A 288,358-nucleotide genomic window follows, 5' to 3' on the forward strand; every position below is an offset into this window, starting at 1 on the left:
TTAGAATTTGAGGAAGGAGACCATGTTTTCCTTAAGGTTACTCCGACCACGGGAGTAGGTAGGGCGATTAAAGCAAAGAAGTTGAATCCTCGATACATTGGTCCATTTCAAATCCTAGAGAGGATTGGACCGGTGGCGTATCGGATGGCTCTACCACCTAATCTTTCGAACCTGCACGACGTGTTTCACGTGTCGCAGCTTCGGAAGTACACTCCTGATGCTAGCCATGTGTTAGAACCTAAGTCGGTTCAGTTAAGGGAAGATTTGACGCTTCCAGTGGCTCCAGTCAGAATTGATGATACTAGTATCAAACGGTTGCGTGGAAAAGAGGTATCTTTAGTGAAAGTGGCTTGGAGTCGAGGCGGTGTTGAGGAACACACTTGGGAACTTGAGTCGGAGATGCGAACGGATTATCCGCATTTATTCTCAGGTAATTGCATTTGAATTTTGTGGGCAAAATTCCCAATTAGGTGGGTAGAATGTAAGACCCGGTTAATTAACGGCTAATTAACCCATAAATGAGAATTTTTTTTAGAAAGCCAAAAATGTTATTTTTATGGCTAAATGTGATAGAGAAGATTGAGACGAGAATTTTGGTACCAATTTTATAGAATTCGGACCAAGATTGGACCGAACGGGCCAAACCGGGCCAACCGGACCCAAAGTGGGCCCTTGGCCCAATATAACTAAACCAAAACCCTAGTTTTCAGCACTCTCTCTCCTCACAACACTCAAAAACACGCTGAAAAGTAGAGGGATGGGGGAAGAACACTCTCTCAACCTTCTATCTCTCACTTGATCTTCAAACCACCATAACTTTTGATCTAGAGCTCCGATTGCCGCTCTGTTTGCGGCCACGCGTTCACCGCGGAGAGCTCTACAAAACCCATACAATTAATCTTGAGGTAAGCCACAAGTTTCTGTTCGAAATTCCAGCCCTTATTTTCGAGTTTCATGGGTGAAATGTTGAGATTTTGGGTTCTTTGATGTTATAGGACCCAACTCTCTTGAAGGAGAAGGTTAATCTTGTCTCCTTGGACCTTGGGTGTGGTAAGACTCTCAACCCTAGTGTAATTTGTGATTTTATGATGCTTGGGTTTTGAGATGTTGTGTATGGGTATGATAGTTGTGGCTTAGGTTGTGTATGTGTGGATATTGGAGCTTAATTGGTGACTTTGAAAAGCTTGGAAAGGGTTTGGTGGTGAAAAATCTGTTCTTGGAGGTGTTGAGGCCTTGAGAGCTTGTGGATAAGTGGTTTGGAAGTGCTCCGGTTGAGCTTGGGAAATCGGCTAAGGTATGGTTTCGGTTTCCCGTATCTAATATGTAATGTGGTAGGAAATACTTAGGCTAGAGGCCCTAAGATAGGCATTGAATGGTTGATGTTGTTAAATGATTGAGATATGATGTGGTCATATATGTGATGATGAGTATTGATGCCTTAATGGTATGGTGTATGAGAAGTATGCATGTTGTGATATATGCTTGATGATTGGTTATGGTTGAATTGTGGGTTGAACCATGTTGATGGTGAATATGATATTGATTATGTATAATGATGGTTGATTGGAATTGGTGTTGTTGAAAATTGGCATGAGGAATAGTATATGATATGTCAATATGTTTGAGTTTGAGCCACTTGGGTGAAGTGGGCTAAAATGATGAGATAGTGATTTTGTATATTGTGGTAATGTGTCAATGTGTGAGTTGAGGAGGCTTGATGTTGAATTTGATACATTTTGATTGATTTCAAAGAAAAGGGATGAAATTGGCATGTTTTGATTGACTTTGAAAGGAGTTGAAAATGGTTTGTTTTGAAAACGGCATATTGTGGTTTTGTATGAAAATATGGTTTTTGGGCATACTTTTATGGGACATAACTTGGACTACGGATCTCTGTTTTGTACCAAATCTGTTTAGAAATGAAATTGGATCCGGGATGTCCATGCCGTTCGAAGAACGGGTGAAAAACGATTTAAAATGAGGAAGTTATGTCCGTTGGAAGATTGGGGTAAAAATCTGTGAATTCTGCAGCTTTTAACTTAGAAAATTTTTAGCAGAATAACCCCTTGCGCGTGGGCGCACCTGGCGCGTACGCGCCGATCTTCCGGAAAGCGCCATCCACGCGTGCGCGTGATGTGCGCGGGCGCGCCGATTGTGCTGCACCCAATGCCCAGCCATTTTCCAGAGAGTTATGCCAGAATTGTGCCAGTGTTGTGCCTGGGGCACGAGAACACTCGCGCGTACGCGTGGTTGACGCGTGCGCGTCGATTGGCAAATTTGTAATCCACGCGTTAGCGTGCATGACGCTTGCGCGTCGATGAGTTTTTGAGGCCATCCACGCGTGCGCGTGGAGTGCGCGTACGCGTGGCCCTGTTTTCATCCCAAAGTTGATTTTTGAGTTTTAAAAGCCAAATCTCATACTTCTAAGCCTCCGATCTCACCATTTATGTCTTAAATCATTATGACATGCCTAGCTATTAGAAAGGAGCTAGTGAATGAGGTAACTTGCGAGTGAAGCAAGGGAAAAATGAATGATCAATGAGGATCAAGATGATTATGTGAGATGCGGAGGATGGTGGTGGAAGTGCTTGTTATGCCATGGGCCGAAAGGCTGTAATTGTTAATGAATTGGCTGGTTATGGATTTAACCGTGAGCCGGAATAGCTGTGTATGCTATGAATATTGGCTGGTTCTGGATTGAACCGTGAGCTGGAATGGCTGATATGGATGTTGATCCATGGATGAGAATTCATGCATGTTGATGCTGAATTATTGATAATTGTGAATTGCACTTCCACTATCAGAGATACGAGTTTCCCTGGGTAGTAGCAGTGGCTAGCCACCACGTGCTCCAGGTTGAGACTTGATACTCTGGTGACCCTATGTCGTAAGTGTGGCCGGGCACTGTGAAAGACCCGGATGAGCTCGCCCCCGAAATATTCACCAGTGAGGGTGATGGATATGGATCATGTTTATGATCAAGTTTATAACGAGTATAACTCGAGTTGGGGATGCGCGACAGAGGGACAGTCCAATGGTTAGCGACCAGGACTTGTCGGGTTGGCTCTATAACCGACAGGATGATATCATCGGCCACTAGGGACAGGCATTCATCATATGCATACTATGTGAATTGTTTGAGATTGCCTATTTGACTGCATATTACTTGCTAATTGTCTAAATGTCTTAACTGCTCCTATTTGTATATTCTTTGTCTGATATAACTGTGTCTGCTACATTATACTTCTACTGGTGGTTGGGAGGTGAGAAGGAATTGGAAAGGGAAGTATTAGTTAGACTGAAGAATCTTTAGTCAGATGCCCTTATATGGTTTAGCTTGTTTATAAGCTTGATATTATCTGGAGGAAGTTCTAGGATTGCCTTTGGCTTTCCTCTATTATTAGGTATTATATATGTGGAAGCTGTTACCATGCTGGGGACCTCTGGTTCTCACCCATGCGGATTTTGTGGTTTTCAGATGCAGGACGTGAGGTTTCCCGCTGAGGCATGCTGGAGACTTCTAGATTTGCGAAGATCCTTTGTTCTCGGGACTATGTTTTGGTTTATATGTTTTGCTTAGATACTTTTATCTCCATTAAATAATACAAACTGTGATGACTCCTCTTATGGGAGATTTTGGAGAATAGGTTTTATGTATTTGTGTCCCTTTGGGTTTCCTTTGGGGTTTTCCTTATTTTATCATATGTATATATTGCTATGCTCGGACCGGTTATCTTCGCATCCGGATCTTGAGTCTTGATATTCCTGTTTTGACACTCCTTTGTATATATATAATCTCGCGTTGGTTATCCTTGTTCGTTACGTTATCGAACGGAGTGTTGCGCTTTCGAGTTGCGATTTTTGTTTACCCCTTTTTCTACAAAGGCTCCTAGTTATAATCAATCATTCATACTACTATACGTACTAAATTTTTATTTTAGAGGTCGTAATACCTTGCCATCTCTGAATTATGACTTAAGCATAAGGCTCTGCATGGTAGGGTGTTACAGATTAAGTGAACAAGCCATTTTAGATCAAATGTGTAATATGACTATGGCTGCAACTGCCTATAAGATGAGAAAAGCCTCTGATAAAGAAGCAGCGATTATGATAACCCAAGGATTTATAGGACAATTAAAAGGTTGGTGGGATAATTTTCTCAGCATCCAAGAAAAAGAATTAATTATTAATAGTATTAAACAAGAAGATCAGTCATCAGACGCTACATCCACATTAATATATACTATTATTAAAAATTTTGTAGGAGATCCCAGTATTTTTAAAGATAGGATACATACTCAATTAATGAATTTAAGATGTCCAACCATGTCTGATTATAGATGGTATAAAGATGTTTTTATGTCAAAAGTTATGATAAGAGATGATGCACATGCGCCTTTCTGGAAAGAAAGATTCGTAGCAGCCTTACCAAAATTATTCTCTGAAAAAGTATTACAAAAACTACAAACACAGTTTGGGACCCAGATTCCCTATAATTCATTAACTTTTGGACAATTGCATAATATAATAGTACAAACAGGTATAGAAGTATGCACAGATACCAAGATACAACAGAAAATAAAACAAGAAAGTATCACGGGTAAAAGAGAGCTTGGCACTTTTTGTTATCAATATGGAATAACTCCTGAAAAAGCACCTAGTGGACAGCATAAAGTTAAAAAGAGAAAATTTTATAAAAAACCTAAATATAATATAGACAAACCCTTTTATTATGAACAGAAACATCATAAAAAATTCCATAAAACCCCTAAAGGAAAACTTAAATTTTCTAATAAGAAAAAACCAATAACATGCTGGAAATGTAAAAAACAAGGACATTATGCTAATAAGTGTACGACAGAACAAAAAATAAACAAAATAGAAAATAAAGAAATTAAGCATGCTTTGACAGCTATACTAATTAATTCAGAGTCAGAAGAAGAATCAAGTTTGAGGGTTCTTCTGAAACTGAAGACTATTTTATACAACAATTAGACTTTATGTCAGAAGAAGAGAGCTCAGGAGGAAATAGCGGAAAGGAGGAACAGGATAATAATAATTGTTTAGGAATAGGATTATGTAATTGTAGAAACTGTGAAAAAACTGTAAATGTTTTAACTAAAGAACAAACCTCTACACTAGTCAAAATAATTGACAAGTTAGAAGATACACCATTAAGGGATGAGTTTATAAGACAATTAGCTGAATTAGTTAAAAAAGAAGAAGAAAGTAAGCAAGAAATAAGACCAATAGAAATAAAAGAAATTTATAATCGTTTTAAAAACCCACAAGAAGAAGTTTCCCTTAATTCTCTCAAAGAAGAGATAAAAAAGTTAAAGAGAGAAGTTTCAGAATTAAAACAACAAAATATTAATATGGACTACAGATTACTAAAAATAGAAGGAGAAAACATAATAAAAATCCAAGAACAATCTTTGCAAAATAATGAAGGGACTAGTAATAACAATTCCCGAGAATTATATTAACCTAGGTACAGAAAATTATATAAATATTTTAACATTATTAGTAAGTCAAAAATGGTTCACTACGATAACTTTGATAGTAGGAGAAGAAAAATTTGATTTAATAGCTATGGTAGATTCGGGAGCAGATGTTAATTGTATACAAGAAGGATTAATACCCACAAAATATTATGAGAAAACTACAGAAAGAGTCTTAATGGCAGAAAATGACAAAATGACTATAGACTATAAGTTATCTAAAGCAAAAATTTGTAAAAATAGGGTATGCTTTGCCACTACATTCTTTTTAGCAAGGAATATATCTCATCAAGTTATATTAGGAAATCCTTTTACTTTATTATTATATCCCTTTAATGTCGACATCGACGGAATAACTTGTACAAGAATCCCTAATCATCCTGTCCATTTTGAATTTCTCACAAGACCAAAGCAGCATGAACTCAATATGTTACAACACCTATCTACACATGTTAATGTAATGGAAACAGAAGTAAAACAAATTAATTGTTTGAGCCTAGAGAAAATTTTACAACAATTACTGCGTCAAGTTAATATTATAGAAAGAAAAACAAGACAAATTAACTACTTAAACCAAGAAGTTACACATAAAAAAATAGAAGAACAATTACAAACTCCAGAAATACAAGATAAAATAAAAGCAATTGAAGAAAAAATTAAAAAAGAATTATGTAGTTTAAACCCCACAGCTTTTCAGCATAGAAAATTACATGAAATATCTTTACCATATGAAGATGGGTTTAATGAAAAAGATATACCAACAAAGGCAAAACCGATACATATGAACAAAGAGTATTTAGAATATTGTAAAAAAGAAATACAAGAATATCTAGATAAAGGACTAATAAGGCCTTCAAAATCACCCTGGAGCTGTACAGATTTCTATGTAATGAAAGCATCTGAAATAGAAAGAGGTGCTCCAAGATTAGTTATCAATTATAAACCTCTAAACAAGGTATTAAAATGGATTAGATATCCTTTACCAAATAAAAGTGATTTAATTAAAAGATTAAATAAAGCAAATATCTTTTCAAAATTTGATTTAAAATCAGGATATTATCAAATTGCAGTAAAAGAGGAAGATAGATATAAAACAGCTTTTATAGTACCCTTTGGACATTACGAATGGAATGTTATGCCCCAAGGATTAAAAAATGCCCCAAGCGAATTCCAAGAAATAATGAATAATATATTTTATCCGCATATAGAATTTACTATAGTATATCTTGATGACGTATTAGTATACTCAAAAGGAATAAAGCAACATATATATCATTTAGAAAAATTCATGAATATTATAAAAGAACAAGGATTAGTTTTATCAGAAAAGAAAATGAAAATTTTTACAACTAAAGTAAGGTTCTTAGGATATGAAATTTATCAAGGAACCATAGTACCTATTAAAAGAGCCATTGAATTTGCAGATAAATTTCCAAATGAAATAACTGACAAAAAACAACTACAAAGATTTTTGGGATGTTTAAATTATGTAGCAGAATTCTTACCTGGAATAAGAGTTACATGCGAACCTCTTTATAAGAGACTAAGAAAAAATCCACCTCCATGGACAAAAGAAATGACTTTTATAATAATAAAAATAAAAAATGCAGTAAAAGAAATACCTTGCATAAGTATACTAGACCCATCGGCTAAATTAATTGTAGAAACAGACGCATCAGAATTAGGATATGGAGGAATTCTTAAACAAATACCTCCTAATAGCTCAAAAGAACAAATAGTAAAATATCATTCAGGAATTTGGAACCAAGCCCAAAAGAACTACCCCACAGTTAAAAAAGAAATACTTGCCATAGTATTATGTGTTTCAAAATTTCAAGAAGATTTATTTAATAAAACCTTCTTAATAAGAACTGATTGTAAAGCAGCCCCAAATGTTTTAGAAAATGATGTAAAAAATTTGGTTTCAAAACAAATATTTGCAAGATGGCAAGCTATTTTATCATGTTTCGATTTTACTATTGAACATATAAAAGGAGAACTAAATTCACTCCCTGACTTTCTTACTAGAGAATTTTTGCAGGGAAAGAATGGAGCAATAACCAGCCTCCAGTGAAGATTATGGCCAACCTTTTGACCAAGTAAAAGAAACAAAATTACCTATTATCCTTGTACCAGCAAAACCATTATCATTAAGACCTATGACAATGTCACAGGTTGTAAAAGCATCATCATCATCATCATTACCTTCTAAGAGCCCTTCAATTACTACTAATAATAAATTCACATTATTACAACCATCAGATCTCTACAACACTCAACCTTTGAAAGAACAGTTTCCTTATTATGAAAAGCCTAATCCTATTAAAATATTAACCATTGAAAAAGAGTGGTTCAAAAAAGACAGAAAAACCCTATACAAAACCATTTTCCCAAACACTTTCTATTACATTCCTATTAACCCACAAAAAACCCAAAAATTCTATGAATTCATATTAGTAGACACTGGATCTATTGAATTAACGCATTATAGAGACTCCAATACTAAACAACCTATTTATTCAAAAATAAAAATCATGAAAATATTATCTCTACAAGAATGGGAATTACCCCCATATCAGGCTAAAAACTTCTCTTTAAAGTTTGAACCTCAAAGCTATACCTATTATGATTACCAAGAAGCATGGAACCATATTTTATTCCTATCACCAAGTCCCCATTCTTGGTTCATATGGTTCAGGAAGGGGATATCATTACAATTTCCCCAATGGTTCCAGAATTTCGGACCAATAGAAGCCTTCTTCCCGAAAGAAGCCAGCATGGTGTATGAATACTTCAAAAGCAAGTCATCATTTCTACAAGAGTACAAATTCATTTCATTTATAGCAGCTATGGGAATAAGCTGGATTATGACTTGGGAATATGATTCAGCAGCGTATGAGGAATGTGCAAGCATACAATATTTAGTAAGAATATTAAAAATTAAGTGGTGGAACAAATATGATATAAATCTGCTAAGTAAAAGAGCTATTGATCAATGGTTAACAACATCACAAAAGCGTCCGGCATTAACAGCCTCAAGCACCAACAATGAACAAATAGCATATAAAAAAGAGACCCAATTCTTAGCACAGAAGCGATAAATTATGGCAGCACTAGCTGCAGCAACTTCAGAAGAAGATATTCAAAACTCTTTACAAGCAATACAGACCGTGCCTCTTGGAGAAGATGAAGAGGTCCAGTCCAGTCCAGCTCATTATTATCAAGACTCACAAGACCCATTTGAGATGTAACAAAGTACTGTATATGTAATCAATGTAAAAGCCCAATCATGAAAAAAAAAGGTAAAAAGTAAAAAGTAAAAAGTAAATGTCGGCAAACAGTAAAAGCAAACAGTGAATGTCGGCAAACAGTAAAAGCAAACAGTAAATGTCGGCAAACAGTAAAAGCAAATAGTACTGTCGGCAAATAGCACCCAAATAGTCACCATTTTGGGTCTATAAATACCAAAGCCCTCACTCATTCAAGGGCATCAAAAACTTGAAAGTTCAAGAAATCTCTCTACTCTTATATCTTCTTACTTTATAAATTCTCCAAGTATTTGTAATCATCTTCAAGAAGTGTATCAAGTTTGCAAGCAATAAAAGTACAAGTTCATCTCTGTAAGCTTACTATCTTTCTTTTCTTTATTTTCTTAGTTATTGTTCTTATAATATGAAAGAATTTCTTAAAAGGCTTAAATCTTTAACATTAGTTAGAAGAAATATGAAAACAAGAGTAATGGCAATAGATAGAAAAATAAGAGAACTAATAACTGAATCTTCGGAATTAAAAGTAGAAATAAAAAAGATGGACAAGAAAATAATCAGAACCAAAAGGCTTCTACAACAAATTAAAATCAAAAAATCAGTAAAAACCGCTAGACAAACTATTAAGAATAAATGCATTCATTATGCTAGAAGGATGCATTACTTACATGTACAAAGCATGAGACAACTTTTAGAAATAGAATCAAGAATACATGTATATAACGTTCAAAGAATAGATGGCAATCCCCAACCTACAGTACCCGTACAAGAAACAAATCAACCGCCACTTGTAAAGGTTGGACTTGTAAAGGTTGATTTGTTTCTTGTACGGGTACTGTAGGTTGGGGATTGCCATCTATTCTTTGAACGTTATATACATGTATTCTTGATTCTATTTCTAAAAGTTGTCTCATGCTTTGTACATGTAAGTAATGCATCCTTCTAACATAATGAATGCGTTTATTCTTAATAGTTTGTCTAGCGGTTTTTACTGATTTTTTGATTTTAATTTGTTGTAGAAGCCTTTTGGTTCTGATTATTTTCTTGTCCATCTTTTTTATTTCTACTTTTAATTCCGAAGATTCAGTTATTAGTTCTCTTATTTTTCTATCTATTGCCATTACTCTTGTTTTCATATTTCTTCTAACTAATGTTAAAGATTTAAGCCTTTTAAGAAATTCTTTCATATTATAAGAACAATAACTAAGAAAATAAAGAAAAGAAAGATAGTAAGCTTACAGAGATGAACTTGTACTTTTATTGCTTGCAAACTTGATACACTTCTTGAAGATGATTACAAATACTTGGAGAATTTATAAAGTAAGAAGATATAAGAGTAGAGAGATTTCTTGAACTTTCAAGTTTTTGATGATCTTGGATGAGTGAGGCCTTTGGTATTTATAGACCCCAAATGATGACTATTTGAGTACTGTTTGCCGACAGTACTGTTTGCTTTTACTGTTTGCCGACATTCACTGTTTGCTTTTACTGTTTGCCGACATTCACTGTTTGCTTTTACTTTTTACTTTTTTATACTTTTTACTTTTTACTTCTTTTTTTTTATTACTGAGATCATTTTTCTTTATGATTGGGCTTTTACATTTATTGCATATACAATACTTTTTACATCTCAAATGGGTCTTGAGAGTCTTGATAATAATGAGCTGGGTTGGATTGCACCTCTTCGTCTTCTCCAAGAGGTACTGTTTGTATTGCTTGCAGAGAGCTCTGGATATCTTCTTCTGAGGTTGCTGCTGCTAGTGCTGCCATAATTTGTCGCTTCTGTGCTAAGAATTGGGTCTCTTTTTTATATGCTATTTGTTCATTGTTGGTGCTTGAGGCTGTTAATGCCGGACGCTTTTGTGATGTTGTTAACCATTGATCAATAGCTCTTTTACTTAGTAGATTTATATCATATTTGTTCCACCACTTAATTTTTATTATTCTTACTAAATATTGTATGCTTGCACATTCCTCATATGCTGCTGAATCATATTCCCAAGTCATAATCCAGCTTATTCCCATAGCTGCTATAAATGAAATGAATTTGTACTCTTGTAGAAATGATGACTTGCTTTTGAAGTATTCATACGCCATGCTGGCTTCTTTCGGGAAGAAGGCTTCTATTGGTCCGAAATTCTGGAACCATGATTGGAACCATTTGGGAAATTGTAATGATATCCCCTTCCTGAACCATATGAACCAAGAATGGGGACTTGGTGATAGGAATAAAATATGGTTCCATGCTTCTTGGTAATCATAATAGGTATAGCTTTGAGGTTCAAACTTTAAAGAGAAGTTTTTAGCTTGATATGAGGGTAATTCCCATTCTTGTAGAGATAATATTTTCATGATTTTTATTTTTGAATAAATAGGTTGTTTGGTATTGGAGTCTCTATAATGTGTTAATTCAATAGATCCAGTGTCTACTAATATGAATTCATAGAATTTTTAGGTTTTTTGTGGGTTAATAGGAATGTAATGGAAAGTGTTTGGGAAAATGGTTTTGTATAGGATTTTTCTGTCTTTTTTGAACCACTCTTTTTCAATGGTTAATATTTTAATAGGATTAGGCTTTTCATAATAAGGAAACTGTTCTTTCAAAGGTTGAGTGTTGTAGAGATCTGATGGTTGTAATAATGTGACTTTATTATTAGTAGTAATTGAAGGGCTCTTAGAAGGTAATGATGATGATGATGATGCTTTTACAACCTGTGACATTGTCATAGGTCTTAATGATAATGGTTTTGCTGGTACAGGGATAATAGGTAATTTTGTTTCTTTTACTTGGTCAAAAGGTTGACCATAATCTTCACTGGAGGCTGGTTTTTGCTCCATTCTTTCCCTGCAAAAATTCTCTAGTAAGAAAGTCAGGGAGTGAATTTAGTTCTCCTTTTATATGTTCAATAGTAAAATCAAAACAAGATAAAATAGCTTGCCATCTTGCAAATATTTGTTTTGAAACCAAATTTTTTACATCATTTTCTAAAACATTTGGGGCTGCTTTACAATCAGTTCTTATTAAGAAGGTTTTATTAAATAAATCTTCTTGAAATTTTGAAACACATAATACTATGGCAAGTATTTCTTTTTTAACTGTGGGGTAGTTCTTTTGGGCTTGGTTCCAAATTCCTGAATGATATTTTACTATTTGTTCTTTTGAGCTATTAGGAGGTATTTGTTTAAGAATTTCTCCATATCCTAATTCTGATGCGTCTGTTTCTACAATTAATTTAGCCGATGGGTCTAGTATACTTATGCAAGGTATTTCTTTTACTGCATTTTTTATTTTTATTATTATAAAAGTCATTTCTTTTGTCCATGGAGGTGGATTTTTTCTTAGTCTCTTATAAAGAGGTTCGCATGTAACTCTTATTCCAGGTAAGAATTCTGCTACATAATTTAAACATCCCAAAAATCTTTGTAGTTGTTTTTTGTCAGTTATTTCATTTGGAAATTTATCTGCAAATTCAATGGCTCTTTTAATAGGTACTATGGTTCCTTGATAAATTTCATATCCTAAGAACCTTACTTTAGTTGTAAAAATTTTCATTTTCTTTTCTGATAAAACTAATCCTTGTTCTTTTATAATATTCATGAATTTTTCTAAATGATATATATGTTGCTTTATTCCTTTTGAGTATACTAATACGTCATCAAGATATACTATAGTAAATTCTATATGCGGATAAAATATATTATTCATTATTTCTTGGAATTCGCTTGGGGCATTTTTTAATCCTTGGGGCATAACATTCCATTCGTAATGTCCAAAGGGTACTATAAAAGCTGTTTTATATCTATCTTCCTCTTTTACTGCAATTTGATAATATCCTGATTTTAAATCAAATTTTAAAAAGATATTTGTTTTATTTAATATTTTAATTAAATCACTTTTATTTGGTAAAGGATATCTAATCCATTTTAATACCTTGTTTAGAGGTTTATAATTGATAACTAATCTTGGAGCACCTCTTTCTATTTCAGATGCTTTCATTACATAGAAACCTGTACAGCTCCAGGGTGATTTTGAAGGCCTTATTAGTCCTTTATCTAGATATTCTTGTATTTCTTTTTTACAATATTCTAAATACTCTTTGTTCATATGTATCGGTTTTGCCTTTGTTGGTATATCTTTTTCATTAAACCCATCTTCATATGGTAAAGATATTTCATGTAATTTTCTATGCTGAAAAGCTGTGGGGTTTAGACTACATAATTCTTTTTTAATTTTTTCTTCAATTGCTTTTATTTTATCTTGTATTTCTGGAGTTTGTAATTGTTCTTCTATTCTTTTATGTGTAACTTCTTGGTTTAAGTAGTTAATTTGTCTTGTTTTTCCTTCTATAATATTAACTTGACGCGGTAATTGTTGTAAAATTTTCTCTAGGCTCAAACAATTAATTTGTTTTACTTCTATTTCCATTACATTAACATGTGTAGATAGGTGTTGTAACATATTGAGTTCATGCTGCTTTGGTCTTGTGAGAAATTCAAAATGGACAGGATGATTAGGGATTCTTGTACAAGTTATTCCGTCGATGTCGACATTAAAGGGATATATAATAAAGTAAAAGGATTTCCTAATATAACTTGATGAGATATATTCCTTGCTAAAAAGAATGTAGTGGCAAAGCATACCCTATTTTTACAAATTTTTGCTTTAGATAACTTATAGTCTATAGTCATTTTGTCATTTTCTGCCATTAAGACTCTTTTTGTAGTTTTCTCATAATATTTTGTGGGTATTAATCCTTCTTGTATACAATTAACATCTGCTCCTGAATCTACCATAGCTATTAAATCAAATTTTTCTTCTCCTACTATCAAAGTTATCGTAGTGAACCATTTTTGACTTACTAATAATGTTAAAATATTTATATAATTTTCTGTACCTAGGTTAATATAATTCTCGAGAATTGTTATATTACTAGTCCCTTCATTATTTTGCAAAGATTGTTCTTGGATTTTTATTATGTTTTCTCCTTCTATTTTTAGTAATCTGTAGTCCATATTAATATTTTGTTGTTTTAATTCTGAAACTTCTCTCTTTAACTTTTTTATCTCTTCTTTGAGAGAATTAAGGAAAACTTCTTCTTGTGGGTTTTTAAAACGATTATAAATTTCTTTTATTTCTATTGGTCTTATTTCTTGCTTACTTTCTTCTTCTTTTTTAACTAATTCAGCTAATTGTCTTATAAACTCATCCCTTAATGGTGTATCTTCTAACTTGTCAATTATTTTGACTAGTGTAGAGGTTTGTTCTTTAGTTAAAACATTTACAGTTTTTTCACAGTTTCTACAATTACATAATCCTATTCCTAAACAATTATTATTATCCTGTTCCTCCTTTCCGCTATTTCCTCCTGAGCTCTCTTCTTCTAACATAAAGTCTAATTGTTGTATAAAATAGTCTTCAGTTTCAGAAGAACCCTCATAACTTGATTCTTCTTCTGACTCTGAATTAATTAGTATAGCTGTCAAAGCATGCTTAATTTCTTTATTTTCTATTTTGTTTATTTTTTGTTCTGTCGTACACTTATTAGCATAATGTCCTTGTTTTTTACATTTCCAGCATGTTACTGGTTTTTTCTTATTAGAAAATTTAGGTTTTCCTTTAGGGGTTTTATGGAATTTTTTATGATATTTCTGTTCATAATAAAAGGGTTTGTCTATATTATATTTAGGTTTTTTATAAAATTTTCTCTTTTTAACTTTATGCTGTCCACTAGGTGCTTTTTCAGGAGTTATTCCATATTGATAACAAAAAGTGCCAAGCTCTCTTTTACCCGTGATACTTTCTTGTTTTATTTTCTGTTGTATCTTGGTATCTGTGCATACTTCTATACCTGTTTGTACTATTATATTATGCAATTGTCCAAAAGTTAATGAATTATAGGGAATCTGGGTCCCAAACTGTGTTTGTAGTTTTTGTAATACTTTTTCAGAGAATAATTTTGGTAAGGCTGCTACGAATCTTTCTTTCCAGAAAGGCGCATGTGCATCATCTCTTATCATAACTTTTGACATAAAACATCTTTATACCATCTATAATCAGACATGGTTGGACATCTTAAATTCATTAATTGAGTATGTATCCTATCTTTAAAAATACTGGGATCTCCTACAAAATTTTTAATAATAGTATATATTAATGTGGATGTAGCGTCTGATGACTGATCTTCTTGTTTAATACTATTAATAATTAATTCTTTTTCTTGGATGCTGAGAAAATTATCCCACCAACCTTTTAATTGTCCTGTAAATCCTTGGGTTATCATAATCGCTGCTTCTTTATCAGAGGCTTTTCTCATCTTATAGGCAGTTGCAGCCATAGTCATATTACACATTTGATCTAAAATGGCTTGTTCACTTAATCCATCTATATTCCATTCTACTAAGTCTGATCCTGAAAAACTATTTTGTACTAATTGTGTTCGTTCTTCTAGACCTACATCTACTGGTGATGGTCTAGGATAATAATTTCTGGTTTTAGGATAATCTCTTTTATAGGATATTTTATTTAGTTCTAATTCTTCTTCCTTTTGTAATGTATTAATTGTCAATTTTCCTAGACTAATACTTCTGAGTTTTTCTTTTAGTTCTTCAACTTCTGTTTCTACTTTGGATTTTAAGCTAATATTATCTAAACTTTGTAATTTATATATAGGTTTTTCTATGGGTTTTTCCACCTTAAGGACTTTTTCCATATTTTCCATTCTTCCTAATTGATTTTTCATTATATCTAACATGGTATTAGTAAAGTTTAATTGTTGATGTAATTTCTTAATATCTCTTTTTTCTATATTTCCATCTGCATTGCTATCTTTATAGGGTGTTGCTTCAACTTCTAGGTCTTTTCCAATTGGTATTTTAATAGTTTCTTTAGGAGGGTATTCAGATTCTATTACTGATCCTGAGCTTGTTTTCCAAACAACAGTTGGTTTTGTTAAAGGACATAATTTCTTATCGGGTTTGGAGTAATAATTAACGTACCAGTCAAAGAAGTATAAACTAATTCTATTTTCTTTCATAAAATCATAAAATAGTTCTCTTAGTCTAATGACTTCATTTTCTGAATGGTTGGTAAAATACCAATCTCTTAGTGGTTTATTATAATCAGCATTAAAATCTTGTCTTATCCACTCTTTATCAATCTCAAATGGTTCTTTCTTTATAATTACTGATAAAACTTGTGATTCTCTTGGATCAAATTCTGACGGTGATTTATATACAGCAGTGGCTATGTGGCCTTCTGTTGTCAATTCCTACAATATCATCGATATTTCCTATTGATGAATTATCTATAGAATTTCTATGGCTAATAGTTTCAACATTATCAGGAATTCTTAATGATTGGGATCTATTCATCCTGATTCTAATATCAGGTCCTTCTCTTATTATTTCTCTTATCCTAGTATTTTGTATTTGTGGTTCTTCAATATCATCAGGTATTATCCATTCTTCAGGCATTCTACTTTTTAATTCTTCATGTCTTAATCTTCTAGGTGTTTGTATATTAGATCTTTTTAGATTTGCATGCATGATTATTGTTTCTTCTTTTGAGGATTGTCTTAATGCTTTAAAGTCATAATTAACCTTGGTAATTTTATAATATATTCTATAGATTATTTCGAATGGATCATATTTCTCAATTATAATTGTCTCATCAGATCTTACTTGTAATTTTAACGCTTGCCATGTGTATTCATTTTTTAAATTCATAGCATAATTTGGATAACAATTAAAGAAAACTGGTCCATCATGACAGTTACTTTCTAATATTCCTATTAATGAGTCACTAAAATTTTGGAATCTGGTATCTCTTAAAGTTAATAATATAGGCAGATTAATTGCTATTCTAAAATTAGGTTTTACTGCTACTTGTATTAATCCTATATGGATGAAGTTATATCCTTTACTACTATGTTCTTTCAATTTATCCTCTTCTAAGATGGTAATAATTTTATTATTACTTGTTCCTGGTTTACAATATTCTAACATATGAATTTCATAATTTCTTCCTTCCCAGAAGTTTCTCTTTTTATATACTTTATCTTTATCTATTATAGGTATATTCGTATTATGAAAACTTTCTTCTAACTTAGCTATTTCTAATTCATTTTTAGTTTCAGAGGTGGAAGCTTCATCATTATCTGTTTTTATCACTAAAGAATTATTTTTTCCTAGATTTAGACTACTCATCGTTCTCAATAAACTAGCCATTTTATGGTTAGAACTTTGTGAGCTACGGGACCACCCTCGTTAACCAACGGATTTACTGCCTTTCTAGGACTTACAACCGGGACTACAATCTGGGCTGACCAACGTATTAACAGTTCTCACTGCTACTTCCAAAGTTGTAACTATAAAATTTTTTGGTTTATCAAGAAGACTTGTAACAAAAATCCAGTTAAAAATAATTTCTTTATAAATGTTATCAGATACCTTCCACTTGGGCAGGCTCTGATACCACTTGTAAAGGTTGGACTTGTAATATAACAATTCCCGAGAATTATATTAACCTAGGTACAGAAAATTATATAAATATTTTAACATTATTAGTAAGTCAAAAATGTATATACATGTATACATGTATATACATGTATTCTTGATTGCCATCTATTCTTTGAACGTTATATACATGTATTCTTGATTCTATTTCTAAAAGTTGTCTCATGCTTTGTACATGTAAGTAATGCATCCTTCTAACATAATGAATGCGTTTATTCTTAATAGTTTGTCTAGCGGTTTTTACGGATTTTTTTATTTTAATTTGTTGTAGAAGCCTTTTAGTTCTGATTATTTTCTTGTCCATCTTTTTTATTTCTACTTTTAATTTCGAAGATTCAGTTATTAGTTCTCTTATTTTTCTATCTATTGCCATTACTCTTGTTTTCATATTTCTTCTAACTAATGTTAAAGATTTAAGCCTTTTAAGAAATTATTTCATATTATAAGAACAATAACTAAGAAAATAAAGAAAAGAAAGATAGTAAGCTTACAGAGATGAACTTGTACTTTTATTGCTTGCAAACTTGATACACTTCTTGAAGATGATTACAAATACTTGGAGAATTTATAAAGTATAAGAGTAGAGAGATTTCTTGAACTTTCAAGTTTTTGATGCCCTTGAATGAGTGAGGGCTTTGGTATTTATAGACCCAAAATGGTGACTATTTGGGTACTATTTTCTGACAGTACTATTTACTTTTACTGTTTGCCGACATTTACTGTTTGCTTTTACTGTTTGCCGACATTCACTGTTTGCTTTTACTGTTTTCCGACATTTACTTTTTACTTTTTTTTTTCATGATTGGGCTTTTACATTGATTACATATACAGTACTTTGTTACATCTCAAATGGGTCTTGTGAGTCTTGATAATAATGAGCTGGACTGGACTGGACCTCTTCATCTTCTCCAAGAGGCACGGTCTGTATTGCTTGTAAAGAGTTTTGAATATCTTCTTCTGAAGTTGCTGCAGCTAATGCTGCCATAATTTGTCGCTTCTGTGCTAAGAATTGGGTCTCTTTTTTATATGCTATTTGTTCATTGTTGGTGCTTGAGGCTGTTAATGCCGGACGCTTTTGTGATGTTGTTAACCATTGATCAATAGCTCTTTTACTTAGCAGATTTATATCATATTTGTTCCACCACTTAATTTTTATTATTCTTACTAAATATTGTATGCTTGCACATTCCTCATACGCTGCTGAATCATATTCCCAAGTCATAATCCAGCTTATTCCCATAGCTGCTATAAATGAAATGAATTTGTACTCTTGTAGAAATGATGACTTGCTTTTGAAGTATTCATACGCCATGCTGGCTTCTTTCGGGAAGAAGGCTTTTATTGGTCCGAAATTCTGGAACCATGATTGGAACCATTGGGGAAATTGTAATGATATCCCCTTCCTGAACCATATGAACCAAGAATGGGGACTTGGTGATAGGAATAAAATATGGTTCCATGCTTCTTGGTAATCATAATAGGTATAGCTTTGAGGTTCAAACTTTAAAGAGAAGTTTTTAGCCTGATATGGGGGTAATTCCCATTCTTGTAGAGATAATATTTTCATGATTTTTATTTTTGAATAAATAGGTTGTTTGGTATTGGATTTTTGTTACAAGTCTTCTTGATAAACCAAAAAATTTTATAGTTACAACTTTGGAAGTAGCAGTGAGAACTGTTAATACGTTGGTCAGCCCAGATTGTAGTCCCGGTTGTAAGTCCTAGAAAGGCAGTGAATCCGTTGGTTAACGAGGGTGGTCCCGTAGCTCACAAAGTTCTAACCATAAAATGGCTAGTTTATTGAGAACGATGAGTAGTCTAAATCTAGGGAAAAATAATTCTTTAGTGATAAAAACAGATAATGATGAAGCTTCCACCTCTGGAACTAAAAATGAATTAGAAATAGCTAAGTTAGAAGAAAGTTTTCATAATTGGAATATACCTATAATAGATAAAGATAAAGTATATAAAAAGAGAAACTTCTGGGAAGGAAGAAATTATGAAATTCATATGTTAGAATATTGTAAACCAGGAACAAGTAATAATAAAATTATTACCATCTTAGAAGAGGATAAATTGAAAGAACATAGTAGTAAAGGATATAACTTCATCCATATAGGATTAATGCAAGTAGCAGTAAAACCTAATTTTAGAATATGAATTAATCTGCCTATATTATTAACTTTAAGAGATACCAGATTCCAAAATTTTAGTGACTCATTAATAGGAATATTAGAAAGTAACTGTCATGATGGACCAGTTTTCTTTAATTGTTATCCAAATTATGCTATGAATTTAAAAAATGAATACACATGGCAAGCGTTAAAATTACAAGTAAGATCTGATGAGACAATTATAAATGAGAAATATGATCCATTCGAAATAATCTATAGAATATATTATAAAATTACTAAGGTTAATTATGACTTTAAAGCATTAAGACAATCCTCAAAAGAAGAAACAATAATCATGCATGCAAATCTAAAAAGATCTAATATACAAACACCCAGAAGATTAAGACATGAAGAATTAAAAAGTAGAATGCCTGAAGAATGGATAATACCTGATGGTATTGAAGAACCACAAACACAAAATACTAGGATAAGAGAAATAATAAGAGAAGGACCTGATATTAGAATCAGGATGAATAGATCCCAATCATTAAGAATTCCTGATAATGTTGAAACTATTAGCCATAGAAATTCTATAGATAATTCATCAATAGGAATATCGATGATATTGTAGGAATTGACAACAGAAGGCCACATATAGCCACTGCTGTATATAAATCACCGTCAGAATTTGATCCAAGAGAATCACAAGTTTTATCAGTAATTATAAAGAAGAACCATTTGAGATTGATAAAGTGGATAAGACAAGATTTTAATGCTGATTATAATAAACCCTAAGAGATTGGTATTTTACCAACCATTCAGAAAATGAAGTCATTAGACTAAGAGAACTATTTTATGATTTTATGAAAGAAAATAGAATTAGTTTATACTTCTTTGACTGGTACGTTAATTATTACTCCAAACCCGATAAGAAATTATGTCCTTTAACAAAACCAACTGTTGTTTGGAAAACAAGCTCAGGATCAGTAATAGAATCTGAATACCCTCCTAAAGAAACTATTAAAATACCAATTGGAAAAGACCTAGAAGTTGAAGCAACACCCTATAAAGATAGCAATGCAGATGGAAATATAGAAAAAAGAGATATTAAGAAATTACATCAACAATTAAACTTTACTAATACCATGTTAGATATATGAAAAATCAATTAGGAAGAATGAAAAATATGGAAAAAGTCCTTAAGGTGGAAAAACCCATAGAAAAACCTATATATAATTACAAAGTTTAGATAATATTAGCTTAAATCCAAAGTAGAACAGAAGTTGAAGAACTAAAAGAAAAACTCAGAAGTATTAGTCTAGGAAATTGACAATTAATACATTACAAAAGGAAGAAGAATTAGAACTAAATAAAATATCCTATAAAAGAGATTATCCTAAAACCAGAAATTATTATCCTAGACCATCACCAGTAGATGTAGGTCTAGAAGAACGAACACAATTAGTACAAAATAGTTTTTCAGGATCAGACTTAGTAGAATGGAATATAGATGGATTAAGTGAACAAGCCATTTTAGATCAAATGTGTAATATGACTATGGCTGCAACTGCCTATAAGATGAGAAAAGCCTCTGATAAAGAAGCAGCGATTATGATAACCCAAGGATTTACAGGACAATTAAAAGGTTGGTGGGATAATTTTCTCAGCATCCAAGAAAAAGAATTAATTATTAATAGTATTAAACAAGAAGATCAGTCATCAGACGCTACATCCACATTAATATATACTATTATTAAAAATTTTGTAGGAGATCCCAGTATTTTTAAAGATAGGATACATACTCAATTAATGAATTTAAGATGTCCAACCATGTCTGATTATAGATGGTATAAAAATGTTTTTATGTCAAAAGTTATGATAAGAGATGATGCACATGCGCCTTTCTGGAAAGAAAGATTCGTAGCAGCCTTACCAAAATTATTCTCTGAAAAAGTATTACAAAAACTACAAACACAGTTTGGGACCCAGATTCCCTATAATTCATTAACTTTTGGACAATTGCATAATATAATAGTACAAACAGGTATAGAAGTATGCACAGATACCAAGATACAACAGAAAATAAAACAAAAAAGTATCACGGGTAAAAGAGAGCTTGGCACTTTTTGTTATCAATATGGAATAACTCCTGAAAAAGCACCTAGTGGACAGCATAAAGTTAAAAAGAGAAAATTTTATAAAAAACCTAAATATAATATAGACAAACCCTTTTATTATGAACAGAAATATCATAAAAAATTTCATAAAACCCCTAAAGGAAAACCTAAATTTTCTAATAAGAAAAAATCAGTAACATGCTGGAAATGTAAAAAACAAGGACATTATGCTAATAAGTGTACGACAGAACAAAAAATAAACAAAATAGAAAATAAAGAAATTAAGCATGCTTTGACAGCTATACTAATTAATTCAGAGTCAGAAGAAGAATCAAGTTATGAGGGTTCTTCTGAAACTGAAAACTATTTTATACAACAATTAGACTTTATGTCAGAAGAAGAGAGCTCAGGAGGAAATAGCAGAAAGGAGGAACAGGATAATAATAATTGTTTAGGAATAGGATTATGTAATTGTAGAAACTGTGAAAAAACTGTAAATGTTTTAACTAAAGAACAAACCTCTACACTAGTCAAAATAATTGACAAGTTAGAAGATACACCATTAAGGGATGAGTTTATAAGACAATTAGCTGAATTAGTTAAAAAAGAAGAAGAAAGTAAGCAAGAAATAAGACCAATAGAAATAAAAGAAATTTATAATCGTTTTAAAAACCCACAAGAAGAAGTTTCCTTTAATTCTCTCAAAGAAGAGATAAAAAAGTTAAAGAGAGAAGTTTTAGAATTAAAACAACAAAATATTAATATGGACTACAGATTACTAAAAATAGAAGGAGAAAACATAATAAAAATCCAAGAACAATCTTTGCAAAATAATGAAGGGACTAGTAATATAACAATTCCCGAGAATTATATTAACCTAGGTACAGAAAATTATATAAATATTTTAACATTATTAGTAAGTCAAAAATGGTTCACTACGATAACTTTGATAGTAGGAGAAGAAAAATTTGATTTAATAGCTATGGTAGATTCAGGAGCAGATGTTAATTGTATACAAGAAGGATTAATACCCACAAAATATTATGAGAAAACTACAAAAAGAGTCTTAATGGCAGAAAATGACAAAATGACTATAGACTATAAGTTATCTAAAGCAAAAATTTTTAAAAATAGGGTATGCTTTGCCACTATATTCTTTTTAGCAAGGAATATATCTCATCAAGTTATATTAGGAAATCCTTTTACTTTATTATTATATCCCTTTAATGTCGACATCGACGGAATAACTTGTACAAGAATCCCTAATCATCCTGTCCATTTTGAATTTCTCACAAGACCAAAGCAGCATGAACTCAATATGTTACAACACCTATCTACACATGTTAATGTAATGGAAATAGAAGTAAAACAAATTAATTGTTTGAGCCTAGAGAAAATTTTACAACAATTACCGCGTCAAGTTAATATTATAGAAAGAAAAACAAGACAAATTAACTACTTAAACCAAGAAGTTACACATAAAAAAATAGAAGAACAATTACAAACTCCAGAAATACAAGATAAAATAAAAGCAATTGAAGAAAAAATTAAAAAAGAATTATGTAGTCTAAACCCCACAGCTTTTCAGCATAGAAAATTACATGAAATATCTTTACCATATGAAGATGGGTTTAATGAAAAAGATATACCAACAAAGGCAAAACCGATACATATGAACAAAGAGTATTTAGAATATTGTAAAAAAGAAATACAAGAATATCTAGATAAATGACTAATAAGGCCTTCAAAATCACCCTGGAGCTATTGATCAATGGTTAACAACATCACAAAAGCGTCCGGCATTAACAGCCTCAAGCACTAACAATGAACAAATAGCATATAAAAAAGAGACCCAATTTTTAGCACAGAAGCGACAAATTATGGCAGCACTAGCTGCAGCAACTTCAGAAGAAGATATTCAAAACTCTTTACAAGCAATACAGACCGTGCCTCTTGGAGAAGATGAAGAGGTCCAGTCCAGTCCAGCTCATTATTATCAAGACTCACAAGACCCATTTGAGATGTAACAAAGTACTGTATATGTAATCAATGTAAAAGCCCAATCATGAAAAAAAAGAAGTAAAAAGTAAAAAGTAAAAAGTAAATGTCGGCAAACAGTAACAGCAAACAGTGAATGTCGGCAAACAGTAAAAGCAAACAGTAAATGTCGGCAAACAGTAAAAGCAAATAGTACTGTCGGCAAATAGTACCCAAATAGTCACCATTTTGGGTCTATAAATACCAAAGCCCTCACTCATTCAAGGGCATCAAAAACTTGAAAGTTCAAGAAATCTCTCTACTCTTATATCTTCTTACTTTATAAATTCTCCAAGTATTTGTAATCATCTTCAAGAAGTGTATCAAGTTTGCAAGCAATAAAAGTACAAGTTCATCTCTGTAAGCTTACTATCTTTCTTTTCTTTATTTTCTTAGTTATTGTTCTTATAATATGAAAGAATTTCTTAAAAGGCTTAAATCTTTAACATTAGTTAGAAGAAATATGAAAACAAGAGTAATGGCAATAGATAGAAAAATAAGAGAACTAATAACTGAATCTTCGGAATTAAAAGTAGAAATAAAAAAGATGGACAAGAAAATAATCAGAACCAAAAGGCTTCTACAACAAATTAAAATCAAAAAATCAGTAAAAACCGCTAGACAAACTATTAAGAATAAACGCATTCATTATGTTAGAAGGATGCATTACTTACATGTACAAAGCATGAGACAACTTTTAGAAATAGAATCAAGAATACATGTATATAACGTTCAAAGAATAGATGGCAATCCCCAACCTACAGTACCCGTACAAGAAACAAATCAACCTTTACAAGTCCAACCTTTACAAGTGGTAGACGCTGAGAGATGATTCTCTCAAGGAATTCATCCAAAACACAATCCTTGTCTCACTTCATTCGTGAATTTCAAGTTGGTATTAGAGCGGGTTCCGACTCGGCTCTGGTTTCTATTTGTTTTTCTTCTTTTTCGGCTGCAATCTCTCAGCCGTGTTCCCTTTTCCCACCAGCTGACACTATCAGCTGTGTCTCTTTGTTAGAAACCGTTTTTTGGGCCAAAACTTTGTCAAACATTAGACCCACTCTAAAGCAACCCTAGAATCAGAACCGGAAAGCCAAATTCGGCCTGTCCCCAAAATTTCACCGCCGTCAACCGCCGCACGTGCCGACACGCGCCGCCCCTTTTCCTGCGCGTGGTCCTCACGCGCCTCCGCTCCAGACGCGCGTGAACGTCACACTCCACTGCCCAGGCTTTTTTTTCCGACCCTCGTTTCCCTTCTGCAGGTGTTTTTCGGCCGTTTCTGAGTGTCTGCCATCATGTCTTCTGAGGTAACCCCTGACACCAACTCCAATGGTGGCAAACCGGCTGTTCTAACATCTGTTGTTTCTGGAACCGCTACAATGACCTCTGAAAAATTGATGGGTGCCAAAAATTACCTTTCTTGGGCTGATTCTGTGGAACTTTGGTTCATGGGACAAGACTATGAAGACCACCTTACTAAATCTGTTGATGATGTTCGCGCCGCTGACAAAATCACTTGGAAGAAGATTGATGCCCAGCTATGTAACCTTATGTGGCAGACCATTGATCCACCAAAGCTGACTATGTTTCGAGCTTACAAAACTTGTAAAAAGGTGTGGGACCGTGCTAAAACTTTATACACTAATGACATTGCAAGACTTTACCATGTTGCTAAGAAGCTGTGTAGTTTACAGCTTCAAGAAACTGATATGGAATCTTATGTTGGGGCTGTGGAAGTTGTCAAGGAAGAGTTTTCGACTCTCCTTCCCTATGTGTCTAATGCTAATGACCATCATGCTCAACAGGGAAAGCTATTTTTGGTACTTACATTACTTGGGTTGCTAGCTGAACTTGAATCTCTTCGGCAACAAATATTGGGCACCTCACCCGTTCCTTCCCTTGAGGACGTATTTGCACGACTTTTGCAATCCGGTCCCTCTCTTGAGACCCATACTTTCAACCAAACTGCATTGACATCCCAATCTTCTTCTCAAGTGTCCTTTCAAGTGCCCACTCGCGGCGACCGTAGGGGCGTGGTAATCGTACTCGCCTTAGTTGTACCTATTGCCATAGGATTGGTCATACTCAGGATAAATGTTATGCTCTCCATGGTCATCCTACCAAGGTAGCTAATGTTGTCCAAACTAATGAGCCATCTGACGTTCACTCCGCCGCACAACCACAAGGGACATTTGTCTCTGGCAATGATTATGATGAGTTTCTCAAGTACCAAGCTTCAAAGCAGGCATCTACTCCCGTTGCTTCGGTGGCCCACTCTGGTAATTCTGTTGCTTGTATCTCTCATTCCTCTTCTCTTGGACCATGGGTCCTTGACTCAGGTGCTTCTGATCACATCTCTGGTACTTCTTCTGTCCTCTCTAAACTTGAACACCTTGCATTTCTTCCTTCTATCACTTTGGCTGATGGTTCTAAAATTTGTGCTAAGGTAATAGGCAAACTACTCCTCTTCCTACATTACCTTTGAAACATGTTCTTTACATGCCCAATTGTCCTTTCAATTTGATTTCTATTAGCCAACTTACTCGTTCTTTTAATTGTTCTGTTACCTTTTTTGCTGACTCCGTCATTGTGCAGGATCGAGGGACAGGACAGACGATTGGTACAGGATGTGAGTCTCAAGGACTGTATCGGCTTGCCTTACCCACTACTACTGTGTCTTCTGCTGCTGCTGTTGAGTCTCCGAACGTGGTCCATTGTCGCCTGGGACATCCCAGCCTCTCAAAGTTACAAGCTATGGTCCCGAGTTTATCTCGTCTTACTACCTTAGAGTGTCAATCTTGTCATTTAGGTAAACATGTTCGTAGTTATTTTTCAAGTCGTGTCAATACACGAGCTACGTCTCCCTTTTTTGTTATTCATTCTGATATATGGGGACCTAGTCGTGTTACTTCTCATTCTAGTTTTCGTTATTTTGTTATCTTTATTGATGACTTTTCTCGTTGCACTTGGTTATATTTAATGAAGGACAGATTTGAATTATTTGCACATTTCAAGTCTTTCTGTTCTGAAATTCAAAACCAATTCAAAACTTCAATTAAAATTTTACGAAGTGATAATGCTTGTGAGTATTTTTCAGCACCCTTTTCGTCTTACTTGTCCTCTCAAGGCATTCTACATCAGTCGTCTTGTCCCCATACCCCTCAACAGAATGGTGTGGCTGAGCGTAAACATCGTCACTTGATTGAAACTGCTCGCACTCTTCTTCTCCATACTCATGTTCCCCTTAAGTTTTGGGGTGAGGCTGTTCTGATTGCATGTTATTTAATTAATCGTATGCCTTCTTCTGTTTTGAAAAATCAAGTTCCTCATTCCATTTTATTTCCTCATGAGCACATTTTTTCTCTTCCACTACGAGTCTTTGGTTGTACTTATTTCATCCATGATCTTACCCCAGGCAAAGACAAGTTAACTGCTCGCTCTATCAAATGTGTTTTCTTAGGGTACACTCGATTTCAAAAGGGTTATCGTTGTTATTCTCCAGCTCTTAATCGTTTCTTCGTGTCTGCCGATGTCACTTTTCTTGAGAATACCCTTTTTTTCTCTGCACCCGACATCACTTCACCTTCCATTACGTAGGTGCTTCATGTTCCTTACTTAGATGGGCCTCCTATTCCCACAAAACCTCTCCAGGTTTATCATCGCCGCCCACGACCTGCAGTCCAAGATAACTCATCTCCTGAACCCGTGGTCGAACCGTCCTTGGATCCTTCTTCGGGAGTTAGCAGTAGTCCTCCTATTGCTCTCAAACAAGGTACTCGTTCCACCCGTAATCCTAATCCTATTTATAATTTTCTTAGTTACCATCGTTTATCATCTTTGCACTATGCTTTTACCTCCTCTTTGTCTTCTATTTCTATACCCAAAACAACAATAGAAGCTCTTTCACATCCAAGGTGGCGCCAGGCTATGATCGAGGAGATGTTTGCCTTACATTCTACTGGTACTTGAGATCTTGTTCCATTGCCACCGGACAAATCTACTGTGGGTTGTCGTTGGATCTATACTATTAAGGTCGGCTCAGACGGAACCATTGATCGATTAAAAGCCCGCCTTGTGGCTAAGGGCTACACTTAAATCTTTGGTTTGGACTATGGTGATACCTTCTCTCCTGTTGCGAAGATGGCCTCTGTTCGTCTTTTTCTTTCTATGGCTGCCATTCGCCATTGGCTACTTCATCAACTTGATATTAAAAATGCTTTCTTACATGGTGATCTTGAGGAGGAAGTATACATGGAGCAACCTCCCGGGTTTGTTGCTCAGGGGGAGTCTTCCGGCTTAGTATGTCATTTACCCCGATCTTTATATAGCTTGAAACAATTCCCTCGAGCTTGGTTTAGTCGCTTTAGTGCTGTTCTTTCTAAATTTGGCATGATTCAGAGTGAAGCAGATCATTCAGTTTTCTCCTGTCATTCTTCCTCCACGACCTCCATATATCTGGTTGTTTATGTGGATAATATTGTCATTACTGGAGATGATCATGAGGGAATCATTCAGTTAAAATAACACTTGTTTGATCACTTTCAGACTAAGGATATGAAAAAGTTAAAATATTTTTTAGGAATTGAAGTGGCATAATCTAATGCTGGGATCTGTATCTCACAGTGAAAATATGCTCTGGATATTCTTGAAGAAACTGGAATGTTAGATTCTAGACCTGTAGATACACCAATGGATCCCAACACAAAACTTAGTCCAGATCAAGGAGAACCTCTTGCAGATCCTGGTAGATATCGCAGATTAATTGGCCAATTGAATTATTTGACAGTCACTCGGCTAGATATTTCATTTGCCACAAGTATCCTAAGTCAGTTTCTTGACTCCCCATGCGATAGTCATTGGGACGCAGCTATTAGAGTCCTTAGATATATCAAAGGTGCTCTAGGAAAAGGTTTGTTGTATGAAGATAAAGGACATAACCAGATTGTTGGGTATACTGATGCAGATTGGGCAAGATCTCCATCTGATAGACGTTCTACATCTGGTTATTGTGTTTTTATTGGTGGAAACTTGATATCTTGGAAGAGTAAGAAGCAAAATGTTGTAGCAAGATCTACTGCGGAAGCTGAATATAGAGCTATGGCACTTGCCACATGTGAACTTATATGGTTGAAGCAATTAGTTAAGGAACTTAAGTTTTGGGAGCCGAGTAAGATGGAACTGGTGTGCGATAATCAAGCTGCCTTACATATTGCTTCCAACCCTGTGTTTCATGAACGGACCAAGCACATAGAGATTGATTGCCATTTCATAAGGGAGAAGTTGCAAAGTGGGGAAATAGTAACAGCCTTTGTCAACTCCAACGGTCAACTTGCAGATATTTTCACCAAAGCTCTCCGGGGTCCTCGGATACAATACATATGTAACAAGCTTGGTGCATATGATTTATATGATCCAGCTTGAGGGAGAGTGTTGAATATCAAATTAGAGATATAGGCTGTATATAAGTTATTTTGAGAGATATAGGCTTTATATAAGTTATTCTGTTTTAATATAGTTTCTATTTTTAGATATCTGATTCTGTTGTATCTCCTAGTATTAAAGGATTTGATTTCTGTACCTATATATATATATATATTGACGCTGAGAGATGATTCTCTTAAGGAATTCATCCAAAACACAATTCTTGTCTCACTTCATTCGTGTATTTCAAGTGTAACAAAAAAACTTATGTAAAACATTAGATTTGACACAATATTCTTTATGTATTTTTTTATTATTATTGTTTTAAATACATCAAATATGTTTTAAAGTTTAAATATTTTTTAATCCAAGTTTTGTAGGAAGGATCACCAAAAGTAGTTATTGATTATTATCACTAAGTCTAAAAAGATTATGATACTACCAAAAAGATACATGTAATTGAAGGAAGTCAATTAAAAATCTAATGAACAAAGATTGCATGGAAATCTAAAGCAAGAGAGTTGTCGTATATGATAACACATGATATGAATACAACCTTCAATTTGTAACACTATCAAATATTCTTGAACACAACTTATTCAACACTTGCTAGATGCCTAATAGAACACATCTTTAAGGACTCCACCAAAACATTTATAGAGGCAATCCTCAATAAAATAAAACCATTTTCTCCTCCAATAAGGATTGATCCAAAGAATTGCAATGAACACCAAGACTACCATCACATAGGATGCTGCAAAAGTCCAACAAAATGAAGTGAAATCAATGACAGAATTGTCCTCTCCATTATTGAAGGTAGCAAGTGCTGGTAATGGTGCCATTGTAGTGCCTCTATTACTGATACTCCAAGAGAGATATGGATTTCCTATGTAGCTGCTCTCACCAAAAGTTGCAAATTGTCCTTCATCAGGTGCTATGCCAGAAAAATTGTTGTAAGACACATTGAAAACAGCCAGAGAGTTCAAGCCTTGCAGTTGAAGAGGGATTTGTCCACTCAATCTATTAAAAGATAAGTCCAAGCTTTCAATCATCTTTAACTTTTGGAAGCTATCTGGAATTGACCCAACTAAATGGTTGTGTGATAAGTTAAGGGCATGAAGTGCAACCAAATCTCCTATGGTTTGTGAAATCTTTCCCTCTAACTGATTACAAGACAAATCCAAACCTGACATATTATTGAGAATATTGCCTTTGTATGATAGACTTGAACCTTTTGTAGTAATTCTCATTTCTTCTGGGGCAAAATAAGAGGCAACTTTGTCATGCATTTCAACATCGAAGTTATGGTACTGAAAGTTGATGTAGAACAGTTGACTGTATATAAATCCAAAGTAAGAAGATCTGAAGTAGTTTGCTAAAAAATCATAATAATTCCCTTGGTTACCAAAGGAGATATTGTTGAAGCATGTGGGTATAGTCCCAGAGAAGTTATTGCGAGAAAGATCCAAGAAATTGAGTTGTTTTAACTCACAAATCTGCTTGGGAAGTTGACCTTGCAATCTATTCCCAGCCAATGAAAGGTACTTCAAATTTGTGAGCCCATTGACACTATTGGGAACACTTCCTGAAATGTTGTTGTCTCCCAAATCAAGAGAATATAATTCAGAGTTGTTTAGTATTGATTCGGGAATGGTACCGGCAAGACTATTGTTCCTTAAGTGAATGAACTTCAACCATGATGATGAGTTGCCCAAACAAGAAGGCAATGAACCAGAAAATCTGTTATGAGATAGGCTTACAAATGTGATTAATTCAAGTTCACATAATTCTCTTGGAATCGCACCTTCAAAGTTATTCCCTGACACACTCAAGAATACAAGATTCAAATTTCCAATCACCCAACCTGGAAGCTCACCTGATAAATCATTGTTAGAGAGATCAAGCAGACCCAAATGCTGCATATTCCGGAGTCCGTCTTGTAGTTTTCCATGGAAGTTGTTATTGTCCAGCATCAGCACACTTAAGAATGTCATGCTCAAAGGTGCAGCAAGTATTTGACCTTGGAACTTGTTATGTGATAAGCTCAAAATTTGCAATGAGATGCATCCCTTAAACATTTCATTTGGTAACTCCCCAGATAAATTATTGTATGCCAAATCCAGAGTTCTCAAGGTTGACATCTCTCCAACTGAAGCCGGAATATCGCCGTCGAGGACATTAAAAGAAGCATTAAGATATTCAAGGTATGGAAAAGAGAATCCCAAGGATGTTGGTAGTTTACCTTGGATCATATTGTTCGATACATCCAATGTGTAGAGATGAATATTCATTTTTTGATCTTCAAAATAACCATTGAACAAGTTATTGTTGAGGAGTAAAGCTTCCAACTTTGGATTGTTCATCAATAACCAATTGGGAAACCTACCAAGAAGATTATTGTTTGATAGATCAATGAATATCAAGCTACTTTGGTTAGAAAGGAAGGTAGGAATTGCTCCTGTGGCAGAGTTCAGTTGACAACTGGACATGTCTAGATACTGCAATTGAAATGATGGAATCCATGGAGGATTCTCAGTTTCCACTTGAAAATTCTTGTTCTGCTGTCTTCCAAGTCTTAATACTTTGAGCTCTGAATAATTAGCCACTGTGCTTAATGGGAATGTTCCCTCAAAATTGTTGTCTGCCAGGGATAGGTACTCAAGAGGTGCATTATTTTGAGCAAGAAAGGATAGTGATATGTTTCCACTTAAAAAATTCCTCGAGAGATCAAGAGCTCTAAGTGATGTCAAGTTTTTTAGGCAGGAGAATGAAGAGAGAGATCCAGTAAGATGATTATCACTCACATCTAGCTCTTGAAGATTCTTCATTTTGCATAAACCTAGAGCCAACCAAGTAAAGTTAACACAATCACTAATTAATCCAGCAAGAAAAATAATGATGAAAATGTGTGTTCACCTTGGATTGGTATTGTGGTTCCGGAAACAGACCTTAGGATAAGTACTTCCAAGTTGGGTAAGTCAGCAAAAACTTCACAGAAAAAGGTGAGACACTTAGAAATGGATCTATCAATTTAACAGCTTTGCTTAATGTTAGAAACAAGAGACTAAAGTAGAGAAAGGATTTGTGTATCATCGAGTGTATTCAATTTTTGTCCGAATGATACAGTATAGAAGAGTATTTATAGGTGCTAAGAGAATCGTAATAATAAAGACGTAATATTTTATAAATATTCAGATATACTAAATAATTCTAATGAATGCTAATTGATGCTAATATATTCGGACACTTAACATCTCCAAATTAATAGTATAAGCTTTATAATATGCTAGCACTTACCTTCATCATCTTGTTCTCCAAACAAGATCCCAGTCTCATGCAGGATGAGAGACCTAAGATTTGGTAGGTGCGACAAAAATTTAAATGTTGTGTTGGCATTTACAATATGAGTACCACTTAAATCAAGGGTTTCTAACATTAACCTCGACAAAGTCTTGGAATACTCTGAAATTTGTAGACTCAATAGTCAATACATATATATATATAAAATAATAAATTTATTAATGAAATCAATAGCTATATTCAGTGAAACATCTGATTTCATGACACAAGTGGAGTCACGTACCTAGAGTTGTCGAGGAGCTTGATGTGATTGTAAGTGAAGTTTCACTCAAATCCAGTGTTTCCAGATTTTGTAAAACTGACAACTCTGTACGGAAAGAATAAAGTAGTTTTATATGTACATTAAATTACGTCACATTAACAAAAATAATTATTAATAATATAAACAGTTATCCAAAAAATAGATATAATTACAGTGTCAGTGATCAAAATTAAACTCATAATAATAATGCCACGTTTTAATTTTATTATGGAGAAAGTAATGATATAGGACAACAACATAGAGAAGTAGCGTGTTTTACAGGATGTGGTGTTAGGGAGCTACAAATCGGATGGTATGAGTGCTCCCAAAAAAATCGGACGGTCCGATTTTCGTTTTATTAAAAAAAAATTGTACAACACGGATGGTCCGATTTGTTTCTTCCAAAATTCAAAATTTTTTCATATTTTTTTTCCAAAACAACTCGCATGATCCATTTTGTTAAAGCACAAGTTAAAAAAGGCTGCCCACATCTTGGTCTAGCACCACTGTACCCCCATAACACAGCACATCACATGCATGCCTCCAATAACCAAAAAAATGAGCCTAATAATGCATGTATACGTATATATATGTATGCATATGTATAAAATACCATGAATAGCTAGGGGTCCAAGTGTGCCCGTGCTGTATTCACTAAGAAGCAGGTTCTTGAGGAATTTGAGGGGACTCAAGCTTCTGAATATGCTAGTAACGTTTATCGTTAAGTAATTCTGACTCAGATCTAATGTTTCTAATTTCTTCAATTCTGACATCCTCTTGAAATCTTCGACAACAATATATTATTGAAATGAATTAGTAATCAAAATAATTATGCTCGATTTTTACTAAACAGTAAAGCATGCAAGCACATACCGTCAATTTCTGAGGGGCTTTGAAGTCGATTACTGCTTAAATCCAAATGCTCCAAGTTTCGTAAAGCTAACAACTCTGATATACAAATATTATTTCTTAACTATTCATTTTTTTCAATTGCCAATAACTATAGGTTTTTATTTGTTAGATAAATGTTGAGCCACATAAATTAATAGAGGGATCTCCCATAAAGACGCGTAAAACGTTTTTTGTTAAAGATGTTTACGTGTTATATTATTAGTGGACGTATTAATAAATTAATTATTTTTTAATTTTTTAACAAATTAGAATAAGACTAATTTTTTTTTATAACAATAATAATAAATCTAAATTTTTTGTTAAGGATTTAATTATATTTTTATAATTTTTAGGAATTTAATTGTACTTAAAACAAAAAGTCAGGAATATATTTGTTTTTTTATCAAAAAATTTAAAGATATTCGATTTAAATTGTGTAATTTGATTAAATCAAATTGTGTCTAATAATTATAATGCAGGTAATTTAATTTATTATTGTTGCTATAATAAATTAATTTTATTCTAATTTATTAAAAAATAAATTATTAATTAATTTAATAAATACTTCCAATACTAATATAACACATGTAAACGTCTTTAATAAAGATATTTTTTATATCTTTATTAAAATAGGCTCTAAATTAATAATAAGCTTATATCATTATTAGCTATAATAATATAATTACTAGGAAGCATTTCAAATGTTATAGCATTTTAGGTGATTCAATAGTTTTATAATAGAAAGTTGTGGACAGTTTGTTTTTATATGAAATGAATAGTTGAAATTATTAAATAATTTATTATATTTATTATTTAATTATTTTTAATTAAATTGTTAATCTAAGTATTTTTAAATATATATTAATTTTATATAAAATTAATTATATATAAATTTTTATTTAATTTTAATCATTAATAACAATCATAAATTTATATATTATTAGAATGGCCACTAAAATTACTAAAAAGATATAATTCAAATAACAAAAGCGCGCTGAGTACCTCGAACTGGAAAGGGTCCATCTAAGAAGTTATTACGAAGCAGCAAAGTCTTCAAAGAAGTGAAAGAAGTCAACGTATCTATGACACTGATGTTAAAGGAACAGTAACTAAGATCTATTGCTTCTAACGTCTTCAACGTTGACATGCCTCCGTGATCTTATCAAAACAGAAAAACAAAAATCATATTTGCGAAATTAACAAACGTAACGGAGAGATAGACGTTAGCGAAGTTGATTATTATCTAATTACCTTGAGTGAAAATGGAGTTATTGAAACAGTTAAAGGAGAAATCAATGGCGGTTAAGTTCTTGAAGGGTACGAAGAAGGAAAAATCCAGCGTCAAGAAGTTGAGGCACTGGTGGTTGTACGGATCAAAGTCATCCGGGTGAGGATAAACCCCGTTCAAGAACTGAAGGGAGAGATGGGTCACGTGACCGGAATCAGGATCGCACGTGACACGCTCCCACCCACAGCAATCACTGTTTGAGTCGTTGATCCATGAAGACAGAGAAGCCGGACTCTTCAGAAAAGCCTTGTATTTTAACAGTGCTTCTCTCTCTACTTCCAAACATGCTTTAGCTTTGCTTCCATGGCCTATAATTACTATTATTGTTGCTGCATACAACACCACCACCCTTGAGTTCAACATAGTATCAAATTTGTTGCAAGATTTTTAGATATGATACATAGTTTTTCCATTAATTAGCAACTATATCTTTGGAGTAGTCAAAGTCATGCTTGCTTGCAGCAATTCATGAGAAATTCTTACTTAATAGTTAATAATACACCATGAAATAAACTATTTATTTCGGTCATATATATATAATAAGAAAAGTATGAGAAGCCAATGAGATATTTATACAATATGTACAATGGAGGTTTATAGAGTATTAGATATATAATTATTAGTGTTATATTTTTCCATTAGCTGAAACTTTTGAGATGAGTGGTATTATGATATGGTATTAAAGCACTAAATCCGAAAGGTCAAGAGTTCGATCCTTGGTGAATCTGTATCCGATTATTTTTATACTTAATTTCTTAATCTCGTCGACATAAACGCGCCAATAATTTAGGATAGCGCCTTTGTTTGTTGATTGCCTCATTACAACCGCCAACAATTTATAATAAAAGAGTTGTTGAATGTGAATGACTGAATGCTTCATGATTAGTATGAAGAGGGACCCACGCGGTTATATACTTATATATATATACACCTAAGAGAAATGATAAATAAATAATTAAATATAGTTGCTCACTGAACTCCAATGCTAGTGTTTTTTTGGGCTACTTTAATGAAGATTTAATAATTGTCATCACATGAAGATATATTATTTTGATTATTGGATGATAAATTGTAGAGTTTAATTTTATTTGAAGTAAAAATATTATTTTTATTTAAAATATTACAAAATAAATAAATTATACTTTTTAAATAAGAATCATCATGAGAAGATGTTTTTGGCATCTTTATGAGAGTAGTTGTTTTTTTTTGTTTCTTTGACCTGAACTCTAATGCTAGTTGAACTGTTTTCGTCTAATTTGTAGAATCTAAAGCCCAAATTTAAAGAACCAAAAATGGGTGAAATCCGACAACATTAAAGTGCCATAACCAGTTAAAATACCAATTAGTACGAATAATTCTTCTTCATAATATGATAGATTATTGAAAACTCATGAAAAAGTTAGATAAATTATACAACATATGCAATTAATAATAAAGTAATGTTTTCAAATCAGGTTTGTTATTAATTTACGTTTTGACATTATGGCAGCATTAATGAGCATTTTTGGCTAACTGGCTGCTTGAGTTCCTCATAATATGCTAGTTGCAAGTTGGATTCATTTGTTGTCACAACTTTATTCTCTGATAGTTTACCAAGTTCATTGAGTCTTTGAGCTTTGAACTTGTCAAAAGCATTGCTATGAGTGTGATTGTGGGTTATCATTTTCCAATCTATGCCATCATCAAACTTGAACGAGGTAAAGGCCTAATTGCAGTTTGGCTATAAACCTTAGAAGACCAGAACATAACAAATTCAAGTAAAAAATCAATCATAAAAGACAGCTTTGATTTCTCAGCAAAATTAAGCAAATATCTTTATTTGCAACTTATTGATTCTCTCTATTACACAATTGAGCATCACATAACTTGTTTGATGCCAACATCAATAACAAAAGGAAAACATTGAAACTCTCAGCTTGTTGAGAGCAGCATACATACATCTTTAAAAGCTTCTCAGACTATTAGCATTTTGCTTCCTCTGAGTTTGGCTGCGGCTATACAAAGAAGACACAAAGTATTTACCATTGAAGGAACGTGACCTCTTCATTGAACTAGGAACAACACTATGCAGATACCTTATCCTGAAAGAAGAGCTTCTCCCTCTCCCTCCTCCTCTCCCTTTTGAACTACTTGCCCCATTCTCATTCTCATTTCCATTAACATTAACATTAACCCTCTTTGAACCAATTCGTTCACCCTCAGTCTCATCCCCAAGAACTCTATTCGAATCGGAATCCGAATCCGCAGATAGAACAAATGCAGATGCAGCAAGAGCAATATCTGCAACAGAAGAAGAATCCAGAGAAACAGATCTCCTTGGCCTAATCATGCTTAGTACTCTTTCACCTCCCAATTGGCCTTGTTCTTCTCCTTCTTCATCCTCTTCCCTGTTCCTCAATTCAAAGCCAATATTTTGAGTATTTTCCATTCCTCTAAGGCTTCTTCCATTGTTAATATTTTCCACAGATCTCATCTCCAAGGAACCTGAACCTGAATCTGAACTTGAACTTGAACTTGAAGTTGAATCAAGAACATTAAGATTATGATTATGATGCTGCATAGATGGAACCCTAAGAGTGTTGCTGGAAACAATTGGAGCTCTACACATAGGACAATTGGTGTGTGACCTAAGCCATGTATCAATACAAGGCAAATGAAAAGCGTGGTTACACTTTGGCAATAATCTAACACTCTCATCTTCTTGAAACTCGCTCAAACAAACAGAGCACTCTGTTCCTTCAATCAAACCCTCACCTCTCTTATACCTACAAACAGCGATTGCGTTGATGATCGATTCTTGAAGACCGGGTGTACGGATGTACCAGATCGGGTGGTCCACCACAGGACCGTGCTCCTCATCAACGAAGAAATCATCACGCGTATTATCCTGTGTTCGAAGACTCAACGGTGGCGATAAGGATCTTCTCCTCCTTCTGAAGATCCTCGCGAAGATTGCACAGCAAATAACAACGAAGAAAGCAGCTCCGATAACGGAGAGAGCAAGGACCAAGTAGGGCGAGAGCGCGTGGCTTTTTCCATGATCTGATGTATCGTCTAAGGGGAGAGGAGGAATCGGTGGCGGTGGTTGGGAATAATAGTAGTATTGGGGGTTGGTGATGCAGAGTTTGAGGCATTCCTCACAGTTTGAAGAACAATTCTTCTCCACTTTGCAGATGGACTCGCAGATTTCTGGCATGAGTTTTCTGCGATGGTGAAACACCATTTCTGAGAGAAATTGTGGTTAGTTAGGGTTTTAGGGTGCGAAAGAAAGAAGAGAGAGGAAGAAAAAGAAGAAATATGAACATCAGCATTCAAAGAGAGAACAGAGAAGGTGGTGGTGGATGGTGAAGTTTGGTCTCCTAGTTTGACTTTCTAACTTTACACACACACAAACACTTACTTACTTCATAATTTATATGTAATCACCCCTATCCACATGGATTATAATAAATTACAGATTTGTTTTACTTCTATATCTACGGAATTTATTGCATATCAGATTTCATTTATTTTAGTTTTATTTTATGTGGGAGTAAGTTACTATTTCGAGAAAATATTATATACAAATTTGTTAACATCTTCATCAATTCATTCGTTTCTACGTGAGACTACTTTTGTCGTTATAACACCATTTTGGATCTTTTATTTTGGATCTTTATTTATTTATTTATGATGGAAACCGAAAAGTTGAGTTGATAATTGAAAGTCATTAGATAATTTAATTAATTTAATTAAATTTTTATTTAACGATTTTTAATTATTAATTTTACGTAAATTTGATTATATTTAATTTTTTATTTTTATTTTTTTTTTTCGTGTGTAGTTCTTTAACTTCTTTTCCATTTTGGGGGAAGGGGTCGGTTCGTCGGTGGGCTTGGACCCGATACTTAATCCGATAAGAGCGCAATTTGCTGCGACCACAAAATTAAGGTGAAAATGTTCACTAAAATTAATACGAAAATTATATGGCTAGCATAATTTATATATTGTATTTCCTAGCAAAATTTGTATAGGCTATATAGTACTCCTATTGATATTGACATCGTCAAATAATATAACTTTAGTAGTTGTCATTAACAAATTAATTCACCTAACATTGCATAGTGGCTTACATGGGCCACCATATTAACTATTAAGCTTCAGAAATTTGTTAGCAATCAAGGACGGTAGAGAGATATTTTATTTTAGTCGTCCCTTTTCCCTTTTTTTCTATTTTCAAACGAAAGAGCAGGTAATAACTTATGAGTAATGTTCCGGGGCTTATCTAGAACCGGACGGTGGTTGGACTTGTTTGAGGCTCAAGCGCTGGAGGAGTGTGGTCTTCGATTTGGTTTACGTTTGGGAGCCGCCTCCGAGTTGTGTGTTCCAAGAGATGGGGGGTGGTACCTGCAAAGACACTCTGATGCCTAAGTCAGCATGGGGTTAAGCAGGTTTAGAATGTATTGGAACTTAGAGATACTTGAGGGGTGTCAGTGTATTTATAGTGGTGAACCAATAACCACCGTTGGAGTAGTGCCATATTTTTAGGGTGTTAACCGTCCCATTATCTTAGGGAGGTTAAGATATGGCTCGTGGAAGTGGTTAGAGAGATTCTAGGGGCAGTTACTCATTTGAATGAGTGTTTATCCGCCAGCTATCTCTTGAGCCCGACTTCTTTGGAAAGAAGTCTATGTTGAGTCCGACCTCTTTTGAAGAGGTCGGTGAATAACGAAGGCCAATATTTGGATTGTGCCTTTTGGTGTATTTGGACCTGGGCCATACCGTTAGGTCAGGGTAGGAACAGTGCCCCTACTCGAGTCCAATCTCTTTTGCTTATGAGTTGGATTCGAGTATTGAACTTGGTCTGTAGCTGACGTGATTTTAAATTTCTTAACCGCCAAGTCTAATCAAATGTCGCGTCTGTTGGGGTTTTCGCATTTATACGTGGGAGCAGTTACATTGGTAACAGCGCGTTTCTTTAATGATCGCGTCAATTTACCCTTATGCCCCTGGCGTGCTATAAATACTTTTCCCTCTTTAAACGACTTGTTTTTGGCCAAGTCTTTTTTCTAAGACTGATTGGTACAACTCGTTCTTTCTGAGTTATTTAAGGCTTGTAGGCTTTGTATGATTGGTTTTAGCACATCGTGCTTAACCAGAAAACATTTCTTATCCTAATTTTGTACAACTCGTTCAGTTCGAGTTGTTTTGAGGATGCATGACTTGTTTTAATACAAATCGCCTTTCTGAAACTTATTCTGATTTCTTACGACTTGTTTTGATACAAATCGTTTATTTCAAAACTCGTAATTATTTTTTAGTATAACCTCATCTAGCTCGTTCGATGCGAGTAGTTTTAAGGTCTTACGATTTGTTTCATTTCAAATCGTTTAATTAAAACGTGGCTATTTCTTGATCTAATTTCATACAACTCATTTAAATTCGAGCTGTTTTTTAAGACTTCACAACTTGTTTCAAGTACAAATTGTTTATTTTGAGTCCTTTTAAACTATCAGATCATCTTTATAACCATCAGACTTCGTTGCTTTATCCATTATGCCCCTGCTCGAGGTCGAGTTTTATGAAGTCGGACTCGAGCAATCAAGCAGAAAGGATTTTCGAATGAAGCCCTTTTTTTTGTTGAACTCATTCATTCTGAGTTTTCTAGATGACTTGTTTTTTATACAAGTCACTTTTTTGAAGCACAACTCGTTATATATCAAGTTGTTTTGCGCAATTTATTTTGATACAAATTACTTAGATCATATGGTTATTTTTTACTCGATTTTGTTCAACTCATGGGCTTGAGTTGTTTTAAATCATCAAGCCGTATTATAACCATTGGACACCAATTTATATCTCGTCGCTTTATCCGAGCGACCATTGAAAAGGCCAGCTCGTGATTTTTGCGCTTTGTCGAGCATAAATTGGCGCCTTAGGTGAAGGGATTATATGCTTATTCCCTCCCCTTTCTAGTTTTTACAAGGTTGTCGTCCTTATGTATGATACAACTTGTTTTATCCAAGTTATTTTGGAGGATAGTTTTTACGTTTCGATTTTGTTCAAAAACGTTTACAATCCTTCCTTTTTAACTCGTTTCTATACGAGTCGTTTGGTTGAAGTGATTCATTTTGATACAAATCACTTTTAAAGCTTTGCTTTTAGATAGACACGACTTGTGCTTAACACAATTTCGTTGAAAATATGGTTGACTGGCATAACTCGTTTAATCCAAGTTATCCTTATGTTGTTGTGAATGCTAGAACGAGTTTTCTTGGAACAACTTGTTTTTGTGAAAGTGTTCCATTTTATACTACTAGGTCGTTTATTTTTAGAACTTGTAGAGATGAGATTGTGGGCTTGAGATTTTGTACGATCCATTTGTTATCCGTGTGGATCGAGTTGTTAGATCGTATTTATGCCTCAAGGGGCATATTAAGTTACTTTTGCGACTTGTTCTAAACACAACTTTTTCAACCCGTTTGGCCCGAGCTGTTTCGAGGTGTTTTCTTTCCAATTCGCATATGTAACTTCTTTCCACCAATTGGTTCCTCGTCGCTTCATCCAGGCGATTTCTATATGATCGGCCCGTGATTTTCACGGTTTATCGAGTTTCAATTGGTGTGTGTTAATTGTAGAAAATCATTTTTTATAAGGAATTGTTTTATCTCCTTATGTTGGAGGTGTGTTGCGACCTGGGTAGTTTTTCACCCTCGAAGTTAGACACTTTGTAGTAGCCCTTTTTTAAGATTTCAGTAATCTTAGAAAAAACCTTTTTTATCTTTGTTTTGAAAAACCTTTTTCTTGGCTGACTGTCCCTTTCTTTAAGTTAAGTTTTCCTTAACAACTCGGGACAGCCTTTTGCCTTAGTGCTTTCAATAGGTTTCCTGATCTCTTTTTGGTATTCCTTATACTCAATTTTTGATTTATTGAGCTCTTATGATTTAGGTTATTTTTGCGATGCGTTTCCTTTTTTCTCGGTTTTCCCGACTTGTACGTCAGATAATTTCCGAGTTTATTACGATCGACTTTTATAACCTCTTTACACCGACTTGTACCTCGTCGTTTTATCCTGACGACCATCTAGGTCGGTTCATGGGATTTTCACGCTTTGTCGAGCTTAAGTCGGCGCGTTTCGTAGAAAGAAAGAAAAACGAGAAGGAATTTATAAGAGATAAAAGATCTTTATTTATTTGCGAAGGTACTTTCACTGCTACTAAGGGTTTTTCACTATCTATGATCCCTTAGTCTCTACTATGATGCCTCGTTAAAAATCCTTCTTCAGAAAAAATCCTTTAATTTTTGGGAAAAAATCATGAAGTTGGAAAAAGAGTATATCATGCAGTAGAGTTCGCTTTTAGCTATAGTACCTTTTCATGTTACAAGCATGCCACGACCTTGGTAGCTCGGTGCTGTTTAAGTCGGTTACCTTGTAATAACCTTTTCCTAAGATCTCAGTAATCTTGTAGGGTCCTATCCTTTTTGTTGTCAACTTTCATTCGCCTGAACTCAGTAGCCTGATATTTTTTCTTATCAAGATGAGGTCTTTTGCGGCGAATCTCGTAGCCATCCTTTGTCTCAAGAGCTCTTTCCTTATCTGAGTTTGCTCTCAGGTTTCTGGAAGGGGGTCACGTTCTTCTTTCGTGCTCTAGCATCATTGTAGAATGTTGTCTTTAGTTTTTAATAATTTTGGACTTAGCTTTCACGATAAGCCAGTGCCCCTACTCGAGGTCGAGCTTCATAAAGTCGGACTCGAGTATTCAGTCATGCCATTCTTGAATCTTACTATTTGTTGCTATGTGACTTTTACAAGTTATTTTAGACTCTCTTTTTGGGAGGTCGGATAACTTGTTTTATACTTGTTGTGTCAACTTAGTAAGGTTGGATACTTATCTCTTGGCTTGAGGAGGCATTCTTATAAATCGCCATCCTTTCTCAATTTGTTTTAAACAAATTGTTGTGACGTCGGGTTTACATCCTCTTCGTGTTGATGTTTGATTATGATCACGTTGTCCTTAAGTTATTTGTGCAATTCGTTTTAGGCTTTGCCCCTTGCCAGTTTGATTTAGTACAAGTGGCTTAATGAGGTCGGACCACGATTTGCATTTATAACTTCTTACGCCACTTTGGATCTCATCATTTCAAGTCAGAAAAAGTGTGCATTAAGGAGTAAGGTGCACTTTCTAGCTGTAGTATCCCTTTTGTTGTAAACATGGCACAATCTAGGTAAATTGTTTTCGAATAAGTTGAGTATGTTGTAGTAGTTCTTTTTCAAGTCTTAAGTGACTTTGTTAGATCTTTTCATTTTGGTGTTGGCTTTTCTTCGTCCGCTTTTTGTCCGATGTCATTTTGGATCAAGACGAGGTTGTCAGTTGAGAAATTTCTTCGTATGACCTTCTCATGGCCATTTATGCTTGGGATCTGGTTCTCGAAGTTGTACCTCAAGAAAGAAGTCGGACTTTTCTTTGTAAGCTCTTAAAGGAAGTCGGATTTTTATTTGTAGACTTGAATCCTCAGAGGAGGTCAAATTATCTTCATAAGCTTGGATCTTTAGAAGAGGTCAGATTTTTCTTTCTAAACTTGGAAAGAGGTCGGACTTTCTTTCTAAGCTTGGAGGTTTTCGACCTCATTGTAGACTCTGATCTTTAAAATAAGTCGGAATCTCTTTCTGATATTCTTCGAGGTTTTTGACCTCATTGTAGAGTTGATCGTGAAAGAGGTCGAATTTTTTACAGACTCCAAAACGAGGTCGGATTTTTTCTTTGTCGGATCTAAAGAGGTCGGATTCTTCTGAGCAATGAGGTTTTAGACCTCATTGTAGAGTCTAACCTTTAAAAGAGGTCGGACTTTCTTCATGGGATCTAAAAGAGGTCGGATTTTCTTTGTGAGCTCCCAGCTCATCCGACCTTGTTGTAAAGTCTAACCTTTAAAAGAGGTCGGACTTTTCTTGAGCTCTCTCTCTAAAAGAGGTCGGATTTTCTTTGGTGAGCTCCCAACTCATCCGACCTTATTGTAAAGTCTGACCTTTAAAAGAGGTCGGACTTTTATTCGTGAGCTCTCTAAAAGAGGTCGGATTTTCTTTGGTGAGCTCCCAACTCATCCGACCTTATTGTAAAGTCTGACCTTTAAAAGAGGTCGGACTTTTATTCGTGAGCTCTCTAAAAGAGGTCGAATTTTCTTTGGTGAGCTCCCAACTCATCCGACCTTATTGTAAAGTCTGACCTTTAAAAGAGGTCGGACTTTTATTCGTGAGCTCTCTAAAAGAGGTCGGATTTTCTTTGTGAGCTCCCGGCTCATCCGACCTTTGAAGAAAAGTCTGACCATCATTCCCTCCAATGAAGACTGGGCCTTTGTCGCCCCGACTTTCTTTTTCTTTAGATCGGATTCCAGTTTTCTTCCTGGAAGACATCCATCTTTATTGGTGTGCAAACAACATCAAATTCTACCACAGGAATATTTCTTTCCATATTCATTGGCAGTGATGTAATTTGTGAGCAACCAACGAAAGATGTACCATGAGAATTCTTTGTGTTATTCACTGTTGTAATTGACAGGTGAATCTACTGAAGAAAAAACTGGATTCATCACTCCGTTGTCGGATTGGGTTGCGTTCAAATTGGCTGATGCTGTGTATTTGGAACATGCAACTGTTCCATTTCATGAGTGGGTATCATGGATTTTTCCGAGATTGTAAGTTGGCACAGATGTCATTGTCCATCCTATTTCACGAAGAGGTTGGGATTAGTCACGTTCCCTTTTCCTCTTTTTTTTTTTTTTACGTAACTTCTTTTGCCAATTGAATTTTCTGAATTGAAATTTCTTTTATTCAATTGGCTTCCGAGTTCGTCTTTTTTTTTTTACGTAACTTCTTTTGCCAATTGAATTTTCTGAATTGAAAATTCTTTTATTCAATTGGCTTTCGAGTTCGTCTTTTTTTTTTACGTAACTTCTTTTGCCAATTGAATTTTCTGAATTGAAAATTCTTTTATTCAATTGGCTTTCGAGTTCATCTTGGTTTGCTTTCTACAATGGCCTTGGAACGGTGCTTTCTTCTCCTTTAATCCAATTTAACTGTAGAAGTAGAATCATCATCCCTATTTGATATCCTCTGCCCATTGGGAGAAGTTTTTATGGGATTTCTGGTATCCATAGAAACTGTATTCCAGCTTCTTTTTAACATGCTTGCATCTTATTCATGTCGAGTGGTTGTCTGGCTATGTTATTGATCATCTGCCATTATCAAGAGTTGAGCTCCAGGTCCCCGGCAATGGCGCCAATGTTCCGGGGCTTACCTAGAACCGGACGGTGGTTGGACTTGTTTGAGGCCCAAGCGCTGGAGGAGTGTGGTCTCCGACTTGGTTTATGTCTGGGAGCCGCTTCCGAGTTGTGTGTTCCAAGAGATGGGGGGTGGTACCTGCAAAGACACTCCAATGCCTAAGTCAGCATGGGGTTAAGCAGGTTTAGAATGTATTGGAACTTAGAGATACTTGAGGGGTGTCAGTGTATTTATAGTGGTGAACCAATAACCACCGTTGGAGTAGTGCCATATTTTTAGGGTGTTAACCGTCCCATTATCTTAGGGAGGTTAAGATATGGCTCGTGGAAGTGGTTAGAGAGATTCTAGGAGCAGTTACTCATTTGAATGAGTGTTTATCCGCCAGCTATCTCTTGAGCCCGACTTCTTTGGAAAGAAGTCTGTGTTGAGTCTGACCTCTTTTGAAGAGGTCGGTGAATAACGAAGGCTAATCTTTAAATTGGGCTTTTTAGTGTATTTGGACCTGGGTCATACCGTTAGGTCAGGATAGGAACAAGTAATATTATTTATCTAAATTTTTTTTATAAATTAAATTCAATCAAATTAAATAATAAAATTTAAAATAGTATTAATTATAATTAATTTTGGTTATATTACACCAATTTAATTAAATTTAATTAATAAAAATATTTAAATGTGTAATATTATTCATAACTTATTAATTTGAAATGCAAACCCAATTACAAGTATGTCAAAAAAGTGAAAAACACGAGCGTTGAATGAAACCAATAATATTTACTAAGAAAAGGGTTATTGGATTTCTTTCTTTTCGGTCAACAGTATTACTAGATTTGATGAAACATGAAAGAACCAGCCATATTGCTCATGATCTATGGAATCCTATGTCCTATCTTTAGCATCCAAAAAAGAATAAAAATTTATTTTATAATTCCGTTGCCGGGAATCGAACCCGGGTCTCCTGGGTGAAAGCCAGATATCCTAACCGCTGGACGACAACGGATGTTGATATATAGTTTTGCAAACTATTTTTATATAAAAATAATTACTAAAGTTCATACATGCATCCTCTAACAACCTTTTAATATAAATCAACTTGCGAATTATGTTAACCAAAATAAATCTGTAACAAACAACAAGATCAAGATCAGAAGCTTTTTTTTCTCTGGGGAATAAAAGAAAATGATGAGATTTGCCTTCAAAGGTTGAAGCCTATTATTAGAAGTGAATTCATCAAATACTTAACGTGCGGTTCCCTTCTGTCTTTGGGACAAACCTTTGCTTGGAGTTACCAACAACTTCCATGGCATGCAACATTTTGACATAGTGCCTGATTTCATTACTTTTGTTTTGTTTACCTTAAACTATAATTTAGAAAGCAACTTTTAAAATGGTCAATCAATTCATTTGTCTACCTCAGATAAAATCTGTTCTATATCTCCATAAACATCTATAGAGTCATGCCTACCTCAAATACTCAGAAGTGTTCTTGATGTAAAAAGTTATATACAATCACAAAATACTACGGATGATAGCAAGTTGCTCTATTTCAATGCGACAATAAGGATCAAGTTAAGAGTAGCGAAACGAAAGAGAGGCTGGCGATGAACTATGAGAATGAGAAGTACGAACTCGAGGAAGAGAGAGCGGCCCGTTACAATTATATTTTCCGCCTAATAGTGAAATTAATTTCTAAAAAATAAGCTATTTTTTAATTTGATTCCGAATAATTTTTTCAATTAAATTGGTTTTTTAAAGTTCAAGAATTAATTATATCTATCATTTAGTTATTTTACACACAATTTTTGTCAATGGTTAATAATATAATATGTTAACTAATAGCATACCTAATATATAACATATTTAATTGGACGTTGACTAAATGTGTTTACAAAAATTTATTAATTTAGTTACTAAGCATATTGGGAATAAATTTTTGTAATTGGAGAAAATGACTAAATTAATAAATTTTCATAAATGTATTTAGTCAACGTTCAATTAGACATATAAGATATTATATATGTTGTTAATTAACAATTACAATATCAATCTTTGAAAAAAATTGTTAATTGAGTGATTGTAGGATAAATATGATTAATTCGTAATATTTGAAAGACTAATTTGATTAAAAAAATCTTTTAAGTTTTAACAATGAATTTATAGAATGTCTTATTTTTAAGGACTAATTTAACTATTAACTCTTATATTTTCTCTATTATGTTTTTGACACTTTGTTAGAGTGAACTACCAATCCGACCCGGTATATTTTTCAGAATGACAACGTGACCTCTTAAAAAAAGATCCACTTGGGTCCCTATTCTTTATTTTGTGACACAACGCGGTCTATGTTACTATTTTTCCATCAACTTTAAACGGAAAATGCTGATGTGTCAAGTTTAAGAAATGGATAGAAACCTAATTGTCTCTAAATTTAAATTGGTTAGAAATTTATTTATCTTTATTTTTAAAAAAATATTTTTTAAATTATATTTTTATTCAGTATATTAATATTCTTTTTTAATAAATTATTGAATATATGCTATAATAAATACAAACTAATTAATAAATTATTCAAATTTAAAAATATCATTTATTATGAAACTAAATAAATAATTATTAAATATAATTTTTAAATATATAAATAATAAACATTAAAATATGGTTAATACATTAATAATAATTCTATGATATACTATTAGTATTATAATCTAGATGATTTTCACAATAAATTAGAAACTAATAAACACATTATTTGATATATAATAAAAAAAATTGAGTAATAACAATTTTAATATTTTATCTCTCTAAACTAAATTAATAATTCTATTTGATATTTTTGTACTAAAATATACTATAAATGAGCTACTAATACTAAATGAAATAAAAATATTATATATATATATATTATGGAGACCATTTATAAACTCAACAAACTTAAAGTATCAATAATATTAATAATACATATTGTCATAAAGCTACATATCGATGGAGATTTATTAATATAAGAATAATGTGGATTGATTAAAATTTTACGTATATTAAAATTTAATTAAATTTACATATATTTTACTCCAAATCAAGTATTATGATCTAGCTAGATAGTTTTCACAAATATATAATCAATATTAAAATAATTATTTTTATCTATATATTATTACGTAATTAAATGTATGTGTATACTGTACATCAAAACTAAATTCAATAATAAAACTCTGAAATATTTAAAATTATCACAAAAATATGATGTGTATCTACTATCTACAATTAATATTTTTCATTTCTTTTTTCTACAGAAGTAGATTATATAAATTTAAATTCAAATAAAATACAGAAGACTTAATAATTAGTATGTAGACTAGACACCAATAAAGAAGATGTAGACTCAATAACTACTATTTATATAACGATATGTTATGTTTTCTAAAATAAGACAATTATTTAAAAAATGGCTATAATATTTTTAATATATATATTAACCAACAAATTAAAAGTATTCTATACACACTAAAAATCAATCGTTAAATAAATTATTATATATTTATATATAAATATATATTATTTAACTTAATTTTTAGGTGAGTTATATGGTACTTTTTACTATGGTGTTTAAATTGTCTAATTTTTTTTAAAAATAAAAAATAAAATATTTAAAACAAAAAATAAAATATTTAAAATTTATTAAATATTATCTATTTACCTATTTTTAGTAAGTTAGACACAATATCAAAAGTATCATAGTATTTACCTAATTTTTAATACACTAATAAATTATAATTTAAATAGTATAATTTTTCCATACTCACTGCAAATTTAATTCACCGCAAATTTAATTCTCTGTCTTTGACGGAAAAAAAATAACTTAATTTTTAATACATATATTTTATTCTATCATTATTCTCGTCATTCTCATCGCTTTCGTTTCAACATCATGACTGTCTTTTTTCATTTTACTTCTTTAAGTTTCAGTAATATTGACTACTACTTCTGGACTATTTTCAATTTCATAGATATATACTTGGCATTTATTACGATTAGGGATTTAGCAAATGGCAAACAGAGAGAATCCACTACTTATTACCAATTAGCAATTCACTATACATATATATATATATGCTGCAAAATAACACGGCGGAGCGAAAGCTTATTGCACAGTACAACATACTAAAAGAAAAAACCCTAAATAATATACCGACAAACACAAAAAATCAATAAATAGTAAAATAATTTTTTATTATTATTATGAATATAAAATTATCGATATGTATCGTCAGGTGTAGAGAGCGAGCCACTATAATCCAAATGGCGGCGACACTTTACATAATCAATACGGCAGCGACGAGAACAACGGCCAGAGATCCTGCGGCGGAGAAACCAATTGGCGCGGCGCCACTACCGGACGGTCCAGGAGCAGGAGCGTGAGCTGGCGGCGAAGAGGTTGATGAGGGAGATGCTGCATGCGACGACGGAGTGGGAGCTTTACTAGTGTTCGGAGACGCCGCATGAGATACTGAAACGGTGGCTGAGAGCACGCACATTACAACCATTATCGTGATTAGGGTTCCAGAGCGAGCCATGTTCATAGAGAGAGTGTGTTTTTTCTGAACTGCGCAGCAACAGAAGAATATTTCTGAGTGCGGAAAGATAGAGGCTTAGTATTTATAGTAAAGGAGAGGAATTAGGGCCGCTCGATGGTGATCCCATGGTAGAGATTTTCTTATTATTTTGATGATAAGATTATTATAATAAGGTAAAAACTCACTTCCAGAGGTTGAAGTTGTTAATTAAAATTGGTTATATGACTTCACATGTTTAATTAAATTATTATTTAATAATTTTAATTAATAATTTTATATTAAAATAAATATATATGGATTTTTTATTTTATTATAATATATTGATTAATATTTAAAAAATAATTAAAGATGTTCATAAATCATATTAAATTAGATATGACTAAAATTTTTATATACTTCATATTAAACTCTTTAGATCGAAGATGATCAAATATTCATAATTTTTATATTTGAATTCGATATATTTGATTTGCATACTTGGAACGAATTGAAAATTGAATATATTCGTAAAATATAAAATATAAATATATTAAAAAAATGTTTATAAAAAAATAATAATTTTTTTTCATTTTATAATTTGTTCACTTTTTAAAAATGATTTATTTTTAAAATATTATTAAATCAATTTTTTATAAATAATAAAATTAAATAATATAAAATATATGAATAATAATTATTAATTAAAACAAAATGTAAGTATACCATATAAATTATTTATCTATTAATTTATTCATTATATGGATCGGATTTATATATATATATATATATATATATATATATATATATATATATATATATATATATATATATATGTGATATCCCTAATTCAATTATATTGGAGTGTGAATCCAATCTTATTTGATCTGATTATTTTATAGATCAGATCATATATATAAATTATAAATTGGATGTGAATAAATACGATAAATTTATAGATATGATATCCATGGATACTTTTAAAAATGATAATTAACATATATAATAAATTGGTATTTAGTGTTTGAGGGTTTTGATAATAACCGTTGATCGTAACGAATAACGATCTTCTCTAGTCTTGGTGTTGATTGGGACCACAATTCTTTAAGGTTGTTTGGAATTTAAAGAATTAAAATTTATTGAAAAATAATATTTTTTATTTTAAAATATATAAAAATAAATCATTTTAATTTTTATATTTTTATCATTTATAAATTAAAAAATTAAAAAATATATTTTTCAAATTAATTATCACAACATTATAACTTAATATCTAAAATATAAAAGATATTCTTATTTATAAGTGAGTGAAGAGAATTTTACTTACTTATTTAAAAATTATTGTTAATAAAAAGATTGAATTCAATTCCACAAACATATTAAAATCATTCTAAATTATAAAATTAAATTTTAAATAAAAATAAATTATTTTCTCAAATAGATTAGAATTCTTTATTCTTATTAAAAAACTTTCCAAAAATTACTCTTGTTTCTATGTTTTAGTAGGTCGAAAATTACCATTATTGTTATTGATTAGCTTTTAACACGTTAATCAGTGGTACACAACTACACATACTTATGGGTAGCTTCAATTGGTCAAGTTTCTCTTTTGCACCGTTGGTATTTTATAGCAAGCAGTGGGGATTCTCGGTAACTCAACATTGGATTGGAATGTGTGGATTCAGCAAGGAGTTATTGTTGTCACTAATTCTTTTATCTAGGGTCAATATGTAATTATGTATTTTCTCCGGAGTATTATTTATTCGTTTAGCACCTTATTTGTTTTAGTATTGTTTGTCTTCATATATTTTAATGGCACATTATTGTTCTTAGACTTACCCTTTTTTCCAATATATGTAGTTTTGAATTACCCTTAATTATTATTGAATTTCCTAACCATTATAGTATAATTGAGTTCCATTTTCGTGAACTGTTCACTTCCACCGATTGCTACTTAGAACTTACTCAACTTAGTATCATTCTTTGTAGAATCCAACCAAGTTTTGAAAATTTTGTCGTTGATGACTCCGTCCGTAATCAGAGGGGAGTTGCTTTTAAGGGTGGGACTGTAATACTAATTATTACTAGCTGCACTTTAAAGTTTGTGTCCCTCCTTAATAAACGCTTAGTTAACTTTGGGAAGCTTGACCCATTTAATTTTTGTGAAGCAATCAGAAGTTTACAGCACACGCCCCCATTGTTTGTTTAATTGTTAGGTTGGAATATTTGACCGTGAAATGATGATAGGTAAGGTGTTTGTTTTGTGCCACAGGCAGAGATTGCTTCTTGGCCTTTTCTTTACCCCACTCCTCACTTCTCACTCAAAACTTTAGACATGTGACCCTAGACCACACCACACGTCAAATAATGCACAAATTATTGTCCTATATGCAATGAATATGAAAGTAAAATCCAAATTCACACAAGGACAGAAATCTTTAATGAACATGTTTAATATCTCTAATCTCTAATATTTGTTAAAGAATTTTTATGCCAAAGCATATAATTTGAATCCTTTTCATTTGAATCTGTCCACCTTCGAATTCAAATTTCCAAGTACTTCACATTTTTCATTACACGTTAAATTGGATTTCAGTACAACTGAAAATTACTCCATGTTTATATAAAATTTACTTCCTGTAGACTAAAATTTACACTCCCTTGAAAATTACTCCATGTTTATATAAAATTTACACTCTGCATTTTCCTGTAGACTAAAATTTACACTCCCTTGAATCCAGTCTTCATAACTCGAAAAAGCAAGGTTAATTAATTGGATTTAGCTGAACAATGTTAACTGATAAAGTTTATATTAGTAAAAAATATTTTTATTTCGATAGATACATTATCAAATCTAGTTTAGTAGTTTAACTTACTACTTGCAAATCTTACATTGTTAAATTAAAATCATCTGCAACGAAGAATAATTGAATCAACCTATACCGAAATAAAATCAGGTATCATTCATAGCAAAATATATAATATATAATATATTAATTAATAGAATACACAAAATAATCAAATAAATGGTGAATACTCAGTAACACAAGCTATAACACACCAAAAAGAAAAAAAGAAACGACAGTACACGAATCAAAAAGGCAAGATCCATGAAACTAGATCTACAATAGTAGAGCAGCAGAGAAGACAACAACGGCAGCAGAAGAAACGACGGTGAATCTGTTCAAAACGGCAGCGCTTTGAGCCGGTCCTGGTGCTCCGGAAGGTGAAGTAGAAATGGAGGAGGGAGATACGGCACCCTGGGAAGAGAGTGGAGAACCTCCGGCGGAGGGTGAAACGGCGGGAGAGGGAGAAAGAGCGTGAGATGAGTGATGCTTAGCTTTCTTGTGAGGAGTAGCCACCGGCGAGGTAGCCGGAGTTTGAGCCATTGTGGTGCTCAACAACAACGCAGCCACCACCATGAAAACAAAGAGAGAGCGAAGAGCCATTGTAGAGAGAGAGAGAGTGAGTGCGCTGCGAGTTGGTTTTGTTAAGAGGGAGAGAGAAGAAAAGGCCGTGTGTTGCAGGTTGTGTGCAAAAGAAGAAAGGAGTGGGGATGGTATTTATAGAAGGTTGGGGTGTGGTGAGCGCGTGGAGAAGTGGCGCGTGGGAGAAGTGCTGAATAGAGAAAAGTGAGAAGAGATGGTGAGAGGTGAGACTAAGCTGGAACAGCTGTATCAGAAGAAGCTGTACCGTTGGATGCCTAGGGTTAAACTGCCAACGGTCGGAAGCTGAATTAAAATTATGCTTAATCTTCACTTAAAATTGATTTATGCTTCTTCTTTTTTTAAATAATAAATTTAAGAAAATGAATGACAGCTATGAGTTTTAAAATTATTCCGTGTCTAAAAGGAGGTTGGAACTTTTCTAACTTTAACTACACTTTTTAGTTGATTAGAATAATAGAATAATAGAATGTGAATTAGTATCATGTTCTATATTCTATTTCATTTCACTTTTTTTAAACATAAATATTATCGGTACATAAAAACATTAATATGATTGTTAATAATTAGTTATGTATTTAAAATATTTTATAAATATAAGTAAAATATTGGGTTAGTTGCGGCGGATTGAGCTGGTGCCAACACAAAAGAGGCGCATGTAACGGAGAAGGGGACACTGAGGTGGAGAGAGCATCAGAGCACGTGGTTGGTGCCAGATAAAGAGTCTCTCTCTCTTCTCTCTCTTGTCTTGTAGTGCATACAATTATGCCTACTAGAACCCTCTAGTTTCTTCTTTATACAAATGTACACTCCCATACACTTGTAGTTAACCTGGAACTAGCCGTTGAATGCAGTCATAAATGAATCAAGACTTGTTTATTTTGTAGTCAGAAATTAATTCAGGGTTCTTAGACATACACATGATTATGATTGAGTCAACTCAGATTCAATTGCACTCAGACTCCATCCCATTTTCTATCCATCTTCTCTTGTCTTTCTGAATTCAGCCCACACACAACACAATGATTTGTTTTATACTTTTAGTTTCAATATCATTTTTTTTTATACAAACGGGGCTATAAAGCCCAAAGGATTAGTTTTTTTTTTTCATTTGTCGAACTAAAAAATACCGTGGAAAAAAAAAAAACAAGTAAACACTCTTTTTGGTGAGGAAAGATTAATCTCCAATCTCTCTAAACACTAATCTCCAATCTCTCTAACATGAGTAAGATTTTTCTAACTAACTGGTTGGGAAGCTGTTTATTCTTCTCAGGGTCAGCTAGTAGAGAGAAAAGACAAATTTGGAATCCATCTCTACCACCATCTTCCTTAGTAAGAGTTTCAATATCATTTATTAGAGATTTGATCAAGATTCTAGAATTCAAATATCAGCTTGGTTTTTGGTATAGTTATGTTTGGATGTGATTACATTTGGATCCAAAAACAAAGAGGCTAAACATGTTTGTTACCTTCATTCCTAATTTTTATATTGAAATGAAGAAAAAGGAATATTACTTAAAATTGTTCTCAAAACCAATAATAGCAGATGCATCATACATTTTCCTTGATTTCATATCAGATCATATCATAGAGTTCCTATTGTACAGATTATTTTACATAACCACCACTCTAGCATGAGATCAAATCAAAAGTGAAAAGATGTAATATGAATGAATAGCTTCCCTTGAATTTATATATAAATTAGCAATAAATGTCAATGTGGTTACTCATTTGTGAGCAGAGTGTAGAAATATAAATTCCTTCAGACACAAAGGCAATACAATATTTTAATGTATAATGAAGCTCTCCATAAAAGGCATAGGCAATGCTCCCTAATATTATACACAGCACCAAGTTTCAGAGAAGGATCTTTTCTAAGGCCTATATAATTCTTTTTGACCTTGCCCTGAGGAAAATTGGGCAAATGAATTTGAAATCAATCAATCACCACCAGAACCTGTGTTATTTCTCACTTTTGGGATCCATTTACAGCATGCAGATTATTTTCCCCAAAACAAAGAATCCAGGTTTATAAGCTAGTAACAGCATTGGAATCATCTACACTGTTGGCTTCACCATTGACACTGCCATTACTGTTCAATTGGCTCTTAAACTCCAAGCCATACATGTGTCCCATTTTCACGCGCTTGGTCTCTAAATACCTCTTATTCTCTGGTGTGATGAGAGTTACCAGTGGGATTCTCCCTGTAACTGTCAAACCATATCCTTTGAGCCCAACATACTTTGCTGGATTGTTTGTCATCAACTTCATAGAATGAACACCCAAGTCTCTCAATATCTGCAGGTAGTTTAAAATTCAAACTCATTTCAGTGAAACTTTCAATGATCATGAATATTCTAGCCAGAGTATTACATATATATTACCTGCGCACCAATACCGTACTCCCTAGAGTCAACGGGCAATCCCAACTCCTCGTTGGCTTCTACAGTATCACGTCCATCGTCCTGTAGGTTGTAAGCACGAAGCTTATGTCCCAACCCGATACCCCTCCCTTCGTGTCCACGGAGGTATATCAGTACACCCCTGCCTGCAGCCTCGATCTGTTGCATTGCCAGTGCAAGTTGATTCCCACAATCGCATCTGGCAGACCCGAATATGTCTCCTGTCAGGCACTCCGAGTGTACCCTGACAAGAACATCTTGTCCATCACCAATGTCACCCTGTTAAAATAAGCAGCATTAAGAACCACATTGCTTAAAGTAGATAATGGGTAAGAAGTATAAACATCTCATTGTTCTGAAATTTTAAGCCTTCAAATCTCAAATTAATGTATACAACTATTAGAACTGTACTCTTGAAGGGGGGATTTTATGATATTTAAACTGCTACTTGTAGCCAATAATTTTCTAATTGCATTTGGAGAAATCACATTTAACCTAAACCACATGTAAATAAGCTGTGCTATCTCTAGGGTCTAGATGCTATATGTTATTATACATATCCAGAATGTTCATAAGCAATGCAATGTATATGTAGTGCAGTATAAAACACAAACACAAGCACTCCTCACCTTAACCATTGCAATATGCTCAATCCCATCTAGGAGTGATCTATAACAGTAAGCTGTGAACGGTCCCCACATTGTAGGTATCCGGGCAGCAGCAGCATGAACAACGAGTTTATCTCTCTTTCTTCTATATCTGCCACAACAAGCAGCATAATTCTTAGTCTTATAATATAGGCAAAAGATGTATGGAAGGCAAGGCAGCAGAAACCATGACAAAGGAAGTTAATTGAGGAACATGTTTTGCCAGTTTTAGTTTCTAAAAATATTTAAACCACAATCTTTATAATTGACCCATGGTATCCTCAATGACAAAAGTATGTACCATCCAAGTTATTTAAGAAAGCACAAGGGATTAAACTTATGATATCCACTATCTGCAATTGAAAGCAAAATCAACATAATATGAATAAACTTGTTTAAATATTCCATGAAATGTAGCCACAAACCTTATCAAGTCAGCAATAGACACGATTTTCAAATTTTCACGCTCTGCAAACTCACGAAGCTTTGGCAACCGAGCCATCGAACCGTCATCATCAACAACCTCACATAGAACTGCCACTGGATCCAAACCAGCAAGTACAGCAAGATCCACTGAAGCTTCTGTGTGTCCGGCTCTCTTCAAAACACCACCTTCCCTGTACTTTAGTGGGAAAATATGGCCTGGGCGGTTGAAGTCACCAGGTGTAGAATCCTTTGATGCAAGGGCCAATACGGTCGTTGCTCTATCTTGAGCTGATACTCCTGTGGAGGTACCATGTTTGGCATCCTACAAGTGGATAATGTTGAAATGTATTGAATTTCATGAATAAATGCTTAAACTAAACAGAAAAGTGAACTCCTGAATGCTATACTAATACAACAGAAGATAAATTTTCAATAATCTTTTAGTTGAAATCATTTTTAACTGTTAGTCAATGTCCTGTAGAATACTAGGCAGGCCTAAAAGCTATGCAGAATGCAAATAAAATGGAACTATTTATGTTTAGTTTCTAGTTGATGAAAACAAAGGAAAACCCAATGTGAAGATGCTTGCAAGAGTAGTCCATACCACCGTCACAGTGAATGCTGTTCGTAGTTTCTCATCGTTGTCTTTGCTGTTTACCATCAAAGGAAGTTCCAATCTTTCGAGATCTTCCTCCTTCATGCTCACACATACTATACCAGTTCCATGCTTCACAATAAAAGCCATGGCCTCTGGTGTTGCCAACTGCGCTGCCATTATCAAGTCCCCTTCATTTTCACGATCTTCGTCATCTACAACAACTACCATCTGCATCATAATCATCAATTCATTACAGTCACCTCCAATGTTCATATACCAAAAAGAATTGAATTGTTTTTCCTATAGAGAAAGAGTGTACCTTTCCCTGGCGAATATCTTCAATGGCCTCAGGGATGGAAGCAAAACCTTTGGTGGGTGCATCCAAATCAAATTCATCATTCTCAATGCTAAAACCAATGCTTGATAGCGTGGTATCCGTGGGCAGGGATCCAAATGCTATTGCATCAGGTTGAACCTCAATTCCAACAGAATTATCTTTGTCTAAATTCTCAACAGCACTGCCATTTGGATAAGAAAGTAGGTCACCTCCTCCAGAGATCAATGTAGCTTTGATCTTGGTTACAGCATTTTCGGTTGACGAAAATTTAGAGCTCAGCCGGACAAAGGGAAAATCAGATCCCTGTCCATTCACAATTGCTGAATTCAGTCCATTGAACAATTTGAACTGTTTGATTGCCCTATAATCAATAGAAGGTCAAATTAATAATTATAACATCTAAACAGAACACCAAATGAGAAAAAACCAAAGTTAGAATCCAAAATTCATGTGGCACAATGAGCAGATAGCTATTCAGCTGAGACATCCAAGTACATATTAACTTTTGCAGACAAGTTTTGGTGAGATATAGAGCCCAAAAGATTTTATTTTTTTCGAACAGCTTGGTTTTTGTAAAGTGAAAACCCCACCACACGTTCTATGAAAGAGGGGGGAAAACAGTCAACAGAAAAAGATGATCTTGAGGATAAGAAAATACTGGGCGGCCAAAATGGTTTGGTGATAACTGATCCCAAGAAATGAAAAAAAAAATAGAAATTAAAATATAAATCTAATTAAGATATAGAATGATAAATTCATTAGAGATGTGGTTGTTTGAGAGGGGGAACTTACCGTGTGTGTGAGAGTGCTGGTGAAGAAGAAGAATAGGAGAGATTCAAAGAAGCCATTGACGATTGAGAATGGCGAAGATGGAAGGTTTGGTTTGAGCAAATAAAAGAATTGAAAATAAAAATAAAAAAAACCGGTGGGGTTGTTAATTGTTGTCTCGGTTGTTGTTAAATATATATATAATAGAGAGAGTCAGAAGAGAGTTGTCAACTTGGAGATGAAGGACGCAACAACACTTCTTAAACGAACCAACCTGGAAAACCTGAAGTATATAATAAGGTGAAAATTCGTGAATTTGATTGCACCTAAGTTTTTATCATATAATAAAAAATTTAATTTTGATGTATGAAAAATGTTTTATACAGTCAATTTTATAAATTATCATTCAGACGATAAATAAATATAAAAAATAATTATTTTTAATATTTTATAGTTATATAATTGGATGTAAGTATAAAATTATTTTATTTTGATATTATATTAAAATTAAATTTTATAATAAATGGGTAAACTATGATTTTAGTTTAAATTTTTGGACTAAATTTTAATTTAATTTTTAATGTAATTTTTTATTTGTGTTAATAAATTTAATATTATTATACCGTTAAATTTGACAAAAATAATTAACAGAGCGAATGAATTGAAAAAATATGACCTTTAAATTTTTTAACAGTATTTCTTTTTTAATCTATTTTTTAATGTAAAATTTCAAGTTCTAGCAATTAATTATCAACCTTTTAAAATCATAAGAAAAATGTTTACATTATGATCATTTGTGAATACTATTGAGTCTATTTTAAAATTTTTTAGAATTAAAATAAAATATTTAAAATATTTTAAAATTAAAATAGAACATTTAAAAAATTAATAACTAAATTAAAATTTAATTCAAATATTAAAAATTAAAATAATATTTTATTCTATAATATTATCATCTTATTAAAAATTAAAATAATTTTTCTATTTTTGATTAAAAAAATATTACATATTTAAATAAATTTAAAATATCTAATTATAACATTTTCAAAATGGTGACATTTTGATTCTATACTATAAGATGCAAAAGTTTTAAGACAATCTAAATGGATATCCCGCATTAACTCTTTTCCTTTCTTTTGATTTCTCTCTCTACTTTTATTACTGATTTTCATTTCCTCCCGCATAACTCTCTCCACCAACTTTCTCTCTCTCAAATTTAATTAAGGTTTAAAAATATAATAACTCTTAAAAAATTTGATTTTGATGTATTTATTCATATAAAAATTTTCATACAATATTTTAATTATAATCATTCATTTAGATAATATTTTAAGTAGTGATTTTAAAATTTATTAATTATTTTTAAAATTATATGATTTGATAATTTTATATTTAAAAAATAAAAATAATTAAAAAATTTTCCTATGTCCCATGATGCTAAAGGTGTGTTGATGAATGGATTTATTTATTTTTTTAATTGTTTGGTAAAGTGTACTTTTTTATTTTATATTTTTTAAATGAGACAAAAAAATATGTAAAAGAAAATATTAAATGATGAAATATCATACTTTATCAAATAATTGAGAAAAAAATTAAGAGATCCATTGTGGATAGAATTTTTTGTGTTTTTTAAAATATCTTTTAGTCGATCAGATAATGAACTAATTTATCATAAATTTAAATTTTATTTAAGAGTTTGTGGCTTGTTATATTGGCCAATAAATTATTACATATATCAATAATGCTATACAACAAAATCTTTTTATAAATAAAATTTAATCAAATTAAATAATAAGACTTGAAATAATACTAATTATAACTCATTTTTTATTATGTTAAACTAATTTGATTAATAAAAAAACTTAAATATATAGTATTGTTCTACATATATAAGATGAGACTTATTAAATGGATTAGTAAACTATTTATTAAACTAATCTAAATTGATTAGACAGAGAGTTAATGAAGGATGAAATAAAATTCAACCATAAAAAAGAGAGAGAAATCAAAAGGAAAAAAAAAAGAAATATTGTACATAAATAGTGGGGTTGTCAATTTTTATTTATTTATTTATGTGTAAATTGCTACATTTTTTAGTAATTTATATTGTCTTCTTTTTGTTTGCAAATCGTGCTTAGATTTACGGTTTATGAGTGTAGTCAATTTTTATCTCATGTAGCAATTTATACGAAATAAATATAGAATCAAAATATAATAATTTTTAAAATATTGTAATTGAATAATTTTGCTTTCTAATTTTAGTTAAATGTATAATTTGTCTTAAATCTAACATATGGATTTTATTAAAGAAAAAAAATACGATTGCCCTAAATCTAACATATGGATTTAATTAAGGAAACAAAATATAATAATTAAAGTATTTGGAATTTATGTTAAAGATTAGAAAAAATATATTAAATTATTTAGTAATTTATTTACCTTCCTCTTAACCACCATGTCTCTTTTATGAATTATTATAAAAATATTAAATAATAAAGTTAAAATAAATAATGTTCATAATATAATTTATAATAAATGAATATTCTCATGATGTTATTTTACAAAAAAAATGACATTATAAATTGTTAAATGATTTAATATATTTAATTAAATATGTTTAATTATCTAACAATTTACAATGTCATCTTCACATAAAAATATTTTAGGAGAGTATTTTTTTATAATAATAGAAATTCATTGTTGTGTTTGATTGAAAAATTGTTAGGAAATGAGTTAAGATATTATTACTTTTTTAAATAATTAAGAAGGTGAATATTGGAGAATATTTCTTGGTGGCAAATTTCTTCTGGTATGGGGCGAATTGAGGTGGTGCATGGTGGGGTGAGCAATTACGTTTAGGCAACGAAAACGCCAAGAATGTTCGTGGATGGAGAAATAAAGTGCACTTTGACTATGAATATGAATATTAAATATTAAAATAAAATAATATAGTGGCCGGTATTGATTAAGGGTTACATCCAATGAATGAGGATGGCGGCTAAATATTTCTTTTTTAATAGTTTTATTGTTGTCTACAAAATTGTGGTTTTATTTTGACCATCACTTATTTGACTGTTATCCTCTCAGACCTCTCTAGTATTCATATTCATCAAATCATTATCATCATAAACTCATTTTTCTTTTGCCTTGACTGCTCAAAGTCATAAGGACGATGGGAAGCTTAGACATAAGCTGTCATGCTTGGAAAAGTTGTTTAAAAAAATGACTTGCAAAAGTTAATTATTTTAGAATTATATGATTTTGCCAAATTGATAAAAAATATAAAATATTATACAATATAAATTTTGTTGTGATAAAAATGAGTATATAGATGTTATTTATTATAGACGATTTATGTTCTCAAGGATAAATGTATTAAAAAAATTTAAAAATGTAAATTTTGTTGTAAAGATATATAAAATAAAGATGTATAAATAGAAGACTCTAACATTAAAATAATTAGCCCAATAATGATCTATATATATATATATATATATAATAATATTATATGTTGTAATGTGTATATATATATACAAAGATAGAAAATAGTATAAAAAGTAAAGAGAGAGAGAATTGCATAAATATATATATAAAGATAGAAAGAAATATTAAAAGTAAAAAAAAAAAGATAAAATTGCATGTGTTTATAGTAAGAGAAATAGAGAGAATATTTTGTTTTTTATTATTGTGTGTCTCGTACGTAAGGCTATGAAGCCTTATTTATAGTGGTACAAGATTAACTTTTTCAAGCTTTGGAAAGGTTGGCACCGTTTACATTAAAGGTTTGTATTATCCAAGCACCTTTTAATTGGATAAAAGGGTTGGTGGTCATCCATACTATAACACTCCCCCTTGGATGACCATTCAGGATTATACCTCGTTAAAACCTTACTAAAGAAAAACCCAATGGGAAAAAACTTTAGTGAAGGAAAAAGAGTACAAAATCCTTTGTGATGGGGACTGCCTCATTAAAAACCTTGTCAAGAAAAACTCAATGGGAAAAAACCTGACCAAGGAAAAAAGAGTACAGCCTCCCCCTCTTGTCGACATCATTTAATATCTCGAAATCGGCGCATCCCAATTTCATGTACCAATCTTTCAAAGGAGGATTTTGGGAGTGACTTTGTGAATAAATCTGCCAGATTGTCACTTGAACGGATCTGTTGGACATCAATTGTCCCTTGATTTTGAAGGTCATGAGTGAAGAAGAATTTGGGAGAAATATGCTTTGTTCTATCACCTTTGATATATCCACCCTTAAGTTGAGCAATGCATGCTGTATTATCTTCAAACAGGACAGTTGGAGCTATCTTATGATCAATCAGTCCACATGATGACAGAATATATTGAATCAGACTCCTCAGCCAAAAACACTCGCGACTAGCTTCATGAATCGCAATATTTCAGCATGATTAGAAGATGTTGCTGCTATCGTCTGTTTCGTGGACCTCCATGATATAGCTGTACCACCATATGTGAATAGGTATCCTGTTTGAGATCTCCCTTTATGTGGATCAGACAGGTATCCGGCATCTGCATAGCCAACTAGTAGTGACTTGGATCCATAGGGATAAAACAATCCCATATCAACCGTTCCATGAAGATATCGAAAAATTTGTTTGATTCCACTCCAATGTCTTCTCGTTGGAGAGGAACTATACCTTGCTAGTAAATTCACCTTGAATAATATGTCAGGTCGCGTATTATTAGCAAGATACATTAGTGCTCCAATGACACTAAGATATGGTACTTCAGGACCAAGAATATCTTCATTTTCTTCTTTAGGACGGAATTGATCCTTTTCCACATCCAAAGATCTTACGATCATTGGGGTACTTAATAGATGTGACTTATCCATATAAAATCTCTTCAAAATCTTTTCTGTGTATGTTGTTTGATGAATAAAGATCCCGTCTTTTATATGCTCGATCTGCAGGCCGAGACAAAATTTAGTTTTTCCAAGATCTTTCATCTCAAACTCTTCTTTTAGAGTTTTTATAATTGTTGGAATCTCTTCAGGAGTCCCAATGATATTTAAATCATCAACGTACACAGCAATTATAATGAACCCAGATGTAGTTTTCTTTATGAAAACACATGGGCAGATATCATCATTCTTGAATCCGTTTTTGGCCAGATACTCAGTAAGACGATTATACCACATTCGTCCATATTGCTTTAGACCGTATAAAGATCTTTGCAATTTGATTGAGTATAACCCTTGCGAATATTCCTTGGATGGTTTAGATATCTTTAGTCCTTCAGGGACTTTCATATAGATATCCCGATCTAATGAGCCGTATAAATAGGCTGTTACCACATCCATTAAATGCATATGCAGTTTATGATATGCAGATAAACTGACCAAATAACGCAATGTTATCGCATCCACTACAGGGGAATACGTTTCTTCATAATCTATACCGGGCCTTTGTGAAAAACCTTGTGCCACAAGTCGGGTTTTATAGCGCACAACTTCATTTTTCTCATTTCGTTTTCTCACAAATACCCATTTGTATCCAACAGGTTTTACATCTGCAGGTGTACGGACTACAGGTCCAAAGACTTCACGTTTTGCAAGTGAGTCTAATTCAGCCTTCATGGCTGCTTCCCATTTTGGCCAATCATTCCTTTGTCGACATTCTTCAACTGATCTTGGCTCAAGATCCTTACTTTCATGCATGATATTTAATGCCACATTATATGCAAATATTTCATTGACAATTGTCTTATTTCGGTCCTATTTTTCTCCTGTAAAGACATAATTTATCGAGATCTCGTCATTTTCACAATTTTCAGGTACCTGAACGTCTTCTGGCGTTATATCAGAATTTTGGACAACTGCTGGTGTCTTTACTATGTCTTTTTCAACAGGAATCGTATTTACCTCTTTTCTCTTTCGAGGATTTTTATCTTTGGAACCGACAGGCCTGCCACGCTTCTGGCGTGTATTTGCTTCCGTGGCTATTTGTCCTACTGGGACATCAATTCGAATTGGGGCATTTTCCACCCTGCCACGCTTCTGGCGTGAATTTGCTTCAGTGGCTACTTGTCCTACTGGGACATCAATTCGAATTAAGATATTTTCCACTGGTATATAAGATTTGGTTATCCTCTTTGTATCGGAAAATGCATCAAGCAATTCATTTGCTATTCTTTGCAAATGTATAATCTTTTGAACTTCTAGTTCACATTGCCCTGATCGAGGATCTAAATGCATCAACGATGATGCATTCCAATTAAGTTCCTTTTCAGGAAGCTTATTCTCTCCCCCTAATGTTGGAAAATTTGATTCATCAAAATGACAATTCGCAAACCGGGCTTTAAATACTTCTCCTGTTTGTATCTCAAGATACCTTACTATAGAGGGAGAATCATATCCAACATATATCCCCAATTTTCTTTGGGGTCCCATTTTGGTGTGATTAGGTGGTGCAATGGGAACATATATCGCACACCCAAATATTCTTAAATGGGAGCCATTTGGCTGCTGGCCAAAAGCTAATTGCATAGGAGAGAATCGATGGTAACTCGTTGGCCTCAAACGAATAAGTGCTGCGGCATGTAAAATAGCATGCCCCCAAACCGAGGTTGGGAGATTTGTTCTCATAAGCAAAGGTTTAGCAATCAATTGGAGGCGTTTAATAAGTGATTCTGCTAACCCATTTTGTGTGTGAACATAAGCCACTGGATGTTCAACACTTATTCCATTAGCCATACAATAAGCATCAAAAGCTTGGGAAGTAAATTCACCAGCATTATCAAGACGAATTGCTTTGATTGGATTTTCTGGAAATTGTACTTTTAATTGAATAATTTGAGCTAGTAATCTCGCAAACGCTAGGTTGCGAGAAGATAATAAGCACACATGTGACCATCTCGAAGATGCGTCTATCAGGACCATAAAATATCTAAAAGATCCACATGGTGGATGAATAGGTCCACATATATCACCTTGAATCCTTTCTAGGAATTCAAGGGACTCAAATCCAATCTTTACTGGTGATTGCCTTAAAATTAACTTCCCTTAAGAACATGCAGCACAACAAAATTCACTAGTTTTAAGAATCTTCTGGTCCTTTAGTGAATGTCCATGAGAGTTTTCAATAATTCTTCTCATCATGGTTGTTCCCGGATGACCCAAACGGTCGTGCCAAGTTATGAATTTATTTGGGCTAGTAAACTTCTGGTTTACAGTGGCATGTGATTCAATTGCACTAATCTTAGTATAATACAATCCAGATAAAAGTGAGGGTAATTTTTCTAATATAACTTTCTTATTTGAATCATGAGTTGTGATACATAAATACTCATGATTTTCCTCATTCATAGTCTCAATATGATATCCATTTCGGCGAATATCCTTAAAGCTCAACAAGTTTCTTCGAGATTTGGTAGACAACAGTGCATTATTTATTATAAATTTTGTTCCTCCAGGAAACAAAATTATAGCTCTTCCGGAGTCTTCTATCACATTGCCTGAGCCAATAATAGTATTAACATATTCCTCTTTTGGCACAAGATGGGTAAAATATACATCACTTTTGAGAATAGTGTGTGAACTTGCACTATCCGCAAGGCATACATCTTCATTACATATCCTTGCCATTCTCTTAAAAAACAAATAATAATAAAATGAGTAGTATGCACAGTTAAATTGAATACTTGATCAGAATTATTTTTCTAAGAAACACTGTACATAAAATAATGTCATATACTGAAATTTTATTTTAAAATTTGACACATTTAATAATTTCAAAATTCATAAACACTAATATTTTATTATTTATGTACATCACATTTGAAACTCAAATACATAGAAAATAAAACTTAACAATAAGTTCTTTACATTATTTATTTACATATATACTTCACAATCCCACATATTAAACTATTCCATCATTAATCAAATGACCAATATTTCCTTCAGGATCCTCAAAGAAATCAGATACACCATAATGAGTGGTGGAGTTCTCAGCATCATTTGAAACAAAATTTGTTTCCTTTCCTTTGTCGTTCTTTTTCAAAGATGCCTGGTAAAGATCGACTAGGTGCCTTGGGGTACGACAGGTACGAGACCAATGGCCCTTTCCACCACAGTGGAAACACTTCTCCTCGGTTGATTTATTCTTCCCGATATTTCTTTCTTTATCCCACTTCTGGTGAGATCCTCTCTTTTGAACATAATTCTTTTTCCTTCCATAATTTTTCTTATTATTAAAACCTTGCCATTTACCTCTTCTGGGATAATTTGCCACATTTACTTCAGAAAATGGGGCAGCGCCAGCTGGGCGCGCTTCATGATTTTTCAATAACAACTCATTGTTGCGTTCAGCAACAAGAAGGCAAGAAATTAACTCAGAATATTTTTTAAACCCTTTCTCTCGATACTGCTGCTGCAAGAGCACATTCGAGGCATGGAAGGTTGAGAAAGTTTTCTCCAATATATCATGATCAGTTATTTTTTCCCCACACAATTTCATTCGTGAGGTGATTCGAAACATTGCAGAATTATATTCATTTATAGATTTAAAATCTTGTAAACGCAAATGCGTCCATTCATATCGGGCTTGAGGAAGTATCACCGTTTTCTGATGATTATACCTTTCTTCAAGATCTTTCCAAAGATCTGCAAGATCTTTTAATGTAAGATATTCATTTTTCAATCCTTCGTCAAGATGACGACGAAGAAAAATCATGGCTTTGGTTTTATCCTTCTGGGATGCATTATTTTCAGCCTTAATAGTATCTCCAAGATCCATTGAATCAAGATGGATCTCAGCATCTAATATCCATGATAAATAATTGTTTCCAGATATATCAAGAGCATTGAATTCAAGATGAGAGAGTTTCGACATAATGAAAAATTTGTTACCTGAGTCTTCCTAAAAATTTGATCAGAATCTCGTGCTGATAACGTGTTGTAAAGATATATAAAATAAAGATGTATAAATAGAAGACTCTAGCATTAAAATAATTAGCCCAATAATGATCTATATATATAATAATATTATATGTTGTAATGTGTATATATATACAAAGATAGAAAATAGTATAAAAAGTAAAGAGAGAGAGAATTGCATAAATATATATATAAAGATAGAAAAAATATTAAAAGTAAAAAAAAGGATAAAATTGCATGTGTTTATAGTAAGAGAAATAGAGAGAATATTTTATTTTTTATTATTGTGTGTCTCGTACGTAAGGCTATAAAGCCTTATTTATAGTGATACAAGATTAACTTTTTCAAGCTTTGGAAAGGTTGGCACCGTTTACATTAAAGGTTTGTATTATCCAAGCACCTTTTAATTGGATAAAAGGTTGGTGGTCATCCATACTATAACAAATTTTACTTTGCCTATAAATAGAGAAACAAACTTAGGAACAATTTTACACATCAATATAACATTTTTTCTCTCTCTAGGTACAATATAAAACTTTTTTTTTCTCTTTCTCTCTTCATATACTACAAATACAATATTAATATATAAATTATGGTTATTATGGTAGAATATTAATATTAGTGAATATTAATATTAAAATTTTTTATTTACACTTCTTTATTTTATCTTCCTTATTTATTTATTTCACAACAAATTTTTATTTCATAACTTTTTAATAATTTTATCACACAAAAGGAAGCATTTTCATAAAATACAAACACAACAAATTATTTCATAACTGCTTCTTAATAAAATTGTTCAAACAGATTATTTCAGATTTTATTTTTCATTTGGTATTATTTTTGGTTGTATTCTTGATTTTTTTTATCTCCTATGTTTTCGGTCCAAGATAGTCATGCTTTGAGATGAGGCCCAAGAGGAAAGTATTATAAATAGATATGGACATATGGCTAACAAAAAAACTGATAGCCCATGATAGCCCATACAGTGGTTAACCCACATGATAAAAAAAGGAAAAATAATAGACAAGTATAACTTTGTTCTTGTTGTTCGTTTGGGCTTCGGCCCAGACATGACAAAAGATGAACCTTTTTCTGGAAATTGGAATATAGATATATTCTGTGGTGCCTGACCAAAAATATATTGGACTCTAATACCACTTGTTGGAAAGTGGTATTACCGTAAAAGAAAATCAAACGCGAATACATAAAATAAAAATGACATTACATCCAACTCAAAATGTTAAGATAACAAATTAATAGATCTCTCGTCTTATAAACTCCCGACTCTTCCTTACTTTTTTAAATGTGAGACTAATTTCATACACTCTTCACACTTGCAACATTAACATAATCAACTACTAGAGTTCTAGTAGGTAAGATGTGATTTAAGCAAGATGCAATATATCCATATTCAAGAATTTTATACATATGGTTCAGCATAAATCAGAGGTACTCCTCAACTTAATCAGTCTCAAGTGACCAAAAGCATGACCAACTTCTGTATATTGTTAAGAATTTTGCTCATAGTTAGAACGACCCTCACAAATTGCAAACACTAATCTACTAAGAATTAATCTGATTGATGCTAGAGCATCATCATTAGCTGGAATCGAAATGTCTGCAAGATCTGGATCACAATTTGTATCGACTAAACAGATGGTTGGAATTCCCAAAGTGATGCATTCTCTAAGTGCAGTATACTCCTTTTCCTGATCAACGATTATCACGATATCAGGTAACCTTGTCATGTATTTAATGCCACCCAGATATGTTTCCAAGTGATTGAGTTTTCTCTTGAAATTGGCAATATCCTTTTTCGGAAGACTCTTGATTCTGCCTGTCTTCTGTGTTATCCTCAAGTCCCTGAACTCCCGAAGCCTTGTTTCTGTGGTATACCAATTGGTTAACATGCCGCCGAGCCATTTCTTATTAACATAATGACACCGAGCTCCTGTTGCTGCTTGTGCTATTAAATCAGCTATTGTCTTCCTAGTGCCAACAATTAGGAATTGTTTCCCCTTGCTTGCTGCATCGAAAACTAAATCACAAGCTTCTGATAAAAAGCGAGCTGTTTTGGTAAGATTTATGATGTTGATACCCTTGCGTTTTGTGGATATGTAAGGTGCCATTTTCGGATTCCATTTTCTAGTACCATGGCCAAAATGAACTCCTGCTTTCATCATCTCTTCCAAAGTTATGTTCCAATATCTTTTTGCCTGCTTTGTAGGAACTGAGGCCGAGGCGGCTACGGCAGCATGAACTACTAAGTTATCTCTCTTTCTTCTATATCTGCCACCACAGTATGTGAAAGAACCAAAAAAGAAACAAGATTTGAACAGAAGATACTCCACAATCAATCATCACAAGGTAAGTACAACAAATATCAGGTGTATAAATTTTGATATAAGGCTCTTTTCAAATATTTAAGACAGCATAAGTGATTTAAGTTATGGTATTTGCATTTTTAAGTAAAATCTAGACAGAGGACATGAATGCATATGCATAAATGAAACTTCAATGGCCACAGACCTTAGCAAGTCAGCAATGGATGCAACTTTATCACTTTCATGCGCTACAAACTGACGAATATTTGGCAATCGAGCCATCAAACCGTCATCAACAATCATCAAACCAGCAGGTGCAGCATGATCCACAGTCGTTGCTGTATCGTCGACCGATACCACTGTGGTGGTACCAAGTTTAGCATCCTGCAAATGCATAGTGTTGACATGTATCAAATTCAATCAATAAATGCTTAAACTAAATTTAAATTAAAAGAGAGGAATCTTGAATACTATAATAAACATTAGATGGCAGATTTTCAGTGTCTTTCTCAAGTTGAAGACAGTTTGTTAAAGATTATCAATGTTATGTAAATTACTTAGGCACAAAAGCTACCATATCCAACAAACTAAATGAATCATACATGTAAAAATTAGATAAAAGATTTTCTGTTAATCTTCTCCATCAAAGGAAGTTCCATTTCTTTTAGATCTTCCTCTTTCATGCTCACACAGATTATCTCAGTTCTATGCATAACAAACACCAACCAATAACAGTGACCTCCACTGTGCTAACAAGAAAAAGTTATAGGAAAAAGAAAAAGACTTTTTTACCCTCAGAGAGTGTACCTTTCCCTGGAGAATATCTTCTGTGGCCTCAGGAATGAAAACAAAACCCTTGGTGGGTTCGGCCAAATCAAATTCATTGTTGTCAACAGAAGAATCAGTTCTTGTTAGCACAATTTCTGGTGACACTGATCCAAATGGTACTGCATCATCAGGCTGTAACTCAATTCCAACAGATTCATAATTTTCATTTATATCAAATCCTCCTCCTCCTCCTACTCCAGATATCAGTGTAGCTTTGATTCTTTGTCTACAAACAGCAATGTCACTTGGAAAAAATTTGGAACTGAGATGGATAAATGGTAAATCATATCCATTTATCATGCAAGTATTTATGGTGGTTAGTGTTAGTCCATTCTGCAATTTGTAGTGTCTGCATGCCCTATACTCAGCACAAGATAATCATGAAATTATAATCATTATAACATGCAAATATCAAATAAAAGGAAATCATAAAAAATAACAAAGATAAGAAATTTATTGATACAGAGACTTCATGAGCTGATATATATTACACTCCCCCCCAAAAAAAGAGATTTTTGTGGCCGTTTCTGTGTGTGTGTGTGTGTGTGTGTGTGAGAGAGAGAGAGAGAGAGAGAGAGAGAGAGAGACCTTGAGTGGGAGAGAAACGACAAAGAAGAATAATAGGAGAGATTGGAAGAAGCCATTGGGTGCATAGTGAAAAACGCAGACTTTGAATGAAGAAGGTAGGAACTAAGCAGGGTTTTGTTTGAACAAAACAGGTTTTGGGCTTATAATCATCATTATCAATATATAATATGCTTTTTTGCAGTAATATATACCCCTTCTTTCCTTTTGTTTCAGTTTTCACCATCATCATCATCATCATATTTATTACTTTTGGAAGGTTATCAGGTGTACCGGGAACACCGGTATTCTAGCTATTTTAACCGTTGATCTGAATTAAAAAAAAATATATAATATATATTAATTAAAATCAACGGTTAAAATAATTGGAACACCGATGTTTCCGAGTACACCTGATAACTAATGAAAGCAATATTATGACTACTAGTTACATACATTTACTCAATAAACTAGTTATTATATATTTCTATATTTACATATATTTTATAGGAAAGCTTTCACATATACCACACCACTTTAGTGGAAATATGCTATTTCATGTACGGTTCGTTTTCAAGTTAATCATTTGTTTTTTACTGTACATGGAAATTACCAAAGAATCCCTAAAATGATAAAAAAAAAAAGGCTAATCTAATAAGCAGCTTTCATGCCACGTTGAATTGAAACTGCAGCCAATTGAGCCAAATTATTATTCTAATGGCTTGAAGTTATTGGATAGCATTTCGAACTTGTAGAGCTGGACAAATCCTGAAAAAATTATTGTAAATGATTTGGCCATAATTTCACCTTTTTTTCTCATTTGTGTCCAATCATAATTTTTTTACAATACAATTATCCTTCAAATAAAATTTAAAAGAAATACTAAAAAATATTAAAATTTATTATTTTTTATTATTAATTAATAAAACAAAATATGCCGTTAAATTATTAAACTAAAATAATTGGATCAATAGTCAAAATAACGATAAAAAAATAATAAATTTTAATTAGGAGTGTTAGGGAGTCAATAGATTTTGTGATCTATAGTCATTAATTAATTATTATTAATATTTTTAATGATGTGAATTTACATCTAATAGTATGGAATTACTTATTTTTCTTTTGTTAGTTAAATACTAACCAAATTTTAATAAAAGTACCAGCCTCCTAAACTTTTTCAATTATCCTCTAACACTCTAACAATTTTCAAAATTCAATACACATTTATTAATACAGTACTTTTTACCATCCGGAATAATTAAAATAAGGATTTAATTAACTTATGTTATAAAAATAAGGACACATTTTAAAAAAATAACAATAGATTTTTTTAATACTTTTAATGTATTTAATGCATTGAAAATATAAAAATAAATCATTTTTGTAATAATTTTTATAAAATATATATTTTTTAATTTTTATAGTATGCTTAATTTATGTTCTTAAGACACAAATTAGCAAAATTTTTAAAATAATACTACACAAATAAAATAATAAAATTTATATATTTAGGATAATTCACATAAACAATTCAAATGCACTTTAATATTACACTAATGTCTTAAAATAAAAAAAAGGTAATTCTTTATATCTGATTTACTTGTAAGTTTTACTAGGCATGCTTTATATATTACTTTTGGGCAATCCTCTCAACAACTAAGAGATCCATTCGAAAAATAAAGAGACTAGCTAGTTGAAGTAATGAGCTCCTAATATACCAATATTGGGGCTCATTACTTCAATCGAAATAATAAAAAATTATTTGGTCTTTTTAGTTAGAGCAATTACTTAGAAATACATTTTTGAAATATCTCTTCCTATCTGATAAAAAAGGATCCCATGATCTTGAACTGATCTTACCTGGGATTGCAAATTTTAGTTGTCTATGAAGAACAGATCTAATTATATTAGTGTCTATAATGGATTACTTTGTATAATACTAATCGAGGGTCTCATTGGTAATTGCTACAAGATCTCTACATTAGAATCCATAATTATGGTTATATATCCGAGTCCATTAATATGGAACATTCTCCTTTTCAAGTGAAATCTCCTAGTATATGAAAGAGTGAAAAAGTGCTTTCGTTGTTGTAGAATAAGAAGTCTTCGTATCTTAATGCATGTATTTAATTTATTTGGAGCTATTAGAGAGGGATCCACTTTTTGGGGAATATGAGTTAAAACAATAACAAGAATATTTTTAGTGGAACATCTTTCATAATTGCTGGAGAGATAGTTCACTAATAGACCGAGAGATAAGTAATTCGACTCATTTACATCCATTGGATAATGGAGATGGAATAGCCGTTGGTTGGTTAGGACATCCTAGCTTTAGAGAAAAAGAGGAGCGTAAACTTTTTGTAAGATGTATGCTTACTTTAATTTTTTAATTTTTTTGGGACATTTTCAGTTGTTTTGATCATGGTTCTGAAAATCAAACCGGACCGGTTGGTTCAACCGAAATAACCAGGAACCGGTCACCTAACCGGTCTGGGTAAGGTCAGAAACTGTCTGGCAAAAAACCAATAAAAAAATCGGTCGAATCGAAAGTTAACTGGTGAACCGGAAGAACCGTCCCGTTTTTTAGCGGTTTTTGGTTTGAAAGTAAAAGTGCTAAACGGCGTCGTTTTGTCTCTTGAGAAAAAAAAAAAGAAAAGGCTAAACGCGGCGTAATAATACGGGCAGTACAGAAGGCTCCCTCTCCCTTCACTTTCACAATTCACACAACCTAAACCTTATCAGAGAACTCAGACAAGAGCAACCCCCACCAACAACTGCTTCTCACCCTCTTCTCCTCATCGTGGAACATCGCCATCGCTCGCGCCGCTCACTTTACCGTCGCACGTCGCTCATCTTGTGGAGGCGAGGAAGAAAGAGGAGGAAGGAAGCTGATGATGGTTATGGTGTGTTTGCCGGCGGCAGTGGAGGTGGTCGCGGCGGCGTTCGGGTCAGAGGCTAGGAGAAGAAACAGTGAGAGAGGGAGAGGAAGAGAAGGAAGAAAGGGGAAGAAAAGAGGAAGAAACAGTGGAGGCGGTCGGCGGCGTTCGAGTGTCGCTGCATGCTTCTTCAATGTCGTCGGTGGTAAAATCTTCGACTCTAACCTGGTCGTTCTTCCCTGATTTAAGTTTCTAATTACTAGCAGTAGCCAGCAAGTTTGCAGCTCCCCCGATCTGAGATCCAGCGGTATCACGGCGGCCAGATTTGAGATCTACCTCTCCTTCTCGTTCACCCACTACTCTATCAATCTGAGATCTGTTTATTTTTTCTTAATGCAGAGTTCAATTTTTGAATTCCTGCTGTTGTCAGTATGATAAATCTTTTCTTTCTTGCTGTTGTGGAAATTAGAATCCCTAGGATTTGGAGTTGAGTTAGCATGAGTTTTTGTGGAATCTTGATCTGAAAGAAGCGTTAGAAGCATGCGTTTTTTGTAATTTCAAAGCAATTCAAATTGTATATGAGTGTTTGTGGTGGTTCTTGAAGTCTGCAGTGTTGAATCTTGGATTTGGTTGCTTTTGGAGGAAATGTTAGAGGTCAAGGGCATCCCTAGGTAAGTTTGGAAAGAAGAAGAACATTTTTTTTTTTTGCATTTTGTGTCTTAAGACTTGTTCTTGTTCTGATGATGTTCTGTATCAATATTTGAGAGACAACTAGTATGCGCTGAACTCTCTATTGCTAAGATCAGTCTTCTGAAACCAAATTTCAGGCCTTTTAATTAAACCGGTTCAACTACGGTTCGATCCGATTAACTATTGAACCGTTGAACCAGTTACTTGACTGGTTCAATGACCGGTCTGGTTTTCGTAACCTTGGTTTTGATAGACGGAGACAGAATTATTAGAGCCGATATTCCTTTTCGAAGTATAGTATTAAACAGGTAAATGTAAATTACTTCTGCAGAATAAATGTAAAAACTAAAAAAGATAATTAATTCAATAAAATGTAAATTATAATGTCATAACCATTTCTTTATCCACACCCACAAATTTATTTAATTTCTATTCATATTTTGTGTTGTGAACAAACATTTTTATTAATACGACGATAATAGAAAAAAAATTAATGCATTATAAAAATATCGACGACTAAGCTGTCGATTTTAATATTTTATTTTTAATTTTTTTTAGCACTATCGACAGCAAGCCGTCGAAAATTATCGACGGCAGAAATAGCCGTCGATTTTTTACGTCGAAAAAAACGCTTTTTCTTATAGTGATTTATATAATTTTTATTTTTTATATTTTTAATATATAAATATTATAATTGGATGATTTTATATTCTACTTTAAAAATTTTTTATGATGTTAAAATTATTATTTATTAGATATTAAATAAGTTCATTAAACAAGTATATTTTACATATTTATCCAATACTTAATAAAATAAATTAATTAACAAAAAATAAAAATTAGATTTTTTATATCTTATAAGATAAAGATAACTTCTTTATTTGACAAGAATTATTAATATTTTTTAATTAAAAAAACTAATCATGATTATATGTATTATTAAATATATAATATTTATTTGATTGTAAAAAATTTTAATTTTTATTCTTTTTTCTATTAAAATTTAGAATCATCCTATTCAAAACTTTTTTATAGATAAATTGTGATAAGAAACTGGGTACTAAATTTATCATAAAGATCCATAACAGTACTAAAATTTAATAACACAAATACACTAAACAATCACCAAGATTTAGTAAGGAGTGACATAGCTACTAAACCATAGTATGCAGTAGATTCATTATTTAGTATATTTATGTAGAAAATAAGTATATACAATTATTTTTACCGAATCAACCACTTACAATCATTTATACAATCTTTACATATATCATTTGAGGTTAGAGATGAGAATAAGTTAAGGCAAACTGATCCCAAAATTCAAGTTCAGGTCATTAACACAATCTGAACTTAACTCGCGAATTGATTTAAATAATAATATAAATATAATCAATAATTTTATATATATAAATTATAACTTATATATATTATTTATCTATCAATTATAGTTTATTTTTATATTAAATTTACATAAAAAGATGACTATAAAATTTTAGCAAAACATTAATTAAATTTATTACGTTTTACTTAGTTCATCTTTATTCAACTTCTAATAAAATAAAAAAATATTCAATTTAGAATGACAAAAATAAAAAGCGATGCACACTCGTTTTAATAGACTTCAGTACTAAAAAACTCGGGAATTGGGGACCTAAGGTGGGAAATGAACTCCCAAAAGTTTTAAAAAGTTTTTAGTAGTTAGTAATATTAGTTTAATTATATGTTAATATGTAAGTGTGTGTTAGTATGTAGTGTCTACTTATGAAATATTTTGTTAATGTACTATAACGATGGATTAGTATAATAATTTTTATCAATTTATGAGTAGTGTATAATTAAAAATAATATAAATTAACTAAAAAATTTAAATAATAAAAATATTAGTCCAATATTTTAGTTGAGACTCAAGATTATTTTTTGTGTGTTTATATTTATTATTCTTGTACAAATGCTTTGATATCTTAAATGTTTATAATTTTTTTTAGACTCAAGATTATTTTTTGTGTGTTTATATTTATTATTTCTTGTACAAATGCTTTGATATCTTAAATGTTTATATAATTATTTTTTTATAAATTTATGGTCTAATATACTTTTTGAATTGGATTTGAGTCATGCTTAGTGTAGATTTAACTTGGTATGAAGACATAATTTATAAATAAAATATTCATTTTAAAGTGAAACTAATAAAAAAATATTATAATTTTATATTATAACTGATATTTTTATAATATATATATTTTATTTTAAAATAATTTTATATAATATTATATAATTATTAAATATAATCTTTAAAAGTAAAATTTTAAAAATTTATTATATAAAATTTACAAAATTATATATATTGAATTGACCTAATATAAATTGTTGTTTTTATATTAAGTTAGACTAAATTTGAATATTTAAAATAAATCTAACAAAATATTAATATTTTATTGTAATACATTCATCACTGTTGCAAATTACAATAATTTACAGAGTATTTTTTTTTTATATCTAAGGTCCATGAAACCATTAAAAAAAAAAATCTTTAACCCAAGATTTTCCAATCGGCTCCCCAGGCAATTAGGCAACCGACTTCCCACTATCGACAATGGTTTGATGCGTTTAGGAAAACACAAGGGTAATTCCGTAATTGACAACATGGTGTTTTTGGATAAGGGTATCACAGGTTGAAGGTTTTTCTTGCACTCCCTTTTTATAGAGTATATTGCAGCTTTCTAACAATCAATCATGTCCATTACAATATTTTAATATAGATCTGAACGCCCACAAATAATGAAATAGCAGATTTTCAATAAAGTGATATGGTACATCTGAAAACTTTCCTATTTTATATAGTTTTAATATATATTTATATTTTATATAAATAATTAATTTTTTTATTTACACATGGCATCATAGAAATTGAGGTTGTTGTAATTAGAATTTTTCGCTTATTATTGTAAGTTTATAACTGGCATGATATATTTCATTTAATTTTATTAAATATATTCTATCCGTATTATATTTATTGGATCGGATTAGATATTGACCGCATAATTTAAAAAAATTGTTTAAAATCCTTTTTTTGTTAGAAAATATATTTTTTTATTTGTTTAAGCTTATTTACTTTTAAAATATTAACAATAAAAATTCTTTTAAATAACAAAAGAAAAATAATAACTCAAGATTTAAGTTTAATTATTCTAAGTTAAAATACAGCATAAAAAATTAAAAATAAGATATTATAAAATTCATATCACATTAGGGTTTACTTTCTTAAACTATGCTATTTATATTAGACGTGCAGATATGCGGATCTGCAGATCAGATCTGCGAATATCACTGCCAAATTCGTAATCCGATCCTACCGGATAGGATCCGATCTGATTACTATACAGATCGAATAATATCTATAAAATTCGGATCGAATGCAGATAATTACCGCAAATATGTTATAACAGGTACAATTGGTATATTGTACCAGCATACTATTGGTCAAGGTACTTATTGAAGAAATACATCAATTAAAAAAATAAAATAAATAAAAGTACCCTTTCTTTTCGTTGAAAAGATGTAATAATAATATGTTGAGGTAATTGACTCAGGTTAGGCTGTAATTTTTATTCAAAAAAAAAAAAAGTTGAGTTTCATATGTTATTTATCATGCAATTCACATATTCATTACTTTTGTACATTAACAATTTAAGTTAATGTATCTTAAACTAATTTATGTTAAAATATATTAAAATTATTAAGATGGAAAGTTTTTTGTTAGAAGAACTATTAAACTCATAATTTAGTGATTAAATATCCTATATTTCATTTAAACTCAAAATTGGGTATTGTCATCCCCTTCTCCTGTTGCCCTTAAATAAAGGCAAAATATATTTTTTCATTAAAATTTGTAATTTTTGTTTATAAAATATAAATTTTTACATAGATCGATATTGTAATTTCTTCTTTTTCACATCACTTTCTCATTCTTTCTTCAAATACATGGTAACCAAAAAGAACAACATAAGAAAATTAAAGTCACATATGTCAAGAAATTTTTTAGTTTGGAATTTTTAATATTTATAACATGAGGATAATAGAGGAAAAATGAAAGTCTTTTCATCCTGTTGTCTCAAATAGCAGAAAATGACATCTAACAAATGGAACATGAGTCACAAAATTTGGGCATGAGAAAAATTTCAACTAAAGCAAGCAAAATCCCAAACCATGAGAAAAATGGAGCCTGCGTACGTGCCCAAAAAAATGTTACTATATGATATGTAATGTAACTTTGTAAATGCATCATGCAAGCCACCAATAATAGTTAGGGAATCTACATCATAGTTTTCTTTTTCTCTATTTATAAGAGAACCTCCTATTATCTTTCTATAAAAATTCAGATATAGATAATTTTTAGTAAAGGTAATAATTAAGAGTTATTAGATAATAATTTAGTCAAATTTATTAAATTATGTAATAACTTTAACTATTAATTTCGTATAAAATTAATTGAGTTTTTACCTTCTCTCTCATTTTATGAGATCCAAAATGATATTTTTTTTTTGAGAAATGTTAGAAAAATAACTACTTTCGTAATTTGTAGTAAAAGTGTCAAAAAATTTTAGACGGGACCGCCTCGAATGAGGCTCCAACGGTGAGAAAGTTTTTTCGTTGGGATGAGGATGGAGAGCGAAATTCTCCCAAGACAGGCGCGGGGACTCGAGCGGGGATCCCTGCCCCATCCCCGATAATTTTTTGGATTGTTGAACTTATTTAATAACTCTTACTTTATTTTTAATATAGAAGTTTTTTAGTAATTTCACTCATTAAAAAATCTTAACTCTATTGTTTAATATTTTATTTTATAGACTATGATTTGTTATATTATATTTCTGGACTTATAATCTTGGATAAGATATGTTTGTGTGTTTGTAATAATATTTTGTAGTTTATTTTTTTATTTTTATATTTTTTATTATAATTTTTATATGAATGTTAAACATAGAAAGATGGAAAATGGGGTCCCGTGAGAAATGCGAGACACACAGAAAATGAGGATGGAAACAATTGTTCTTCCATAGCGGGAAACAAGGCGGAAATGGGGATTAATTTCACCCTATTAACATTTCTAATTTGTAGCCATCAATAATAATTTTAATGATGTGAGATTGGTATGAGATTTGATTCGATGACTCATTTTTTTTTTTTTTTGCGGGTTCTTTTCCATTTCTTTTAGCTCTTAGATTTTAACATAATCCTCGTCATGAGGGTACCTAAATGTTGATATAAGAGTATTGCATATTTTGTGTAAGAGACCCAACAAACAGAAGATGTTAAGAAACTTCCTATGATTTCCCTCCTCACATCAAAAGATTAAAAGATCCCATTCCTCTGCTACAACAATGGCCACACCCCACTTTGGAATTACCGAATTAAATCACACACCAGATCTTTAATTTTTTATTTTTCAAAAAAAAAAACTTTATTATATAAGTCATAAAACTTCAAAAAACAAAAGGCTCTCTCCAATTACCCAATCTTATTCCTATTCTCTGCTGCTGCTTTTTTTTCGCCTTCTTGTTTGCTGGTTCTTACTCTCTCCTTCTGAGAATCACTCATTTCCATTGTTGCTGTTAGCAATGGAGAGCTTTGCGCTGCACTCGCTCTCCACCTCAACCTCTTTCTCTCTCTCATCTTCACGCTTCTCCCTTCACCACCGTTCTCGACCCATCATGACAAACAGATCCCAACTCTCACTTCCACTGAATCCACAATCACGTTCAAACCCATCTCCCAAATCACCCCTCATTTCTCAAGTTTTCTCCTTTCCCTCCAAAGCTTCAAAATTTAACACTTCCTCAAGATCCCATTACAGCCCACTTCATGCTTCTTCATCTTCCTCAAATTCTCCGTCACCACCGCCACTGCAGGGTGCAAAGCCCATTCCTTTCGTAATCTCCGTATGCATAGGCCTCATTGTTCGTTTCTTAGTTCCCAAGCCAGTGGAAGTTACTCCAGAAGCATGGCAATTGCTCTCAATTTTCCTCTCAACCATCGCGGGCCTTGTCCTGAGCCCGTTGCCCGTTGGAGCCTGGGCTTTTCTGGGCCTTACAACTGCTGTGGTAACCAAAACTTTAACCTTTGGTGCAGCCTTCAGTGCCTTCACCAACGAAGTGATTTGGTTGATTGTGATTTCATTCTTCTTTGCCCGTGGATTTGTGAAAACTGGTTTGGGAGATAGAATTGCAACTTACTTTGTGAAGTGGATGGGGAAGAGCACTTTGGGTTTGTCTTATGGTTTGACATTCAGTGAAGTGCTTATTGCTCCGGCAATGCCGAGCACCACCGCAAGAGCTGGTGGTGTGTTCTTGCCGATCATCAAGTCACTGTCACTCTCCGCTGGCAGTGAACCTGGCAATCCTACTGCTAAGAGGCTTGGTGCTTATCTCGTTCAGAACCAGTTTCAGGTTGGTTTGGTGTTAATAGTATTCACAGATTTGTAATCATGGCTAGAATAATTGATGGATTTTGGTTAACGGAATGTCTGGACAGTATTATATGAGAATTATCACTATAAAACTTCTAACCATTTCAGGCAGAGATTTCATAAGGTTTTTAGCTATGATGCACAAATGCTACATGTTCACTAGCATATGAGCATCTGCATCTGCATCAAATACTGCTATCCTAAAATTCTTAAATTTGTGACAAAGTTTTCATAAAATGTCTTATATTTAGTATCACGCTGTACTGTGATACTTGCATTTGTATTTGTATTTGTGCAACATAGAATTTAGGTTCTTTTTCAGCTTGGCTTTTGTGAAAGAACTGAAAATCTATCTTAAATATTGCTTAGTTGCTGTATGTTTCAATCATTTGTATCAATTCCTATTTTCTTTTAATTTTATTGGCTATGTTTTGGTTTTAGTATAAGTATTGTTTTATGAAAGCTGTTGCAACTATATCTGGGTATTACAAATGTGTCATAGTAATGATCATAATCTATTTTGATGTAGCTGAATTCTACTCTTCTGTATTTTGTTTCTTATTTGCAAATTGCTATCATGAGATAATGAAGTGACTTGTGCATTGCCTTTGTGACCTGTGACAGTCTGCTGGTAACTCTAGTGCTCTTTTCCTAACTGCTGCAGCTCAAAATCTGCTGTGTATCAAATTAGCAGAGGAGCTTGGGGTCATTGTTTCTAGCCCTTGGGTTACTTGGTTCAAGGCAGCTAGCTTACCTGCACTTGTTTGTCTTCTTGTTACACCGTTGGTTTTATACAAGCTCTATCCCCCTGAAATTAAAGACACACCGGAAGCACCTGCCCTGGCTGCAAAGAAACTCGAAACTATGGGCCCTGTCACAAAAAATGAATGGATTATGGTTTCTACGATGCTTCTTGCCGTCTCTTTATGGATCTTTGGGTATGCTTGATATACTCATACTATAAATATACATGAATTTTTTCTTGAATGATTTATTGGTTTGTTGACATTTTGGATCGTATAAACTGTCCCACTGTCATATAAACTATCATTGAATTGAATTCAGAATCATCAATATTTTTTGGGTTCTTGCAGAGATAGTCTCGGCATAGCAAGTGCTGTAGCTGCGATGATTGGGTTATCAATACTACTTGTATTAGGAGTTCTTGACTGGAATGACTGCTTGAATGAGAAATCGGCTTGGGATACCTTGGCTTGGTTTGCCATTCTTGTGGGCATGGCAGGCCAGTTGACAAACCTTGGTATCGTAACCTGGATGTCTGATTGTGTAGCCAACTCGCTTCGGTCATTCTCTTTGAGCTGGCCAGCTTCACTAGCTGTTCTTCAGGCAGCTTATTTCTTAATCCACTACCTTTTCGCAAGTCAGACAGGACACGTGGGGGCTTTATACTCTGCATTTCTTGCTATGCATAGGGCAGCTGGTGTTCCTGGTGTTCTGGCTGCACTCGCTTTAGGTTACAACACAAATCTTTTTGGTGCAATAACACACTATAGTAGCGGTCAGGCTGCTGTATACTTTGGAGGTTAGTCCCTGTCTTTTTCTTTTCTCTTTTGTTCTTTCCGGCTATTCAATTATTTAGCTTGTGTTTGTTTAGCAACTTTGTTCTATCCCCTTTCTTCATACTGTGCATAATATTTCTAATCTGTAATTTCTTGGCTGAAATTGTTGTGATTTTCCTTCTTTGGCAGCTGGTTATATCGACCTTCCTGATATATTCAAAATGGGGTTCGTTATGTTTGTTATCAATGCTATCATCTGGGGAGGTGTTGGCGCTTTCTGGTGGAAATTTTTGGGACTCTATTGATTCCCATTTCAGTGTAAGTAAATAGCAGTTTTTCCCAGTTTCAATAGGCCTCTCTTCTTCCCGGCCAAAAGAAAACGAAAGAAAAGGTCCTTCATGTAAAGGACAATTGAGCTCAACACAATTTTTCAATTTTCTGCCTTCAGCTTTATTTGTCTTCTTAGTTTTAGCAGTGTCACATTTAGTTTACAAACAATAAATGATATTCTGATAAAGGGTTTTATGGAAACCTACATTCAAGATTTGAAATCGATATGATCTTCATTGATGGAGGTTTAGCCTGGTTTGAAGGTGTTCCTATTTGTGATTTATTCTTTCTTTGTCAGTGTTGTTATCTATAATATGGTGCTATTTTCAAGCTTACTTTATTCATGGCATTTTAATAAACATTAAGACTATATTATTTCTTCCCACTTAGGATACTGTGAATTGACAGAATATAATTGCATTGAACAAGTCATGTCGTACATTCAAGAATGTACCATGATGGAGTACACTAATATCATTTTTAAGTTGATTACTAGTGTTAATTATGAATTAGTGGCCCTGTGATAAGTGAAGCTCTGGTTTCGGTGCAGCATCATTCTTATCCTGTACTGTAGTGTGACAGATTGAATTATTATACAATACTTTCAAATAATGTTATCCAATAATTACTCATCAATAAATGAGGTTATGATGAGCTTTGAAATGTGTAATCTGCTGCTGCTGTTGTATGAGTATCTGAGACATTGCAGAAGATTCAGATACTCAATTGTGATGCTCTTGAGGAATGTGAAAGGAAGAACTAGGAGGTATTAACTCTCGATAACAATACTCAATCTTATATTTATTACTATACTTTATCCAGTCGAATAGAAATGAGTACTACTATGTAAATAAATAAATAAACGTGTTTGAGAGAGCTGCAAGAGATACCTCATTAGTCATTATGCATTTCCACATCAGAATTAGAATTCAGAAGATGAGACTAGTAAGTGAAGCTTGAAATCTTGATATTCTGCGAGATTCATGTATTGTCTGCAAAGATGGATATGAATGTAAGGTCACAAGGTTGAGTTGAATGTTAACCGTTATTCGTCAAGCCATTTTGAAGCAAAATGACTCAACAGTGGCATCTGACTGTTAGCTGTCCTACCTACCTAACTTACATGTCAAATTTTAGTTATGGTTTGGAAATTTTAGTTATGGTTTGGAAGTGTGTTAGTTCAATGAATATATATTAAATGAAATTAAGCTGAGTCAATTTAGTTTCATTAAGCAAAGTACGCGTAGGGCTTCTGAGATTTATTAAATGAAAGTAAAAATTTGAAAAGAAATTCACCTTAACACTCGCTTTAATTGCCAAATAAGAGTTGCAAACCTACAAACATTTATATTCAGGCTAATACAACAAAATCATCATTCAAATTGAGTGCCCCTCTCAACAGACCGAAAGTACATAATAAATAAAGACTAGAGAAAAGGCGAAGATAGGAAAGGCATCTATCTAATTGTCTAGTAAGAGAACTAAAATGTTTTGCCCCCTTCCTTAAATGCCAACTAAATAACATAGCTAACTAAAAGTAATCACTTTCGTGATTAATCTACAAGACTTCAATTTTGTTATCCTGTGCCAACTAATAGCAGATCTAACTAAAAATAATCACTTTAATGATTCAATATACAGGACTTCAATTTTGTTATCCTCCCTTGTCCTTCAGTCTCCCATTCTGTTCATATCAGAGAAGTCATCTATTGATCCCAACTTTTCCAGGATCAGTCTTTCTTGCTTAGCATCTGTTTTGCACGTAGTTAAGAAGTTCTTGTTGAAAGCAAATCAAAATGCCGTCGAGAAAAATGTCTAGATAAAGAATATACCATGCTACCAATGGATTTTCTGGAAAAAAAAAATGGTTTTTCTAATGGAGCATAGGTTCATGATAAAGACAAGTTTGATTGTACAATTTATATACAGCTACATAATGCAAGGAGAGATACCTAGCAAGGATACATTCCTGATCAGGGTTTTCAGTAAAATTGGAGTGCAGGGCATTCCCAATGCAATCCACTATAGCTGAGGTAGTCATTGAGGACTCTACGCATAAAATTGCTGTGATGGCATCTAATCGGGTCACTCATTTCTGAACATCAGCCTTGCATGAGCTGTCATTAAAGATCAAAAGCAAATAAGAGGATAAGGAAGTTAAATGGGTAATTTCACCATAGTTCCAGTTACATACCTTGAGCTAGGCGTATTAAACTTTCCAGCATCCGGACGGTGGTCCTGGCTACATTGCAAATTTGGAACTTAATTTAACGACATAAATTGATGAGCATTAAACTTGATTTAGAAAGGGACATATTTATCTGAAACCTGCATTATGAGTTGCAGACTTCCTTTGAAGTTGATAATAGCTAGATATGACTCTTTCGGCTTCTCTTGTAAGGACTGGCTTGAAAGTTTCTTTCACATAGTGTAAGTACCTGCAAGATTAGAAATAACCAAGAGTCTCTTACCGAGCCAACTACATAAAAAATTAAGAAATTCAGAAACTTAAAAGCTCTATCTAATTTGAAAACCTTCTATGAGACAGAGAATTCAATGGAGACTGATTTGGTATACAACTAACTTCACTATTTTAAATGAGAAAGAAATGTTTTATCGTATTTTTAATTAGGATAGCAAGAGGAAAGAAAACGAAGCAAGAAATTAAGTTGGGATGTAGAAAAACCAATGCAAGATAGGATTCAAACTTCTTTTTCCTTTTTATGCATGTTATCCATGGTCGTCAGCTGCATATTTCACCTCTTGAGTGTAGAAAGAGGCCATACTTTTGCTAGATCTTCATCGTTGTTGGCTCTATCAGGTTCTGCCTGAATATTAGTTTTCATAAAAGTGTTATATCTGTACCCACAGGAAGCTTTTTAATGCAGATGGTCATAGATTACCTCAGAAAGAATATGGGATGAAACTACTGCATCCCATTCAGGATTCTTTGTATCCAAGAGCACAAGGACAATATCAAACCTGCTAAGTAAAGGACCAGAGAGTGTTGTATTGACAGACAGAGCTACCTTGTGTTAAGTTGGACAAGTAATAAACTGAAGCAACTGTGAATTTAGCGGCAAACGAGGTTGCTATAATTACTACATTGATAGTTCAGAAATTTCTAAGCTAGCAGCTAGAGAAAAAAATTTCGTGGACTAGAAATTGTACATCAGTAATACCGAACAATTTTTAAACGTCAATTTAGAATAGTATTAGACAAATATATATTGACTGAAGTGATACGTTGATCGGGGTCATATTGCCCTTTAGGATTTGTGGCACCAAATACCGTTGTTCTAGTGCTGAGTGTTGTTACAAGACCAGCCTGGACAAAGCATGAGAGTATGTAAGCAGCAGCGATTCTTTTCACCACAAGATACATGTCTGTATTGAGAAAAGCAGAAGTTCATTCAGGTTTTGCGTAATATTCAAATATTTCACCCTACCTTAGCTACACTTATTGTTTGCTGCTCCATGGCTTCATGTATTGTTGCCCTGTCATGTTCCCTCATGCTGGGAAAAAGGAAGTTTATATAAACAATGCTAAGTATCATAAACAACTCCGCTGGAATTTCCATAAATCTAAACTTCTCATAAATGCATCCACTGAAAACTACCCTGACCAACTTGAAGTGACAAATTTGGTATGATGATGAAGAGTAGAACAAATGTGATGTAAATCTTGTTAACCCTCTTACTGTGACTATATACATTCTTGTGTCCTTCATAAAGTGCTTACCTATCGAATTCATCTATGCAGCACAATCCTCCATCTGCTAAAACAAGGGCTCCAGCTTCCAACATCCACTCACCTAAAAATTCCATAAATTGGCCATGCACTTAGCAAAACCAATTACAAGATACACAGATTCATGCATGTCTACATTTAGACGAGTTAATAATGTGGGCTATTTATCAGTAAAAATTGATGTATGGAAATTTGCCTCCATCCTTCACTGCAGTAACCGTCAATCCAGCACTTGTGCTTCCCAGCCCAGTGGTAATAACAGATCTATTGCTCAATTTCGCTGCAAATTTCAGAAACTGAGACTTTCCAGTGCCTATATCAAACATAAAAAGGCAAGTTATAGAAAACGAGGACCAACTTTATTTTGTCATTTCTTTTATTCCTTAAGTCGATGATAAGAATTCACAAAACAGTTAACAAACAGTTCAGATATATAATTAAGAAAACTGCACTAAAGCTAACAGCATATAGAAATTTCTCGTATAAGTCCGACTATTATGTGGTCACTTTTCAAATTTCCTTTTCTTGGTTGAACATCATTGAACAAGTAGTGGCATAACTGAAGCACAACAAAGAACTTAATTGGTAGAACTCGCCTTTTTTTGTCTAATCGAAGTCACTTTCACGGGTGTGTTGTAGTATTCATGAAGCAATAAAAAAAATCATCTATGCTACAAACTTGAAACAAGTAATAACAATAGTAGCATTGCTCATATAAATCACATTAGCAATAGATTGCATACCAGGATCACCAACCAAGAGTAAGTGAGATTCCCCTCTTACCCTTGTTCCAGAAGCATCGACATGTTGAACACCTCCTATAAGTGTTAATGCAACTGATTGAAAGACAACAGACATGAAATGAGAAAGAAGATCATAACTGATATCTTGATAGTAGTATTTTAGTTTGCTGACATGAATATAGAAACAAAATGAATGAGAGCCTCCATATCACACTTTTGCTGCCCATCTAACTCCAGTCCAGGACTAATTTCTTTATATAAAATCTTTGCAAATTCAAGTATTTCCATCTATGATCTTTATGAGGTTCCTCTCCTGAATGAAACCAAATGGGACCTATAGAGATCATGTTATCATCTATAAGATCCTCATTTCCACATGCCTAGATCAAGCGAGTCTTATTGCATCTAATCTAAGTACTCATTTATGGTTTGCAAAAAATTGTTTTGATTTAAAATTTTTCATAAATTTAACCCCTTCTACCTTGTCTTTCTCTGTATCATATTTAAGTCTGTTGCATAAACTTTCTCTCCAACATGCACAAAAGAATTTGGGATCTTGGAATTTAAAAGTCAAAATCCATCATAGATAGACGTCATTTGTTTATCAAAATGGAAAATATAAAATATGTCAAAGCAACAACAAATCCTTGAGAAAAATAGCAATATGTAAATAGCCATCACCATAAATATATGTGTTTACCGGCCAGCTTGACAGTAAACAGGCCAAATACTTGTGGGCAAATTCCTCGAAGAATAGCATTCCTCCCTGGATCATTTTGAAACATCCAAGAAGTTAAGAAAATATGAAATTAAATGATACAAAGGATAACCAAGATACGTGTTCTTGGATACCACCTTTTAAGGGTGCATCTTTGAAATGGTCCCAGAACTGCTTGAATTTTGTAACTAAGTCATCAGAAATGTCCATTTCTGACTTCAGTTGATTGGTCCTCCTGAAACAAGGAGAATGCTCTGCTTCCATTAAACTGAGAGTAACTGACTTCAATTTATAGTATAACTTAATTCAATGAAATCATTCAATGTGTGCTCCACTTAGGATATTATTCATATAATATGTGAATTATACTATCTGACTGACAACCTATTATGTGGTTTGCAATAGGACAGAAAAGGGAAGCAGACAAGCAGTGGCAAATCAGTTCCTAGGAGTAATTAAATCATTAAGGAACATTCATGATAGACCAAATGTTGCAAATGAAGACACGGCCAAAGGAAAGAAAGCATTTTGAAGGTGGAAGATGGTGAAGCCAGAAAAATCTACAATTCAGTCCTGAAGAATATGGGTGGCATGGATCTATCCTCAGACCAGCTACCAAAGGGGCGCTGACACAGAAACTACTGTGCCAAAACACAATCAACCAAAATGATTACTCTATTATATGAACTGTAGTTAGCATTAATTATGATCATTCAACGGCAGGTTGAGAAAAAACTCATCTTCTTGAGGAGGAATTTCATAAGAAAACAGTACCAGTTAAAAAGAACATGAGAAATGAATGATAAGCCAAGTTAGGAGATAAGGTTTGCATCACAACCACAAGTATCACCAGACTGCCCATAAATTATGAGTAAGGGAGAGAGTTTAGGAGATGCATAAATAAATATTTATACAATTTACCATGAAAAGAAACAAGAAGAATGACAAATGCTAGTAAGTTCTTTTTGCTTAACAAGGTTTTAAAGGCAAAGAAAGAGAACTTCTTCACCTTACATTGTTGGCTATTAATACAGGATCAAGGTCACAGCGCACATCTTTCAACTCTGGAGACCATTTTGCAGTCAAGAGACCAGTGACAATCACATCATCTGCAAGTAAAAGAGAATTGAAGTCCTCAACCAGCCCAAAAAAAAAAAAAAAAAGAAAAATTTGCATTTATGTTCCAGCACTCTAGCTTTAGCTTGTGAGAGATCATCAATTGTTAAGGGGAAAAAAAGGTTACCTTTTATTTTAACTAAAAATAGAAGAATGTATGTCCAGAATATTCAATTTAGGTAGAGACATAATACATTAACTTATTTTAACCAGCTTTCCTACATACTTCTTAGTCTAGGAAGAAAACAGTTGTTAAAATACCATGTGCATGTCATGCAATCATATTGAAGAGAAAAAGAATCAAAGCTGATGTAAATACCTCCAGCTTTAACAACATCAACCAGATCATCATGCAAGATGACAAGAATTGAACGAGGAATGGCCCCAACACCTAACACCTGTGTACTTTCTTGGATTTTTATCTCCTGATAATCATGGCATACTATAGTATTTTCTACATACTGGAAGTTTGTGCCTCCACAGGGCTTCAATTTCTGCCATTAGGAACAATTAAAACAACCAAATGAAAGATATGCTATCATCGGATCTACAGAAGAACAAAGACATAGTACTGCAGGATGGAGTTTCCAAAATCAATTTTTAAGCTTCCTGGGAAAATTTGCAGGTTTAATATGCTGCACTCCCCAACTTAGAGAAAGAAACTTAACACAGCAGTGCAAGCGAACACATTTCTAATGTTACATTTTAATACATGGCATCTGGGGTGAAATGAAATATTTAATCTCAGATGTAGAAGATACCTGCATGGGGCAAATTGAAGGTAATGATATGGAGTTTCGAGCTTCAACCTCAGGATAAACTGTGAAGCTGTATGCATGCTTTGTTAATCCAATTAACATATTGCTTAATGTGATGAACAAAATGCAGCAAAGCTAACCATCATTTACTAAACTTCATCTTACCATCTACCATCACACGTGATAATCCTGAGCTAATCCTAATCTTATCCTTAGGACATATAATTTAACGAAAAACATGGATTGAAAAAAGAAAAAAAGTGCTGACCTCTTCTTGCATTTGTTGCACATATACTTCCTCTCTCCTTCATGCATCTTGATTGCTCCAGACCTGATTACAGTCCCTTTCACAGTGAGAAGAATTCCGCGATGCTGCACTCGAACACGGCCTATGGTCGGAAACGTCTCTAATTCCATCATCCAAAAAATGTCAAAATATAAAGTGTCCTTATTCCTTAAGTAAGGGGAATTACAACAAATAGGTTTAATGGTAACAAACCAGAGCATTCAAGGGGAGAACCACTGATGTTGATTCGAACATGAATGAAATTCTTCTCAACAACATTCTTCTCTTGCTCTAAATCTCTCACCACGATTCTCTGCACGACTCGCAACACAAATCGAAGTGAATTGCAGCTTTCTCTTCCAAATGAATAAAAATATGAAAAGATAAAAAAGAAAGAAAACGAACGTGAGACAAGAGAGCAGCATTGTCAAAGGCTTGCAAGTAAGGGGTGGGTTGGGAGAATATGAGACGCGCAAGGTGAGGATGTTCCTCCATCAACTCTGCGAAGCTAAAGAAAGAGAAAAGAGGTTTGTTTCAGTTTTAAATATGCGTTGTAGAAAGTAAAAAGTGAAATTGATGCAACAGAAGAGTTACTCAATGAAGAGAGGATAGTGAAGATTGGGATCGGGAGAGGAAGCGATGGATCGGAGCTGGTCGGAGTGGTAGCGGAGCAGATAAGTGGCCATTGGCTTCTCCCATTCCCATGGATCGCTCTGCAACTGCACCTCCATCACTCTCACACTGCTGCAATCGTCGCGGGTTTTGGCGCCAAATCAAGGAAGATCACAGAACTTTTTTTGTTTTTCATTTGCACTTGTTGGCAAATGTCAATGGGCCTATTTTTTTCAAACGCAAACAATTAGCCTGAAATCTTTAGTTGCTCGTGGTATTTTCTAAAGCGTTGCGTGGAGAGATAGATATGGAAAGATTAAGACCGAGAGAAAAATTAAGATACAGAAATTAAAATAAATTTTAGAATTTTGTTTGGTATAAAATAGGAGATAAAAATTAAAATAATAATAAAATTTTAATTTAATTTGCATAAAAGATAAAATTAAAATTAATTAATTAAAATGAGAATATTTTATGTATAAAATATTATTAAAATTTTAGTCTTTATATCTAAAAATTTTAGTCTTTTGTATTCTTATTTTTTGGAAGTACAAAAATACTGAAATTTTAAAAATAAAAATAAAAAATTTAATATTAGTCTCTGAATTAACAAATATAATACTGATTTAGTCACACAAAAAAAAATATGATACTGATTTCTCAGTTTCCAATTTCTATTTCAATATCTCAAAACAAAAACTATTAAGATCCAACCTAAAAGATCAACAACTAATCTCATCTGTTGTGAATCCAGAATTTATTTAAAGGTTAACAAACTCAAACTGGTTACAATTAGCCTAATCTAAAATAGCAAAAAAACAATTAGGACTTAGGTCCCAAATTTTTACCAAAAAAAAAGAGCAAAAAAACAATTAATTTATTAAGACTAATTTCTTAAATATAACTTTTTATAGCAATTATGTTTGATAAATTAAAATAAACATGATTTTTAATAAACACAAATTACAAAAAAATTGTTGTTTGATAAAATTATTTTCAATATTAAAATAGTTTTAATAAACATAAAAATATAAACATCTTACTTTAAAAAATTAATTTATTTATATTTATTATATTTAAGTATCTCTGTTGAAAAAACTTTACCCAACTAGAACTTAAGCAATTTTAATACTGTTTTACACCAACAAAAACTGAAATATATATATATATTGTTAGAACCTATAAACGCTTTTTTCCCGAAATGAAGCCAAACACACCTTAGCAGAAGCAGCGAACATCGGCTTTAATGGCGGATGCAGCAGAGTCCCATGGCGGCGGAAACGAACCCCAGCGAGTGCTGGAGTTCTACAGTGGAATCGGCGGCATGGTAACTAACGCTCCCTTCCCCCCTCCTCCCATAAAAACCTATAATCCTCTTTTCATTGAATTCAAATGCTTTGTTTCTGTTAGAGGTACTCTCTGATGCGAGCAGGGGTGAAAGCTCAAGTGGTTGAAGCATTTGAAATCAACTAATTTCGGTCATCGTCCTTTTCAGGTTTTTTGCTTTTTGTGCTTCTGCGTAGTTCTAGTTAATGAATTCTTTCAGTTAATGAATTCTGGTACAGTAATTAAAGTTTCGTGCTTGTGCATAGTTCTAGTTAGTTCAGTGTCTCCAGGTTATTCACACTTAGTAATAGTTAGGTTTTAGTATAGTATGCTATGTTATGTAATCGCTTTAAGTTCAAAATTAATGGGATTTATTTGTAGATTATGAGGTTTTAGTGTTATTCTTCATTTAGATGAAATGGCTTGTCTTCTCGTCATTCAATGTTCGGATTTTGACTTTTGCTATTGTTTTCGATACTACATGAATTTGGATACTTAGCTACAGAGACATATAGCCGAGATAAAAATATTGTGCTGCTGATCTTGGTTTTGTTTATGTTTCTTTGCTTAGGGAAGTATTCAATGCTTGACTGCGGCTGATCTCGACGGCTATGGCGCAGATGCATGGCTTCTTTCTCCTCCCTGCCAACCTTACACGCGGCAAGGTGAACCTTTTTTTTGTTCCTTCTCTTCTTCCTATTTTGTGGGTTACTTTATCCTATTTTAGCCAAACTTGCTCAATGATCTTGTGTTAGGTCTCCAGAAGGACACTGGTGATGCTCGGGCATTTTCTTTTCTTCAGATTCTTGAGCTTATGCCATTCTTATTGAAGCCTCCAAGCATGTTATTCGTAGAAAATGTTGTTGGCTTCGAGGTTTGTCAACTTGGATTAACTCATAAGTACAAGTCTTGTTTCATTAATGCTTTTCTCTATTCACTTCCTTTTTCTTTGTATTCGTGTTGCATACAGACATCTGACACACATGCAAAACTGATTGAAATATTGGACAGAACAAATTTTGTTACACAGGAGTTCATTTTGAGCCCACTACAGTTTGGAATCCCATATTCTAGGCCTCGATATTTTTGTCTGGTAGGGTATTGTGGTCCTTGGTGTATGCTTTCTTTATCTTAAATGAGAATTTTAAAAGATTTTGGTTGTATTCTTATGTCATCACGGAAACAGCTGGAACTATCCTATATGCTTTGGGATACGATCATCTGATTGTTATCTAATTGTTTCAGGCTAAGAGAAAGCCCTACTCTTTTGTTAATGAAATTTGGAACAGACAACTGATTCAATCTCCAAGACCATTATATGAGCATTTTGATACAGCGTTTATTGAAGATGATTTATTACAAGAGGACAGGAATAAGTTGTTGCAGTCATGTCAGCCTATTGAAAGTTTTCTTGAGTTAAAGAATCCTAGCAATAATATTGAGGCTGAATCTGCAACTTTGGGCAAAGGTGACGATAATGTCTGTGACTCTTTACAGCAGTATTATGTTCCCCTGAGTTTGGTTGAGCGGTGGGGAAGTGCTATGGGTATCCACCCTTACATTAATTATTGCAGTATATTCAAATCAGCGTATTATAATATTTTTTTTGTTTGGGGGGGGGGGGGGGGGGGGTGGGTGCGCTTAGTATTAACAGTATTATTTTCTGAACTCTTGTTTCCTTAAAAGAGCCTAGATGTTGTCTATCCTGATTCAAAGCACTGCTGCTGTTTTACAAAAAGTTATTACAGATATGTGAAGGGAACTGGATCCCTTTTGGCGACTGTTCAGGTAGGATTTCTAGTCGGTAGAAATCTTGTTTGATGTGTTGTTTAATGTATTCTCATAACAATGTAATTCATGTTATTGCTTTTCAAGCACTATAATGCTGTTTGTGCTTTACAATCATCATTATATCTAACATTTTTGGTAGCTATTCATAGTTGATGGACTAAATTGTTGATACAATCTTTGGGATTACTAGCAGTCTACCACATTGGGTACCTATGAAACTGTTCTCACTCTTTGATGTCCTCCATTTTGTACATTTAGCCAAAGAAGAGGGACAAAGCATCATTGAAGGAGCAGTGCCTTAGATATTTTACCCCTAGAGAGGTGGGTGATTTCTTTATATCCCATTATTCTATAGCTTCTATTTTGGTACTTAGCATTATTATATAGAATGCCATGCATTCGTAAAATTGTATTGTATTCATTTCAGTGCATATAACTAATCTACAAGGTACTTCTTGTCGTCCCATGACTAGGTTGCAAACATTCATTCGTTTCCTGAAGATTTCAAGTTTCCAGATCACATTAGTCTCAAACAACGGTATGCCATTTACTATTTCATACCTTAGCGTCAATTCCATGTAGAAACATCCATTGAATGTAGTTATTGCTGTCTAGAATTTGAGTTCAATATTACCTGCTTTTCATGACCCAAGGTCAGATAAGTGTCCATATTGGCATGCTTAATTCTATTGATTTTGTTTATCTTATCAATCTTACTTTCTTTTGCAGGTATGCTTTGCTAGGAAACAGTTTAAGCATAGCAGTTGTTGCTCCCTTACTTCAGTATCTTTTCGCCAATCCGTAGTGATTTTCGGTCACATTCATATGATTCATTCACTAGTAGCTGATATTTTCGAATCATGCCATTGCCTCCTACAATTTTTTGCAATGACAATCGGAGATCCTGCAACTGGTTCATTTCCCCGAAAACCACATTCAATCATGTGATCGTAGTTATCAATACTGACCCTAGGTGGTTGTGAAATGTAATCGGAATTTGAAAGGGATTAGAAATGTTATATTCAAGCATGTTGTGAAGAAGAAAGGATAGGATATTGTGAACTGCTTGCTTACGTGGCAAACTTATTCCTTTATTTGCATTATTGATTAGAATTGATAGCAAATGATCACAAACCACAAGAAATTACTCGCGTTAATTGCAGGGTCATGATCAGTTTTCGTCATGCTTCCAGTTCTTTACATGATTGAATTTAATTATAACAGTAGTATTCTTTTGGTATAACAGCCTCAGAAAGCTAGCTATCTAAGGCTTTCATTGGAATCTTTGGTCCTATTATAGCAAGCAATTATGAGTAATCCTAAGGCAATTTTCATTCTCAAAAACAATCTTTTCTAGTTTCGCTGATCAAACAATGAAAATAAGTAAATAACTTCTTAACAACCTTGAAAAGCACACTTCAAACCCCATTAACCAGCTTCCAAAAATTTAACCTTGCCAAGAGATGAAGCCAACTCAGTACGCTAATGAATAATATGACTATGCTTCTGATCAAATTCTCAACAAATCAGTCCAACGGGTTCATATATTTGTTTAGACTTAGAAGTGTATAAATAATATACACGAAAAATCGCTAATAACATCAATCCAAAACAGAACTCACAAGGGTATAACTTGATCATTACAGTAGTTAGTCATATGCTGGAACACAGGAAATTCACGCATATACCATTGTACTCGACCCCTAAATGCTATTCATGTATCAAAATCATCAAGCGACTTATTGAACTCTTGAAGCCACCGCATATTAACAAGACACCGCTGATAGAAGAATTCCTCATTCATTCATGCATAATAATAGTACGACGTAGAAGGATATAAATTTAGCATTCAAAAGTAGGCATCACTAGGTAAGTCCAGATATGATAAAACATTATTGTTAATATGGACATAATAAAAATACTGACAAGTGCTTAAACACAACAGATATCAATTAGTGACTAAACTATGATCTACACGAACATCATCAACTCTGGTCTGCTGTACACATTGTTCTGCTCATCCTCCAAGATGGGGTATGCAGCTACAAGAGCATCCTGAGCTCCGATGTACAGTGAATTATAGATCTTCCAATACACTTCCCTAACCTTTCTTGCTGGGTGGAACAGCCCTTGGAGGCAGTAGTTGAGAATAACGGCAGCACCCAAGGCTACCCTCATCCCTTCGATGGCTTCCATCACAGCGTTGATCACGTGTGGAGAGGTTTCGAAAATGTTTGGCCAGACATAGTTCAGCAAATGGACTAGAGCATCCTCACAACCCAATCCAGCTACTCCCAGCGCCATGTGCTTCACAGCAGAAGCCGCCGTCTGCCTATGAACCAAATCTCTGTCCATGAGAGCATCCTCAAGCAATGGAGTCACAGCATAGATGTAGTCCTTTCCCATTTCACCAATGTATTCAAAGAGGAAAGAGAGTGACTTGAGAACACCATTTTGCACATTGAGCTCTGGCACACGGTACTCATTCATCAAAGCAGGTAACACAGTGAAAGGCGAGCACGTCTCTGCAACTATTGCAATTGCTACAGTAGTGCAGACACGGTTCTGCCTCTCCTGCACCTTGAGGTTATTCAGAAGAGTTGCCAAGACATCCTGTGGACCAATGGCTTTTGCAATATAACCAAAAGTGTTCACAGTCGCCCTTCGAATTCCCTTCTTGTGTGCCTTCAGCATCTCAAGAAGCTCAAAACAGATCCTCATCCATTCTCTAGCTGGCACAAACTCTGCACCACGGTCAGCAATTCTCCCCACAAGATCAATACAATTTTCCTGCACTTTCTCATGCCTATTCTTCAAAATTGGTGTCAACCTGGGAAGCAAATCTTTGATAGGTGGAGTCATCTTCGTCATACCAATAACATTGACAATTGACTTGAGAGCTCCCAAAATTGACCCAAGAACTTCGGGATATTCCTCTCCCAAATATTCATACAACACAACACCAAGATGGCCCATCAGTTGTTCCTCATGGCACTGCTTCATAACAACAGCAATCCTTGAAATAAGGTCTGCTGCTTGCTGTCTCACCTTTGCACTCTTGTTGTTTAAACGCCATTTGATGGTACCACAAATCTGAGGAAGATAAGGTTTCACTCTCTGCCCAAGGGAGTTCACAACAGCACCAAACCCATTAAGCATCACATTAGCATCATCACTGGTCTGCTCTTGGAATGCATATAGAATACCATCAATGAGAAGCTCTTCTAACCTTGCATCTATATCAGATGATCCCAAGTTCGTGACCACCTTCTCAATAGTCTCCATAACCATTCGCCTGTAAGGTTCACTCTCATCTTAAGATCCTCAACTATCCTTCCAACAATATCAGCAACACCAACTTTATAGCAATCTCTACAGTAGTCTCGACAAGTTGCTTATAATTTCTTCTATCCAGAGCCATCCTCCTAACCCAGAAATTCCTGAAAAACTCAGGGAGGATATCATTTCTAATATAATCCGCCTCCACACCCTCGGTGCTCACACATTGCTTCACCACTTTCAGAACAATTTTCTTCATTTCCTCATCAGGTGACTGGAATTCACGAATCAGAATAAGCATCACTTCCTTAGTATAGTAACTGGCATATAGAGCTTCCATCAATGGAATGATAAAACCAATGGCCTTCAAAAATGCAGCCAACACCTTACCACGGTGTTGCCTGATACCCTTCCATAGTGGCTTCAACACAGAGTCAAAACTTTCAATACCATAAGGAGCTGCAGCCTCTGCAAGAGCAGCAAGAGACAAAGCAGTGATGGTTCTCACTTTCTGATTCTCATCATTCAGACCATGCTCAATAATTTCCACAAGGGATCTCAAATGTGGCAAAACTGCACAACCAATTAAAATAGCAATCTGTTGAACAATCTTAATCCCCGTGTGCCGAGCCTGCCATGATTTCTTACTTTGACAGACAGCCTTCAAAAAGGGCAAGAGCGCAGGAATACCAAGAGCTGAAGCAACAACACTAAAAGCCCTAGCAGTAGTGTTCCTAACATATTCATCGATGTTATCAATATCAGGTCGCATGGCTGCAATCATAGTGGCCAAACCAGCAGCCTTACTAAGGTTAGAGATGATTTCTCTCCCCTCCACACGGGCATAGTAGTCTTCATCAATCAACAAAGGTTCAATCACAACAAGAATCTTATGCACATAAGGGCGAACCAATTCATCCAATTTATACAAAACCCTATCAATTACCTTAACCAACAAGTGCCTCTCTTGGTCCTCCAGTGTAGGTTGCATGAGCAGGGGCAAAATCCTGTTAAACAACGGCCCAGCACCAAACTCACGAGCCTTATCAGTGAGCTGTCTTAGAGCTGTTTTCCTTTGAGGGGGCGTTCCATTCTTCACCTTGAGCAGAAGTTTCATGATCTTCCTCTCTTTCTGCTCATCAGGTGACAACTCCTCTTCATTTTCTTCATTCAACAAAGCACCAAAATACTGGTAATCCTCGGGTTTCATGAATGGCAACCCACCAGGTGCTTCCTTAGGAACATCAAACTGCTGACCACGGTTCTCCTCAGGGATCTGATAAAGAGGAGTCCCCATCGGAGTAGGCGTCGCAAGAAGCTTCCTCGCAGGGGTCCTAATAGGCACATATGAAGCAGGTGGCTCCAAAATCTTATATCCTTCTTGAGGAAACATGGCATCAAGCTCCTCATCAGTCAAAGGCCTATTCCTCTCCTCAATATCCCTCTCCCACCTCAACAAATTATACTGCTCCGGGGTCACAGAGCCACGCAATTGCCCGGGGGTTGGAGTGGCCAGTCCAAACCCACCAGCAGGGGTCACACCAGGGGTATAAGCAGCCGCAGGAGTAGCACCGGGCAAAGGGGTTGCGCTGCCCATAGTAGCAGGAGTTTCATCCCACCTAGAACCCTGCCTCTTCGGGGTTGGGGTAGCCATGCCAGAGAGCTTAGGGGTAGCATCCCAAGTCATCCCAGCAGGCGTAGCACCAGGGGTAACACCACCAGCAGGTGTTGCATCTGAGTCCACCAACCTCCCAGGCGTAGGAGTCTCATCCCATCTGTTCCTCCTTCCTGGAGTCGCGTCAGTCACCCTCCCCGGGGTAGGGGTGGCATCCCACCTCCCCGGAGTTGTGTCCGGCATATCCCAATCCGAGGTTTTCGACTTCTTTGCAGCACCACCCTCATCTTGTGACTGGTCCCACCTGTTTCTCCGCTTCTGCTGTTGCTGTTGCTGCTGCTGCTGCTGCGCCGGTGCAGCCTGTGGTGGCGCTGCCTTAGCAGCCTCCTCCTCTTCCTTCTTCTTCTTAGCAATGGCCTTCAAGGTCTCCTCCTTCTCCCTCTTCAGCGCCTGCTCCCTCATGACATCAGCGTAGGTCCTGACGGAGGGGTCCGGTGTCTTCTCGCCAGCAGAGAAGGGATCGTGGCGCTCCGGCGAGATGACCTGCTTGAGCCTCCTTTGGTGGTACTCACCCTCCCTGTCGATAATCTTCTGCGGCTTCCTGAACCCCAATCCGGCGTCGCTGTCATCACCACCGGGCATCTCCTTGAGCAGAGATTTGGGGGCAGTATAGGAGGCAACCTTGCGGGCAACCTCGTTATCCATGGCATCGACATTCTCTTCATCTTCGTTGGCAGGGATTGAGGTGAGGTAGGAGCCCTTGTCGGAACCGCCATAGAGGTCAGTGTCGAAGGTGAGAGAAGTGAGGGATGCGAGTTGCTGCTCCGTCTTCTTGCGCTCTTCCTGCGTCTTTGCAATCTCCTGATCCAAAGACGCCATTTTCGTTGCGTTTCTGATGCTTCTTAATTGATATTAGCGTAAACCCTAGGGAGACTGAAGATTAGGGTTTGAAAGTGTGAGAGAGTGACGAAGAAAGCGAAAACGAAGTTCTGAGAAGCGAGAAGAAATGAAAGAGAATCAAAGATGAAATTTCTACAAAAATAAAAATTCTTTGCGAAATAACCGACTCTCAATGTCGGTTTTTGGATGTCATTTATGGGCCTGAACCATGACTTTTCAGGCCCAAAACAACAGTTTGGTTCTAAGTCTGAATTATACCTAATGACCCAAAGAGAAAGTTTGATACCTGGAGGGAAATTAATGGGCGCAAGCTGGGAAAAGGTGGCGGCGATGGGAGGCTCCTCCCTCAATTCTTGACGGCGATCTTCTTCAGGACTGCTCCGGACTCTGGTGAAGGGTTTGCTGATGTCTTGTGGTTTTTTTTTTTGGTATTTTGTTACTACTTACTAGATCGAGCAGAGGGCCCTCATAGCTTTGGGCTTAAATTTTCTGTCCAAAAAAAAATAGATATTACTGGATATTTTGGAGCATATTTAACATGGTGTTTGTTATTGTGCCTAAAATATATTACTTAATTGCAAAAATAGGTTAAATAATCAATTTTAAAGTTAAAAATATAAAAGTTAAAAAATTTTAAATATTTTAAAATTACTATAAAAAATAATTTAGATAAAAATTAAGTACCATAGAATTGGCCATTTAACATTTGCACCAAAGATTATAGCAATTGTTTTTAATTTGTATTTAAATTACAACTAACTAAATATGATAAATAACTATGTGCAATTGAAAAAATTTGTAGACTAGTGAAAAACACCTATTAATCCACCTTTTTATGTATTTATGTTATAATTTAAAAAATAATTAATGTTGTAGTTTTATTAACAATTATTGAATTAGTTAAAGATGATCAAATATGCATTGAATTCAGCAAGGATGTTTGTTTTCTAAACTAGCACGACGTCAGTAGGAACGATGGAAAATATTGTATACAATGTTGTCATTTTACGAAAATGTCGTTAAGGCAAAAAATTAATCAATCAAATAAACGTCTTTTTTTTTAATAATAGGTTATATTTTATTAATTAATAAAAAATAAAATATAAGACTATCCAAAACAAGATAGCATAACGAAAAGTGAGAATCTTTTAAAAAATACATTGATGGTATACATCAAACGGTATATAAACATACTAAGAATAAGTTAAAAGAAAAAAAAATAATAGGATAAATTGATGAAACAAAGAATTGTCTTCAGGAAGATGGTGAGCTAAGAGGGATTTTTTTTTTTTGAATTTTACGAAACAACTTGACTGAGTTTGCAAAAGTGGTAGATGACATCGAACTGCAGTCTTTAAAAATTAATTGGTTGTGAACTTTTTAACAGTGTCAACAAATAATGGCAAACAATTGAGAGTTTCAGTCAGCATTCTTCAACGAGTTAATCATTTTCGTTGCTGCAATCTACCATATTCAAAAATCATCAAAATTTTACGAGAAAAAATAGTCTCTAAAAGAACTTTAAGATACACTTCTTTACTTATAGAACAGCAGAACAAACAATAAATAATCGTTTCTGTTGCTTCGTAACGACAACAGAAACATATTACCATATTGGCAACGGAAAAGCTCTGCATACAAGCCATTAGGGCTTGTATGCTTTACAAGTTTATTAAACAATAAATTTAAAATACGCGCTCCTCCTGGTACGTTGATTACACGCGCTATATAATATGCCGCGTATATATAACTTCCAAATTTAAAATATTTGTTTCCTTCTTCGTTTTCGTTATTTTGAGATTTCGTTGTGCTTCTTCTTGCGCGTTTTCCTCATTCTTCTCCATCGATCTTTTCCTCTTCTTTTCTCACTGGTATGTTCTTCGTTTACGTTCTCTTTTTCTGTTTCTGCATCTCGAGCTTCGTTTTTCTCTCTTGATTTGTTGTTTTCTGAAATCAAAGTTCGAGCTCGTTTTGAAGATAATGGATCCTTCAAGCTCAGATTCTGCGTTGAATCCAGGCGATGTGGATTATGAATTTGAATCTAACGAAGTTCCTGAGGTTTGATTTACAGTAATTTGTATAGCATTGTGTAGTTTAAAAATTGCTGAACATTGTTTAATTACCTGGAATTTATAGCAGATGAATTTGAATCTAACGAAGTTCCTGAGGTTTGATTTACAGTAATTTGTATAGCATTGTGTAGTTTAAAAAATTGTTGAACATTGTTTAATTACCTGGAATTTATAGCAGACGCTCGGGTGTAGATCAATTTCTTCTTTGGGTGTATTTTAGCTATAAGTGTGGGTGTATGTACACTTTACTGGTTTTTTGTTATTTTTAATTGAGTTGTTGTTGTTCAGGTGTATTATATCAGACATGATTGTGTGTGTTTTTAGTTTTTGACATGGTGTATTCTGCAGTCTGTGTATTGAGAGTTTATGGCTTTAAAGGTCATTCTGTAGTTGAGTTGTTTCGGTTCGGGTGTATCATATTAGCCATGATTGGGTGTATTTTGTATCATACTTATGGGTGTATTCACAGTTCTGACACGGTTTATTGTGCAGCCTCTCTCTGTTGTTGATGACGAGCTTGTTCCGAAGGTCGGAATGACCTTTACGACCCTTGAAGATGCCGGAAAATTTTACAGGAACTACGCCAAGGCTGCAGGTTTCTCTACAAGAGTTCGGTGCACAAATAGGAAGGGAACGAGATTAAGAATCAACTGATTACATGTAGCAGAGAGGGAAAATGGAAATCTAAAATATCTCCAACCGAGAAGACCAATCCGACAGCCGGTCTAAACTGTCCTGCAAGAATTTATATACACACATTGAAGGATGTCGGTGCTTGGATCATTTCAAAGGTTGTGCTGGATCATTCACACCCCTGCTGTCCAAGCAAAGCAGAGATGCTCAAACAGCACAGGGAACTAAGCATGTCCATTCGTCGTACGATAGAGAATAACGACGAGGCCGGTATCAGACCAAGCAAAACCTACCAATCATTTGTTGCGGCTGCCGGGGGTCACCGCGAGTTAAATTTCATCGAAAAGGACGTGAGGAATTACATTACCAGGGAAGTGCGGAATGTTTCCGAACAAGAAGATGCAAAAGAATTCGGGAAATATTTGTTAAGGATGAAAGAGAAGAATCCGAATTTCTTTTTCGAGCTCAAACTCGAGGAGGATCAATCGATTAAGCTGGCCTTTTGGGCCGACGCAAGAAGCAGAGCCGCCTGTGAGTATTTCGGAGACGTCATTTCATTCGACACCACCTACAATACAAACAGGTAACAAACTGTCCCTTTTTATGATGCTAAATTAATTTATTTTTACTAATCCGCAGCAGAGGTGTATATTGGCCGTGTCATTGGGTGTATTATAAGCATTTGTTGGGGTGTACCTAATGATTTTGCATTCTGGACCATGGCACTTCGTTTCAGGTATAATTTGGTCTGTGGTTCTTTTGTCGGGGTGAATCACCACGGCCAGTCAACACTTCTCGGATGCTCTTTGATGAAGAACGAAGAAATTGAATCATTCAAATGGTTATTTCAATGCTGGCTTCGTTGCATGGGAGGAAACGCTCCGAAAGGGTTTCTCACCGATCAGTGCGCATCAATGAAAAGGGCTCTAGAGGCCTGTATGCCAACAACAGTTCACCGCTGGTGTATTTGGCACATCATGAAGAAGATTCCAAGCAAATTAAACGGGTACAAGGCACACGCCGATGTCGAACAACAAATGAGCCATGTTGTTTGGAACTCTCACAGCAAAGACTCATTCGATAGGAATTGGAACGATTTTCTGGTGAATTTTGGTCTTGCGGACAACAAGTGGCTCTCAGGTAATGTGTTTTTAAATTCTGCAGCAGAGGTGTAAATTGTACTGTCTCTCGGGTGTATTTTACAGTGTGTGTTTGGGTGTATTATGCAGATCTGTACGAAGACCGTCACATATGGGTTCCTATCTATCTGGACCACCACTTCTGGGCAGGGATGAGAAGCACACAAAGGAGCGAGAGCATGCATTCATTTTTAACAAGTACATCACCCGTAACAGCTCGCTCATTCAGTTCGTCAAACAGTACGATAATTGCCTCGGAAGCAGGGAGCAAGCAGAGAGAGAATCAGATGCTGCAGATTTTCATACGGTCATACCATGTGCAACCAAATCCCCCATCGAAACTCAGTTTCAAGATGCGTACACCCAAGCAAAGTTTAGGGAAGTCCAAGCCCAATTCAGAGGAAAGGCGAATTGCATCACCAGATTAAAGAATTCTGCTCTAGGCTATTCAGTATACGAAGTTGGAGAACAAGTTTCCAGCTCAATATTGGACAAGTTCGCGGTTACCTACGACTCAGTTGCAGCCGAGGTAAAATGCCAATGTTTATTATTCGAGTCGAGAGGGATACTGTGCCGTCACGCACTAAGCGTGTTAAGCTTCGAACAAGTAAGCCAAGTGTCCCCTAGGTACATACTGGAACGATGGAGCAAGAAGGTAAAGAGGCAACACACACACATCAAGAGCAGCCACGACGAGCCACTAATTGAGCCAAGAAGCAAGAGGTTCGACCAACTTGTTTTCCGTTCGCAAAATATTTGCGAATTTGCCTCCGAATCAGAGGAGCTGACTGCAATTCTGCACCGTGCGTACGACAACGTCATGGCCGAGATGGAAGCAGTAAAAGCCAAAAGGAAGGGGACATCTTCTTTATCCCACGAAGACGCCAACTTGGAATCCGTTAACGAGCTTCAAAGCCCGCCAAGGATTCGAACAAGAGGACGTCCAAAAAACAGGCTAGGTTCAAAGCTGGAGAAACAGATTGCAAATGCCACAAAGAAGAAGAAGACAAAAGTTTTAAGCGAGGTAAATGTGATGTTCTTTAAATCTGTGGCGATTGAGTTTATTTTTCTAGTTAATTGTTTAGCTAATGCGTGAGTGTTATATTCAGATAAACCTGTTTGATGCTGCATCAGCGGCGCATTCAAGTAGCAGCCAATACCAGGGACAAGTTATAAATTATCAGTTCAGGGTACCAGCAGCAGGGGATAACTCTTTGGGTGTATAGTTATAGGGAGTATGGGTGTAAAATCCCTGTTACCTTTGGGTGTATTTTTGTTAATAGACAATTTACATATAGACACATATATAGATACATATAGAACAAAAGCTGTAAAATTTCACAGGTTATGGGCGTATTTTTCAGTTGGTTTTTTTTTTCATATTTTAGTAGTTGTAATTCATTCATTTTGAATACTGCACAGACAATTGGGTGTATATTATTACTCAACCTCGGGTGTATTATTAGACTAGCGTTGGGTGTAACAATTTATAATATGCGTATGCCTTGATTTTTGCTTTATGTTTTACCACCTGTAATACAGTTTTTAAATACATCACAGACAGTTTAGCAGCACAGATAGTTTAACTATGGGAAAAAATATACATTGAATAAATTGAATGGCAAACATTTACATCATTTGTTCAATTTACAAACTACCCAGTTTCTATATCCTCAGAATTAATCTGACAGAACGGACTCAATAATACAGAGGATGGCTTCGACAGCCTTATAGCACTACTCTCTCTAATTACCTGATCTCTCTGTCTATTCAACTCACTAAATAGTATCCGGGAAGCATATTCCACTCTGTAGTGGTCCACCTCCTCCTACAATTAAAAAGTATGTTATGTTTAAACAGAAATATTAATTCAGTAAAGTAATACAGAGTTATATACTTCTAAAGACAGTTACCTGTGTCCAGTTATCCCATTCATACTTCCCCTTTTTAATGTTTTCCGGCTCTATTAACTCAAGCCACTTCATTACGTAAATAGCGCAGTCATAGCTGAAAACGAAGAAAATAAATTACAAATCTCATTTAGGAAAGTTTAAGGTTCAGAGTCACAAATCTATACCTTGTTTTTTGGCCTGAAATTTTAACATATGGGGCTTTAATTTCCTTCTCCTTTTCGCCTTTCTCGAGAGGTTTCCCGCCGGCATATGCTATCAATCTCGAAAATACATATCCCTTAAATACCAAAACAAGTCAGTAATACACCCGAGTCAATTGACAAGACACACCCAACTTAATATGGAATATACACCCAATTGAATATGGAATATACACCCAATTGAATATAGAATATACACCCAACTCAACTTTCAAAACAGACGTATCTATTAAAGTAAAGAAGACAGAGGGAACTTACAGTGAATTTATTAATGTCCTTTCTCTCATGGCTTGGAGCTTTTTTGTGCAGCGGGTCAAGTATTTGACATTTCCGCGTTCTTGTATTTATCAGCCATAACCACCAATGTCCCGAGTGGCAAACAGGAGCAAAAATCTGAAAGATTGCCACATTTCAACAGTCTGTTATTTTACTTGGCATATAAGTAAATAAGCGTACTAACAAATTTACGAAACAAAAACTTACATATGGATGCGAACTTAATTTTTTCCTATCTATGAAGGGAATGAAATTGGGGTAGGCTTCCACCCTGAATTCTCTGTTCGTTTTCGGAGATATGAATTCCCCCTTTGGGTGATCAGAAAGTGCCATGCTCTGCAAGAATTGCAATACAAGAAATGAAAACATGAACATAAACAACTTACACCCAATCTAAGCTAAAAAAATACACCCAAACCAATGCATAAAATACACCCAAAGTTCGTAGAAGTAACACTTACCACAATATCTGGGGGGAGACAGTATATTTGTGCATGAAACCTCTTTTCCTTTTTCTGGTTTAGGATGAGGCAGATGGCAGATACAACCTAGAAATCAATTTTAAATTAATAACCATTGCAGTTGACTTTGGTGTAAAAACATTAATGTTAGTCTAAAATTACCTGACATTCTATATCACTGCTTGCCTGGAGGGATGCAAGGTGCGTTCTCATCAAAATGTACTCTCCTTGGCCAGTCACAGTGCATATCTCCTCAAACTCGTTAGTATCACCCTTTGCATCCTCCTTCAGTCTCGTCCCCCAGATGTAGCTTTTCTTTCATATCATCCGGAATTTGATTTGTTCCCCCCGGTGTTTCAAACTTAGCAGAACTTTCTCCCCCAGTCTCCCTCCGAATTTGCGGACTTTCGTCTTTTCCCTTTGCTAACTTTTGGACCAAACTGTCCAATTGTTCCAGTATAGTTGCAGTTTCTGGAGATTTTTCCCTTTCTGTCTCCTGCGTCGACGCCCCCTCCTGGCTTGAATCTGTCAATCCGAGGCTGAATGATGGCATCGGCAGATCTGTTTTAGGAACATAGCTTGCTGTCCGTGCCATCATCAACAGGGCAGCAGCGTCCTCGGCGTCTGGATGACTGCATCAGTATGTATAAGAATGAGAGTAAGAATAAGAATATACGGATGACAAGCAAGGATTGATTCTAGTCTAATTAACTTACATTTTTGTTGGAGCTGGGGGAAGCTTGGGTGTTGTTTCTTGATGTTGTTTGGGGGTTTCAGGAGTGCTGCACAGTTGCACAAAATCGATCAGGAAGAGTATACACCCAAACTCTTAGCAAATATACACCCAAACATTAAGCAAATATACACCCAATACTATTTTCTTACGTTTCTCTAGCCCCTTCAATCTGTAGCATAGGGGTTGGTTCGGAATCTGCGTCAGTGGTTGTTTGCTGGGATGGCGGCACAAAAAATTGGATCGGGACTCTAAATAAGAATAAAAATGAAAGGTTAACAACATATTTGAAAATATTAAGGTTATAAGGTTGAAATATTCTTGCATATCTCACATTGCAAGCGCTTCCGACTGCGTTTGTTCCCTAACAACCATCATATTCGAATTGTCCGGAGTCAACCTAAAATACATGCAAAGAAGGTCAACAAATACACCCGAACAATTCAAAAAGAAGACGGGCTTTGTTTTTTGAGAACTTACATAGTTGCAGTTTTTGCTTTTTTTTTGCTGCCTTTTTTTTCTTGAATAAAATAATAAAGGGCTTTTTTTTCTAAAAAAAATATATACAGAATTAGAAGTAGAAGTTATTAGAAGAAGAAAAGTAACGGTTATTTGAAAGAGAAATTACATGCTCTGAGACGGCAGGGTTACACTACTCTGTTCTGTGCGTCTTTGAGAGGAAGTATCATCACTTCCCAAGTTGACAGCCGGTAGTCTAAACAGATTTCATGTTATTCAAAACAAATATACATCCAACTTAGTGAACAAGATACACCCAACTTGATGCACAGAATACACCCATATTGTTTCACAGAATACATAACAAGATTTTATTAAATAATAAAGCTTCTTACGTTTCAGAGGACACATAGCGATCTTCTGTCGATCCCAGGTCAGGCTGGTTGTCCCTGCGAAACAAGATACAATTATTAGCAAACAAAAGACACCAAAATCTCAAATACACAGCACAGCAAGACATACCCCTCTGCAGCAGATTTACGAACGTTTTCCCCTAGCCATTCATCGAGTTCGTCACTCGATATTTCATATGTCTCACTACATTCATAAAATAAGACGTTAACAAAAATAATTACGATGATAGACCATAGTATAGCTTATGAGGTACTGTACCCGTCAAAGTATTGATCTTTTTCAGGAGGTGAATCCTCCACAACTACTTTTTTCTTTTTTTGTGGTGTTCTGGGTGGAAAAAAAAAACAGTACCAATCAGAAATAAAAAATTAATTTTATCACAGAATTTTATCCAAAGAAGTGCTTACTCTTTTGGAGTTGTTTTTGTTTCTTTCTTTTTCTTCTCCTTCTCCGCAGGCAATGATTCTTCGATCCTATAAGTCAATAACAGACGCTTCAGTTAATACACGAAATCTTTATAACGAAGCCAAAAGAAAGGAGTAATAATTTCAGGACATTACTCGTCACTTGGTTCAGATTCAGATTCTGAATCAGAATCCGACTCCTCTTCCCTCTGCTTTCTTTTTCTTGAGTCCATTCTGCAGGCAAACAATCATCATTTAGAACATACTAAAAATACACCCAATTGAATTCATGAGACACACCCAACTGAGTATACAATATACACCCAACGCAGCAAAAGAAACACACCCTGCTTAATAAGCTACATACACCCAACGTGGACAAGCAAAATACACCCAAACCCTATAAAGAAATTACACCCAAGTATGGTACTTACTTTTTCCCCTTTTTGCCAGGGTGTTTAATTCCCGAATCCTCCGAGTCTTCTTGAGCCTCAGACTCAGAGGTAGAAGTATCACTCTCGGTAGTTTCTGTCTCCGAAGACGATGTTGAGCTCGCCTTCCTTTTTTTGTTTTTTTTATTTCTTGTTCTTTTTGTTTTTTTTTCTTTTTTTCTCATTTTTTCTTTTGTCTCTGCCAAATTCAGAATCCCCTGAAACATGAGATATTTTAGTTAGCACCATTAGGGTAAATAAAGTACACTAACTTATTATGATTACTCACCAAAGTTTCCTCTCTCTCTTCATTCATTCTTTTCACCAATTGCTCCTTAGTCCAGTTGGCAATCCATGGCTTTGGTGGTCTTTCACCCCTGTTGTTGCGTTTGTTTTTTGAAAGGTGAAAGTAGATTATCATCAGGGCGAAGAGGCAGCCATTGATTGCCTTCTTCTTCTTCTCCTGGTAGTCTGTTATGCCCCTGATCATGAAGGTCAAGACATGCCCCCCCCAGTTTCTCTCCTCTATGCCCTCCATCTCAAAAATCGGGACCAGGTGCACCGGCGATATTTTGTTTATCGTCGTTGGCAAAAGGAACGCCATCTGTATGTAGAGGATGAATATCCTCTTGAACATCAGGCGTTCCTCTTCGTTGCCAACGCCGATTTCCATCATTTCATCGGTAAGACTTTTGAGGGTCTTACCCTGGAATCTTTTAAAATTATTTTGTCAGATTCAGAAAGTTTCTTGTAGTCAACTTTCTCAGGAAATAGATCTCCTACAAAAAGGAAAACAACAAAGCAACCAAGTCAGTTCAGATACACCCAAGCATCAGGTTAATATACACCCAAGCAACAACTTAATATACATCTATAATTTTGAGCTAATTACCTGTTGCATTGATGCCAAGCGCATCACCTATTTTTTTCGGGGTTATATGGAAAGAACCATATCCTGTCCTCAGTTTGTTCTCCCCAAGTTTGAAGTTTTTTGCCAACTCTCTCAAGAGTTGGTGATCCACCCTCAGTGGTGGGATGTGCATCAACCCACCGAATCCAAGATCCCTGACAATGGCCTTCTTCTCCTCAGTCATGTTTCTGAACTTATCATTCAGGAGATGTGTGGCACATTTGAGGTCTTTGGTTTGGTTTCTTGCTGCCATTTTTTCTGAAACTAAAAATACACCCAAAGACATCAGTAATATACACCCATATATATATGACTCAGATACACCCATTGATAACAACTAAGATACACCCATTGATAACAGTAAGATACACCCATATATATGAGTCAAGACAGCCAGATATTCGCAAGATACACCCATTCATAACAGTGAGATACACCCATTCATAACAGTGAGATACACCCAAGATCTCAAACAAGATACACCCATTGATTACAGTGACATACACCCATAGATATTATTCAGATACATCCATATAGATATCAGAGAGATATCACTCAGCCATGCTTCAATATAAAGCCACATTACAAGGTTAAGCAGTTTACACCCCCGAATATACGGAATAAACCCCCAAAAATCAACAAAATAGCAGGAGAACTTAGAACGACGTAGAACTAAGAAGAACGACGTAGAACTCAGAAGAACGACGTATAACAAAGAAGCAACAGTAACAGTAAACCCTATCAGAACGACGTAGAAGAAAAGTAAAATATACAGTATTTTAATGCATTTACGTTGAGTATTCTTGGTTTGTTTTTTCTTCAGATTCTTCTTCACAGAGAGGTTGATGGTGTTTTGATGCAGTTTTCGAACTACGATTTCTATATTTTGAAAGTTGATCTTCGCTCGAAAATGAGAGGGTTTCGTTGATTTGAAAGTGCCTTGAGAAATGGAAGAAGTGGAAGAAGTGGAAGAGTCTCCCATACGTAACCGTTCGAATGCTGAGCGCGTGATTTGGACGCGGCATCTTATCTCTCTTTCGTGCGCGTGTTTCGTGTTTGGGCTGGGCCAACTTGGTTGCTTGTATGCTTGTATGTGTAGCAGGCCCGTATTGGCAATATAGATAGATAATAGTAGTGAATCTGAATAAGAACCGAAAGACGATCATACAAAGATTTTCAAATAAAAATCTTAATTTTGTGGGACAAGTTCAGCTTTCCTAGTCCTTGAACCTTGGTGATTATTGTACGGTGCTACTAGTGTAAAATCCGCGCTTTGCGCGGACCAAATGTTAATCCAATGTCAAAATTAGTTAGTAGATATTGATTTAAAAACTTATTATATACGATAATATAATACATATTAATTGATACTAATAATTATTATTTTTACTTTAAAAAAATTTTTATACATAAAAACTCACCGTAGAAGATAAAATACTATTTCATCTTCTACTTTCTATAGTGTAGATAATTTTTTTAAGTCCACTACTATTTCATATTAGTGAATTTCACTTATATGCAAATAACTATGTATGTGTATTTAAATAAAATTTATAACACTATTACTCTTATGCGCCAAAAAAATATAAAATAATAATTTTTATTTTAATCACATAAGAATGCTTAATAACCAATTCGCACATAAGTTTTCACCACGACCGTTTCATCATACAATAATTGGTTTGGGACTTGCATTCTTTTAACTCTTTTTCTATTTGTCCTCGAGTTTTTCCAAGCTATACTTAGAACTCATTTACTTAATTCAGCCGTTTAGAGAGAATTCAAGTATACACAATTGAGGGATGAGATTTATTTAAGATCTTATTTTTTTCAAATATTTTACAAACGAAATGAAATGGTCAAAGCTGCTAATTGCATTCTTTTTTTATGGGATTCCCATCTTTTTAAACTCTTTATTTCCAAACAAAATATTTAATTGAAAGAGAGATCAGTCATCAATGCAAAACAATCCTATTTCAGCATTTTGCACCACTTTCTTCCCCTTTATATGTGATGGTGCTGCAATAGATGCCCTCTTATATACTTCATGTCATGCATAGTTCCCATTTCTTGCTATTGTTCAATTTCTTCCATGTATTGTCCTTTAACAACATTAATGTATTGATATAGGACATTCAATAGGTAAGACATTTTCGAATAATGTTTCTGAACAGAATTACCTGAAATCTATCAAATTCAAATAAAGTAAAAGAACTTTTCCAAATAATAAGCACTGAATGCATAGCCTTTTAAACAATTCACGAAGATGAAAAAAATATTAGAAAAAAGGAATGAACCAATTGAGACTAACACAAAGCATATATATATATATATATGAAAAGAGAGAAAGAGGAATATTAGCTAATAAATTATCACTTTTTAATATAGGTTTAGATGATGTACTTAACTGACATAAAAAGGTGAGAGCAAAAATAAAACACATAAATTTGTAGCAGTGAAACTTTTCAATTGCAGAAACTTACACAAAATAGTTTGCCTTTTTATCTGGGACTCCTTTGAGAGTGAAAATAAAACAAATAAAAAAAAAGAGAGCACAATATAAAAACAAATCTAAATCAAGCATTGGCCAAAGATCAATAATAGAGAAGGAACACAGTATCATACTTGCACATGATCTCAACACAAAACTCACAAAAATCCATTCACATCAAGATGTAGCAGTTTGCAACAAAGATAAAGACAGAAATATTTTAATTTTATGGTAAAAAATGTTAGGGAAAAAAAAAAGAAAAAGCAATAAGAAACCGGTCTTACAAACAACTATAGATTAGATATTTGTTCATGATAAAAAATGACAGACTGAAATATTTTAATTTTAAACTTTGATATATCTTTAAATCCAAGTACATCCTTAACCCTTGATTCAAGGATCATTAATTGAACATGAAATCCATGTCTCAATGTCTGATCCATTTTTATTTCCTTTTTCCAATTCCATCACCATTTGTTCCAATCTCATATCTTTTCAAACAACAAATACAACTAATGTTAAAAAGACATACACAAATGTTTATTTAATGCCACATAAGTGTTCCAAATTGAATTTGAGCACTCATGCTCTGAATATAACTATCTCAACACATACTTTAAACATTCATAACAGTTAAAAAGACAACTATCAAAAATTAATGAAACCTTCTAAGTCCTTGACCCTTGCTGCGGCCGCAGTCAATCTGGCATGAATCTGCTACCGCAGCCCATTCCTCCTGTCAACTTTCCAAATCATCACCTACAATAAACAAAGGAATATACTTCTCTGTCTTTGGAAAGTATTGCAGTTTCAAAGAAAACCATAATTCATTAATTACTCAAAATTCATTGCAAAACAAACAACACAATGCAACAACATCTTCATCCACCTAGGAATGAAAACCAATACCAGTTTCAGCAAAAATCAAACTTACAAAAGCCAGTGTGATAAACCAAAGAAAAAACAATAGTGGAAGAAAAAGAAATAATTAACATTATTATTCCTCAGTTACTCTTCATTGATATAGACAAACAACGTAATGCAACAACAAAATCCAGATACTTATGAAAGCTAACAGCATACTAATAAATAAGGGTGTTAAGAGCAACATAAAAGATACTGCTTCATTGTTTTGTAAATTCTCAAGCAAAAAAGTAATGCTTATATTAATCTTTTTGGAGAGAAGTTAGAAAAGACAAAACAAAAACAAAAAACTTAATAAATAAATAAATAAAAAGAATAATGTAAGAATATCAAAGGTTAAAAAGTATTGGAGATAAAAATAATAAAAAAAAAACACCTTTTGCTTCCCATGAGTTGGCACTTTATAGCAAAGTGGAATCAACTCAGGATATCTGTAAGAATTGCACCCACCATTTCCATAAGCCATCCAGTATCTTCCCCATGCTTCCCACGTCCAAAGCCAATGATTCATTCCCATCCGGTGCATTGGAATAAACCTGAAGTGTTTATTTATCATTGTATTGGTAAGCTTATATATAGCTGTTAAAATTCAAATTCCTAATCCACATTAAAAGAAACTATTGTTACCTTGTACCATTTCAATTAGCTAGAGAATATAAGTGTTTTTATGAAATCAAGTTCTAGTGGGTTCAGTTTGAAAAATTTATACACCCTATATAAACAACTATCCCTAGATATATATACTATGTAAAACAGCTCTTGCTATGGCAACCTCTAGTATGCACCACTATTACATCATCTATTTCTAGTATCTATAAAGAAACTGTCAGAATATAAAGCAATTTACTATTGATCACTATCTCTATATATTTTCTTTGAATTTAAGAAATTATGTAGGAAAAATTATGGCTACAATCATGTAAGAAATTATCACTTTAGTAACAAATATATTATAGAACAAAAATGTTAAAATGATGATGCAAAAATTTTTACTCCTCTTTAGATGTTCTGCCCACCAAAAGTGTTAGATATTTTTCAGTCTTGTAAGATCTCCAATAGATATAGCAAATTATGCAATTATAAAACTTTTTTCACATCAATCATAAGTGTCATAGTTCATTAAGGAGAAATCAAGGGCTTTCCGATTTGATTAAGTAATGACATCAAAAGTGATTAAAAGCATGAAATGGCTAAGACTAACAAATGCTATACCACAAAGCAAAAATCAATATTAGAAGTGGAACAACTGCACACGTGACTTGATTCTTGAATCGGAGAAAGTTCCATTTGCAATATCAAAAGTGTACCAATAACCAAGAGATCAATTTGATTCACAATAAATCATTTAAATATTGTTCCTAATGCTAGTAATATGTGTTCTGTAGTTTCTTTTACTCCTTTTTAGTTATTCCGCCCATAAACCATCCAAAAATTACCAAAAATATACCAATAAGACGTAAGATATGATAACTCACAATGCTAAACTTCTATAGACCAAAGCTACAGATGAAACGATAAGGGACACTGAACACACCACTTAGTTTATTATAAGCTAAATACATATAAAATTTAAAGTTTACCAAATTCAGAGAAGTAGGTGAATAGGAATGGATGAACTTTGTTCTTGGGACCTTTGAATTCCATCACACTTTATCCTTTTAGTGTTGGATCTAATTTGTCAAAATGAAATGGATATAACATACAAAGGTTTATTCTTTCTTCTCTATATGTCATAGAATTTAAAATTATATCATATCAAAACGCAAATCTATTTCTTTATTATTTTCTAGAGCAATTAATAAATAAAACATGTAACTTCTCAATTGAAAATCATGAATTTAGCACTCAAAACCCCAGTAAAGTGCACTGGAAATAACAGATCGGGAAAGATAATCCTACCGATATATTTGTTCTCCATACCCCAACCAAATTTTGGTAGTATGAGCACCACAAAAGTTTCCCATCATTAATACCAAACCTTGTGCAACAAAAATTCAATGCGCACATGTAAATGGATGCAATGTCAAATGCAGATCAGGAAAATGTCAAGCCAACCAATATGGCATGACATAATGAGTTTGAATCATTTCTAAATAAATATGAGCAAAAATCTAGCAACACGTCATGCTTTCATTTTTACTAATAATTAACAAACCTGTACGCCATAACGGGTGTGGCTAAATCAATACGCTTTACAGCATCATCAAAATGTTCATCAGCATGTTCATATTATTTGTATAACGATATGTATGCATAAGCTATGACCATGGTAAAATTAAGCATACCAAAGCTAGTTCTTCAATGATTATAGAGCTGTTTCCGTCCTTTTCAAAATGTTCATAGGCACACTGTGCATGTTGCTCCCATTGGTCAAGTGCTTCAAGTTGATGAACACTGAGTGTGGCTGCACAAACTCATCAAAATCCATCCTTATATATTGCAATGCATTAAGCTACAACCCAAATTCATTTTAATCGCGAGCACTATTGATGCAAATGCTATTTATATAATTTATGGAAGCAGTGATACAGTTAAATCAGAGAACTTACTAATCCAACGCAGTCAGGAATGTGTGACTCCTTCATAGCATCTATTCATAGTATTGAATACTCCTCTGCTGATGACCTCTTTATAATATTACAAATGCAAAAAGGATGATTAGCTTGGTGCACCAATGATATGCTGCCTTATTTGTCTTCAAAAAAGCAAAAGTAAGAATACAAAGAATAAAAACACCAAATCAAATAATGCATGACCTCATCTTTTGAGCATGTGAATTGTTAACAAAACCTGTCATAATACAAAAAATAAAGAGAATAATCTAAGTTCCAACATCATTTATGAAATGAAACTGTTTCAATTTACCTGGGTTTACAAATAATTTAAGCAAAAGTTTCATCCCTAAAATACTGCTGCTCCAGTATTACAGTGCAAGATTGAGGAGAAGAAAATATTGGGAAAAACTGATAACAACGAAATAATTTTAAGCTATAAGTAAATACTTGGATTCAAAAGCAAAACAGACAGGTGATATCTTAATCAATGGACGCAAACAAGCACTTGCTAATGAGTAGCACTCTCTCACTTAGCAGCCTCTTCCTCTTCCTTCTTCTTCTTAGCAATGGCCTTCAAGGTCTCCTCCTTCTCCCTCTTCAGAGAAGGGATCGTGGCGCTCCGATGAGCTGCTTGAGCCTCCTTTGGCGGTACTCACCCTCCCTGTCGGTAATCTTCTGCAGCTTCCCGAACCCCAATCCGGCGTCGCTGTCATCACCACCGGGCATCTCCTTGAGCAGAGATTTGGGGACAGTATAGGAGGCAACCTTGCGAGCAACCTCGTTATCCATGGCATCGATATTCTCTTCATCTTCGTTGGCAGGGATTGAGGTGAGGTAGGAGCCCTTGTCGGAACCGCCATAGAGGTCAGTGTCGAAGGTGAGAGAAATGAGGGATGCGAGTTGCTGCTCCTTCTTCTTGCGCTCTTCCTGCGTCTTTGCAATCTCTGGATCCAAAGACGCCATTTTCGTTGCGTTTCTCATGCTTCTTAATTGATATTAGCGTAATCCCTAGGGAGAAAACGGAGTTCTGAGAAGTGAGAAGAAATGAAACAGAATCAAAGATGAAATTCTAGAAAAATAAAAATCCTTTGCGAAATAATCGACTCTCAATGTCGGTTTTTGGATGTCATTTATGGGCCTGAACCATGCCCTTCCAGGCCCAAAAAAATTGTGTTTGGTTCTAAGTTTGAATGATACCTAATGACCCAGAGAGAAAGTTTGAATGATACCTGGAAGGAAGTTAATGGGCACAAGCTGGAAAAAGGTGGCGGCGATGGGAGGCTCCTCCCTCAATGCTTGACGGCGATCTTCTTCAGGACTGCTCCCGTGAAGGGTTTGCTGATGTCTTGTGTTACTACTTATTAGATCCAGCAGCTGACCCTCTGTTTTTTTTTTTTTTTTTGGTATAAAGCTGACCCTCTGTTTGTGCCTTTTTAATATTACTTTGGGCCTAAGGCCCTCCTAGATTTGGGCTTAAATTTTCTATCCAAATAAATAGATGTTACTGGATATTTTGGAGCATATTAATTTAACATTTGCTCCAAAGATTATAACAATTGTTTTTAATTTGTATTTAAATTATAACTAATTAAATATGATAAATAACTATGTGCAATTGAAAAAATTTGTAGACTAGTGAAAAATACCCATTAATCCACCATTTTATTTATTTATGTTATAATTTGAGAAATAACTAATGTTGTATGATTATTAACAATTATTGAATTAGTTAAAGATGATCAAAATATTTGATTTTATAATCAATAATCAATCATTATAATTATGATTCAAGTCTTATAAATAAAAAGATCAATTCTGAACAGTTGAATAGTAAATTTTCCATGAAAAACTATGAGAACTAGTGCCATGCATTGAATTCAGCAAGGATGTTTGTTTTCTAAACTAGCACGACGTCAGTAGGAACCATGGAAAATATTGTACACAATATTGCCATTTTACGAAAAAACCGTTAAGGCAAAAAATTAATCAATCAAATAAACGCCTTTTGTTTTGTTTTGTTTTTTTTTTTTTTTTTCCTCAAAGTAGAAGGTTATATTTCATTGATTAGTGAAAAATAAATTATAAAAATGTCTAAAACAGGATAACATAGTTAGGGGTGATAATGGGTGGATTTTTGCTCTATCCAATTCTGCTATGTTTTATAATAATTTATATAGAACTCATTCTATTCTTATTTGTGGGTAATAAAAAATTAAGAGAAAGTATTGGAAATTAATATTAATTGTGTATAATGTGTACAATGAATTAAAAAAATAAAATTAAAATTAAAAATTAGATCATTAATTAATTATTTAATTTTAAATTTTAAAATTAAGATTAGTATTTAAATCCATTCACACTATGTACGGTTATTTTTAATTTTATTGTCAATACACGTCTAAAACCAAGGTTCTAAAAATCGAGCCGGTCGTCAAACCGCTCTAGCTACTAGTTCACTGGTTCATTAGTTCAACCAGTTTGACCGTAATTCAAGTGAAAAAATCGTTTTATAATAAAATAATAAATAAAATACAAATAAACACACTAAAACATAATTATAGTCTAATATAAACTTTAAAATATCATCCAAATTAAAAATACTACATAAACTACAATGTTATGATCTCATTCAAATACAAACTCAAAAGTCAAATAACAAAAATAACCAACCAAACATAAAATGCCAACATCCAAAGTTCAGAGCAAAATTACCAACAATCTTGAGAGAAACCAATAATAACAACAACATTCAACCCACAGCAAAGTTCACAAATTAACTAAAAATATATAATACCTTTTTGCTCGCTAACTGGATATTTAATATTGTAGATTTAGTAACAAGAATGGTCTAAAGCCATAATAAAATCTATACCATTAGAATATCCTGATATATAATCCAATTAATTGAATTAACAATGCAAGATCTTGCTCATAATAATCTGCATTTTAAAAGGAAAACTCCTTTTCCTGCTTAGAGTTGACCCTTCTTACACCACATTTTTTTTTCTTCCCATATTAACGATTATTTCTATTTCTAACATATGAATCTGTTGTAATATAACATACATTCAAAATATGGAAACATGTTTTCTGATGGAACCAAAAGGAAAGAGAAAAAAAAAATATTGAAGACATATCAAACAGCTTAGAAGTCATGGCAAAAACAAGAAAATATGCAGTTACAGCTAAAGTTGAGAGGCTAAACTCAACTGTCCATTGATGTGAATGCTACATTTCAAGATTAAGCCACATTTTCTTGAATAAAACCTTCTCTAATTTAATTAATAACCCATAGTAAGGTTCACAGCAACCCACAGCAAAATTCAACTCATAGCAATAACTATAATCCAATCTAATTACAATATCATAGCAACCCAAGACAAAGTTCCCAGATTAATTAACAACTATACAACCAATAATAACTGAAGGTTGTGGTAGGCTTAGAGAAGGGAGGTTAAATCTATGCATTCCTTTTAAGTTGTTGTTATGACATTTTTAAACAAAATTACAATTCTAATTCTGTTTGAACTCAGCAGCAGAAATTTATGAAAAAATTTATTTTTGTCTCATGAATATCAGAAAACAGAACTCAGCTGAGAAGAGAAAAGCGTACATCAGCATGTATCCTGGTTCGGTTGTCTTGTGCTATGCAACCTATATCCAGTCTCCTCCACAATTATGGAAGAATTTCACTATAGTTAACATAATTACATACACAAATTTCACACTCAAGTTCTATCCTAACTTGACATTGGCTATGCTAACTCCTAACTATTCACTCTTAGTGCTAACCCAACTAAGAAAGGGATACCAAACAGGTACAAGATACAAGATACTTAGCTAACCTAAAGAAATCAGAAAAATAACTCTAGACTTTTCTCTCAAGTGTATCACTCAGCCTTTTTCCACTCATGGCTTTTACTTGAGCTTTCTCACAATGCCTTTTCTCACAAGAAATTACAGAAAGATAAACTTAGAAAAGTACATTACAATCAGTAAAACATGAAGGAGATTGACTTCATCAGCAGCCTCTTTGCTATGTGCAAAACCAGATTCGCAAACCTCAGATGCAGTTCTTCAGTATTGGCTGAATGCTTCTTTGAAAGAAAGCATTATCCAAGTAGAGGAACTTCTTAACAGAACATTGTTCTCACTCTCTGGTTTTCTCTTCTTGGTTTCTAAATGAACAGCAAACCTCTTTTATCTCCTTGCATGTTGCTGGGTTCTTCTTCCAAGGTCAATACCTTGAGCCTTGAGCTTCACCAACCCACAGCTTCACTTTTTCACCTTAATCCCCAGAGTAGAAACTTTCCCTCTGACTTCCTCATCTTGACCGAAAGCCACAAAACAGTAACCATAGACATCTTCTCATGGTCAACTTGATCTTATCCATTGAGAAACTACTTGGTCCCCAAGTATCACTTGTGACCGTAGATGTGAAGCAGAATAGGGCAGAGAACAACTTTTCCTTGAATGCCATTTTCGGATAGAGCAGAGAGTTGGGAAGAAGAGATGAGACCGAGTTGCATGTGTGAGGAAAAGATTTACCTATAACCTAAGCTTGATTTGGTTTGGATTTGTTGAGATGACTTCTGCCTTTCAAGCTTAGTTTCTCTTTCTTGCTTCTTTGGTGATTTGCTTGGTGAATAAGCTCTTTCACTCTCGTTCTCTTTCTTACTTTTCTGAAGCTGATTTGACTTGGTCAAAGAGAAGAGATATGTTGCACATTTTGGAGGAGTGAAGAATTCAATCTTGCAAGAGAAGCTTTGTGGGATGGATACGGGCTTGGATCGGTTTGGTTCATGCAACCTGTTTGGCCCAGTTGATTTCTTTGGCTTCTATCTTTTGCTTTTTCTTGGGCTTCTGATTTTTTGCTTTCAGCCCAATCATCCTTGCTAATTACTTTTTATTCCAATTGGGCTATTGAAATTTTGGCCTGCAACAATAAACAATTAGTAAAAAATAAATACAATTAATCAACACTAGTTATTTATTTTGTCCAAAAATAATGTTTGTCATCACTAATTAATTTAGTTAATTTCTTAACTCAACAATAACAGCAAAATTCACAGATTAATTAACAATTATTTAACCCATAACAAGTTCATAGATTATTCAACAATTATTATTAACCAATTATTGTTTTAAAAAATAAAACCTAGAAACTAGAAGCACAAAACAGAGGGGGAACTGGACCTGTGGAACCGAGCTGACACTGGCGATGGTGGAATAGAGGTGCGCGACGGAGGGAGGAACCGCTATGGTGGAACATATGGTGCTTCCAGAGCTGAAACGACAACAATGGTGGAGAGCTGCAACAACCGCAACTGTAATCTTCAAAGCTCCAACTTGCGACGGAGACGGGAGTGGTTCAGCGGCTGGATGGAAGTGACGGAGACAGCTTGCCGGCGTTAACAGGAAGGATGAGCACGAGGGTGAAGGGAGGGCGATAGTCGCGCCTTTGTGTGGGTTGCTAGGGTTCCTGGGTTGGGAGGGCAGGGTAATCGCGTAATGCACAATGGGGAATGGGGGGTTTAGTGCATCCAAACGGCTTTGTTTTGTTTCACGATTCGGTTCGACTGACGGCGGCTTTCTAATCTTGCGGTTTTGGCATTGATCCAAACCGGCATTTCCATCGGTTTTCGGTTCGACCGGTTCAAACCGATTTTCAGAATCTTGTCCAAAACTCAGCGTTATCTTCTCCGGTTCTCACCTGGCGTCACTGAATTTCTCGTCGGCCATACTGAGGCCGCCGCATCCTTTCACTGACATCGTCCTCACCTCCGCCGGTCAGTTCGATGCGCCTCGCCCTCTGACACTCAGCCTAACGTTGCTGCCGCTGTTTTTGTGCCTCTCTTCCGAACCGGCTTCGCTTTCTCCCATTCTTTCAAGTCTCTTCTCAATGATGATACCACCATGCTCTTCTTATTCGGATCCAGACATGGTTAGCTTCTTTCATGATTTGAGCCCTATGTTTCACAACAGTGCCGCTTTTGTCATGACTAATCCATCAAAATTATGTTTCACCACGATAATAGTTCTGTTCATTCATCTTTTTCTTCTATTTTAATGGTCAATTTAGGATGGTATTTTTAGTAGGTATGCAGATGATTATTTTATTTTTATGTAGATGATTATTTTGATTGGATTGAGTTTAGTTATATATAATTAAAATATGTTAGATGTTCAATTCATTAGATATGCGGATTATTATTTTTATCCTTAAGTGGATGATTATTTTTATTAAGGGTGAGTGGCGTGTGGCAAGCCAAATTGCTACGGTGAAATGGGATGATTATTAATGAATGTGAGGTGGCCACTGGTTGAAAAAGAATAGAGTATTGGAGGATTTTCGATGGTTATTTTTTTGAAATAACTAACTGAATTTTTTAAAAATTTAAAATTTAAAATTTAATGTGAAATAATTGAATAAAATTTTTTAAATTTATTATTTCGTGGATAATTTTCATTTTTAACTCATATTAGACCAAATAAGCAGTCCATTGTACACATTGTATAAATACTTCATTGGCTCTCTCGGGACTCAAAAATTAAATCCTAATCCATTCCTACGGGTACCTGTCCTGCTCTTACCCGTTTTTATAATTATTAAATCTCAATAAATAAAATTAAATTTCAAAATTTATATAACTATCATTACATACATAACATAAATTAAAGTAAAATTTTGAATATGGTACAATATTATTAATTATTTTACTAATTATTTTATATATATTATACATATTATATATTAAAAATATATATATTATATATATACCGGGGGTATTATCTAAACCTAGCCCCGCCCCGCTCAAGAACCTGTCTTAGTGTGGGATGGGTAATTACTCGTTCCGAGTGGATAAGGGAGGGGTGGGTACCCGCGGTTCGAGTGGTATTGTCATCTCTAACCATAACGAAAAGTGAGAATATTTTAAAAAGTGCACTGATGGTATATGATATATTAAGAATAAGTTAAAAAAAAGAAAATAATAAGGTGAATTGAGTGAAATTAAGAATTGTCTTTAGGATGATGGCGACTTTTGAAAGAGTTTTTTTTTTTTTTTATTTAAAGAAGCAACTTGACGGAATTTGCGAGAATGACAGATGACATTAAAATGCATCCTTTAAAAACTAAATGCATCCTTTAAAAACTAATTGGTTGCGAATAATTGAGAATTTCAGTAAGCATTTTTCAACGAATGAATTATTTTTGTTGCTGTAATTTATCATGTCCAAAAATCATCAAAATTATACGTGAAAAAACAGTCTCTAAAAAGACTGAAATTATACTTCTTTACTTGTAGAAAAATAAAACAAACAGTGATTAATCATTTCTATTGCTTTCTGACAGCAAAAACTTGTTGGCAATGTAGATAGACAACAGCAATAAAATCTGAGCAAGGACCGAGAAACAGTTATGTAGAATTTTCCTTGAACCTTGGCGATTATTGTAGAGTGCTATATTCTATTCCTATCCTAATAAAAAAGAGAACAAGAGATCAGTTAGCTTGTTGCATTGGGTACGTAGCTTCATAATTGGGTGGGGGCGGCTACTACTTAAAAGACAATTACTCATACCAAATACCATGTATGTATATGTGTATCTGGATATATATGCGCATATGGCGCTGTAATTTGCGCAGTCTCTTGTTCTTTTCTGATTAATTTCCTTTCATATATACTGTTACATAGTACATACATAGCTTACTTAACTTCCCCAACTTTTCTTCAGTGGAAAAAGATAATGCACCTTTTTTAAGTTTTTTGTCTCCCCATGAAGCACACAACATGACTGTCACGTGTGATCGCACCTATCTTGTATTTTTGTATCTTTCTGTTAGAAAATATATAAAATATGTCAATTTAGTGTCTCATTATACAATATTTTTGTCTATATCTCACCTGTTAAATACGATTTTGTGTTTTTGTGTCTATATCTCAATGTCCTATCTTTATATACAAACACAGCTTTAAATAACATCATAGCAGACTTAAAATGCAAGGTCATTTTCTATACACTTGGATCATTATATTAGTAACTAACTACTAAGCTTGCGTCTCAAACTACTAGCTACGCAACTCACAAAGGCAAGTTACACACAAAATAATTAATCAATTATAGCATGAGTTCCTTTCTTTGTGCACCTCTTGGAACAAGAAGAGGAAGAGGTGGTTATGTTGAAGATGGGTCATCAAGACAAGATGTTCCAATTGTGGTGAGAGAGGGTGTTTATTTGACATGGGAGGAGTTGTGGGTGACAATGTCAAAACCAAGTGGAAAGGATGGGAAGAAGGCAATAATCCTTGAAAGCCAAACAGGGTATGCCAAGCCAGGACAGCTTCTTGCTGTTATGGGTCCTTCTGGTTGTGGCAAGACCACACTTCTCGATGCCTTAGCAGGTACCTATCCGAGGAGTGTTAGGGGTCAGCAGATTTTGTGATTTGTAGCCATTAATTAGTCATCATTAGTATTTTTAATAGTATGTGATTTCTTTTGCTAGTTAAGTACTGATCAAATTTTAATAAAAGTACTGGTCCTCTATATTTTCTCAAATAGTAATAAATAGAACAGAGGCAAATATAAGTTTCGTTAGTTTCTAAACCAACACAAAATGTGCTGCAACAAAGAGAGATTATAATTATATCAACAAAACAAACCTTTTCAAAAGCTGAAGAACTTCCAAGTTAAGGCCTTAATTGCCATGTTCAAATTATATTGCAGGTAGGTTGAATTCAAAAGCAAAACAGACAGGTGATATCTTAATCAATGGACGCAAACAAGCACTTGCTTATGGAACATCAGTAATAAGAGACTAATACAATTATTTTCTACAATACTATTTTTCTTGTTTCACTCTAACCATTTCCACACTCAACTGAAGCCTTTTTTAACATGTTAATATATACAGGCATATCTAACACAAGATGATGCTATGTTGACCACACTAACAGTTGAAGAAGCAGTGTACTACTCAGCTCAACTCCAATTACCTGATTCAATGTCCAAGTTTGAAAAGAAAGAAAGAGCTGAATTCACAATCAAGGAAATGGGTTTGCAAGATGCCATTCACACAAGGATTGGAGGGTGTGGTTCCAAAGGCATTAGTGGTGGCCAGAAAAGGAGAGTTAGCATTTGCATCGAGATTATTACACGTCCTAACCTTCTATTCCTTGATGAACCAACTAGTGGACTTGATAGTGCAGCTTCTTTTTATGTTATGAACAGAATAGCAAGATTGAATAAAACTGATGGCATTCAAAGGACTATTATTGCTTCTATTCATCAACCTAACACTCAAGTTTTCCAACTCTTTCACAACCTTTGTCTTCTTTCAAATGGTAAATTAGTCTACTTTGGCCCTGCTTCTGCTGCGAATAAGGTTTGAATTTGGAGAAGCCTAGTATGTATGTCAGTACAATTATTATCATCTGTAGTATGAAGCTAACTTGTTCCTAGTTGCATGCAGTTTTTTGCATTGAATGGTTTTCCCTGCCCAACTCTCCAGAATCCTTCTGATCATTTTGTGAAAACCATTAATAAGGATTTTGAGCTGGTTAGTGCAATTTTTTGGTACCTCCTGTGAACTAATTTGTTTCTTTTGCTGATGTACTTTTATATTCCTAGGAGAACCCTGAGCAAGGATTAACTGATGAACTTACCACAGAAGAAGCTATTTATATGCTTGTAAAATCATACCAATCATCTGAAACTTGTCAACAAATTCAAACAGAAATAGTTGCCATAAGAACTGGTGTAAGTGCATTTACTTACATTCTTATTGATTGGTATAAATATGATACCTAGTGATAAACAAACTTAATGGGAGCAGGATTCTAGTGCAATGGAGAAGAAAAACAATGCTGCATTCTTTACTCAATGCATTGTTCTTACAAGAAGATCATACTTGAATATGTATCGCGATTTAGGCTACTACTGGCTACGCCTATTTATCTATGGCGCATTGGCTATATGCCTTGGTACAATTTTCTACAACATTGGTTCAAGCAAAGAATCAGCTCAGGTAACACAAATCTTAATGTATATCTAGATACAAAAAATATACCAAAGAATAACCAACTCATCAATCTTGTTAATGGTTTTAGGCTAGAGGCTCATTGCTCATGTTTGTGGCAACATTCCTCACTTTCATAACCATTGGTGGCTTTCCTTCCTTTGTAGAGGAAATGAAGGTAAGCTAATCCTTTTATGTTCATGTCATTTGCAAATGCAAATTTTTGGCACCAAATATAGTTAACTAATGGGGTATTTGACAATTTTCTCTTGCTTTTTTTCATTCAGGTATTTGAAAAAGAGAGACTTAATGGGCATTATGGTGTCACTGCATACATTATTGGACAAACATGATCATCCATTCCATACATATTATTGATATCACTGATACCAGGAGCACTTGTTTATTACCTAACTAATCTTCACCATAGTTGTCAACACTTTGTGTACTTCACTTGTGTCCTTTTTGTTTCTGTGATGTTAGTTGAGAGCCTTATGATGATTGTTGCCAGCATGGTTCCAAATTTCTTGACTGGAATAATCACTGGCTGTGGGATTCTGGGAGTAATGATGTTAAATGGTGGATTCTATAAGTTGCCAAGTGATCTTCCGAAACCAATTTGGAAATACCCTTTATACTACATTTCAATTCACAAGTATGCATACCAAGGATTGTTCAAGAATGAGTTTGAAGGTCTAACATTTACCAACAAAAATAATAATGATCAAGTTGGGGAGCATATGAAGAACATTAGTGGTGAAGAAATGCTAAGAGACTTATGGGAAGTGGAAATGTGTCACTCAAAGTGGGTTGATCTTTTCATATTGTTGGGGATGTTGGTTTTGTATAGAGTTTTGTTCTTGGTGATCATCAAGGCCATGGAAAAAGTGAAGCCTATTGTTGCAGCCTTCAAGTGGAAATAGCATAAGATTGCTGCAAAATTTCTGCATTATTGATGCATGACAACTAAGCTGATCTTGCATGATTGTTTAGGAAACACTATTTTTGTTTCTGCTATAGATACTCCTAGACTAAAATACCATTATAAAAATTGATCACTTCAAAAACTCTATCTAGCTTTGTTATACTAAGATTTCAAATTTTGATTTTGTGCAAAGAATTTTATATAGTTACTCATCATTATGATCAAAACCATAATTATGGTCAATTAAAAAATGTGACTTACAAATGCAAATGGTTAGACAACTAAAGTTTTAATAAGATAGTAATCATTGTTTTTTGTTATAATGACTTACAATAAAAGTAACTTTTGAAATGCTAAAGTTTTTTATGGAGAATAAAAATAAATTGAAAATTTTTATAAACATAAACATTATTTGTAAAAAAATTATATACAAATATGTCAATATTATTATCCAATCAAACATATGCTATGACAACTTCAATGATATATTTTCTTTAAGTCCCAATTTTAATGGGTGGGAAAGCCATATTTTCTTGTTGGATTGGGATCAATATTTTTGTTAGCTAATTATGTAATATAACTTTATAATTTTATTAATTTTTTATTAATTTTTTTAAGGTGAAAATTTAGGTATAATTCACTTTCATATGAAGTTGATAGTTAAGAGTTGTTAGATAATAATTTAATCAAATTAATTAAATTATTTAATAATTCTTAAGTATCAATTTTACATTAAGATAACTGTATTTGAATTTTTATTTTTTTTATTATTTTTTTTATGGTAGCGAATCCGAGTTCTATTCAAATAAATATTGAAAAATTGAAACTTGAATTATTACGAAAAAAATATCTTGGTAGGGGCCCAAGTTATTATACGAACCCTGATTCGCAAATTGAAAGAGAAGGCGAAGGGAAAGGAGGGTGCGCTTCTGCCGGCGTTTCTCTTTGACGGAGAAATGGAAAACGACGACGTCGACATGAACGCCGAAGATAACAACGAACCTGTATTATCTCTTTCTTCTTTTGTTGCTATTCTCTGTTTCTTTGAGTTCACGTGATTTCATTGAATCGCGCTTTCCTCTTCTATGCTGCTCATGTTCGAATCCGAAACCCTAATTTTGATGATACGCCACTGCTATTGTGAGTGCAGGATTTTGATGACATGGATAAGCGCTTGAAGGATATAGAAGATGAAACTGCTGCTCTTAAAGAGATGCAAGCCAAGGTCGAGAAGGAGATGGGATCTGTTCAGGGTAGCTATTTTAATTTTTATTTTGTAAATGATTTCTCGTTCTGCATTGATCATAGAACGTGTCCTAACTCCTTTGCCTACAAGATGTTTTGTTTCTGGTTGGATGATTACGATTTGACTTGTTTTGTTACTGGCTAATGAGTAGCACTCTCTCACTTGGCTGTGAAGAGAAGCTATATTCTTGTATAGAACAAATTCAGGCTGAATTTTGTTGACCTCTGTTTTAGAGTTCACAGGGCTTCATGACTTCATGCTTAATATTGTTGCATTATACTTTTAGACCATTTTTTATTGGTTTGTTATGTTTATCTATCTCTTTTTCATTCCCTTCTCATTCTTATCTATGTTAATGTGTAAACAATGTTATTCCAGTGTATTGTTAGACTCCATTGTCTGTTATTGATTATAATCTCCCAATAGATCTCGGAACTGCATCTGCTAGTCAGGTCAACAGAGAGGAGATAGATTCTCGTTCGGTCTTTGTAGGCAATGTGAGCTCTCTCATTCCCTCATTACTTGAGAATTTTTTATGTTGTTTGGCTGTCTTTTCCTCACCACTCATGATATGGACTGAATATATTAATGTCTTAACTTCTTTCGAAGATATCAACGTCATAACTTTTGTCTAATTCATTTGGTTATGAGCCAATGTGTATTGGAGGATAAATACATTGGACTTTGCATATTTTATCCTGGGAAGTTCAAAGCTTTTGTTGCTGTTGAATATGCTTGTTCTGTTTTGCATTTGAATTGTGTTTCCATTTGGTGGCATCCTGCTTTGACGTGATGTTTTGACTACAATCGCAGGTTATGCTTCCATCTACGAGTTTTCTGCTATTGTAATGCTGCCGTTGAAAGTATAGGATAACATATGGCTGGAGGAGGAAAAAATTTTCATTAAGAACTTGAAATTAACTGAGAGTGAAAAAATAAATATAAAATGCCAAAAAAAAAAACCTTTGAGGGATAGAAGCGAGGGTAACATTAGTTAAGGGAAGTGATCTTTGAGGTTTTGTGAATTTTCATATTTTGAGAGAATGAGGGAAAAGAAATAATGAACCAAGAAAAAAAGAAAAGGAAAAAAAAATCAATTTGTTATATTTAAAGATAAAAATGATAAGCCTTTAGCTAGAAGTTTGAATTAGCATACTGCCAACTTTTTGCATTGGGATTGACTGAGGAATTGTTAGATTGGAGATTATGAGCCAAGACTCCTACTGGTGAGAAGAGGACATGCTCTCTAGGTCAAGTACTATATGACTTTATATCATTTTGGTTGCAAGTTCAAAGGATGCTTTTAGTGGTGCCTAGTGCTCGAGAAATATGTAGACCTCCTTTTTCCATGGTGAGAGATCCTCGACATTCTTATTTTATCCTTTTGTAGGATCAAAAGGGATTTCTTTTAACTTGGGTCTTTTTAATTGTCTCCCCTGTTTTAACACTGCTTTTACCTCAAAAACTAAAGAAAAAAGGAAGAAAAAGAATTGAGGTGCACTATAGAGAGTAACTTGCACAATGGATAGCTGTGATGAAAAAAAAGAAAAGTTTATATTTTTATAAATTACCAAGAATCTGAATACTAATTGATGGATTTTGAAATTTAGCTTCCCAGATCTTTTCATTTGTAGTTGTCTAATGGCAATATGGTACTCTATTCTTTAAAGCGTACCTTGCATTTTGGAGGATGCATCTTGATACTTGCAGTCATATAGGCCAGGACAAAGTATTTTGTCTGGGAAGGTTTCCTGCATGTTAGCATGCCTGCTGTTGCCCATTGGTTGAAGACATATCAAGCCTTTTGCGTTTTTAGTTGCGGTAAAATCAGTACTAACATAATTATTTGCAACTTGCAAGGAGGGGTGTTCCTGCAAAATAAGGCTGATTATCTTTTTGGCATGGTTACCAAAGCTATCACTAAAATTACTATAAAATATGCTTATTATATATATACTTAAGATGCTTTTGTTAATAAAGCTTGTTGTATTTTCAGATATATTTATTTTTTCCATTGAATGTTGCATGGATAATTAGGCAAATGATAATAAGTTAGCTGGTTGTACTAGTAAATAGGACACTGATGACTCATCTTTTATCCTGAAAAGCTGGTGTTTAAGTGTTGACAATTATTTAAAATCATTTCCATGTAATCATTTTGGTTTTGCTTGTTTCTTAGCTGTGATGCCATCATGTAATCTCTTGGATTTGACACACTCCACAGGTGGACTATTCATGCACTCCTGAAGAAGTGCAGCAGCATTTTCAATCATGTGGAACAGTAAACAGAGTCACCATTCGGACTGATAAGTTTGGCCAACCCAAGGGTTATGCGTATGTAGAGTTTATTGAAACAGAGGCTGTTCAAGAGGCCCTTTTGCTGAATGAATCTGAATTGCATGGGCGTCAATTAAAGGTTACAGCTAGAGGCTCTCGCCGTTCACTTCAATTTTTTTTACCATATAAGCTTATTTGAACATTTTTCAGGTAACAGCTAAGAGGACAAACATACCCGGAATGAAGCAGTTCCGTGGCCGTCGACCTAATCCACACATGGGATTTAGAGGCAGACCGCCATATGCACCTCCTTTCGCCTATGCTCCTTATGGATATGGGTATATGCACTTAGTTCTTGGCTTCTTGCCCTCTCCAATGTGTTCTGTTTTTATGCTGCGATAGTAAACTTAACCAGATTTGTGTGTTAATTACAGAAAGGTTCCAAGGTTCAGAATGCCAATGCGCTATAGCCCCTACTATTGATTGTCCAATTCTGGTTGGATGAACAGAAATGCCCCACTTCTCCATCATCTAGTACCAACTACCATAGGGTTTTAGGCATGCTATGTGGGAGTTTTCCAACCATATATTCATCTGATTGAGTTCTGTCGTTCTGTGAGGATTAAGCTTTGACTTAAACAGCAAACTTTGTAAAATTGTGGTGCTTGGGCCTGCTTTTACTTTGCATTGCTTTAGTATAGAATATTAAAATGAAGTTATTGTAAAATTATCCTTGGTAAATGTGGTAAATTCGTGGGTTTTGTTTTGAGTTGCCTATTCATCTGTATTGCATTATTGTTGCCGATATTTTTCTTTATGAAAATGGGGCCATGCATAGACTGTGACCATTCGCGATTTTATACGTCACATACTCTTTTGTACCCTATTGTTTGCGTGTTGTTTAATTAGTCCAATGAACCCACTAAACCAAGTAAGTGAAAAGAAAACGTAAATCAGATGGCTTTAGTGTTGATTGTTAAAAATTATAGTTTTTTAAGCTGTCACGGTCATTTTTACGATTGAATTAGTGAAAATAAAATCGTTAAAATTTAAATTCATAACATTTGAGCACCTATTTCTGGGTGCGTAGTTGAGTTATTTGTCCGAGTTTATTCATAATAGAAAGCTAATGATTGAATTAATAATAGTATCCAATAAAACGCTTAAATTAATATTGCCGAAAATGATCAGTTACTTAAACCAACCTTTTCTTTCCCCCAGAAATTTCCATTCTACCCTCAAAAGGACAAAACAAAGATCTAAGCACACTATTGAAGAGTATTATTGATGATTATAATATTTAGCATGTCAACTTGGAAACTTTTTAGGATAAGGCTTGAATTATTCAACTCACAAAAAGGACATTTATCATTATTTTACTCCCTAGAATAGTAGAATTAGAATATACCTACTTTTGTATTCTCTATTCTGTTTCTGTTTACCCTTCAAAGTATCAAGTTGCCAAGATCACAGCCGACTCACTCAGACACCGTTAATGTCTGCGCAGATCCTCATCCCTCCCTGTCAGATTCCCTTTCGGACACTCTCACATGGGAAAAAACCAAATAAGACAAAACAAAACTTAGTTGAAAAATAATATATATAAATTAAAGATTTAATTTTGATATACTAATATAAATAATTTTAGATATCATTTATATTAAATAGTTTTTTGTGTAAATTTAAGTTAAAATTATAATAGTATAAATTTAGGGTAATATTAAACTAGTACTCCATAAAGTTGTTTATCGCTGAATCAGATATCGGAGAGTCTCTGCAAATAGCAATGGCTCTGGCATCATCATCCCTTATCAGCTTCAAACCTTGTCTCTCCGCACCTTTCCAGAAACCACGCAGATCCATTGTCGTTGCAAACTCCGCAGAGCCCTCATCAAAATCAGCGTCACAATCAACCGCTTCTGCTTCTGCTTCAGCTCCAGCATCCACGAAATGGAGCCTCAACAGCTGGAGAACGAAGAAGGCGCTTCAGCTTCCGGAGTATCCAGATCAGAGCTCTGTCGATCAGGTTCTTCACACTCTGGAGACCTTCCCTCCGATCGTGTTCGCCGGAGAGGCCAGGAGCCTCGAGGAGAAGCTCGCTCAGGCCGCCATGGGCAACGCCTTCCTCCTTCAGGGTGGTGACTGCGCTGAGAGCTTCAAGGAATTCAATGCTAACAATATCCGTGACACCTTCCGTGTCATTCTTCAGATGGGCGTTGTTCTTATGTTCGGTGGTCAAATGCCTGTTATCAAGGTTTTGTTTCTATTTTTTAGTCATCCCTAATTTACTCAATTCTCTCAACAATTCATTCAAATTGTAATTAAATCTGAAATTTGGAGCCATTTTGATGAAGAATCAGGAGAGTGTTGTATTGTGGTTGATCTAATTTACCGTGGTAGAAAAAGGTTGGGTGCCTTTCTTGGGTTGGAGGTTATCCAATCCCTCAATTAATGATTTGATCTAATTAGCAATGATTACTTGCACACAACTACTGTCATGAATCATGTTTTACATTTATAAATGATTTGATGGAAAGTTGGAGACAATTTTTTAATTTCCATTTAGGCATTCAGTGTTAGCTTGTTTTATGTGTATGCTTTAGCATTATATTATGAATCAATCAGAATGTATGATATTCTTAAAACTGTTGGATATGGTGGTTTAGGTGGGGAGAATGGCGGGCCAGTTTGCGAAGCCAAGGTCAGACCCTTTTGAGGAGAAGAACGGAGTGAAGCTGCCTAGTTACAGGGGTGATAATGTGAATGGGGATGCATTTGATGCCGCATCGAGAATTCCGGATCCGCAGAGGATGATAAGAGCCTACACCCAATCTGTGGCTACTCTGAACCTGTTGCGTGCATTTGCCACCGGAGGTTATGCTGCCATGCAAAGGGTCAACCAATGGAATCTGGATTTCATGGAGCGTAGTGAGCAGGGAGACAGGCATCTTTTCTATCCTCTAAAATCTCGAATCAGGCCATATTTAAAAATCTTATTCTTACATGGTTAAACTTTAATGTGATTTGCGCTTGGGATGGATGTATTTGAAAATGCACTTTTTTCCCATCTTGCTTAAAAGATCATGGAAACAAAAGGGTTAGAATAAGTGGGAACGAAATTGGAAGTAGTCTGAGATTACTTGCACTTAATTTTAATTCGGAATTTGAATGGCATCTCGGGCACAAACATATGGAAACAAAAATCAGAATAAAAGAGTAGAAACAATAAAACATGGGATGCTGTTCATTATGTTGTTCCAATATCTTCAATTTTCTTGTAGTGGTCCTCTACTACTTAACATCTCTGATCTAAAGTGGTAGTTCATGCACTTTTCTTTTTCGTGCTTTCTGCAAATGATATACAGAAGTACAGATCATTTTAAATTGAAAAAGAGACTTTTTTATTCTTGATATTGTTCTCTCAGAAAGTTTTCAACATCCTGTTACATTAGTTCTTGTTTGGTGGTGTGGGGTTACAGGTATCGTGAATTGGCTCATCGAGTCGATGAGGCTCTTGGCTTCATGATTGCTGCCGGGCTAACATCAGAGCATCCAATCATGACTACGACAGAGTTTTGGACTTCCCATGAGTGTTTGCTTCTTCCTTATGAACAAGCACTTACCAGGGAGGACTCTACTACTGGGCTTCATTATGATTGCTCAGCTCACATGCTCTGGGTTGGGGAACGCACCCGCCAACTGGATGGTGCTCATGTTGAATTCCTGAGAGGAGTTGCAAATCCACTTGGAATTAAGGTATACTGTCCCTTTTAAGGTTATAGGGCTATATTGCTTGATCAAATTACTTTTGCGCTTTTTTCTATTTAGTTTGATTACGTTGTATTAAACCAACTTTGTTTTGATTATCAAAATTACTTTTGCATTTGATAGACTTTGTTAATAGTTCTGAGCATCTTTAATGTGCTATGCATGCATTTGCTCTCACTGAAAAGGCCATGTGGTTTTCAGGTGAGTGATAAGATGGATCCAAATGAACTTGTTAAGCTGATAGATATTCTGAACCCCAAAAACAAGCCTGGAAGAATTACTGTAATTGTTAGGATGGGAGCAGAGAATATGCGAGTGAAGCTTCCACATCTAATCAGAGCAGTGCGTGGAGCAGGTCAAATTGTCACTTGGGTTAGTGATCCCATGCATGGCAACACCATCAAAGCTCCATCTGGACTTAAAACCCGTTCTTTTGATGCAATCAGGGTAATTTTCATATATACTTTATTCCATCTAAATATATGTACTTGTTTTATATCAATTTTCACACAATGCAGAACTTTTCACTGAAAAGACTATGTCTATAATACATATTGTTTTTGATCCTATGGAAGTGTTGGGGAAAAAAAGTCTGCTTCTGGATCATCATGTTAGAGACTTTCGTGTTGTCTCACATAACACTCTGCAGAACTATCATTGGAATATTTCTTTTGTTTGGCGGTTGGCAACAGCTTTCAAATAAGAATTTCCAATAAGATTTTTCCAACCCTCATGATCCATCAAAATTTCCATGAAGTGTTTTACCAATATGGAAAATAGCAGATGCTGTAATCCTTGTTAGGTTAATGATGAACAAAGCGAGTATACGGATCTGACACATAATTAGTTAAATGATTATTTGGCCCTTCATTTACTTTCGTAGGCCAGAATTGCATGCTAGAAAATTACAGCAGTACATTCAAAATGCAGATGAACTGAACATAGTAGAATCAAATTGATTTTTTATTTATCTGTTATGTTTGTGCTTTCTTAATGGCATTCATGATCTGGCTCTATCATAGTCTCAAGGTTGAATGCTATTGCATATTACCATAACTTCTATTGCAACTGACTACAAATTCATGTTCCTGTATGTTGTTATTTGCAATAGGCTGAGCTGAGGGCATTCTTTGATGTCCATGACCAAGAAGGAAGCTACCCTGGAGGGGTTCATTTGGAAATGACTGGCCAGAACGTGACAGAGTGTGTTGGAGGTTCGAGGACCATCACTTATGACGACTTGAGCTCGCGCTACCATACGCATTGTGATCCAAGGCTTAACGCCTCTCAATCTCTAGAGCTTGCATTCAACATTGCTGAGAGGTTGCGCAAGAAAAGAATGCAGTCTCTAACCTCACTTTAAATATTGGAGTAAGAAGGTGTCTTCCTTTGTTCTTGGATCACAGCATGGTGTTGTACGAACATAAATTAAAATCTCCAATATAGAGTGGCCAAATTCTGTGAGCAATCCCACCATGGCCATAAGAACATAAATTATTAAATTATATACTGTGCAAGTGTTATAAGACAGTTAAGTCAAAGTATGGAGAAGGGGGTGCATCAGGGTATAGTAGCAAGTTTTGTTCTAGTGTTGTTGGGGACATTATGTGCGTATTTATTTTAGATTAAGTAATGAGTGATGAATGAAAATTTAATGTTTTTAAGTATATCTTCATGGGCACACAATTACCAAAAGAGAAAAAAACCTGCGCATTTTTATAGTGTTCTAATCAATAATTTTTTGTCCCAATTTTTTGAAGGGTTTAATTTTCCCTAATAGTAATCTTAATATAAAAAACTACAAAATTTTTATAAAGGGTTTCTAAGTTCACTCTAGATTTGAGAGTAACAGGATCTTGTTTTGTTCTTGGATTCATGATGGATGAAAGAAGTTTGGGAATAACAAATCTTAATGCATAGCTCCACCGATAGTGCCATATAAGATAGGGAAGTATTTAAGTATATCCATCCACTGATATTTCAGTAATTTTTAACTAGTAATCTTAATTGTATATATTATATATATTTTAATTTTAATTATATATATTATATATATTTTTTATAATTAAGATTATCGGTTAAAATTTAAAAATTAATGAAACACTGGTATATTGGTACTTGTTCATACCATGACTCAATGATAAGGTCCAAATTCAAATAGTATATAAAGGCTCAATTCACAAAATTGGCTTTCCCCCGCAACCGACCTTCTCGTAAGAGGTCGGGTTCGTCATAGGCTCCGCTACAAAGAAGTCGGAGACGAAGATTAGTTGACAGATAACACTCATTCAAATAAGTAGCTACCTATAAAATCTTTCACTCCAACGGCGGTTATGGGTTCACCACTATAAGTATACTGACATCTATCAGGTATTTCGAAATTTCCATATACTCTAAACTTGCTTAGATCCTTACTTACTTAAGCATCAAAGTGCTTTTGCAGGTATCATTCCCTGTTCACTCATACACACAAGTCGGATGGAAGCCCCTAAACGAGAGGTAAGGCAAAGGGCCTCCCTCCTCATTCGATTGGGCCAATCTTATAAGTCCAGTCCTTTAATTTCAACGTAATAGTACTCTTCTTTACATTGATGTATCACTCAAGTACCAAATTTCTTTCATCCATTGCATACACAAGGCTAAAATTTTATAATTGATGGGGATAAAATTTGATTTGATTTGATTTAGTTGTTTTGAAAAGAAAGAATAGATGATAGAAACAGAGAAAAGACATTGCAGATGTAGCAGTAGTAACTAACAAAACGAGATAAACCTAATCTCCTCTACAATGCTTTCACTTAACAATTAACAATGAATGAAGTACGGGGAGCTAAAATTTAACATTTAACAATGTGGCCTCCTATGTCACACCCCCTCAATTCATCATTCCTATTTCCTACCATTCTTTTTTCCACTTAAAAAGAAACCCCTTCGTACTTTATTCATTCACCATCCATCAAAATAATCAGATGAAGGATCACCTTTTTTGGATCAACTCACTTTACTTCTATAGAAGGAAAATTTTAAAATGAAAAACAAACACAAATTCTCTCTCTCGGTTTTCAAATTCCAAAAGAACAGTCTTAAATAACTATGGTGAAAACTTACAAGTATTTGTATTTATATAAAATTGATAATTAAAAATAAATAATTATTAATTTTAAATAAAAATAATTATATATAAATTTTTATTATTAACAATAGTACATGATATAAATAATAAATATAAATTTCATTTTTTTTTATTCCTCGTTATACACTTATAGATACACTATTTCCCCCCCCCTTAACTTCTTTACATGAAGTGATGAAACAGAATTTAATTTACACGTCATACAGTAAATGACAAGAACAATCTAAAATGGCAAACTAGTAATTTTCAAAAGCAACACGAAACCTGCATCATCTTCTTCCTTCCCAACTTCATCACAATTCACTTTTAAATCAGTATATCTACACCACCACACTACAAAGTACAAACCTCTCTCTCACTATCACACAAGCGTCTTGCACGCTGACGTCACCGGGTCCCACATCGCCGGCAACAGGAACTTCCTTCCGTTCACTCCGTTCGCATTGTAGCTCGCCCCCGTCGTCTTCTCCACCAGAACCCGACCCGGATATCCTGGGTACGCCCCGGTCCCAAACACTCCGGTGCACGCCGACACCGCTTCAAGTGGCGCCGTCGCCGGCCCCTGGAAATAACCGTTGTTGAACGGGTTAGTTACGGTTCCCGCCAAAAGTGTAGCCAAGTTGATGATCATGCCGTCAACTCCAACGTCTCCGTTTGGCGCCACCAACGGCGGAGTTTGCGGGCCGTAGATGGGCTGGTGGAAGGGCCACGCACACTGGCCCGGGCATTGAGTCTCTGAGTTTCCAACCCACACGTACGCCGTCCGGGCCTTCCCATTGACGGAACGAGTCGAGCCGTGAGTTCCGCAACGGCTCGAACAGAAACCATCAACGGAAACGTCCTTAGCCGTTAAAATGACGTTGATGGCGGACACGTCGTTGAAGCTGGAAGCGAGAGAAAGGAGGTGCGTTGATTTGAGGTACTTTCCGAGGGAATAAGCCGGGTGTAGGATTTGCTTCCCTACGAGGAGAGCAGAGGAGCCTCCACCTTTGTAGTTTTCAGTTGTTTTCCACCAGGATGCTGCGGAAGGCTGTGGTGGACCACCGGAGCTGAGGGAGTTTATGAAGTCAACGATTATGGAGCGTTGGATTGGAGTGAAGGTGCCGTACCATAAGAGATTAACGGTGATCCTTCCCTTGAGGAGTTGGCCGTTGTGGTACTTGAGAACGAGGGGCTGCTGCTGTACTAGCGCCCCTCCCGTGGAGTTCACGAGAAGCAGAACCAACAGCGTGGCAATGTGGTAATTAAAGGCCATCTTAGAGGGTCAAAGATTCTATGAAGATTGAAAAATGAGGTGAATGGAAAGTGGGAGGGAAAGGGGGTATTTATACGCGGGTATGGTTGGAGAGGGTCCACGTGGGAGTATGTGATTGGCTGCTCTCGAGTATCGGGCGGGTGACGTGGCGGTCTACGCTGATTAAGTTTGACAATCCCAAGACTGAGAGTGGAGTGCTTTGGTTATTTTGTTTAGAGGAAATCACACGCAATCAGACGGGGCAGAGGGTCCCCGTGAAGCTGACGTCATATCATTAGAAAGTATAGAGCAATCAAATTGATGGTTCCCCAGCCTATGGCTTCTGAGCCATTATCCTACTCAATACGTCAAAGTATTACTATTTTAATTATAAATGATATAAAATAAACACATTTATTTACTCTTATTAGAAGATTTTTTTACACTTTATTTGGATGTAAAATAAAAAATAGGTGAAAAAAATGGATGAAAAAAAAATAAAAGAAAAAGTTAATTTTTTTTGTGTTGTTTGAATGAAGAGAAAATACAAAAAAAAATAGAAAATTTTTTTTGTTTGAATAAAAAAAAAATAAAAAAAAATCATACCTAAATAAAAGTATATTAATACCTTTTATAAATTATAATATACTAATGTTATAAGAATAAATTTGTAATTTTATCCATTTTTTTACTTTAATCTAAATTTTCTTTTCAATTTTAAAAAAAAACTTTAATATAAATCTCACATATACTTTTATATTTTTTATTCATTTTTTTTTAATCCAAACAAAATAAAAAACTAATTTTTCTATCTATTTTTTTCTCCTTCTGTTTTCTTTCCTTTCAAATCCTTCTAAACCAAACAAAGAAAGTGTTAATTTAATTTTAAAAATAGAAGCGCAACTGGTTCAGAAATCAAAACCATAGTGCGGTCTGGAATCTGGATGGCCACTGTGCAAATTCAGCGTTTCAATTTTCACTTTTTGTTATTTAAACATAATATCATGGGACGGTGCCAGCCAACTACATAAATTGAATGAAAAATTATATATTTTTTATAATATACAAAATAAACTATTTATCCTCTCTCACTTTATCGATATTGAAAACCAATATATGTAATATTTCTTAAACTGAATGGCCACTCACTAATATCATTATCGATGTACATGCATTTGTTTTGGCGGTTGTTGGATAATTCAAAATGACATAAACCAAAATTCCATTGCATAGAGGCTAGCTAGGTAGTGTAGTTATTAATTAAGATGCAATGGGAGAAAGTATCATTTTGTTACCCACATGGCCACATCAGATACCTTCCAACTTTCAAGCAACCTTAGCATTATTTAATTAAAAAAAAAATTAAAAAATCAGTACTTTTATTAAAATTTAACCGTATTTAATTAGCAAAAAAAATAAACAATATTATACTTTTAAATAAAATTTTACACCATTAAAAATATCAATAATAATTATTTAATAACTATAAATTACAAAATTTAGTGTTCCTAGTACTCTTCTTTAATTTATATGTAACTTGATATTAAGATAATGACAATTTTTTTGTTTGGCAATCACGTTAAGAGAGGAAAAACACGTTACAGTTTTTTGAACGCTTCAATTTTTGGTTTGGCTAATTTTTCTATCTACAAATGCAGAAGTGATTTTAGTTACAAAATCACATTTATAAGAAACAAGAATTTTTAACTTCTGTGTTGCATTAACTGACTTTTAGCCATTGACATTTAACATTTATTTTTCTTTTACCAAATTTATTCTTTATACGTATTATTATATTATTTATAAAATTTTTATTATTTCTCTTTACATGAGCTTTTTTCTATTATTTATTATTTATATTTTTTTACTAATTTTTTATTTGACATTATATATTTTTATAATGGTAATTTTTGTGTATTATATTTATTATTATCTTTTTATAATATAATTTATTGATTCCGTTAGGTAAAATAAATTAAACAAAAAAATTAATCATAAATAATAATAATAGTAAAAAATTATAGCGTACCAAAAAAGAATACTAAGAATATTAAAAATATACTATATAAAAACATATAAAAAAAATATAAAAAAATTAAATATATATAAAAAATAACATTATAATTTAATGTCATGTTCTTTTTAGTAATTATTTATCTAAAAGTGATTTTAACTAATATTATCCAAACAATATTTATTTTATCATAATCAATTTTACTATAAAATTACCAAACATAAATCATGTTCACACAAACTTACTTCTATCCAAAATCAATTTTATAAAATCACTTTTATTCAAACTCCAATTTAACCAACCACAATCTAAACACACATAGGTCTTCCACTTTTGTCGTATTCAAATTAATATTTATAGATTATGTATGTATATATAGTCTTTCAAAAGAACATATACTGTTTTTAATATGAACAATCATTTTCTATTCTAAAACAGTACTAAATAAGGATTCAGTAATGATGTACGAGACAACTGAGTGTTGTGTAATGTCATAAAAAGTGCTAAAAACCAGCCATAAATAAATTTAAAAAACATTCGATTAAAAAACATGAATTGTTCATAATATATATAATAGTATTGAGGAGATTGACCTAATCACACTAATATCCATCAAAATTAATTTTTTAAGAATTAATGATAAAGAATTTGAACAGAAGTGTTTTTCGCTTTAATTTGTTTAGTCTATTATTGGTGGGAAGTACATGATGAACCATGCATATAATTAAAGAGAGAGTAGTGGCTTAACAAAAAAATATATATATATTATTTGTTAAAGGTAAAGCTAACACACACCACATGAGATTAGATTAGGAGAAGGGGATTATAATTAAAAAAGTAGTTAGTAGAGATAACCCATGAAGATTCATGCACCAGTCTTTGATTCTTAATAAATTAAAGTCACAATCACATCATTAATAAGAAAGTAATGAGGATAGATTATTATTAAACAAAAACAACAAATGAAGCGGTATAATTGAAAGCTAGAAATTAAATACCACTTTGGTTTTGAATGAAAAGAATGAGTAATGGTAATTCACGTGCGAGTTGGGGGAACGAAGATTGAAGAAGCCAACCAGTTCGTTTTATGAATCAGTGATTCCATTTTGGCGCTAGCCATAATAAACCCAAACATCACACGCAATCCCATCTCTTTCTGTTTTTATTCGAAATTAATATTTAAAAATTATTAAATAATATAATAAATTTAGTTAAATTTTTTTTTAATAATTTTTAATTATTAACTTCACATAAATTATATATAAAAAAATTTGATAAAAAAATTAACCAAAAATAATTATAACGTATCTTATTTAATATTTATTAATTATTAATAATTAATAAATATTAAATAAAATAAGTTCTGACTATTTTTTTGTCTTTCTAACATTATCGAATTATATGTGAATTTTCACTATGTTCTTTTTTAGTCCATAATGATTATTTGGACTAAATATAAACCAGTCTTTTAAAATTTAAACATTTTTAATTAATCTCAAACTATTTTAAGTAATTAGTTTAAACAATTTTAATTATTAGTCTAAAGACTTCCGGATAAATACACTAGCAAGTCACCATTTACAAGGACCGCAAATTTAGACAAATTATTTCAATAATTGAAAATTTTCAATTGTGAAAGACCACTTTATCTTTTAGACAAATAGTCAGAAATTGAAAAAAATATTTACTCTAATTTTTATTAATAAGTTTTTTTTAATACATACTCTAAGAATACATTTTAAATAAATAAATTTTTTATTTTTATTTTTAAATTTTATGATTTTAGAAATAACATGTATATTTGATTTCTTTTAAACTTTTTTAAGAATTTAAAAACTGAATTAGAATTATTACTCCTTTAACATCAGTATATTATGAAATTTTAAAACTTGTGGATGCATAAATTAAAATGATAATCGAACCATTAAAAAAGGATGGGCTTATAATTATATTGTTGTATATTTGTTAGGATTGGTTCTGAATATTACTATTTGCCCTAAATGGAGCAGTAATTAAACAACTCCTCTATCATTGAAGATTCATTGAATACCAACACACGCAATATATATGGCAGGTACCACCACTCAATACTATACTATACTACTATATATATTCACTGCTAACACACATTATTCATTATTTAATTAACGTCACCTTTCCATATTGTTAGTTACTTTGGTTGGTACTTGTTTTGCAACCATTAAACGAATTTGTTGTGTATTATTGAATTCAACCACATGAATCTCATAAATAATAATCAATAACCATGGGTTACATACTTACGTGTATCCATGCATGTATATAAGTATTCAATTAATAAACAGTTATTGGAAAATATGTGTTCCAATAATTTAATTAATAAGCAGCAATATTGACAGCTGTATTATCATTTTTTTATTGTGCATAACAATAATTTTTGAGAGTTACTAAGATAAATACGTTTAAAATATTTTTTTAAGATATTTTTTAATAATTAAAATTTATTATATATAATCAATTAAATCGTATTATTTTTGTCAAAATTAGGTAAATAAATTAATTTGACCGAAAAAATAGTGAATTAAATCTTAAATTGGTCTAAATTAATATTTTTTATAGAAAATTACTATAATACTCTTATTATAAAGAATGACTAAAATTCTAATATTATATATATTAATTTTAAAATCTTAAATTTTAACTCTTTTCTTCTCTGCTGTCATATCATAGGATTAGGATTTAGAATTTTCAAAATTAATATATATAATAGAAGTATTTTAGTTATTTTTCGTAATAGAGATATTATAGTCATTTTTTATAAAAAATATTAATTTAAACTAATTCAAAATTTAATTTATTAATTTTTCGGCTAAACTGATTTGTATGGTCTAATTTTAATAAAGATAACACAGTTTAATTAGTTATATATGATAAATTTTAATTATTAAAAAATATTTAAAAAAACGATATTTTTATCTGAATAGTTCTTATAATTTTTTTATAAAAAAGATATTTGTAAATATATATATATATATATATATATGTGTGTGTGTGTGCGGGCGCGCACATAATGCTATTGTTTAAGCAGTATTATAAATAATAAGAACTTTGATTATAGTGAAATATTGTGAATTTTGTGGAAGATATATAAAAAGGAAGGGGAAGAAGTCCAAAATGGGCAGAGGCGTAATTTTGTCCGAGAATTAATGAGTTTTGTTTGGATTATGTGACGATAAACAACTTTTGTTACGATGGAACTCACGGAGAGCATCACTGTATGTGTGGATAATTTTCAACCTAACAATATTATGGCGATTAAGACATGTTTCGTTTTTTAGTATGTCAATTATAAGCCATCTTCATTGGGTAATTTTGGATTAGGACTTTTATTTAATTTGGGGAATAATTTATAGCTCACAGGGAAAGATTAGAGGACGTGAAAAATATGCATATTTACACCAACGTCATATCCAAACAAATTAAGTAAAGAGGTTCATTGCATATGCATGATTAATAAATAATAGAATAATTATAAAAATTTAATTTTTAATTAATTAATATTTGTTAATTTATTTTATTGTAACTTTTTTTTGAGAATTTAAAATTTAAAATAAAAAATAATATTAAAATATTAATTAATATTAAATAAATTAAATATTATTGAAAGAATTATATTTTATATATATTGTCCACCAATATTTAAATAATTTTAATTATTAATTTTAATTATAAAAAATATATATAATATATATTAATTAAAATTAACTGTCAAGATTATTGAAACACTAATGTATCATATACATTTAAAAACTTTTTAATATTATTTTCCATTTCCAAATCATGAGTTTTGTGGATTGTGAAGTAAGTTAAGTCTAATGTAGATGCATGAAGCCTAGAAAGTAGAGACTATAGAGTGATAAAAATTTTACATTCACGGGAGAGAATATATAGCTACCTACTAAAAATTAAATGAATATAATGTTCATGTTTGGTGGTCGTCAACCAACGCCTTATTATCCTTTAAGTAGAGTCAAAATCTATACATGCACAACCAAAAAGGGTTCAATAATGTAATTGTTGCAATAAGAATGAAATAGATGATCATGAATAGCTCATCTTTTCTATATTAAAATATTATGTTATCAAAGTTTTTATATTTAGTGATAGTGAAAAAAGAAATCTCTATGTATATATAAATAGACACACATATCTGAAACAATACATAAGTAATAAAATAAATATTTCTTTTTCTCTTTTTTTTTTATATTATAATATAATTTTTTTCTCTTTTTGTAGTTTTAAGTTATAATAATTATAATATTAGTAAATATATTAATCATCTCTATTATATTGACATAATAATTGTAGTAAATATTGTTATCTAATTATACTTCTTTATTTTATATCTATTACCTCTTATTTATTTATTTTACAATACGTTATCATCACGAGACTCTGATCAAATTTTAGGAAGACTGAGGTAACAAATTTTCATTATGTCGAAGCTCTCTCATCTTGAATTTAATACTCTTGATATATCTTGAAACAATTATTTATCAATGATATTAGATGCTGAAATCCATCTTGATTCAATGGATCTTGGAGATACCATTAAGGCTAAAAATAATGCATTTCAGAAGGATAAAGCCAAAGTCGTGATTTTCCTTCGTTGTCATCTTGACGAAGGATTGAAAAATGAATATCTCACATTAAAAGATCCTGCAGATCTGTGGAAAGACCTTGAAAAAAGGTATAATCATCAAAAGACGGTGATATTTCCTCAAACCCGATATGAATGGACCCACTTGCGTCTACAGAATTTTAAGTCTATAAATGAATATAATTCAGCAATGTTTCGAATCACCTCACGAATGAAATGATGTGAAAAAAAGATATCTGATAATGATATGTTAGCGAAAACTTTCTCAACCTTCTATGCCTCGAATGTGCTCCTGCAACAGCAGTATCGAGAAAAAGGATTTAAAAAATATTCTGAATTAATTTCTTGCCTTTTTGTTGCTGAACGCAACAATGAGTTGCTCTTAAAAAATCATGAAGCACGCCCAGCTGGCGCCGCCCCATTTTCTGAAGCAAATGCGACAAATCATTACCCCAAAAGAGGTAAATGGAAATGTTTTAGTAACAAGAAAAATTATGGAAGGAAAAGGAATTATGTTCACAAAGGATCTCACCAGAAGTGGGATAAAGAAAGGAATAATGGGCAAAATAAATCAACAGAGGATAAATATTTCCATTGTGGTGGAAAGGGCCATCGGTCACGTACTTGTCGTACCCCAAGGCACCTAATCGATATTTATCAAGCATCTTTAAAAAAGGACGACAAAGAAAAAAAGTCAAATTTTGTTTCAAATAATGCTGAAAATTCCATCACTCCTTATGAATATCTGAATTCTTTGAGGATCCTGAAGGAAATATTGGTCATTTGATCAATGATGGAATAGTTTAATATGTAAGATTGTTAAGTATTTATGTAAATAAATAATGTAAAGAACTTCTTATTAAGTTTTATTTTCTATACATTTGAATTTCAAGTACGATGTATATAAATAATGTTTAATAAAATATTTATAAATTTCAAAATTACTAAATGTGCTATGATAATAATAATAAAATGTTTGGTATATACTATACTTCTTAGAAAAATATTTTCAATCAAGGAAATAATTTTATTGCGTAAATATTTATACTCATTTTATTATTATTTGTCTTTGAAGAGAATGGCAAGGACATATAGTGAAGATGTATGCCTTGCAGATAGTGCAAGTTCGTACACCATTCTTAAAAGCGATATATATTTTACCCATCTTGTGCTAAAAGAAGAATATGTTAATACTATCATTGGTTCAGGCAATGTGATAGAAGGCTCTGGAAGAACTATAATTTTATTTTTCAGAGGAACAAAATTCATAATAAATAATACACTATTGTCTACGAAGTCTCTAAGAAACTTGTTGAGTTTCAAAGATATTCGCCAAAATGGATATCATATTGAGACAATGAATGAGAGAAATCATGAGTACTTATGCATCACAACTAATGATTTAAATAAAAAAGTTATATTAGAAAAGTTACCCTCACTTTCATCTGAGTTATAATATACCAAAATTAGTGCAATTGAATAACATGCCATTGTAAACAAAAAGTTTACTAACCCAAATGAATTCATAACTTGGCATGATAGATTGGGTCATCTGGGAACAACCATGATACGGAGAATTATTGAAAACTCTCATGGACATTCACTAAAGAACCAGAAGATTCTTAAATCTAGTGAATTTTTTTGTGTTGTATGTTCTCAAGGGAAGTTAATTTTAAGGCTATCACCAGTAAAGATTGGATTTGAGTCCCCTGAATTCCTAGAAAGGATTCAAGGCAATATACGTGGACCTATTCATCCAACATGTGGATCTTTTAGATATTTTATAGCCCTAATAGACGCATCTTCGAGATGGTCACATGTGTACTTATTGTCTTCTCGCAACCTGGCATTTGTGAGATTATTGGCTCAAATTATTCGATTAAAAGCACAGTTTCTAAAAAATCCAATCAAAGCAATTCGTATTGATAATGCTGGTGAATTTACTTTCCAAGCATTTGATGCTTATAGTATGGCTAATGGAATAAGAGTTGAACATCTAGTAGCTCATGTTCACACACAAAATGGGTTAGCAGATTCACTTATTAAACGCCTCCAATTAATTGCTAGACCCTTACTTATGAGAACAAATCTCCCAACCTCGGTTTGAGGGCATGCTATTTTACATATCGCAGCACTTATTCGTTTGAGGCCAACGAGACACCATCAGTTCTCTCCTATGCAATTAGCTTTTGGCTAGCAGCCAAATGTTTCTCATTTAAGAATATTTGGGTGCATGGTATGTGTTCCCATTGTACCACCTAATCACACCAAAAATAAGCAACTTGACCACCATCGTCCTTCTGCACACTGCATCACCAGTGCCTTTCTCTTTCTTCTTCTTCAAGAAGGACTGAAACTTCGTTGGATCAAGAAGAGAAACTCAGCCACCTGAAAGCACCAAACGTTAGAAAATATAACAACATCAACAAACCTAATAACAGACAAGCAACGATACCTATATACGCTTTCAAGCCCTCATTATCACCAGAGTCATACAAATACAGAAGTTCAGAAATCGATAAACACTCTCCAGTAGCGAAGCTCTCAACCAAGAAATCTAAAAGGAAATCTTCCTCCTCATTCCGCTCAGAGGCCTCAAGAATCTGACTCGGCTCAAAACACCAGTAGAGAGGAAACCTCTCAATAAGCTCATTATCTAAATAGAACGGGTACTCAGTCTCAGTTGTCCTAACTTTAACAAACAGGGATTTAAAATTCTTGAACGAAGATTTGTACAAGAGAAACAAGGAACGACCCGGGAAACTACTAAGACAAACCCACAAACCCTTTCGAACGCCTTTTGACTGAAACAGAGAGAAAAACAGGGGCAACGAACAAGGAAAAGAGAAGAAATCCATCAAGCACTTAAAGGCACGAAGAAATGCCCAGGAATTTAGGTGAAGTTGTGAAAGTGCGCAATTGAGCTGCGTAAGAACGTCACACTCAAGAGAAGTAAAGGAAAATCTCACACCAAATCCAACGATACAGGGAGTATACATGTAGAAATACCCCCAATCGCCCCTCCTCTCACAAACCCTATCAGTATCAGAATAGGGAAGGAGTTTAACAGCAGCAACAGAACCGCCCCTAACAACATTCAGACTACCCAAATCAGATATGGACTCGGCAGTGGTAAACAAGGAAGAATGAGTCCTAACGTCGTCATGGACCCAATGATATGGATCATCTTCCCTCTCTTCAACCGCTTTCAACTTTTCTTTCCCCTTCTCTCTCGCCATAGAAGTAATAGTAAAAAGCAACGAAAAGAAACACTAACCTTGCGAAGACATGAGGAAGGTTAAACCGTAAAAAACGTAGCAGCAAAATGTAAAGTCCCGAAGCAAGGTACAGCTATTATTGCAAGCCCACTAAATTAGTGAAAACCTTAGTCAATAACTACCACTAACGTGGGAAATCAAAAAACATAAAGGCACATTAAATAAGGTACGCCCCGCAAGAGTAACCAAAGAGTCTCCCCAATTTCTTTTTCAAATTCCTTCAACGGGCCACAGAGGCCCAGCAACAACAAAATGCTATAAGGCCACAAAAGAAGGGAGTCAACAACAAATCAACTAAAGTTCGCCTACCGTTCTTCCGTACAACACTAGCCGAACTTGGGGGCTATGACGTGTACCCCACCAACCTCGGAGATAAACCAACAACTGATTACCGACCTAAGAACTCGGAGAAACTAAACAAAGTAGAAACTCCCAACTAAATTGTGGACAGGTCAGCATCATCTCTCAACCATCACCCACAACCGCGGAACTCACTCCCTCAAATCCGATCACGACTCTACACAGGTCAAAGATATCAATAACGGCACTCATCTAACATTTCGAAAACAAACAAACTGACACACTACTCGTCTATAAAAAACAAACCTAATAAACCACGAAGAGCTAGGTCACATAACTCATTTCAGTTTATCACTCCTTATTCTTATATAACTTATATACTTACTTTAGTATCGGAGTGCTTTTTGCAGGTGCTCCCGCCACCGTGTTTCAAGAGGACCGAGGTTAATTCGCGACGATCCCGGACGACGTCTAGCTCAACCGGAGGTCCGAACTGTCACCTGGAAGTCACATACCTCGGTGCACTCAAGACAGAACAGATATTATATTACGAGCACATGTATATGTGTATAAAAGAATAATGTTTAGACATTTTAATTTATTCTTTTATTATTCAAATATATATTTTAAAAAATATAAATGGTTAAAAATTTTATTTTTTTATAAATTTAAAACATAATTAAGGATATTATAACTTAAATTTTTATCTAAAATGATTCCTCTTTGTTTATTATCTACGACTCTTAGAATAGTAAATCTTTCTCGTATTGAAATTGAAATACAATTTATCATCAAATTCCATGGCATCAAACATAAAAATTGACAGCATTATTTTTCAGGAAGGTAACAGTAGGAACTAATTCAAAAGAAGCGCTGCAGTGTTGCATCTTGCATGCATTGCTGGTTACAAGTTACAAGGGATAAAAATGGATCGATCTTTCAAACATTTCAAAGCATTTCTTTGAAAAATATTCTGTAGGAAAGTGTCCAGCTCCCTATATAAAATTAATATGTCAAATTTAGCTCATCTCATCCAAAATACAGTTTAATTGGTTGCATAAAATTGGAAGCTATGAACATAGTAAACTAAACAGATATCTTATACCTTGAGAGTTGCATAGGTTAAACGATATCCTGTATTAGAATATGCAACCTTATACCTACAAGCCATGGTTAAATACATTATTTTAAAGTCCTATAACATCAGCAAATTAGTAATGTATGAGAATTTATCTATTTATAATATATAAAAGTTGATACTAATTTTTTCTAAGGAGTCACTTAAATAAAGATGTCAAAAACATCTTTTTTATAAAAATATTTTTTAAAAATTAAAATTTAACACATATAATCAATTAAATTATATTATTTTCATTAAAATTAGACTGGATAAATCAGTTTAGTAAAAAAATTAATAAATTAAATTTTAAATCGGTATAAATTAATATTTTTTATAAAAAATTACTATAATATCCCTATTATAAAACACAACTAAAATCTCTCTCTCTCTCTCTCTCTCTCTATATATATATATATATATATATATATATATATATATATATATTAATTTTAAAAATTTTAAATTTTAACCCTATAAACATAGAGAAAAAAAGGGTTAGAATTTAAAATTCTCAAAATTAATATATATAATAAGAATATTTTAGTAATTTTATATAATAGAGGTATTGTAGTCATTTTTTATAAAAAAAAATTAATTTAGATGAATTTAAAATTTGATTCACTATTTTTCGGTCAAATTAATTTGTCTGACCTAATTTTGAATAAAATAACATAATTTAAGTGATTATACGTGTTAAATTTTAATTATTAAAAAATATCTTTAAAAAAAGACATTTTTTACGTCTTTATGGAAGTATCTCCTTTTTTCTAACTATTTTTTTTTTGTTAACGATACCACATCAGCAATTCTAATAATTTGGCAAAAGATTAAAATCAACCAATCACTATTTAGTAAAATATTTTTAAAAATTAAAACAAAAAACTTTTATATATTATTATTCAATTGAAACATCAAGTACTAATTAAATGTAATAAATATACATTAAAAGTATCATAATAATGATAATTATAAAAAATTTCAGTTACAAATATTCAAATTCTTCAACTACATATTAAGACTCTTACTACTTTTTATTTCTTAATCTCTTATATTAATTGTCAAAAATTTCTTAAATTTAATATAATATTTTTATATGTTTTTCATTCTCATTCATTTATTTTTTTAATTATTTACAAAAAAAACCGCAAGGGCTAGAAAATTAGAATTCCAAGGGTTAATAAATGCAAAACACATTACTGTAGAGAATGGTAGGAAATTAAAAAAATATTTTAAGTAATTAAAAAAGGACAATTTACACATATAAAATGATTGAAGAAAACGTTTACGCAAATACAACATTGGCAATTTCTAGACGCAAATGCAACAAACGCAACTATATATAATCCGTTACACCCTGCAGTGGAATTTAATTGCACGTAATCTACTACAGGGTATCGCGGATTACGTTGAGGGCGGGGTTACTCATAAACCGCTACACCTTGTAGCGATTTATGACCAAATGGCTTTTATGCATAATCTGCTACACCCTGTAGCGAATTATGAGTATAGTGGGTTGTCTATATATACCGCGTGAGGCTGTTGCGGAAATCATTTGAGTTATTTTGGAAAGAAAGTTAGAGAGAGAAAGTAGAGAGAAGGGAGAGAAAATTTAAAATATTTGAGTAGTTTGGAAGAATGGAGGATGAACGGCGGTTGTACTGGCTCGACAGCGTTGCTCACGTACCCGGAACCATCGATGCAGAGATAAGTGTCTCTATTTCCAAACACTATTTTAATAAATGTATATTTTATTCAATATTAAGGAAGTAATTCATTAATTAGATAGATAGAGACTTAGTTTAGGTTTTGGTTTGTAAATAAAAATTTGAAATATAAACTTTGACATCTAACATTTAATAGTCAAGGTAGAGAGGTAAATTAGTAATTTCAAAACCCAAGTAGCTTAAGACTAGAAATACAAGCTATAGTTTAGTTGGTGATGTTATTGTTAGAAATTAAGCCGGTTTTCTTTATTTCTGAAAATGCAGCCAACCCGATGTGTGTATAGCGTCCGTAGGCAACAGAATATGCCATTACATGATAGGATCATACCTTACTTAGAGAGGGCTGGGTTGTACCACCTGGCTAGGCTGAACGCGCATTGGTTCTGGTTGGATTAACCTCTGGTCAGCGCATTTATTGAGAGGTGGCGGCCTGAGACCCACACTTTTCATATGCCATTCGAAGAGTGTACTATCACGCTCCAGGACGTGGCATACCAGCTCGGGCTGCCCGTGGATGGCCAGGCTGTTTTCGGGTGCATGATAGACTTCCACATGCACATCGAGGGGGCCAAACTGGCATCAGAGTGGTTCGAGGAGTTATTTGGTGAGCTTCTGCCACCGGATAAGAGAAAGTTATACACAGTCCACTTCACATGGTTTCATGAGCGGTTCAGGGTGTTACCAGCGGATGCTTCGGAGGAGACCGTGCGCATATATGCACGCGCGTATATTATGATGCTTCGATGGGACCTTAAAAAAATTGGAGATATATGTTGGATATGATTCTCCCTCTATAGTAAGGTATCTTGAGATACAAATTGAAAATGTATTTAAAATCTGATTTACATATTGTCATTTTGATGAATCAAAATTTTTAACATTAGGGGGAGAGAATAAGCTTCCTGAAAAGGAACTTAATTGTAATGCATTATCGTTGATGCATTTAAATCCTTGATCAGGGCAATGTGAACTAGAAGTTCAAAAGATTATACATTTGCAAAGAATAGCAAATGAATTGCTTGATACATTTTCCGATACAAAGAGGATAACTAAATCTTATATACCAGCAAAAAATGCCCCAATTCGAATTGATATTCCAGTCAGACAAATTGTCACGGAAAATAATTCACGCCAGAAGCGTGGCAGGCCTGTCGGTTCCAAAGACAAAAATGCTCGAAAAAGAAAAGAGGTAAATACTATTCCTGTTGAAAAAGATATAGTAAAGACACCTGCAGTTGTCCAAAATTTTGATATAGTTTTAATGCCAGAAGACGTTCAGGTACCTGAAAATTTTGAAAATAACGAGATCTCAATAAATTATGTCTTTATAGGAGAGAAATGAGACCGAAATAAGATAATTGTCAATAAAATATTTGCATATAATGTGACATTAAATATCATGCATAAAAGTAAGGATCTTGAGTCAAGATCAATCGAAGAATGTTGACAAAGAAATGATTGGCCAAAATGGGAAGAAGTCATGAAGACTGAGCTAGACTCACTTACAAAACGTGAAATCTTTGGACCTGTAGTCCGTACACCAGAAGATGTAAAACCTGTTGGATACTGATGGCTATTTGTGAGAAAACGAAATGAGAAAAATGAAGTTGTACACTATAAAGCTCGACTTGTAGCACAAGATTTTTCACAAAGGCCTGGTATAGATTATGAAGAAACATATTTTCCTGTAGCGGATGCAATAACATTGCGTTATTTGGTCATTTTATCTGCATATTATAAATTACATATGCATTTAATGGATGTGGTAACAGCCTACTTATTCGACTCATTAGATCGTAATATCTATATGAAAGTCCCTGAAGGACTAAAGATATCTAAACCATCCAATGAATATTCGCAAGGATTATATTCAGTCAAATTGTAAAGATCTTTATATGGTCTAAAGTGATCTAGATGAATGTGGTATAATCATCTTACTGAGTATCTAGCCAAAAACGGATTTAAGAATGATGATATCTGTCCATGTGTTTTCATAAAGAAATCTGCATTTGGGTTCATTATAATTGCTGTGTACGTTGATGATTTAAATATCATTGGATCTCCTGAAAAGATTTCAACAATTATAAAAACTCTAAAAGAAGAGTTTGAGATGAAAGATCTTGGAAAGACTAAATTTTGTCTCGACCTGCAGATCGAGCATACAAAAAATGGGATCTTTATTCACCAAACAACATACACAGAAAAGATCTTGAAGAGATTTTATATGAATAAGTCACAACCATTAAGTATCATAATGATCGTAAGGTCTTTGGATGTGGAAAAAGATCAATTCCGTTCTAAAGAAGAAAATGAAGATATCCTTGGTCCTGAAGTACCATATCTTAGTGCCATTGGAGCACTAATGTATCTTGCCAATAATACGAGACCCGATATATCACTTGCTGTGAATTTACTAGCAAGATACAGTTCATCTCCAATCATAAGACATTGGAATGGAATCAAACAAATCTTTCGATATCTTTGTGAAACGGTTGATATGGGATTGTTTTATCCATATGAATCAAAGTCACAATTAGTTGGTTATGCAGATGCTGGATACTTGTCTGATCCACATAAATGGAGATCTTAAACAGAATACCTGTTCACATATGGTGGTACAGCTGTATCATGGAGGTCCACAAAATAGACAATTGCAGCAACATCCTCTAATCATGCTGAAATACTAGTGATACATAAAGCTAGTCGAGAGTATTTTTGGTTGAGAAATTTGATCCAATATATTCTATCATCATTTGGACTGATTGATCAGAAGATAGCTCCAACTGTCTTGTTTGAAGATAATACAGCATGTATTGCTCAACTTAAAGGCAGATATATCAAAGGTGATAGAACAAAGCATATTTCTCCCAAATTCTTCTTCATTCATGATCTTCAAAATCAAGGGACAATTGATGTCCAACAGATCCACTCAAGTGACAATTTGACAGATTTATTTACAAAGTCACTCCCAAAATCCTCCTTTAAAAGATTGGTACATGAGATTGTGATGCGTCAATTTCGAGAGGGGAGACTGTACTATTTTTTTATCAGACTTTTTTTTCCATTGGATTTTTCTTGACAAGGTTTTTAATGAGACATTTCCCATTACAAAGGATTTTGTACTCTTTTCCTTCATTAAAATTTTTTTCTATTGGGTTTTCTTTAGTAAAGTTTTAACGAGGTATAATCCTAAATGGTTATTCAAGGGAGAGTGTTGCGATAAAAATGAAATGGATGACCATGGACGACTCATCTTTTTCATACCGAAATGCTATGTTACCAAGGTCCTTACACTTAATGATAATAAAAAAAGAAGCCTCCATGTATGTATAAATAGAGGCACGTATATAAAACAATACATAAACAATAAAACAAATATTTCTCTTTCTCTTTTTTTATATTATAATATAAATTCTTTTTCTTTTTGTAGTTTTAAGTTACAATAATTATAATATTAGTAAATATATTAATCATCTCTATTATATTGAAATAATAATTGTGGTAAATATTGTTATCTAATTATATTTTTTATTTTATATTTATTACCTCTTTCTTATTTATTTTATAATAGTAATAATGTATACGGGCAATATTATTTTCCAATAATATTATTAATGACATTTAAAGTGGTTTAATTAAAACGAAAAACATAAAGCCGTGTATACAATAATGGGCACCAACAAGGCACAATTATTTATATGTATTTAGTTTTGAAATTTCTACGTACAATTTTCAAGTATTTTGGGTATATTTGGTGTGAAAAAATTTAAAAAATAAAATGCATTGGTTTCACATACAAAACGTGCGGAGAAACTTTGTAATAAAGAGTGTAGAAAATGGCACTAATAGCTGTCTTAGAATTTTGGTTCATTTAGAGGTAGATTTTTTCTTCCCTTAGGGTATGGACTATGGACTCAGTTGACATTTGACCCTTGTTATATGGTTCATATAAATAAGTAAATAAATAAATGCAACTTGGGGGGACCAATATAGCATCTCTTGTTAGGAAAAATAGATGTTGTTTTTCAACGTTGAACAAAGTTCTTTGGATCCTAGCAATTCAAGAAGAAGTCATAAGCCAAACCTGATTTAAAAAAAAAAGAGACCTATTCTGAATTACTATTTAGCCTTCTTTTTTTAGATGAATTCATTTATCTAAACGATAATTATTTTTTATTTTTATATTATTTAAAAAATACTTTTGAATAATGTTCATGTAACTACTAACTTCTTTTTTTTTTGTCTACAGTGTTTTCAATTCAACGGTCTAAAAATTAATTCATCATAAATTTAAATGAGTTGACCACTTGACTAACTTAAGTTGATTATAACTTATAACTACTAATTAAATTGTGTACTTTTCAAACTCTGCACCAAAGTACCGAATTCTCTTAATAAATGGTGTTTTTGAATTATTGGTTATTAATAATGAAATTCTTCTCTTAATTATACTGGTCAACCACTAATTCGCCATCCACAGAATTGCTACGATAACCTAACAAGAGTGACAGCTGTTCATGGACAAGAGTGCTAATCGAGTCCACCTTCGCTGGTTGCCTTTTGTGGTAAGACTTGACGATATGAACAGCTATAGCTGGGGCGCCGCTGCATTGGCGTGGCTGTACCGATGCATGTGCAGGGTGGCGAACAGAAACGTCACCAACTTGGCTGGACCCCTACAGTTGCTACAGTCATGGATCTTTTGGCGGTTCCCCACGCTGAGACCGTCGGGTTTTGATGCCTTCTCTTTTCCATTGGCATTCAGGTATACTTTAATTCATTGTTTCTTTCAAGTTCATTACGTTCTATATTTGAAATTACATACTTACATGCTATTTCTGCTACTCAGATGGGCCACATATTTGTCCTCTTCTGATGGGAAGGAACGGCGGATTATACAGTATCGTCTGGCATTGGATCGACTGACTCATCGAGATGTAAGTATTTTGTTTTTGTTTGTTGTTATTTTAATTGTTTTTTTTCACACTTATATGTATACATTGGTATAATGCTGATCTTGCCTCCTGTCTATCAGATTGTGTGGGAGCTTTATGGGTTGCTGGACGTACTGGCAGTCATCCATCCGGAGATACTGACCGAGGAGCACAGCCGGTTATGGTGGGCTATCACCAGCCTGATCTACTTTGCAGTTATTGAGTGGCATCAGGTTGACAGGGTCTTCCCACAGCTAGGGGGCATACAGCATTTGCCTGAGCCAGCGCTCAACATAGAGTATCTTCATAGTAAGGACGATAGGGGTGGAGATAGATGGTTCTCCACTTGCTATAGGACCTAGCATCAGCATTGGGACGAGCGAGTTCGTTCTGTGTTGAGTGTCCAGAGAGTTCCTGATCCTGGTCCATCCCCTGAGTACCTGGACTGGTGGCACCGTGTTGCACATAGAATTCTGTCACCAGGAGTTGCTTTCGCCGACCCCAGGCCGACCCAGGTTCCGGACGATGCTATACTCAGAGGGTCGTCGCAGGCGCCGACTAGAGTTCCAGCGTCCGATATGCCAGATAACAGACATTTGGAGCGGAGACGATGCATCGGTACACGTGCCACTGATTGCGACTGGCACTGGCTAGACGACATGGTGCAGGAGGAGCAGGTTGGTGGTGATGACGGAGGCCAGGCAGATCATCGCCTTCGTCGATCTTCTGCTAGACGACGGGCTGCTCGTGGTGGAGGAGCACCTCCCGTCCACCACGATGACGAGGCAAGATCGTCTCGTCAGCACCCTACAAACACTCATGCTGGTGGCACCGCGGAGGCTAGTATGGGTGGTACACCTTTTACCCACGTATCTAGCTCTCAGGTACTACATGGGTGTAGCACACAGCTGTTAGCCGATCTTGCTACCACTTCTTTCACCATGGATTTGGACGATCAGTTGGGTGGTCCCCAGTTCTATGCGATTTTGATGAGTTCATACGGGGTGACGACATTCATCAGTACCAGAGCTCGATTCCAGGCGACCCTTCAGACCCTACGGAGTATAGGCCACATCCAGCGGATATGCCTGAGACCCAGGTTCCTGAGACCCAGGTTCCTGAGACCCAGCTCCAGGTCGACTTGAATGAGCCCGCAGGCAGCCCGTACGACACTTGGTTCGGGATGGGGGAGGGGGGACGCCACCATCTACATTTGGAGTTGGGGCACAGGAGGCTCCGTCGGGAGATCGGCGAGCGGCTAGGGTTAGGCGTCCGACTCGATGTAGCACAGGCTCGCACCTACTTGGTCCATTCGGAGGCGATCATGATGTTGACGGTGACCAGCAGTAGCGTCTGACTCTCTTAATTTCCGACAGTTATCCATGTATGAATTATGACTTATTTATTTTCTGTTAGGGTTAACGACTTGTGACAGTTATATCTGTATTAGTTATGTAGTTATACCTGTATTATTTTTGTATGAGTTACTGCGAATGACGATAAAATTTTGTATCAATTCGTGCATTTTGCATCATGGATTTTAAACCCTAACATATAAACACCACTATACTGCATAAAAACTATTTGGTCATAAACCGCTACAGGGTGTAGCGGTTTATGAGTAACCCCGCCCTCAAGGTAATCCGCGATATCCTGTAGCGGATTACGTGCAATTAAGTTCCGCTGCAGGGTGTAGCGGATTATATATAGTTGCGTTTATTGCATTTGCGTCTGGAAATTACCAATGTTGTATTTGCGTAAACGTTTTCTTCAATCATTTTATTTGCGTAAATTGCCTATTAAAAAATATCAATTTATGTCCCAAACATCTAAAGAATGAAAATAACATTAATATATGTAAATATATAAATAGAATGCAAACAAATAAAAAAATAAAAAATTTATTTTTTTATAAATAAATTGATTATATAAAATAAAATATAATTGATGATAAAACATAATATTTATATGACATGGTTGTTGAAATAATAAATAAAAATGACATTACTTCATCGTAAAAATATGATTTTTTTAAACTAATATGTATATTTATATATATGGTATCATATACCATTTGAGCTATTAACTCATTTTAAATAGGAAAAATTACTCTAAAGAACTGTTAGGAAGACTTAATTATTAAAAAGGACCTTTAATACCAAAATTATTAAGAAGGACCAAATTTTTTTATAATATTTAAGAAGAAGAACTAAATCTTTTTATAAGAAGATAAATATATTCTGAACTATTTTTTTATTTATTTTGTATAATCTTTAATATATGCTATTTGATTTACAATGTTATATAGATATTTATAAATATTCACTTGGAATTAATTAGTTAATTAATTTAAAAAAATTATTCTAAAAGACTGTTAGGGAGATTTAATTATTAAAATATTGATTCTTAACTATTTTTTATTTATTTTTTATAATTTTTATATTAAAAATTTTTATTTTTTCTAAAATTTTGGTAATTTTTATTATTTATTTATTTATTTATTTATTACTTTTATGATCTTTTATCTTTTTTTCGTTAGGTAAAGATCATAAAAATAAATAAATAAATAAAAATAAATAAATAATTAATAAAAATTACTAAAATTTTAAGAGAAATAAAATTTATCAATATAAAGATTATAAAAAATAAATAAAAAATAAGTAAAGATATATTTATCTCCTTTTAAAAAGATTTGATCCGTTTTTTTAAATATTATAAAAAGATTTAATTTGTTTTCTTAAATATTATAAAAAGATTTGGTCATTCTTAATAATTTTAGTAATAAAGGTCCTTTTTAATAATTAAATTCTTCTAACGATCCTTTAGAATAATTTTTTCTTTTAAATAAGGTTCATATATATATCTCTCATTTAAGAATAAATATCCATTTAAAGAAAAAACCATTCTAATATGACAGCATCCAAGGTGTTTAAAAAAGCCATACAATGATGATGAGTACCACGGGACTATCAGAAGGTTGTCAAAATTTCATCCAAAAATATCAAAACTGATCAGGATCCCGAAAAGTTCTAAACAGGATTCAGAAATTATAATTACTGCCTACAGATCAAAAGTCAAAAGTGCTGTTGTTGAAGAACTTAGTGCTGACAAAGTTGCTGTTGAGGCTGGTGACAACTAAGCAATTAGGAAATGGTGGATATGCCTTGCTTTAGAAAGCATTACTGAAGGGTGTGATACTTTTGTGCTTTCTTGTGATTTGATTTGACTTTTTGGTCTTGTATCTTTTACTTGATTGAAGTATTCACTTTGATTTCTGAACCTAAATTACACATGTTATTTATAATGACTCACTTTTTTTTTCAGTTTAATATTATACATTGAAAATGTTTGATAATAAAAGAAATTAGCTAAAAATAACTACAATTTTTTTATTTAATATTTATTAATTATTGCAATAATTAATAAATGTTAAATAAAATAAATTTTGATCGATTATATATATTTATCTGAGAACAGCAATATTAGAAAGACAAAAAAAAGTCAAAATTTGTCTTATTTAATATTCATTAATTATCGTAATAATTAATATTCTAAATTAATAAATACTAAATAAAATAAGTTATAACGATTTTTGACTAATTTTTTTTATGATTAAATATTTTTAATATGAAAAATCATATAGTGTAAATAAACGGGTTTATATTAATTAAAGTTATTTAACCTATATATTAAATAAACGATAATACTAAAAAAATAAAAAATAATCAGAATTTATTTTATTTAATATTTATTAATTATATTAATTATTATAATAATTAATGAACTGACTGTTCGTTTTTTTTTTTTTTTACCAAATTGAGAAGTTCACGTAGACCCGCACCATTAATTTGGTTAACTATATATGTTATGAACTTATGATTTATCAACTAATATATATTCCAGTACATAAATTAATTTTGGATGAAGATTCCGGAATAACTTTAATTTACGTTGTATCCATTATATTACGTATTAGTTAAACCTTTCACGTTTTTAATAATCTATAAGGATAGACTATAGCTATCTATCCAAGTTGGTCCGAATAATATGCACTTATTCAATATTCATGATGATAATGTCAGTTTTTCAATATGAACCATTATATGCATACCCGTGATGTAGAATTAATTTGTGAACACATTAAACAATGCACTGAAACAATTCAATTAATCAATATTATTCAATTGTCAATGTAAGTGTTTTTTTTACACTAAAATTTTAAATTTTAAATAATTCTAAATTCTAAATTTTAATTCTAAATCCTTCAAAAAATGAGAATTAAAATATTACAAAAAATTAATATTAATTAATTAAAAGTTAATTTTCTTCACTTCTTAATTAATTTATTATAAAGCAAGGTTATTATTTGAATATGTGTTTATTTCATATTGTCATTACTTATTTGGATGTATCACATAACTAATGAACATATTTTCTTTTTCTTTCTACAAAGTCGCTATGAAACTAACTTTTCCGATCGAATCCCAAAAAAAAAAAAATACCTGAAGAATATATTATCGATCATATTTTGTTACAAAACCTGAAAAAAATCTACTTGATCAATAGACTTACATTCTTTTAAAATTAAAAAAAATGTTAGATGATTATCAAAATTTATTATTTTTTGTCATTAATTAGTCATCAATAATAAAAAATAAAAATATATTATTAAAGGGTAAAAAATTTTGATATGGAAGTAAAATGAGTGATATTTTTGGTGTCTAAACAAGGAAAGAAATAAAGCAAAAACTATCCTAAATCCGAGCGGATGATTCGTTGGAGATCAACACAAGGCTCAGACCAAATAACATGATTAGAGTTATTCTTGGCACCATATTTAGCCATCAAATCCGCAGCTCTATTTGCTTCTCGGGACACCCATTCAACGTGAACAAGCCAAGGACGAGATAAAAGCTCCTGAATCTTGTGAACCAAATCTGTTACTTCAGATGAATACCCACTTGTAAGCTCATGCATGATGGGCAGAATGTCAAGGCAATCCGTTTCACATATAATATCCCTCAAACCGCAATCCCAAGCTAAAACCAGCCCCCTCCAAGCAGCAAATAATTCACATCTGATTATAGACCAAGGGGGAATGCTTCCAGAGCAGCCCGAGATCCAATCTCCCTTAGAATCTCTAATAATACACCCAAATCCCGCTAAATTTGAATCCATATACAAGCTTGCATCACAATTAACTTTAAAACTATTACTTACCGGTGGTTCCCAACACAGGCAATTTCGGAGAGACCTAAAGGCATTGCTTCGATTCCTGTAAACCTGTAAGTCCTTGGCGGTAATTCTGGCCAAGGCAACAACCTTGTGGTCTGTCCAAGGGTTGTCAGTATTGAATATGTCATTGCACCTATGTCTCCATACCCACCAAAGTCCTGCACCAAAGGATGCCTCATTGTTAGCCAAGGCCTTCCGAAACCACTCTTCAAGAGCAGTACCAGCCGTCGAGTCCAGGATACCAGGATCCAACATATACCAAATTGCCTTTGATCGTTCACAGTCTCTAAGGCAATGCTCCATAGTCTCCTGCGCCTTGTTACATCTCTTACACATATCTGAAGAAGCTAAATATCGCTTGAATCGAAAGGTCTCAGTATTTTAACATGGTAATTGTTGGTGTTTTTTAAAATTGTGGGAGTACACAAATCGGACCCTCCGATTTGTGTTTAAAAGTTGAAAAAAAATTTAGAGTACACAAATCGGATCCTCTTACTAAAAATAATAAAAAAATAAATTTTAACAATCTTTTAACATTTCTCAAATAATGCTGTCTATATTTCTTAAAGGCTAATGCTCTATGTTGTTCTGTACTTTTTCAACAGAAAAATAAAAAATTGTTGAGAATTCTTGAAAATATTTAAACCAATCACAAGCAACAAGCACTAAAGGATCAAAAGTTAAATTAAAAAAAATTCAGAAGGTCAATTTCTGTAATCTGAATATTGGTTGGAGAGAGATACAACCTTGTGTAGGGTATATACATAGTATAATAATAGTAATATATTCCAAATTATTTGGTGTGTTCAGTGAGCGTGACATTTAAATAATGGTAGAAACTAGAGACAATCAAAATATCAAATCATAATTAGTAGATGTAGGGAATCCATCATATATATAATATGCTATGAAAAGCACATATGAACACAATCTAACTAAACGAAATGAAGATGCATGCATATATTTCATATGCATGCTGCCTAACAACCTTGCCAATTAATAACAAATAATAATTAACCAATTAATTTATTAACCAATGATTTTAAGTCTCTGAAAAAAATAATTTTATAATATGATATCAAATTTTTATAATAAAAAAGTTTAGAATTTAATTATTATTATTTTTCAAAAAAAATATAAGACAAATAAAAGAAATTATAATAAAAATTCAAACACTACAAAAAACATCGTTAAAATCGATGGCCAAATCGACGGTTAAGCCGTCGATAATTTTGAAATTCGACGGCAAAATAGACGGCGCAGTTGGTCGCTATAAAGCTTGTTAATTTTTCAAAATGCTAATAAAATCGACATTTGTTCCGTCTGTAATATGGGTGTGAGAATTTTACATCCTTACTAAAATCGACAACATTACCGTCGATATTATTATTTAAAATCGACGCCTTCTTTGTCGATAATTGATTCAATAAAATCGACGACCTTTGTGTCGATATTTAACTCAATAAATCAACAACATTTTTGTCTATAATATGCTTAATAAAATCGACGACATGGCGTCGATATAAGATTGAATAAAATCGACACAGATGCCGCCGATTTAATTATTTATATTTGTCTATTTTAACTTTTAAAAGCGATAACTTTACCGTCGATTTTAATAGTTATATGTTTTAATTTTTTTTATTTGAAAAATAGTAAACAGTTAATACAAATAAACTTTTAAATATAAAAATAAAATTTATACAGAATATAGATAATAAGAGAAATAAACTTTTAAATATAAAAATAAAAATTTATACTAAATATTAGATAATAAGTTTACAAACTTATCAAAATAATAAATAATCCTCTAACATAAAGACTCAAGACAAGATAAATAACTAAACTTAGACTTATTTTCGTTTAAATTGTAATTTACTAATAATACAAAATATTCCCCGCCGCTGGTGGTTGCTTGTCGGTGCTTGAAGACGCGGACAGAGGATGACTCCACGAACAGGAGTGTCGCACACAGGAACGAAGAAATGGAGAAATGGGGAAGAAAGAGAAGAAGGAAGAGAGAGAGGGTAGGCAATGGTGGTCGCCAGTGGTGGTGTCGGACGGAGGCGGTGGTGAAGAGAAAGCGAAGTCAACCAAAGGATACCTAGCTTGAAGAATACCTAGCGAAGTCAACCAAAGAATACCTAGCTTGAATTTAGGGAAGTTTGCGTTTCTGAACTTTGGAAGCGGGAGTTGACGCGAGAACATGTGTTTTTAGTGATAAAAATCGACGGCATATTTGTCGATTTTAATTAAAAAAAAAACAACACATATAACATCTATTTTATAGATTAAATTTACATTTTATAGATTAAATTTACATCATTCATTCCATTTTAGAAAGCAGTCAAGACCGTTTAAATTTATCGACGGCAAATGTGTCGATATTTTAAATAATAAAATAGACGCCGTATTCGTTAATTTTAATATAAAAAAACAACACATATAACGTCTATTATATAGATTAAATTTAGACCGTTCATTCCATTTTAAAAAGTAATCTAGACCGTTCAAATTTATCGACGGCAAGATTGTCGATATTTAAAATAATAAAATAGACGCCATATTCGTCGATTTTATTTTCGACTTCTGGTTCGTCTATAATATGACGATAATAAAAAAATAAATTAATGCATTATAAAAATATCAACGATTAGGCTGTCGATTTTAATATTTTTATTTTTTAATTATTTTTTTTAGTAATATCAACAGCAAGCCGTCGAAAATTATCGAAGACAGAAATAATCGTCGATTTTTGGCGCCGAAAAATACGTTTTTTTATAGTGTTAAAAGATATTTTTACTTAAACAATCATATTAGAAATATAATTATTTAAATAATTTAAATTTTTGAAAAAATAATTTCGTAACACTCATCTTAGCTAGACCTAGCTTCAATATTGCGACATATATATTCCATACATTGATGACCGATAATAACATTGCGAAACTATATTATTGAAATATTAGATACCAATATAATTGAGCCACGGAACTTTTCAAATTATGAGTATTGCGATGCCATAATCCCAAGCATGGCCTAAATCTTTGACTATTTCATTTCTAAATGGATAGTAATAATATTGGGATGGCGACTTATGATTATGATATTCAAGCAACTCGAGTAGCCCCACCACCATTTCATTGGGACGTGTTTGGTGCTGCTCTTGTATATGTCTAGGCTCAATTAGAAACTACTTTTTTCAGTTTTTTAGATATATATATTTTTTATTAGTATATATAACATGATTATTATTGTTGGAACGGATTGAATTTGAAATTGAAAAATAATTGTTTACAAATATGTTACATGATAAGCTCTAATTCATGATCCGTGTTAATATATGGATACTCAACTCGTATTCTGATAAAATATATAGAGATAAAATATGGTGAAAATTTAAGCGCAGTTAACTTTACGTGAAGTTGATAATTAAGAACGATTAAATAATTTGACTGATTTGACTAAATTTTTATCTAACGGTTCTTAATTATTAACTTCACATAAAATTAATTGTATCTAAATTTTTACTGTAAAATATATAGAGAAAGAAAAAAAAAAGAAAATGTGATTAGAATGAGACTGTGTTGGACACCAAAACCAAATACAATTAGTTTTATTTAAAAAAAAACGAAAATAACTTTGTATTCATGAAAAATGAATTTTGGTAGTAAAAATTGTTAAAAATTAGAGATACGATGCTTTATTAAATTAAATGTAATTTAAAAATTTTAAATAATTTTTTAAAATTTAGATATTTTTATCAACCGAAAAATATATTTTTTATAGGTATCAAATTTTTTTTATTTTTGGTAGATATAAATTTGTTAATATTCAAAATATTCATAAATAAAAATGATAATTTATTCTTAAAACAAAAGAAAAGCATAAAAGAAGAAAAAATCGAAAAAATACAAAATTTATGTATTTATTATAAGAAATTTTGTGTTTAGATTAATAAATATTCTGTTTTTTTATTAAAAGAAACTAATAGTTTAAAAAACTTAACCTTTTAAAAGCTGAATTAAAATTTAATTACAAAATACTTATTCATTCATTCAACATATCTCACTTTAAGTTTTTATTATATTCTTTTTCTAGCTATGAGATATATGGTTCATGACCAATGTCATCATACTTGTCCTAGTCATACCCAAATTTTAATTTAACTAATGAGCCATCAACAGCAATAATCTTAATTAGTTAAGCCAACATTATTATTCATACTTTGAAAGGGTGGAGACCCCATATTAAAGCAAACACTTATCAAACTTGCATTGCTTGCTTCTTATATTAGAGTTTCTAATTCATTATATATAATTATATATACATTATACACTGATAATTCTTTATCATTAAAAGATTGAACACCGATTTTGACGCATTCCCTTTTCTTAGGTCTTGATGGATACTACAAGATATTTTGTCAGCTCTAAAGCAGACATTAGCATAATTAATCACATTATTTAATTTATTTAAGACTAATCATATATATCTATGTATTTCTAAACCTGGTAAAATGTAAAATGTACTTTAACATATAAAAATGCACAATTTTTTTTTAATTTGTATATATATGTAGTATTCTTTCAGCACCCAAATACTCCCAATCGATTGATGACTTTTTTTTGTGTGTGTGCTGATTAATGACTTTGATTATGAGATAAAATAGTGATTTTGAAGATCGATATCATGAACAAAAACAACATTGGTTTTTCCACAAAACAGCTTTCAGGCCTTACAAATTTGAGGGTAACTTCAAACTGAAATGAATTATTTAGGACACATTTGACTTCCAATTTGGCTTCTTGCCATTTTCATGAAAAATAATTTAAATCAAAGTCTTCAAAAGGGGGCACTTTTTTTTCTTTTTAATCCTTTCTTCAGGAAAAGCCATAAATCTTTCCGTTCTTCCATGACTTTTTTGTGAAGAAAAAACACGATCAGGCATATAATCCAACTAGGAGTGAAAATAGGTCAGGTAATCTTTCATGTAAGTCTCTGTCTTGTCATAAAATAATTTTAATTCTAACTTAATTTAAAAATTTAATTCTGTTAATAAGTTAAATTTAGACTCATAAAATAATTTAATAGATTTGTTAAAATTGTCTGGACTAATTCAAATATAAATAAATATAAAAATAATTTTTTGTAATTAAAATATTATTAAAAGTTTTAAATTTATTATACTTTATGATAAATATTTTAAAAATTTAGATATTATTATAAAGATTGAATTTAGTATATTGTATATAAATATATATTTTTTAAATTAAAAAAATTATTTTGATAAAAAATTATATATATAAAACTTTTTATTAGGCTATAGATTATGTCAGATTTAAAATAAAGTCTATAATAAATTATTAACTAAATTTAGATCAGTTAAATATATTACAAGTTTGATTTATTAAGAATAAAAATTGACTTGACCTTTGTTTTTTACCCTAAAATCAAAGGAGAAAATTTCAAGCAACAACATACTAAACAAATAGAACTAGTTCATTATTTATTTATTTATTATTCTTTAAAAAGTATGTATACAAGTAAGTAATTGATTTCCTACTCTAGCTTTACCCATTTTTTCTTCTTTCAAATGTACTACTAATTTTGTCTAAATATACTTGTAAATGATATGTAGGTTTGAAAAATTAGAAAAATATCAAAGAGAATTAAAAAAAAATTAATGTAATTTATTTAAATATTATTCTATAATTAATATATTTATTAATATATTTTTAGTCTATATATTGGTAAAAACTTTATAATAAGAGAAAGAATGAATATATTACTTTTTTAAATTATACTTCTTTTTTTTTTTAGACCCTTTGTACTAACGTAACATGATATTCGAGCAGAATTAGATTCTGGGAATTCAGAAGTATCATCACTATACTACCAAAATTCAACATGTTCGTATCTGAAGAAATTAGCAGTACTATCAATCCAAAATCAACCATTTCTGACAAACTGACATTACAAATTACAAATATGTTATGCAATAGTCTTGGAATGCAATCATCACAAACCAATTCTGATAATTTGTCAATTGGTTTTAAATTAAATGGAGATAATTATCCATTATAGACAACTCTGATGAAAAAAGCAATTGGTGGAAGAGGAAAGAAAGCTCACCTAACAAGGGTACCTTCGGTACCGGTAGAGACAGAACCAGCATATAATCAATAGAAACAAGCAGATCAAACAGTTTTTACCTGAATTATCCAGAACATCGAAGCAAACCTAATGAACAACGTGTCTCAATTTCCAACTGCAAAGGCACTATAGGACGATCTGGCAACCACTTATGGAAGCGGTACCGATCCGATGCAGATCTACGACCTACATCAACGAGCCAACACTCAGAAATAAGGCCAGGATACCCAAAAAATATTTGGGAACAAATTGTAAGCAATATGGATGGCCATCGACGAAAATAACCAAATCCCATGAAATACCCTAAAGATATTCTGATTTTCAACCAATTAAAACAAGAACAGAGGTTGTATCAGTTGCTTACTGGAATTGATAAAAAATTCAAAACAATCAGAAGGGATTTATTGAAGCAAGAGACATCTCCTTCAGTCGAATCTGCCTACGCCGCTATCCGTAGGAAGGTGGCCCGACTTCAGATCTTGAAACCTATTATCGACGGCGTAGGCAATGCATCACAAGGAGAAATTGTGATCGGACTAGCTGCAAAAAATAGAGCAAATCGGGACGTAGTCGCTCAGAAACTGCTTTCAAGCGTTCGTCACCATGGGACAAGAGGATAAAAGTCATTTCTCCTGCTCACACTCCAGAATAAAGAAACACACCAAAGAATTAGCATTGTGGGTTACCCAGGTTAGTGAAAAAACAATCTCAAGTCATCAAAAAATCAGAGTAAGGAAGTCATCGCTGTGAGCATCCCAAAGGTCACCAATAGCAGTAGCAGCGAGACCAGAAGAGAGAAAATAAGTCACGATGACAAGGCAGCAGTGGCAGTAAGGGCTGAAATTGTGCCAGAAGGTAAGGAGGCAGAAAGGGAGACCCAAAATCAAAATCTAATTAAAAAAATAAATGAATAAATTTTCGACTGTGGGACTACTGATACTAAGACTCATGACCTCCATGATTTCAACAACTCGACTATACTCTCAAAAGTCTATATTGAAACAGCTAGTGGAAAATTAATTGATGTTAAAGGAAGAGGTTCCATTACTTTTTCAAAAAAATTGAAATTAAAAAATTGTCTCTATGTCTCTGCACTATTATCAAAATTATTGTCTGTTAGTCAAATAACAAAGGAACTAAATTGTGTAGTACTAATATACTCTACTTTTTATCTTTTACAGAACATTCTTACGAAGGAGATCATTGGGCGTGGTACTGAGCGAGAAGGCCTTTACTACGTTGATGAAGTAGCACACCAGGTCATGCCATGCTTGCTCACAGAACGGTTACTAGGTAACTTTGGTTATGGCACATGCATCTCAAATATCCTTCATTTGGGTACCTCAAATTTTTATTCCCTAATCTTTTTACAAGTAGCACTGGACCCCTCAAATGCGAAACTTGTATTCATGCAAAAAATCACAGAGTTTCTTTTCCTCCCACCAATACTAGAGTCAATTCTATTTTTTCTCTAATACCCTCTGATGTGTGGGGTCCAACCCCTATTTTCCATAATAATTTTTGATATTTTGTGCTATTTGTGGACGATTTCTCTCGCATGACTTGAGTATATTTTTTAAAATACAAATCTAAAGTACCTGATAAATTCTCTACTTTCTTCCAAATGATTCAAACTCAATTCAACATGAAAATTCAAATAATTCACTCAGATAATAGTAGAAAATTTATAAACCAGTCAATGCCCAATTTTTTATGCAAAATGGCCTTATCCATCAAACTTCCTGCCCAAATGCATCCCAATAAAATGTTGTGACTGAGCGACGAAATTGTAAGTTACTTGAGATGACTCGAGCCATACTTTTTGATGCACAAGTTCCAAAATTTTTTTGGCCTGAAGCTATAGCGACCTCTACCTACTTACTGAATCGCCTACCTACCCAAGTTCTCCACCACAAAACACCCTTATAAGTCTTGGCTACTCAGATTGCGATCCCACCTATTCTATCTATACCACCTCAAGTATTTGGATGTTTTGTCTTTATCCATACCCCAAAGTCAATAGAACCAAACTTGATCCTTATGGAGAAAAATATGTTTTCGTTGGGTATGCTACACACCAAAAGGGGGGGTATAGGTGCTACAATCCAATCATTCGTTGTGTTCATGTGATCATGGATTGCGATTTTTTAGAATCTGAATTTTATTTCAGCCACCAACATGACATTCAGAGGGAGAACAATAATGAACCACTAAGTTAGCTAAATAACCTTTGTTGCGAAGAATATAAGAACCACGACTAATTAATAGCTTAATTAAATTAAATTAATTGTCTAAAATAGGATCCAAAAATTTAAAATGTGAATTAGAAAATTTAAATATGATTTTTGGACTCAGTAGATTTTTCTGAGTTGGAAAATATAATTTTCTGCGAACAATTACATAAAAACGTGTACTGATAAATTAACTGGCAATATCGGATTAAATTTGTCCGGTACTGTGCGAGAATAATAAAAACAGTAGAAAAACTTAAGAAAACAATTAGAATTCTAAATCGAATGCTAATTTTAAAGGTTTGATCCAAAGTTGGGTCAAACGGATAAAAAATACTAATGGTTAGACTGGGCCTAAGTTGGGCCCAAACCTAACATATAAATACTTTCATTAAAGGCCATTTCAGCCACTTCACTCTTCATAACTCAAAAATCACAGCTGCATGAGTTGAGAGAGAAGAGAGGGAGAACATTATTCACTTTCTCATTCTTTTGCTCATAACTTAAGCTACGGTGCTCCGATTCGCGTGCTGTTAACGGCTACGTAAAGCTCTCGTTGAGCCCGTTAGTTCTATTCATTTTGTGTAGGTAATATTTCTAATTTCACTTCCTATTCTTCTGTTATAAGAATTTCAAAATTTTAGGTTTGATTTTTGAGATATTTTTATGATTTTGGGTGTTTAGGTACACTCTAACACTTGGTTGCTATTAGATTTTGCTCTCAAAACTATTGAATAAGATAAACTTGCTCTTATTCTTTGTGAATTTGTGTATTTAGAAATCCTAGGTATTGATATATGGTAAATTAATGTGTATAGCTTGGAAAAATTTGATTGTTGATTTTTGTTGGAGTTTATTGGTGATTGGAGGCTTGAATTGGACTCATCTTGGTATTTTGTGCATATTGAAAATTGGCCAAAGTATGGTTTCGGTTTCTTCTATGTAATATGTAATATTTCTGAACACTAAGACTAGTGGATCTCAAGATAGAATTGAATTGATTGTGATAAATGTTAAAATGAGGTTGTTGCTTATAAATGGTGTTGATTTTGAGTTCATGTTGTATGATGATGAATTATTGATATTGAGCTATGATTGGTGGTGGATGACTATTATGATAATGAGGGGTGGTAAGTGATGAATTTATGTATGAGAAATCATTTATGTGTGATGTTGTTGCATATTATTTGAAAGAGTTATAGATTGAATGATGATTAGGTGTGGAAAGGATGAAAATGTGTATTATAGGATATGGAGTGAATTGGAATATATATGAATATAATTAAGATAAATTAGAACTGGTTTGGATATAGAGCAATTGGCTTTGAATTGAAATTTTTTTGGTGAAATTTGATTTTTGAGGTTTTTGATAAAAATTAATTTTAGGCCAACTTTGGCAGATCATATCTTGAGTTACAATTTTTGGAATGGATTAAATTTTGTATCAAATTAAAGATAATTTAAAGAGCTTTAAAACAGTTTAGATTTTGTAGAAATCAAAATTTTGTAGAAAAAGATATGATCGTTGGAAGTTGGTATTGAAAATCTGAAATTCTGTGATGTTGCAGATTTTGTGATTTCTGGTATCTGTGCCCACGCACACTGTTGTGCGCTTGCCCTGAACAGGGGCCATGTTTTCACTTGTGCGTGCACACGCACACCTTGTAAATTTTTGAAAACGTGCATACGCACACTCTGGTGCGCACGCACACACAGGGATATGGCTACTGTTGGGAGCATTCACATACTCTGGTGCACACACACACCCTGCGAAGTGTGCAAGTTGTGCGTACACACAACATCATGTGTACGTACACGTTGGAAAGTGCATTCTGTTGAGGGCGTTCGCATGTATCCATGCGCGCACACAAAATGAAAAATTTTACTTTGTGTGCGTACGCATACCTCTATGCGTACGCACACTTTGACAAAACTCTTCTGAGAGTGCATATGCACAATCCTATGCATACGCACACCGTCCCGTTTTTCAATAAAAGCCTCGTTTTTAACTGTTTTACCTTTTCAGCAAGCTTGTAAACTTTCGTAATGCTTATCTAGGTTTTCTTTGCTTGTTTTTAGGCTTTAAACATAGAGAATGCACTAAGTGAGTTCAATTAGATATTTTCTGGTAAAAATTTTAGAAAATAGAGTCTTAGGTTTCTGGAGTACTGAGGATGGATTAGTTGAGTGAGATGGCAGAGTACTGTAATGATGTAATGACGATTGAAAGAATGAATTTGTGTATTTCGGATTAATGATGTTGAGACGAGTCTAGGACTCGGAGTGGACTGAGTACTGAAAATAATTTCTGAAAAATCACTGATACACTGTTTTATACTAAGATTTTTGAGACGCTATGCGACTGGAAAGGATGGTGGTTAATCCCACTTGTCGAGGTCGAGGCGGCTGTAGCGACCTTCAGTTTTAAAAATATAAATATAAATAAGTTATAATTTATTTTATAAATTGGAGTTTTCTATACTTAGAAATTATTTTATTATCGAGTTCGATTTCTGCCGATATGAGTAAATATTGATACTTTTTACTGAGTTTAGCTTTGCTAATGTTTCACCAAATACTTTTCACCTTTAAGTTACTAATGTCATTTAGATTAGTAACTCATATGTTATTAACTTTATATATAAATTATTATTATTATTAATCATAAAGCACGGAAACAAAAGACGGTGTTAATTATGCATTACGACTATATATATATATATATATATATATATATATTATATATTATTATTATTATTATGTGCGCATATAAATATAAGGCGGCAACCATTTACTTAATGGAAAGACATTGCATACGTGTGTGTATATATATATATATATATATATAATGGCCAATGTTACGGTAATGATGCGTATTTTTTTCATCATGTGATGAACTGAGTTGGCATAGTGATAATAAAAACACGTTAATATATAATATCTGATAACATTTTTGTTGTTGTCAAAGATGTGTCTGGGTTCAGAAATTTTTATCTAATGTGACTTTTTTTTAGCTAGATGTAATTGACAGCAATTAACTTAATTAACAGTATTTTATTTGACTACTTTTGTTAATTATGGAACTGATAGCCCATTATTGATAAATTCTAAAGATGCACTTATTTGTTGGTAAGAAAAAATGTGGAGTACATGTTATAACCCACAACAAAATAAATCACTCCGGAAGACATTAATAATAATAATAATAATAATAATAATAATAATAATAATAAGTAAATAAGTAAATAAATAGAAAAATAGTGTGGCATACGTAATTGTTATTAATATTATGAATACTGGGGATCCAACAGGTATTATTATATCTTATTTAACTATTTTTTTATTATTTTAAAAAAAATTATATTTTTTAAATTTTAAATTTGATATTATTAAATAAAATATAAAAATAAAAATTTTATAAGTTATTTACTATTTAGAATGTACGAAATAAAAAATATAAATTAAATAAAGTATGATTAAAAAAATTTAAATTATGTTGTTCAAATGTGTAATAAAAATATAAAATTAAGATAAAAATTTATAAAGTAGTTATTTATAAATAAATGTTATTAAATTTATTTAACTTCTCAACCCTATTTACTTTTTTTTTGGTGAAATGGATATATGAAAATTTATATTTAAAGTACTCTTATTTCATAAAAAAATTCTTTATTTTTATACATAATTTTAATATATATAAAATAATTGTATTTTTTTCAATATTATATTTAACATATTAAACTATCTTCAATTTCATTTTTTTAAATTACTAATTTTTATTTTTATCATACCCTCTTTTAATATTATACTATTTTCTTTAATTTTCTAAGTGTTCTTTTAAAAAAATAATAATAAATTAGACAATCTTCAACTCTATACATTTTATAACCATTCTTTATATTTATCGTCATTATTATCCCCTCACCAACCACACTTACAATTCTTGTTAGCTTTTATTGTTTAATTCTTCATATTTTACCTTCTCTTCATCTAACAACAAGTAATTATCATAGAATAATATGCCGTTATCACAGCCCTCTCACATCTTTTTTCAATACCTTTATTTAATTTTACAACATAATTGAAAAGCGATTATTATATTACTTTTTTACTTATGATATAAATAGTTAGTTTAAATATTTGATTTTAATTAATTCGATTTCGTTAAGAAACCAACTAAAAAAAATAACTAATTAAAGTCAACTTGTTAAAAAATAAAAAATTTATAATTAAAAAAAACAATTTTTAACTACTTTAATTTTTTAAAATTTAAAATTATAAAAATATAAATATAAAAAATTAACTTAAATTGTAGTTAATTTTCTGGACTTTTTCTAATTAATAATATGTGAATATAATTACTTTACTTACTCAGTACTCATATGAATTAAACTCTTTGTATACGTGCATACATATTTTACCTAATTTTATAAAGTTACATGTATAATTATTTTTTCCGACAAGTTTTGTATAAAACTTGTGTGCCATTCTTGGCTAATAAAAGATGGACAAAAAATCATGATTGTTAAATAAATAAAGTAATCTTTGTAAGTGAAAAAATAAATGTGGCTTAAATAACTCATATTTGAGTATATTTTTTAGAAAGTTATTTTGATCGCATTCTTATACATGGAACAAAAAAAGTAAAGTATCATTTTTGTCTTCAATATTTGGGATAAATTTTAAAGTTGTCCCTAACGTTTCAATCTTCCTATTTAAGTTCTTAACATTTCAAAATTGACTCAATGTTATCCTGCCATTAGGAATCCGTTAATAGAATTGACGGCGGGATAAAATTGAGACGATTTTAAAACGTTACGGACTTAAATAGGACGAAAACTTTGGGGACAAAAACGACACATAAAAAATAAATTTTAATTTTATCTTTCAATAATATATCAATTTTTTACTGTACATAGTATTTAATTATTTTTTTATCACATCCAAATAAATTATACTTAATCACATTACTTTCATTCTAAATAAATTTATTTTTTTATAATTTTACACTTAAAGTAAATAAATAAATAAATGTTACACTTTCATTCTAAATAAATAATATAATGTGATTAGAATGAAAGTGTAAAATTATAAAAAAAAATATAAGTAATGTGATTAAGTAATGAAAGTAAAATTATATATATTATTCAGAATGAAAGTATAATATTTATTTATTTATAAAAAAATGACATTACTTTAAGTGTAAAATAATAAAAAAATTAATTTATTTAAAATAAAAGTGTAAAATTATAAAAAAAATTATAAGTAATGTGATTAAGTAATGAAAGTAAAATTACATTATTTAGAATGAAAGTGTAAAATTTATTTATTTATAAAAAATTACATTACCTTAAGAGTAAAATTATAAAAAAAAATAATTTATTTAGAATGAAAGTAATGTGATTAACTGTAATTTACTTAGACAAGATTAAAAAATAATTGAATACTGTGTACAGTAAAAAATTAATATTATTGAAAGGATAAAATTAAAATTTAGGATAAAAAATACTTTTTGTCTCTAAAATTTGACAAAAGTTTCAAAAATACTCCTAAGTTTTATTTTGTTTCAATTTTGTCTCAAAAGCTTTCGATTTGCATCAAATATATCCTCGACGGGTAAATTTTCAAAAAATTTAAGACCAATCTAACAATAATGCCTGAAAATTATGCTTGATTTGCTTATGTTGAGGGTTGTTCTTATGAAATTGTTGTTGAATTGGTCTTAAGTTTTTTGAAAAATTAGCCGTTAAGAGTGTATTTGATGCAAATCGAAAATTTTTAGGACAAAATTGAAATAAAATAAAACTTAGAGGCATTTTTTAAATTTTTGTTAAACTTCAAGGACAAAAAATATACTTTACCCTAATATTTATTTATAAATAACTACTTTATAAATTTTTATCTTGATTTTGTATTTTTATTGCACATTTTAACAATGTAATTTAAATTTTTTAATTATACTTTATTTAATTTATATTTTTTTATTTCATACATTCTAAATGGTAAATAAGTTATAAAATTTTAATTTTCATTTTCATTTTTATTTAATAACATCAAATTTACAATTTAAAAAATATATTTTTTAAAATAATAGAAAAATAGTTAAATAAAATATAATAATACCTGTTGGATCTCCGGTATTCATAATATTAATAACAATTACATATGTTACACTATTTTCCTATTTTTTATTATTATTATTATTATTATTATTATTATTATTATTATTATTATTATTATTAATGTGTTCTGGAGTGATTTATTTTATTGTGGGTTATAATATGTGCTCCACATTTTTTTTACCAACAAATAAGTACATCTTTAGAACTCATCAATAATGGGCCATCAGCCCCATAATTAACTAAAATGGTCAAATAAAACACTGTTAATTAAGTTAATTGCTGTCAATTACATCTAGTTAAGAAAGAAAGTCAAATCAAATAAAAATTTCCTAACCTGACATATCTTTGATAACAATATAAATGTTATCCAATATTATACTAACGTTTATCACCATACCAAATCAGTTTATCACATGATAAAAAAATAGGTATCATTATCGTAGCATTGCCCATATATAATATCTAGTTATGAGTATCATTAGTCTTATTATATCATTAACTTTATATATAATAGTACCAACTGAAGAAATTAAGTAATATTTACTTTATTATCATTATTATATATATATATATATATAGGAGCGAGAGAACGTAAACTCCACTAAACTTTTGACTTTGATTTTTTACAATTCGTAACTCCAATAAAAAATTTAATCCGGTAAAAGTATTCGTATCCTCTTCCTCTACACGTTGGCACCACTTTTAATCGGTGGAAGTTGACAGTGACGTAACTCCTCTACTCTTTGAGTTTGGCCAACGGAAATTTTAGGAGGCACAAACGATTCTGGACGTTTTCTTCTTCGATAGCTCGGTCAGAAAACTTCTCCAGAGCTTTGAATATTTTGATTCCGTACGAAGATATGATTTTGGTTTGAATTATAATTGATGGATTGGGTATATGGAATAAAATGTGGGGTTTAGCTATTGTTAATAATTTGCTGTTGAAGTTGGTCGGTTTAGAAAAAGATTTAATATTGGTATTTGTTTCATTTTGAAATAATTTGTTACTGGAAATGATTTGAATGACTGAGAGGTGTTTGGTTTGATAGTTGGGACCCTTGAAGGGTGGCAGAAATTCAAGTTTTAGAGAAGATACTGCCAAAATTTCTATGAGGATTAGAGTTTTGATTTCAAGGGTTATTTTAAAAAGGAAAGAGATTATATGTGGCTTGTGTATTTGAGACTATTTGTTGACCCTCTGTCGCAAGACGTGACCGGGCACTTTAACTCCCCGGATTCTCCCATGGGCATATATATATATATATATATATATATATATATATGTGAATATATATGAATATTGAATATTATGTTTGAGCTTGGAGTTTAACTCCATGGAATACTATATTATTGAGCTTGGAGTGCAACTCCATGGAATATTATTGAGCTTGGGGATGCGTGCACAGAGGGACTGTCCAATGGTTAACTACCAGGACATGTCGGGCTGGCTGTATAACCGACAGATGAGACTCATCAGTCATAGGACAGGTATACATCATATGCATTTGTTTGCTTTATTTGAGTATGCATGTTAGTTTGCTTAGCTGTTTAATTCTGCTTAACTCTACTTGTTCTACTTGCTGTAAATGCTACCAGGACATGGGGCTGGCTGTATAACCGACAGATGAGACTCATCAGTCATAGGACAGGTATACATCATATGCATTTGTTTGCTTTATTTGAGTATGCATTGTTTTAGTTTGCTTAGCTGTTTAATTCTGCTTAACTGCTACTTGTTCTACTTGCTGTAAATGCTTCTCTATCTGTGTTCTCCTTGCTTGAATTGTATGTGTATGTTTTCTGAGAAACCTCTCTTGGCAGAGGTGTGGAAGGGGTTGTTCCACCAGTGATTCAGTTTAGTTGAATTCTTAAGCTAAAATCTGAGTGTCGAAGTTCTAGGAATGCCTCTGGCTCTCCCGAGACCTTTTATATTAACTATGCGGGCACCTTTACCATGCTGAGAACCTCTGGTTCTCACCCCATACTATATTGTTATTTTCAGATGCAGATCGAGAGGTACCCCGTTGAGCGTCTGGAGATCTTCCGTACAAGCAAAGAACTATCTTTTAGACAGTCATATTTTGTTTTATGCCACGTATATATGCTTATAGAATCTCTGTATGTACATATTTGTGTTTTGTCCCTCCTAGAGGTTAACTTGGAGATACAGGTATTTATTTTGTAGTTTGAGTTTTATTTTGGGTTGTATATAAATATATAATCATATACTCTGGTCGGCCTTAGCTTCGCAGGTCGAGTCTAGAGCTTGCTATCTGTATTTTAAAACTCTGATATGTGTATATTTTCAGTTTCTTTTTTTATCTTACCTATCCGTTTAATGAATATCCATGCGAGAGTCACACGATTTTCTGTCTATCGTTCTTGTTTAGCTAATTCTTCAAGGCTCCTAGATATGATTTCTTTCAACTATATTTATATGTCTTTTCTTTTAGAGGTCGTAATACCTTGCCACCTCTTCTTTGCGATTTAAGCATAAGGCTCTGTGTGGTAGGGTGTTACATTATGGTATCAGAGCAGTTCGTTCCTATAGAGCCTGAGGGATGGACTTATTATGCTTCTGGGCATACTTTGAGTGTGTGTATGTGTTATTAGGATATCTGATTGATATATGTAGCATAAATGTTCATGAGCATGCATTTGGAACTTGAAGCATTAGACTTGCGATATTGAGACTAATCAACTTAATATCACTTGTTTGGTGTGTAAAGGGACCAGATGTCGACTCACGGACGCGGACGCGGGCGAGGGAGAGGTAGGATAGGCACCGTTACTCCTGGTTCGGCAGGGAATGATCCAGTAGATTTCATGGCTGCCCTGGGAAATATGGCTGCGGCTATGCAGGCGACAGCCGATGCACTAGGTAATAAGATAAACCAGGGTAATCACGGGAACAATAATGATGAGGACGGTCCCATGACACTTGCTACATTTCTGAAAGTTCACCCTCCGACCTTCCGGAGAACCTCAAATTCCACTGATGCAGACAATTGGATTCAGGCTATGGAACGGGCACTGCAGGCTCAACAGGTTCCTGAGGAGCAATGGGTTGAGTTTGGAACTTATCAGCTGTAAGGTGAGGCTCAGTATTGGTGGCAAGGGACATGACGTATCCTGCAGCCAGGTGGCGCTGTGATTCCTTGGGAAGTTTTCCGAACAGAGTTCTATAAGAAATACTTTCCTAATTCAGACAAAAATGCCAAGGAACTTGAATTAATGCAGTTAAAGCAGGGACAGATGACTGTTACTGAGTATACTAGCAGGTTTGAGGAGTTATGTCACTTTTCTCGTATCTGTCAAGGTGCGCCTGAAGATTTTGCTGAATGAAAGTGTATTAAATATGAGGGAGGTCTTTGAAGCGATATTCTGAGCTTTGTTGTCCCAATGGAGACAGAGTGTTTTCTGAATTGGTGAATAAGAGTAGGGTGGCTGAGGATTATCTGAGGAAGGCGACATCGGATAAGGGTGATCAGCGAGTTTTTGTTAGGAAAGATCAGGGAAGGAACTTCGCCCCTAGAGGACAAGATTTTAAGCGAGGCGGTTATACCCCACAACTATATTTGGGTCAGAATAACTTTCAGAGATTCAGTAATAACAACAGCCAGGGAAAAGGCAAAGGAAAGCAAGCTCAGACCCCACCGAATGATTTAACTTGTAGGAGGTGTGGAAAGTACCACCCGAATACTCCGTGCAGGGCTGGTTTAGGTGTATGCTATTACTGTGGTGAAGCTGGGCATTTGTCTTGGAATTGTCCAGAAAAGAAGAAGAATCAAGAAGCTGGAAAGGCACAACATCAGTGACGCGTGTTCACTATGACAGCGGATGGTGCTGGAAGCGCAAATACTCCAATTAGAGGTAATCACGAACTGGTAGTCGAAATTTTCGATTGCCTTGCATAGTAAATAACATGTAGCATTCATTGTAGTACATTACCGAGTTGTGAGCATTGTGATTTTCAACTGGGCGATCGACTAATGACCTCCGAATGGTGAGACAGAACGATAGTTGGTCAGCCTAGAAAAGTGACTAAATTCTTGGAGAATAATAATAAGAGTGGCGCAGCAGTAATGGGTTGAACTATTTTGAGTATACAACTTAAGTTATACATAAGGAACCGGAAATGTTGAGAGCTGTGCGGGACAGTTACCTGAAACCCAGAGATGGTAAGTTATGAGGAAGAGACATGACATAGATTGAACCCGTAATTGATAATGAGTTAGGTGTCAAGAGAAAGAGTAAGTTGTGATAGATTTAGTGTCAGAGGCTGAACCAGTTTCAATTGTATTACGTAAGGTGACACTATTAGAAACGGTAGAACTTAGGAGCTAGATGAAGCGAGTATTAGGGACGATAAATCCATCATTTTAATACCAGCCTGCCTTATAACCCTTCTACATCGAGCCTATCTTGTATCTTTCGCTTAGTGTAGACTTTTAAGCCATAAGAATATCCTGGATTTGCAAACTAAACATGTCAAGTCTTTCTGTTTTTCTTTGACATGTTTAAGAAGGGAAGTTACGCTAGTATTAATCTTTTCCATTTTATATCAATTTTCGAAGGCAAAAATTTTTGTAAGGTGGGTAGAATGTAGCGACCCTAAATTTTAAAAATATAAATATAAATAAGTTATAATTTATTTTATAAATTGGAGTTTTTTATACTTAGAAATTATTTTATTATCGAGTTCGATATCTGCCGATATGAGTAAATACTGGTACTTTTTACCGAGTATAGCTTTGCTAATGTTTCACCAAATACTTTTCACCCTTAAGTTACTGATAAACCCCATTTTGACGGTTTATCTTGTATTGATTTTAAGAGCTTTTATCACCTTTTACCCACATTTATTCAATGAAATAGCATGGTTTTGTGATTGTCTCCTTATTTGTGCTTAGATGTGAAAACATACTTTTAAACCCTTAATTTGATGGTTTTAATCTCCCTTTGATTCCACTAGATGCCTTGATATGTTTGTTAGTGATTTCAGATTGAAAAGGCTAGGAATGGATCAAAGGAGTGAAGAGGGAAAGCATGCAAAGTGGAGAAATCATGAAAAGTCAAAGAAGTTGAACTCGCCCATGGACGCGCACGCGCACCTGCGAATTACCCCATGGACGCGTACGCGTGCTGTGCGCGTACGCGTCGGTGCTGGTTTATGATTTTTTAATGAAAACGTGGCCAACGAATTCTAAAGGGGTGTGGGGCCCAATTCCAACCAACTTTGGCGCCTAAACTGCTATTTAAAGCCAAGGATTGAAGAGCAAAGGAAGATTAGTTCATTTTCCACTCATTAGGATTAGTTTAGAGTTAGTTTTAGAGAGAGAAGCTCTCACTTCTCTCTAGGATTAGGATTAGGATTAGGTTAGTTCTTAGATCTAGATTTTAATTCATCTTCTTCTACTTCTACCTTTTCAATTCCTTATTGTTACATTCTTCTTCTATTCTTTTGTTGTAATTCCTTTATGTTGTTCTATTGTTTTGTTGTAGATCTACTTTTGTTCCTTCTCTTTTCTTTCAATTCAATTCAAGGTAATTCAATAATACTTGTGTTTCTTTTAATTGTTGTTGTTAGTTCTTTTCAATAATTGTTGTTAGATTTTGTTCTTGTTGTTGATTTACTATGCTTTTCTTTTATGCCTTCCAAGTGTTTGAGAAAATGCTTGGTTGGATTTTAGAGTAGAATTTTATACTCTTGGCTTGGAAAGGTAACTTAGGAACTCTTGAGTTACTAATGTCCAAGTGATTGATGATTGGGAGCCATTGACTCTAGTTCTCACTAATTGAATTAGTGGAGAGTTAGGACTTATGGACTAGGATTGATGTAGCTCATTTGACTTTCCTTTACTACTAGTTAGAGGATGACTTAATGAGATTAATCCTTGCCAATTCTCATATTGTGGTTAGTAATTAGGATAGAGATCCTTGATCACCAACCCTTGCCAAGACCGTTTTAGCCATTAGTTTACTTTTTGCCATTTATCTTTCATGCTTCATATCAAAACCCCAAAATAACTCACAACCAATAACAAGACACTTTATTGTAATTCCTAGGGAGAACGACCCGAGGTTTGAATACTTCGGTTATTAATTTTAGGGGTTTGTTACTTGTGACAAACAATCTTTTGTATGAAAGGATTATTGATTGGTTTAGAAACTATACTTGCAACGAGAATTCATTTGTGAAATTCTAAACCGTCAAAAATCCAATCATCAGTTACTAATGTCATTTAGATTAGTAACTCATATTATTAACTTTATTTATAAATTATTATTAAAATTATATTATTATTATTATTATTATTATTAATCATAAAGCATGGAAAAAAAAGACGGTGTTGATTATGCATTACGATTGTATATATATGTATATTATTATTATTATTATTATTATGCATGTGCGCAATATATATATATATATATATAAAATAAAAGGCGGCAGCCATTTACTTAATGGAAAGCCATTGCATACGTATACACATATATATAATATCTAGTTATGAGTATCATTAGTCTTATTATATCATTAGCTTTATATATAATAGTACCAACTGAAAAAATTAAGTAATATTTACTTTATTATCATTATTATACTTGCGCCGCCATATATATATATATATATATATATATATATATATATATATATATATATATATATAGGAATGAGAGGCGAGAGAGAAGAGTAACCGAGAGAGAGGAGCGAGGGAACGTAAACCCCATTAAACATTCGGCTTCGATTTCTTACAATTCGTAACTCCAATAAAAAATTTAATCCGATAAAAATATTTGTATCCTCTTCTTCTACATGTTGGCACCACTTTCGATTGGTGGAAGTTGACAGCGACGTAACTCCTCTACTCTTTGAGTTTGGCCAACAAGAGTTTTAGGAGGTACAGACGATTCTGGATGTTTTCTTTTTTGATAGCTCGGCCAGAAAGCTTCTCCAGAACTTTGAATATTTTAATTCCGTACGAAGGTATGGTTTTGGTTTCTCGAGTTAATATTTAATGTCACGTAAAAACTTAGGCTAGAAGACCTTTAAGATAGGAATAAATTGAATGTATAATTGATGTATTGTGTATATGGAATAAAATGTGGGGTTTAGCTATTGTTAATAATTTGCTGTTGAAGTTGGTCGGTTTGGAAAAAGATTTAATATTGGTATTTGTTTCATTTTGAAATAATTTGTTACTGGAAATTATTTGAATGACTGAGAGGTGTTTGGTTTGATAGTTGGGACTCTTGAAGGGTGGCAGAAATTCGAGTTTTAGAGGAGATACTGCCAAAATTTCTATGAGGATTAGAGTTTTGATTTGAAGGGTTATTTTAAAAAGGAAAGAGATTATATGTGACTTGTGTATTTGGGACTATTTGTTGACCCTCTGTCGCAAGATGTGACTGGGCACTTTAATTCCCCGAATTCTCCGATGGGCATGCATATATATATGAATATTGAATATTATGTTTGAGCTTGGAGTTTAACTCCATGGAATACTATATTATTGAGCTTGGAGTTTAAATACTATATTATTGAGCTTGGAGTGTAACTCCATGGAATATTATTAAGCTTGGGGATGCGCGCACAGAGGGACTGTCCAATGGTTAACTACCAGGACATGTCGGGCTGGCTGTATAATCGACAGATGAGACTCATCAGCCATAGGACAGGCATACATCATATGCATTTGTTTGCTTTATTTGAGTATGCATTATTTTAGTTTGCTTAGATGTTTAATTCTGCTTAACTGCTACTTGTTCTACTTGCTGTAAATGCTTCTCTATTTGTGTTCTCCTTGCTTTAATTGTATGTGTATGTTTTCTGAGAAACCCCTCTTGGCAGAGGTGTGGAGGGGGTTGTTCCACCAGTGATTCAGAGGATTTGAGGAGACAGAGCGTGAAGTATTAGGTTAAAGTTAGATTCAAAACTAGAATACCTTAGATAACTTACCTAATTTCTGGTTTAGTTGAATTCTTAAGCTGAAATCTGAGTGTCAAAATTCTAGGAATGCCTCTGGCTCTCCCGAGACCTTTTATATTAACTATGCGGGCACCTTTACCATGCTGAGAACTTCTGGTTCTCACCCCATACTATATTGTTATTTTCAGATGCAGATCGAGAGGTACCCCATTGAGCATCTGGAGATCCTCCTTACAAGCGAAGAACTATCTTTTGGACTGTCATATTTTGTTTTATGCTACGTTTATATGCTTATAGAATCTCCGCATGTACATATTTGTGTTTTGTCCCTCCTAGAGGTTAACTTGGAGATACAGGTGTTTATTTTGTAGTTTTGAGTTTTATTTTGGGTTGTATATAAATATATAATCATATACTCTGGCAGGCCTTAGCTTCGCAGGTCGAGTCTAGAGCTTGCTATCTGTATTTTGAAACTCTGATATGTATATATTTTTACTTTCTTTTTTTATCTTACCTATCCGTTTAATGAATATTCATGCGAGAGTCACACAATTTTCTGTCTATTGTTCTTGTTTAGCTAATTCTTCAAGGCTCCTAGATATGATTTCTTTCAACTATATTTATATGTCTTTTCTTTTAGAGGTCGTAATACCTTGCCACCTCTGCTTTACGACTTAAGCGTAAGGCTCTGTGTGGTAGGGTGTTACAGCGGCGACGTAAGGACGGTGGTTAATACAGCTTACGTTGAGATGTGAGGTATGTGACAGAGGATCCTGCTCGCATCCTTTCATATCACAAGAGTGTGTCCGACACCATATCCGTAGGTAGTGTGCCCGGCACTATATTTGTGGGGGGATCCCTCTTTTATTTGTGAACAAAAAGTGACATTCCCATGGAAATGTGTCGGGTTGGCAGATGAACCAAAAATGTGATATCACAGCCAAATAGGACAGGCATTCATCATGTGCATATTCTATATGTTTGCTTGCTTTGCTGACTTGTATTGTTTGCCTAATTGTATAACATGCTTAATTGCTTCTTGAATTACTTGATATACATGATTATACTTGTGTTTTACTTGCATTGCCATTACTTATGTTTTCTTCTGGGATTGAGGAGGTTCGGAAGGCGGTGGCGATGTGATCGCATGGTGGTTAGGCTGGCGAAGGCTGTGGGATAGCGGTGTAAATGTTAGAGTAGAAAATTCCTAAGTTAGTTTCTCTTATTTCATTATGGTTTTAAAGTGATGGTTTTAAATTTATTTATGCTTTAAGTTGAATCTCATGATTAATATGAAGCTCTAGGATTGCCTCTGGCGTCCCGGAGTCTTATATCTTACATTACTGGGCATTGTTACCATACTGAGAACCTCTGGTTCTCATACCATATTCTATTGTTTTTTTTCAGATGCAGGTCATAACCCACCTCGGTGAGTTACGTGATGGTGACAGAACGGAGGATCCTTATCATATTTTGGAGTCTTTTAAATATTTTGTTTAGTACTCTCACTTTTGTATTTCTATTTGTCTTAGAGGCTTACTTTGGGAGAGATATATTGTATATGCTGGTTTTATTTTCAAAATTCTGTATGTTTGTATATAACTAGTTGGCCTAAACTTCGCAGGCTGAGGCTAGTTCCTTATGACTATTATACTCATATATCTATTTATGCTTTCTTATCTTGTATCTATATATCTTGTGTCTTAAGTTTGTAGCTTCGTGTGAATGTTTTGCGCTTTTGTAACTCTATTTTTTAGCTTATTCTTTCATCGGGCTTCTAGAATTACTATTTCTTTCTATATATATTATTGTACAAGCCTTAAAATTATCATAACCTTTGATTAACCTTTGCTTTATGGCATGATGTAAGGCTTATGGTAATTAGGGTGTTACACAAAAACTGTTCAAACAGAGCAAGTAGATGGAGCCACCGAGCATACTTCACTCAACGTAGGAAACAACTCATTACATACAACCAGTGAAAGTCCTTTTTAGAATGTCAGATAAGAGGTAAGTAATTGCCAATCTGGTAATTTACTCTCTATTTTTAATGAGGCCACAAACAATTATAGTATAGCACTGGAATATGAAGAACCAGAGTCCAATACCTTTATTCTTCCTCCAAGAAGAAACAGAGAAATGCCTCCTGATTGGTACTCACCAGAACATGTTCTCCGTAACTCAAGATACCCGACAAGGGTGGCTAGAGAAGGAATAACAAATGTTGCAAAGGCTTTTTTTACCACACTCTTGACAAAAGTCATTTCAAGAACTGTCCGAGAAGCCAATGAGAAAACTGAATGGCGAAAAGTCATAAATACAGAAATGAAAGCTCTAGAGAAGAATAGAATTTGGGAGAAGCGTATCCTACTGATAGAAAAAAAGCTAGTCGGGTGCAAATGAGTTTTTACCATTAAACACAAGGCAGATGACACCATCAAACGGTACAAGGCGAGGTTGGTGGCCAAAGGTTAAACAGAGACTTATGGTATTGACTACACTGAAACTTTTTTACTGGTTGCAAAGATTAACACCATCAGGATGCTGTTTTCAATAGCAGTAAATGAAGATTGGCCACTCCATCAATTTGACGTCAAGAATGCTTTCTTGCATGGAGAGTTGAAAGAATTAGTGTACATGGATGTCCCTCCAGGTTTCTCAACGAGATTTAGAAAATATGAAGTTTGTCTGTGAAAGAAGGCCCTTTATGAGCTTAAATAATCTCCACGTGCCTGGTTTGAAAGATTCATAGTGGCCATGAAAAGGTATGGGTACAAGCAAAGTAACTCTGATCATACCATTTTTTTGAAAATATAGAGAGATTTAATCACTTGCCTAATAATCTATGTGGATGATATGATCATAACAAAAAGTGATGCTGAAAAAATTACAAAATTGAGAATGAACTTATTCAGTGATGGACCTAAAAAATTATAATAGTGGGGCAAAAGTAATATATTTAAAATATGTTAGTTAGTCAAGTTTTTAATAAATATAATTAACATAGTAAAAAATATATTAATTTATATTAAAAGTATTTTTTCTCATTTCAATATTTTGACATTATTGTGTGATATGTTTATTATTAATACCAGTGCCTTGTTAAGTATTCCATATCCGTCAAATTATATTTTTATTGATTATTTTTTATATAATACAACAAAAAAGTATAGTTCAATAACTAAAGAATTTATAAGAAATATAACTCGAATTAACTAATTTTAAATTTTTACAAAAATTATGTGAGAGACAAAAAATTTGTGAAAAAAATTTAAATTAAACAACCACAATTCTTTTTATATATATAAATATAGATAAGGTAATTTCTCTTTTTATATTATACAAATATTCAAATAATTTGTTAGCATTTAATTATAAAATTGATATTTTTTAATATTTATAGTAAAAATTTTTCGACAAAAATAATTATTATATGTTCGACTAAAACTAAATTAAATAAAACAATAAAAAAATAAATAAGTAATTATTTAATAATCTTATTTATATTTGAAAAGTTATATTTGACTTTAGGTAATTAGCTAATTGAATTATTATTTTTTTTGTTATTATTTATTTTAAATATATATGATATAGCAGTTATATATATATATATATATACTTTTTTTTTTACCAAAAATAGGGAGACTCGAACCCACAACCTCTAAGTGAGTATGGGGAGACTACGCCATTTGAGTTATAGCTCGTTGGCATATATATTTATTATTGTTATTATTGTTTTTTTTATAAACTTAATGGGGTAATTGTCCCCAGTCTCCACACAAATTAACGTGAGTTTGTCCTTGAATCTATTTATAGACTTTGAAATAAAGGATTTGGAAAAACTAAAATATTTTTTAGGAATAAAAGTTCTACGATCCAGTAAATAAATCTTTATCTCCTAAAGAAAGTACATTTTAGACCTTTTAGCAGAAACAGGAATGGTGGATTGCAAACCAATAGTTATGCCCATGTAAGTAAGTCACAAGTTGAAGATAGTAGAAAGTGTCACCCTAGTAGATAAGGAAAGGTACCAGCGACTGATTGGAAAACTAATTTACTTATCACATACTTAACCTGGCATAGCTTATGCTATGCTGTGAGAATAGTAAGTCAGTTTATACATAAGCCACCAAAAGATCATATGGAAGCCGCTATGAGGATAGTTCGATATTTGAAGGGCGTTCGAAGAAGTGAAATCATATTCAAAAGGAATGGTCATTTGAAGATTGAGGTGGGCGGCAACCCAAACTATAGAAGATCAACAGCTGGTTACTTTACACTTGTTGGAGGAATCTGGTAACTTAGAAAAACAAGAAACAGAAAGTTATAGCAATTTCAAAGTGCGGAGGCAGAATTTCGAGAGATCGTTCAAGGCATAATTGAAGTATTGTGGATAAGAAAATTGATGGCCGAGATTAATGTGAGAACAAAGTCACAATCAACATTTCAGATAATCCCATACAACATGATAGAATAAAACATGTTGAGATGGATCGACACTTTATCAAAGAAAAAAATTAAGAATTGTACTATTGAACTTTTATTTGTGAGATCAAAAGATCAGTTGGCTGATATTCTTACTAAAACAGTTTTAAGATAAGCTATTGTTAAAGTTCTAACCAAGTTGAGTATTGGTGATCCCACTACTCACTTTGAAGAGAAGTATTAGAATATCACAAGTAGAGAACAAAATCAGAAAAATATTAAAGAGAATAAAAAATTAATAAAATTTATTAAAATATTATTCTATAATTAAGTACTCATTAGGGTACTCTTAGTCTATATATTATAAAAATATTGTAATCAAAAGAAAGAAAGAATGAATATGATACTTTTTAAATTATTTTTTTTTCTTTCTTAAACCCTTTATAACAGCGAAACATGACTTAGGTCTAATATATAAAAAGATGTATGTGAATGATTTAGGTTTGGGGGGTTAATTAAATTAGTTAAAGAAATCAAATAATAATGTTTTTGAAATTGTTGATTATGATGGATGAACGACCACCAGACCCAGCTCTAATTAAAGCAACCCCTTATTAATACTATATAGGTGCTATTAGTAGAATACATATATATACCACATCCTTATCTTTAAGAACCATTCTGATTTTAATTTTAGGTTAGCTTATTAGTTGCTCTAATTTCAATATACTGTAGTGGGACACAGCTAGCTATAGCTCCTTCCCTATCTTTCTGCTGCTTCCTAAAGTTTGTTTTTTTTTTTGTTTACCTAATATTTCTTTTTAGAGTATATTTTAAATTTATGATTAGTAGAAGTTTTTAATTTTTAATTTAAAAGTACATAATATATTTAATAATGTATATGTTAGTTTAATGTAATAGTAGTTAGTATACCAAGATTATGAACTAACGTGAGTTATAAATATTAAATTGGAGATCAAATTGAATAAACCAAATTTAAATACCAAAAATGAAGTGTGCGTGTAATTTTAATGACCAATACGAGTATTAACTCAAGATTAAAAAAATTGGGATAGTTTAACAATTTTTTTTTGGTCAGGGTCCAGGCCTGGATAGTTTAACTTAAAATTCTACTTGAACACCAAACAGGCCATGTCAGATTCGCGGGTACAAAGTCCGTTTCGATGATGGGTAAAATTGGCTGTGTCTCCTTTTTTCTTTTTACACACACTCATTCCTTTTTTTTTTTTTGGGGTGATACACACTCTCTCTCTTGGATCGTTCCAAGTTATAGTTTCTTTTTTGCCATGAGTGAAACACTTTTCCGAGACTGATTCAATTAATAACGGGCTAAATTTCATTTAAGAAATGTGAGCCCATCCTAAAAAGGACCTGAGCCCAAAATAAATGTGTGTTAGGACTTTGGACTACTCTGAAAAGGTTCCTCATGGCCCAAAAAAAAAACAGATCGTTCTAAATATCTCAAAATATAAAGAATAATATAATAATATAAAGTGAGAAGTGTTCAATTTCAACTAGTATACTGATTAGGACTATAATATAGTTTTGAATAATAAACAAAAGGACTGGTGCTATTCCGTGCAGGACTTTGCCATTATGTGAGCACAAACTCAAGTATCTTACAACTTCTCGTCACAAAACAATAGCAAGTGAAATGAAGTCATATTACCTAAATGATATTGATTTATTCAAGAGTTAAGCTTAGCCACACTCACAAACAAGAGTTATTACTTATTTGATTTCTCCTCTGCCAATGTATTTTTGGTGACCGAACATAACACAAAAGAAAAATTTAATTAATATATTAAAATAAAAATTTTCGAAAAATACATATAAAATAATATTAGGTGTGAGAGACGGATCAAAAATATTATTCATATATTAAAATTAGTTATTAATACATTTATATATAAATACATATATATTTTAATTTATTTTTATATATATTTATATTTTAGAATAATTTTAATAACTGGCTTTAATAGACACTTAGCATATTCGGGGCGGATATAAAGTAAGAAAGTGATGAGAGAAATGATGAGGATTGGTTATGGGTTGGAGAGGGTTACTTGGTTTTGAATATGGCATAGTTCAGGCGCCATTAGGCCCTGATATCTCTGGCCCTGAGCTTGTTGCTGCTGTTGCCAATGCCGGCGGTCTTGGTCTTCTCCGGGCCCCCGATTGGGAATCCCCGGATTATGTGAGGGGCCTCATAAACAAGACCAGGTCCTTAACCGATAAACCCTTTGGGATCGGTGTAGTCCTTGCTTTTCCTCATGAACAGAATCTCAAGGCCATTTTGGACGAGAAAGTTGCAATCTTGCAGGTCTACTGGGGAGATTGTACCCCTGATTTAGTTGCCATGGCTCATTCAGCTGGTGTCAAGATTGTTCCACAAGTTGGGGATTTGAGAGGTGCCAAACAGGCAATCAATGCTGGTGTTGATGGAATCATTGTTCAAGGACGCGAAGCCGGTGGTCATGTCATTGGTCAGGTATTCATTTTCCGTGCTGCCTTCACTTCTCTTGTGTACTATTCCAAATTCAGTTACTCACATGATGAATTTCGTTTAGGATGGTTTGATTTCGTTAGTGCCAACGGTGGTTGATCTCGTTGGTAATCGGAACATTCCGGTTATTGCAGCCGGTGGAATCGTTGATGCTCGAGGTTATGTTGCTGCTCTGGCTCTTGGTGCTCAGGGTGTATGTCTAGGGACAAGGTATCAACATGTTTTTTATTTTTCATGTGATGAATTTCATAGCCAAGAACCGTGAGATAATTTGATATATTTAGCTAAACAAAAATGCTATTAATACACCACCAATGTATTTGTGTATAAATATATGCATTTGTATTATAACATGTATTTTATACTAGTGGCTGACTTTGGTAGCTGATTTTTTGTGTACACGTAGTATAGTCACTAACTAAATTGGTATCTAACAGTTTCTATCTATCAACTTTTAAGTGAAGACAAAGTGTTCTCTATTAACATAATCTACCAATTTTGCAGGTTTGTGGCAACTGAGGAAAGCTATGCTCATCCAACATACAAGAGGAAGTTGATTGAAATGGATGAAACCGAGTACACAGATGTATTTGGGAGGGCAAGGTGGCCCGGCGCGCCGCAGCGTGTTCTCAAGACACCCTTCTACAAGGATTGGAGATCACTTCCACCCCATGAGAATGAAACCAACCAGCCACTCATTGGCCATTCAACAATCCATGGCATGGTAAAGTTTCAAACCTTCATTGTGTCTGTCTTTGATCTTTATATGCTATTGCAGACCACTTGAAACCTTTGTGTTTTCTATCCAACAGGATAGAGAGATTCGCCGTTTCGCAGGTACTGTCCCAAACATGACAACCACAGGAGATATTGAGAGCATGGCTATGTATGCCGGCCAAGGCGTCGGTCTCATCAAGGAAATTCTGCCTGCTGGTGAAGTTGTGAAGAGGCTAGTTGAAGGTGCTCAGATTCTGATTAAGCAGCACTTCAATTAGCTTGCTCAGTTAAGGGTTGGCTTAAACATTTGGTACCCTACCATAATACCTTGTTACCTCTATTAAATTTGTTCTCAATTTAGCCAATCTTGCAAACAAAGAATGAGATTTGTATATATACAAATAAGTACAGTGTGGAGATATCAATGGAGAGAAAGGTTCAGGGGTATTACTTTCTGTTTCATCATATGGTCATGTATTTTAAAGGGTTTAAATTTGGTTTTCATTATGCTTCATCTTAGTGACATTTAACATTTCATACTACTAAAAGATAGATTGAACAAAAAGTCAAAAGAACTATATTCACAGTTACTTAGTAGTTATTATGCATTAGCATCACAGGGAGAAAGGAAAAACTAGTATCAATAAGTTTAACAACACCTCTTTAATCATTATTTTATGAATAGAAGACTTCTTACTCAAAATGCAGAAGCATATATTATTTTTTAACGGAATAAATTGTCTTTACTCTCTGGGACTTATGCATGCAACTTGTAGTAATTAGTAACATAAACTAATCATCAATTCCTAAACTAGCCGGCAAACAATTAATCTTAATCATTAAAAAATCACACAGCTTGATGAGGACTTCACATTCCACTACATGGAGCACAAACAGATGCCACCAGTTTTTTACTACACAATGCTGCATATTCAACAGGAGAAAGATAAAATTGAATGATTACAATACTGCATTTCATTATTAAGAAAGAAAAACATATGGCAGTAATTTAATCTAGTTTTCTTTCAGTAAGACCTCCTTAATCACTTTGTCCAAGTTCATGTATGAAGAACCACCAGGTCTAGTCACCTCCTCTGCCTTCTTCTTGAGCTCCATGACCTTTTGTCTCATCTTCTTTCCCTTCTCTCCCACCATCAATTCATTGACAAGATTCTCCAGATCCTTTCTCTTCACATCGTTTTTAATTTCAATCCCAATGCCCCATTCATTACATATATTTCTACAGTTTGTTGGTTGGTCTGCGAAAAACGGCCAACACAACATTGGCACTCCGGCACACACGCTTTCAGTGGTAGAATTCCATCCACAGTGAGTCAAGAATCCACCAACTGAAGGGTGGTTCAGCACCTGCTCTTGGTTGCACCAACTAGCTATTAGGCCTCTACCTCGAGTCTCATCAACAAACTCCGGGGACAGGACCACCGAGCCACCAATAACAAGGTCAGGCCTAATGATCCATAAGAACGGCTTCTTGCTGTTGGCCAAACCCCACGCAAACTCTGATAGTTTCTCGGGCGAAATAACTGTTATACTGCCGAAATTCACATAAATAACAGATCTCGGCTCCTTGGAGTCGAGCCATTCAAGACACACAGTATCTTCTTTCCAAAGATTAGAACCCAAAATTTCCAGTTGTTGATCCTCTGGATTGTGATAGGAAAATGAAGGGAAAGGGCCAATGGTGTAAATAGCAGGTAACATAGAGGAGAGAGCATTGACTACCTCTCCCTCAAGTTCATCAAAAGTATTCAAAACAACGGCATTAGCATTGTGAGCTTTATCTGTCAATTCCATGAGAAATTGTAACATGGGATCATTTGGATCTGTTGTCCTTATAAAGTCAGGCAGGTCCTTGAGTCTAAAATTTTTCATTCCTGGAATCCAATCAACTTTTGTCTCCAAATATCCATTTGTCAGACAACTCTCATCTGCATATATATCACATAGATAAATTACATGACTTTAGGAGTATGTTCAGTGTCACATACTCACATTTTATAAAATTTATGAATATTGGACATGAAGAATAGTAGTGAAGGTACTTACCTTTGAGTGGTATGAGACCTTTATGAATGAGAGTGCGAAAGTGCATAGCAGACAAGAATGAAGAAGCAGCAGATGGAAAAAGAAGAAGGATAGGGAGTCCAAGATCTTGAGCAGCTTGTATAGTAAAAGGCATGGTTCCATCAGAAACAAGACAAGTAACTGGAGGGACAGCACCAGCTGAGGCCAAGTCTATAAGTTTAGCAAGAAGGCTTCGAAACGGGGCGAGGAATTTGTTCCTGACTGAGTCCAAAAGAGCAAGAAGATCTTGATTATGATCATTGCCATTATCATCAGGATGGGGAAGACCATCAGGGATGGTTTCAAAGCGAAAGTGCGGAATGGAATGAATAAGGTGGTTGTTGTTGTTGGGAGACATAGCCATTGATTTGAGGAAGCGTTTGTAGTTGTATTCAGTGTGGACAAAGGTTATATGGAAGCCTCTTAGGTGAAGAAGCTTTGCTAGTTTAAACACTGCATTGATATGGCCTTGAAGTGGATAAGGTGTTAGCACTGCATGCGGTTTTCTATTACTTTCAATGATGGAATTCATTTTCCTAATTAAAGACTCAGAAACTTTTCTTGTAAGGTTGATGATAATGATGATGATGAAGAGCTGTGCCTGCATGCTTATTTATTTTCATATTCCTGTCAATAAGCCTGCATATTTATTCATATATATCAATTTCATTGTTGTTGTTGATGTCATTCAAAAGATACATAGCAAATTAAAGAGAAAATTGAGACATCATGGGATATCCGACACAAAAAAAAAAAAAAAGATAGCATCTTCAATTAAATAACCTTTTAGATTAGAGTTATATGCCAAAATGGTTGCTGAGATTGGACACTTGCATTAAAAAAGTTTAAAATCTTAATTGTACTATAAAAGTTTCTGAGATTGAAAAAATTGCATTACGTTATTATTATTATTTATGGTAACAACAATAGATTGCTCTACCATTTTTTTACTTTATTATTTATCTCATAAAATAAGTATCTCATATTTTTGGTTGAAAGATTTATAAGCATGCTTGGAACTGAATGGCTAATGTGATAATGACAATAGCTTTTGACTAGCGGCCCAAACAATTTAGATTTTGCTAAGATGTGTGTATGTGTCTTTACACCACTAAAATAAACTTTTAGAACTCCGATCATGAAAGAATGTGTCCTTCTCTCTTTTTCTTTTACCGGGAAAAAATAGCTTAATCTTCCAAGGCTGAGGTACCAAAAGACGGTAAACAATAGAATTCTGAACTTTAGATGTATCCCATCCATGTAAGGAGGAATGTGTTGAATGGGAGATATATATGAACCTTGAAAACTGCTGCCCTACGCTTCAAACTTTAAAGCATCACGTACATTATACATAGGCCACGTCTCTGGTAGCTGTGTCTTTGGTGACTATCGGTGACTATGCATTGACCAAACAATAAAATATTGACAAGTAAAATGTGTGTATGAAATGCTAAACAATTATTCAAGCACAATGGCCACACTACAAGGATTTATTCACAATAGTCATCATCAATTGTCACAGACTTCAATCAAGTAAAAGATACAAGACCAAAAAGTCAAATCAAATCACAAGAAGGCACAAAAGTATCACACCCTTCAGTAATCCTATATCATACATTAAAAAGAAGATTATTCGCATAGTGAAATTCTTAGGTGTCATCTTCCAGATTTATTCTCAATTTTTGATAAGTGTGTTCATCATTAAAATTTTCATGCCTTCGGTCATCAATATCATGACTTTTATTACCATCATAACACTTGCATCAAACTATTTTCATTACACCACACTTTTTATGACTTAATCTGAGTTTTTTATCCTCCTTTTCCGTTTGCTTTATATGTACACATAACCTAAATTTTCAAATTTCTAATTTTGAATTCAAAATCAAAATTATGATTCACTCCATTCTTTGTTTTCAGTTTTATCTCTTCCTCCTCTTCTTCGGTTCTTCTCCTTCTTCACCTTCTTCACCTTCAGTTCCTCTTCCATTTTTCTCCTCCATTCATTGATTATGTTTTTGTATAATCTTCTTCTTCTTCCTAATTTAAGTTGGAGGTGGAGATTATAGAGTTCATGTAAGCACCAAGGCAAAATTACGACCGTGGATGAGGTTGTGACAGCTATGGTGGTGGATCATAATATGGCGGCGGTGTTGCAGTGGGTGCGGTGGAGTTTGTGGTGGTCATCGATGATGTGGTGATGGATACGGAAGAGGCAACGGCGGAAGAGAGCAAATCGATGGAAAGTACTGAGTCGCGCGGCCACAGAGAGCACATGCAGTGACACTATGAAAGAGAGCACAACAGCGATTTGATATTTTTTATATTTTTCTTTATCTTTCTATCCAGGTTATTTCCCGTATTCATCTTCATTTTCAATACGTTCTTGATGTCTGTTCTTTTACATTTTTTTTCAAATTTTAATTCCAATTAAATCTGCATGTAATTTGAAATTAAAATTTGAATTTTAAATATGCACAATCTTATCAAGCATTCAATCCATCTCTCACATAATCAACTTTCGATTTTCTTCTTACCATAACCGTCTTTCTTTCTCTATCTTCTCTCATGTCTTTCTCTCCTAGATCTATATATCTCTCTGCATCACCTTTTTTCTTTTATGTTTGTTCTCTCTGTCTTCTCTTTGTCAAGCGGAGAGTTCTTGATGGTATTATGGCACGGTATTTGTTGCAGGGAAGCAGAGGAAAAAAGTAGAGACACGATAGGGAGGAGCGAGAGATGCATACTGGCGTCGACAACAATGGGATGATTCCGATGGAGATAGACGGCACGGAAGAGAAGTCACAGTTGTAGCGCCGAAAGCGCCAGCAACGGTCTTGGGGCGATAATTCTGTATGCTCTGCTTATGTAAGTAGTCGTCGTCTTCTTCAAATCAAAGTATATATAAGATTTCTAATTTTATCCCTATTCATACAGTCATACTTCTCTTTTTTTTTTTAATTTTTTTATATAAAATGTGCCTTCTATGATGAAGTTAAGTGTGTTCCTTATTATTTGATCTGATGTATATGTTCTAATTTTGGTAAGATTTGAAATATTATTGTTGTTGTGCAGAGTCTTCTTTGTTTGGTGTGGAGTTGTTGATGCAGAAAATCCAGAACCTCATTGTTGTTGCTGGGATTCTATTTGCATTTCGCTAAAAGGTTTTAATCTCTTTCCCTTTTATATTCAATTTACATCCAATATACAAAACCAAATGAGTTTTCAAAGTAATGCAGCATGAACTATACATTTTTCCTTTAGTTTTTGATGTCCTGACTTTTGTATTTTCAGAGTAATTTAGGAACTAAGACAAAAGAAGTTCTTGCTGTGTAGCTACTGAGGAAGGTTTGCATCCACTCTATTGTGTTTTTATTAGCTATTTTTTTTGTTTAATTACTTAAATTTGTTGTTTGCTTTTGCTTATTGTTATTCTTCTGCTTATTATTACCTTATCTCTTCTCCTTCCTCTCAAGCTTGGCTATGTTCTTTACTTTTCAAGGTGGTAGTTTCAATTTTTTATTTTTGAGTCTTTTTCCTTCTAAAACTGGGTTAATTTCTTTTCCCCCCACGAACCATTTGAAAAATGTGGAACAAATTATGGGATACCACCAAGATTTAAGCTGTTGCTTTCAAAGTACTTTCAGTTTTCAAGGTAGTTCGTAATTTTGTACATTTTACCTGTTTAATTCTGTTTTGAATTGCCTTTACATTTGGTTTTCAGGGTTTAGGATTTTGTCCGCGAGTAATTGATGGGATCATCGGTATATTTGCTATTCAAGTGTGTTTAATTAACTGCTCTATTTAAAATTTTTGTTTTCTGCATTGATTTTTTGCTTTTCTCATTTACTGATGTCACTGTTAAGGGTAGAAAATAGAAGAGGATAATAATGATCATGCTTAGTAAAATATATAATAGTGATTATAATTATAATTACCCAGAGTGCCAATACCGAATTAGTACATGGCACTACTAGCCTCTATCAAGTATAAGAGCAATTTTGCTGGCGTTGATTTCATGTTTAATATGACTTTTAGATGGTGCCAGGTTTTCCTTCCTCTTAGATAAAGGAACTAATTAGCTTTAGGGCAATTTGTACCCTAGGAAACTTTGAAAGTTTTATACTTATGTTAACTTTACTACATGATTCGTTCTTCTTTCTATGCTTAATATTGCGTGCATCTTATTTTGAATTAATATTGTTACCATAGAATATAAAATAGAGAGAAATCTATTAACAGAATACAACTTTGAGCAGTCAATTTCCGTGATGTTCATTTAGACTCGGCCTTTAAACGTTTTAACCAGTTTGTGCTATTATTGGGAGAATCCTTGGACTAAGTATATTATTCAGCCATATTTCTTTCAGGTTTCATAATATCTATAACGGACTAATTTGAGTATTCTTACAATATCAAGGCAATATTTGGAAAAGGAGATCCTCTCAACAACTTTTTCTTTTTTTTTTTTTTATGCTTTTGATGGGAAGGGAATTATAGAGAATATTCCCAATTTAAATACTCTGATAATTTATGACTGAAGCACCACAAACCTTAAGAGTGGAAAGTTAACACTGTCCAGAACAAGAAGAAATAGACCCTTTTAAGTGCACAATGTTCTGGTTATTGTTAGCTATTAATTTATATTTTTAGTTGCTAATTTATTTAGGCTAATTTCAATTTACTATTAGAGTTTTCTTGCTGTAGTAGATACAAATGAAACGATTATTTGTTGTACGTGGGCATTAGGCAATCTATAAACATGTTTCTTTGAAGTATCGAAACCCGATGGTTAAAGCCTTTTCTTTAAGGAGAACTGTGGTTGGTAAACGTGATGTATATGTTTTTAGGACGTTTCTTATATGGGAAAAGTATTTTTGGGACCTTTAAGGTCCATGAAACATTTGATATTAATGAATATTTGAGTTGCCGGTTCATAAATATTTTTAAGTTAGAAAATTTAAATTATTGAAAGTAGAATGGCCGGGTTTGTGATAAGTAGTAATACTGTAGCAGTATCATTGTCGCTATTATTATTATTATTATTATTATTATTATTATTATTATTATTTATTATCCAGAAAGTAAAATATAATAAGTTATTTGTTAACTATCTCAAATAACAACCAGCGTTCGAACTCCGACTTAAGAACTTGCTCTATTCCTATCCTTTCTTCGAATCCATTGAAGGACCTCCACCTTCTATGCCCACGGCTCCAAGATGGCCACCCAACAACGATGACTAATAGAGTTGCCTTCTCCGATTACAACCCGACCCAGTCCCAACCCGACCCGACAAATTGGATCTATCTCTGTTGCAGCTCCCTCTCTCCTTCTCGTTCTGGCCCTCTCTCGCTCGAACTTACTCTGGAGTGTGGAGGCGCTTTGTTTTCTGCGATGAGAGCTTCCTGCTGTGAACAGTGGTGATGTCCATGTCCATCTTCGCAAGGATCTCTGATCTCCTCTAGATCTCCTCTAACTCTAAATAAATTTCTTTACTATATTATTTTTTTGGGTTTAACCATTCCCATTTTTCTTTATCAAACCGGATTGGTTTGCAATTGCACAAACTAATGACTTTGAAAATCAATCTCCTTTATTATTTATATTTTTATGATTTTGAAGCTTTCTCAGAATTCATACATATGATAATGTAGAAGATGAAGTACTAGTAAGAATGGATAATGTTATTGGATAGTGGATAATAATTAAACCTTGTTTTTGGGGTATGAGTTTTAATAAATTGTGTTTGGATGAATTGTGAATTTAATCCATATAACAAAGTCCAACAAAAAAAACAAAAATCAATTCCTCCCAAAAAAACAGAAACCAATTCCTCCAAAAAAAAATAATAAACCAGTACGGATAAGGTTGGTTCAACTGAACCATGTTAGGGCCAGTCCATAAATACATTTAATTTGAGAGTAAATCTAGCATTTTCAATAAGTTTGGTACAGCAGCCATCTAAGCCATCCATTTAGCATTTTGTTGCATGGTCCTTTAAGGACCTAATTATTCTTTCCCCACCAAAGACAAATCCATGTTTTTATATAAATCACAAACTCAAATTTCATTCTCACCTTCCCTCTCATACGGTACTCATGTCAATCTTCTATAATATTTTGGTATCTTGTGGCTTTTTTGAATGAAAGTTGCTATTTACATATCAGTTTGTGAAATTACTTTTTACTATATGCTCTGAATCCAATATCATCGACAAATTTAGACAAATTGAGAAATATTACATATCAATTTTGATTTAACCATTTTAATTGTGAGATGGTCTTAATAATGATGTTGTCTTGATACGTGAGAATTGAGAATTACTGCTCATTGTTCTTGAAAAAAATAATTGATGAAAATTCATCTCATGTTCATCTTATAGCAATTTTGTTTGGTTGAATCTCATTGTTTATTTTTGTTATTTTTTACCAGCTTTATTTTTTAGCATTTTAGTTTTTGGTATTAAAGCTTTCAAAAGTATCTTTTCCTTTTTTTTTTTCTTAAAAAGGGGAAAAATAAAAAAAGAACAATGGGTTTGGTACATAAGAGTTTTGAAACAAATGTAAAAATTGAAAAATAAGGGACATGATGAGATGATTTTGTATAATTTTCATGATTTGGAAAAAATAAAAAAAAGTTTATTATTATAATACAAATTGAGTTGTACCTTGACTTTAAATTTTTTGGTATTTGTGTTGATTTATAAACTTTTTTATGGGATTTTAATATTAAATTATTTTATTCACAATTTTACTATATAATTATACTATAATATATTTATTATAATTAAATTGCATTTTTTATTTTATTTTATATACTGCATTTTTTTAATAAATAAAATCACATATTTTTATTGAATTCCTGTTAAATACTTAATCTACTAATTTTTAATATTAAATATTTTTCATTAAATTTATCATCGGGACACTTCACTAGTGCTTTCTAAAAAGGCATATCCACCATTTTCTAATTGCTTCGTTGTCACCAGCCTCAACAGCAACTTTGTCAGCACTAAGTTCCTCAACAGCACTTTTGACTTTTGATCTGTAGGCAGCAATTGCAATTTCTGAATCCTGTTCAGAACTTTTTGGGATCCTGATCAGCTTTGGTATCTCTGGGTGAAATTTTGACGACTCTCTGATGATCCCGTGGGACTCATCATCATTGTATGGTTTTTTCAAACACCTTGTGTGCAGCCATATTAGAATGGCTTTTCTTTAAATGGATATTTATTCTTGAATGGGAGATATATAGGAAAATTATTAGGTGTTCCAAGTACTTTTATGGAACATGGCTGTTCCAATAAGCAAAAGGTTCCTATATTAATTTTGTCGTTTAGCAACTTTTTAAAAGACTCTAAAATCCTCTAAATTAGACATGAAATGACATAAATGGGCAGTTATAAGAGATTCATTGTCCCTTGGATTGCTGGCTTTCAATAACTGGCTTAATTGCTTGTGAAAGTTATCAATAATTTTTTTATAAATAATAACTTTATAATTTTTTAAAACAATAAATAAATAAATTTCAACATAGTAATGATTTAAAAAATATAAATTCTAATATTTAAAACATTTGTATCTATTTATAAGTATCATTTATCATTAATAGTTTTAAAATTTAAATCCGTTATAATATACCACTAATCAATTAAATTTTATATTTATCATCTCAATTAAATTAAAACATGATAGTTAAATATAATTAATATTTAATTAAAATAGCTATAATAACAACTTTTAATTATAAATATTTAGAATATATAAGGGATAAGTGCTTTTTTCGTCCCCAAGGTCTAGGGTCAAAATCAAAATCGTCCCCAACCTTTTTTGTTATTAAAATCATCCTCAACGTTTAAAAACGATTTAAAATCATCTTTTCCCGAATTTTTGGACCAAAATACCCTTAACTATTAATAAAAACTAAAAATAATATTAAAAAAAAAACCACCCCACCCCATTTCTTCGTCTCTCCCCCCCCCCAAAGATTTCTTCGTGTCTCTCTCCATCGCGTCCAGCCCGCAGCCGCCCCGCGTCCAGGTCGCCGCCGCCCCGCGTCCAGCCCGCCGCCACCCCTGTTTTTGCTTTCTGCCTTCTGCTTCTTCTTATTCTTTTTCTTCTTCTTCTATGAACTGAATTTTTGATTAAATTTGTTGTTGTTGATGAAATTTGTTTTTGCTGAAATTTAAATTTCTGAATTTTTGATAAAATTTGTTGTTGTTGCTGATGAAATCTGATGATGATGATGATGATGATGACCATGAAGAGAGGGCATGAGGAAGGGGGTTGGGGGTTACGGTGAGGGAGTGGGGTGAGGGGTAAGGGGGTGAGGGGTGGGAGGGGGGTTACAGTGAGAGGGAGTGGGTGAGGAATGAGGGGGTGGGAAGGGGGTTACGGTAGGAGGGAAGGGGAGACGGAGAAGGGAAGGAGGGGAGGGGAGACGGGGAAGGGAGACCGGGGGTAGGGGTGGGGGGAGGGGAGGGGGGAAGGGGAGACCAGGGGTGGGGGCAGGGGTGGGGGAGGCGGGAAGGGAGGGGGGAGGGGGAGGAGGAGGGGAGGGGAGACCGGGGTTGGGGGAGGGGGTGGGGTTGGGGGAGGGGGTGGGGTGGGCGAGGGGAGGGGAGGGGAGGGCGGGAAGTGGAGGAGGAGGGGGGAAGGGTAGACCGGTGAGGAGTGGGAGGAGGGGTTACAGTGGAGAGGGAGTGGGGGAGGGGTAGGAGGGGGGTTACGGTGAGGGAGGGTGGTGGTGGTGGTGGTGGTAGGAGAATGATGATAATGATGGTATTTTGGTCCAAAAATTCGAGAAAGGATGATTTTAAAGCGTTTTTAAACGTTGAGGATGATTTTAATAAAAAAAAAAGATCGGGGACAATTTTGATTTCGACCCCAAACTTTGGGGACGAAAAAAGTACTTATCCCAATATATAACGCTAGATTTACTTAAACATATTCAATAACATTTTTATTAATATTACTCTATTTTATATCTTCTGGATCAAATAAATTATTTAAAATATCTCTAAGTATGTTTAGCTTTAACACAACAACAAATACTTATTTGGTATACATTCTAATATATTATAATTAATAAAGTTTATTTATATTTCTATATTATATTTTTTATTTTTATTTTTAATCATTTTTTCTTAACATTTTTCTTTAATTATTTCTAAACATAAACTAAAATAATTATAATTAAAATTTAAAATTACACCATAGAATATCATCTTAAAAAAACATTCACACCAACAAATAAAAATAAATTTATCTGCTTATAATTGAATATACTAGATAATTATATTATCTATTACATAAAAATATTAGAAAATACACATAAATCAATATGGGCAAAAATAACATTATGGACAAAAATACTAATTTTGTAACTAAATCTCTACCGTGACAAAAACATTAAAATTAATGGAATGTTTTGTTAAATTATACAAAATTTTAAGTCAAATATTAGGCATATTCGTTATATTTAACAGAATATTATGTTAATTTTAGTATTTTGTCATAGCATGGACTTAATTATAAAATCTGATATAGTATAATGACTCAATAAAAAAAACAATATATGGACTTAATTGAAAATTCAAACTATAAGGATCAACCAAATAATTAAACCAAAAAAATATAGAGTTTAATTTTTTATGCTCGGACAATGTAAAATGTTTTACACATTCGTGTAACCATATTCATTTTTTTGGATAATCATTCACGCGATCAATGAAAATAATAATTATTTTTTATGATGTAGTATTTGTGATTAAATGTACATGTAAAATTTTTTACGTATCAGTTAAATTTTAAAATATATCCATGATTTAAATTTATCTTTTTATATTTAAATATAAAAATTATTTGTTATATACTTATTGTTCATACTCTAACCCAACGCTAAGACCCAGGTCCAAACTACAAATCCAACCACAAGGTTGGGCTCCTCAGTACACCGACTTTCTCTCAAGAAGTCGGTTCTACCCACGACTTGCTCTAAAAAAGTCGAGAGCAAATATTAGCTGGCAGATAATAACTGCCCCTAAAATCTTTCAACCCACTTCCAGGAGTCATATCGCAACCTCCCTAAGATAAAGGGACGGTTATCTACCATAATAGGTGAAACTACTCCAACGGTGGTTATTGGTTCACCACTATAAATACACTGATACCCCTCAAGTATCTCTAACCACCCCCCATTCTCTCACACTCACAAGTCGGAAGGAGTCTCTAAAGGCGCAAATCCGCTCAAAGGCTTCCTCTCTCATACGATTGGACTAACCCAACAAGTTCAGCCCGTTAACCTTCGATTACCCAATGTAACACTTATATTATACACAAATTAACATAAGCAAATATGTAAATATTTTTTATTTGAATTTAAATAAAATACTAATAATACTTTTGTAATGTAAAATTTAGATAAAACATATGAAATCTTAAGTTCAAATATTGTCAGAGTCTTGTTTTAATTGTTATATGTTAAGTTATTTTTAGAGATTATTCAAAAACTAAATGAAGCAAAATATATATATATATTTTAATTTCAGGTGATTTCACAGTTTTTTATAATAATATTTGATTTTACATTTTTTATATTAATATTTTATTTGAGTTAAACAGTATATGTTGTTACTAATATTGTAAAAATTTTAAGACCCGTTTAAAAAAAGATTACGTGATATGCAACGTTGGCTCGGATAATTTATTTAATTATGGCTGGACTCATAACGAAGTCTTAAAAATCTTTTTACCAGTGTCAATTTTGTCAAAGGAGAATTGGATAAAAAAACTACCAGTTGAAAACCACCTATAAACCACTCACATTGCACACCCACAACATGTTTTCCACCTCAATATTGACCGTTAATATTTTTTATATTAAATTTGAATGATTAAATAAGTTGGAACGAAAAAGTTCCAAATTCGTACTATAGAATAGGTGATAAGCTTCCTATAATATATACGGAAAATTTTCACATGTACTCTAACAGAAAATGGAACATGAAGTTCATGTGTACGAAAAATTATTCAATAAAAAATTATTCTTTATTGAATGAAAAATGACTAAATTAACCTTATTTAAAGAGGAAAAATGTCAAAAAATGATAGCTTTAAAAACAGGTAATCAGCTTGTAGCTTATTGATGTAAAGCAAATGGCAACCTTAAAGATATTGGGTCATTAGAATTTTTTTAAAGTTTAATGCTACTACTACTTACATGATTATTGAAAATGCTAATGCTACTACTTACTATGCAAATTCGACTAGATTAACTTCATTTCGCTTTTTTGTGGTGAAGGATTAACTTTATTTTAATCATATTTAAAGGCAACAAACACACTTGGACAAAAAGGTAAAGAAATATGTTATATCGAGAAATTTTTACCTTCTCATCCGATTAAACACAAAAAAGCAAGAAGTTAGACAAAAGATTGTGAATATCACAAACTCTATAGATATTCTACCAATGATTGCTATGATTTAAAGAATGTCATTGAAAAATTTGCTAGAGAATATCGACTAAATAGGTACTTGACAGATAGATTAGACGATTAAAGAAAAAGAAAAAAAAAAGATGAAGAAGGAGGACGACAAAAACGTCTACCTCAAACTCCCGAACAACACATACACATGATTAATGGCTGGAGGATTTGTTGGAGGAGGGATATCAAAATCATCATGAAAAAGGCATCTTAAAGAGGTGTACCAAGTCGGGGAAGATAGCAGATCTCCCGACTTGCCAACCATCTCGTTCACTAAAGAAGATCATTAAGGGATACTGCCTGGCCATGACGACTCCGTGGTTATAACAATGATCCTTGCCAATACAAACTTCCATAGAACACTAGTGGATCAAGGAAGCTTGGTAGATATATTATTTAAACCTACTTTTGATAAGTTCGGGTTAAAAGAAAAAGATCCAAAGGCATACCCAGATAACATCTTTGTGCTGGGGAATACGCCAATTCGATCTCTTGGATTTATCTCCTTATATACTACTTTTAGAAAGGATGTAAAGTCAAAAATATTAAGCATTGATTACATCATTGTTGATGTTACTTCGGTATACAATGGTTTAATAGGTCGGACAACCTTGAACTGACTTGTATAGTAGTCGTTTCTACATCCCATCTATGCCTGAAGTTTTTTACTGTAGAAGGAATTGCCACTATATAAAGGGAGATAAAAAATTAGCACGCAAGTTTTACAACGAAAGTCTTAATTTAAAAGGTAGCCCGAGAGAAAAGGAAGTCAACACTATCGAGTTTGGAGATGTTCGAATTCGGGAAAAATTGCGATCCCAATGTGGAGAAAAGGTGGAAGAAGTTCAGATTGGAGATCAGCTCGAGAAAACAACAAATATAGGGGCCAATGTAACCTGGAAAAAGGACTAAAAAAGAAGTTCATTGACCTTCTAAGAAAAAACTCCGACATCTTCGTCTGGAAAGCCTTCGACATGCCTAATATAGATTTCGACCTGATGTCTCATAAGTTCACTGTGTATCCAAGCTCCCGACCTATCCAGCAAAAACGTCGAAAACTTGGGAAAAAAAAAGAATATAGATCGTGAAATAATAAGTGCAAGTATTATTGGAAGTCGGATTCATAAGAGAGGTAAAATATCCACTTGGCTGACAAATGTGGTTCTCGTAAAGAAGTAGAATAGAAAGTAATGGTACGTATTCGTTGTTTTAGTTAACAAAATAATATTATTAATTTATCTTTAACATTATTTTTATACTTGTATTTATAAATTTTTATTAATGAGAAATTAGAATGTATAGTTTATGAATTTAATTAAAATTTTAGATTTTAGAGAATATTATATAATTTATAAATAATTAAATATCATTTTTATATTCAATAAATTAATATCTATTTTATTTATCTTAGAATATATTTTTTGTAAATTAATTAATATTTATGTTATCAAAAAATAATATTATTATATATTTATAAAGAATTGAAAATATATTATTTAAAAATAAATTATTAATTTTAAAATTTAAAATGAATTATTAATTTTAATTTACAAAACCAAACACATTGCATTATGACAAGAACGCAAATGCTTCATAACAAGCCATTTACATATATTATTAGATAATTAGACAAAATTTTGCTTAAATAGCCCAACATGATGTCGGCTCTGCTAAGCTTCCAACATGGCTTTTCCATAGTGCACCACGAAGCTACATTCTAGCCGAACAGGACACAAGGGTTACCTTCAATTTCAAGCAAACGGGTAACACGGTTGCATGTCCATGCTTAAACTCTATCACCTGCGGTCCACAATAGATCAATTTCACTGAATCATGACCCTTAACATTGTTTAAATTAAATCTGCATGGTCTGGACAATTGGAACAAAAAATTTCTAACTTAGTACAATAGTATACGTGAACATCTTCCATTTATGAACCTTAAAATGTCTTTGTGAGGTACATTTGTATATATACCTTATTTAAAATGAGTTAATAGCTCAAATGGTATATGTTACCATATATATATATATATGAGAAATTATTACCATATATATATATATATATGAGAAATTATAAGGTACAGACATTAATGTACAGATATTTTATTTTAATCACAAATATAAGGACAGTAGTTTTTCTCTAGTGCAATGAGAAGTAGCTTGACAAAGTATTAAATAGCTCAAAGTTTTACAGGAGCCAATTATCATTGCTAGCTTGTAGACTTACACACAATAATAATCAATTTTTTTTCTCTTTCCGTTGGAGAGGTAGGATCATAGTACTTAAATAACATTAAATAGTACTTGAGAGCCAACAAAAAATATTAAATTTGTTGTACCAAAAATCAAGTGTATATTAACAATTTAACACTGGCTTGTTCATAATTGCCTTGCTATTTGTTATATTAAAATTTTTTGCTTTGATATAACTTAAATAATTGTTGTGAAGATTATTTTTGAGGGAAAAAAAACATTTGTTTTATCTCAGGATTTAACAAAAAATTTAGTTTTTTATCTTCATAAGATAAATAAATTCAAATATTCAATTTTAATTTGAACATTTTAAATAACTTTAATTTTCTTATTTAAATATGCATAGCATATTTTTGTATACATTTAACAAATACTAAATTTATGTCATGATAAAAAAATTACAAAAAAGTATGAGTTTTTATGCCAACAGTGATAATAAAAAAATTAATTAAAATTATAATCTATATCTGGAGATAAAAACACAAAAATCAATGTTATAATTTTTAAGTGATATTTAAATGTATAATTTTATTTGGCACAAAACTATTAATTAAATATTTATTATGAAAATAATAATTTTTTTGACAGATAAGATATGGACAGAAACAATATGTCTAAAGATACTAAATTGGTATATTTTGTGTCCATTCTGACAAAAATGACACAAAAACACTTACAATAGACACAACTTATTTTTTATTTTTTATTATTTTTGTTCATTTTTTATAATTATAATTTTTATTATTATATTTTTTTAATAAAAAAATGAGAATAAATTAAATTTTATAATTTGTTATAATTTATCACCAAATAGAATACAACACAAAAATTTGTGTTTCTGTCATTTATGTCTTATTCTCAATATCTTGTCTTATCCTATTTTCAGAAAAAAATGCATCCTAATAGACCAAATATAAAAGTTCAATAATTTTATCTATGAACTACACATAAAAAATCCAAAATTTAACTTCAAGACATTATCAAATGTAAGAATTTCTAAAAATTGTCTTTAGTAATCAAAAGAATTCAAAAGAATCATAAAAGTGTGTTGTTAAAAAAATATTCTAATTAAATATTTATCATTTTAGTTCTAATATTTTATTCTTTATTTTGTAAAATCTCTTCTAATTTTATAAGAGAATTTTCTTAGTTATTTTGAAAATATTTCAATTTGTGATTCTTTTGACTAAAATAATCGACATGGTGTTTTAGTGTTTTAAAACTTCAATTCAAATTTCTAATTTATAATTCAATAAAAAATCATGATATTTTTGTCTTTTTAAATTAAAGTTTAATTTTAATACACTGATAGTGTAAAATATTTTATATAGTCGTTCAATTACATTCTTTTTTTTAACGACCATTCATACTATTAATATAAAACGTAGTTATTTTGTCTGCCATATCGTTATATAATTGGATACATGTGTAAAATTATTTTATAGTGACAGTATCAAAATAAAATTATTTAAATTTATGCTAAATGACGTTTTAATATCCTAAAACAAACTCTATCTTTATTTTAGTATTCTTAAAAGTTGAATTTTATAATTTCTAATATAATTAAATAACCTTAATTTTAAAAGATTAATTTTAATGTTTGTAAGATTAATCTTAAAATATTATTTTAATTCTTTTAGAAGTAAATAAAAATTTATTTTAGTATTTTTAATGTTAAATTTAAATTTATAATTGCTAATACAATAAATCAACCTCAGTTAATTATTTTAGTATTTTTTAAATTAATGATTAAAAGGATATCTTAGTCCTTTAAGAATAAACTAAAAGATATTTTAGTTTTTTTTAAAATCAATCTTCAAAAATTATTTTGTTCTTTTAAAAATTAATTATAAAAGTATTTTAATCTTTTTAAAAATTAAAATTTAAAATTTTTATAGATATATTTTTGAAATGTGTTTGATGTATGTGACATTTTCATATTGCCTGTTTCTTGTATTAATTTTTCAACTAATTATTTTCTATTTTCATTTAAATCTTATATAAGGAAAAACAAAATTTTTACAATTTTAACTTGTATTTACAATTAAATATATTTTAAAAGAGAAAAAAGTTAATTATTTTAAATATATTCTTTTATCTTTTTTTTTCCTAGTTTAATAAACTTGCTTTATATGATTATTGTTTTCTGCTTCTAACCCAACTTTATATTTTTTTTTTCTCTTTTTTAATAAAATCCAAAATTCATACCCGGAATCCAAGAGCCACTTGCTATATGCCTATATCCAAGCCAAATCAAATAATAGATGCTAACTCAGAGTTAGATGAAGAATAGCCAAGTCAGCCAAAGAACATTCAATACATATATAACGAAATAAGATTAAAAAATAGAAAATCTGTAAATCTTGATCTGTACCGTAATGCGACCCTATATATATATACATATTAGTTTAAAAAAATTATATTTTTACGATAAAATAATATCATTTTTATTTATTATTTCAACAATCATGTTATATAAATACTATGTCTTATCATTAATTATATTTTATTTTATATAATCAATTTATTTATAAAAAATAATTTTTTTTATTTTTTTATTTATTTGCATTCTATTTATATATTTACATATATTAATGTTATTTTTATTCTTTAGATGTTTGGGACATAAATTTATATTTTTTAATGGACAATTTACGCAAATAAAATGATTGAAGAAAACGTTTACTGATGAGCGGATAATTTATACGCTTTTTGGCATTGTTTTTAGTATGTTTTTAGTATCTTTTAGTTAGTTTTTAGTATATTTTTATTAGTTTTTAGTTAAAATTCACTTTTCTGGACTTTACTATGAGTTTGTGTGTTTTTCTGTGATTTCAGGTATTTTCTGACTGAAATTGGAGGTTCTGAGCAAAAATCTGATTCAGAGACTAAAAAGGACTGCAGATGCTGTTGGATTCTGACCTCCCTGCACTCGAAGTGGATTTTCTGGAGCTACAGAAGCCCAATTGGCGCGCTCTCAACGGCGTTGGAAAGTAGACATCCTGGGCTTTCCAGCAATATATGATAGTTCATACTTTGCCCAAGATTTGATGGCCCAAACTGGCGTAGCAATTCGGCCTCAGAAATTCCAGCGTTAAACGCCGGAACTGGCATAAAACTTGGAGTTAAACGCCCAAACTGGCATGAAAGCTGGCGTTTAACTCCAGAAAAGGTCTCTACACGAAAATGCTTCATTGCTCAGCCCAAGCACACACCAAGTGGGCCCGGAAGTGGATTTTTATGTCATTTACTCATTTCTGTAAACCTTAGGATACTAGTTTACTATTAATAGGATCTTTTGACATTGTATCTGGGACCTCATGACATTTTTACACATTTCATTGTATACCTTCCACAGCATGAGTCTCTAAACCCCATGGTTGGGGGTGAGGAGCTCTGCTGTGTCTTGATGGATTAATGCAATTACTACTGTTTCTTATTCAATCATGCTTGCTTCCATTCTAAGATATCACTTGTTCTTAACCCGGATGAATGTGATGATCTGTGACACTCATCATCATTCTCAACTATGAATATGTGCCTGATAACCACCTCTGTTCTACTTTAGATTGAGTAGATATCTCTTGGATTCCTTAACCAGAATCTTCGTGGTATAAGCTAGAACTGATGGCGGCATTCAAGAGAATCCGGAAGGTCTAAACCTTGTCTGTGGTATTCTGAGTAGGATTCAATGATTGAATGACTGTGACGTGCTTCAAACTCCTAGCATGCGGGGCGTTAGTGACAGACGCAAAAGGATCGATGGATTCTATTCCGGCCTGACCGAGAACCGACAGCTGATTAGCCATGCTGTGACAGAGCATAGGAACATTTTCACTGAGAGGATGGGAGGTAGCCACTGACAACGGTGAAACCCTACATACAGCTTGCCATGGAAGGAGCCTTGCGTGTTTGATGAAGAAGACAGTAGGAAAGCAGAGATTCAGAAGATGGAGCATCTCCAAAGCCTCAACCTATTCCCCACTACTGAAAAACAAGTAACCAATTCATGTTCTTTTGCTTTTTACAATCACTCCTGATAATTTCTGATATCCTGACTAAGATTTACAAGATAACCATAGCTTGCTTCAAGCCGACAATCTCCGTGGGATCGACCCTTGCTCACGCAAGGTATTACTTGGACGACCCAGTGCACTTGCTGGTTAGTTGTGCGGGATTGCAAAAGTGTTATTGCAATTTCGTGCACCAAGTTTTTGGCGCCGTTGCCGGGGATTGTTCGAGTTTGGACAACTGACGGCTTATCTTGTTGCTTAGATTAGGACTGTTTGTTTTTGTTGGTTTAGAGTCTTTTAGTTGAGTCTAGTTTCATATTTTAAGTTTGGTGTCAATTGCATGCTTTCATTTTTCTTTTAAAATTTTCGTTTTTGCATGTTCTTAGTCCCTTTTTGATTCATAAAAATTCTAAGTTTGGTGTCCTCTTTGTGTTTTTCTTTAAAATTTTCGAAAATTAGTGTTTGATTTTCTAAAAATTTTAAGTTTGGTGTCTTTTTGTTGTTTTTCTCTTTCCTCTTTTCAAAAATCAAATCTTTTTCATAAAAAAAAAATTTTTTTTCAATCATATCTTTTTAATTGCTGTTTTCAAAATCTTTTTAATTAACTAATTGATTCAGTTCTCAATTTGCTTTGATTTTGTTTTCTTCTTGATTTTCAAATTTTTTTTATTTCCTTTTATTTTATTTTAATTTTTTTCGTTTAATTCAAAAAAAAAAACAAAATTTATCTGTTTGCAATCATTATCATTTCCCTTTTGTCCATTATGGACCTAAGAGGGATTGATCAGTCCAAAAGGACTCTGGGGTCATATGCTAACCCCATTACAGCTGCATATGGGAGTAGCATCTGTACACCTCCCATCAAAGCAAGCAGCTTTGAGCTAAATCCTCAACTCATTATCATAGTGCAGCAAAACTGCCAGTATTCCGGTCTTCCACAGGAAGAACCTACTGAGTTTCTGGCACAATTCTTACAAATTGCTGACACAGTACATGATAAAGAGGTAGATCAGGATGTCTACAGACTATTACTGTTTCCATTTGCTGTAAAAGATCAAGCTAAAAGGTGGTTAAATAACCAACCTACAGCAAGCATAAAGACATGGAAACAGTTGACAGACAAATTCCTGAATCATTTTTACCCTCCAAAGAGGATGACACAGCTAAGGCTGGACATCCAAGGCTTTAAACAAGAGGATAATGAATCCCTTTATAATGCCTGGGAGAGGTATAGAGGTATGCTTAGAAAATGCCCCTCTGAAATGTTTTCAGAGTGGGTACAGTTAGACATCTTCTACTATGGGCTCACAGAAAAAGCTCAGATGTCTTTAGACCACTCAGCTGGTGGATCCATACACATGAGGAAGACAATTGAAGAAGCTCAAGAGCTTATAGACACTGTTGCTAGAAACCAATACTTATATTCTAGCAATGAGTTCGTTCCAAAAGAGGAAGTCATGGCATTAGTCAATGATCCTAATCCTCAAGAACAGATGAATGAGCTCAATCAACAGTTGCTCTTGATGACAGAACAGTTAGCAGAATTTAAAGAAATGCTCTATGATACTAAGGTTGCTAACAAGAACATAGAACTGCAGCTGAATCAAGCAAAACAGCAAATATCTAAATAGATAACAGAGGAATGTCAAGCAGTTTAACTAAGGAGTGGGAAGACACTGAATAACACTGCTCAAAAGAGCAAAAAGCCAAACAAGGAACAATTGACAGAGGATAACCAAACCACTGTTCAAAATCCCTCTGAGGACAGTAAGAGCCCAGAGAGGAATGTTATTGGCGTTCAAACGCCAGAAAGGGAAGGAAAGCTGGCGTTAAACGCCCATTCCCTGCCCAGTTCTGGCGTTCAAACGCCAGAAAAGGGGGAAAAGCTGGCGTTAAACGCCCATTCCCTGCCCAGTTCTGGCGTTCAAATGCCAGAAAAGGGGGAAAAGCTGGCGTTTAACGCCCATTTTCCACCCAATCCTGGCGTTCAGACGCCAAGGGAGGATCAGACACCTGAGAGTGCTGACAGTAATCCCTCTAAAAAGGCTTCTTCAACCACTTCTGTAAGGAATAAACCTGTAGCAAAGGTTGCAAGCAAGGATATCAGCAAGATTTGCCCGCTTTGCAGACTATCTAAGGACTCTTGAAATAAAGATTCCGTTTGCAGAGGCACTTGAGCAAATACCTTCTTATGCTAAGTTCATGAAAGAGATCTTAAGTCATAAGAAGGATTGGAGAGAAACTGAAAAAGTGTTTCTCACTGAAGAATGCAGTGCAGTCATTCTAAAAAGCTTACCAGAAAAGCTTCAAGATCCTGGGAGCTTTATGATACCATGCACATTAGAAGGTGCTTGCACCAAGACAGCCCTCTGTGATCTTGGAGCAAGCATCAATCTAATACCTGCATCCACTATCAGAAAGCTTGGGTTGGCTGGAGAAGTCAAACCAACCAGGATATGCCTCCAACTTGCTGATAGCTCCATTAAACACCCATCAGGCATAATAGAGGACATGATTGTCAAGGTTGGACCCTTTGCCTTTCCCACTGACTTTGTGGTGCTGGAAATGGAGGAGCACAAAAGTGCAACTCTCATTCTAGGAAGACCTTTCCTAGCAACTAGACGAACTCTCATTGATGTACAAAGAGGGGAAGTAACCCTCAGAGTCAATGAGGATGAGTTCAAGTTGAATGCTGTAAAAGCTATGCAGTATCCAGACACACCAAATGACTGCATGGGCGCTGACATTATTGACTCTCTGGTAGAAGAGATCAATATGGCTGAAAGCCTAGAATCAGAGCTTGAGGACATCTTCAAAGATGCTTAACCTGATCAAGAAGAACTAGAGGAAGCAAAGGAATTTTCGAAAATTCCTCAGGAGGAGGATAAACCTCCCAAACCTGAACTCAAACCTCTACCACCATCCCTGAAGTATGCAGTTCTGGGAGAGGGTGACACTTTTCCAGTGATTATAAGCTCTGCTTTAAATCCACAGGAAGAGGAAGCACTGATTCAAGTGCTAAGGACACACAAGATAGCTCTTGGGTGGTCCATAAGTGATCTCAAGGGCATTAGCCCAGCTAGATGCATGCACAAGATCCTGTTGGAGGATAATGCCAAACCAGTGGTCCAACCACAGAGGAGGCTAAATCCAGCCATGAAGGAGGTGGTGCAGAAAGAGGTCACTAAATTACTGGAGGCTGGGATTATTTATCCTATTTCTGATAGCCCCTGGGTGAGCCCTGTCCAAGTTGTCCCCAAAAAGGGAGGCATGACAGTGGTTCATAATGAAAAAAATGAACTGGTTCCTACAAGAACAGTCACAGGGTGGCACATGTGTATTGACTACAGAAGGCTCAATACAGCCACCAGAAAGGATCATTTTCCTTTACCATTCATAGACCAAATGCTAGAAAGACTAGCTGGTCATGATTATTACTGCTTTTTGGATGGCTATTCAGGTTACAACCAAATTGCAGTAGATCCTCAGGACCAAGAGAAAACAGCATTTACTTGCCCTTCTGGCGTGTTTGCCTACAGAAGGATGCCTTTTGGTCTGTGCAATGCACCTGCAACCTTTCAGAGGTGCATGCTCTCTATCTTCTCAGATATGGTAGAGAAATTTCTGGAAGTCTTCATGGATGACTTCTCAGTATATGGAGACTCATTCAGCTCCTGTCTTAACCACTTATCACTTGTCCTGAAAAGATGCCAAGAGACTAACCTGGTTTTAAACTGGGAAAAATGTCACTTTATGGTGACTGAGGGAATTGTCCTTGGGCATAAAATTTCAAGCAAGGGAATAGAGGTGGATAAGGCAAAGGTAGAGGTAATTGAAAAATTACCACCACCTGTCAATGTTAAGGCAATCAGAAGCTTTCTGGGGCATGCAGGATTCTACAGAAGGTTCATAAAGGATTTTTCGAAAATTGCAAAACCTTTAAGTAACCTGCTAGCTGCTGACACACCATTTGTGTTTGACACACAGTGTCTGCAGGCATTTGAGACCCTGAAAGCTAAACTGGTCACAGCACCAGTCATCTCTGCACCAGATTGGACATTACCATTTGAATTGATGTGTGATGCCAGTGATCATGCCATTGGTGCAGTGTTGGGACAGAGGCATAACAAACTTCTGCATGTCATTTACTATGCTAGCCGTGTTCTAAATGATGCACAGAAGAATTACACAACCACAGAAAAAGAATTACTTGCAGTGGTTTATGCCATTGACAAGTTTAGATCTTATCTAGTAGGATCCAAGGTGGTTGTTTACACTGACCATGCTGCTCTTAAATACTTACTCACAAAGCAGGATTCAAAACCCAGGCTTATCAGATGGGTGTTGCTTCTGCAAGAGTTTGATATAGAAATAAGAGACAGAAAAGGGACAGAGAACCAAGTAGCTGATCATCTGTCCCGAATAGAACCAGTAGCTGGGGCGTCCCTCCCTTCTACTGAGATCTCTGAGACTTTCCCAGATGAGCAACTCTTTGCCATTCAGGAAGCTCCATGGTTTGCAGATATGGCAAACTATAAAGCTGTGAGGTTCATACCCAAGGAGTACAGCAATGTGCAAAGAAAGAAATTAATTTCAGATGCCAAGTACTACCTCTGGGATGAACCATATCTCTTTAAGAGATGTGCTGACGGAGTGATCCGCAGATGTGTACCCAGACAAGAAGTACAAAGGATCCTATGGCATTGCCATGGATCACAGTATGGAGGACATTTTGGAAGTGAGCGAACAGCCACTAAAGTCCTCCAGTGTGGCTTCTACTGGCCTACTCTCTATAAAGATTCCGAGAGTTTGTGCGTAACTGTGACAGTTGCCAAAGAGCTGGTAACCTGCCTCACGGATATGCCATGCCTCAACAAGGGATATTAGAGATAGAATTGTTTGATGTATGGGGAATTGACTTCATGGGGCCATTCCCACCATCATACTTAAACACTTACATTCTGGTGGCGGTGGACTATGTATCTAAGTGGGTAGAAGCAATTGCTACACCCACTAATGATACCAAGACCGTGCTAAAATTCCTCCAGAAACACATCTTCAGCAGATTTGGTGTTACCAGAGTACTAATCAGTGATGGGGGCACTCATTTCTGCAACAGACAGCTATACTCTGCTATGGTTAGATATGGAATCAGCCATAAAGTGGCGACTCCGTATCATCCTCAGACAAATGGGCAAGCTGAAGTCTCTAACAGAGAGCTAAAAAGAATCCTAGAACGGACTGTGATAGCCCGAAGAAAGGATTGGGCAAAGAGCTTGGATGATGCTCTGTGGGCATACAGAACAGCATTCAAGACTCCTATAGGAACCTCTCCATACCAATTGGTGTATGGGAAGGCCTGTCATTTGCCTGTGGAACTGGAACATAAAGCCTACTGGGCAACCAGATTCCTAAACATGGATGCTCAGTTAGCTGGTGAAAAAAGATTGCTCCAGTTAAATGAGCTAGAGGAGTTCAGACTCAATGCCTTTGAAAATGCAAAAATTTACAAGGAAAAGGCAAAGAAGTGGCATGACAAGAAATTGTCAACCAGAGTCTTTGAGCCAGGACAAAAGGTTCTGCTCTTCAACTCCAGGCTCAAATTGTTCCCAGGAAAACTCAAATCCCGGTGGAGGGGTCCGTATGTGATCACAGGAGTGTCACCATATGGATATGTTGAGCTTCAAGATATTGATTCTGACAAAAAGTTCATTGTTAATGGACAGAGAATCAAGCATTATCTTGAGAGCAATTTTGAGCAGGAATGTTCAAAACTGAGACTTGAGTGATTCTCAGTAAAGGTCCAGCTAAAGACAGTAAAGAAGCGCTTGCTGGGAGGCAACCCAGTCATTAGGAGGTTATATGATTAGTTCTTACAGAGGCAAGTATCAAAAATGAAGGAATTCACAGAGTTACAGAAGGATTCAGCTCAAAAAGCAGAGAAAATGAGCTTACTGGCGAAAAAAAACGCCAGTAAGGGGCATTTTGGGCGTTAAACGCCAGAATGGGTACCATTCTGGGCGTTTAACGCCAGGAATGGTGCCATTTTGGGCGTTAAACGCCAGAATGGGCACCATTCTGGGCGTTTAACGCCAGGTGTGCAGCATCCTGGGCGTTTAGAAAAACGCCCAGTGATAAAGGATTTCTGGTGTTTAACGCCAGCCAGGGCACCTGGCTGGGCGTTAAACGCCCAAAAGGGGCAACAAATGGGCGTTAAACGCCAGAATGGGTGCCATTCTGGGCGTTTAACGCCAGCAAGGTGGGGGGACCACAATTTTGTTTTCAAATCAAATTTTTTCACACTTTCCTTTTCTTACCCATACTTTTCTACAAAATCACACTTCAATCAGTCATCATTCACTTTCAAATCTTCAAAAATCAAAACCATTCTTCAAATTTATTTCAAATCAATTACAAACATTGTTCAAAAATTTCACCCTTTTCTCAATTTCTTTCCATATCTTCTCAAATCTCCTTTCAAATTTCTCTCTTTTTTCGAAAACTCCCCTCCCCACCTTATAAATACACGTTTGGCTCCCTCATTCCACCACACCATTCGAATTTCCTCTTCCTCCCCCTCTCTCCTCTCTTTTCTTTTGCTTGAGGACAAGCAAACTTCTAAGTTTGGTGTGCTTTTCCGTGATCACTAAGCCAAGATTCATCAAGATCATGGCTCCTAAGGGAAAACAAACCAATTTAAGAGGAAAGAAAGAGACTAATCCAAAGAATCTTTGGAATCAAGAGAAGTTCTTAACTAAAGAACATGAAGACCATTATCACAAAATAATGGGTCTGAGGTCAGTGATCCCGGAAGTTAAATTTGATCTGAAAGAAGATGAATATCCGGGGATCCAAGAGCAAATTCGAAACAGAGGATGGGAAGTTCTAACCAATCCTGAGACAAAGGTTGGAAGGAACATGGTTCAGGAATTCTACTCAAATCCGTGGCTGACAGATAAGCAGAGAATGACTGGAACCGCTTACCATACCTACAGAACTATGGTCAGAGGGAAAGTTATGTACTTTCATCTGGACAAAATAAGAGAAATCTTCAAGTTACCTCAACTGCAAGATGATCCTGACTCCTTTAATAGGAGGATGGTGAGAGTAGATAAAGGGTTGGATCAAGTTCTAGAGGACATATGCCTCCCGGGAACTAAGTGGATAACCAATTCTAAGGGTGTCCCAAACCAACTCAAGAGGGGAGACCTCAAACCAATTGCAAGAGGTTGGCTAGACTTTATTGGGCGTTCCATATTGCCCACTAGCAACCGTTCAGAGGTCACCATCAAGAGAGCAGTGATGATTCATTGCATTATGCTTGGAAAAGAAGTGGAGGTGCATCATGTGATTGCTTGTGAGATCTACACAATTGCAAATAAAAATTCCACTGAAGCCAAACTGGCTTATCCAAGCTTGATCTCCTTGCTCTGTAAAGAGGCTGGGGTGAAGATGGGAGTAGATGAATTCATACCCATTGAACATCCAATCACCAAGAAGTCAATAGAAGGACAAGTGCAAGACAACTCTATCAAAAGGAGGGCGCAGGAGTTCCTCCCTGAATTCCCTGAAATTGGCTACTGGGCCAGCCTAGAAGCATCTATCACCAAGTTGCAAGAAACTATGGAGCAACTGAAGGAAGAACAGCAGAATCAGAACTGCATGCTCTGCAAATTGCTGAAGGAACAAGAGAAGCAGGGGCGTGAACTCCAAGAGATGAAACGCCAAAAGCTCTCCTCTCAAGCTGAGGGAGCATCCACTTCTCAAAATCAAGGTTGTTGAGTCCTAACTCTGTGAAAACCTCTATCATTAGGAGCCTATTTTTGCGTTTTTCTTTTGTTTTCCATTCCAATTTTTATTTTTTTTTAGTCTCATCTTATATCTATATTTGAGTCCTGTTCTTAATTCATAATTAATAAAATTTGAAGTTTATGCCTTAAAGCTATGAATGTCCTATGAATCCATCACCTCTCTTAAAAGAAAAAAAATGCTTTAATCACAAAAGAACAAGAAGTACAGGATTTCGAATTTATCTCTGAAACTAGTTGAATTAGTTTGATGTGGTGACAATACTTTTTGTTTTCTGAATGAATGCTTGAACAGTGCATATGTCTTTTGAATTTGTTGTTTTGAGAATGTTAAAATTGTTGGCTCTTGAAAGAATGAGGAGGAAGAGAACTGTTATTGAGGATCTAAAAAATCATCAAAATGATTCTTGAAGCAAGAAAAAGCAGAAAAAAAATTTCGAAAAAAAAGAAAAAAAAAGGAGAAAGAAAGAAATAAAGTTGTGAACCAAGGCAAAAAGAGTGTGCTTAAGAACCTTGGACACCTCTAATTGGGGACTCTAGCAAAGCTGAGTCACAATCTAAAAAGGTTCACCCAATTATGTGTCTGTGGCATGTATGTATCCGGTGGTAATACTGGAAGACAGAGTGCTTTGGGCCACAGCCAAGACTCATACACTAGCTATGTTCAAGAATCATCATACTTAACTAGGAGAATCAATAACACTATCTGAGTTCTGAGTTCTCATAGATGCCAATCATTCTGAACTTCAAAGGATAGAGTGAGATGCCAAAACTGTTCGGAGGCAAAAAGCTACTAGTCCCGCTCATCTAATTGGAACTATGTTTCTTTGATATTTTGGAGTCTATAGTATATTCTCTTCTTTTTATCCTATTTTGATTTTCAGTTGCTTCGGGACAAGCAACAATTTAAGTTTGGTGTTGTGATGAGCGGATAATTTATACGCTTTTTGGCATTGTTTTTAGTATGTTTTTAGTATCTTTTAGTTAGTTTTTAGTATATTTTTATTAGTTTTTAGTTAAAATTCACTTTTCTGGACTTTACTATGAGTTTGTGTGTTTTTCTGTGATTTCAGGTATTTTCTGACTGAAATTGGAGGTTCTGAGCAAAAATCTGATTCAGAGACTAAAAAGGACTGCAGATGCTGTTGGATTCTGACCTCCCTGCACTCGAAGTAGATTTTCTGGAGCTACAGAAGCCCAATTGGCGCGCTCTCAATGGCGTTGGAAAGTAGACATCCTGGGCTTTCCAGCAATATATGATAGTCCATACTTTGCCCAAGATTTGATGGCCCAAACCGGCGTAGCAATTCGGCCTCAGAAATTCCAGCGTTAAACGCCGGAACTGGCATAAAACTTGGAGTTAAACGCCCAAACTGGCATGAAAGCTGGCGTTTAACTCCAGAAAAGGTCTCTACACGAAAATGCTTCATTGCTCAGCCCAAGCACACACCAAGTGGGCCCGGAAGTGGATTTTTATGTCATTTACTCATTTCTGTAAACCTTAGGATACTAGTTTACTATTAATAGGATCTTTTGACATTGTATCTGGGACCTCATGACATTTTTACACATTTCATTGTATACCTTCCACAGCATGAGTCTCTAAACCCCATGGTTGGGGGTGAGGAGCTCTGCTGTGTCTTGATGGATTAATGCAATTACTACTGTTTCTTATTCAATCATGCTTGCTTCCATTCTAAGATATCACTTGTTCTTAACCCGGATGAATGTGATGATCTGTGACACTCATCATCATTCTCAACTATGAATATGTGCCTGACAACCACCTCTGTTCTACTTTAGATTGAGTAGATATCTCTTGGATTCCTTAACCAGAATCTTCGTGGTATAAGCTAGAACTGATGGCGGCATTCAAGAGAATCCGGAAGGTCTAAACCTTGTCTGTGGTATTCTGAGTAGGATTCAATGATTGAATGACTGTGACGTGCTTCAAACTCCTAGCAGGCGGGGCATTAGTGACAGACGCAAAAGGATCGATGGATTCTATTCCTGCCTGACCGAGAACCGACAGCTGATTAGCCATGCTGTGACAGAGCATAGGAACATTTTCACTGAGAGGATGGGAGGTAGCCACTGACAACGGTGAAACCCTACATACAGCTTGCCATGGAAGGAGCCTTGCGTGTTTGATGAAGAAGACAGTAGGAAAGCAGAGATTCAGAAGATGGAGCATCTCCAAAGCCTCAACCTATTCCCCACTACTGAAAAACAAGTAACCAATTCATGTTCTTTTGCTTTTTACAATCACTCCTGATAATTTCTGATATCCTGACTAAGATTTACAAGATAACCATAGCTTGCTTCAAGCCGACAATCTCCGTGGGATCGACCCTTGCTCACGCAAGGTATTACTTGGACGACCCAGTGCACTTGCTGGTTAGTTGTGCGGGATTGCAAAAGTGTTATTGCAATTTCGTGCACCATTTATGCAAATATAACATTGGCAATTTCCAGACGCAAATGCAACAAACGCAACTATATATAATCCGCTACACCCTGCAGCGAAACTTAATTGCACGTAATCCGCTACAGGGTATCGCGGATTACGTTGAGGGCGGAGTTACTCATAAACCGCTACCCATAGCGGTTTATGACCAAATGGCTTTTATGCATAATCCACTACACCCTGTAGCGGATTATGAGTATAGTGGTGTTTATATGTTAGGGTTTAAAACCCGTGATGCAAAATGCACGAATTGATACAAAATTTTATCGTCATTCGCAGTAACTCGTACAGAAATAATACAGGTATAACTACATAACTAATACAGATATAACTGTCACAAGTCGTTAACCCTAACAGAAAATAAATAAGTCATAATTCATACATGGATAACTGTCGAAAATTAAGAGAGTCGGACGCTACTGCTGGTCACCGTCAACATCATGATCGCCTCCGAATGGACCAAGTAGGTGCGAGCCTGTGCCACATCGAGTCGGACGCCTAACCCTAGCCGCTCGCCGATCTCCCAGCGGAGCCTCCTGTGCCCCAACTCCAAATGCAGATGGTGGCGTCCCCCCATCCCGAACCAAGTGTCGTACGGGCTGCCTGCGGGCTCATTCAAGTCGACTGGGAGCTGGGTCTCAGGAACCTGGGTCTCAGGAACCTGGGTCTCAGGCATATCCACTGGATGTGGCCTATACTCCGTAGGGTCTAAAGGGCCGCCTGGAATCGGGCTCTGGTACTGATGAACGTCGTCACCCCGTATGAACTCATCAAAATTCGCATAGAACTGGGGTCCACCCATCTGATCGTCCAAATTCATGGTGAAAGAAGTGGTAGCAAGATCGGCTAACAGCTGTGTGCTACACCCATATAGTACCTGAGAGCTAGATACGTGGGTAAAAGGTGTACCACCCATACTAGCCTCCGTGGTGCCACCAGCATGAGTGTCTGTAGGGTGCTGACGGGACGATCCTGCCTCATCATCGTGGTGGACGGAAGGTGCTCCTCCACCACGAGCAGCTCGTCGTCTAGCAGAAGATTGGCGAAGGCGATGATCTGCCTGGCCTCCGTCATCACCACCAACCTCCTCCTCCTGCATCATGTTGTCTAGCCAGCGCCAGTCGCGATCAGTGGCACGTGTACCGATGCATCGTCTCCGCTCCAAACGTCTGTTATCCGGCATATCGAACGTTGGAACTCTAGTTGGCGCCTGCGACGACACTCTGAGTATAGCATCGTCCGGAACCTGGGTCGGCGAAAGCAACTCCTGGTGACAGAATCCTATGTGCAACACGGTGCCACCAGTCCAGGTACTCAATGGATGGACCAGGATCAGGAACTCTCTGGACACTCAACACAGAACGAACTCGCTCGTCCCAATGCTGATGCCATGTCCTATAGTAAGTGGGGAACCATCTATCTCCACCCTTGCCGTCCTTACTATGAAGATACTCTATGTTGAGCGCTGGCTCAGGCAAATGCTGTATGCCCCCTAGCTGTGGAAAGACCCTGTCAACCTGATGCCACTCAATAACTGCAAAGTAGATTAGGCTGGTGATAGCCCGCCATAACCGGCTGTGCTCCTCGGTTAGTATCTCCGGATGGATGACTGCCAGTACGTCCAGCAAACCATAAGGCTCCCACACAATCTGATGGACAGGAGGCAAGGTCAGCATTATACCAATGTATACATATAAGTGTGAAAAAAACAATTAAAATAACAACAAACAAAAACAAAATACTTACATCTCGATGAGTCAGTCGATCCAATGCCAGACGATACTGTATAATCCGCCGTTCCTTCCCATCAGAAGAGGGCAAATATGTGGCCCATTTGAGTAGCAGAAATAGCATGTAAGTATGTAATTTCAAATATAGAACGTAATGAACTTGAAAGAAATAATGAATTAAAGTATACCTGAATGCCAATGGAAAAGAGAAGGCATCAAAACCCGGCGGCCTCAGCGTGGGGAACCGCCAAAAGATCCATGACTGTAGCAACTGTAGGGTTCCAGCCAAGTTGGTGACATTTCTGTTCGCCACCTTGCACATGCATTGGTACAGCCACGCCAATGCAGCGGCGCCCCAGCTATAGCTACCCATATTGTCAAGTCTCACCACAAAAGGCAACCAGCGAAGGTGGACTCGATTAGCACTCTTGTCCATGAACAGCTATGTCGACAGAAGCATCATAATATACGCGTGTGCATATATGCACACGGTCTCCTCCGAAGCATCCGCTAGTAACACCCTGAACCGCTCATGAAATCATGTGAATTGGACTGTGTATAACTTTCTCTTATCTGGTGGCGGAAGCTCACCAAATAACTCTTCGAACCACTCCCATGCTGGTCTGGCCCCCTCGATGTGCATGTGGAAGTCTGTCATGCACCCGGAAACAGCCTGGCCATCCACAGGCAGCCCGAGCTGGTATGCCACGTCTTGGAACGTGATAATACACTCTCTGAATGGCATATGGAAAGTGTGGGTCTCAGGCCGCCACCTCTCAATAAATGCGCTGACCAGAGGTTTATCCATCTAGAGCCAATGCGCGTTCAGCCTAGCCAGGTGGTACAACCCAGCCCTCTCTAAGTAAGGTATGATCCTATCATGTAACGGCATATTCTGTTGTCTACGGACACTATACACACATCGGGTTGGCTGCATTTTCAGAAATAAAGAACACTGGCTTAATTTCTAACAATAACATCACCAACCAAACTATAGCTTGTATTTCTAGTCTTAAGCTACTTGGGTTTTGAAATTACTAATTTACCTCTCTAACTTGACTATTAAATATTAGATGTCAAAGTTTATATTTCAAATTTTCATTTACAAACCAAAACCTAAACTAAGTCTCTATCTATCTAATTAATGAATTACTTTCTTAATATTGAATAAAATATACATTTATTAAAATAGTGTTTGGAAATACAGACACTTACCTCTGCATCGATGGTTCTGGCTACGTGAGCAACGCCGTCGAGCCGATACAACCGCCGTTCATCCTCCATTCTTCCAAACTACTCAAATATTTTAAATTTTCTCTCCCTTCTCTCTACTTTCTCTCTCTAACTTTCTTTCCAAAATAACTCAAATGATTTCCGCTACAGCCTCACGCGGTATATATAGACAACCCACTATACTTATAATCCGCTACATGGTGTAGCGGATTATGCATAAAAGCCATTTGGTCATAAACCGCTACAGGGTGTAGCGGTTTATGAGTAACCCCGCCCTCAACGTAATCTGCGATACCCTGTAGCGGTTTACATGCAATTAAGTTCCGCTGCAGGGTGTAGCGGATTATATATAGTTGCGTTTGTTGCATTTGCGTCTGGAAATTACCAATGTTGTATTTGCGTAAACGTTTTCTTCAATCATTTTATATGTGTAAATTGCCCTTTTTTAATCTTTACTTAAAATAATTTTTTAATTTCCTACCATTCTCTACAGTAATGTGTTTTGCATTCATTAACCCTTGGAATTCTAATTTCCTACCTCTTGCGTTTTTTTTTGTAAATAATTAAAAAAATGAATGAATGAGAATGAAAAACATATAAAAATGTTATATTAAATTTAAGAAATTTTTGACAATTAATATAAGAGATTAAGAAATAAAAAGTAGTAAGAGTCTTAATATGTATAAGTTGTAGAATTTAAATATTTGTAACTGAAATTTTTTATAATTATCATTATTATGATACTTTTAATGTATATTTATTACATTTAATTAGTACTTGATGTTTCAATTGAATAATAATAGATAAAAAATTTTTGTTTTAATTTTTAAAAATATTTTACTAAATAGTGATTGGTTGGTTTTAATCTTTTGCCAAATTATTAGAATTGCTGATGTGGTATCGTTAACAAAGAAAAGATGGTTAGAAAAAAGGAGATACTTCCATAAAGACGTAAAAAACGTCTTTTTTTAAAGATATTTTTTAATAATTAAAATTTAACACATATAATAACTTAAATTATGTTATTTTTGTCAAAATTAGGTCAGACAAATTAATTTGACCGAAAAATAGTGAATCAAATTTTAAATCCGTCTAAATTAATATTATTTTTTATAAAAAATGACTACAATACCTCTATTATATAAAATTACTAAAATATTCTTATTATATATATTAATTTTGAGAATTCTAAATTCTAACCCTTTTCTTCTCTATGTTTATAGGGTTAAAATTTAAAATTTTCAAAATTAATATATATATATAATAGGGATATTTTAGTTGTGTTTTATAATAGGGATATTATAGTAATTTTTATAAAAAATATTAATTTATACCGGTTTAAAATTTAATTTATTAATTTTTTTACTAAACTGATTTATCCAGTCTAATTTTAATAAAAATAATATAATTTAACTGATTATATGTGTTAAATTTTAATTTTTAAAAAATATTTTTATAAAAAAGATGTTTTTGACATCTTTATTTAAGTGATTCCTTAAAAAAAATTAGTATCAACTTTTATATATTATAAATAGATAGATTCTCATACATTGCTAATTTGCTGATGTTATAGGACTTTAAAATAATGTATTTAACCACGGCTTGTAGGTATAAGGTTGCATATTCTAATACAGGATATCGTTTAACCTATGCAACTCTTAAGGTATAAGATATCTGTTTAGTTTACTATGTTCATAGCTTCCAATTTTATGCAACCAATTAAACTGTATTTTGGATGAGATGAGCTAAATTTGACATATTAATTTTATATAGGGAGCTGGACACTCTCCTACAGAATATTTTTCAGAGAAATGCTTTGAAATGTTTGAAAGATCGATCCATTTTTATCCCTTATAAATTGTAACCAGCAACGCATGCAAGATGCAACATTGAAGCGCTTCTTTTGAATTAGTTCCTACTGCTACCTTCCTGAAAAATAATGCTATCAATTTTTATGTTTGATGCCATGGAATTTGATGATAAATTGTATTTCAATTTCAATACGAGAAAGATTTGCTATTCTAAGAGTCGTATATAATAAACAAAGAGGAATTATTTTAGATAAAAATTTAAGTTATAATATTCTTAATTATGTTTTAAATTTATAAAAAAATAAAATTTTTAACCATTTATATTTTTTAAAATATATATATTTGAATAATAAAAGAATAAATTAAAATGTCTAAACATTATTCTTTTATACACATATACATGTGCTCGTAATATAATATCTGTTCCGTCCTCAGTGCACCGAGGTATGTGACTTCCAGGTGACAGTTCGGACCTCCGGCTGAGCTAGATGTCGTCCGGGGTCGTTGCGAATTAACCTCGGTCCTCTTGAAACACGACAGCGGGAGCACCTGCAAAAAGCACTCCGACGCTCAAGTAAGTATATGAGTTATATAAGAATAAGGAGTGATAAACTGAAATGAGTTATGTGACCTAGCTCTTTGTGGTTTATTAGGTTTGTTTTTATAGATGAGTAGTGTGTCAGTTTGTTTGTTTTCGAAATGTTAGGTGAGTGCCGTTATTGATATCTTTGACCTGTGTAGAGTCGTGATCGGATTTGAGGGAGTGAGTTCCGTGGTTGTGGGTGATGGTTGAGAGATGATGCTGACCTATCCACAATTTAGTTGGGAGTTTCTGCTTTGTTTAGTTTTTCCGAGTTCTTAGGTCGGTAATCAGTTGTGGGTTTATCTCCGAGGTTGGTGGGGTACACGTCATAGTCCCTAAGTTCGGCTAGTGTTGTACGGAAGAACGGTAGGCGAACTTTAGTTGATTTGTTGTTGACTCCCTTCTTTTGTGGCCTTATAGCTTTTTGTTGTTGCTGGGCCTCTGTGGCCTGTTGAAGGAATTTGAAAAAGAAATTGGGGAGACTCTTTGGTTACTCTTGCGGGTTGTGCCTTATTTAATTTGCCTTTATGTTTTTTGATTTCCCACGTTAGTGGTAGTTATTGACTAAGGTTCCCACTAATTTAGTGGACTTGCAATAATAGCTGTAACTTGCTTCGGGACTTTACATTTTGCTGTTACATTTTTTACGGTTTAACCTTCCTCATGTCTTTGCAAGGTTAGTGTTTCTTTTCGTTGCTTTTTACTATTACTTCTATGACGAGAGAGAAGGGGAAATAAAAGTTGAAAGCAGTTGAGGAGAGGGAAGATGATCCGTATCATTGGGTCCATGACGACGTTAGGGCTTGTTCTTCCTCGTTTACCACTGCCGAGTCCATATCTGATTTGGGTAGTCTGAATGTTGTTAAGGGCGGTTCTGTTGCTGCTGTTGAACTCCTTCCCTGTTCTGATACTGATAGGGTTTGTGAGAGGAGGGGCGATTGGGGGTATTTCTACATGTATACTCCCTTTATCGTTGAATTTGGTGTGAGATTTTCCTTTACTTCTTTTGAGTGTGACATTCTTACGCAGCTCAATTGCGCACCTTCACAACTTCACCCAAATTCTTGGGCATTTCTTCGTGCCTTTAAGTGCTTGATGGATTTCTTCTCTTTTCCTTGTTCGTTGCCCCTGTTTTTCTCTCTGTTTCAGTCAAAAGGCGTTCGAAAGGGTTTGTGGGTTTGTCTTAGTAGTTTTCCGGGTCGTTCCTTGTTTCTCTTGTACAAATCTTCGTTCAAGAATTTTAAATCCCTATTTGTTAAAGTTAGGACAGCTGAGATTGAGTACCCGTTCTATTTGGATAATGAGCTTATTGAAAGGTTTCCTCTCTACTGGTGTTCTGAGCCGAGTCAGATTCTTGAGGCCTCTGAGCGGAGTGAGGAGGAAGATTTCCTTTTAGATTTCTTGGTTGAGAGCTTTGCTGCTGGAGAGTGTTTATCGATTTCTGAACTTCTGTATTTGTATGACTCTGGTGATAATGAGGGCTTGAAAGCATATATAGGTATCATTGCTTGTCTGTTATTAGGTTTGTTGATGTTCTTATATTTTCTAATGTTTGGTGCTTTCAGGTGGCCGAGTTTATCTTCTTGATCCGACGAAGTTTTAGTCCTTCTTGAAGAAGAAGAAAGAGAAAGGCACTGGTGGTGCGGGGTGCAGAAGGACGATGGTGGTCAAGTTGCTTATTCTGCTGCCCAGCCGACGTCTTCGTATAAGAGGAGGATGGATGATAATGACAGGTTGTTAGAGATCATCTCGGAGGGCGAGCAGGAGGCCCATGGGGATGGTGGGGTTGCTTTTGATCGTCAGAAGAAACTTCATGGCTTCGTTCCTGGGTCTAGTTCTCAGTCCTTGTGGAGTGATCAATTCAATTTCGCCGAGCTTTCGGATAGGCCGTCCCAGTACCCGGGGGACATGCTCATGACTCGACGGGTTGGCATGGAGGCCCTTGGAAAGTTTGTTCAGGTCGGTTTTCTATATGGGCTCTTTTATTTTCTTTTGGTATTTTTGATCCTTACGTTTTGTGGTTTTTGTAGATCGTTGCCTCTCGCTTACTATGTGTTGGCCGTACTACCGAGCTCATAGGTGCTGAATAACAGGAGGTTGTAGATAAGGTTTCTCAACTTGAGAAATCTTATAAGGAAAGAGTTGCTGAGTTGGAGAGGTCTTTGAAGGAGAAAGATGATGCCGTGGTTAGTGCTGTAGCCAGGGCAAAGGATTCTGAGGATGAGGTTGTTCGCTTAAGGGATCAGGTTCGGTTGTTGCAAGCTGACATCAAAGAGAGTGATGTTTCCAAAGGGAAGTTAATTGCTTGGGTTCATGAATTAGAGGAGGTAGGAATGGAGATGTTTTCCTCTGGCTTTGATCGTGCTGTTAGCCAGATCTCCTTCTTGGCTCCTGACTTTGACTGTGACCGTTTGGACGTGACTAAGATCGTGGTTGGTGGGAAAATGATCGTGGATGGTACTGCCAAGGAGCATGATAAGAATGCTCCTTCTTGATTTGTATATTTGTAACTTATTTTCTGTTTGGCCGAGCTTAGCTTTGTAGACCGATGTTTTGGTCTGTTTGACTGTACTTATTCTTGTTTTTTGTTTTGAAACTTGAATGATGTTTTTTGTTTCAGCCATGTTTTGGACAAGTTTGAAAATATCGTTTACTATGATTTTGTTAGCATATGCTTTATTGTTTCCGGATTTGTTGTTTAGAATTGGAATTGTTTGAAGATAGTCATTCGCATTTCTTTGAATGTATTGTGCGTCCGGCCTCGTTAAAACCCTCCTGAGGCAAAACCTTTTTTGGAAAAAAACTCTAAGGGGGAAAAAGAGTACCTTCATTCGCCGATTGTACAAGTCATGATCTGTACATTTTTAGGGAGGAAACATTCCAGTTCCTTGACATTGTGTTGCCTTGTAGTGTTTGAAGTTGGTAAGCCCCCATTCCGAGTACTTTTGATATTCGGAACGGGCCTTCCCAGTTTGCGGCTAGCTTGCCGTGTGAATGAGGTCGTCTGCCTTCTTCTGTTCGTCTGAGGACTATATCGCCCTCCATGAATGTCCTCGGAACAACTTTATTATTGTGCTTCCTTTCTGCCAGTTGTTTCTGGGCTCTTTGTTTGATGGCGGCGATTTCTCTGTCTTCCTTGGCCAGGTCAAGCTCGACATTTTTGGCTCTTATATTATGTTGTTCGTCGTATAGCTCGTCTCTTAACGTGGGGACCCCGATTTCTACAGGGATTAATGCTTCTGAACCATAGACTAACTTGAAGGGTGTCTCACCTGTGGTGTTTTGTACTGTGGTGTTGTAGCTCCACAATATTTTCGGGATTAGCTCGGCCTATTCTCCCTTCGCATTATCGAGCTTTCTCTTTATTGCCTGCAATACAACTTGGTTAGCAGCTTCGGCCTGCCCATTGGTTTGTGGGTGTTCGACCGAGCTAAAATGATGTTGTATATTAAAATTTTTTAGAAATGAGCCGAGCTTATTATCTATAAATTGTCTACCATTGTCTGATATTATTTTCCTTGGTATTCCAAATTGGCATATTATGTTTTTCCATATAAAAGATCGTACCTTTTCGGCTGTTATTCTTGCTAAGGGTTGTGCTTCTATCCATTTTGAGAAGTAGTCTATTGATACTAAAAGAAATTTACTTGTCCTGGTGCTATTGGAAATGGGCCGAGGATATCGAACCCCCATCTGTGGAAAGGCCAGCTTACCTCTATGCTGTGTAATACCTCGACCGACTTTGTAGAGATGGCTTCGTGCTTTTAGCATTTGTCACATGTCTTGACTTTTGCTATGCAATCCCTATTCATGGTCGGCCAATAGTGTCCTGTTCGGGCTATTTTTGCGGCGAGAGCTCGTCCTCCTATGTGGTTTCCACATACGCCCTCGTGAACTTCGTCCATCACCTCTTTTGCTTCATCTTCGCTTAGGCATTTTAGCAATGGTTGTGAAAAACCGCGCCTGTACAGCTCTCCCGCTATCCTTGTGTAGAAGCTCGCCTTACGCCTGAAGTGTTGTGGGTTGAGCTCGTCCCTGGGTTTGGTGCCTGTATTTATGTACTTAAGAAAAAGTGTTCTCCAGTCATGGAGGCGGTTAATGTTTTCTATGTATAATAGTTCAATGCTAGGTTTTGTGAGTGTAAGTTGTGATAGTGCTGATGTTTGTGTATCTGCCCTAGTGGCGGCGAGTTTGGATAATATATCTGCTCTAACATTCTTTTTTCTATGCACATGTAGTATAATAAACGAGCTGAATTTTGAAATGAGATCCTTTGCTATGAGCCAATATTGCTCTAGCAAGGGATCTTTTACCTGGAACTCTCCTCAGATCTGCTGGACTACCAAAAGGGAGTCGCAATGGGCTGTCAGATTTTGTACTTGGTGCCTTAGGGTGAGTTTGAGTCCTGATATGAGGACCTCGTACTTGGCCTGGTTGTTGCTTGCTGAAAAATGGAACTGGAGGGCTTGTTCAGCTACCACTTCGTCTCCTTCTTTCAGGATTATCCAGGCCCCACCTCCTTCCCGACTTGACGCTCCGTCCATGTGTAACTCCCATGTTTTGTTGTGCTCATCAGGAGTCAGTTCCGTGATGAAGTCGGCGAGGATCTGTGCTTTGAGGGCCGATCTTGGTTGAAACTGAATGTCGAATTCCGAGAGCTCGATTGACCATTTGGTCAAACGTCTGGCCAGTTCTGGTTTTGTCAGTATTTGCCTTAATGGGTGGTTTGTCCTTACTATCATTGTGTGGCTTTGAAAATAGTGCCTTAGTCTTCTTGCTGTGACCACGAGTGTTAAGGCTAGCTGTTCTATCCTCGGATACCTTTGTTCCGTTGGTTGCATGACTCTGCTGACGAAGTATACTGGCTGTTGTGTCTTCCCTGTCTCGATGACAAGAGCCGAGCTTATAGAGTAATTGGAAATAGACAAATATAAATATAGGGGTTTACCGACTTCAGGTCATTGCAGCACGGGTGGTGATGATAAGATAGTTTTAAGCTCGGCAAACGCCTTCTCGCACTCTTTTGTCCATTGGAATTTTTTATTCTTTAAGATCGTCTGGAAGAACAGGTATGATCGGCTTGATACTGCTGGCAAGAACCGAGATATTGCGGCTACCCTTCCTGCTAATTGTTGTACCTCTTTCATCGTTTTAGGGCTTGCCATGTTGAGTATTGCTTCGCATTTTTCAGGGTTCACTTTAATTCCTCGTGAGGTTAGCATAAATCCGAGGAATTTGCCTCCTTGAACTCCGAAGGCGCATTTTTCCGGGTTGAGTCTCATATTGTATGATCGGATCTGTTCGAATATTTCCTTGAGGTCGTCGCAGTGTGACCGCTCTTGAGTGGTCTTGGCGACCATATCGTCAACATAAATTTCTATGTTCCGACCTATTTGGTGCCGGAATACTTTGTCCATCAGTCGTTGGTAAGTTGCACTTGCATTCTTTAGACCAAATGACATGACTCTATAACAGAAATTACCATGTTCAGTTATAAATGCTGTCTTGCTTTAGTCTTCTGGATGCATGAGGATATGGTTGTATCCAGAGTATGCATCCATGAAGCTTAAGCTTTTGAAACCTGATGCATTGTCTACGAGTTTATCGATGCACGGCAAAGGGTAAGCATCTTTAAGGCATGCTTTGTTTAAATCTGTAAAGTCGACGCACATGCGCCATTTACCTGAGTTTTTTCTTAGCATTACCACGTTTGAGAGCCATGTGGTGAAGCGGATTTCTTTGATGAAGTTGGCTTTAAGGAGCTTCTCTGTTTCTTCTAAGGCTGCCCTTGATTTTTCTGCCCCGAGGTTCCTCTTCTTCTGAGCTATAGGTTGGCTTGTTCTGTCAGTGGCCAGTTTGTGGTAGATTATGTCTGAGCTTATGCCGGGTATGTCTGCTAGGGTCCATGCGAATAGATCAGCATTGGCTTGTAATACTCTTATCAACTCCGACCTCTCTTGTCCCTGTAGTGCTTGACCGATGTATGTTACCTGTTTCGGTGTGCGGGTCAGTTGAATCTTCTGGAGCTCATCTACTAGTTGAGGTCTTTCTTGGGTGTCTCCTCGAGGATCAAGCTCGGCTAAGGACAAAACTTCCGTGTCATGTATTGACTGGACTTCATGTTGTTTCTGGCTTGTATCCGACCTTTTTAGGCTTGCATTATAGCATTGCCGAGCTTGTTGGCGGTCAGAATGTATTGTTGCTATCTTGCCGCCTTGTGCCTGAAATTTAACACATAGATGAAAAGTGGAAATGACTGCTCTGAACATGTTCAGACTGCTCTGAACATGTTCAGAGCAGGTCTTCCAAGAATAATATTGTAAGGACTGGGGCAGTCAACTATTAGGTATTGTATGTCTATGGTTCTTGATAACGGGTGATCTCCTATTGTTGTCCTTAGCCATATATAACCTTTGATCGGCACTCTTTCTGCAGAGAATCCTACTAATTCTCCGGATGAGGGTTGCATTAGTTTTTCAGATAAATTCATTTTGAAAAAGTAGAGTAAAAGAGGACATCTGCACTACTACCTGGGTCCAAAAGGACTTTTCTTACCAAAAGGTCGCCTGTTTGGATAGAGACTACTACCGGATCGTCTGAGTCAGGGGCGGCCGAGCATATGTCAGTTTGGTTGAAAGTGATCTCTAGGTCGGGCGTATTTTTGTTATCTGGTAGCGTTGTTCCTTCGATTGCTGGCATTGAAGCTACCGTGCCGAGGTTGTTTCACCTCCTCCCGCGAATCCCCCAGATATGCAGTTTATAACCCCTTTAGGTGGGTTGTTGTTTGACCATTTATTGGTGTCCTTGCTTGAGGTTTGCTGGCGTTCTTCTTTGTTCCTGTCGCTCTCCTTATACTTCCTTCCTTCTATGTACTTATCTAGGAGGCCCTGCCGAGCTAATCTTTCTAGGAGATCTTTGGCTATCACGCACTCGTCGGTTGTGTGACCATACTTCTGGTGGAAGGCACAGTGTTTACTTTTGTCGACGAATCGCTGATCTTGGTAGCTCCCAGCTCTTGTTGGTGGTTTTATAATTTTGGCGTTGAGTATTTCTTTGATTATCTTTTCCCTCTTCGTATTGAATCTGGTGTAGTTGTCGAATTTTGGGATGAACTTGAATGGTTTGCTGAGGTCTTTAGTGCTCGCCGACCTTGGTGTTCTGTCGTCTTCCCCTCTTGGTCTTCTTTCGGTTTTGTCGGCCTCACAGTGTTCTTCAATCTCCATTTGTCCAGCTGCCCTTTCCCAGAACTATTCTAGTGTCTTCTGCTTTGTAACCGCGATTATTTCTCTGAACTTTCCGGGTCGGAGACCGGCCTTGAGGGCATGTAGGTGGACGGCAGGATTTAGATCAGGTATTTCCATGGTGGCGTCTGTAAACCTGGTCATATAATCCTTCAGGCTTTCTTGTGGACCCTGGCGGATGGTGCTAAGGTAGTCCGATCCGTGTATGTAGATTCATGCTGCTGCAAACTAGTTGATGAAAGACCTTGCTAGTTCCTCGAAGGAAGCGATTGATCCTGCAGGTAATTTTGAAAACCAAAGCAAAGCAGCTCCGTCAAGGTAAGTAGGAAAAGCTCTACAAAGCACAGGATCGTTATTAGGTCTGTTAAAAAACATCATAGACTGATAATTCGTGATTTCTTCAGAGAATGGGTTGTCCAAGGTCAGTTTCTCCTTGGGGGGTTGACACCTATTAGATCGGTGCCGCCTTGGGTTGAGCCTTTGGAATTGCCCTCCTCTCGTTTGCTGTTCTGGGTTGATAGCTCTGCTAACCTCTTGACTTCCGCTTGCAGCTCGGCCATTTGGGCCACAAGTTCGGCCTGACTGAGTTGATGAACTCCATTGTCAGCCATGTCGGAAGGTTGATAAACCCCGCGTAAGAGAAGAACACAAAATGCAATGTGGAAAGAAAGTGGGGTTAGTGTAACTTTCGGGCCCCACGGTGGGCGCCAAATATTCCGTCCTGAGTGCACCGAGGTATGTGACTTCCAGGTGACAGTTTGGACCTCCGGCTGAGCTAGACGTCGTCCGGGGTCGTCGCGGATTAACCTCGGTCCTCTTGAAACACGGCGGCAGGCGCACCTGCAAAAAGCACTCCGATGCTCAAGTAAGTATATGAATTATATAAGAATAAGGAGTGATAAACTGAAATGAGTTATGTGACCTGGCTCTTCGTGGTTTATTAGGTTTGTTTTTATAGACGAGTAGTGTGTCAGTTTGTTTGTTTTCGAAATGTTAGATGAGTGCCGTTATTGATATCTTTGACCTGTGTAGAGTCGTGATCGGATTTGAGGGATTGGGTTCTGTGGTTATGGGTGATAGTTGAGAGATGATGCTGACCTGTCCACAATTTAGTTGGGAGTTTCTACTTTGTTTAGTTTCTCCGAGTCCTTAGGTCAGTAATCAGTTGTGGGTTTATCTCCGAGATTGGTGGGGTACACGTCAATTTCAATTTCAATACGAGAAAGATTTGCTATTCTAAGAGTCGTACATAATAAACAAAGAGGAATCATTTTAGATAAAAATTTAAGTTATAATATCCTTAATTATGTTTTAAATTTATAAAAAAATAAATTTTTTAACCATTTATATTTTTTAAAATATATATTTGAATAATAAAAGAATAAATTAAAATGTCTAAACATTATTCTTTTATACACATATACATGTGCTCGTAATATAATATCAATATACGAACTTCGTTATTTATTATCCTTTATCCATACTTGTGTTAACATAATTCTACGTTCTAACATGATCCCTTAAACGTGGTTTGGATGAAAATTTAAGACCAACCAAAATTAAATAAGACAGCTACAGCAAGTCAAACTTCCAAGTTCGAAGTCAAATCTTCACTCTTCGGCCTCGCTCAGCTAACAAAAGAGAAACGGATCTCATCGCCGCCGTGGCGTAAAATGGCCACCGCCACTGCAGCTACCTCGCAGCTGCCGGCGCCGCCAGCGCAGCAGCAATTTCTCAACTTAGAATCCCTGGCTCGGATAGACACTACAACTCTCTCACAGTCGGAGCTCCATGCCCTGTCTCTCTCCTCCCTCTCCGCCTTCGATCTCCACTCCACCCGTCGCCACCTCGTCACTCCCAAAATCGATCCGTCTCTCTTCAACGAGAGCGCCGGATCTCGCCGCCAGACATACTCCCGTCCTCGCCGCCCCGAGTCCTCTCCCACCGGCCGCCGACGCCGTGTTGCCGGCCTCCTCCCCGCCGCTAAGCTACCTTCTCTCCCTTCCGATGACCTTGGAAATGCCGAGAACCGGGTGATCATCGATTATCTGAAACAGTATATCAGGGAAGATCCCAAATTCGACCAAGTCGAGTTCGCTCCGCCTTCTTCCGCTTCCGCGCTGGTCGCCTACCACGGAGGTGGTGCTGGCGAAGGGAGAGGAGAGCTCGCTATGGTGAAATTCGGAGAGAGGAAGAGGAAGAGAGGGCGGAAGCCGAAGGTGAAGGTGAACTTGGAGGAATCCTACAGCGGGATGGAGATTGTGAACAAGAACGGAGTGGTGATCAATCTGATGGATCTAGCGAAGGCGGAGGATCCTTTTGCGGAGGAGCTGAGGAGGCGGACTGACGGACTGCAGGGAGAGGAGGAGCTGTTAGGGTTTCTGAGGGATTTAGAGGGACAGTGGGGAAGCAGGAGGAGGAAGAGGAGGATTGTGGACGCTGCCAATTTCGGTGACGCATTACCGCTTGGTTGGAAGCTTATTCTCGGGTTGAAGAGAAAGGATGGTCGCGCATGGATCTATTGTCGCAGATACATAAGGTTCAATACAATGAAGTTAATCCTTTTCATACATGTTAATATTCGTTTGCAATTTGAATTTTCTGTTATAAGCTTGCGAAATTCTTGACATAGTTAAGAGTTAAGACACACCTAACTTTGTTCTTTGCTATAAAATTGAAAATTAGTTATGTCTTTTGGTATGCATAATTTGCGATTTGTTGATGCTAAGAAATTTTCTATTTTCAGTACTGTTAAATTTCTAGGGCTTATATGTTTACTATTTTTTTCTTCTGTGATGTTCTCCAGCCCTAGTGGACAGCAATTTATGTCTTGTAGAGAAGTTGCTTCCTATTTGCAGTCTCTTATTGGCCATAGTGATGCACCGTTGCAAATCGGTCATAGGAGTGAGAATTTGCCGCAGGAACAAAGAGCAATCACTGAACACGTAAGTAATCCATGCTGCAGCTGTTGATCTATTATGATTTTATGACGTGTGATTTATCCATTATACTGCAGTCTGCAGGTGTTGCCCATGAGGATCAACGTGAATGGCAGATTGTTGTAGCTAACTCAGATGTACCTAGTTTTTCTGTTTCTAATGAACGTGGGATGGAATTGGCCTTGTTGGGTTTGGAAAATCTTGCAGACGTGGAAATACATGACCTATTTGAATGTCACAAATGCAATGTGACCTTTGACGAGAAGGATTCATACTTGCAGCACTTATTGTCATTTCACCAGAGAACAACAAGACGATATCGGCTTGGATCTTCTCTTGGAGATGGAGTTATAATTAAAGATGGAAAGTTTGAGTGCCAGTTCTGTCACAAGGTGTTTTCAGAAAGGCGTCGCTACAGTTCTCATGTGGGGATCCATGTTAGGAGTAATGTGAGGCAGGCTGAAGATTCGTCAGGTCTGGAAAATGTTCAACGGACAGACAAGTCTCCAGTGAGGGAGGACATGCTGCTTTCAAGACTCTCCAGGATGGATGCCCTTATTGAAATTGCTCAGAGCTCTATCATGGAGGATTGTGACATGGAGCCTGCTTCGAAAGTTGCTGCTTGTAGCTTGGATCAAGATATAAACTTTGAGTCAGAACAGCAAATGGAAGATAGCTTAAATGGAACAAATGTTGTTCAAGTTTTAAATCAGCAGGATAGTCCAGAGTTACACATGGATGTGGAAGAAGAGGAAACTGATGATGATAGCCAAGTTATTGATGCAAAGATGGTTACTTGTCTAGATCACACGGGTTTGTTATGTGTAAATGAGAAAAATGGTAATCCATCTGTTGAAGTGTTTGATAAGTCTGGGATTGATATGGGAGGAGCTTCTCAAGGCCCTTTGCTTAATTTATCTTGCAAGGACAAAATATCAGATTCTGGGGAGAATGAAAATTTTTGTTGCTCTAATATCAAAGAAAAGTTTAAGTTTAATGAAGATAACAATAATAAGAATGAATTGGAAATTGGTTCAGATGGTTGCAAAGATGTTCCTGTTAGGACCAATGTTCAAGAGTTGCTAATGCCAGCTTCTGAAGAAAATGTGATCGACTCTAGGGTTTCTAAATCTCCTATATCCCAAATGCAATCTTTGTATTCCTCTCCTGCTTTCAGCTCTTATAAGGTATAAGGCATAACCTGTGGGATGCCTTTTCTGTAGGGGATCTTATATGTTGAAAAACTAAGGGGTACCCTATTAGATCAAGGTCGCCCTAGAAAGTGATTGATTTGAGGTCTTTCATATGACATGCATGCATGGCATGTGGGATATTATTGTTAGCTCCAGCTGTTTTTCTCTATTGAGGTTTATTTTGTATTGAACCATTGTATTTCATATACAGCTTTTGAGTATAGCTTTTATAACCATTGGTTTTTTTTGGCCAAACATGGTACATAGTCCTCTGGAGATTTAGCATGCAGGCCTTTTGTAGTGGACAAGGAATAAAACACTTCCTTTGTTTTTTCCTTGTTGATTAACAAGTTCATTGTTTGTGATTCTATTGGATCATTTGGATGTCCCAGGAATAGAAATTCTTTACTGATTGAGCAGATATGCTTGCATGATGTCTTTCTTGCCCTTTACTAGCTAGCATATGTTTCCAGCTCCTTGTGTGTCTTGGAGTAGCTACCATGTGCACCCCTGCTATGACATGTCTCACCCTAGTCAGTAGTGCTCATGTGTAACCTTGAAAATTATTGTTTCTATTGCTTCTTGACAGGTAGGAAAACAATCTTGTAATGAAGATCATGAGTATAAAAATGTGAAGCGGTTCCAGGAATTGGATGAAGTCAGTACTACTAAGCATGATGCTACAAGTGTTCAAGATTCCTTTTCACTGCCTGATGTGCAGACTGATACGGTAAACAAAACAGTGATGGAAACAACATATCCCTCTTCTGTTCAGGTTGAATCACAAGAAGTTATGCAGCTTACAACTGTGTGTGTTTGGTGTGGAATAGAGTTCAACCATGATGCCCTTAATTCTGAAATACAACCTGATTCTGTTGGATTCATGTGTCCAGCTTGTAAGGCAAAAATCTCTGGTCAAATTAATGTGTTGGACAGTTGATCACCAAATGGCAACCATATTAGACTGGTAATTACTGATTCGCAGTTGCGGTAATGGCTGCAGTTGTAGGAAGTGTATTTAATTTCCTGTTAACTTCAAACTAGTAGCCTCTTACTTTGGAAGCTATGATCCATGAGAGATAAGTAGAAGATGACCCAGAAGAAACTTTTCAGCATTTGGTGCCGATGGTATCGTTAATTGTGGTCATGATCAATTTATCCTTGTTTGTAATCACACATGGTCCTGTATATATCTCTATATATATACTCAGGGGAACTGATGATACTCTGTTGTAATATTTTCTGCTGCAGTCTATATGATGTTTAGTACAGTACTAAGGCCTGTGAATTTGAACTTCCTAACATGGCTAATCACTAGGTGTATCCGATAATTACACCCGCTGAAACATTACTGAGGTAATGAAACCAACCATAATTGTATAATACCGTAGGAGGAAAAACTAATGTAGAATTTACGTCTTCTGGGCAGCTATTAAAAAAGAAGACTATGGAATCCGTTTCTTGTTTATTTATTGCGAGAATAATAAACAGAAGCATAGTCATAGACACGTGGGATGCATTATTAGTAGCACGTTTTCTGGGTTGAAACTGAAGCTACTCGATTCTTCGTTGATCAAATACAAGGTAAAGGGAAAGGAACAAACTAACAATGTGTGTGTGTGAAATGAAGCACGGTTTTCCATCAACTATGAATGAAGAGACAAAATTACTCTGGAAGATTCTACTATGCTGAAGGCTTCTCCTATTTTTAGGTACTAAAAACACATGTGCAGGCTATAGGGATAACACGTGGTGAGTGAGAAAGCATGGGAAAACTGAGTCTCTACTTTGTAGCAGATCATGGGTCTCACAAGTGTGTAAGCAACTGACAGATGATGCTCTGTAGGACTCATGATCTGCTATTAAGTAGAAACTCAGCTTCTCCGTATCCTCTCATTGACCGCATGTCATTCCTGCAGTCTGCACATGTGTCTTCAGCACCTAAAAAAGGAGAAGCCTTCAGGTAGAATCTCCCAACTACTCTTCAAAGCATGTACGATCCACTACAATGTGAGAGAGCTTGTAGTCAATTTGTTAGAACTTCATGTAAAAACTATGATAATCAATTTGTTAGAACTTCATGTAAAGACTGATAATAGTTACACCACAGAAAAGTTCTCTAAGTCCATGTACAGGGTTGGTTTAATGGAAGTTATTTTATATATGAGTTGATATTTACTGGTATCGATTGTGTCTAATCATCACATTTTTTTAGGCAGGTAATGATGTATCTCTCTCTACACAAAGAATTCCTTGTTCTAATATGAATGCTATTTGAAATTAAACTAGTGAATTGGGCTGTAGCAATGTTTCCCTTCTTAGTCATCATTATAAAATGATAACATAATAAGTGTGCATGGATTGTTCTGCTCAAACAGCACAATTTGAAAGTAGGCTTCTTTTCCTGTGGTGCAAATCCATTGAACCCTCCAAATGGATCATTTTGGGCCATCCATTGTCAGTCATAGAGACTTTGATCAAACAGGAAAAGATAGTCAATGAGCCTTAGTTCAAGTGCCATATGTTTTTTTTTTTTTTTTTTTTTTTTTTACTAAAAGGTGTGTAACCTAGGATTTAGACTTACTAAGATATATCCTATGTATTTACTTATCATTGTGCAAAGGAAAGTCCACGCAAGCAATTAGACTTGATTCTCTCTTCAAATTATCTCTCTTCAAATTATATTCATATTGATGTGTTTTACATTCGCATTCCACTGGAGAAAAAAATGGCAAGTAGAATCTGATTCTAGATATGTCTCATCCCAACCGAAAGGAATAGAATATTACAATACAATATATACAACAACAAACTGAATTTAATCTAATAATGTTTTCCTTCTCAAGTTCTTAACATTGTTCAAAGCTCAAAATCATCATCATGTTGGCATGTAGAAGAGAAAGATGCATGCAATGTGGAAGGCCTGTGTTGGTGCCAGTGCAAGGCTATTATGTTTCCGTTCTGTGTTATGGCTGCCAAGACTATTCACAACCACAACCTAACTACCTTTTACCAAATAGAACTTCTCCCTACATCGATTTGGCTCCTGGCTTTCCGAGGCCTTGCCCGCCCCAGCCACCGCCACCTCCTGCTTCTCCATATGGTAAGAAGAGGGCTGTGTTGTTTGGTATTAGCTATGGTAAGCGAGTTAACAAGATCAAAGGTGCTGTGAATGATGCTCACTGCATGAAGTACTTTCTCATTGACAAGTTGGGTTTCCCTACCGATTCCATTCGCTTGCTCACAGGTACTTAATTATATCTATTATAGACTAGATAAATGCACCTTAGATATGTCAAATGTTTCATATCTTAAAATTTCATTGTTATGTCCTATGGTTTGATGATTATAGTTCAAACTAGGCAATGAAATAAGGCCTATATTTCACTTGCTGAAATCAAATAGAAAGGGGTGGGTCCCACTTTAACCAACTCACATTTTGGCCACTTGGGCACAATTTCTGTAGGGACTTCAGAATTCCTCAATTAACAATTGAGCCTAATTTTAAACTTGAAGCTTGAGTAAACATTTGCGAAAATGACCATTTTAGAGTTTTGTTAGTTTAACTTATGTAGTTATTAAGGAATGATCTCATTTATTTGGTGGATTCTATGTTTAAAGAGTTATGTTCCGTGTACATGAAAATCAACTACCAAAATCAACTATCGGTTTAAAATACATGCTAGAATACAAATACACATAAAAAATAAATTAAACTACATATATATTTATACATAAATATATTGGTAGCTGATTTTAGTGGTCGATTTTAGTATACAAATAATATTTTTGATGTTATAATACTAAGAAATGTTGTGCATGTGGAGATGATCCGGAGGAGAGAAACCCACTAAGGATCCCAACAAAGCACAACATGAGAATGGCGATGAGGTGGTTGGTAGAAGGTTGCCGGCCAGGGGATTCATTGCTGTTCTACTACTCCGGTCACGGATCCAGAGAAGTGGATCATGACATGGATGAGCTTGATGGGTATGACGAAGCAATCTGCCCTGTTGATTATGAGCATGAGGGAAAGATAATTGATGATGAGATCAACGCAACAATCGTCCGCCCTCTGCCACGTGGCGCCAAGCTCCACGCCCTTGTTGATACATGCTTTAGCGGCACTGTTCTTGATTTACCCTTCATGTGCAGGATGAACCGGTTAGTTACTTAGTTAGTTACACTTTTACATCAGCCAAAAAAAAAGTTGAGATTAATTTGTATTATTTAAACAGGAAAGGTTATTATGGATGGGAAGATCACAGAACCCGGAGAGGTGCATTCAAAGGCACAAGTGGAGGAGTAGCTGTTTGCATTTCAGCTTGTGATGATGATGGAAATGCAGCCGATACATCGGTTAGTCATGAAATCACTTTTTTCAAAAACTGTAAATTGTTTTTATGAGTCTGATACCAAATTATAAACCAATTCTTTCAAAAACTAAGCTGATAAGAAAAGGAATTTCTAACAAAACAAAAAGCCTGAGGATTATGTTTTGGTTGATTAGGCATTTAGCGGCATGGAAAGTGCAGGAGCTTTGACTTACAATTTCATTCAAGCCATGCAAGGTGAAGCTAAAATGACTTATGGGCGCTTGCTGAATGCCATGCGGTCTACAATCCGCAATGCTAAGGAAGGACATTTTGGTCATCAAGCTGAAGAGTATGGCTATGGCAGAATGGACTCTCGCCTGCACTATGCTCATGTAATTTTCCTCTTAGCTTGTTCATAAGTATAACAACATCAAGCTTGATCCTAATTTTGAAATGCCTTATGCATGCATGCAGGAGCCACAATTATCGTCATCTCACATGTTTGAAATCTATTCAAAGCCCATTTTACTGTGACAAAAGAAACAGGGCAACTACTATATTATTACCATAACCGAAATAGCCGTTGCCTCACTGTGTTAGCTAACCAATAAGCTAGCAAGTTTTTTTATGATGAAGTTTCTAATGCAGTTGTAATTTAAGCAAAACCCTTTTATATATATATATTGCAGTCTGTGGTGGCTAAGTGTTGTTCGTGGCTATGGTGGCTAAAATGTTTCATGTAGGAACGACATGTGTGATCTTTGAATTTATGGAAATAGTGTTTAACTATGCTAATGACATGTAACTCGACTAATGAAGAGCCGTAAATCATTTGGTACACAAAATTAGATTAAGTAAGTGCGAAAATTCCATAATGCAATTGGATGGAAAATTTGGTAACGGCATTTGGAAAAATATCGAAAGATCTCCAAACCATGTGTTGAAAGCTTAGTTCTGTGTTGAGGGAATGAAGAACTACGGTTTGAGCTGTGATGGGTGTCTACTATTGGAAGGGTGGGTTCTGCAAGCCGCCGCAAGCAGTGAATCGTTGGAATTCGGCGAGGAAAAGAGCGTTTGTGGTGGCCGGTGGGGCTCTACACGGAGCGTGTGCGTGCAGCGCATCAGTGAGGGCAAGAAGTGAATTGTTAGGATTTGGTGAAGAGAATTGGAGATACTACAAGTAAAACGATGAGTATTGTTGAATTTACCGTCGAATTTAGAGTCGGACGTTAATGGCGAGTTTGCCGTCGAATTTACGGTCAGATTTGGCTATAAACTCGTAATTGTTAAATATTATCATTGGAATTGATGTTCTGACAGTAATATTTGGCAGAAAAAAATTTATGGCGCCCCCACTACTGTCAAATTTACTGGCTGGTAAATCCGACGATAACATTATTTAGTAAAACATTGCGTTTTGCACATGCGGAATCGACGATAACCATGCCTTAGATGATAGCGCGAACTTTTGTCTCTCCCATTTTGAATTTCCCCTTCTCTTTCTTCATCACCACCCTCTCTCTCATCATTGTCTCCATCTTCACCGTTGGTTCTCTGCCTCCTCTCGTTGCCTCTACCACGGCTCCACTGTTCTCGGTGAGCCAAAACCTCTGCTGCCGGCCGCGCTCAACGTGGATTTGGGGAAGCAGAACCTCTAATGCAATCCAAGCCTCCACCACCGCAACGTTCGTCACTCTCCCCACCGAGGCACACTCCGGTGAGCCACCTCCACTGTCGCAACTTTTATCGTTGCTCCACTCTTCTTGCTCTGAGGTTGGTTTTGAGATTTTGTTAATTTTCCATTTAATCTTCTCTGTTTTAAATTTATTATGGTTTAATTAGATTTTAATTTTTCGTTAGTAATTTGGTTTAGTTAAAATACTCTTTGTTGTTAGGTTGATTTAGATTTTAGAGTAAAATTAGAATTTTTTTATTAGGATTTCTCTTGGTTCATAGGTAATTAAGCATGCTATTGTGATTCTTGGATTTGTAATTTGAATTTGTTTAGAGTTTGTAATTTAGTTTGATTAATTTAGGTTAGATTCAATACATCAGGTTTTGAATTGTTGAAGTGTTTGGAATTCATTAATTTTATTATTTCCTGCGTTGATGACTATTTTATTGAGAAATTGTTGCTGAGATTGTTTGCTAATTGTTTAATTTTAGTTTAGATTTGGTTAGAATTTCAATTTCAATTTTGAATCAGTTTCAAAGTTAGTTTAGGATTAGTTTTCTAATCTTAATGGATTTAGGTTGATTAAGTTAAGTTAGATTTAATACATTAGGTCTTGAATTGTTGAAGTGTTGGAATTATCCAATTGTGTTAATTGTTGCGTTGATGACTGTTTTATTGAAAATTGTTGCTGAAATTGTTTGATAATTGTTTAATTTTAGTTTTATTTAATTTAAGTTTGATTAAAATTTCACTTTTAATTTTGAATCAGTTTAGAGTTAGTTCAGTGTTAGTTTTCTAATCTTAGTAGATTTGTGTTGATTAAGTTAGGTTAACTTAAATACATTAGATCTTGAATTGTTGAAATGTTTGAAATTGTTAATTGTCTAATTGTGTTAATTATTGCATTGATGCTTGTTATTTGCAGACATGTCGACAGGCAGAGGTGCTGCAGATCAAGTTGCTAGTCGTGATTGTAACCGTGGTTGGGGTAGAGAGAAGATTTCTTCGGGAACCCCCTAGGACTTCTGGATCCTCTCCCTCTACTCCGACCACGCCGGTGACACCACAGGTTGCAGGTTTAGCAGAGCAGTCATTCATCATGGTCCTTATTCCTTAACCCCAACTATGTGCCTCTGTCCATGGCGGCGACGCCACCTTCGATTGCTCAGCAGCCCGCATCCATGGCGACGCCAACTCGAGCAACAAATGTCGGGGCCCCAGAGTCCAGTCACGGAAGTGAGGTGGCAGCTGTTTCCCCTCTACTACCTCCCACCACACGGTTGCGCATTTGGTCTGATAATGACATGGGGTAAGTAACACGTTTAATGCTCATGTATTTCTTATTTATGGTTATCGCTAAAAGTGTCTGAGTTGTTTCTAGTTTAGTTAATTTAAGTGTTAATTGTTAGTTATTATTTTCTAGTTTTCATGATTATGATTTCTGTTATTGTTGAAAGTTCCTGAAACCTGATTCCTGTTTAGTAGATTTATGTTGATTTGGATTGCTAATTATTATTTTCTAGTTTTCATGATTATGATTCCTCATTCCTGTTTTCTAGATTTAATGATTAGGGTTGATTCTTATTTGTGGGTTGTTGTTAGATTTTTATCAAACCTGAACGCGTGTACTCATGAGATGTCATCAAGTTGATCTACGACTAGCTCTGGCCCAGTTACATGAAGATCCCCGCTGAGAAATGAACGGTAATTACTTTCATTGTTTCTATTTTAAACCTTTTAGGTAGTTTATATCATCTATCTTGTTTACCTAAATTTAAATTTTCTTTGTTGTAGGCATGTAGTTGCACTTTATTTAGTATACTTGACTTTTATTTAATTTGCACATTGTATTATTTATCTATTTTAAATAAAAAATTTTATTATTTATAAATTACCAACTAATTTTGTGAAAAAATTTAAATTTAAAATTAAAATTGACCATTTATTTCAAATTCCAAAAACAAAATTTGACATTACTGTCGGAATTACCGTAGAAATAATCCAACGGTAACATGGCACAAAACATGTTTTGGCGCCAATATTACTATCGAAAAAATTCGCCGGTAACCAATTGATTTTTTGAACTGGTAGTCAGTTGTAAAATCCGACAGTAATTACCATCGGACGAAATAAATTCAATGATAAATTCGATGGTACTCAGTTTTTTTTTTTCTTTTGTAGTGAGAAGAACAATTATGATGGGGCTCTACGCAGAACGTGTGTATCAGAAAGAGGTGCAACGACTGACCATCGTCGTCGATAGAGATGTGCGATCGCCATAGGAACAGCGGTCGACCAGCCATTATTACTCATTTTTTGGTGTCATTTTCCAATTTTGCCCTCACATAACAATGGATGTCTTACCACAAGTTGTACATATTTAGCGTTAATTAAGTATGTATGATTCATAATTTTATTTGTCGGGTGTCATATATTTACTCATGGGTTAACAATTGACCACCCTTAACCACTAAAATTTATGCTACCATAGAACTGGCCTCTATATATATATATATATATAGTCATTTAAAAATTATGTAGACGGGTATATAATCAAATAGGAGACAAATAGTTGAATGATTATATATATTAGATCATGGTGACATTGAAAAAAAAAATATTTAATATTTTTAAAGTATGAAATAAAAGCAGATACTTTCAAACTATAAAAACCAAAAGATAACTAGTGACTAATGTAACTTTTTATTTTGTTATTATGACTATTGTATATTAACATTTTATTATTTTAGATTAATGTTTTATCCCTCTTTAATGATTCTTGTAACTTCCTATTTGTTGAGGAAATCACTTGTTAAATTATCCATGAATGTGGATCAATAATATCTCATTCTAAACAGAGGAACCAAGCTACGAGAGTCTCGTACTCCAAACTTAGGGGAACTAAGTACCAAGCATTGATACTCAAATATCATTAACTATTAATCTATTATAGATTTCACTAACTTTGATCTGGGTAAACCAAAAGATGATATGTTAAACTTTTATATATTGCTTAAGTTGATGCTAAGCCAAAAATCCAATGATCGCCTTCATTGAGAACATGATGGAATCAACATAAATGAACAACCAAGAGCTTCTAGTCATTTTGTTACCACTTCAAGTTAGACTGTGAAATTAGGCTCCTTTTTTCCTGTGGAGCAAATCCATTGAATCCCAAAATCGAATTTTTCATTTTGGACCGTCCATTGTCACAGAGACTTTGGTCAAAAAGGAAAATATATATGCTATGCATTTACTTATCGTTGTGCGAAGGAAAGTCCACACAAGCAATTAGACTTGATTCTTGAAATTATATCCATAGATTTCATTTTATGGATTTATTAATATGTTGGTGTGTTGATATATTCGTAGTCCACTAGATATTAAAAAAAAAAAAGGTTTGAAAGTAGAATCTGATTCTAGATATGTCTCATCCCATAAAAGGAATACAATACAATACAGCATTTAATTTAAAAATGTCACATCCAATTTGAGGTCATGAACATATATTGTATGTCTTCTTTCTTGTCAAGTTCTTAACATTGTGCAAATCTCAAAATCATTATCATCTGGATGGCAAGTAGAAGAGCAAGATGCATGCAGTGTGGAAGGCCTGTGGTGGTGCCAATGCAAGCCTATAATGTTTACATTCTGTGTTCTGGCTGCCAAGGCTATCCACAAGTCCAACCCAACTACCCTTTACTCAACAGCACTCCTTCCTTCATCAATTTTGCTCCTGGCTTTTCGAGGCCTTACCCGCCGCCGCCTTCTCCTGCTTCTGCATATGGTAACAAGAGAGCTGTGTTGTTTGGTATTAGCTATGCTAAGCAAGATAACAGGATCAAAGGCGCTGTCAATGATGCTCACTGCATGAAGTACTTTCTCATTGACAAGTTGGGTTTCCCTACTGATTCCATTCGCATGCTCACAGGTACCTACTATAATAATAGCATGCTCACTGCTGATCTTGTTAATTTGTTATGATTTTTACATGTTTTATGTTATGTCCTCTGGTTTGATGATTATAGTTCAAACTAGGCAATAGAAATAAGGCCTAAATCCAATAAGCATGATATATGGTTGGATGTGAGATCGACTTATTAACAATCGAGCCTAGCTTTTTAGGGATCAAGCTTAATTTACTAAACACTTGCAAAAAGGGTGATTAGAACTTAGTAAGCTTAACTTATTCTTAGAGATATAATTATTCATGTGCTGTTGGGCAGATGATCCAGAAGAGAGAAACCCTCTAAGAATTCCAACAATGCACAACATGAGAATGGCGATGAGGTGGTTGGTGGAAGGTTGCCGGGCAGGGGACTCATTGGTGTTCTACTACTCCGGACACGGATCGAGGGTAGTGGACCGTAACATGGATGAGGTTGATGGGTATGATGAAGCAATCTGCCCTGTTGATTATGAGCATGAGGGCAAGATAATTGATGATGAGATCAATGCAACCATCGTCCGCCCTCTGCCACGTGGCGCCAAGCTCCACGCCCTTGTTGATACATGCTTTAGCGGCACTGTTCTTGATTTACCCTTCATGTGCAGGATGAACCGGTTAGTTACTTAGTTAGTTACACTTTTACATAAAAAAAAAAAAAAACAGAAAGTTGAGATTAATTTGTATTATTTAAACAGAAAAGGTTATTATGGATGGGAAGATCACAGAAGCCGCAGAGGTGCATACAAAGGCACAAATGGAGGAGTAGCTGTTTGCATTTCAGCTTGTGATGACGATGGAAGTGCGGCAGATACATCGGTTAGTATGTAATAAACAAGATAAATAATCACATGCAATTTGTCTTTCTCTTTATATGAAGTTGATAGTTAAAAGATTATTAAATAACAATTTAGTCAAACATATTAAATTATTTAACGATTTTTAACTAACAAATTCGTAAGAAGATATCTGCATGTGAGTTTTAGCAGTGGTTCACATTTTACTGTTAAAAACTAAAAGAGAAGTTGATTAGGCATTTAGCGGCATGGAAAGTAGTGGAGCGTTGACTTACAGTTTCATTCAAGCCATGCAAGATGAAGCTAAACTGACTTATGGCCGCTTGCTGAATGCTATGCGCTCCACCATCCGCGACGCTAAGGAAGGACAGTTTGGTCCTAACTACCAAGATTATGCCGCCATGGAATCTCGCCTGCAATATGCTCATGTAATATAATCAACTCTCATCTACCTATTTATTTATGTCTTTCTCTTGTTGTTAACAACTTGAATCTATATCCTATGCAGGAGCCACAGATATCTTCATCTGAAAAGTTTGATATTTATTCAAAGCCTATTTTAATGTGAAGGTGGCTGCCTTGTTACTTGTTACTTATGCCTTCAAATTAAACAGAAACAGGGCAACTATACTATAACCGTAATAACCGTTGCCTCACTCCACGTGTATACTCATTAATAAGGATATTGTACTCTTCAACTATGTGGCTTCTCTAATCCTCAATAAATTACTAATCCAATTCCTTGCGAGCATAGAAACAAAGTATCAATATTTATTTATATTAGAGCAAAGTACAAATAAGTTTTTGACTTTTTATGTAAATAAGTTCTGGATTAATTAGAAATATGAAAATGTTCTTTACTTTTTAAAATGCGAGACATTTAAGTCTTTTTGGAGAACTGATTTATTCTTATATATTTTAGACAAAAAAATTTAAATATTTTATATTTTAAAAAATTAATGACGTTTTTATATTTTTAATAATCAAAGACTTATATGTCTTTGAATTAAAATGTTAGGAAATAAACTCTTTATATTATGTGAGAAAATAAACTCGTGGAGTGTGATTAGTTGGGGATAAAAATAGCATAAATTCTATCGAAATGAATTTTATATATAAATTAGTATTTTTATCCATAATAATATTATGAAAATATAAATATTTAAAATTATGTCGGTTTTATCATGACATTATAGATTATGGTACAAAAGATTTATAAAATCAAATTATTTTTACAAAAAAAAAAGTTGTAGAGGACAAAAGTTTCCGTTGGTTAAGAAGACATCAGTCTCTGTATAGATAAAAAAAATCAAATAATAAGATTTTCCGTTATAATTTTCATGTGAAAGAATTTAATTTTTTACTAATAATTAATTTTAAAATTTATTATCTAAAATTTAAAAGAATTTAATGTGTATATTTTTACATTTGATTAGGTGTTAAGTCTGTTGTACAAATAGAAATAATTAATTTTTATATTTGTTATTTAAAAATTATATTTTTTCTTTGTATGTATATAAAAATATAATTAGATATTAGCATAAAAAAAATTTATATTGATAGTTAAAAAATTAACTCAAAATTATTTTTATTAAATAATTGAATCTTAATTTTAACTTTTAATCACAACATTAGTACTCTTTTCAAATTATATGTAATAAACATTTGAAAGAAGAGAAGTGAAAATTGTTCATACCCTTAACCCAAAACGCAAAAGCTAGACCCAATAAGAATAAAAGGGCCACCTAAGAGGGTGGTCCCTACCGCATACCCGACCTCCTCAAAGAGGTCGGATACAATTCAAAGGGGAAGCTTATACTTATCTGAATAACTGCCTCCCCGAATCTCTCCAACTATCTCTACCTTATCTAGAAGGTAGATCTCAACAAACTCTCAAGATAAAGGAAACGATTATCCAAAACAAAGGTGGAACTACTCAAAAAGGTGGTTATCTACTCTACTATAAATACACTGGCACCCTCAGGTATAATTCATGTTCTACTCTACTAAAAACCTACTTAAAATCCTTGCTAACTTAAGCATCAGAGTCTCTTGCAGGTACCACCCCACCTCCCCACGAGAAACTTGGACAGGCTGCACCTCTGCATCACAAGTCGGACGTTGCCACTCAGAGAGACCTGGATCTCACGTTCAGCCCCAAATCAACATTTCAGGTAACCCTTGGAACATTAGCACCGTTGTCAGTGACTTGGAAGTCATCCCATAACCATGGCAGACAACTAACCAAAGGATGGTCACGTCGCATCCGAACTTTAGCAAGAAGCTCAGCCAGAAGATCACGTCGTCGTGCTCCCCCTCCACCATAACATATGGAAGGATCTCACGGAGAAGGGCCTTCGGAAAACTCTCACCCAAGGAGGATCCATTCTGAAATATGCCACTCTAGGGACGAGGATCATACTCACGCGACAGAGATATTGAACATGGTCCATGGACAACAAGATCGCTTGAGACAGCTCAAACACGAGGCCGAGTGACAACGAGAGGCCGAACGAAAATTGAGAAGAGAAGTAAGAAGACGTAAGGAGCTAGAAGAAAAGCTTCAGAAGATGGACGCTGACCTTCGAAGTCGGGCCACTAGGTCAGAAAGCCCCTTGGGAGGGCAAGATTCATTTACAGAAGAGATCATGAAGGCTAAAGTTCCTAGGAACTTCAAATCACCCGACATGGACCTCTATGACGGAACATCCGACCCGAGCCACCATCTCAATAACTTTAGAAGCCGAATGTACATGGTCGATGCCTCCGGCGCTACTCATTGCAAAGTCTTCTCGACTACTTTAACCAAGGCCGCAATGAAATGGTTTGACGGACTGCCCCCCAGCTCGGTCACTAGCTTTGACGATCTGGCCAAAAAAATTTTTACCAGATTTTCCATCTAGAAAGACAAAATAAAACATGCCCCGAGCCTACTAGGAGTAAAGCAAGAGGTCAGGGAAATCCTTCGTGACTACATGGAAATATTCAACAAAGCTTGCTTGAAAATTGAAAATCTACCAACTGAAGCCATAATCATGGGTCTGGTCAATGACCTCAAAGAAGAACCCTTCTCTCAATCAATATCGAAAAGATACCCGACTTCTCTGAATGAGATCCAAGAAAGGGCAGAAAAATATATCAACATGGAAAAAAACTCCCGACTTAGTGAACCCCTTTTTCGATCCAACCTACCCTACTATCCAAGTCGGGACAAAGAAAAGGAACCTAAGAAGAAAGAAGAGCAAAGTGTGAAAAAGCCTCGAAAGTACCACAACTACACCCCTCTAAGAGTTTCCCTAGTCGACGTCTACAGGGAGGTATGCCACATGGAGAAGCTTCCGCCTTCCCGTCCGATTAAGCATAAGAAAGCCGGAAGTCGGACTGAGTATTATGAATATCACAAACTATACGGACACTCCACTAATAAATGCTACGATCTCAAGAATGTCATAAAAAAGCTAGCCAAAAAAGGTCCGCTCGATAGATACCTGGCAGACAGGTCGTAACATCCCAGATTTTTGAAAATTAAATAATAAGTTATTTATAAGTTATTATATTATATTGAGATTTTGTTTTTTTTTTAAATATTTTTAACAAAAATAATTAAATAAAACTTTATGATTATTGAAGTTTAATTTAATTATGCTTCATTTGCTTCTTTGTATCACCGAACCAATATGAGGGAATAAGAGAAAGAAAATTGACCGAGAGAGAAAGAAAGAGAACCAAACCTCCTTTGATCCTCCGGCTTTGATTTCTTGCGATCCGTAATTCTAATAAAAAATCTAATCCAGTAAAAGTGTTCATATCTTCCTCTTCTACATGTTGGTGTCACTTTTATTCGGTAGAAGTTGACAGTGACATAGCTCCTCTTTCCCTTGAGTTCGACCAATTGAAGTTCTAGGAAGCACACACGATTTCTGACGCTTTTCTCTTTAGCAGCTCGGTCAGAAAGTTTCTTCGGAGATTTTGTTGATTTTGATTTCATACGGAGGTAGGAAGTTTTATTTTAAAATTAACAATTTTCAATTTAAGGATGCTCAAAAGTATAGAAAATAATTGCAAATATGTTAGTAATTATAATGTTATTGAGTTTAGATTTTTGGCTATGAATGATTGACTATGTTTGTGACTGAGTTTTTGGGTATGAGAGTAAATGGAAATTAATTTCTTAATTATAAGTAGTAATTTTGAGAGTTTATAAATAATTTTACAATGATTGGAATCATATGTTGATTATTGAGAACCTTATTTTTGAAAAGTGCTTATAGAAGGCTGGTAAATTGTCGAGAAGTTATGTAAGTGAGGGAGCCCGTAAGCGTGGTGAAGTCGAGTCTTAAGGGGAGGTTCTATTTGAGTTCTTATAAAAATAAATAAAAAGGTAGATTTGGTTAATGATTAATGCGAAAAGAACATGGTCGGAAGGTTTTGTAAAGTCTGAATGAACATGTGAATTTTTTCTTTGGTTTTAATAGCAAAAGATTTGAAAGAGAGCGGAATTTTATTGAAATAGAAAGAGGCATAGCTTTAAAGAAAAGGATTTGATTATTGAAAACTTATTTAATATTTTGAACGGTGTGATTATTGAAAATGATTTGTTACTTGAAAATATTTTAAAAAGAGTTTGAAAGGTAGTTAGGTTGGGACCCTTAAAGGGTGGCAAAGCCCGAATTTCAGAAGAAATGCTACAGAAGTTTTTACAAAACTCCGAGGCTTTGTTTAAAGCATTATTTAAAAGAAACTGGATTTAGGGTTCAAAATAGTTGATTTTCAAATTATCAAGAAAATTACTATGTTTTAAGATTATTCTGTTGAGAAAGATTTTTGTTTTAAGTTATAATTTGAGTTCGATTTATTAAGAAAAAGAGTTTTTATTAAACATTACAAAATTTGATTATTTAGAAACTAATCAATTTAAGATTATAATAGTTGGGTGAATAGGTGGTGATGCGGAGGTGTAATTGATTATTTGGTGATGCGGAGGTATGTGTAATTAAGCGGTGATGCGGAGGTACGTTTAATAATGTAGGTGATGCGGAGGTGTGGGTATATAATTGGTGATGTGGAGGCTTAATAAAAAGAAAGGAAATGAGAACTAATGAAGGAAATAGATTTTTAAGAGGAAAAGAATGAGAAAGAATGAATAAGATAGATACTTGAAAAGTGTATGTTAAATAGGTCTTGTGCCAAAGTGCTAATGCGAAAGTGTCTGCCTAACTGATAGTCTGAGGTTACTAATGCGGGAATATTCGTCTAACTGATAGTCTGAGGTTGCTAATGCGGAAATATTCACCTAACTGATAGCACTGTTTCTTATTGTGATACACATTAAAATGTTATTATGATGAGGTCTAACTGACACGGGTAACCGTGATGCCAAGGTGTCTACTTAACACAGTAAAGAAACCATATTCGGGTTCGCCCCGAGTAACGTTGGGTTGCGGGTAGACAACTGACGCATGAGCTCATGGCCTGCAAAGGAAAGGCATGCATAATATTATTTTCGCATTTGCATTTGATTGTGGTTGTTTATCTTGTTTATTTGTGATTGTGCTGTTGTCTTGGTGACATGCTTGTATGCTTGATTGGACATTTTACTTGTGTTGTGGACTTAATAATGTGGTGGGAGCTGATATTTGTGGTTTGAGTTTAGGTATATTATTTACGATGTTGGCTTATTTAGATATTACGATAATTGAGGAATGTTGTTAACAGACGAGGAATTGTTAATAATATGACGGAGATTTTGTTTAAATAATGTGATTTAAAGAAAGGGTTTTACATGGCTTTAGGTAAGACTTAAGAAGGATTTCAAGGGTTTAATAAGAAAACTGTTTCGGTTTATGAGTTAAGTATTTATATATTATTCTGTATATTTTTACGGCATTCACTATCCCTACTGAGAACATGCGAGGATGACGTTCTCACCCCCTTACAGATCTTCTGTTTCAGCGACAGGCCCGAGAATCCTTGACACGGAGCCGCGACTGAACATCGGAGCTTTATGTAAATCTATATATCCGTATTTTTTGTAGTTGGTTTAGCCTTTCCCTTGCCATTTATTGTCTTTGATTTTTAGAGGGGTAGGACTTGTATTTGAGAATCTAAGTTTATGTATATATTGCTATGTGAGTAAATATATTTTTGTGATTAAGAGTTTTAAAGTAAAGACCTTTCATTTTCTTAATTAAACTTTCGATTCGTACACACGAAGGCTCAATATTAAATAAACATAGTATATAATTAGAGGAATAGAGGTAAGTAACGCTCGGACTTTTAGTGCGATCATGAGGTGCTAAAATTTAGGGTGTTATACAGGTTGGACGACCCGAGAAAGAGAAGAATGGATGAAAAAGAAGGACAACCAGAATACCCTCCTCACACCCCTGAACGACATATACATTTGATCAATGGTGGATTCGCGGGAGGAGGAATGTCAAAGTTCTTGCGTAAAAGGCATCTCAAGAAAGTATATAAAGTCGGACAGGATGACCAATCACCCGACTTACCCACCATCTCCTTCACAAAAGAGGATGCTCAGGGAATAATACCCGGGCACGATGACCCAATGGTAATAACTATTATCCTGGAAAATGCTAACCTACATCAAACTTTGGTAGATCAAGGCAGTTCCGTGGATATCCTGTTTAAGCCCTGCTTTGACAAGCTAGGGTTAGAGGAAAATGATCTAAGAGCATATACAAATAGCCTCTTTGGACTGGGAGATATCCCGATCCTACCTCTAGGCTACATCTCATTATACACCAGCTTCAGAAAGGGAGCTAGGTCAAGGACACTAAGTATCGACTTCATTATAGTCAACGAAAATTCAACATACAATGCCCTAATCGGTTGGACAATCCTGAACCGACTTGCAGCCATCGTTTTCAACCCTACATCTCTGCATGAAGTTTTCCACAGCTGAAGGAGTCGCCACCGTTAAAGAAGATCAAAGGCTAGGAAGAAAATTCTATAATGAGAGCCTCAGTTTAAAAGGCAGCTCAAAAGGCAAAGAAGTCAATACAATCGAGCTAGGCGGAGTCCGAGTTCGAGAAGAATTACGACCCCAACCAAAAGACAAAATGGAAGAGATACAAATTGGAGACCATCTCGACCAAACAACAAGTATAGGGGCAAATCTGGAGGAAAGCCTAAAGAAAAAGCTCATTGAATTGTTGAGAAAAACTCCGATCTCTTTGCCTGGAAAACCTCTGACATGCCAGGTATAGATCCCGACTTGATGTGCCGTAAGCTTGTTGTGTACCCAGGTTCCCGACCTATTCAACAAAAACAGAGAAAGCTCGGACTAGAGTGAACACAAGTTGTAAAAAAACAAGTACATGCCCTATTGGAGGCAGGGTTTATAAGGGATGTTAAGTATCTACTGTGGTTGGCCAACGTCGTGCTGGTAAAGAAACAAAACAGAAAGTGGAGAATGTGCGTCGATTACACTAATCTCAACAAAGCATGTCCCAAGGACCCTTATCCACTCCCTAGCATTGATGCTCTGGTTGACTCCGCTTCAGGCTACAGATACTTGTCCTTTATGGACGCCTACTCGGGATACAATCAAATCCCGATATACAAGTCGGATCAAGAAAAGACCTCATTCATAACTCCAAAGGCAAATTATTGCTACATAGTGATACCTTTTGGATTAAAGAATGCATGAACTACCTACTAGAGACTGATGAATAAGGTGTTTTCACCTCACATAGGAAAACTCATGGAGGTGTATGTGGATGACATGCTCATTAAGACCAAAAAGGACGGAACATTATTGTCCGACCTTTCGGAGGTCTTCTCCACTATAAAAAAGCATGAGATGAGATTAAATCTCTCAAAATGTACCTTCGCGATAGAAGTCGAGAAGTTTTTAGGATTCATGCTGACTCAAAGAGGCATAGAAGCTAACCCCGACAAATGCCAAGCCATACTCAACATGAAGAGTCCGACCTGTATTAAAGAGGTCCAACAGTTAAATGGAAGATTGGTCGTTCTATCCAGGTTTATGACAGGGTCAGCTCTGAAATCCCTTCCGCTCTTCTTAATTCTGTGGAAAGGAAAGCAATTTGAGTGGACCCCAGAATGCGAACAAGCTTTCTAAGACTTCAAGGCATTCTTGGGACAACCATCCATACTTACCCGACTTGAGAAAGGAGAAGAGCTCGTACTATATTTGTCAGTGAAAAGTCGGGCTATAGCCTCGGCCCTGGTCTAAAAAAACGAAAAAGGGCAGCAACCTATCTACTTCATTAACAAAGCCTTACAAGGGGCAGAGTTGAATTACCAAAAGATAGAGAAGTTTGCTTATGCTCTCGTTCTTACATCTCGATGGTTATGACCTTACTTCCATGCCCATACCATTAAAATTCGTACTAATCAACTGATGAAATACATCCTACAAAAGACGGACTTAGCTGGGAGGATTCTGCAATGGGCGGTGGAGCTGTCCGAGTTCGACTTAAGATACGAAACTCGGACAACCATAAAATCACAATACCTCGCCGACTTCATCGTTGAATACACTGAAAGTCTTGGGAACCCCACTATATGGAGCTTGTATGTAGATGGATCATCGAATAAATCTGGAAGCAGGGATGGTGTTATTCTAGAAAGCGACCAAGGAACTCGAATAGAGCTATCCTTAAGATTCGAGTTTTCTGCTTCTAATAATTAGGCAGAATATGAAGCTCTCTTTGATGGCTTAAAGTTGGCTAAAGAAATGGAAGCAGAAAAAGTGATAGTGTTCAATGATTCACAAGTAATAACTTCACAAATCAACGACACCTACCAAGCTAAAGATCCCACCATGAAGAAATATTTGGATGAGACACGAGAACAATTGACACATTTTTCAGAAAGTGAAGTCTGACATATAACTTGAGAAAATAATGCTCGAGTCGATGCACTATCAAAATTAGCCAGCGCCAAGGCAGGGGGTAACAATAGAAGTCTCATCCAAGAAACTCTACAGACACCATCCATATCAAAGGAAGAAGAAGTACTGACTGTACACAATAAACATTTAGGATGGATAACTCCCATCATCAACTACCTCAAATTTGGCATGCTTCCCAAGGATGAAAAGGAAGCCAAAAGACTTTTAAAAGAGGCACAAAACTACACACTGGTCCACAATATCCTATACAAAAGAAGAATTTCAACACCCCTTTTGAAATGCGTCACAACCTCTCATACAAAGGAAGTTTTGGAAAACGAACATAGTGGCATATGTGGAAACTACTTAGGAGCTTGGTCACTAGCCTAGTTTGTTAAAACGTGCCCACCTTGCCAAAAATATGCCAATTTCCATGTGGCACCTTTTGAGGAGCTCATCAGCGTCACTTCGCCATGGCCATTTGCAAAATGGGAACTGGATCTACTTGGACCATTTTCCCAAGCGCCAAGCCAAGTCATGCACCTTATTGTAGGGGTCGATTATTTTACTAAATGGATCGAGGCAGAGCTCTTGGCAACCATCATTGTTCAAAGAAGTCAGAAATTCTTGTATAAGAACATTGTCACAAGGTTTGGAGTTTTCCACTCCATCACCATAGACAATGGAACTCAATTCACCGACTTGACCTTCAAAAATCCAGCATCCGACTTGAAAATAAAGCACTAGTTCACATCAGTGGAGCACCCCCAGACCAACGGACAAGCAGAAGCTGCCAACAAAATCATATTGGCCGAGTTAAAGTGCCGATTATAAGATGCGAAAGGATCTTGGGCAGACAAGCTTCCTCAAGTCTTGTGGGCCTATCGAACCACTCTACATTCTACAACGGGAGAATCATCCTTCTGACTTGCATATAGAATGGAAGCAGTGATCCCCATAGAAGTGGTTGAAGAATCACCTAAAATTTTGTTTTACGACGAAAGAGCTAACGTCCAAACCTAAAGAAAAGAGCTTGACCTCTTACACGAAATTCGAGAAAGAGTTTGGATTAAGGAAGAAACTCTGAAATAGAGGATTGCTATAAGATACAATAGAAAGGTGATCAAGAGAAACTTCACCACCAATAACCTCATCCTAATTCAAAATGACATTGGAGTACAAAAGTCGGGTGAAGGAAAGCTAGCTGCAAACTGGAAAGGACCTTACAAGATAGTATAAGTCCTAGGTAAAGGTTCTTATAAGGTGTCTGACTCCAAGGGCAGGAGCTCCCGAGATCTTGGCACGCTTATAACCTAAAAAGATACTATAGCTAAAAGCCTTGAACCTAGGTGTACTCTTTTTTCCGACTATAAGGGTTTTTTAACGAGGCACCAGTACAAGGACTAGGGGTACCCAAGCCTCTAGTACGCAAATTTATAAAGGAATTTCTTAATTATTCTTATCTTTTTCTCCAAAAGTTTCCTATCTAGAACACATTAACTTAAACTCGACAAACCGCAAAAATCATTGCCTGATCTAAAAATGGTCGACAAGATGAAGCGACGAGGTACAAGTTAATGTAAGAAGTTATATAAACAACTAGTACAAATTGACCTCAATGAGATCGGATAAAAAACGAGCTCTAAAAGTAACTTAATAAAGACCGACTACTTGAAGTCGGAACTATGAAAAGGAAACTAATAACTCAAAATTTAACAAAGTTGTAAGACCTAAAAGTCGAGCAAATTGTGTTCAACTGCAAAAACATAAACTCCATTTCAAAAGCAGAAGCCAAAAAATGCTTGAGTCCGACCTATAAAAGGTTCAGGACTCAAGCAGAAGCACTGTTCATACCCTGACTCAAAACACAAAAGCCATATCCAATAAGGATAAAAGGCCCACCTAAGAGGGTGGTCCCTACCGCATACCCGACCTCTTCAAAGAGGTCGGATACAATTCAAAGGAGAAGCTTATGCTTATCTGAATAACTGCCTCCCCGAATCTCTCCAACTATCTCTACCTCATCTAGAAGATAGATCAAATCTCAACAAACTCCCAAGATAAAAGGAACGGTTATCCACTAACAAAGGTGGAACTACTCAAAAAGGTGGTTATCTACTCTACTATAAATACACTGACACCCCCCAGGTATAATTCACATTCTACTCTACTAAAAACCTACTTAAGCCCTTGCTAACTTAAACATCGGAGTCTCTTGCATGTACCACCCCCCACTGTCCCACAAGAAACTCAGACAGGCGGCACATCGGCATCACAAGTCGGAAGCTGCCACTCAGAGGGACCTGAACCTCACGTTCAGGCTCAAATCAACATTTCAGGTAACCCTCGGAACAAAAATATAGATTAGAAAGATAAGTCGTAAAAATTTAAAACTAAATAAAAATATGCATATAATAATAATTTTTTAGTTTGAATTATATTATCTTGTTAATTTTATTTTTGTAGAATAGAAAGATAGAGAAAAAAAGAGAATAAGAGAAAAGAGAAAGAAAGATAAATAAGAAAAATGAGAGAAAAAGTTTGTTAATTTTGAAAAAAAATATTTTAATTGTAATAAAAAAATATCTAGTGACACATTTTAGTTTGTCAAATTATTAATATAAAATATAAATTATAAATTATATATAGAGTAAAAAAGGTAAAAAGAAATAGAAGAAAAAGAGAAAAGTAGATAAGAGCATGTAAGAATGGAGTTTATTAATTTTAGAGGAAAATATTTCCTCTCAATTTTAATAAGAGAGTGTTGTATGACACATTTTGGTTATTAAATTGGTTAGTAATATATATAATATAATTATATTTTAATTTCAATTTTAATTTAATTTAATTTAAATACAATTAGAAAATGTTATGTTACATATTTTGATGGTTAAATTTGTAATTAGTCATTGATAATAATATATAAAAAAGATGGAGTAGGTGAAGGTGATACAAATTTGTATCAAGAACTAGAGAGAATTAGAGATAATCAGAGATAATAGAAGAAAAATCGCTAGAACTAGAGACAAAGAAAAAAAAAATAGAATTTTCTATTACATCATCCATATCCTACATTATTACATCATATTCTTATTTATAGTATAATTCTCTGATTGGATTAGTTTAATACTATTCTATCAGAAAGAATGAGAGAAACAGAAAAAAAACTCTTTAATTTAAAAAAAAAATAATTTTAATTATAATAAAAAAATAACATATAAAATATTTTAATGGTAAACTTAATATTATATATATATATATATATATATATATATATATATAGTTGAGAATTGACACAAGAGTAATAAGACAAGTAGCTTTTTAAAAAATTTACGATGGATTTTATAGGGTTTTAAGAAAATAGTATTAAGTTGTTAAAAGAATTTTGTAATTAATATATAAATCCTAAGGAAAAAAAGGTGCCATATAAATTCCTAAAAATTTGAAATATTGTAATTTTTAGACCAATGGAAAATTGTAATATTATACATAATTAATTCCATCATTACAATTTTTAAAAACTTATTTGATAATATTATTTTTTTCCTTCTAAATACATGTAAAATCCTAAATCCATGGCAACATTCCAAACATTTTTCAGTGAAGAATGGCCAGATTCATGGTGGATGTTACAATACTCCCTTGATGTTTAGAGTTTTAAAACTCCATATAATTTTAACAAAAAAAATACTATTAAAATTTAAAATTTAATTTACTTTGCGTTGATTTAGGTTAACATTTAATGCATACCGATGAAATCAATAAACAATTAATACTTTTCTCTAGATTTTTTTAAATTTTTTATGTATGATCATTATTACAATAACACCCATGATCAAATCATCCTCATTTTACTACTCTTCTGAACATCGTGCCTACTTTTCTTATCATTCTTTACAGCTTTCTTTACATGTACACACCTGAAATTTCAAATTTTGAATTCAAAATCAATTAAAAAGGGGATTCATTCCCAATTTTTCATCATCTGTGTTCTCCATCCTCTGTTTCCTTTCTTCTCTCTTCCTCCTCTTCTTCATCGATTCTTCTCCTTCATCATCCGTTCCTCCTCTTTTTTTCTTCCCTTTTTCTGTTCGTTTCTTCTTCCTATTCCTAATCTAAATTGGAGATGGAGAAAGTTTATGTACTCACCAAGGCAGAGGATGTCATTGTATCTGATGGCTCTAACCTTCAGAGGAGTCGTCGCGGTGGAGCAACGCCAGCGGTGGTAGTAGGGTTACGGCGGTGGATGAGGAGCCGATTGCTATGGTGGTGGACGATGGTATGGCGTGGTCGTCCCCGTGGGTGCGGTGGAGTTCGTGGTAATCATCAATGTGTGGTGATGGATACGGTGGAGGAAGCGGCGGAAGAAAGCATATAGCTAGAAAGTATTGAGTCGCGGCCATAGGGAGCACATGTAGTGAGAGCACAGCAGCGACGACCAGAACAGAGCCGTGAGATCTAATCGGCGTTCAGAACAGATTTGCATGGTTGTTATTTTTTTGTTTTAATTAATTAATTAGATAAATTATGTAAATGATTATTATTTGCTTAATCTACAAATTTTATTGTCTGAAAATTTAAATTTCGAATTGAAAATTAATTTGAAAAAAAAATCATTTGTATATGTTCATTTTCATTATCCACACAAATTCTCTTCTCTATATGAGGATCTAATTAAATAAGAAGCTAATTTTTTTTTTTATTTTAATGCAGCCCCCAAACATATATCACCAACATAAAAAGTGCAAATGTATGGACCACTCGCAAATTAACTTTTTCATACTAAGCATAATATGTATTTATGTGGACTTGGCATTTATACATATATTTTTTTCCCTCTAATTTTGGTTAACTTAATTGTGACTTGATGGCTAAAAGATTGAAAGTCTCAATGTTTATTCTTAAGCTTTTGAATATTACAAATTGTATTGCAGGGTCAGCAGACAGTACACTAAAATTTTGGGATTTAGAATCTTTTGAAATGAATGGATCTACTAGACAAGAGGTTTCTCATTTGTGTCGTGTGATTCATGGTGTTAGCAATAGCGATTATTGGTGGGTTTGGATTCTGCAGTTTCTCCCTTTTAAATGTTCTTATTGTGTATTATTTTCTTTTTTCAGGTTCACCCCATGATGTACAAGCACACATATAGTGGAGGTCATGGTTCTCTATGAATTTTGGTAGATATTTTTGCTTAATGTTTCCTTTATAGTTCCTTTTCGATATGTTGATTTTACTAAAATTATTTGAGATCTGATTTCTAACAACCAGAACTTACTAACAATAGAAATGGCAAAGCTTCAAAGGCTTCTCCATAGTGCAATATGAAGACAAGATCCATGGGTGTGAAGAATTCCACTAAGAAAACTATTAGAAGGAATCACAAATAAGTGGTAATTCGTTTTCCCAATTAATTTACTGATAGTTGTCATTTACTTATGGAATTTTTGTTGGTTTGTTCGGTATTTTTTTGGTTTGTTCTTTTGTCATTTAGTTATTTCAGCAGGATTCAAGCTATGATCAAGAAGATTTACCTTAGGTTACCAAGAATAAACCACCAGTTTCTTCCTTCAAATTGCTAAAGAGCAATGAAACCTTCATCTTTTCGTTTTGTGGATGACTGCTGTTATAATATACATATAATTCAGACATTTATCTATTTATTTTTTAAAGATATGTTCTTTAACTACCTTGCTATTGATTTTATATTGTTTATTATTTCTAATATTGCTTATGGTTGTTCTGTTGTTCTGTTTGCTATGCTATCATATACATAAATATTGAGAATTTACTATTAACTATTAAGTGACGACTAATTATAAAAAATTATAATAAATAATAAATAATCTTATTTCATTGATATTCTTATATAAATAACACTCATTATTTGTTCCTCTCTAAACGAAGGTGGTCAAGATGATAAATATGTATCTTCATGCTTTTCATGCTAAGACGTTTAGCTTCTTTCTTTAATTTTTTTCCAGGCAAAAAAGAAGGTGGAACTCTCGGAGTCCAGGATCTGGCATATCTTCTTGCAACAGCCAACTTTATGGGATCTCCAAGCTCCCATTTAGATCTGTGGTACTCTAACTTCTAACAATCCCTAATTCTACTGCTTTCTTTATTAATAACAGGTGAATATATACACTTTTGTGCGTCCCTTACTCTATTGCTTTCTTTGTTGCAATTCCTTTTGTTTCGGTCTTCTTCCTTTCTTTTTAGAGTTGGCATTTGATTGATGGGTTATTACGTTTATTTTTTATTTTTATTTTTTTTAATAGTGGTTTTATATTGTTTTAATTTGAGAGTGACATTACTATTATACTTTTTAAGCATATTTTAAAATCTTGATTTTCATTTCATATAACTTCTCTATAATCTTATTTTACCAATACATTATAGACTAAGATTCTTAATACCCCTCCTTTTGAAACTCCATTTTTCTTTTGTTATCTTTTTCTTAGGCTTTAGTATGAGATTGGGTTCTATTTTGATGTGAAGTATTTCGAGCACATTGCTTGATAGTAAATTTGATGATGTTGATAAGTTCCTTTCTGCATTCACATGGATTGATGAGAATGAACATTAAACCTATATCTACATTAATTTGAATAAACAAGTAACTGAGTAAGTTTCCATAAGATTCCTTAGTGGTGTCACTTTGTGTATGTTCTATTATGTTGTCATTAATTATTCATTTTAATTATGCCTGTCTAAATATTTTATATCTGATTTGGTTAGTAAACATGGTTTCAAGACTTTAAATGTCCTCATGAAGGAACCGTAGATCATTCTAGATTATCAAGGGGAAAAAAAGAAGAAAAATTGCTTTCTTTAGCGTGCATGCAAGAAATCTTTTGATATCTCATTCATACATAAGCAAGATCCTACTTTTTAAGGAGGAAAAGAAAACAGAACGAAGAACAAATAAAACACAGAATTTGACCATCTTTAGTTTCTTTTTCCTCACTTGAGAGCAGATGCATGAAACAGGACATAGTTGAACTTATTAATAAAATTAACAGATCCTCCATTACCATTCGATTTATTAATAAGATTTGAAGAATTACAAATGGGGCCACTATTTTATCTGTGGGTGACTTCGTTCTGGTTTGTTTCCTTTTTAGATTAATAATATGTATCAATTGCTTTGCAACATTAGTATTTGATATTCTTCTTTGAGTGGTTATGTTTTAGTTCGATGAGGTGAATTTGACTGGCACAAAGTTTGAATATTTATGATTTGGAGTGAATATTTATGATTTGTTGACATGGTGATTTGTCTCTTTATCTTGAAAAATTTATATGTTTGGCAAATATTTGCATTTAAATCATTTTTACAATTTTTCTTTGGAAATCCTCTGTTCCTATAGAATTAAGATAGTTCTTTCTTAGACTCTTTCATTTATGAGAATCTATTATTCTACATAATGAAAGTTTAGAGATCAACTATTTTACATTGCATGTATTGTGCATCCTGTTTTCTAGAAAAACAACTATTTATATTTCTTAAATGATTTAGGGCTATGAAGTTCTCAAAAAATTTGCTTATGTGACTGATAAATTTGATAGGAAATTCCTTGAGCAATTACGTGAGTAAGAAGATTCAGTACTTCGTTGTACTTAATGTTCTATGCTCTTTTTTTCCCCTTTATACTTAGTGTTCAATGCTTTTTTTCTTTTTCATTTTCGTTGATGTGCCTTCTCCTGCTTAGTTGCTTTTCAAAGAGTTGGATACTTATTTGTCTATATATTATGACTTAATTTTTTCTTTTTGAGGGATATAAGTTTGCTTTAAAATATTGGGTTGCCATTGTTTAATTGAGTTCTTTGTTTATTACAGAAAATTCTGCACCACAATTCCTAATGATTTTAGATTCCAAAAAATTAAACTCTCTCTCCCATATGTTTTTTTTATCCACTTAGTCATTTATCAATTTATTCTATGGTTGAAATCATAATTGTGAATTTCTGACACCTGATAGTAGATTTTGTACACTTTATTTTTCAATTGGTTTCCTTTTATATTAATGGTATGTATCAATTGCTTCGCAACATTAGTGTTTGATATTCTTCTTTCAGTTGTTATGTTTTAGTTGGATGAGGTGGATCTGGCTGGTGCAAAGTTTGAATATTTATGGTTTAGAGTGCATATTTATTTTTAAAAAAAAAATCATGAAGCTTTTCATCTTTTGCTGCTTTAGCTTTCATTATTGTATATTCATGCTCTACCTACACAAGCTATATCTTGTCCAGCTAATTTTTTGTTGTGATAGTAAATTGTCTCTTATCTTGAAAAATTTATATTTGGCAAATATATGCATTTAAACCATTTTTTCAATTTTTCTTTTGAAAGCCTCTGTTCCTATAGAATTAAGATAATTCTTTCTTAGACTCTTCCATTTATGTGAACCTATTATTCTACATAATGAGAGTTTAGAGATCAACCATTTTGCATTCCGTGTAATGTGCATCCTGTTCTCTAAAAAAGTAGCTATTCATATTTCTTAAATGACTGAGTTATGAAGTTTTCAAAAAACTTGGTTATATGATATATAATATTCTGTGCTCTTTTGAATGTCTATAATCATATTTTTTTATTATCATTATTATTTTGACTGCTGTTCTGTTAATGTATATTTATAATTTTACATGACTTTTGTGGTATTATGTAGTATATGAAGTTGGTAACAGTGCCATTGCAATGTTAGGTGATCTTAATGTTAGGTGATCTTAATAGTAGGAAATGGCTTTTCCTCTCTGATGTGTGTTATTATCTATGAGACAATGACTATTAACAAGTTTTAAGGGTCAAACATATGAGTCTATATTTGTCGAAGCATGTTTTTACACGCAGACAATTTTATGTTGCTCTTTCAAAAGTAAAATTCAAAATCAAGATTAAGGGTATTAGTTTAGAATAATCATTCAAGGCAAAAGATATAAATGTTGTTTGTAGACAAATTTAGTTGATTATGTAGAATTTTAAATTTTATTTAATATGTAATTTTAGATATTTATATTCTTCTATAAGTTTGTTACTTCTTTGTAGAAATTATTTTTGGATACTTATTCACTTTAGTTTACAATTTTTCTATCATGTATTTATTGTAATTAAACGATAATCTTAATCTTAATTTATATGTTCTTACAATTTTCTTAAAAGTAAAATTAGATCATTTTATTCTTATGATTTAATTTAAAATAAAAAATTATATTTAATTAGTTATTCTAACAATAGCTTAATATTAACTGATTTTTATTAAACTTAGCGTATCTATGCATCGCTTAATGTTATCGATTTTAAAGACAAAATGGTGAGGTGTGCATGAAGGGCATGAACACTAGGAGATCGATTTTAAAGACAAAATGGTGAGGTGTGTATGAAGGGCATGAACACTAGGAGATTATCACAGGGCTGAACTAATTCTAAAAGTAGAGTGATGATGTTGAATTTTTCTTTTTTTTAATTGATTTGAATACTAAATTCTAAATAATAGTTAAAAGACTTATTTTTTTAATATATTTTTTTTTATATAAATTGATCATTCTATTATTAAAAATTTAAAAAATAAAAAAATAATTTACATCACTATAATTTTTTTTATATTTAATAATAGAATTTAGATTATACAAATTTTGAAACTAAATACTTGAAGTTTAAAAGCAAGAATAATATGGCTAAGGATAATATAAAATATATTTAAAGAGAACTTTTTTTAAATTTTTAATAATTTATTTATCATTATAAAATTACGTAAATCAAATCATTATAAAAAATAATTTATATATTATAAAAATTAATTATTATATATATATATATTAGTTAATAATATTTTATTATTTAAATTAATTAAATACTAATTTTTTGTCTTTCAATTTTAATTAACATATATGATATATCTAATATTTTTCATTATTTTTGTGCCATTCCCGTGCGATGCACGGGTCGATGCACTAGTTAAAAGTTAAAAAGAGGTATTTTTAAAGCGTGTGATTAATTGGTATACCGAAGAACATTGTAGCATATATATTACGCATTATTGAACCTTATCATATAAATATTCCTATGACATGTGATTGGCGTGATTATATATATAGTTTTTTTTTCTTTTATAAGAATTTTTCAGCTTTAGTTCTGAAGATATATATATATATAGTAAAATTAATTATTAATATATTTATATATTAATATATATATATAATTTAATTTTTTTAATATATATTTTATATTTTAATATATATTTATTTTAATTATTGATTTTAGTGTACATTATATGAATTTTTGGGTAAAACACTATAATAAGCCAAGGAGAATAAAATTTTACACAAATGAGCCAAATGAAAAATTAGTTCATGAATCCACCAACGCATATTACTATATAGTTCGAATCAGGTTCATTCGAACTCTATTCACACATAATTCGAATCATATTGATTCGAATTATACACAAATGCACACACACTAATTCGAATCATGTTGATTCGAATTACACTCACACACCCTGCACATAGTAATTCGAATTGAACAGATTCGAATCACTTGTGATTTAATTCTGCCCATTTTTTATTAAAAAATTAATAATTGATTAAAAAATTAATAATTAAAAAATTAAAAAAATATATTTTTTATTTCATGCATTAAAAAAAGCTAACAAAATATTTTACTTTATACAAAATAATTTTAAAAAATGGCTTAAAAGATATTAGGAATACTATAAAAATTTGTAATGTCCTAATAACTTAGGACATTAAAGAAATACTCTACATAGTCAATAATAATTTAGAAATTAAAAAAATATAGTTATAACCAGTATTTACCTAAATTACTAGAATATTACAAACTTTTATAGTACTTCTAACATTTTTTAAGCCATTTTTTAAATTGTTTTGTATAGAAAATGTCTTAAAATGGCTTAAAATGCACTTTATTCTAGGCAAAATAATTTAAAAAATGACTTAAAAAAATGTTAGGAGTACTATAAAAAATTTTAATATCCTAATGACTTAGGACATTAAAGAAATACTCTACATAGTCAATACTAATTTAGAAATAAAAAAAATATAGTTACAACCAATATTTACCTAAATTACTAGGACATTACAAATTTTTATAGTACTCCTAACATTTTTTTAAACTATTTTTTTAAATTGTTTTGCCTAGAATAAAGGGCATTTTTAAGCCATTTTCTATGCAAAATAATTTTTAAAAAATTGCTTAAAAAATGTTAGGAGTACTATGAAAGTTTGTAATATTCTACTAATTTAGGTAAATACTGGTTATAACTATATTTTTTTTAATTTCTAAATTATTATCGACTATGTAGAGTATCTCTTTAATGTCCTAAGTCATTAGGACATTACAAATTTTTATAGTACTTCTAATATCTTTTAAGCCATTTTTAAAATTATTTTTTATAGAATAAAATATTTTTTTGTGGTATAATTTAAATAAATTTATTTAAAAATTTTATAAAAAAATATTCATGAGCTATTAAAAATGCGCAAAAGAGTATTGTATGAAATTCGAATTGATAGCTCACTAATATTTTAAAGAAGTCTCATAATAAAATATTTTGTTAGCTTTTTTTAATGCATGAAATAAAATATATATTTTTTAATTTTTAAATTATTAATTTTTAATCAATTATTAAATTTTAATAAAAAAATGGACATAATTAAATCATGAGTAATTCGAATCTATTCAATTCGAATTACTATGTGCAGGGTGTGTGAATGTAATTCAAATCAAGATGATTCGAATTAGTGTGTGTGCACGTTTGTGCATAATTCGAATCAACATAATTCGAATTATGTGTGAATAGAGTTCGAATGAACCTGATTCGAACTATATAGTAATGTGCGTTGGTGGATTCATGAACCAATTTTTCATTTGGCTTATTTGTGTAAAATTTCATTCTCCTTGGCTTATTATAGTGTTTTACCCTGAATTTTTCGTAGTCATATACGTAATTAACACGCTGGAATCAGATGGATCCCCAGGGCCAACTGAGGCACGAAACCATTGGCCATTTACCACCAAACCAGGCCTAACCTCTCTTTCCCCAACTTCCCTTAACAATCAAGTAATAAATAATAAAACAATATAGATCCTCCTATGCAAATATGAAATTATCTTCATCAGGATATATAGTATGTAGCGTTTTTATAAATATATTATTCTTTGATCAACAATGCTAGGAACCAAAAGAATACTAGCCAAATATTTTTGGGTGAATCCAAAATTTCTACGTAAATGGTATTTATACTAGGCATTAGAATATTTCTTCTACTAAGTATTAGAATATTTCTTTTTCATACTAAATGAATATTCTTTTATATATTTTTTGAATTTTTTTGTATTATAAATGTGAATGTTTTTATTTTTTTAAGAATTTCATAATTTTTTTTAATTTTTATAGATATATAATTATTTTGTCAAAATATAACTGGATATTTCTTTTATTAAGTATTAAATAAATATTTTTTTTATATTTTTATAATTGTTCATGATCTCAAATCTTCATTCACTTAAAACTATGGTAGATTATTTTGGCTGCTTGAAACCTTCACTCGCCATGGAGGAGTCAACGCCTTTATTATGAAGTCTTTCATATTTCAACCTATCTGCAATGGTGTATCTTCTAGCTAATTTCAAACAAACAATTTGTGTAAATATGTGAAGAGAATAAGGTTGAATAAATACAAAATAACATTCACTATTGCAAATGAACATAAGGTATATGATGCGATCAAGTACGATCAAAAAAAAGACAACCTGCAGATTAAGTTCATTCCCCTAGTTAATAGATAGATGTGAATTTATATAAATATGAGAGACTGAAAAAGGTGAGTTTCAATAAAAAAAATACCATCAAAACTAAAACAAAATCTTCTGGAACTGATCTTCAAGCCGATAGATTTCAAGAAACTCACTGTTAGCTTTCATAATTAACTGATAAAAAATAACAAATAAGAAGAAAACAACTAAATCAGCTCCAAAGATATAGGCATACAGATCAATTTCCCTTTTCCCACCACCGATGATGAAAACTACCCCATACGAAAAATCAATTTCATTAAAAATACTCACTTTCAGCGAAGAGGGCCTGAGAGAGAGGAGTCTGTGTGTGGTTGTTGGAGGTGGATAAGTTAATGTGAGAGAGAAAAAAAAAGGTTTTTATAGATTTTAATTAGGTTTATTTAATCAACTTTAAATTTTTTTTAATTTTAAGTTTAAAAAATTTAAAATTAATTATTAATATAATTATACTTAATTAAGTTGTTCCATTTTTAGTTGATTAGGAGTTGGTTCCATATATTTTTCCTTCTTTAATTGATACCTATTTATCTTGATGCACCGGCAATGTAGACTTGATTAGATTCTCTCTTGAAACTTTATCCAAACATGGTAGTGAATAGTGATAAGTATACATGAAAGCCGGGGGATTGATGATGAGTAAGTTCCAGGTCCACTAGAAATAAAAGAAGTGATATAGAATCCGATTCTAGACAAGTTCCAAAAGCATATGATTGAAAGAGATTGAACTTGTTTTCCAGTTTCTTCTTAAGTAGTTGCATTGAGGTTTATGTAGTCAACATTATAATGGAAAGTACTAAACGAGTGGCGATAGGGAAATGCATTGGGTGTGGGAAGCAAGTTCCTATGTTAGTTCCATTAGGAGCTCTTAATTCTGCCACACTGTGTTGTGATTGCAAAAGCGCTAATAATAGCAATCCAAACCGACCACAGTATTGGGTGAATAACGCACCAGCCATTATATATGTAAATCATCACCCTAACCATACAGCAGTACCAATATCTCATCAAATTCCGGTAAAGTTGATAGTTGAGAATCCTTAGATTTAATAGATTTGACTAAATTGTCATCTAACAACTCTCAGCTATCAATTTCAAATGAAATTAACTGCATCTTGAGTTTCTAACTCTATTATATTTGATGGTGATTATATGTTAATACGGTATCCATAACTTGGTGCGTGCATGGATACATATGCAGATGACAGAGAAGAGAAGGATCCAATGCGAATCCCAACAAAACGGAACATCGTACAGGCGATGAAGTGGTTGGTGGAAGGTTCCCAGGCAGGGGATTCACTGGTCTTCTATTTCTCTGGCCACGGAGCCAGGGAAGTGGACCGTAGCGGCGATGAGATCGACGGCTATGATGAAGCCATATGTCCCCTCGATTACGAGAGAGAGGGAAACATAATCGACGACCAGATCAACGCCACAATTGTTAGGCCTTTGCCTCATGGTGCCAAACTCCATGCCATCGTTGATGCAAGCTTTAGCGGCACTGTTCTTGATCTCCCATTTATTTGCACAACCAACCGGTTAGTTAAGTTAGTTAGGTATTTGTTTCTGTTATTGTTTTGCTAACGATTTGAATTTAAACAGAAAAGGAAATTATGTATGGACGAATAAGAAAAGGCGCAGAGGTGGTTACAGAGGCACAAAGGGAGGACTAGCAGTTTGCATCTCAGCTTGTAGTGACGACGGAAAAGCTGCCGAAACGTCGGCGTTTAGCGGCATGGAAAGCAGCGGTGTCTTCACCTACAGTTTCATCAGAGCCATGCAAGAGGAGCCTCCTCACTTGACTTATGCTGCCTTGCTCAACGCCATGCGCTCCACAATCCGTGAAGCTAGTAAGGGGCAATTTGGTCTTATTGGCCGACACAATAGCATCGACACTCCCCTGCAATATGCTCATGTATGTATTGTAACTCAACTACTCTTTATGCTGATAATAACATATGTGTAGTGTAATTTGAATCACGAAGCTTTGTTGTTGCAGGAGCCACAATTGTCGTCATCTGACAAATTTGACGTTTATTATAAGCCGGTTTTAATGTAGCAGTAATATAAGACTCATAAAAGGGTCGGTAGATAGCATACAACCACACTGTTGTTTCATTGTGGCAGCAACACATGTAGACAAACCACTTTTTTTTTTAACAATAAACTCTCTTCATATACATGCTTATCCCTCTCTGATTTATGTACTTACTAACGTTATCAAAGACGATAGAATATGCATCTCAACTCTCAAGCTTAGTTTATGTTTGATCAGATTCTGTTCCTTTATTATTGATGAGCGCAATTATTTTAAGAGAATCACTCATATAAACACGTTTAAAAAAATGTTTTAAGATATTTTTTTAATAATTAAAATTCAATTTATATAATTAAGCAAACTATATTATTTTTGTCAAAATTAGACGAAATAAATCAGTTTGACTAAAAAATCGATAAATCAATTTAAATTAATATTTTTTTATAAAAATGACTATAATACCCCTATTATGAAAAATGACTTAAAATATTTCTATTATATATTTTAAAAAATCTAAATCCTAATCTTTCTCTTTTCTCTATGTTATCATTGAATTAGAATTTAGGTTTTTTAAAATTAATATATATAATAAAAATATTTTAGTCATTTTTTATAATAAAAATATTATAGCCATTTTCTATAAAAAAGAATATTAATTTAGATCAATTCAAAATTTTATTTATCGATTTTTCTGTCAAATCAATTTATTTGGTCTAATTTTAACAAAAATATCACAATTTGATCGATTATATAAGTTAAATTTTAATTATTATGTGATTGAGTCCCTTTTATTAAAAGGACACAATATGCATGATGTAAGCTGAGTTGCATAGGTAGTAATAATTGCGGGCTCAATTTTTTTGTTATGGAACCAAGTAGCGTGATGTGTTTCGATATGGAACTTGAGCGTGCTAGACGAAAGGGTGGGACAGCTTTATGTCACTGCCAGGGGTAGAAATCGCATGGTCCGAATTATTTGTTTTGAAAAAATATACAAAGAATTCGGTGGGTCCGATTTTTCCATTACTGAAATTTAAATTTCACAGCTTACAAATCGGACTATGAGTATTGTATATATATAAATTTTTACATAAAGAATAAAAGGAAGTATTGTGTTATATATGAATTTTTTGTTTGAAGAATAAAATGTACCATGGGTATTGAATGAATATATATGAATTTTATATAAAGAATTAAATGAAGTCGCATGGTCCGAGTTAGGTTTTTTAACATAATCAGGTCAATAAAAAATAACAATTAACTTCCTAACAATAATAATTATAATTATAAAAAACTAAAAAATTTTCCAAAAAAAAAACTACATAATCTAGTTAAAAAAATAATAATCATTTACATAATTATAATTATGTAAGAATAATAACAATTAACTTTCTTTTTTTTGACATTTTGAAATTACTTTCACCATGCAAAGTAAGAATCAGAAGGAGTAAAGAAGAAGAAGCAATGGCTCTTTTTTGGAGGAATGGAATTAAAGTGAAAACAAATGCTAGTGTGGGTTATTGTTGGAAAAGTTGTGCACCGTTGGAAGAGTCACCTGCGAACGACACGTGGATGGGAAGATGCAAATCGCACGGTCCGTACCTCATGCACAATTCGAACTGTCCGAGAAGGAGCCCCCGAAAACCCATGGTCCGATTTCTCTACTGCCTGACACCACACAAACGTAAAACTCTCCTCTCTTCCATAACCGAGTCCAACAAATCATTTCCCTCCATATAGAAATTAAAAAGCGAATAATTGCGTAATGTAATAAATCTGTAGTTTGAAATTTATGGACGTTTTAAGCCCTCAAAAAATAATAATAATGGAGTTCTCTTTACATCAAAAATGAAAAAAAAAAAGCATGATAACGACAAGGAAATTGTATGCTTCTTTTTTACATTAGAGGTGTGTGCAACAATAAATAAAATAAAATAGAAGACCTGGTGATTGAACCTCAGAAACCTACAGGCTAGTAATGTACATTAATAGTAGATAGTGTAGCCCAAAAAATTCAATCTCCAGTTGAAAATTTTCAATTAAGGAGCAACTGCTTGCGAGATGCATTGCACCAACGAGCAAAGCAATTTTGGAGGTTTGGCCAATCAGAAGATGGAGAATGTGTGAAATAGTGCAGCCAAAGAGAGAGAATCTGCTCTTGCTGCTCTGCTTCTAATCTCTCTATGATGATGTACTCCAACACGCTCTCCAACTCTGTACTCTCACTAACACTTAGAACTGGGGCATCAGTTCCATTGCTGGCTCTACACAACAGTGGCAGCCATTACTGTAGCAACCTGAACTTCACTTGCATGTATACCTTCACTTTGCCTTCAAAGCATTTCTCTGAAAAATATTCTGTAGGAGAGTGTCCAGCTCCCTATATAAAATTAATATGTCAAATTTAGCTCATCTCATCCAAAATACAGTTTAATTGGTTGCATAAAATTGGAAGCTATGAACATAGTAAACTAAACAGATATCTTATACCTTGAGAGTTGCATAGGTTAAATGATATCCTGTATTAGAATATGCAACCTTATACCTACAAGCCGTGGTTAAATACATTATTTTAAAGTCCTATAACATCAGCAAATTAGCAATGTATCAGAATCTATCTATTTATAATATATAAAAGTTGATACTAATTTTTTTTAAAAAGTCACTTAAATAAAGATGTCAAAAACATTTTTTTTATAAAGATATTTTTTAAAAATTAAAATTTAATACATATAATCAATTAAATTATATTATTTTTATTAAAATTAGGCTGGATAAATTAGTTTAGTAAAAAAATTAATAAATTAAATTTTAAATCGATATAAATTAATATTTTTTATAAAAAATACTATAATATCCCTATTATAAAACACAACTAAAATATCCCTATTTTATATATATATATATATATATATATATATATATATTAATTTTGAAAATTTTAAATTTTAACCCTATAAACATAGAGAAGAAAAGGGTTAGAATTTAGAATTCTCAAAATTAATATATATAATAAGAATATTTTAGTAATTTTATATAATAGAGGTATTGTAGTCATTTTTTATAAAAAATAATATTAATTTAGACGGATTTAAAATTTGATTTACTATTTTTCGGTCAAATTAATTTGTCTGACCTAATTTTGACAAAAATAACATAATTTAAGTGATTATATGTGTTAAATTTTAATTATTAAAAAATATCTTTAAAAAAGACGTTTTTTACGTCTTTATGGAAGTATCTCCTTTTTTCTAACTATCTTTTCTTTGTTAACGATACCACATCAGCAATTCTAATAATTTGGCAAAAGATTAAAATCAACCAATCACTATTTAGTAAAATATTTTTAAAAATTAAAACAAAAAACTTTTATCTATTATTATTCAATTGAAACATCAAGTACTAATTAAATGTAATAAATATACATTAAAAGTATCATAATAATGATAATTATAAAAAATTTCAGTTACAAATATTCAAATTCTACAACTTATAGATATTAAGACTCTTATTACTTTTTATTTCTTAATCTCTTATATTAATTGTCAAAAATTTTTTAAATTTAATATAACATTTTTTATATGTTTTTCATTCTCATTCATTCATTTTTTTAATTATTTACAAAAAAAAATGCAAGAGGTAGGAAATTAGAATTCCAAGGGTTAATGAATGCAAAACACATTACTGTAGAGAATGGTAGGAAATTAAAAAAATATTTTAAGTAAAGATTAAAAAAGGGCAATTTACACATATAAAATGATTGAAGAAAACGTTTACACAAATACAATATTGGCAATTTCCAGACGCAAATGCAACAAACGCAACTATATATAATCCGCTACACCCTGCAGTGGAACTTAATTGTACGTAAACCGCTACAGGGTATCGCAGATTACGTTGAGGGCGGGGTTACTTATAAACTGCTACACCCTGTAGCGGTTTATGACCAAATGGCTTTTATGCATAATCCGCTACACCCTGTAGCGGATTATGAGTATAGTGGGTTGTCTATATATACCGCGTGAGGCTGTAGCGGAAATCATTTGAGTTATTTTAGAAAGAAAGTTAGAGAGAGAAAGTAGAGAGAAGGGAGAGAAAATTTAAAATATTTGAGTAGTTTGGAAGAATGGAGGATGAACGGCGGTTGTACTGGCTCGACGGCGTTGCTCACGTAGCCAGAACCATCGATGCAGAGGTAAGTGTCTGTATTTCCAAACACTATTTTAATAAATGTATATTTTATTCAATATTAAGAAAGTAATTCATTAATTAGATAAATAGAGACTTAGTTTAGGTTTTGGTTTGTAAATGAAAATTTGAAATATAAACTTTGACATCTAACATTTAATAGTTAAGGTAGAGAGGTAAATTAGTAATTTCAAAATCCAAGTAGCTTAAGACTAGAAATACAAGCTATAGTTTGGTTGGTGATGTTATTGTTAGAAATTAAGCCGGTGTTCTTTATTTCTGAAAATGCAGCCAACCCGATGTGTGTATAGCGTCCGTAAGCAACAGAATATGTCGTTACATGATAGGATCATACCTTACTTAGAGAGGGCTGGGTTATACCACCTGGCTAGGCTGAACGCTCATTGGTTCTGGTTGGATGAACCTCTGGTCTGCGCATTTATTGAGAGGTGGCGGCCTGAGACCCACACTTTCCATATGCCATTCGGAGAGTGTACTATCATGTTCTAGGACGTGGCATACCAGCTTGGGCTGCCTGTGGATGGCCAGGCTGTTTCCGGGTGCATGACAGACTTCCACATGCACATCGAGGGGGCCAGACTGGCATGGGAGTGGTTCGAAGAGTTATTTGGTGAGCTTCTGCCACCAGATAAGAGAAAGTTATACACAGTCCACTTCACATGGTTTCATGAGCGGTTCAGGGTGTTACTAGCGGATGCTTCGGAGGAGATCGTGCGCATATATGCACGCGCGTATATTATGATGCTTCTGTCGACACAGCCGTTCATGGACAAGAGTGCTAATCGAGTCCACCTTCGCTGGTTGCCTTTTGCTACAGTCATGGATCTTTTGGCGGTTCCCCACGCTGAGGCCGCCGGGTTTTGATCCTTCTCTTTTCCATTGGCATTCAGGTATACTTTAATTCATTCTTTCTTTCAAGTTCATTACATTCTATATTTGAAATTACATACTTACATGCTATTTCTGCTACTCAGATGGGCCACATATTTGCCCTCTTCTGATGGGAAGGAACGGCGGATTATACAGTATCGTCTGGCATTGGATCGACTGACTCATCGAGATGTAAGTATTTTGTTTTTGTTTGTTGTTATTTTAATTGTTTTTTTCACACTTATATGTATACATTGGTATAATGCTGACCTTGTCTCCTGTCCATCAGATTGTGTGGGAGCCTTATGGTTTGCAGGACGTACTGGCAGTCATCCATCCGGAGATACTGACCGAGGAGCACAGCCTGTTATGGCGAGCTATCACCAACCTGATCTACTATGTAGTTACTGAGTGGCATCAGGTTGACAGAGTCTTCCCACAGCTAGGGGGCATACAGCACTTGCCTGAGCCAGCGCTCAACATAGAGTATCTTCATAGTAAGGACGGCAAGGGTGGAGATAGATGGTTCCCCACTTACTATAGGACATAGCATCAGCATTGGGACGAGCGAGTTCATTCTGTGTTGAGTGTCCAGAGAGTTCCTGATCCTGGTCCATCCACTGAGTACCTGAACTGGTGGCACCGTGTTGCACATAGGATTCTGTCACCAGGAGTTGCTTTCGCCGACCCAGTTCCGGACGATGCTATACTCAGAGGGTCGTCGCAGGCGCCGACTAGAGTTCCAGCGACCGATACGCCAGATAACAGACGTTTGGAGCGGAGACGATGCATCGGTACACGTGCCACTGATCGCGACTGGCGCTGGCTAGATGACATGATGCAGGAGGAGCAGGTTGGTGGTGATGACGGAGGCCAGGCAGATCATCGCCTTCGCCAATCTTCTGCTAGACGACGAGCTGCTCGTGGTGGAGGAGCACCTTCTGTCCACCACGATGATGAGGCAGGGTCGTCCCGTCAACACCCTACAGACACTCATGCTGGTGGCACCACGGAGGCTAGTATGGGTGGTACACCTTTTACCCACGTATCTAGCTCTCAGGTACTACATGGGTGTAGCACACAACTGTTAACCGATCTTGCTACCATTTCTTTCACCATGAATTTGGACGATCAGTTGGGTGGACTCCCAGTTCTATGCGGATTTTGATGAGTTCATACAGGGTGACGACGTTCATCAACACCAGAGCCCGATTCCAGGCGGCCCTTCAGACCCTACGGAGTATAGGCCACATCCAGCGGATATGCCTGAGACCCAGGTTCCTGAGACCCAGCTCCCGGTCGACTTGAATGAGCCCGCAGGCAGCCCGTACGACACTTGGTTCGGGATGGGGGGGACGCCACCATCTGCATTAAGAGTTGGGGCACAGGAGGCTCCGCCGAGAGATCAGCGAGCGGCTAGGGTTAGGCGTCCGACTCGATGTGGCACAGGCTCGCACTTGCTTGGTCCATTCGGAGGCGATCATGATGTTGACGGTGACCAGCAGTAGCATCCGACTCTCTTAATTTTTGACAGTTATCCATGTATGAATTATGACTTATTTATTTTCTGTTAGGGTTAACGACTTGTGACAGTTATATCTGTATTAGTTATGTAGTTATACCTGTATTATTTCTGTACGAGTTACTGCGAATGACGATAAAATTTTGTATCAATTCATGCATTTTGCATCATGGGTTTTAAACCCTAACATATAAACACCACTATACTCATAATCCGCTACAGGGTGTAGTGGATTATGCATAAAAGCCATTTGGTCATAAACCGCTACAGGGTGTAGCGGTTTATGAGTAACTCCGCCCTCAACGTAATCCGCGATACCCTGTAGCGGATTACGTGTAATTAAGTTTCGCTGCAGGGTGTAGCGGATTATATATAGTTGCGTTTGTTGCATTTGCGTCTGGAAATTGCCAATGTTATATTTGCGTAAACGTTTTCTTCAATCATTTTATTTGCGTAAATTGCCCATTAAAAAATATATTTATGTCCCAAACATCTAAAGAATTAAAATAACATTAATATATGTAAATATATAAATAGAATGCAAACAAATAAAAAAATAAAAAAATTATTTTTTATAAATAAATTGATTATATAAAATAAAATATAATTAATGATAAGACATAGTATTTATATGACATGGTTGTTGAAATAATAAATAAAAATGACATTACTTTATCATAAAAATATGATTTTTTTAAACTAATATATATATATATATATATATATATATATATATATATATATGTGGTAATATATACCATTTGAGCTATTAACTCATTTTAAATAAGGTATATATACAAATGTACCTCACAAAGACATTTCAAGGTTTAGGCTAATTTTTTTAGTTATGGAAGTTTAAAATGTGTTATACTCAATTATGAAAAAATGTTGTATTTTTTATAGATATGGAGATAATTTTTTTTTTTAAATTGAAACTCACAAATCAGAGGCTCAGTTTTGTTTTTGGAAACAAAATTTAGGGTCAGATTTGGGGTAATAGAGAAATCTGAGCCTCAGATTTGTGTGAGCTGAAAATTTTTTTAAAGGATAAACAAATTGATGGGTCAGTTTTGTAAAAAAAAAATGATAAACCACAAATCTTACCCTCAGATTTGTGGTATAACAAAAAAAATTAAAATACACAAAATTGTGCCTCAGTTTTGTGATTATTCATACAAAAAAAAAAACACACCACTTTTTCACATTATTTAAAAATACCACCACAATCTCAATAATAAAAATAAAAAGTGTCATATATATCTTCCATTCAAGAATAAATATCTATTTAAAGAAAAGTCATTCTAATATGGCTGCACACAAGGTGTTTGAAAAAGCCATACAATGATAATGAGTAGTACAAAATTATCAGAGAGTCGTCAAAATTTCATCCAGAGATACCAAAAATGATCGGGATCCCAAAAAATTTTGAACAGGATTCAGAAATTGCAATTGATGCCTACAGATCAAAAGTCAAAAGTGCTGTTGAGGAACTTAGTGCTCACAAAGTTGCTGTTGAGGCTGGTGACAACGAAGCAATTAAGAAATGGTGGATATGCCTTACTTTAGAAAGCATTACTGAGGGGTGTGATACTTTTATGCCTTCTTGTGATTCGATTTGACTTTTTGGTCTTGTATCTTTTACTTGATTGAAGTCTGTGACAATTGATGATAATTATTGTGAATAAATCCTTGTAGTTTGGCCATTGTGCTTGAATAATTGTTTAGCATTTCATACACATATTTTACTTGTCAATATTTTATTGTTTGGTCAATACATAATCATCGGTAGTCACCAAAAACACAACTACACGTGGCCTATATATATTATATATATATATATATATATATATATATATATTAAAATTAATTATTAATATATTTATATATTAATATATATATATAACTTAATTTTTTTAATATATATTTTATATTTTAATATATATTTATTTTAATTATTGATTTTAGTGTACATTATATGAATTTTTCGTAGTCATATACGTAATTAACACGCTGGAATCAGATGGATCCCCAGGGGCAATTGAGGCACGAAACCATTGGCCATTTACCACCAAACCAGGCCTAACCTCTCTCTTTCCCCAACTTCCCTTTACAACCAAGTAATAAATAATAAAACAATATAGATCCTCCTATGCAAATATGAAATTATCTTCGTCAAGATATAAGTATCTAGAGTTTTTATAAATATATTATTCTTTGATTGATACCTATTTATCTTGATGCACCGGCAATGTAGACTTGATTAAATTCTCTCTTGAAACTTTATCCAAACATGGTAGTGAATAGTGATAAGTATGCATGAAAGCCGGGGGATTGATGATGAGTAAGTTCCAGGTCCACTAGAAATAAAAGAAAGTGATATAGAATCCGATTCTAGACAAGTTCCAAAAGCATATGATTGAAAGAGATTGAACTTGTTTTCCAGTTTCTTCTTAAGTAGTTGCATTGAGGTTTATGTAGTCAACATTATAATGGAAAGTACTAAACGAGTGGCGATAGGGAAATGCATTGGGTGTGGGAAGCAAGTTCCTATGTTAGTTCCATTAGGAGCTCTTAATTCTGCCACACTGTGTTGTGATTGCAAAAGCGCTAATAATAGCAATCCAAACCGACCACAGTATTGGGTGAATAACGCACCAGCCATTATATATGTAAATCATCACCCTAACCATACAGCAGTACCAATATCTCATCAAAACTCACTTATTAGGCCACCACCACCTCCTTTTTCTCCCTATGGCAACAAGAGGGCTCTCTTAATCGGAATCAGTTATGCCAAACGCTCTAACAGGATTAACGGTTCTTTGAACGATGTCAACTCCATCAAGTACTTCCTCATTCACAATTTGGATTTCCCTATTCATTCCATTCGCATGCTCACCGGTATCTTTATCTCCTAATAAATTAAGGTGCAGTGAACTTCCGGTAAAGTTGATAGTTGAGAATCCTTAGATGATTTAATAGATTTGACTAAATTGTCATCTAACAACTCTCAGCTATCAATTTCAAATGAAATTAACTGCATCTTGAGTTTCTAACTCTATTATATTTGATGGTGATTATATGTTAATACGGTATCCATAACTTGGTGCGTGCATGGATACATATGCAGATGACAGAGAAGAGAAGGATCCAATGCGAATCCCAACAAAACGGAACATCGTACAGGCGATGAAGTGGTTGGTGGAAGGTTCCCAGGCAGGGGATTCACTGGTCTTCTATTTCTCTGGCCACGGAGCCAGGGAAGTGGACCGTAGCGGCGATGAGATCGACGGCTATGATGAAGCCATATGTCCCCTCGATTACGAGAGAGAGGGAAACATAATCGACGACCAGATCAACGCCACAATTGTTAGGCCTTTGCCTCATGGTGCCAAACTCCATGCCATCGTTGATGCAAGCTTTAGCGGCACTGTTCTTGATCTCCCATTTATTTGCACAACCAACCGGTTAGTTAAGTTAGTTAGGTATTTGTTTCTGACTTTCTGTTATTGTTTCGCTAACGATTTGAATTTAAACAGAAAAGGAAATTATGTATGGACGAATAAGAAAAGGCGGAGAGGTGGTTACAGAGGCACAAAGGGAGGACTAGCTGTTTGCATCTCAGCTTCTGGTGACGACGGAAAAGCTGCCGAAACGTCGGCGTTTAGCGGCATGGAAAGCAGCGGTGTCTTCACCTACAGTTTCATCAGAGCCATGCAAGAGGAACCTCCTCACTTGACTTATGCTGCCTTGCTCAACGCCATGCGCTCTACAATCCGTGAAGCTAGTAAGGGGCAGTTTGGTCTTATTGGTCGACACAATGGCATCGACACTCCCCTGCAATATGCTCATGTATGTATTGTAACTCAACTACTCTTTATGCTGATAATAACATGTGTAGTGTAATTTGAATCACGAAGCTTTGTTGTTGCAGGAGCCACAATTGTCGTCATCTGACAAATTTGACCTTTATTATAAGCCGGTTTTAATGTAGCAGTAATATAAGACTCATAAAAGGATCGGTAGATAGCATACAACCACATACTATTCTTTCCTTGTGGCAGCAACACCTGTAGACATACCCCTTTATTTTTAACAATAAACTCTCTTCGTATACATGCTTATCCCTCTCTGATTTATGTACTTACTAACGTTATCAAAGACGATAGGATATGCATCTCAAGCCTTAGCTTATGTTTGATCAGATTTTGTTCCTTTATTATTGATGAGCGCAATTTTATTAAAAGGACACAATATGCATGATGTGAGCACAGGTGCACAGGTAATAATAATTTCGTAATGTAATAAATCTGTAGTTTGGAATTTATGGACGTTTTAAGCCCTCAAAAAATAATAATAGAGTTCACTTTACATCAAAAATGAAAAAAAGAAAAAAACGATAACGATAAGGGAATTGTATGCTTCCTTTTTACATTAGAGGTGTGTGCAACAATAAATAAAATAAAATAGAAGACCTGGTGATTGAACCTCAGAAACCTACAGGCTAGTAATGTACATTAATAGTAGATAGTGTAGCCCAAAAAATTCAATCTCCAGTTGAAAATTTTCAATTAAGGAGCAACTGCTTGCGAGATGCATTGCACCAACGAGCAAAGCAATTTTGGAGGTTTGGCCAATCAGAAGATGGAGAATGTGTGAAATAGTGCAGCCAAAGAGAGAGAATCTGCTCTTGCTGCTCTGCTTCTAATCTCTCTATGATGTACTCCAACACGCTCTCCAACTCTGTCCTCTCACTAACACTTAGAACTGGGGCATCAGTTCCATTGCTGGCTCTACACAACAGTGGTAGCCATGACTGTAGCAACCTGAACTTCACTTGCATGTATACCTTCAGTTTGCCTTCATCTATTTCGTCTTGCGCCATGTTTTTGGCTTCCTTGAACAAGAATGCTGCAACCATGCAAATTCAACCCCCAAATCAGTTATATGTATATGTTCATAAAATTATTAACATCATCTTCTTTTCTACATTTTTGTGAGAGCATAAAAACCAAATATGGAGATTCCCCTTGAGGAAAAAAAAGCCAACTAGATGCCATTTGTGGCCACTATGATTGAAATTCCAATGACATATAGTTACAAGAAAACTTATCAAAACGGAGACTTTATGCACTAATGTTGAGTCATCTTAGTTACGTGAATCATTTCTATATTGTCTTGCTTAACTTACTATTATGCTTACAAAACAATTTTTAGGTATTATAGGTTTTTCTCCTTGAATAATACTAGATTGTCATATAATATATTAACAATGCGACTAGTTGTGACTTGTGAGGCAAAAACGTAATTACGTACGCCAATATGCAGATTAATCTTTTGAAGATGAGAATAATACACGTGGCATTGCTAGAATAATAAGTTGGAATTGGATATGTTGCCCTGTTCAAAGAAAACTAGATACGTCTCCTAAAGGCTATTATACATTCACACACGATTCACGCCCATTGTCTTGCTTCTTCTCTGTTCCATGTTTTTTTGTACACCAATATTGTTCTTAGCCTATTTTGATATCAGTACAACTCTACATCCAAAGTCCTTCTCCTTCTTTTTCTCCTTCTCCACCTTTTTCTTTTTCTTCTTCTAAATTTGCACACATAGGTTCTTCTTTCCTTCTTCTCCTCCTCCTTCTTTGCACACGCAGATTCTTCTTCTTCTTCCCCATCTTCTTTTTTTTTTCTCTTCATTTTTCGTTATATCATCACCAATAATACCAACATTTTGCTAACGCCTTTATTAGTTCTCATTTTCACTTATGACATCATTAAATAATTTCGATTTATTTCTTAATTTAGTTCGATTCATTTGTGTGTTAATTGAGGTTTACTTAATGCTGCTGATAAGTATTGACCAAATTTTGTATTCTTTAAGTACTTTTAAGTCATTTATTAGTTTAATTGATGTTCATTTGAATCCAAAAATAAATTCAAGTGTTTTGTTAATGATTGAGTCTTTTTAACTGTTTGTTCAAATCTAAACTACTTTCCATTCATTTGTATGCTAATTGAGGTTCACTTGCTGCTGTTGATAAGTATCGACCAATTAATTTTGTAAAAAAAAATGAAATTATTCATTATTACTTTATTCAATGACATTAGATTCCACTACATTCCATTCAATTGGTTCAGTTTTGAATAAGCAGTCAAGAAGACTTAATCATCAACAAAAACACGTCGAATTCATTTCTGCATCCAAATGAACTTTAAATAAACTGATACATGAACTAAAATTACTTAAGAAATAAAAAACTTGATCAAAACTTAGCAATATCAACTGAATCTCAACTAACACACAAATGAACCGAAATTAGTTTAGTTTTGAACAAACAGTAAAAAAACTCAATTATCAACAAACACATATAATTTATTTTTGAATCCAAATGAGCTTCTTACTTAAAACAAAAAATTTGATCAATACTTATCAACAGTATTAAATGAACCTTAATTAATTTACACAAAAAACTAAAATTTTTGAACAAGATCTCCATAAAAAAACACATTAAATTCATTTTTAAATTTAAATGAACCTCAATTAAAAAAAGAAAATGAAAAAACACAACAATAACAATAAAAGAATGACAATAGAGAGAAAACAATAAAGATCGCCAATAAGAAGAAGGAAGAAGGCAAAGAGAAAAAAAAAAAAGAACGCGAAGACCAGAGAGGAGGAGCAAAGCTAAGAAGAAAAAGGAAGATGTGAAGACGTGTGTAGTGTGAAAATAGTTTTTGTTGAGTTTAGCCGTGCTTGATTGGATTGGATACAAAAAAAGCTTGGATTTGTAGTTGAATTGTTTTGTTATACTATATTTTCTGAAACCTAGTCATAATTATTTGAGTAACACTCGAAATAGTCCTAAAAAATGTTTAATTAAATACTTTAATCAAATTCTATTATTAGAGTATAAATTTTAGTGATTAACATTATTAAAGACTAAAATATGCTATTATTACAAATTTTTCTTAGAAACTCATATTGAGATATTCCTCTAAATATTCTTTTTTCATATAAGAAAAATAATTGAATGTATTTTATTTTCGGTCTTAATTAATTTATTTAGTGGTTGATATTCGATAATGAGGAGAAAAATCTAATTAGGAAAAGCGAAAGAAATAGAAGAAAATACCTGTCAGTTTGACCAGAGAACACTGCAAACGCGGGTCCGCCGTCAGCGCCAGCAAACCCAAATTACGCGCCGCCGCCCACCGCCACACAGCTTCCTCAGGGAATCCGCACGCCGCCAGCTTCTGACCCATCCACAAAACCTCTGCCGCCAGCTTCTCCACCGGAATCCCAACCAAATTCCCCGACTCTCCGCTTCCCGCTGCGGCTCCTGCTCCCGCAACCCTCATGCCGACCGTCTTCACCGCCTTGAGAACCTTCCTCATGCGGTGAAAATCCCCGTCGTCGTAACCGTCCCCTAGCTCGCCCACCGCCGCCTCCAGCTGCCTGAGCGCCCTCTCAAACGCCGCCGAAAGCACGACGCGGTTAACCTCACGCAGCGAGGGGACTCCGTCGGAGTGGTTATCGTCGATGATCCTATCCGCAAGGGAGCGAACAACCTCGTACTTTCTGGAACTGACGGGAATATCATTGACGCTGATGAGAAGCTGAGAGAGTGCACGGCCGATTGGAGTGTCGTTTCCCGGGGAGCGTGAATCGCACGCAAGCTGGTTGCTGTGGACGGGGTCGTAGGCGAGGAGCTTCTTGTTATCGGGGTTGGTAAGGCCATTGAGTGAAACGACGTCGTATTTGCGTTGTTGATGTGGAGGGTAGAGTAAGTTGATGAAGAATGAAGGGACGAAACGAATGAAGAAAAGGTAGAAGCCTACGATTATAAAACGCAGCGTTTCGAGGAGCTTGTATTTTTGGGCGTAGTGTATGAGAGACTTATCGGCGTTGTTTACGAATGAGACAATTAGGTTACGAATTAGGAGCGGTGGAAGTGGAAACGTTTCTTCTGAGAAATCCATCTTCTTATTGTTGTTGTTGCTGCTTCCCATCTTCATTTGGAATTTGGAATTGCAACCAAGGCACAAGGCCTATGCTATCATTCTCTTCATTTTAACCTATTTTGTCATCCCTGCTTTTAATGTTGCGAAACCGTGTGGTTTGAGCTTCATTCTTATTTTTTAACACGTATTATTATCTATTATTATTAATTATTCACATAATGGAAATATCTCTTTTAATACCTTATAGGAAATTTTTTATTTCTATAAATGTAATCAAATAATCTGTCATGATTATTACAGGTTAAGTTTGGACATGGATGGAGCGATCATATGGACCGTGCAATATGCTTTTATTTTTTTTTTTAAGAAAAAAATAAATAGATCCATGATTTTTTATTTCGAAGGTAAATTCGTCTTTTATGATTGAAAAATATAAAATTATTCCTTATTTTAGAAAATACATAATATTTAGATCCTTTCGTACAATTGTCTAATCAAAATATAACTGAGTAAGTTGATGTGTCGTTCATATATTTGTTATGAGGCTTGCTACACATACAAGTCTTTTTGACTTACAAGTTTTACAAGTTGCTACACATTAGAGTCTTTTAATGCGTTATTTAATTTCTAAAGCGCTACACTCACCGTGAATTATGAACGACTCCTCTTCATCTTCCTCCTCTTCTTCTTCTTTTTCTTCACTCACCGTGAATTATGAACAACTCATCTTCATCTTCCTTTTCCTCTTCCTCTTCTTCTTCTTCTTCTTCTTCTTCTTCACTCACCGTGGATTATGAACAACTCATCTTCCTCTTCCTCTTCTTCTCCTTCTTCTTCTTCTTCCTCCTCCTCCATGTATTTCTTCGTTATTCTCTTTGCCTTTTCATTAGTTGTTTTATTTGCGTTTATTACTGGTATTCT

General features: G+C 34.1%; 24 protein-coding genes, 3 long non-coding RNA genes, 1 other non-coding gene and 1 pseudogene across 36 annotated transcripts; 14 read left to right on the forward strand and 15 right to left on the reverse strand.

Moving 5' to 3' along the window:
* Positions 1–29,426: 29,426 nt before the first annotated feature.
* On the reverse strand, positions 29,427–35,232 carry LOC130955084 (receptor-like protein 13). 3 transcript variants are annotated; one of them, XM_057881860.1, is made up of 9 exons: positions 34,714–35,232; positions 34,465–34,620; positions 33,445–33,519; positions 33,185–33,355; positions 32,554–32,637; positions 32,268–32,432; positions 31,887–31,958; positions 31,357–31,809; positions 29,427–31,269 (listed from the first exon to the last, which is right to left on the reverse strand). In XM_057881860.1, the coding sequence occupies exons 1-9, from the start codon at positions 35,111–35,113 to the stop codon at positions 29,588–29,590; spliced, it is 3,258 nt and encodes a 1,085-aa protein (XP_057737843.1). In that variant the 5' UTR covers positions 35,114–35,232; the 3' UTR covers positions 29,427–29,587. The 3 variants fall into 3 exon arrangements, with proteins under 3 accessions (XP_057737843.1, XP_057737844.1, XP_057737842.1); XM_057881861.1 differs by having other exon boundaries at positions 29,427–31,119; positions 31,213–31,809; XM_057881859.1 differs by having other exon boundaries at positions 29,427–31,809.
* A 1,283-nt stretch (positions 35,233–36,515) lies between these two features.
* Positions 36,516–38,144, reverse strand: LOC130955086 (RING-H2 finger protein ATL51-like). The gene has a single exon (XM_057881862.1). The coding sequence runs from the start codon at positions 37,971–37,973 to the stop codon at positions 36,693–36,695; it is 1,281 nt and encodes a 426-aa protein (XP_057737845.1). The 5' UTR covers positions 37,974–38,144; the 3' UTR covers positions 36,516–36,692.
* A 7,789-nt stretch (positions 38,145–45,933) lies between these two features.
* TRNAE-UUC (transfer RNA glutamic acid (anticodon UUC)) lies at positions 45,934–46,005 on the reverse strand. Its single transcript has one exon. It is a non-coding gene; the product is annotated as a tRNA-Glu (tRNA).
* Positions 46,006–52,674: 6,669 nt separating this feature from the next.
* On the reverse strand, positions 52,675–53,001 carry LOC130956643 (classical arabinogalactan protein 1-like). Its single transcript, XM_057883666.1, has one exon. The coding sequence runs from the start codon at positions 52,999–53,001 to the stop codon at positions 52,675–52,677; it is 327 nt and encodes a 108-aa protein (XP_057739649.1).
* Positions 53,002–54,665: 1,664 nt separating this feature from the next.
* LOC130955053 (bifunctional riboflavin biosynthesis protein RIBA 1, chloroplastic-like) lies at positions 54,666–58,432 on the reverse strand. The gene is made up of 7 exons (XM_057881830.1): positions 58,202–58,432; positions 57,392–57,770; positions 57,079–57,300; positions 56,474–56,796; positions 56,031–56,160; positions 55,384–55,680; positions 54,666–55,297 (listed from the first exon to the last, which is right to left on the reverse strand). The coding sequence occupies exons 1-7, from the start codon at positions 58,255–58,257 to the stop codon at positions 55,028–55,030; spliced, it is 1,677 nt and encodes a 558-aa protein (XP_057737813.1). The 5' UTR covers positions 58,258–58,432; the 3' UTR covers positions 54,666–55,027.
* A 10,158-nt stretch (positions 58,433–68,590) lies between these two features.
* On the reverse strand, positions 68,591–70,934 carry LOC130954859 (30S ribosomal protein S2, chloroplastic-like). Of its 2 annotated transcripts, none has more exons than XM_057881641.1 (4): positions 70,823–70,934; positions 70,214–70,592; positions 69,612–69,790; positions 68,591–69,371 (listed from the first exon to the last, which is right to left on the reverse strand). In XM_057881641.1, exons 1-4 carry the CDS (start codon positions 70,885–70,887, stop codon positions 68,591–68,593), a joined length of 1,404 nt encoding a protein of 467 aa, XP_057737624.1. In that variant the 5' UTR covers positions 70,888–70,934. The 2 variants fall into 2 exon arrangements, with proteins under 2 accessions (XP_057737624.1, XP_057737623.1); XM_057881640.1 differs by having other exon boundaries at positions 70,199–70,592.
* Positions 69,074–69,770, forward strand: LOC130954862 (uncharacterized). Its single transcript, XR_009076435.1, has 3 exons — positions 69,074–69,158; positions 69,310–69,449; positions 69,552–69,770. It is a non-coding gene; the product is annotated as an uncharacterized LOC130954862 (long non-coding RNA).
* An 8,876-nt stretch (positions 70,935–79,810) lies between the features above and the next one.
* Positions 79,811–82,797, forward strand: LOC130954858 (dicarboxylate transporter 2.1, chloroplastic). The gene is made up of 4 exons (XM_057881639.1): positions 79,811–80,810; positions 81,455–81,768; positions 81,925–82,373; positions 82,540–82,797. Exons 1-4 carry the CDS (start codon positions 79,983–79,985, stop codon positions 82,653–82,655), a joined length of 1,707 nt encoding a protein of 568 aa, XP_057737622.1. The 5' UTR covers positions 79,811–79,982; the 3' UTR covers positions 82,656–82,797.
* A 1,241-nt stretch (positions 82,798–84,038) lies between these two features.
* Positions 84,039–90,849, reverse strand: LOC130954857 (probable DNA helicase MCM9). The gene is given in 21 exon segments (XM_057881638.1): positions 84,039–84,431; positions 84,646–84,768; positions 84,771–84,797; positions 84,875–84,922; positions 85,009–85,118; positions 85,441–85,508; positions 85,584–85,705; positions 85,927–86,008; positions 86,130–86,196; positions 86,423–86,495; positions 86,628–86,744; positions 87,175–87,267; positions 87,875–87,940; positions 88,030–88,127; positions 88,902–89,001; positions 89,328–89,502; positions 89,770–89,836; positions 90,035–90,173; positions 90,266–90,365; positions 90,458–90,560; positions 90,647–90,849. Coding segments are annotated over 21 exon segments (1,995 nt in total). The 5' UTR covers positions 90,784–90,849; the 3' UTR covers positions 84,039–84,351.
* A 1,004-nt stretch (positions 90,850–91,853) lies between these two features.
* Positions 91,854–94,965, forward strand: LOC130954861 (tRNA (cytosine(38)-C(5))-methyltransferase 2-like). Its single transcript, XM_057881642.1, is given in 11 exon segments — positions 91,854–91,991; positions 92,075–92,133; positions 92,135–92,159; positions 92,562–92,655; positions 92,746–92,864; positions 92,961–93,083; positions 93,236–93,536; positions 93,684–93,778; positions 94,040–94,102; positions 94,255–94,319; positions 94,511–94,965. Coding segments are annotated over 11 exon segments (1,101 nt in total). The 5' UTR covers positions 91,854–91,910; the 3' UTR covers positions 94,587–94,965.
* Positions 94,966–95,565: 600 nt separating this feature from the next.
* On the reverse strand, positions 95,566–99,695 carry LOC130954856 (uncharacterized). The gene is given in 3 exon segments (XM_057881637.1): positions 95,566–97,098; positions 97,101–97,145; positions 97,148–99,695. Coding segments are annotated over 3 exon segments (3,798 nt in total). The 5' UTR covers positions 99,555–99,695; the 3' UTR covers positions 95,566–95,752.
* A 5,378-nt stretch (positions 99,696–105,073) lies between these two features.
* Positions 105,074–106,482, reverse strand: LOC130956644 (uncharacterized). Its single transcript, XM_057883667.1, has 7 exons — positions 106,432–106,482; positions 106,270–106,356; positions 106,016–106,144; positions 105,791–105,925; positions 105,497–105,609; positions 105,333–105,426; positions 105,074–105,247 (listed from the first exon to the last, which is right to left on the reverse strand). The coding sequence occupies exons 1-7, from the start codon at positions 106,480–106,482 to the stop codon at positions 105,074–105,076; spliced, it is 783 nt and encodes a 260-aa protein (XP_057739650.1).
* Positions 106,483–106,537: 55 nt separating this feature from the next.
* On the reverse strand, positions 106,538–110,902 carry LOC130956645 (uncharacterized). Its single transcript, XM_057883668.1, has 13 exons — positions 110,413–110,902; positions 109,603–109,884; positions 109,416–109,489; positions 108,983–109,314; positions 108,436–108,513; positions 108,283–108,348; positions 107,984–108,058; positions 107,857–107,910; positions 107,631–107,717; positions 107,337–107,402; positions 107,155–107,253; positions 106,986–107,051; positions 106,538–106,901 (listed from the first exon to the last, which is right to left on the reverse strand). Exons 1-13 carry the CDS (start codon positions 110,600–110,602, stop codon positions 106,538–106,540), a joined length of 1,833 nt encoding a protein of 610 aa, XP_057739651.1. The 5' UTR covers positions 110,603–110,902.
* A 948-nt stretch (positions 110,903–111,850) lies between these two features.
* Positions 111,851–115,578, reverse strand: LOC130955517 (uncharacterized). 3 transcript variants are annotated; one of them, XR_009076771.1, is made up of 4 exons: positions 115,321–115,578; positions 114,616–114,705; positions 113,412–113,571; positions 111,852–112,870 (listed from the first exon to the last, which is right to left on the reverse strand). It is a non-coding gene; the product is annotated as an uncharacterized LOC130955517 (long non-coding RNA). The 3 variants fall into 3 exon arrangements; XR_009076772.1 differs by lacking the exon at positions 114,616–114,705 and having other exon boundaries at positions 111,851–112,870; XR_009076770.1 differs by having other exon boundaries at positions 111,851–112,870; positions 114,616–115,578.
* A 265-nt stretch (positions 115,579–115,843) lies between these two features.
* LOC130955516 (uncharacterized) lies at positions 115,844–116,922 on the reverse strand. Of its 2 annotated transcripts, none has more exons than XM_057882390.1 (2): positions 116,820–116,922; positions 115,844–116,598 (listed from the first exon to the last, which is right to left on the reverse strand). In XM_057882390.1, the coding sequence occupies exon 2, from the start codon at positions 116,569–116,571 to the stop codon at positions 116,188–116,190; it is 384 nt and encodes a 127-aa protein (XP_057738373.1). In that variant the 5' UTR covers positions 116,572–116,598; positions 116,820–116,922; the 3' UTR covers positions 115,844–116,187. The 2 variants fall into 2 exon arrangements, with proteins under 2 accessions (XP_057738373.1, XP_057738372.1); XM_057882389.1 differs by having other exon boundaries at positions 115,844–116,617; positions 116,820–116,900.
* Positions 116,923–123,716: 6,794 nt separating this feature from the next.
* LOC130956647 (ABC transporter G family member 1-like) lies at positions 123,717–126,529 on the forward strand (annotated as a pseudogene).
* An 847-nt stretch (positions 126,530–127,376) lies between these two features.
* Positions 127,377–130,833, forward strand: LOC130955329 (polyadenylate-binding protein 2-like). 2 transcript variants are annotated; one of them, XM_057882170.1, is made up of 7 exons: positions 127,495–127,535; positions 127,682–127,784; positions 128,204–128,274; positions 128,591–129,128; positions 130,002–130,193; positions 130,265–130,392; positions 130,489–130,833. In XM_057882170.1, the coding sequence occupies exons 4-7, from the start codon at positions 129,075–129,077 to the stop codon at positions 130,535–130,537; spliced, it is 423 nt and encodes a 140-aa protein (XP_057738153.1). In that variant the 5' UTR covers positions 127,495–127,535; positions 127,682–127,784; positions 128,204–128,274; positions 128,591–129,074; the 3' UTR covers positions 130,538–130,833. The 2 variants fall into 2 exon arrangements, with proteins under 2 accessions (XP_057738151.1, XP_057738153.1); XM_057882168.1 differs by lacking the exon at positions 128,591–129,128 and having other exon boundaries at positions 127,377–127,535.
* A 937-nt stretch (positions 130,834–131,770) lies between these two features.
* LOC130955328 (phospho-2-dehydro-3-deoxyheptonate aldolase 2, chloroplastic-like) lies at positions 131,771–135,489 on the forward strand. Its single transcript, XM_057882167.1, has 5 exons — positions 131,771–132,308; positions 132,721–132,998; positions 133,534–133,810; positions 134,024–134,269; positions 134,934–135,489. Exons 1-5 carry the CDS (start codon positions 131,841–131,843, stop codon positions 135,183–135,185), a joined length of 1,521 nt encoding a protein of 506 aa, XP_057738150.1. The 5' UTR covers positions 131,771–131,840; the 3' UTR covers positions 135,186–135,489.
* Positions 135,490–137,042: 1,553 nt separating this feature from the next.
* On the reverse strand, positions 137,043–138,234 carry LOC130958168 (protein EXORDIUM-like 2). The gene has a single exon (XM_057885123.1). The coding sequence runs from the start codon at positions 138,208–138,210 to the stop codon at positions 137,317–137,319; it is 894 nt and encodes a 297-aa protein (XP_057741106.1). The 5' UTR covers positions 138,211–138,234; the 3' UTR covers positions 137,043–137,316.
* A 40,444-nt stretch (positions 138,235–178,678) lies between these two features.
* Positions 178,679–179,760, forward strand: LOC130956648 (uncharacterized). Its single transcript, XM_057883669.1, has 3 exons — positions 178,679–178,990; positions 179,081–179,223; positions 179,355–179,760. Exons 1-3 carry the CDS (start codon positions 178,679–178,681, stop codon positions 179,758–179,760), a joined length of 861 nt encoding a protein of 286 aa, XP_057739652.1.
* Positions 179,761–190,224: 10,464 nt separating this feature from the next.
* Positions 190,225–192,061, forward strand: LOC130955233 (uncharacterized). The gene is made up of 4 exons (XM_057882050.1): positions 190,225–190,815; positions 190,895–191,040; positions 191,335–191,554; positions 191,643–192,061. Exons 1-4 carry the CDS (start codon positions 190,372–190,374, stop codon positions 191,823–191,825), a joined length of 993 nt encoding a protein of 330 aa, XP_057738033.1. The 5' UTR covers positions 190,225–190,371; the 3' UTR covers positions 191,826–192,061.
* Positions 192,062–192,555: 494 nt separating this feature from the next.
* Positions 192,556–194,238, reverse strand: LOC130955232 (7-deoxyloganetin glucosyltransferase-like). The gene is made up of 2 exons (XM_057882049.1): positions 193,615–194,238; positions 192,556–193,496 (listed from the first exon to the last, which is right to left on the reverse strand). Exons 1-2 carry the CDS (start codon positions 194,162–194,164, stop codon positions 192,562–192,564), a joined length of 1,485 nt encoding a protein of 494 aa, XP_057738032.1. The 5' UTR covers positions 194,165–194,238; the 3' UTR covers positions 192,556–192,561.
* Positions 194,239–195,215: 977 nt separating this feature from the next.
* LOC130955016 (uncharacterized) lies at positions 195,216–198,701 on the forward strand. Its single transcript, XR_009076562.1, has 5 exons — positions 195,216–195,981; positions 196,327–196,500; positions 196,708–196,796; positions 196,927–196,980; positions 197,357–198,701. It is a non-coding gene; the product is annotated as an uncharacterized LOC130955016 (long non-coding RNA).
* Positions 198,702–235,763: 37,062 nt separating this feature from the next.
* LOC130955552 (uncharacterized) lies at positions 235,764–239,663 on the forward strand. The gene is made up of 4 exons (XM_057882442.1): positions 235,764–236,799; positions 237,067–237,205; positions 237,277–238,386; positions 238,982–239,663. Exons 1-4 carry the CDS (start codon positions 235,934–235,936, stop codon positions 239,330–239,332), a joined length of 2,466 nt encoding a protein of 821 aa, XP_057738425.1. The 5' UTR covers positions 235,764–235,933; the 3' UTR covers positions 239,333–239,663.
* A 1,574-nt stretch (positions 239,664–241,237) lies between these two features.
* Positions 241,238–243,439, forward strand: LOC130954092 (metacaspase-1-like). The gene is made up of 5 exons (XM_057880832.1): positions 241,238–241,639; positions 242,220–242,556; positions 242,631–242,751; positions 242,903–243,100; positions 243,183–243,439. Exons 1-5 carry the CDS (start codon positions 241,273–241,275, stop codon positions 243,240–243,242), a joined length of 1,083 nt encoding a protein of 360 aa, XP_057736815.1. The 5' UTR covers positions 241,238–241,272; the 3' UTR covers positions 243,243–243,439.
* A 4,433-nt stretch (positions 243,440–247,872) lies between these two features.
* Positions 247,873–249,894, forward strand: LOC130954093 (metacaspase-1-like). The gene is made up of 5 exons (XM_057880833.1): positions 247,873–248,314; positions 248,610–248,946; positions 249,028–249,148; positions 249,363–249,554; positions 249,635–249,894. Exons 1-5 carry the CDS (start codon positions 247,957–247,959, stop codon positions 249,692–249,694), a joined length of 1,068 nt encoding a protein of 355 aa, XP_057736816.1. The 5' UTR covers positions 247,873–247,956; the 3' UTR covers positions 249,695–249,894.
* A 22,013-nt stretch (positions 249,895–271,907) lies between these two features.
* Positions 271,908–273,040, forward strand: LOC130956462 (metacaspase-1-like). The gene is made up of 3 exons (XM_057883509.1): positions 271,908–272,366; positions 272,431–272,743; positions 272,828–273,040. The coding sequence occupies exons 1-3, from the start codon at positions 272,014–272,016 to the stop codon at positions 272,885–272,887; spliced, it is 726 nt and encodes a 241-aa protein (XP_057739492.1). The 5' UTR covers positions 271,908–272,013; the 3' UTR covers positions 272,888–273,040.
* Positions 273,041–281,734: 8,694 nt separating this feature from the next.
* LOC130955047 (metacaspase-1-like) lies at positions 281,735–283,767 on the forward strand. Of its 2 annotated transcripts, none has more exons than XM_057881822.1 (4): positions 281,735–282,368; positions 282,598–282,934; positions 283,007–283,319; positions 283,402–283,767. In XM_057881822.1, the coding sequence occupies exons 1-4, from the start codon at positions 281,957–281,959 to the stop codon at positions 283,459–283,461; spliced, it is 1,122 nt and encodes a 373-aa protein (XP_057737805.1). In that variant the 5' UTR covers positions 281,735–281,956; the 3' UTR covers positions 283,462–283,767. The 2 variants fall into 2 exon arrangements, with proteins under 2 accessions (XP_057737805.1, XP_057737806.1); XM_057881823.1 differs by having other exon boundaries at positions 282,062–282,312.
* Positions 283,768–283,769: 2 nt separating this feature from the next.
* LOC130955046 (uncharacterized) lies at positions 283,770–287,590 on the reverse strand. The gene is made up of 2 exons (XM_057881821.1): positions 286,609–287,590; positions 283,770–284,378 (listed from the first exon to the last, which is right to left on the reverse strand). Exons 1-2 carry the CDS (start codon positions 287,489–287,491, stop codon positions 284,035–284,037), a joined length of 1,227 nt encoding a protein of 408 aa, XP_057737804.1. The 5' UTR covers positions 287,492–287,590; the 3' UTR covers positions 283,770–284,034.
* Between the last annotated feature and the right edge of the window lie 768 nt (positions 287,591–288,358).

The sequence above is a fragment of the Arachis stenosperma genome, chromosome 10 (assembly GCF_014773155.1).
Source record: "Arachis stenosperma cultivar V10309 chromosome 10, arast.V10309.gnm1.PFL2, whole genome shotgun sequence".
NCBI classification, from domain to species: domain Eukaryota; kingdom Viridiplantae; phylum Streptophyta; class Magnoliopsida; order Fabales; family Fabaceae; genus Arachis; species Arachis stenosperma.

Excerpts from the sequence above, each read along its gene's own strand:
- LOC130954858 (XM_057881639.1), top strand. The coding sequence starts at position 79,983 with ATGGAGAGCTTTGCGCTGCACTCGCTCTCCACCTCAACCTCTTTCTCT. Across the intron at positions 81,769-81,924 it reads GTCTCTTTATGGATCTTTGG|AGATAGTCTCGGCATAGCAA; the intron begins GTATGCTTGATA and ends GGGTTCTTGCAG. Across the intron at positions 82,374-82,539 it reads GGCTGCTGTATACTTTGGAG|CTGGTTATATCGACCTTCCT; the intron begins GTTAGTCCCTGT and ends CTTCTTTGGCAG.
- LOC130955516 (XM_057882390.1), bottom strand. The coding sequence starts at position 116,571 with ATGAGAAACGCAACGAAAATGGCGTCTTTGGATCCAGAGATTGCAAAG.
- LOC130956648 (XM_057883669.1), top strand. The coding sequence starts at position 178,679 with ATGTCGACTCACGGACGCGGACGCGGGCGAGGGAGAGGTAGGATAGGC. Across the intron at positions 178,991-179,080 it reads GGGCACTGCAGGCTCAACAG|CCAGGTGGCGCTGTGATTCC; the intron begins GTTCCTGAGGAG and ends CGTATCCTGCAG. Across the intron at positions 179,224-179,354 it reads GTTACTGAGTATACTAGCAG|AGTGTTTTCTGAATTGGTGA; the intron begins GTTTGAGGAGTT and ends CAATGGAGACAG.
- LOC130955232 (XM_057882049.1), bottom strand. The coding sequence starts at position 194,164 with ATGAATTCCATCATTGAAAGTAATAGAAAACCGCATGCAGTGCTAACA. Across the intron at positions 193,497-193,614 it reads AGGTCTCATACCACTCAAAG|ATGAGAGTTGTCTGACAAAT; the intron begins GTAAGTACCTTC and ends ATATATATGCAG.
- LOC130955047 (XM_057881822.1), top strand. The coding sequence starts at position 281,957 with ATGGAAAGTACTAAACGAGTGGCGATAGGGAAATGCATTGGGTGTGGG. Across the intron at positions 282,369-282,597 it reads TTCCATTCGCATGCTCACCG|ATGACAGAGAAGAGAAGGAT; the intron begins GTATCTTTATCT and ends ATACATATGCAG. Across the intron at positions 283,320-283,401 it reads CTCCCCTGCAATATGCTCAT|GAGCCACAATTGTCGTCATC; the intron begins GTATGTATTGTA and ends TTGTTGTTGCAG.
- LOC130954859 (XM_057881640.1), bottom strand. The coding sequence starts at position 70,887 with ATGCACCCAATGGCTTCTTCCAATCTCTCCTATTATTCTTCTTTGTCG. Across the intron at positions 70,593-70,822 it reads TCGTTTCTCTCCCACTCAAG|GGCATGCAGACACTACAAAT; the intron begins GTCTCTCTCTCT and ends TGCTGAGTATAG. Across the intron at positions 69,791-70,198 it reads GAAAGGTACACTCTCTGAGG|GATGCTAAACTTGGTACCAC; the intron begins GTAAAAAAGTCT and ends ATGCATTTGCAG.
- LOC130955086 (XM_057881862.1), bottom strand. The coding sequence starts at position 37,973 with ATGGTGTTTCACCATCGCAGAAAACTCATGCCAGAAATCTGCGAGTCC.
- LOC130954093 (XM_057880833.1), top strand. The coding sequence starts at position 247,957 with ATGGCAAGTAGAAGAGCAAGATGCATGCAGTGTGGAAGGCCTGTGGTG. Across the intron at positions 248,947-249,027 it reads TTCATGTGCAGGATGAACCG|AAAAGGTTATTATGGATGGG; the intron begins GTTAGTTACTTA and ends TTATTTAAACAG. Across the intron at positions 249,149-249,362 it reads GAAGTGCGGCAGATACATCG|GCATTTAGCGGCATGGAAAG; the intron begins GTTAGTATGTAA and ends GAAGTTGATTAG.
- LOC130956645 (XM_057883668.1), bottom strand. The coding sequence starts at position 110,602 with ATGGGAGACTCTTCCACTTCTTCCACTTCTTCCATTTCTCAAGGCACT. Across the intron at positions 109,490-109,602 it reads GCTTGGCATCAATGCAACAG|GAGATCTATTTCCTGAGAAA; the intron begins GTAATTAGCTCA and ends TCCTTTTTGTAG. Across the intron at positions 107,052-107,154 it reads ATTGAAGGGGCTAGAGAAAC|CACTCCTGAAACCCCCAAAC; the intron begins GTAAGAAAATAG and ends GCAACTGTGCAG.
- LOC130956462 (XM_057883509.1), top strand. The coding sequence starts at position 272,014 with ATGGATACATATGCAGATGACAGAGAAGAGAAGGATCCAATGCGAATC. Across the intron at positions 272,367-272,430 it reads TTTATTTGCACAACCAACCG|AAAAGGAAATTATGTATGGA; the intron begins GTTAGTTAAGTT and ends GAATTTAAACAG. Across the intron at positions 272,744-272,827 it reads CTCCCCTGCAATATGCTCAT|GAGCCACAATTGTCGTCATC; the intron begins GTATGTATTGTA and ends TTGTTGTTGCAG.
- LOC130955053 (XM_057881830.1), bottom strand. The coding sequence starts at position 58,257 with ATGGCTTCTTTGAATCTCTCCTATTCTTCTTCTTCACCAGCACTCTCA. Across the intron at positions 56,161-56,473 it reads TCTATTGCTGACTTGATAAG|ATATAGAAGAAAGAGAGATA; the intron begins GTTTGTGGCTAC and ends TTGTTGTGGCAG. Across the intron at positions 55,298-55,383 it reads AGTACGGTATTGGTGCGCAG|ATATTGAGAGACTTGGGTGT; the intron begins GTAATATATATG and ends AACTACCTGCAG.
- LOC130955328 (XM_057882167.1), top strand. The coding sequence starts at position 131,841 with ATGGCTCTGGCATCATCATCCCTTATCAGCTTCAAACCTTGTCTCTCC. Across the intron at positions 132,309-132,720 it reads GTCAAATGCCTGTTATCAAG|GTGGGGAGAATGGCGGGCCA; the intron begins GTTTTGTTTCTA and ends ATGGTGGTTTAG. Across the intron at positions 134,270-134,933 it reads GTTCTTTTGATGCAATCAGG|GCTGAGCTGAGGGCATTCTT; the intron begins GTAATTTTCATA and ends TATTTGCAATAG.
- LOC130956643 (XM_057883666.1), bottom strand. The coding sequence starts at position 53,001 with ATGGCTCTTCGCTCTCTCTTTGTTTTCATGGTGGTGGCTGCGTTGTTG.
- LOC130958168 (XM_057885123.1), bottom strand. The coding sequence starts at position 138,210 with ATGGCCTTTAATTACCACATTGCCACGCTGTTGGTTCTGCTTCTCGTG.
- LOC130955329 (XM_057882168.1), top strand. The coding sequence starts at position 127,488 with ATGGAAAACGACGACGTCGACATGAACGCCGAAGATAACAACGAACCT. Across the intron at positions 127,536-127,681 it reads CCGAAGATAACAACGAACCT|GATTTTGATGACATGGATAA; the intron begins GTATTATCTCTT and ends TTGTGAGTGCAG. Across the intron at positions 130,393-130,488 it reads TATGCTCCTTATGGATATGG|AAAGGTTCCAAGGTTCAGAA; the intron begins GTATATGCACTT and ends TGTTAATTACAG.
- LOC130955046 (XM_057881821.1), bottom strand. The coding sequence starts at position 287,491 with ATGAAGATGGGAAGCAGCAACAACAACAATAAGAAGATGGATTTCTCA. Across the intron at positions 284,379-286,608 it reads TTCTCTGGTCAAACTGACAG|CATTCTTGTTCAAGGAAGCC; the intron begins GTATTTTCTTCT and ends GCATGGTTGCAG.
- LOC130955084 (XM_057881859.1), bottom strand. The coding sequence starts at position 35,113 with ATGTTGAACTCAAGGGTGGTGGTGTTGTATGCAGCAACAATAATAGTA. Across the intron at positions 34,621-34,713 it reads TAACTCCATTTTCACTCAAG|ATCACGGAGGCATGTCAACG; the intron begins GTAATTAGATAA and ends TGTTTTGATAAG. Across the intron at positions 31,959-32,267 it reads TGGAGAACAAGATGATGAAG|TTTTTGCTGACTTACCCAAC; the intron begins GTAAGTGCTAGC and ends TTTTCTGTGAAG.
- LOC130955552 (XM_057882442.1), top strand. The coding sequence starts at position 235,934 with ATGGCCACCGCCACTGCAGCTACCTCGCAGCTGCCGGCGCCGCCAGCG. Across the intron at positions 237,206-237,276 it reads AAAGAGCAATCACTGAACAC|TCTGCAGGTGTTGCCCATGA; the intron begins GTAAGTAATCCA and ends ATTATACTGCAG. Across the intron at positions 238,387-238,981 it reads CTGCTTTCAGCTCTTATAAG|GTAGGAAAACAATCTTGTAA; the intron begins GTATAAGGCATA and ends GCTTCTTGACAG.
- LOC130954092 (XM_057880832.1), top strand. The coding sequence starts at position 241,273 with ATGTTGGCATGTAGAAGAGAAAGATGCATGCAATGTGGAAGGCCTGTG. Across the intron at positions 242,557-242,630 it reads TTCATGTGCAGGATGAACCG|GAAAGGTTATTATGGATGGG; the intron begins GTTAGTTACTTA and ends TTATTTAAACAG. Across the intron at positions 243,101-243,182 it reads CTCGCCTGCACTATGCTCAT|GAGCCACAATTATCGTCATC; the intron begins GTAATTTTCCTC and ends GCATGCATGCAG.
- LOC130956644 (XM_057883667.1), bottom strand. The coding sequence starts at position 106,482 with ATGAGAACGCACCTTGCATCCCTCCAGGCAAGCAGTGATATAGAATGT. Across the intron at positions 106,145-106,269 it reads GTCTCCCCCCAGATATTGTG|AGCATGGCACTTTCTGATCA; the intron begins GTAAGTGTTACT and ends CAATTCTTGCAG. Across the intron at positions 105,610-105,790 it reads AGGACATTAATAAATTCACT|GGATATGTATTTTCGAGATT; the intron begins GTAAGTTCCCTC and ends TTGGTATTTAAG.
- LOC130955233 (XM_057882050.1), top strand. The coding sequence starts at position 190,372 with ATGGGTTGGAGAGGGTTACTTGGTTTTGAATATGGCATAGTTCAGGCG. Across the intron at positions 190,816-190,894 it reads GTGGTCATGTCATTGGTCAG|GATGGTTTGATTTCGTTAGT; the intron begins GTATTCATTTTC and ends AATTTCGTTTAG. Across the intron at positions 191,555-191,642 it reads ATTCAACAATCCATGGCATG|GATAGAGAGATTCGCCGTTT; the intron begins GTAAAGTTTCAA and ends TCTATCCAACAG.